Source organism: Anguilla rostrata, chromosome 2, assembly GCF_018555375.3.
Source record: "Anguilla rostrata isolate EN2019 chromosome 2, ASM1855537v3, whole genome shotgun sequence".
NCBI classification, from domain to species: Eukaryota; Metazoa; Chordata; class Actinopteri; order Anguilliformes; family Anguillidae; genus Anguilla; species Anguilla rostrata.
Genome location: NC_057934.1, coordinates 52777028 through 53065385, shown reverse-complemented (window position 1 = coordinate 53065385; position 288358 = coordinate 52777028). Strand labels below are relative to the sequence as shown.

At 37.4% G+C, this 288358-nt stretch overlaps 2 protein-coding genes across 4 annotated transcripts; one reads left to right on the top strand and one right to left on the bottom strand.

The window, feature by feature from the left end:
• Positions 1-57635: 57635 nt before the first annotated feature.
• On the top strand, positions 57636-146738 carry LOC135248424 (protein shisa-6). Of its 3 annotated transcripts, XM_064323063.1 has the most exons (9): positions 57639-57798; positions 58511-59505; positions 65140-65297; positions 73120-73218; positions 119736-119774; positions 127560-127622; positions 131475-131495; positions 132224-132376; positions 142514-146738. In XM_064323063.1, exons 2-9 carry the CDS (start codon positions 58961-58963, stop codon positions 143185-143187), a joined length of 1752 nt encoding a protein of 583 aa, XP_064179133.1. In that variant the 5' UTR covers positions 57639-57798; positions 58511-58960; the 3' UTR covers positions 143188-146738. The 3 variants fall into 3 exon arrangements, with proteins under 3 accessions (XP_064179136.1, XP_064179133.1, XP_064179135.1); XM_064323065.1 differs by lacking the exon at positions 131475-131495 and having other exon boundaries at positions 57642-57798; XM_064323066.1 differs by lacking the exons at positions 131475-131495; positions 132224-132376 and having other exon boundaries at positions 57636-57798.
• A 4683-nt stretch (positions 146739-151421) lies between these two features.
• dnah9 (dynein, axonemal, heavy chain 9) lies at positions 151422-275130 on the bottom strand. Its single transcript, XM_064323062.1, has 69 exons — positions 274690-275130; positions 271592-271788; positions 271144-271302; positions 270832-270962; positions 269341-269552; positions 268539-268772; positions 266525-266692; positions 266252-266368; positions 265791-265941; positions 264953-265067; positions 264687-264755; positions 262280-262406; positions 259771-260026; positions 256969-257210; positions 256672-256807; positions 256381-256577; positions 255659-256083; positions 255320-255542; positions 253639-253805; positions 252482-253352; positions 251968-252098; positions 251586-251712; positions 250952-251104; positions 250260-250385; positions 249478-249717; positions 248765-248925; positions 247836-247992; positions 245886-245990; positions 242120-242277; positions 240644-240782; positions 239316-239603; positions 237429-237639; positions 237144-237271; positions 236637-236745; positions 236232-236379; positions 234970-235144; positions 233681-233854; positions 232167-232374; positions 231255-231420; positions 229895-229997; positions 229051-229290; positions 220869-221030; positions 220035-220231; positions 218240-218402; positions 217733-217856; positions 216059-216201; positions 215213-215374; positions 214669-214902; positions 208536-208796; positions 204676-205101; positions 204049-204168; positions 203292-203480; positions 202347-202582; positions 202116-202238; positions 201527-201731; positions 197263-197427; positions 194785-194925; positions 193822-193992; positions 193570-193692; positions 189676-189869; positions 189200-189348; positions 186710-186837; positions 181465-181692; positions 178826-179017; positions 173049-173240; positions 168951-169121; positions 164722-164904; positions 161815-162204; positions 151422-151954 (listed from the first exon to the last, which is right to left on the bottom strand). The coding sequence occupies exons 1-69, from the start codon at positions 275038-275040 to the stop codon at positions 151727-151729; spliced, it is 13395 nt and encodes a 4464-aa protein (XP_064179132.1). The 5' UTR covers positions 275041-275130; the 3' UTR covers positions 151422-151726.
• Positions 275131-288358: the final 13228 nt, after the last annotated feature.

Sequence of the window (288358 nt, the reverse complement as noted above, 5' to 3'; positions counted from 1 at the left end):
GTTTAATTCTGACTCAGCATTATTTTGATAGCTGATATTGTACATGCAATTTTAGTAATGTTGATTTTACAGATGTACATATTATATTACTTTCAGATGTGAGTAACTTTTTTACAAACTTTTTTCAGTTATTAGATAAGACACAGGTAGTTAGCTTGCAGGCCAATATGTATCATATATAATATGACTCATAATATGTGATAAATTGGTCATATGGTTATATAATTTTTGTTAATCCGCAGAACATCCTATATATTTCTTACAAACAGGATGTTATAACAGTAACTTTAGAAAAAAATACAGCAACACAATCATTGGTATATAACCTACGGTTCTTGTTTGATAAAGATGTCCAAAGTGGCATCTGTGACTTATCCAGGCTATTTAGAATGCATTTCTGGTTCAGTTGAAAGTTACTATTGCTTTGGTTTCAGAGTCAATGACGGTGACTTTTGCCAAGTACTTTAAGCAGCTTAAAGTCTGACTGATATTGGAGCCTAAGTTCAATAATAAAATAATGAATAAATTATTGAATTCAGTAATTCAGTAAAGAACTTCTCAGTCTGCTCCATTGAGCCTTTACATAAACAATGCCTGGAATGACTGTTGAAAATGGCTTTGCTATTCAATTCTTTATCAGTGCTAAAGCACAATTTCTACCCTTCTTTACCTTTGATTTGAGGTTTCAATATTACATGACCTAGAAGAATTTGATTATTATGTTTGTCCATTTATTACTGGATATCAGGAGGGTTGTTTGGACCCACATGAAAGCTACATGTTTATAATAAGCCATTTATGCTGCCCACTGGATTTTTTGTACATGAACCGATTCCTTTTTGCCACATCTCATCGCATGTCTCATTTGAGCTGTACTATCTAGACTAAGCCACCTAATGAAACACCTCAGGTTGTAATGCTAAATAGGTGAAAAAGTAAGATAGCATCTGAGGAGTAGTAATGTCAGCAATATTTAATTTGAGAAACTTTGAAGAGAACAGGTGCAAATGTAAAATAATCTGAATATGAAACTTCCATTATAAAGCTCATGGGATAAATGTTTTTACAGTAAATTCATATTTTGAGAAGAATTAGATTGCAGAAAAAGGGGCAGTTAGAAATTATATCTGGACATTAAAAAAAGGAGGGGTTTTGTCATGCAACAACAAGGACATTACAGATGCAAACAATTCATTAATTAGTTTTCTGAAAGCTTCACCAGTGAACAGATAAATTATTCAGAACTTAAGCAGCTTATGAAAATACAAATATAAACACTGAAAAAGGATTGAAGAACTACTGAAAGAAATATGGCAAACTTATGTGATACATCACAAGATACAGATGGACCTTGCGAGAGAGAGCAAATAATGATTCACTGCCAGCTCATATTTATCAACACTTATGGTTGCTATCAAATTATAATCAAAGTCTATGTAAAATTTCAGTATATTTCAACTTCTGAGTTTCTACTGTACACCTACATTTTTGTAAATCATTTAATTCATTGAATTACTGCCAAAATGTATAGAGTGTCAAACTTTGTGGGGTAACACAGATACGTATCTACTGTATCATTCATATCTGAATGAATGTCATGATCATCTGGAATTCACTATTAAAGAGAAGGCAAGGGCCTGGCCACCGGTCTATATAGAAAGAAAACTGGCAGGTGTTCCTTTTTACATGCCAGCTCATTCAATCCTTCACATTTGAAAAAAGTCAGCCCATTAGTATAATCACAACCACAAAATATGCAGCAACTCACAAGATTTTGAGAAAAGAGCAAATGAGCTTGATAACACATTTAGACAGAAAAGGTACCCTGAAAAGTAGATCAGCACTGTCAGAAATAAGTACGAAAGTCTTGCACAGGTAGAGTGTTTTTCAGAAGCTCAACCCCACTAAAAAAATAACATCATGTTCCAAGCCAACACTGCATCTATGTAACAAGCTAGCTGCCTAGCTAAGAATACTAAACAATGCAAGCTTACATGTCAAGCTGAACAAGTGCCACGTCAGCATCTGTTCTGAATTTTTAAATTTCTTCTGCTAGCTATCAGTCGTATTTTATTATAATGCCAGCAAATTACATTGAACCATTGTTTCCTAAAGGTGAGCAAAGGTATCTTGGCAAAATAAACTAAAGAGTTTAGCCAAATCAAAAAAAAAAAAAAAAAAAAATTTTTTCCTGAACATTATGGAGGTCACTGTACTTCCAGGTCATGGATGAGGGCTGGGGTCCAGGTGAAACCCAGCTTAAACATTTCACTGTTAGGTGGCAGGGCATCAATTGTTTTTTGCACAACATGCGATGTTATGGCTTAGATTTTAGTCTTTTAAACTATAGGACTTTTGCGATTTAACAAATGAAGACAGGATGCTGGGCTTTATACCTCGACAAACATGGTGTAGTGTATGTGACCCCTTTTAAACTATCACAATATAGTAAACCCAACAAGATATTAATCCTTCTCTATTTATCCATCATCACTCTCCACTGTTAAGTTTTCTGTTCTTCATAACTGCTGTTACATCTGGACTGGCCATGTTCACCTGAGAGCTGGAACAAACTGTACAGCTTCCTTGAGTAGCCTGCTGAAAGTTGGGTTGCATTGTACTGCTTCCTGGAGTAGCCTGCTGAGAGTTGGGTTGCATTGTGCTGCTTTCTGCAGTAGCCTTCTGAGAGTTGGGTTGCATTGTGCTGCTTTCTGCAGTAGCCTTCTGAGAGTTAGGTTGCATTGTGCTGTTTCTTGCAGTAGCCTGCTGAGAGTTGGGTTGCATTGTGCTGTTTCTTGCAGTAGTCTGCTGAGAGTTGGGTTCTACTGTACTGCTTCCTGTAGTAGCCTTCTGAGAGTTGGATTGCATTGTGCTGCTCCCTGCAGCGGCATGCTGAGAGTTGGGTTGCATTGCTGAGAGTTGGGTTGCACTGTACTGCTTCCTGCAGTAGCCTGCTGACAGTTGGGTTGCATTGTACTGCTTCCTGCAGTAGCCTGTTGAGAGTTGGGTTGTATTGTACAGCTTTCTGCAGTAGCCTGCTGAGAGTTGAGTAGCACTGTACTGCTTCCTGCAGTAGCCTGCTGAGAGTTGGGTTGCATTGTACTACTTCCTGCAGTAGCCTGCTGAGAGTTGGGTTGCATTGTGCTGCTTTCTGCAGTAACCTTCTGAGAGTTGGGTTGCATTGTACTACTTCCTGCAGTAGCCTGCTGAGAGTTGAGTAGCACTGTACTGCTTCCTGCAGTAGCCTGCTGAGAGTTAGGTAGCACTGTACTGCTTCCTGCAGTAGCCTGCTGAGAGTTTGGTTGTACTGTACTGCTTCCTGCAGTAGTCTTGCTGAGCGTCGGATTGTTGCCTACTGTCTGGGTCTGCAGGTGCGAGACTGCAGGTGGGAGTTTGAGGCAAACTCTGCCAGACTCTGGGATACATGTATAATGATACCTGACTGCACATTACCACATTTATCCCTTGGTTCTGGAAAAACAGCTTATTTGTGTGCATGTCTACATTCATTCTGTCACTAATTATCATCAACTCATCCGTATCAACCTCATGAATCATGAAGTGCTGTGCTGAATATGCCAAAACTATTTGGCTCAGTATACACAGAATAGCACTTCATGATTCACGAGCTTGATACAGTTGAGTTAATGAATCAATACAAAAACACAAAATACATCAATAAAAAGCTAGTCCCTGGATAAGTTAGGAGAGATACCTAATAATATGTGTATAATAATCAAAGGTGGAAAATCCAGGTTCTTCCCAGTATTTTGTTCCAATGAACTGGATTTGCTAATTAGCACAATTCTTCAGCCAGGAGGTAGAACTGATTAGTTAAATCAGCTTGAGTTCATGGGTGGATGAAACACATGGCACGACTTTTACTTTCTGAACCCTGGACTTTCCATCTCTGCTAATAATAAACCTGTGAAACTAATGGGACGAAAGTCTGTGAGCTGAAACCAGCAGCCTTCATTATGATTAGAGAAATGCGCAGCCAAGTAAAACTGCACAGTGAGTGAGGATCCCTAAATTAAAGTAACAAATGGTGTATGCACTGACTTCCCCCTGTTCTCCAGGGTTAACATGTGCTAACTAGAATCAAACTCATATCTATGAGCTCCATCTGTAACCAACTCAGTGAATTAACAACTGCGGGCACTGCATTTGGACCAATCATGGAGTATGTGTGTACCTATCTTTGAAATCATCAGTCAGACAGGCATACAGAATGATAGGTGGATTAGCTAGCTATATAGATGACACCATCAAACAGAGTAGATCTCAGATGTGATTATTGGGCTTGTCCTTTTGCAGTCTCCTAGTAGAAGATGCTCTGGAGAAACTGCCAAGAGTGATGCTACAGCATTGTCTTGAATTCTGATAAAAAAAGGAAATACATACCAATGAGCCAATAGGTTTGGAGATGACAAGTAATGCAAATAAAATTACACCTACAGTATTTATACCAAACAGCACCATGCCAAGTTTACAGAACTACTTTTCAGAAAATAAATAAATCAATACATTTGTTTTTTTGTCAACTTAGAACTGTAAAACTAACCAACATATCATCAACATCAGAAAAAAAATCTTTCTGAAAACAAAATATTGTTTTCATATTCATATTCAGGAAATATGACATTTCAGCACAGTTGACTCATGGACAACTGGCAATACTCCTAAAAATAATATTGACAAAAACATGGCATCACATACTTGCTGTGATATGTGCGGTTGCTGTGAATTGCTTATAGTTGCTTTCATGAAGGTTGTGCAATTTGCCTTTTGTGTAGCATGCAGTCGCTCAGTCTCCTCACAGGCAGCGGTTGGGTTTCTCCCTTGTTGCACTGTGGTTGCACACCAGACTCATCATAGCATGACCCCTCTTAACTGGAAAAACACTGAGCTTTTCACTTCCCAGTACTTCAAATAGAGGTTTATAAAACATTTGATTGTTCAGATAAAGGCCAGGCACAGCAACGAAGTCCAGCATGATCCACAACCTTTACTTAGTGTTCTCATTCCAGTAAGTCTAGACTACATTTTGAGCAAAGGTCATAAGTAATCAACAATAACATTATTTAATTTACAAAGGTTATCTAAGCCAGTGTTTGAAGGTTTCAGTGTTTAAAAACAAATTATCCTCAATATAAGCAGTAAATCATAAATCCTCTCTAATTATTTGCTGTTGGAGACATCAAAACTGTGTTGGTAGCATTACATGGATGTAATGCATGGATGGAAGTTAATGAGGGACAGAGAGTATTGCTTATGAGAACTCCTATATGTACTCCTATATCCTGTTGTGCAATAACTTGTTTGATAAAACTGTTTATGTTTGCAGTATCTGTCCCTGGAAAAGTAAATAATAATAAAGGTAGTCAGTTCAACAATAACTTTCTATAGCACAGCCACTAGCACTTGAGTAAACCCATGGCAGAGAGACAGGGACATATATAGATGGCACATCTCTGAGAATCTGAAGGTAGACATTCAAAGCACATGAGTGGTAATCTTTAGTTCAATTTAATGGAAAAGTGTCTGACAATGTGCAGTAGACCCTGTAGACCTCTGCATTGAGCTAGAAATCTGATGTTAATACATTTGACACTTTTTCATATTGATCAGAATGGGATAGCCAGTTAGCTTTAGTGCTGTTTAATGCTACGTTAACAAGTTTATCGTTCATGTGCTGTCAAATACGACTGTTTTAATTTGTTAGTTCAGCATAACGGCACACTACTAAAACTGGAAGCTCTGTGCTATTGTTGTCAATTGTTGACAGCTGGCAGAAGTGTTGCTATGCTACTATTTGTAAACTTCCCTATTTGTAAACTTTGCCCATTCTCCTTTTCCTACTGTGCAGTTTCTGGCTCTAGTTTGAACAACATGGCAGCACAAAAGCTGAACTTAAACGGCTTCAAAATGCTTTCCGCACTCACTTTGTCCAATTTTTTTTTTTTTACAGTCTATGGCCCATGCCCAATCTGACATGATGTGACAAAGCTAAAAATAGGCCCAATACCTGGCCTGATCACAGCATACCTTGAGGCCCTGTCAGGATTGGGTCAAGATGCAGACTTCTAACTTGCAGCAGTGAAAGCAGTGGGAAATCCCCTGAAGAACATTTATTTTAATTTATTGCTTTCATTGCATTCATAGTGTGTCTATTGATATTGCAATGATGAATGAAACAGATCACATTGTCTTTCTTCTCTTTCTATGGCCAAAATGGCACTCTCTTGAGTATTGTTTTTAATTGCAGTTTTTTAATGCAGCATTTATCCAAACTTACCTCTCAATTAATATGCTTTCTTTGTTGTGAAATATTAATGCAATCTTTCCCCTGTGAAAGTTCTAAAAGTGCACATTGCGATTCTTAAATTAAGATTTTTGTCCAACAAGGATGTTAAAGGGCTGGTGGGAATAAAACATGCATCCTTGGATCTGTTTGAAAATGAAAAAAGCAGTGTAGCACCATAGGACACATTGAAATAATGAGCGTGGCAAATGAAAGGCATATAGCAAATTCCATTAGGAAACTGTCAGCAACCACATGTTCTCATACCCAACCAATCACATACACACATCACTACCTGTTCTCATACTCAACCTATCACATGCTTACATCATTAATGGAGCGCCTTTTTAAACCGACAGTTAGACCTGTGCTGCTCATTGTCTGTGCTGCTTATTAGCTGTGCTGCGATTTGTAAGCTCCACTGCTGCTGCTCAAATAATTATTTCTCTGACAATCGAGCTGCACTGGTGTTGACTACCTGTTCGGTAGTTGAGTACTGTGTTCCTATGGTGTCTTATGCTAGTCAAGGTGGAGGTCCTTGGAGTTTACCAGAATTGTAATCCTGCTGTTTCTGTGTAAATTAACTCATGCACTCTCCCCACAGCAAGTAGGCTAATAGGCCTACCCTACTAACACTGGTTCGTTGCAGGTATGTCATTACCGCACTTATAATGTCGCATCAACATCAAATTCGATGTTGTGGGGACTATATAAGTGAAGTTCCTTTTAATGGAGCAAGTACAGTACATTGTGTAGTGGCGTTGTTCTGACCTCCCAGTAACATCCATTATAAAATGTGGGGATTATAAACGTGAAGGCGCAAGTAACCTATTTTGAGTACCTTGGGCTCACATCTAAGGAATTTCTCAGTTACCTTGTAGCAATGCTGGGTTTAGGTCATTGTAAAGTTCCTTTTGATGCTTTAAAATTGAATTAGCTGGTGCCTACATTACATGCACTTAGCAGGCACTCTTATTGATTTTCCCAACTGTTTCATTTTGACACAGGAAACATACTGTACATAGATAGCAGATACAGGTTAAGGACAAAGGCGGTGTCCTACCTGGGAATCGAATGCTGTGTTCACAGTATTTTGCCCGTCAACTAATGCTTCAAAGGATGAAAATATTTTAAAGTATTTACATTTCTTACAATGAGAAAGAAAGAAAAAATTTGTGCCATGTTTTGTTACACATTGATTTTGAAAACAAACCCTTTACAGCTTCAAAACAAAGTAACCTCTCATGTCCAGTTATCACATACTCACTGTTTGGTCTTTTATGAAGAGCACTTCAGTTTGACATCACTTTGGTGCACCACAGATAAGTCTGTTTAAATATTAAATATTTAATGATTAAATATGATTTCCTAACGGTCTAAACCTGCTACTCCCTCCTCATTATCTCTGGTGCAGTGTCCACTGCGACGACAAACAGAAATTCAAATTAAAGTATCGGATTGTGTACAGCCCACTTACTTCATCTTCTGGCCAGTGCATTTGGTTGCTTTGCAGTTATTTCAATTAGTATTATGATGGAAAAAATGTATCACTATTTACCCCAGTAATTCATTCACCATTATGTTCTTTCATTTCCTTACCGCACTATATGGCAATAGACTACTTAATACTGGCACAACCATGTATGTCAAGCAAAATGAGTCAGCTAGCTAGAACTGTTCAACATTTCAATTGCAGACTTTAGCCGACTAGTTAGCCTTACTACAAATGGCCTGACCCTAAATGAAGGCGTCTTATATAAACTATAAAATGTTTATATAGCACAATGTGTGGACCAGCGTCCAGTTTTGGGATGACGGGGGGCAAATAAATGCCCCCATACAATAAACAGTTAGCATTCTATATTTTCCTCCATATTAGCAAAGAGTTACAATATTTTGTTCTATCTATCTATCATACTATCATACTTGCACACCCCCTCCACCCCTCCTCCTACTCCTTGACAGTTTTTTTTTTTTACATCAGTGACAGCAGTGACACTTGACAGAGACAGCCGCGCTAAGTAGCTAGGTTACACCTTGCAATGGAGCACTTCTTAATCTGAAAATTGAAACCACCAGCTGAGTCACTGAAATCTGAATCAGAAAAGAAGTAATCTGACCCTCTCCAGGTCTATAGCTATTCATTGAATAGATATGAATTGGTCATGAGACCAGGTTGATGATATCATTGTGATGTTTTGATTTACATTACATTTAGCAGATGCTCTTATCCAGAGCAACTTACACAACTTTTTACATTGCATCCCTTTATACAGCTGGATATATACTGAAGAAATTCAGGTTAAGTACCTTGCTCAAGGGTACAATGGCAGTGTCTTACCCAGGAATCGAACCTATGACCTTTCAGTTACAAGCCCAGTTCCTTACCCACTGTGCTGCACTGCCACCCAATATTTATTTAATGGAATTTAGAGGGAACTGAGAAAATCCTCTGGAGCACCAGGGGTTCAGCTCCAAAGCAAAATAATTACACAGCATATCATTTTAATAAATAATCTAAATATGCAAATTCCTTGACTGAAATGTCAATGGATGATGCTTTACCCAGTTTCATACATTTTAAACTATATGTGTATACCCAGAATTTTGAATATACTATTTCACTTTTCAATTAGAAAAAACATATCTAAACTCCATTGCAAAAATAAGCATGAGTTTTTCTATTAAAATTCCTGGCTAATTAAATACATTTTTAAAAAAAACACAGGATATGTTTTATGCTAATGTAAATGTACATAGACTTTAATTTCAGAGTTGTTTGAGGCAGACATTTAACATATTGATGGCTTGGATTTGATTAGCATTCGTCCATTGACTTACCATTACATTTTTGTGCAATACTTTCCTCAACACAGTCTGGTGAGTTAATCACATTATTATTATTATTATTATTATTATTATTATTATTATTATTATTATTATTATAATATGCTGATTGGATGCTTTTTGAATTTAAGGCTGCATATTTCTATTTGAAACCCTAAGCAAACATATAGAGGCATAGAGGCATATAGAGAGAACATAAAGGCAGACAAAATATTTTACTTGGTGGCAGGTAAGGCAAAAAGTGATTTTTATTCAGTTCACAGTGTCATTGTGGCCATATTATTTATTTTTAGCATCAAAGTGGAAATGAAGCAGCCATCAGTGTGAGTGGATAACAAACAGGAAGATCAGTTTGATATAACTCTTCTTTGAGCTTACAGGGAATAACAGAGGCATTAATCAAGCTCAGCAGACAGTGTGAAAGTCACAAAATTAACATTTCACTAGATGTAGCCTAATTAGACATATAGGGAAGTAACATTTAATTTCCTGGAATATCCTGAATTTATTTGGCTTCCCTTAGAGAATATTTCCATTGTTAATCTTTGATTTAATGTCAAGCACACAGGGCTCCAGCTATCTTTACACTGTATTTTAATTTCTTTTCTTTTCTGTGAAGTGGCGTTATCTGCACATTCTCAGTGAATTATGTTTTGACAGAGGGCCTTACCCATTGTGAGACTTACCACCTCACACCTCGCAGCCACCATGCCTTCTTTCTAGGACATAACACAATTATCACATGACCTTCCCTGGTTTCTTGATTGAGAAGTCATGTGAATTGTTAATTTATTTATTATTATTATTAACTGTTAGGCTGAGCTAGACATGCAAATTGACACTTATTAAACATCTGAAATTTTATATAAATCATTACTTTAATTCAGATAAAATGGAAAGGAATGTAAATAATTTCAATATGATATCCTTATTCATAAATAAGTATCTTCGTATGTCGACATTTTTCTTATCTAATGCTTGAATATGAGGAAAAGAAGTGGGCATGACAGAACGTGTTTCATGTACTGTACATTCAGCTGCAGCTCTAACATAGCTGCTTGTTTCAGTATTTACCCCACGTTCTCATACGGAAGAAACCTGCCAGTGAAAGTGATAATAGCACCAGATACTGCGAGTCTGTTGCTCCTCACCACTCCTGGCAAGAGAAAGGATATGGCCACTGTCTGGGGACATATCGAAAAGGAGTTTATGACGTATAATGCTTTCATATTATTTTGGTGTGATGATGCTATTGTTTTTGGTCCACTGTTCTTCAGCAGTGAAATCTGTTTACCCCACAAACCTTATATTCTCAGGTAAATGTAAATTGACATAAATAAATATATTCGTAATCATGACCTTGACATTTATTCACTGCAGATGGGCTTAAAATTTGCATTGGAACATCCAAAATACATTTTCAACCTGTGTGAATGTATGTCTATCCTTTGAAAAGCCTTACCAATCGTGTCCTTACATTATTTATGTAATTGCAAGCAATTTTCATTTCTGTTGGAATAAAGGTTGACATTGTCCTTTGGAACTAGATTTTCAGTTATACGTGTAATGTGTAGAAAAGCCAGTGATGAAAAAAAAGATGTTTCTTTCAGCTGTGATTGAGAGCAAACCTTTTTAAAATCAATCCAGGTTCAGTAATGCAGTGTTCCTACATAGCCATACCAAATGGCAGTGTAAGAGCTTGCTGAATTAGATTGCAGTACTTTGGACACTTTTTCTAAAGCCTTGATTTTTTCAGCTTTCTCAAGGATAACAGATTCCACTTCAGCAAAACTGTCAGTTTCTTTTGTAGAAAAGTAACATATTTATTTTTTATGTTTTTTTCCCCCCGCTGTCCTCAGGTTTTTTTGCAGATTAAACAGGTTTACTTAATAGATTACCACCATACATCCCCTCATTTTGTTCATGAGAGTTGAACCTACCAGAAAACGTCAAGCTTAGGCCTGGACATGATATGGTTTCATTGGTAGGCCCCATCATGTGAGAAAAAATATATATTTTTTGATTACTGAAAATATATCTACAAATTCAAAGGTGCCAGTTCACAATAGGTTGTTTGGAGTAACCATATCATACAGCCACGTCAATAGGGCATACCATTACTTTATAAAGTATAGACATATAAGCAGACTACCTGGACGCCTACCATGCAGAGAGCTGAAATGGTGAAATATGCTCATGCAGGGAGCTGAAATGGTCAAATAATGGTCTTTTTTATGACTCTGAAACAAATTAAACAAACAGTAAATAACTATATATAACAATGATAAATTATAAAATAAAAATAAATGAACAATATACATAACTATATTATAAGAACAAACATTTATAAATTACTAAATACCTATTACTATAATATCTTATTAAGAACTATTTTTAGCCATGAACTCAATGATTATGAGCTACTGAAGCAAGTGACAAACAAAAGTGGCATGAATTCCAATGTAACAAACGCAGTTAGAGAAAAACTGTTGGTTCTCTATTGCCTGTAAACAATGGTTATATTCCAATAGTTACAATAGTAAATATAGTATGAAATATATAAATAGTGAAGTTCGCATTATTACACAAACAGTAGAAAAAACACATAACGTTTTAACAGCACTATATTCAGGTCAGTTTCAGTTTCACTTCATACTCAATCGTGCATCGTCCTCAGTTGCGTGGGAATGAACATCTCCATCCCCAGAAAGTGTGCTTTCACCTCCTGAACCCTCATCTTCCTTTTTAGAATGAAGTATGGTTTGAAGTGGCAGTTCTACTGACAATATTTATTTCAGAGGCGTGTTTCTGAAGTATTACAACTACAGAGCAGCATCTTTAAGTGCTCCATGTGTGTGTTTTGAGCAGCTACAACTGGTAGTGACGAAACAGTTTTTAAACTATGTTATTTTTTTCGGCATAGTTTTATTGTTGATTGATTCAACATATTTAAGCATCACAAGTCTTCCTGCATAAGAAAAGAAAGAAAAGAAGATTAAGGGTGTGCTTTTTGATACAAATTGCATCATTCAGCTTCAAAGAGATAACTCTATGTTTATGGATGACAGGATATCAGTGTTGAAACATTGATGCCACTTTGCAATATCCAGCACTTATAGATAGGGCCACCAGCTTGGCTCCACCATGTGACCTGCAGGGATTTAAAGGTGTATTTCAATTGTTATACTCCAGGGGTTCCTACAGGCACTCAAAACGCACACTCACGTGACTAACTGAACAATTAAGTTTCTAATTGAGACATTTATAAAAACAACTAGTTCTAATATGGGAGAGTCAGAACATTACATTACATTACAGGCATTTAGCAGACGCTCTTATCCAGAGCGACTTACACAACTTTGTTACATAGCACTTTTACATTGTATCCATTTATACAGCTGGATATATACTGAAGCAATGCAGGTTAAGTACCTTGCTCAAGGGTACAACGGCAGTGTCCCTACCCGGGAATTGAACCTGCGACTTTTCAGTTACAAGCCCAGTTCCTTACCCACTGTGCCACACTCCGTGAACGAGTGCTCCTCACTCCTGGTCATGGAGAGCCGCAAGGTAACCTGGTTTCTTGGGTCTGATCTTAAGGAAAAAACTAAAACCAGCACACTCTGTGGATCTCCAGGACAAGGACTGAGTATCATTGCTGTAAAAAGGAAGATGCATCCGATATAAAGCAGTGTCCAATCTTATCCAAAAAGGGCTGGAATGGCTGCAGGGTTTTATTTTAACCCAGCTCTAAGGCAACTAATTCTACTTAAAGTCTTGATTGACCATGATTAGTTAATTAGTTGAATAAGGAATTTATTATTTTTATTAAACTTTTTTGTGCAAGATAAATGTTATATAACTGCTCTCATTTTTAATGTGGGCATTTACATCTGCTTCAAACTAAACCTATCATGCCCCAGTACAACATTTAAAAAATACTGTGGCATGTCCACAGTAGTAAGTAATCAGTAAAAGTGAATGTAATATGTGAGTGTCGCTTGTGAACATTGCTGTCAATCATCATATGTGCTTGATTTGTGGAAATTACTTTATTGACTTAGATTATTGAGGTGGTGCAAATTGGATAATTGTTTGAGGAGGGGATTGATAAAGAGGCTATCGTGACCTCTACCTGTTGGAGGACTGAAGTATAATGCTAGAAACCAAGTGGAGCTAAAATGGTGGGCATCCAATGTCTCTACTGTGTAATTATCTCCGCCAGGCTGAGCCTGGAGGTGATCATGCTTTTGGTCATGTGTGTTTGTGTGTGTATTTGTGTGTGTGTTTGTGCGTGTGTGTGTTCGTGAATCTGTCCGCAGCTAATCTCGCATACTACTGGGCCCATCAGCCTAATATTTGTTGTGCATGCTGACAGCAGGCCAATGACCTGAATTCCCGAATATTTAGCAAATCGGTCTACGACAAGTATTTTATTTGAATTAATTTCCATAATTGTCCATTGAAATAGATTGAGTGCTTCTCACTCCTCCTAACCGGCTGCTAGGGGCCGCAAGTGATCAACAACTGGGGGGGCGACATAGCTCAGGTGGTAAGACCGATTGTCTGGCAGTTGGAGGGTTGCCGGTTCAAACCCCGCCCTGGGTGTGTCAAAGTGTCCTTGAACAAAACACTGAACCCCTAACTGCTCTGGCGAATGAGAGGCATCAATTGTAAAGCGCTTTGGATAAAAGCGCTATATAAATGCAGTCCATTTACCATTTACAACTGCTTCCAAACAAACAGACACGCCTGGCGGAGATCTGCACTCTACTGAGTGCACTCTTCTGGTTTTATGAATGTTTTTAAGAGTATGACAGATGTGGATCATCATCTGCAGCTGTAACATCAAAATCTTAATAGAATTATGTAATTTATTTCCATGTTGTGTCCCAGTCTTCATTATGTTTTGAAGGCTACATTTTACAATATTTCTCTTGAGTTTTTAATACATATTGAAGTGAACATACACTTAGCACAGCATTGCATAGAATAAATAGTCATATCCAGTTCAATTGAAAATGTACAAACCAAACAAATTCATGCCATGCCTTTCTCTTGAAGTTTGCCCAAATGAAACCAAACCCCCTCTACACACGTAATGTATTCTTCTTAAAATAAGCCTGTTTCACTGCTACATTGCAGAAGCACAGCTGTTAGTAACAAAATGGCCAAAATGAAGTTGGGTGCTTTGTTTATTCATTCAAAATGCACATTCTTGCAACAAAACATTGAACTGGGTGGTACATATTACATTTGAACAGAAATGTGGTCAAGATGAAAATAATTCACTATAATCATGGTGGGGAACTACTGTTGTATCCATAGGCAAACTACTTAACCAGTAAATAGCCAGCTTGTAAAAAAGCCCCAGCTGTAAAAGTCATTCTGTACGAAGGCATCTGCGATTAAGTAAATAATAATAATAATAATAATAATAATAATAGTAATAATAATCATAATCATAATAATAATAATACCATTAAAAAATATATTGGAGTGCATTTTTTTTTAAATATGGGAATTGACACATTCTGCAAGTCATTTGTTTTCTGAAGCTGTCTGAATAAATGGCTTCCACATTTTGTGAGGTACAGTAATCAATAAAGTACAGGCACTTCACTTTTGAAGTGAAATGAAATTTGCTCTGATTTCAACAGCCCCACCAGCCCTCACAGAACAATAGTTTTTTTTTTTTTTTTTTTAAACCACAGCCCATATATTTTCTTTGCCGGCTAAATCTGTAGCAGTTTGCTTTTGAAATAAATGGATTTTCTAATCAAAATGACTTGCTGGCCTTTTTTTCAATTATGTGTATATACTGTGATTGAAAAGATATCCTAAACTAAAGGAAAATCTTTTTGAGTCAGATTTATTTCCCTTATCACACCCACAGAAAGCCAAACTTTGAAATACAATTTCTCAATGTCACAAAGCTTTGTAAAGAAACTGCAATTTCTTCCGATGGATTTATTTATTTATTTATTTAGCAGCTTGAAATCATTGTAGCTAATATTTTGGTCTCTTTCTAATATTTGAAGCAGAGAAAAGCTTCTATACATTCAGAAATTCTATAATTCTACTGGAAGTATGTTAATGTATATGCCATCATTGTTTTGTAGCAATGACGATATTTGCATACAGTGCCAGTATTTTCCCCCATCCTGATTTCCCGTTACTGTACATTTGTCACACTGAATGGTTTCAGATCTTTAGACAAAATGTAAAATTAGACCAAGAGAACTTGTGTAAACACAAAACACATTTTTAGAATAATAATTTAATTTATTTTATGAAAAACGTTTTTAAACACCCATATCACCTGTGTGAAAAAGTAATTGCCCCCTTAATAACTGGTTGTATTAAGTTAAAAAACAAAAACAAAAAAAAAACCATTTGCTATGTATATCATATCTCATAAAAAACACATTTTCCATGTAAAAAAATGCTGAGTTACTCACACATACAAGACATATGCCGTCTATAACTCATTCATTCAGACTGCCAAAATCCAGGCCTGCCATTAAAAGTATTGATATCAAAATGACGCCAAGTTACGGTACTACAAACAATATAGGCTATCTTGCCTCACCGAAATTAAATAAGATGTATTCCAAAGCAATGCTACCCAATATTTCCTCAATTCTTTCAAGTCACTTGGCCCAAAAACATCCCTCCAGAGGCGCTCAATCTGCTGGTTGTAGACTGATGGCCCTGTGATGTGACTGCCACGCTCTTCCCCATTCAATAGTTTCATTAACAGCGCAACCATTTTGTTCTCCCCTCCATTGGCAGGTTGCCTTGACAACGTTGGCCAAAACGGTAACAGCTTTATTGTCTGTGCTGGTCGTAAGGTGATGATACGTGAATGTCCATCAATCCCACCCGTGAATGCACGTTACAATTCCCCATATAACAATAGGAAAAACCTTCGGTGCTTGGTCCCCAAAATAGATTCACAGTTGTAAGATTGTCTATTACAGCAATTAATCATGACTTCCACCAAAACTAAACAGTTCTTTGACATTGACATAATTTACGTATAAGGTGAATGTGTTCGTCAATGTGCCACAGACTGCTTGGAAATGGTACCTATTACGTGACATTGCTCCACCTCTTTGCTGCCATTGCTGGGTCAATTCTGTTCAGTGTGTCACACTGATGTTGGGGTACATTGATCCCAATGGCAGAACGATATCCTTGCATCATCCACAGGAAAAGATTCACATGGTATTTACAGTGTTCTTCATAAACATTGGGAAAGCCAACTTTTTCATTTTTGCTCTACACTAGCTATATCAATTTGAGATCAAAACAAGATTACAACAGATAAGTACAACTTCATGTAGAAGCTGCTCTGAAAACTCTTATGTCTGTGTTTTTTCCTTTGGTGCTTGGTCATATAAGAAAGTCAAAACACAAATGTTACCCCGCCTTCATTGATATATCTAAATGAAGCTCATGAACATTAAAACTATTCAAAATTCAATTCTCAACCAGTTAAAATTGAACTGTCGTAATCAAAAATGCAAATTATTACTAGCTAAAACTGAATTCTTGATATCAAGACTTCTCATTATAACTAGTTATAATTTAATTCTTGATATCAAAAACAAGTTGAATAAAAGCTTAAATGGTTGCCATACTTTGCTGGTCCCTTAGGCAGTGCTAGTGGTTGCATGCTGCATTGCCCACTGTGCAGATCATAAAGAATTGAGTCTGATGGGAAACTACACTTGGGTTGAAAAATCTGGAAAAAAATTGAAAACTGTCTTCTCCCTTCGGGGCACAAGATGACATAAAAGAAGATCAAATGCCCTCTAAGAGCTGGACATAAGATTGTATGTGGGACAAAGATTGTATATTGAATAAAATATTTCACAGAAATATTTCAACTCGTGTAATCTTTACCAACCTTTATTATATTTGAACCAAAGGACAAAGCTGGGTCAAAAATTAAATCTATGTCAAAGAGGGAGAAATATGAGATTGAAAAATAGATGCATGTGACAAATATGCAATAAAAAAACCATTTGTTACATAAATAAGGACAGCTGAAGAAAGGATTTATCCTGAGCCAATAAAACCTGAAAGCTACTTGGAAATAAATAAATAAATAAATACATAAATATATAAATAAATAAATAAATAAATAAATAAATAAATAAATAAATAAATAAATAAATAAATAAATAAATTAATTAATTAAAAATTAACAAACAAAAAAAAAACAAAGAGAACACTAAAGACTTCAAAAAAAAGTAGCAAGGGGGAATATTGAGATAGCTGGTGCCAAATTAGATATGCTTCCACAGCATACAGTTTGTACACTGGAGCTTTTCCATATAACACTCACAGCTCTACTAATTTTTGGGTCTTCTGTTCCTTACCCTGCCCTGAGTTTGCAGACCACTCCAACCTCGTCCCTCAGCTGGTTCAAGCCCACACCAAAATGTAACCTGGAAGCCTAGATGCTTCACCACACCCCTCTGAAATACATTTTACTACACATCTCTCTGCTTTGACTGGGTATTTTACCACCCAATTTACCTTTGCCTGTAGTCCATTTCATTGTTTGCCCTCTTAGATTTTTCATTACATTTCTGTTGCCCTTCATTCTATCTAAACACTGACACCGGGCTGGCCAGCGGAGGATGGGCGCCCGCTCCATAGCCAGGTTCCCCCCGAGAATTTGTTCCATTGGGCAGTTTGGTGAACAATGGGGAAGAAAGATGACAAAAACACTGAATTACAAGTGGAATAATACCTCATGCACGAAAACCTTTAACCTCAAAAGCTAGTCATCAGTCTGCCAACAGTGATCATATTTGATAATGAAAAGGATTCAGAATTATAATTAATCTATAATTAATTAAAATATGTCCAGAATTCATACAAAAAAGGAAATGGATTAGCAAAGTCAATGAGAAAAGGGTACAATAAGGCTTGCCCTGCGGAGTTAAATTATTCTATTACTAACCCTGCAGTCATTTAAATTTCAAAATCCTATACAAGATAATGTCACAGTTACAAAAAGCCAAAACATAGTTAAAATTAAAAAAAAAAATCTACTGTACATAAACTGGCATAGGCAGATTAAATCATTGTAATTCACGGCATAAGAGTAGACAATAAAATGGAACTCATCTTTTCTGCATGAATTTAATTAATTTTGCCTGTAAATTACTTGATCGAAGAGGAGCTGAATCATTGGTCTGTGACGTTGAGTGGTGACATTTATATGCACCCTTGTATTCCTGAATGTGTGAGGTTGGAGACTAGCCACAGACCACCTGTTCTGAACAGAGATTTGGACAAATCATGAGGCATGATTATGTTTTCTTATCCTCTGCATCATACCTTGGCACATCATCTTAAGAAATATCAAGCTTGCAATTGGAAGATATTCAGGTACAGAGTGTGTGTGTAAATGTTATCAGACAGCTATAATAAAGGGTTATGCTGTTTGTGATTGTAAGAACTATGCCACGCCCATGAAACCATAATAGTTGGAAAACTGGCAAAAGGAGGGAAATTTAAATATGTGTGTCACAGCATGTTACATTGACATATTGTAAGTCATAAAAATGTTTTCAAACACACATTTCTCTTCAATGTGGTTTCATTCCAGACAACACTCATGTCAGTGACATGCATTCGTGAGGATTCTTAACTGGCTTTCATTTTTAATTAACAAAATGTGGTGTTTGCACAGTCAAAAAGTCCTGATCTGAACCCAATATGGCAGGACCAAAAATGAGAAGTTCATGCCAGAACACTGAATTAAAGAAGTTCTATAAAAGAAGCATAGGCTAAAATTCCTCCATAGTGATGTGAAAGAATTATAGGAAGCGTTTGGTTGCAGTTATTGCTGCTAAAGGTGGTGCAACCAGATATTAAGCTTATGGGGGCAATTACTTTTTCACATGGGTGTTATGGGTGTTTGATATTGTCTTTTTTTTTAACTGTAAAAAATGAAATTGTAATGTAAAAATGTATTTTGTTTTTACTCAGGTTCCCTTTGCCTTATATTACATTTTGTCTAAAGATCTGAAACTGTTCAGTGTGACAAATATGTTATAATAGAAGAAATCAGGAAGGGTGCAAATACTTTTTCACTGCACTGTAAATACATAAATATGGTACAACACGTAAATGAATACAGTATCAATCCTTCAGTTACAAAGTAGTTTTAAGCTTAGTAACATTGAAGAGAAGATGTTTTCCACATCCTAGTAATCCATAAACCATGTAGTTAGGTAACTCATGCAAAGTATGCATCTTATTATTGTGTGCAACTCAAGGTCTGGGTACCTTCTGTGCTAAACAGAGTCAATTAATTCTATACAGTTACTTCTGTGTACCCTAACCATTATTTTACGATTTGTAACTGATTGAGTGTCAATGTTTTGAGACAGATATTGTCCACACAGCTGTTGTTGTCTGACAAGGAAAGGGGACATGCTCTTCCTCCATTCTATCATTATGCTAAAATTGTGTGTCTGGATCTAATCTATATTCTACGGGGCCTAAGAATATATTTAAGATGATGTTATGTTAACTTAGAGTAAAGTTAAATCATTTTATCAGAAAAAGATAATTCAATATGAATTCAATACCATTAAATTAAGAAAATTCAACACCAATCATGAAATTATAATAAAGATAATGTATATTTGTATAAGTTGTCTTCTTATGCTATGTTTACAAAGACTAATTTGGACACATTTAATAGAGGCATGACTCCATGCTTTGTTACAGCCACTTCTTAATAGACTTTGAATTGTTCCTCCACTTCAAAGCATGTCTCTGGATGAAGATATATTTTACATTCACAGGCTTCCAGCGCTTTTAATAAACGGGGCTCTGGAAGCTTGTGATGGTAAAAGAAAAATGTGACGGAGGTTTTTATTTATTTATGGAGATGAGATAAAAGCAGATAAATTGTTACCGGCAAACAAAGGTAGATTGACTACTTTTATCCCTGAACAGTAAATTAAAATTGCAGCGTATTTACCTTCCAAACATGAAATTAAAATTGCAGGATATTTACCTTTGCAAGTACCCCCTAACACAACTTGTGATTAAAGTAGTCAGGAAGACAGAATTATAAATAGTTTCATTCAGTGCTTGACTTAAGACTCATTAAGATTTTATTTTCAGCGCAGAACACTGAAGAAGCTTAGGCACTTCTACAATTTGCAGAAATTAAACAATGTGCATCTATACTTTCCTGGGTTTTACATTAAAGAAGGGTCCACAATCAGCTAGTGCAATGCTGGTAACAAACTGAAGTCTGTTAAAGCTGGTGCTGCAAAACAATTAGTTTGTGACTGAAAGTGACAGCTGAAACACGTGTGAGCCCTTGAGTCTCAGAGACTCACACTCATCCGGTTGTACAATAAATAAGTGAGCCCAGGGGATAGCCTTATTTTTTCTATTACCAAAATTATACTGTAGGATGCACTTTACAGGCAGACAGATAGTATCTGATCCCTCTATCTAAAGGAGTGTCAGTGCAAGGGTTTTGCTTAAGAAAGCACTTGCAACTGTTCTGCCCCTTATTTTCACTGTCATCGCTTTTATAATGCTGATGTAGCTTGTTACATCTGTGGACTTTCTGCTTGTGCTTGGCATGTGATTTCCAGCAATATCATTATGGCACTCATGAGGCAGGTTAAGGCAGAGCCCCTGCTTTCCTCTCTGTCAGTAGCCATCTTACTGTTGAGAAGGCACTTTCTGAAATGTGCAGACTTCATGTAATTGAGCACAATGTTTTTGAACATGAAGAAAGGAGTAGAGGTGTCCTTCAGCAGAAACCAAGACTGTGCAATTCTGACTCAGGCAACAAAGCCACTGCATGACACTTGGATCCATCTCAGCTTAAAGCAGCCACATGCTTGTTACCCAGAGTAGATCCTTTGACTGACTGATTCCTTTCTTCAGGATATACTTTGATATTCTTATTTTAAATCCATTTCTGCACCTATCCACCTCCCCTTCCCTCCTTGCATTCCTCATCCATCCACCTCCACCACCCCCAACTCTACCCCCCACAACAGACAACCACTTACATATTTATTTTTTTGTTGGTTAAAACAAGTTGTCAATGTACAGAACTGAACTATTCACTCTATGAATGAAGTGGTTGTACGTTACTCCAAAATGCAAAGAAAAACAAAGTACATGAATTTCATCTTCAGAAACCGCTAATTATTTGCAAAGATCAGAGGCTATGAAGAAGATATCTGGTTTGGTAAGGTCCTGAATTAAAAATGCTGAAAATGTGTTACAGATGAACATTATGTGATCTTGTTCCATCTTCTTCCTACCTCCAAAGCAAACCTTCACAACATTTTCCATATTTATGTTGTTCACATTGTAAATGTCACTGTGGCAACTAAACGATTGGATGATTGGTTGTTTAGAAATTTCCATTTCTAATTAGCCTGGAAGCCAAAAATAAAGGGTTCTTTGAATTGTATCTGCTTAAAAAAATGACTAATATGAGGGCTTGTGTAAATACACTTGTAACACAGATAACTAACATACGTATTATGTGTACAGACAAGTGACAAATTAAAGGAAAAACCAACATAACGTGTCTTAGTAAGGTTTCAGCCACCACAATCCACCAGCACAGCTTCAATGCCCCTGGGTATAGATTCTATAGAAGTCTCTGGAACTCTACAGGAGAGATGGAACACCATACTTCCAAAAGATTTTCCTTTATTTGGTGTTTTGATCATGGTGGTGGAGTACTGTTGAACACTCCCATAGGTGTTCAATTGGGTTGAGATCTGGTGACTGCAAAGGCCATAAGATATGATTCACATAATTGTCATACTCATCTAACCATTCAGTGACCCCTTATGGCCTGTGAATGGGGGCATGGTCATGCTGGAAGAGACCACTCCCATTAGGATAGAAATGTTTCATAGGATAAGGATGATCACTCAGAATAACTCTGTATTGATTTGCAGACATCATTCCCTCTAAGGGAACAAGTGGACCCAAATCATGCCAGGATAATGCCCCCCACAGCATAACAGAGCCACCGAATCCCCTCACAGTAGGGGTCAAGCATTCAGGACTGTACCATACTCTTGGTGTACACCACACATGCACTCACCCACTTGTCAACAATAGGGCAAAGGATGATTCATCTGAATATTTCTTTCACATCTCTGTAGACCTATGGTTTTTGCATCACTGAACTCCACACCTTCATCTTTGTAATGAAGGGTTTATTCTTTGCAACCGCAAAGTAATATCCCTATCTATGTAGTTATCAACACAGTCTAATCATGTCCTGCATTCACATTCTCAGTCACCTGAGGAAGAGTTGCTCTTCTGTTTTTCCTTAAATATTGCACTAATGCATGAGCATCACGGTCATTGAATGTGCACTTTTGACCACAATGTCTTTCCCATAGACATAAATGCAGATGTTACTGTTTCTATTGAAACACTAGCCAGTTGAGTAGTCTTTGTGATTTAAGGTACTGTACCAAACATGGTAAAATGATTAACAGAGCACTGTTGATGTTTATGTGAGTTAAGTTTGATCTATATCCTCTCATCCTCCACCAATATACAGTAAGGACAATGTTTTTTTCATGTCAATTTCTTTGTTTGAAATTGATGGGTGTGAATGAACAGAATGATTGTTTCTGATATCTATCCCAGATTTACAAAGGTAGCATAATTGCATACAGCATGAATTTCTGTCGATAGCCCCCTGGGTTCAACTCAGCACGACTAGGATGCAGCAGGTGAGAAGCAGTTTGTTTTTGTGTAGTGGAAGACTAAGCATTACATGGTCCAACAACAGAAAGAGATTGAGAAGGTGGGATACTGTGGCCCAAGACATCTGACTAGATGGAAGTCACCATGGTTCCACGACAGTACCATTGGATATGGATATATGTGAACTGTAAGCACACTTATGTGTTAGGGTCCCTTCCTACCAGAAAAAAAAAAACATCATCTTTATGTATAGTAAATGTTGTGTAAAACTCTTTACTGGATTAGTTGCAGTCTATGGCTCTTGATAAATAAGAATGTATTGACAAGGCATCTGACTAGATGGAAGTCACCATGGTTCCACGACAGTACCATTGGATATGGATATATGTGACCTGTAAGCACACTTATGTGTTAGGGTCCCTTCCTACCAGAAAAAAACACCATCTTTATGTATAATACATGTTGTGTAAAACTCTTTACTGGATTAGTTGCAGTCTATGGCTCTTGATAAATAAGAATGTATTGATTCATTCTCCCACTGAATGTGATTGGAATTTAATTTTAGGTTACTCATCCATTGCAGCAATATCACTTGGAAGTTAATTATGCTCTTCTGGGACCAGAACCTGGAAATGAACAGGTTACCATCAGTTTTGAAGTAGTGCTCTATTGGTGATAAAGTGCATGGGGTGTTACTCTGCTTCATGATTTGGTTGTTTTCCAGAAGGCTTTGACTGTGGCTGAAATACATGGATTTTTAAAACAGAAGAGTGAATTAGTTTTTTGGCCAGTGAATTGTAGATCACAGGCAGATAGTGGGATACATGATGACTGTTCAGCAGTCATCCAGGCAGGGTCAATGATGTCTTTGCTCCATATCCATTTGATAAGAAACTGGAGTTGAAAGGAAATGCAGTATAAAAGAAAATTGTGGAGGTAATACTGCTGTATTTTTTATTTATTTTTATTTTTGCAGGAGCTTGCAGAGTTATCCTCTGTTTTATCTTTCTGGTAATATATGTTGTTTATTTTTTTTCTAGACTTTTGAATCAACTCGTCTTGAGGAGTAGATGAATCATGGAGAAAGATGGCTGACTTTAGAGAGGATTGCCTTTCTGACTGCTGAAAAGCAGCTCAAGAGGCGAGCAAGATTTTTCCACCCGTCAAGATATTCTGTTAGTGTTTTATGTACAGATGTTACGTTTGCAAACGTCATCAAGATTGGATATGACAAGCATAGTGAGATATTTCAATCCTGTTGTGGTCCACCTAATTCCACTTTAATGAAATGAGAGGTAGAATTCCAGATTCGCAATGGTTTCTTTTGTATCCATACACGTTTCCAGAGTTGTTTGTGAATACAAGAATCAGTGGTAAAGATGTATATCTAACACTATGAAAATATTACCAGTGTATAGGCTTACTTAATAATTGGTTTAATATGCCTATACACTGCCAAAGAAGACATGGTAAGAACCAAAGACATAACTGAATGTACATTTTGGCATTGATTTGGTGAATATGTCTATGTAATGGTGTAACAAAAAGGGGAAGAGAGAAAAAAGAACAAATTCAAAGCAGAAAAAAGTAACTGATAGAAGTACATTACATTCCATTACAGGCATTTAGCAGACGCTCTTATCCAGAGTGACTTACACAACTTTTACATAGCATTTTACATTGTATCCATTTATACAGCTGGATATATACTGAAGAAATTCCGGTTCAGTACCTTGCTCAAGGGTACAACGGCAGTGTCCTTACCCGGGAATCGAACCTGCAACCTTTCGGTTACAAGCCCAGTTCCTTACCCACTGTGCTACACTCCGTCCAGGACAAGGGAAGTGGGAAACAATATGGTATGAAGATTTCAGGTTGAGTTGAAAAGCAAATTTGAGAAAGCAGTGTGAGCTTATTCAAATTACTAAGTAATAAGGGTAGTGTGAATATTTTAATTTACCACTGACAATTTCCGCAATGATTGCATGTTTAGTAGTGCATTATACACTGAGCTTATTTAATAGAAATGCATGAACTATTGGACATGGGCCTCTTTGTTTTCTCAGCCCCTCTCACTCAGACAAACATCATTTGTTTCTCTTTCCCTTGCCATAGTCTAAATTGCTTTAACATGGACTCCCACACCAGTTTCTCAATGTTGTCAGATTGCTCTTAATCACTAAGATAAATACAATATTTTAACACACACTGTGTGCTTGTACTCCAAACATTGCTTGAGCATTAAAGTCACTGGCCAATTTTTCAACCATGACCAGATTGTATGTCTTTGTGTTTGTGTTTGTGTTTTTTTTCTCTTTTCTTTTCTTCTGGAGGTCTTGTGTTTGTCGATTAAAAGTCAGGCTGGTGTTAATCTGGCTAGATGCGTCCACATTAATTCCAGAGTTTTTAATTCAAAGGAGATTGGATATTTACTGTGTCTGAACCAAATACTGCCAGGTCATCAGTGTTGGTGGATAAATGCTTTATTCTGGAATTCTTACAAGGAGGTTTGCAATTTCTTTTCTGTGATGTAAAGAAACATTCATTACCATTTATCATGTCATAACTGTAAAAACAACTGTCCGTTCATTGTTTATATGTTGAGGCTGCTGAGTGGCAGGCTGCAGAATCCAGCATGGATTTATTTAATTATTTTTGCACAATGTTAAAGATGTTTGTTGGTGCTATTGAGCTGTGATTTGGAACACTGCCATGACACTGTGTATTGTGAGTGCACACATGTGGGCCTGCTCATATTGCCTTGGCAGATCATGCTCAGCTCATCCTTTAACCTCACAGTGCAGTAAGAAATATCCAGCATCTAGAGCATTGAGCTGTGAATAGGCCAAGATGTGCTGTAAAGCAAGATTGCCTTGGGAGACTGAATGCAGGCTGGTTGCCTGGCTATGCTGTCTTAGGACAGACTTTGGATGAAGATTTAACTAAATACATGAAACATTTAGCTAAATATTTAAATAGATTTATGAAACATTTGGCTAAATGTACAAATTGGATTATTGATTTATTTCATTTTTTATTTTGCATTACTACAGATATCACTTTGTTTGAATGTATTCAATTTTGGGATAGCACATTTAATATTTACACCTGTCATTTCAAAGATCATAAGTATAGGAAAAGGGACATTTTCCTCTTAAATGTGAGAAAAAGGGACATTTTGATTAAATGTGGGGAAAAATCTATAGTTTACTTTGAATTGTCCAGCTTTCAGCTTAATGAATCCTATGAATCTTAAGGCACACTGATTCTTTAGTTTGATTCAGACTATTTAGGCCAATGTTAAATGTCCTGTGTCAAACAAAAATGCCAGAGAACAACATGCACTTAAATACTATATGTATTATTATGAATTCAATGTTGACCTCAGAGTTGACTTGACTTGGACTTTCACCACCTGGTCAGTATCTTTGCTTAATACATAATATATTCTGATATATATTCTGGTTTCAAATGTATGCTGTACATTTGTATCTCATTGTAAGACCACCCAGTCATTTTTTATTGGATAAAATCTGACCTTTGAAGCTCAGGATAGAGGCATTTTTGGTCTGCGATTTTGAGGTCTTTCACTTGCACTTCTGTTTTGTACACTGTGAGAGCAAAGGATCTCCAATTACACACTAATGTGTAATTGGATTTCTATAATTTGTGTTCAATTGTGCCTACTGTACATGCTGCATTTCTCAGAACAGCTTTCAAACAAGCATTGCCTGTCAGTCTCCCTGTCTGAATGCCAAAACAATGAGAGTACATGTTCATAGTGTTATCTCATCAAGTTAATTGTATTAAATACCATGTATTAAATATTATTTAGTTTTTAATAGCCTGTTTTTTTTCTTGTATTGGAGAACTGTACATGGAAATTTATATAGTGTCTTTAACTGAAAATTTTGCATCCATTGGTTTTTAGCTTATAGTTGCAGCTACTCTATGTTAATCTCATTATGTCACTGGCTGGCTCCCTGGTATACTGTGGCAACCGTACATGGATTGGCTGTGCAGGTAAAGAAAGATGTCTCCTAGTCGACACCCCCTTCCTCTGATGTAGTTGACAAAGATGGTGCCTTTGCAACGCATCCTGGCACAGCAGGTGTTGTCACTCCAGGGCCCATCATCACAGCAATAGGACTCTTATTGTCCCCTTTATGGACTTACCTCCTGATGGACCCCTGGGGTTGTGAGGGGTCTTTGAAGTTTTATTGTTCTTCTCCTGTTGGGACTCTGCACTGAGTTTGTCTCCAGGCAGTTTGTCTCTACACCATTAAAAGAAAATGTCTTGAAACACTAGATTTGGAGAAACTGTGTTAGGAGGGTATTGGCTTTTAAACACTAGAAATATGTGTTCCCTGGTGATATGAAACATCAGATTTGATGTGTGGGAATCATAGTTACCAACAGCTAACTCACATGACTCAAACCCTGCTTTATTTATTACTTTGGAACAATTAATCCCTTTACTCTAAATTTAGAAAAATAATGAAAGATGACTATTTCCCTCTAAATTTATAGGTGTTAATTTTGCTCTAACAACATAACAACACATAATAGTAACACATAATAATCCCATATATCCTGTGCTGAAAATGAGGCTTAAACTGTTACAAATTTGAATTGGCACAAAAAAAACTGAATTAAATTAAGATGCAAGAAGGCTCTAGAGCTTTGCTGAATCAGGTGACATTTTGCCCACTGGAAGTGCTCAATGCTGTCTTGGGTTCTTGGTTTGTTTCCAGGAATATCTTTGAGTTTCTCAAGCATGAACAGTAAGAAAAGAATCAGGCCTTTGTTTACAAAAAAGGATTCTCCTTCAGGCATTCTTTCCCTTTGAAGCTCACCTGCCAGTGATGGTGGAAGAGATCCATTTTTGTATTCAATGTATTCAAAATGTTTGAGATGTTTGAGATGAAAGAATAAAGTCATGTATATAATGTTAATGTTAATGACAACACAACATGAAAAAAGTAATTCACATACTGTAACATTGGGCCTAAAAGTATGCATGTCATTGTATTCAGGTCTATTAAATAATTGCATTTTTCATTTATTTTTATTTCATTTTATTTATCCATTACCAAGTAACCAACAGCATATTAGGTGCAGGCGTTTTAAGTACTTGTATAATTTCATGCTATTTAAAGACCTGTCCCGGATAAGGGTGAATAGCAAAATAAATAATAAATGAATAGCATTATGAATTCATTAAAAGTGCTTGTTCAGGTGTTTGAGAGACTGATACCTTGTTCATTATTTAATTGCCGCTAAAGTGTGATTTATTGACAATCACTGTGAAGCCTACAAGACTGATTATCTTCTTACTTAACAGTGATGACACAATGTAAGCAATGTGGGCGGTGGAGGAGATGATCCATCTTTAATGTGATAATGCTTAGCCAAGTGACTTTTGTGATTGTTCAGATATGATGCATCTCACAAAATACATGAGCTCCCCTGTAAATATGTAATTAGTCTGAAGTAAATAACATCATCAATATAATTTTTTCAGTAGTGAATTAGTGTATGTGTGCCCATATGTATGTATTTTTTTGTGTGTTTTTATGGGAAAATGCTGTTTTCACTATACAGTATCTGTAAATGCAAATTTTGAGAATGAAAAAAGCAGGCCGTAGAAGACCCTACCCACTTGTTTGCATTTGTTTTCATGGTGAGGTTCTTATTTTGCGAAAGCTGGCAGTGTCACCACTGTCAATGTTACTGTTGATTGTTCATTGCCAACTTCCGCAGGAAGTTCAGATTCGCCCATCACAGACGTTGGTTGAGCTTTCAAAAGCCAATGACAAGTATAAATGTTAAATTCATAATTGAAATTGTGATATTCCCATGTGAAAAGATACATTTCATATGTGATTTTTTTCAAAAGGGATACATCACCTCATTAATCATAAAAGTGACTAGAACAGCTGATATGAATATTCTGTTCAAAGTCAAGATATGTGAAAACAAGAGGGAAAAAAGTTTTTTTCAACTTCAACAAAACAATTTATTCATGCCATTCATGTTTTGGAGTACCACTGTGAGCTTCTCTTCACCATTGATTGTATGTCTGTATTTTTCTAGTAACTGAAAATAACATTGAAAATGAATATGATTTCAAAAAGGATGGCATTAGAACAATGGCACACATCATTAAGTGCAGTTCTGATATGATTTATGTGTATGGACTGAGACTGAATATGGGAACCTTGCATGCTTTGAATATCACAACATTAATAGAATGCTTCAACAGCAGTAGCACACTTGTGAAATAAATTGCTTTGTGTGTGAGTGGAGCAGTGAAGCTTAAAATATGTTCATCGCAGCACGATGCAAAAACATAACATTGCTATATTTCTTTATTAATTACAATGAAAGTAAAAAGAAAAAAGCTGTGCTCAATTTAATGCAGATAACTAAATGTGTTAGTCTATATACTAAAAAAATTGTAAATGAACACAGTCACATACTATGGTTCAATATGTCACTATCAAAATTATAGGCTTGTGTTGTGGAGATTTCAGAACAATTGGCAGTACAGTGAAAATCATCACAGATCAGCTCCAGTGTAAATTTGTGTGGCCTAACACTGGAACTAGATATAAGCAAAATTAAAATAACATTGAACTTTGACTTCAGGCTGAATGCAAGGGATATAGGTAATTATATGTATTAGAATCAGTTTGACTACAGAGCTACCAAGGCCATTCATTTATGTATGCCATCTTCCACAAGGAATTTCTAATGGAGTGCCTCTTTAATGCATTTTCTATATATTGTATTAGAAAATAAACAGAAAAATGGAAAGCATTCACTTTTACCAATGAAACAGGATAGAGCCCTGGAAGTTGTTTGCTTTTGCCACTTTCCTGTTCAAAGCAATAGGTAAACTGATGCCTTGGAGTCTTTTAGACAATTAACATCAAATGTCCCACCCTCTTTGGGGGTGGCTGTTCTCTACAGCTATGAGACTGTCACTGCTGAACTGTAGCACTGCAGCATTGCAGCAGTCTGTACTTGAAACAAAATACGTGTGCGGGTTCTGGAATTTCTTCTTACTCCACAATACCTTCAGTAAATACCAGTAAATATGCCATTGCCCACCTCCCCCCTTTTTTAATGCAAGGCAGAGAGTAATATCAATTGAAAGTAGGAAAAAATAGCAAGAGGACAGTGAAGGGCAAGGACAGTTGTGGTCAAGCTGATGGTTTCTGAATGCATGAATGTCATCAGTCAGAGGTGTTTGTTATGGGATAGATAGGGATGTCCACACATTGCTATGTTAACTGGTCCACTTACTGAGTGAGGCATTACAGTTAGTTAAGAATCACAGTTCACCCCATATATTTGTGCTACTTAGCAACCCTTGTTGTCTTTTTCATTATTATTTTAAAGCCTGCACCAGTCATGATACCTGGCCCACAACCAACCATGCTGCCTTCAATCCTAACCTAACCCAAGCCAAATGTTATTCATAAGTTCTTCCCATACATATTTAAACTTACCCGTTGTCTTTATGATTAATCATTAATTAAACTCTATTTTGTTATAAAATATGGCAGTAAAATGTAATAGAACAACAAGAAGTAAATGTCTTCAGTGGCCATCATTTAGAATTTTGTTTCCATGGTACAAGAAGGTAAATTAACTATGTACCATAACTCAAAAGTGGAAAAAAGAAAAAAAAAGAAAGAATACCAATTAGTTTAACTGTATTACTAACATTAATCCTCTTTTGGGTTAAAATAACTCAACTGCAACAACGGAATAGCTTGGAATTCAGAAGAGTGTAATAATTCCATGGGTATTTTGAAATTGACTAAGGGCATCACAAATTAAGTTTCATTGTGTCACACTAGCCATATACTTTTCCGAACGTCAAGATAATAACATTACATTACATTATATATTTGACTTTAAAGCATCTGCTAAATGACTCATTTGTAAAGTCACCAATTATAATTATAATTGTAAAATGAAACCACTACTTCTAGCATTATTATACCACTACTATCTAACATTGCCATGCACCAAATTGCCAGCTCTGGACCTGGAAACTCAGTTAATGGAGTGAGTCAATAAATTGATGACTATTGATGAACTCATGCATTAAATAAATAAATAAATAAATGAATAAATATAACACAGCATGTGCCCTGCTTCAATTTATTATGAGTGTAGGCTTATTCTGGAAAAGAGATGGAATATTGGAATTTATTTTTCTAAAATATAATTTTTAGCCTGAATACAAGTGTAACTTGCAAAAAAAAAAAATGATGGAAAGAATTATTAGCATAATGAAAAGCTGCCAGTAGCATGGTGGAATGAGTGGCAGTCTCCATTTACAAATGGCTGATGATGATGACACATTCAGCAAAGTGTTTACAACTGTGTTATTTATGCGGCTAATGCATAAACAGTAATATAAAAACTGGAACTGAAATAATAAACTCCCACTCTGTCTGAAAACTAGACTACTTTATTGGTTGAGTATATGCAAACACACTAAGCCTTAGAGATCTTACACAGGCCTTTTAAGCCTGTAGACCCCCTTAAAGGTCGTTCAATTACTTCATATGTTTCATGCATTTGGATAGTAATGTCCAACTACCATCTTCTAAAGCATGCAATATTAGTTACCTGCAAGCAGAGGCTGGCAAAAGGATAGCACATACTTCTTTTGAATTTTGGTTTGCTTATGAAGCCAAATAAGAACTGCTACAAAACAACATTATTGCAGGGACTATATGTGAAATATATGAACCAGATGCCTTCACAGTAAAATTATCGTCATTAATTTAGAGGTATATAGATTAAAACAAACTCAATGTACAGGTATTAAAGGTTCATAAATGGTTCTGTTAGTTCATTAACTGATGCCCAGCAATGGGGAAACAATCCCACCCGTGAGACAATTAATTCAAAAGTTTGCAAGCACAAACACTGCTTCTCTTTTGAGGCATTTCATTACTACAACATATTTACATTTTTGTCAGCAGGTTTCTCTGCACTGCTCTTCTGTAGTGTGTGTGTCTACTAGTGGGCTGCTTGTAAGTCGTGATGAGAGATTCCACAAACACCAGACGTCTGGCAAACCTAGCTGCCTTCTTGTGAGTTTGATCGAACCATTTGGTTCAGGGGTCAGAATGAGGCAAATATATCAGAGTTTCAGCAAATATCAGCTTTGTGAAGGTCATGATATGCAGTTTTGACTGAGACCGAGTGACAGAGGTGAAACAGCAGTGTTCATTCAATTCCTCCTTTTGAGGCCATAGTGCCATCATGTTTGGAATAAAGACGTTTTTTTTTATTTACTTGGCTCTCTACTTCACAGTTTTAGACTGGTAATCAAACATTCATATGTGGTTGAAGTGCACATTATCTGCTTTCATTTAAAAGTAGTTTACATTTTTGTACATAGTTCCCCACATCAGAATTCCTTCTGCTGCTGCTATCAGCAGTTACATCATCAATGAAGACAAGTGAGCCAGTATCTATGGCAGCCATACATGCCCAAATCATAACAAGCACTGACACACCCAGGCTTGCCTGTTGGATAGCTCTTTGGGGTACCAGGCCTACCAGGCCCCTTTTTTGATTTCTGAGCTCAACAGTGTTCCCTTTCTTCTTAACCCTTTTGAACCTAGTTGAATTGTATAATTCTGGAATCCCAGATCCTGTGAACTGTTAGATGAGTGCTGCTGCCTTGCGGGTTGTGCAAGATCGCCTTCAAGTCCTCAGCCTGTGCCAGTGCCTCACTCGCTCCAATTGCCTGTCAGGCAATATGGACCTGCTGCCTCAAGTGAGCTGGACCTAGCCCCCTCAGGAATGTGTCATGGTCCAGGCTGTCTCTAGTTGAGCCACTGAATTGTGGATGGGCTAGCTGGATTAGCTGCTGCAAGTCCTCAGCATACAGGTCCAATTTCTTCTCAGATCATCTCTCTTTTGAGTGCAGCTGTACCCTGAGAGCGATGATTGACATCGCATCCCAGAACTGCCTGGCTAGCACCAAACCGAGGCTCTCGAAAGACAGGGGCTCATTGTCACTGATGTCCAGGAGTGCCTGCAGTGCCACACTGAGGCTAGTAGAGGGTTCCCTTGACCCCCCCGTGCCACAGCCAGGGCTCTGCAAGCCCCCTCATTGCTAGAAGCTAGGCCCTGCAGCTCTAGCCTATTAGCTTGGTGAGTAGGGACCGGTGGAGGGTTCCCCCTGCCCATAGCTTGTAGGTTGGAGACTCTGTCGGTACTCCTGGAACTAACGGTCAAACTCTGGCTTACCAACTTGCTAGTAGGGCTCGGTAGGCAAAACAGAAGGTTCCCTCAGTCCCCCGCAGGCAGACTGCAAGCTCTGCTAGTTCGAGATAGCAGAAGGAGTTTTCTGTTCATGGCTATTTTGCTCTGTATCTCCCAGCTGCAAGCCATTGTGCAGCCATCTTCTTCCGCTTACTCATCCCCGCTGGCCATCTCTTGCAAAGGCGTGAATGTTCTTCATTTCGAAGACTCACTCTGACACCAACGTAGTGATTTCAGCAAAGGACAGACCATGTGGATCGCTACTTTGAGCCATTGAGCTCCTTTATTATCTCACAAGTAAATGGAGCTTCAAGCACAAGCAAAGCATTGTACAATTGGCCCCATGCATTGGCTGCATGCTGTTTTTTTTATGCATAATGCAAATTTGCTTTAAAAAAAAGAACACATAACCTAACTGGCAATTTCTCCATCCAATCCTGGACTAGCTGCACCAAAACAAGGAAGTCATATGTGACCTTTAGAATATACACATGATGCGATGGCTAGCAAGTTAGCCAACTGCTGCTACAGTATTATAGTTTTGTGTTAGGGGGCCTTATACTGCTACAGAAGACAAACCCTTGAATTGTAAATTACACTACAGTAAGTGTACATACAGTGGCTTACCTTTGATTATATGCATCAATTGTTTACTGCTGTTTCAGGCCATGGATCAGAAACATACCATGCTATAAACGTATACCTTACAGTAATACTGTACGTGAAGGAGACACCAGGTATACATTTTAATTAGATTATTGCAATGTAGGTTATGTTTCAATTTGATGGATAATGTTACAGATAATTATTAAACATAAAGCGCTTCCTCATAAGAACACATTTAGGCTTCAGATCTTAGCTTTACCAAACTGTCAGAGGTTTCAGTGTGCCTGTGCAACAATGTGCGTTGCCATTAATCAGAGTATGACGTGGCCGAGATTGTATCCCAGTGCTCACAGACAGTATGACGTTTGTCTTGGCTGCCTGAATATTTCAGCGTTAAATCAAAGCAGATTTCTGCATTTACCCAGCCCTCAGGGGAAGCCATTACATACAGCATAGTAAATTTCATTGCCTAGCAGGGAGCCGCTCTCAGCTTCACAAATGAGAGCCAACCAATTCTGATTATGCATACAGCTCAATCAACTAAAGGAGGATGGGAAGAAGAACACTTAACACTGATAAACTGCAGATTTCTGCATTTCTATAAAGTTCTTACCATTGGTGCATTAAGTAAATGTCTCTTGCTCATTCTCCTTTGCATTTGAGTTTGTGAGAAGCTTGCAGAAATTACCATTCTGAACTGTAGCAATTTCAAGATACTTCAATCATATACTGCACTCTGTCTGTCAACCGTATTAGCATTAGTGGTGTAGCAACCATATACGTTTTTAAAATGTCACTGATCAGTGGTTGCAAACAGTTTGTGAAAGCTCTACAACTTTCATTGGAAGCAATAAAGGTCACATTTTGGTGATTCACCTCTAGAGTATAGCACATGTTTCATCCACAGAAAATAAGCATTCATTTATTGCTTGCCACAGCTGTGTGGTGAAAATGAAAATGTCTCCTCATGCAGAAGAGGTCATTCTCTGAGTTCACCCTTGGTGAGCACCTTTGATCAGCTTCCCATTGAGAGGGATTCCAGCCATGATGCGTTGAGCATTTTGGAGCCTGTATCCACCTGGGACAGCAGCCTGCAACCAGCCAATCAAAACATCCTGTAACTTGAAGGCTTCTGGGATATTATTCAGGGGGTTGTTTGACAGTTGCATCCTCTCCCCAATTATTAAATAATAAAAAAATACACTAAACAGAAACCCAGAAAGATAATACAAACACATAAATAACAATTTCCGATGTGACTGTACTGGATTTTATTTGGTAGTTTAATCTAAATAGGTCCTCTAAGGAAAATGTGGAGTCTAAAAGCAAACCTCTTGGCCGAAAATGTAACCAAGGACAGGGAGCCATTTCAAAACCAGGAATTCCATGTACACAAGTTTACAGTTAGAAAAATTGAATTTTGAGTGAACGCGATCTTGTTAGTTCTGACTTGTTCTTTATACTTCATCATGTAATGCACAAAATAACTTGACAAGTTGGAAGTGTCAGAGGAGGCGGAGAGGCCTTGTAGTAGCTATTGAGCTAAGTAATCCTGACCCATTATAAATATTATCTGCTGTCTATCTCCAGAGAGTCACTGCCATCTGAATTGGATGCACAGGCTAAAGAAAGAGAACGGCATTGAGAGTGGCCATGTCCGTGACAAAAAAGGGAGTATCTGCTTTCAACCATGTGAGATGTGATAAAATACGAGTGCCGCCAGGTCTTTTGTGCTGCTTTGTGAAGACCTCTCTGAGCTTTACCCAGGCGTCTGAGGGATGAGCCTCAATCCCATCAGCTGAACTGAACACCAGCAGAAGGAGAGAAAGAGACTACGTCATTTCCCATATGGAACATGAATGATTTAGCAAACTTCTTGTGCTCGTCGTCTTGATGGGGGTTGGCTGGTTGAATGGAGAGAAGGTTAACAAGCATGTTCATTTTTTTCCCCAGCCCTAAGAAAACTCCTGCTCAGAAAAATAGATGTGTGCTTAATGCTCTTTTCAGCAGCTGTGACCCAGTTCATATGTTCATACCAGGAGTGAGGAAAACAGTGGCAGCTGGAAAAATATTCCTGAGGGATGCACAGACGTAATTTGCTGTGACTTGCAGCCTTCCTCATAGCTGCAGCACACACTCCTGGAATGTTACCCGTCTACATAGATACTATAACATGTAATGAGTGCACACACTGCTTTTTTCTTGTCAAGGTGACAGCAGGATCTTGTTGACCAATAGTTATTTGATATTTATTACAAATAAACATCTTCTGATATTTTACAATATGCAACACATTTCAATAATATTTGAATAACAAATGAAAAAAAAATGCTCATGTATTCTACACACTTTTTCAGTATTTTATTTACGATACAAAATATCTTTGATGTTTGATTTACTGGATTTAGGAAGTAAAATCCTACAGGAATTAAATAATTTCAGGTTTCGTATAGGAATACCTTCTGGTTATAAGAATGCTGTAGGAATGGTGTGGGGGAAATTATGAAGGGAAGTCAAACCGGTCACTGTTTTGCAAAGATATCCGTCACAATTTCCCTGCAGGATTATGATGAACATTTCTTTTACAAGTAGGGGAGGGTGGGGCAAAACGTGGGGTAAAATGTAACAAATACTTTTTAGGTGGATCCATCATGCTTGAACAAAGTGTTTCAGGTTAAACACACAGAATTTTTATTTTTATTTATTTTTATTTACCAAAGGTGTTTTTTGGCTACTATATGTTAATGTTTAGGAATCCAAATGAATGTAATCGTGAACAGTTGTTTGGTGAGAGTTTGCATAGTTTTGATATCACATACTAGCTTTCTGGGATTGCTAGCCAGGTGCAGATACACCCCATCAATCGGGAATCAGAGAATAATGTACAGTCTTGTGAAAGATTTTCACCCACATGGGTAGGCCATGAAAAAAATCATAAATGTAAAAAATTAATTAAAGATGGTTTGTATCATACAACATGGAATTGTATTGAACTGCCTAACTTTGTGTTAACTTTTACAGCTATTAAGACTGTTAGGTGTACCTCAGTCCGCATTTGGGGTTTTACCCCATGTAAGATTTCACCCTTGGTACTTTTGGTCAGATTGCTAGTGGATGGTATGTCCCAGAAATTCCATTATGGTGTGTAATCAGAGCCAAGGGATGTAGATTGTTTGTATTAAAAAATGATTTATCTATCTCCAGTTATATTTTCAGAATTGAGCCAAATAAGAAAACCATTTTTCCTCTCTTTGCCCTATCCTGCAGGGTTCATGATCACTCACACATACACTTGATCAAACAGCTATTTCAAGATATTATACTTTCTTGCAGGAGCATATTTTGTACAATTAAAAATTAAAAGGCTTTATCACTTAAATAAAATGTAGACAAAACAACCCAAATATTTTATCTTGAGAGTTTTGTCTTGTCAAAAGTTTCTATGCACTTCTCATTCGCACTTCTTTATTTTGCAATATGTGATTGTTATTATAATAAATACAAAATGTGCCAAGACAATATATATTTTGCATGAACATTGTCATTTGGGTGAGTAGTGTGCTTGGCACATTTTCCTTTTTCTTACCTATCAATATTTGGACTGTCACCTGATGAAACATGAAACAATAAGTTTTATCCCTGGTACTAAATATATGATCTTTGTATTACAGAACAGTCTTAGATTTTTGTTTTTATTTCTCAAACAGTAAGTAAATAAATGTACTTACAATAAATAAATGTAATTACTGAGCTTAGCTCGTCTTGATAAACAATACCATTATCAGCAAAAAAACCACTCCGATTCATGGCAACCATGATTCTCCAAAATTGCCTACAGTGCCTGCTGGCCAGTCAAAATTGTGAAGTAGCAGTTGCTAATAAGAAATCATTCTAAAATACAGTGAAAATATGCTGAAAGGAGCTGAACCTCAGCTGTAGCTGTCATCAGCCTCAACAATCACCACTCAGTTGTCGATGACCACTCCAGAAATTAGAACCTTGAATCATTTAGATAATTGGGTAAAGCTGACAGAAAATGTTTAATATATTTCACATGTATAATGGGATATGATTAAAGAAAGAAAATAAATCCACAGCACAGCTACCCTGATAACAAGAATGTACATATTATAGTTCAGCTTAATGGCCAACATAGTCTTTTCTTGCATTCTTTTTGCCTTTTTAGTCCAGATGCATTTCTTTTAACCAAGGCATCCTGAAACTTTTGTGAGTTTTACAGCAGGTCAGGTTTCTGACTAAACTCTGTACTGTTCCAGTCATGTCACTTCCAGTAGTAACACTTGTGGTTGAGTCACATTGCCCACATTAACCTCAGGGGCTCTTCCAAAGATATCTTATTCTATACTTGGGTGGCAGAACAGAAAAGTAATTCACAGAGAGCACTGCAGTTACCAGATAATTTCAGATTTAAATCTGTTAATTCATAATAAATGTTGTATGAAATATAAGTAATATAAATATAATATAGTCATAAATAGGCCTACTTCAGTTAATATCCTGTCCTGAAACTATACGGTTACTTAAACATTGATTTTAAAAGTATTTCACACATGTATGTAATGAATTAGATTTTTTGTCCTAAAAACTATACAATGCTTGGCATTGCCGCCTGGTGGAGTATTTGGTATTGGTGGTTTTGAGACCAAATTCGTGATGTCGCAAATGTTTCTAATTTGCATTGACCAATGTGCGGTGGCCAAAACATGCACCCAGTATGAATATTTATGTTGTGTGCGCTCCCAAGTTCAAAGCCGGTTGAACGGACCTATGCTGTATGTAATGGCTTCCCCCGGCTAGTCTTGAGTCTGCTATATTAAGAAATTCACGTTTTACATCAAAGCAGGTTTTTTTTTATCTTTTCAAAGTCTAATAAGTAGAAAAAATACATATATTTTGTAATTTAGTAACTAAAGGAACAATTTAAATGTAAGAAAAGGGAGGCTGCACAGGGACTTTAAATAATATGTGCATTTCTTCATTTCCAATTAATAAATATGTTGGCATAAATGCATAAAGTACACACAAGGCTCTATTGAAAACTTGTCCTCTTTCAAATAACACATTTCTGATCACCTTCAATTTTAAACTCTTAAAGTTGTGTATTTTTTGGGAGTCATCCAAACCTTCTTAACCTGGCTTCTAATCAGCATATTGTATAATAGTAGTTGCTGAGGAAATGCTGAAAATTAATTTCTTTACTGATAACCTAGCATAATCCCCCAGTGCCAATATACCCAAATCAATTAGTTCAAAATGAAGCTTCCCTTATTCAGAGCTGTGAGGTAAATTCACTCTCCCTGCTAATTCTACATACACTACACTTTTTCATCAGAGATTTATGATGTCTCATGTTTTTATGGCCTTTGAATTTCCAATCTTTGATTGTGCGTCAAAAGGCACCGGGAGGGATATTGCTTCTAATTGTGAATGTTCCTTTTTGGTCCGTTCTGTAGCCCAGGGCTACATACAAATGGCCAAGACTGATCCTGCTGTCTAGAGTTTTCTTGTGTGTCATGGACACATTTCATATGATAGCTTTTCTCTGCTCGCAATGACTGAACATTCATTATTTTCATATATTATTATTATTATTATTATTATTATTATTATGATGATGATGATGATTATTGTTGTTGTTGTTGTTGTACCTAAACAAGAGCCTTTATGACACATAAATAGGGCGGGCGACATAGCTCAGGAGGTAAGACCGATTATCTGGCAGTCGGAGGGTTGCCGATTCAAACCCCGCCCTGGGCGTGTCGAAGTGTCCTTGAGCAAGACACCTAACCCCTAACCCCTAACTGCTCTGGCGAATGAGAGGCATCAATTGTAAAGCGCTTTGGATAAAAGCGCTATATAAATGCAGTCCATTTACCAAATATGTATTGTTTATCCCTGGAGAAGAAAGTTGTTGTTTTGTTCAAGTCCATACTGTCCTCCAATTTTTTTTATAACAGGGACAGGTGTGCATTTCATATGATGATGGTTTTATGTATTAAAATGAGTAAGGAAAAGGTATTTTTCCCATAAGATTTTGTCCTTTTCCTGTTAAAGAGGAAAGACTACAAGCAATATTCTGTCTGATGAAACATGACTAAAAATAAAAGCGGAATCTTGCTTAATTTGAAGCAAACTCTCCTAATATTGCTAAATAAGTGCTTGAAACTTTGGTGTTGACTGTAATGCAATACTGAGGATTTTGTTATGTTAAATGTTTCTAATGTCTTAATCTTTAGCTTTAGTATTTGACCTTTACAAAATAGTTACTTCATTATAGAAAAAGAAAAAATCCAAAGATCTGTACATCTGTGTGAAACAAGAAATAATTATTCAGGCAGAAAGCAGAAAGAAAATTTATCTTTTATTGAATTGTCCTTTCGAGTAATGGATAAATTACAATTTGGGGGTTTTCATGTTAATTGCAAGATCTCTTTTCTGCCTTCTGGGGTATGAGTAGCTTCACTTGTCAGGCTCATAACTAAGCAGTTGAATAACTTATCTCTCCAATGTGCTTTACCCCATCAACTGAATTGGAAAACCACCCCAGCCAACCAGATACATTATAATGAATACATTTTCTGGATGCTCAATCAGAGACTGTTTATCTAGAATTGAGACTAGGGTATGCTTAATCTGCCAGGCAAAGACATGCAAGGCAAGGCACAACTACTAGGCAGAAATTCTAAATTCTCGTATTTCCATTTAAAAGCCTTAGCAATCTATGATCTAATCATCTCCCTGGCATCTGTGGAGCCGACCTTGCACAAGACCAACCCTCTCTACAAAGTAACACTTGACAGCACCTGCATTTTCCCAGAAATGCTGTATCACTGATCTATACATGCCCATTTCTCCTGTCCAGCATCCAAAGAATCTGTCCAGTCCACACCAATTACTCCATTCAGCGGCTGTCTATCTCTGCTGTTTGGACTCTTTCCAACTCCCTCCGAGCTGACCTTCCTGCCAGCACCATACCACCCATCTAAATCAGCTTTAGTGTTGCTTCCTTACCCAACACTTGCTGCTTGTTACAGATTGGGATCCATTTAGAAACATAGGTCCTGACCCAAATCTCTCATCCACACCTAACTAACTGTTTGTCGCCGTTTTGCCACCCCATGAAAAAAAAAAAAAAAACATTTGTGAGTGCTGGTGAAGTGAATCACCATCTTGTAAACCCCATTTCAAGCTCAGGTTAGGTTGCTAAATTCAGCCTGTTGGCATGTTTTTGGCAAATGATTGGTTTGAATTGCATTGCTATATCTGTATATTGTATTATGTATGGCTTTCTTAATCAGGACATTGCAATTTATTGTCAAACATCTTACATCCACACTTAGTAATGTCTATTTAAATATTTTAATATGTGCAGTACCATACACATATGACAATACTGATGCTGTGTAAAATTATTAAATTCTTAAATAATATTTATGCAGCCTAAAATTCAAATGATTCGTTGATTTGCTCCACTTGTGTCATTGCCGTAATGTATTTTCACTGAATGCATTTGGCTTTTGGTGACATTCATTTTTGTGATTTTCTGTTTTGGGCAGATGCTTGATTGGTAGAAACAGTGTTGCACATTAATAAAGCTTTTACCCACTGGGTCCAAAATCATTACATTTAATACAATTCTGAATTACTAGCAGATGGAAAAAAGATAAGTTATCTCGAGGGCAGGGTGTAGTGCCACAATGTCACCACAGACATGCGAATTAACCATCTTGCCAAGAGCAAAACTAACACCAGACTGCTCATCCCTGGAGCATCAGACATCATAAACGTTTTATGGCCTCATCTCACATTAACCAAATTTAGATAGACTCTTCACTGGACAGCTTGGGAAATAGACACTATTAGCCTGGGTCAGTCCTAATGAAGGATAAATAGGCTGCCAAATCACCTGTACTGCCATGCCCTTTTTGTGACCATGGGCCTCAACCGTACCATTCCATTGAAAGATGCATTAATTTGTTGATAAAATGGGCAGCCCTCCATCTTCTCCCTTGGCCTGATATCTGCCCATTCCTTGGTACCCTTGAGAATATCCATTTGGAGAAAATGAAGGCAATGAATTTTCACGTTGACTCTCTCTGTTCCCTGGAATCATGCTACACAAAGGACCTTGCCTCACTTTAAAAAAAAATAATAATGGTCAAACAAATAGCGTAAAAATACACTGAACATACCATTTTGGCTTACTGTTTTCCTTAGAAATGGTTTGTTCATACCACACACACACACACACACACATACAGTCACATTAAAGTGGACAATTTAATATATTTTTGGACACATTGTAGGGAATGAGAAGTAAACCAGCTTTGAATAATTGCAGAATATCCATATTTACCATGTTCACAAAACAACCACAAAAACTGGCAGACTGTAACCTGCTTGCAGTACAATTTGGCATTACTGCACATATTTTACAGGCTAATAGCCATTGTAAGAACATCCTGGGTAATCCTGCATCATGGCAGATGCATCTCATTCACATGTCCATGAATGTGCAACATATCATTATAATATAGTGTAGGTGTCCAGGATGGTGTACTGTAGCTGTTTCATGTGCACATGTGTCATAACATTAACTGGATTCTTGTGAATGGTTCCCACTAATGTTCAATTGGTTGAACCTTAGTGGGAACCATAAACAAGATGCATCCTTTTAACACGATGTGCTGGGAAGATGAATGATAAAAGTCTTGAGCGCAATGAATCCTCTGAAATATTTAACAAGAAAATTCTGTACGGAATCATTGTACTGAAGAGAGCACATACTATCGACTAAGACAGATAGTTTTTTACTTGAACTGCCTAAAACTGTATTCACATTAGTGCTTGTGCTTCCTGCTTATCATCATTGTTTTAATTAATGCCTCATGAATTAGAAGTCACCCTGTATAAAGGTATCTGTTAAGCGACCTTATAATAATAACACTAAGCTTTTCCTCAAATAACCATCACTTAATCAGGTTTGCAGTGCATATCGAGTGTGTCCACATATTTACACACCGCTTGTGAACTGTCTGTGACAATTATATTATTTTTTTCTACTGGGAAAGAACAAAACTGTAAACTGCCAGATAAAAAAAAAAGCCTTCATCAAGATTCATGTGAAGTCATGATAAAAGACCAATGACACTTGGCCCTGTAGCTGCATGCAACTTAGTTCAGTTCTTCCATATTACTTGATGCAATTCTGATTTGTATAAAGGTTATTATATTTGACTGTTTGATGGATGCATGGTACCTATACAAGCAGGATTCACTGCTTTGAAGCATATCTCTTCTTTTTTCCATTGCTCTCTTGTCAATTTTAAAATGTCAGGAATGATTATTGAGTTTGTCGAAACAAATTTGCTAGACGGAAAAAAAGCAACCTAACTGCCATGTTTGTGCAAATTTTAATGAAAGTTTTTACAACTAGGGGAACACACTGACAATCAAATGGCAAATGTGATTTAAATGTCATGGGTACATTTTTTTCAGAAAACATTTGGAGACACATATACGTAACTACATGCATGTGATTGCACATCATGAAAGGGAATATGCTTTAACAGAATATATAGGATGAACCAAACTCATAACAAGTGCATAACAAGGCTGATCTCTATCGTTGGGCCCTGTTTTCATGACAACATAAGGAAAAACGCACCAGGGCACAAGTGGAATTGCAAGTTTCATCTCTCGCAAATTGAGGATTTGTCGCCTGTGCCAGGTTTGATAGTTTAATGGTCTATAGTAAACCTGTTTGCATCAACATTGGTTGGTTGGGTGCCACAATAAGGGGAATCTCAATAGAAACATTCAGGGTTGTGCAAGTATGGTGGTCAATAATGAATTTGCATTTTATACCAACCCAGACCAGGCTTAAACTGAAGAGCTGCTGTGCTGTGCTATTTCTGTTTGGCTTTATGAATGTGCTGCACATATGAATTATGAACACATACCAGAGATGCAAGAATATCAGTGCCCTCTAAAAGTATGGGAAGTGGAGAGTGAAATGTATTATTTGGATTTGAGATCAAAAGATGAATAAGGGAGAAAAGTACAGACAGTAAGCTTTTATGTCATGGTATTTGCATGCATATATGTTTTACCATTTTACAGTTGGCTATGGCAATACTGAACTGAAAATAGTGAAAACGAACCTTCATCACACTCACGGTTATTTTTTTCCAATGGAACCAGCCTATTTTACAACTGGTCCATAAAGCCTGAATCCTGGTGCTTTGAAATTTCCTAAACTGAATTGGACATGCTCAAATTTTCTAGTTCCTTTTGTTAGAACTAGCATTTGACAATTGTGCTTTGTTTTTTAAAATAGAACCCTAAGTGAACTCTTGGTGATATTGCCAACAAGAATTTTCTGAATTTTGCTATTTTTATTTTACCACACAATTTGACAAAATATGCAGAATGTTGTGTAATTTTTAATAATTATATTTTTGATCCATATGGGTGTAATTATGACTCCAATGACATAGTACTATAAAAGATGTCTGATAGCTACTGTCTGACAATGCCTGTTCTGTTTCCAGATCATTGTTGTTGGAGTGTGTCTACTGAATGAAAGTACTGTAAAATGATCACACTAAGGAAAAGCTGTAATATATTGAATTTTGAACACAATTAATTGTGCAATAACAGTGATGAATGCTGTACTGATAAACTTTCCTTCAAACACACTTTATACAACTTTTTAGATAGTGTTACAATTATGATCAAGATACAGATGTCAAAATGCATTATGAGCCATTTTAAGCATAGTGGAGCCAGTTAAGGAACCACAAACAAATTTTCTAATTTGTTATAAATAATGGCATATCTGTACAGATATCAAACAAATGAAAGTATCAATGCATATGTACATTGACAAATGGTTTCCTCATTAAGCCAAAACAACCTATTATGTTTCCATAGCTGTTATGCTTTCAATAATGATCAGTTTAGTTTATTATCATTTAGATAAACAGACAATGCATATGTACATTGACAAATGGTTTCCTCATTAAGCCAAAACAACCTATTATGTTTCCATAGCTGTTATGCTTTCAATAATGATCAGTTTAGTTTATTATCATTTAGATAAACAGACATAGGACAATAATATCACAATACATACCATTAAAACGCAATCATAGATACAGTATATATATTGTGACGGAGCAAGGGGCGTGGTCTTGGAAGGCAGATACTACTTGATAATTTTGCTCCAAGCACCCTCGTGGAAAGCCCCGCCTCTCATTGTGAACAGCTGAGCTGGGTTACGTAATCAGCGGGGACGGGTATAAAGTGCAGTAGAGGTAGTGAGAGGAGGACAAACTGTGTCAGTGCTGACAGACTGGGCAATGCACTGCCACCTGACCTGTCGGGAGTCTTCTGTCACCTCATTCTCTGCCAATGTGGTCGGACAGAGAGAAACTACGGATTGGTTTGTTTGAGGATTCAACTTTATTATTTTGGGACTGTTTGTGTAACCTTTGTTGTGGCCGGCAAGCAGCTTACCTGCCCATTGTAGATAGAACCATCAAGCTTGTCCAGTGGGAAGAAAAGGCTCAACTTGGAGCTAGGTTTTGTTTTCATTGTTTTCCTTTTCTTTGTCTTCGCTGGCTATTATTTTCAAAATATGTTTGTTTGGAACATTATTAAGATGAAAGTGAGCATGGGTAAGCTGGGAAATCACAAAGAGCCTGGTCAGCCAAGGAAGACCTCTACAGTTGATAACAAAAGAATTATCACCACAAATGAAGAAAAAATCCCAAACAGATGTCCAACAGATCAAAAACTCTCTTCAGGAGCAAGATGTGGATTTGTCACTGACGACTGTCCACGAACAACTTGACAAACAGATATACATCGGTTACAATTCAAGATGCAAACCACTAGTTTCCAGTTAGTTGGCCAGGTTACAATTTTCTAAGAAACAACTAAGAGTCTGCAGAGTTCTGAAACGAAGGCCTTGTGGAATCTACTGCACAAAGGAAGCAATTGAACAGACCTGAATAATCAGTAACACCTGTGAAGCCATTTGTCACAAACATCATGATGCCCTGAAATGGGGGAATTACTTATTTAAAAAGTCATGTAATTTCTACATTATGAAAGCAAAATGTTTAAAGGCTGAGAATGTGCACTTCAACTTCACCTAAAATTATTGTGCACAAAGTGTAATCATTAAAAAAATGTCTTTCTCCCAAACATATATATGTATACATTTATTAGGTGCACCTGCTTGTTAAAGCAAATAGCCTGCTCCTTCAAACACTAAATCACGTGACAGCATTCAAACAAAGTTTCTTTTTTTTCGACCAAACATTAGAATGCGCAAGATGCATGATCTAGGTGGCTTTGTCCATGGTATGATTGTTGGTGCCAGTCTTGCTGCCCTCCTGGGATTTTCACACACTACAGTCTCTAGACATTACAGAGAATGGTGCAATAAACAATAAGCATCTAGTGAGCTGCAGTGCTGTGGGCAAAAACACCTTGTTAATTAGACAGGTCACAGGAGAATGGGCAGAATCGTTCAATCTAACAGAAAGGCCACAAGTGCTGAAATAACAGCTGTATACACCAGTGGTGTGCAGAAGGGCATATCTGAACACACAACGCATCGAACCTTGAAGTGGATGGGCTACAGTAGCAGAAGAGCATGCCACATTCCCCTCCTGTCAGATAAGAACAGAGAGATAAAACTACAGTGGGCATACAATCACCAAAACTGGATAATAGAAGATTAGAAAAAACGTTGCCTGATCTGACAAATCTCAGTTTCTGCTATGATACGGATGGCAGGGTCAGAATTTGGCATGAACAAAATGAATCAATAGATATATCCTGCCTTGTGCCAATGGTGCTGGCTGGTGGTGGTGGTGTAATGGTGTGGGAAATGTTTTCTAGGCCACTTAATACCAGCAACATTTGAATGCCACAGCATACCAAAGCATTGTTGCTGTCCATGTGCATCCCTTTATGGCTACAATCTACCCATTTTCAAATGGATACTTCCAGCAGGATAATTCTACATGTCACAAAGCATACACCATCTCAAGTTCATTCCACGAACATGACAGTGACTTCAGCCAACTCCAATGGTCTGCACATTCCCCAGATCTCAATACAATAGATTATTTTTGGGATGAAGTGAAATGGCAGGTTCACATAATGAGCCAGCATGGAACCATATTCCTAAAGAATGTTTCCAGCACCATGTTGAATCCATGTTGAAAATAATACAGGCTCTTCTGGAGGCAAGGGGGAGGGGGGCTATCTGGTCCTAGATGAGTGTAACAATTTGTTTTATTTTGAAATTCCCTCTTGTGTGAAAATGCATCATTTGCCTCTTACTTGTACTTATGCTGTCGATGAACACTTCAATGTCCGAGCTAACTTCTGTTTCAGAAATTGTGCCTTCCAAAGAAGCATAGACAAGAAATGAATTTCAGCACTGCTGCGAAAATGTGTGGGTGAAAGGACAACTAAATTTAGTTCTTTCAGTTTGATGTTGGCCCAAAATTCATAATGTTCTATGCAGTTTAAAAAGTAATTGGGATGGCAGGTATGCCATCCAGCCAAGTTACACCTTGGCGGGCGGCATGCCCCATACCTATACAGCACCAAGAGTTTGAGGGTTCCCTTATTAATTTCTGTTCATTTTTTATTTTTATTATTATTTTTTTTTTAACCCCATTTCAACATACAGAATTCACAAACAACTTCACATGTCCACACAATAAAGCCCCAAACTAAGGGGATTTTGTATTTTCTCCTTCTTCTTGAAGTTACTTGAAAGAGTTTAGGAAACATTGGGTAGCATTGCTGTGGAATACAGCTTGTTTAATTTGTCTGAGCTAAGATAGGAAATATTGTTTCGTGTAACTTGGCACAATTTTGATATCAATACTTTTATTGGCAAGTCTAGATTTGACTGAATGACTGAATGACAGTGCTTTGTATGTGTGAATAACTTGACATTTTTGTACGTTGAAAACATGTTTTTCATCAGATAGTATTTAGCCATGCTTCTGTTTCTTTTGAAATTTTTTCTAAACAGCTAGTGTGAAATGCACACTACATTGGTGATTGACATAGTTGTGATATGTACACAATACCACAAATAAGGACTTGTGACAATTAAGAATTTAAAATCTCTGAGATACTTTGGTGTGAATATGGTAAAGCTACATTTCTTGTCATTTTTTCTTCAATGTATGCTATATGTACTGTATATGCACATACTTTGTATATCTGGTACTCCACTCCCTGCACTGCCATTCTGGGCTTACTCCTCCTGGCATGCTGGTTTATGTCTGAAGTTGCGAGACACTTTCTTCAGGAGACTCAGCATGCATATCTGAACACAGAGCTGGTGCCTATGACAAGGAGTCAGTAACAATGAAGATGAGTATACATGTGCTTTGTTGCAAAGCTAGTAACAGGGAAAGCAGAATACAATTAGAGTACCACTTTTGGTTACAACAGCAACTTCCATTTCATCTCCTGCTTTCTCTCCATGTTCCGATGAATACTATATCTGTTTTAGGTAAATGGCAGTATATATGTATACAGGAAGTCCTAATGTGTGTAAATCACTATGTTTAATTTTAATATAGCTAGCTGAATAATGCAATATTTGAATTTAAAGAAGAATTTAAAATAAGTTATATGTATTTGATGAAGTTTGAACTGATTATATTTGAACTAAGTGATAATTGTTTCATCACAGATCAAAAACGGTAAAACGTACAGAGCCAAATCAAGAAAAAAAGTCTTTGTCCCAAACATTATGGAGCTCAGAGTATTTTTTATGTTTGTACACTGCATAGTAAACAATATGAGGCAACCATTTCTGAGAAGTAGTTCTATGCCTCTCTTGTGATCAACACTGGCGTTCTACAGAACTGTGTAGACTGTATGTGTAAAACAATCAGTAGCTGATAGACGGGTTCAACAAATGAGTGCAGTTATTGGAGCACTGCTGCTATGGAGTTGTGGATGAAATTCAGAAAAATAAGAAAGGGAAAATAGTTTACAAACAAATTGTATGAAAACACAAATAAACATTAGTCATTTTTTCTCAGTGTATTTAAGAATCACTAACTATCCTGACTCTCGTATTGTCCCACATGAGACCACCTCTTTTCCTATTCCTCTTCCATCATAAAATAAAACAAAATGGACAGCCACTCCAGTCACCGTTATGGTAATATTTTAGTTGGGTTATCAAGGACATCCATTAGCTTTCTCCTTCCTCCTCTCATGCGCACACTTAAAGAGAGCTCACCAGCAATGCTGTGTGCCATTTCCCTGGCAGCGCATGCAAAAGCATTGTGTGTTCACACTGTTGCTGCATCATGGCATGCAATTACTGCTAATGGCTGCCAGGGGTCAGGTTGGTTTCCTCTTATTACCACTTGTGAGGTTGAGCGTACAGACCCATTAAATTCGATATTGAGAATCGGGAAACAAACCATGATCCTCAGCGGCTTAAAAACAATTTCCTTCCCAGTATTTTCTGCAGGATGACATGATTAATCAGACTGGAAGCTTAATGCCAGCCTTCTGCTGAAGCAGTGCCAGGCAGTCTCAGCTTGGATTCAATCTTAACCCCTCAGTCAACAAAATACTTACATTTTCTGTGTGGGCTTAACAAGGAATACAAAATCCCTGGATTCACTCAAAACGCTCAAAAATCTCAAAGAAATGTCCAATTCATTCAAACTAGAACAAACCTTCAAAGGTCAATATGGCACTATAAGACAATAACATTCAATAAACTCTGAAGTCCAAGGAAAGTGGGACATTATTACTATAGCATTAATCAATGTGAAAATGTATATTTTTCTGTTACAGAATGAAATACAGTGAATTGATTAATGTGACTGAGGGGGCCAGTTGAATCACATTGCTTAAACACCCCACATAATATTTATTATTATTATTTTATTTTATTTTTTTGGCGGGGGGGGGGTAAAACATTATGAAATTGCATGCTCAAATTGTACTTTTCATGTTATGGGACACATGTACAACAAATAATAGACTCTATAAACCTATTTCCCAACTAATTTATAGAATTTTCCTACAGCTTCCTCTATTAAAATATAATTTTCAGTCATAGAGGAATTTAGCTTTCTGGTGGTGCTTCTGGATTTGATTGTCACAGTCCAGTGCACTAGGGAAGATGGTGGCAGCTTGTGTTTCATATGTTCCCAAGCAGTTATAAGATGTATAAGATCAACATGATTTACATACAATGATTCATTAGCTTTTGCTACCTGCACATTAATATGCCATAACAAATAAAAAGAATGATAATTGAACAGTGTTGTAGCAATTATTTGGATGCTACCTTCATTAATTGGTAAAAACGACCATAATGCAGATTAGCAGCAGCATTTTGAATGAGATTAGTGAAGTGTTCATAACACACAGTATAACAATTTGTTCACATGCAATTCACTTGTGATAGGAGTTAAACAGTGTAATTTCTGTCAATCTTCATACCCCACTAATGCAATTTTTTGCGTCTCAGGTAAATTGATGGTAATTTGGAGGAAAAACCATGAAATTTGTAATGTTACTATGTAAGCAACATGTTGTGCCTTGATAATCACAGAGCTTACTTTAGCTAGGATCTTCCAAAATGGTGACTTATCTGTGGTTCATGCTTTCTTGCTCATTATTCAATCAAAATAGTTGCCTAAGCACGAATGACAGACATGCAATCCAGGAAGGTTATGGGATATACCAGATGGTTTAGCATGTTCCCGGTATAATAAACAATAAACGCGAAAGCATAAACACAAAAAAGGAAACACTAGTACCTTGTAATGTTTTATTGCTGCAATACTGAATAAACCACCCATGATATGTCATTCCTCTGTGAATCCCACTATATGTAAATGCAGTAGTATTACTATTTCTTCTGAAGGATATCAATAGTAGGGAGTGTAAAATAAAAAAAAAGTAAAAATAATTGTAGTTGTTTAAAATCTATTTTTGAAAAAGCTCTTACCTCTTGCCACGACACCTTTAATTTCAGGCAACATCATTTGATGGATCTGAAACCCTTAAGCATAAGGCTTATTGATTGAATATGGCAAAGTTTCATTTTTATTCAAATGAATTATGTTTTTTTCTGACGGTCCGGTGGTTTTGATTATATCTTGGGGAAGGCCATTTCACATGTGTTAGCCTTGCTAGGCTTTATTTAAACACCAAATTAAACCTTTGACAATTACATTTATTTTTTATTTTATCTCTTTTCTTTTTTTAGAAATTTCCAGTAGGTGGCTGCTGTTCAGTTTCCAGCATTACGGAGGACTTGGCAAAGGAAAGACAGTCCTTGAAAAACTATTTGCAGTTTGCTCCCTGTACTCTCTCCTGTTTCAACACGGGGGCATCATAACATGGTCATTTCTCTTCCTCGTGTTTTGATAATGAGATACTGCAGCTAAAGTGACAGTTATGTTCTGACAAGGTGAAATATTCTGCAGGTTTGTCAAGCCCAATGAAGCTCAGGCGAATAGGGGGCATGCCTGGAAATCTACTCCACTTGACACGAGAGACTGTGTGTGCAAACCTCATTTGTTTGTTATTTGCCTCTCATAAGAACTTAATCACAAACGTGTTCAGACGCCAAGTTGTAAAAAAGAAAGCAGAGGAGACCTGGAGAAGCTCAGGCTTCCATTTTAGTGCCCCTCTGTTTTATTACAGCTTGCGGCAGAGTTCTCCAGCATTATCTTTCGTATTAGCTGCTTGAATGACCTGCACTGCATGTGGCTTTAATGCAGTAGAGTATTACTTATATACAATCCATAAGAAATATGCCATATAAGTGAATTAATAGCCTGCATTATACAGATTGGACTCTGGGCATTGTCATGTTTTAATGAAATTCTGCCCCCCCTCTCAACCCCTTCCACTGAGTGCAAACTCTCTGTAACTTTTTAGGAAATTAAAGGCTGGGGAAAAAATATAACAAGAGAGTGGCAATCAATGTTTTTTTATTATTATTTGTTTATTTATTTGGTGCAGAGCATCAAGTTCATGAGGGGAACAAAGACCTGTAAACTGAACTTAACATCTGTCATATTCATTGATCAACAAAATATAACTACATCCTCAGATGTCCATAGTGGAGAAACATGGGTATGCATATTTATGAAATGGTGTGTTTTTTGTGGATTTTTTATTATTTAAAAAGGTATAAACTCTATTGAATATTCATGTTTATCCTAGTATGTAAAGAGAGTCCTGCCAAATATTATTTCTTAACTCACAGTGAAACAAGACCAGTGAAGCAGCTCATAATTATTCTGTTTCCTAGAGTGGGAATACAGCAGGTGATACTGACTAGTGAGGGGGACATGGACTATCAATATCTATGATAAGAACATTTGAAAAAACAGCTACCTCTGTAATGGTGAAATAAACTAGAAAATGTAACTAAAATATAGATGCGATAGCTAATTTTTCGATTTTTCTAAATGATAGTAAAAGCATTTTTTTTTAAAAGCATTAATTGTTATATTATTAGTCCCCTTTTCCAAGTGTTTTACCTTTTAAAGCTTTAGGTGTAAAACTTTATATAAACTTTTTATTGTACACAACAAGGGTGTGATTATAAACCGAAGATCCATAAGTCTACTCAAGCAGTTGGTTGTAGTGCAGAGGAACTGAGAAAAAATCGCTTTGCTCTATACCTTGGTAGACAGATGTGGTCATTACTATTCAGAGAATGTTAAGAGTTCAATCCAAGACCTCCAGTGATCCCTGAAGCAAACACTAGCAATTTCATTGCCAGTGTGCTTTCCTCTGCTTATCTAGGAAGACACTGTTAATCTATTAAATACAGTTCACCAGCCAAAACAAACATCATACTGCTTCTCTACCAGCTCACACGGGCAGCTTTGTAAGCAGATGTACTTGGGCTGTAGAGATAATTGCTATGAAAATGGACTTCTGCAGCCGTCCACAGCCATTCTCAGCCCTTTCCATAAAGTCAGTTTAGAGCAATCTTGCACACAGGACAAAATGAAAGCCTTCTTGTATTTCACCTAACTCTTGTAAGATCAGATCAATATGCAGTGTGCTTATCAACAACCCCCACCACACATACGTACACACACACACACACACACACACACACTTTATTTGTCCACACATACTTAGTCATAGAGGTGGTTTGCACCTCTAGCAGTAGGAGGCCATTTGAGGCAGGATGGAGAGTCTTCACCCCATGTCAGGTTGCAGTCATATCCTGTCCTTCAAAAAGACAGCAATTATTGCAGTTGAAACAGAGAAATGCGAACAATTAACAACTGCATTTTTGATGTGCATAATTAATCTTGACCTCTTCTCTTACTATATCCAGGCTTTGTTTATTCAATCATATTTATTATTTGCCAAAAGTGGGGAAAATCATTTTTCTGAGGAAGTCACAAGCCTGCAGGTTACTTGTCCATAATTTTTGCTGAGTCCGGGGTTGTCTGCCATGAGCAGTTTACAGTAAGTCTAATGGGCAATTCCTCTTCCTTTTGTGCTGTGCAGTCAGATACATTTTGACTGACAGAGTAAGGAGACTAATTTGCAAATGCTGCCATCTATAACATCAGGGGGAAAATGAATTCATGAAAAGGCACCCTTCCTTGTGTGCTAGTTATATTAGCTACTGTGGCATGTCAGGGTCACAAGAGCTTTCAAGCCTTTCAGAAACAGCCTTTTTATTACAGACCAAGAAGGCCTTTCCAGTGAGATGAGAGAAACACCTTTTTATAGCCATTCTTTGATTCATTCTGGAGTCTACATGTAGTTCTTGCAAATATGCAACTCTCTGATCTACATTTTGAATAAAATAGTCCTCAGTACATATACCAGTAAGAGATACTGTGAATAAGAGTTTCATATTAATTTCATTATTCAGTTCCCCTTTTCATTGTGCCGTTTTATATTTTATTCAAGGGGGCTCCAGTATGTCCAGTGGACTGAATGCCTTACACCGAACTTCAGTCGTTACTGAGCCACACTTATTCTCTGGTTGTTGTCCTGGGAGGGTAATAACTCATGCTGTTGTGTGTGCCATATGGAAGCATGCTAATTGGAGCTGTTTAAAACCTGCTCCAAACTGACAGACCCTGAAAACAAATCCATTATTTATTGTGTTTTTCAGGAGCCAGCATCAGACTCTTGCCAGACGGACATATTTTAAGGCACCGACTAAGCGGCCAGGTACATTCTTTTAATAGCTTTGTAGCTGACATTCTTTTATTCTCGGTCACTATATGTAGGAGTAAACAAACCAATGACAGTTTCTGGTACTATGTTCGTAAATGATACTGCTGAAAGGCTTTACTGATACAAAATATTTAATGAGAAAGTATTCAAGCCATGGCAAGTATGTGTATCTGATTTACTATTGCTAGTTTACTAGTTTATTGTATCAAATACTGATGATAAAATAAAATCTTATTAAATATTTAGGCATTGCTTGCTTACTGTCTATTCTATGGTTGCAAGTGAATGTTACTCTGCTATTTTTTCTCCTGGTCAGGAAAGGACAACCATTGTTTTGGCCACCATGGTGATTTCCGCATGTGCAAAGATAAAATAAAGACAAATAATGTAAATAAATAAAATCGCTTGATTTATTTTTTTCTCCAAGACAATGAAACTTGATGAAAACCCTTATGCAAATTATAAAGACCCAATGGATACTGTTCTACCCTCTAAATACTACTGCAAGTAAGTAAACATCTTGCCTTTAACTGAAGGGTACTGCTTATAAGCATCAGGGTTTGTGCAAGGGATGATACGAACAATGTATTGGCATATTGTATTTGCTTCACAATTAATTTACAGCTGCTCTGAGTAATTGTCGAAAGATGGAAATGAAAGCTAAATTGTGTTTTTGTTTATGTTTTGTAACTTTTGAAGACCAACATTATGTATTCATAATTAATATTCAGCCATTCGGTGTGATGTCAAAATACCTTGCTTATGGTTTTCTATTCCAGAAGGCCTCAGAATCACTTTTTTGTCAAGGATATGTAAAATACTTTAGCAATGTGTGTTGAGTGTGAATCTTTTGCTTAAGGTGTCTTTTAAAGTCCAAAGAAACATTTCACAAGTGTGCTTAAATATTTTATCACAACAAATGTGGATTGCATCAGAGAAGGTAGTTACTTAGCAACCAACTGCTTCCATGCTGGAAATGTATTCCAAGATACTAGTATGTTCACTTATGAATTTATAACAGCAAAACTTTCCAAAGTCTGAGATTTATTCAACACTAATTAAAAACTGTCTTGGAGTCATCAAAAAATGTGTGTAAATTATTACTCGTTATGTGATCTCCTTTATATGCATCACCTTGTTATTTCTGTTCGCTCCTTCCTTAGTATAGTTTATTCTTGTTCAAAACATAATTTTAATTCAACTTGGGAAAATAAAAAGGGAACATTGTTTTATTTATTTTTTATTTTGTAAGGTTTGCAAAGGAATGCTGTTGACTACTTTAGATGTCTGAGGGTACAGGTGTCCATATAACATGCAACTGGCCAACATCACTAGCTGCCAATGAGTGGCTTCTCCATCCTGCCTTAGCAGGATGATGGGGTTATGTTGTATGATTCCACAGGCAAACAGTGGGTTTCAGCCTACAAACGCCACCAGGTCTGAAACGGCAGGCCTTCAAGGACACTGGACCTGTACAAGATTCATGCATACTTAAGTTTCTCATATATAATATAATAGACATATAATATCCCTATGCATTCTTGTCATATTCTCACTTTACTGTTATTCATGGATAGTAGTGCTTATCCATGTTGATGGTGTCTTTGTGTTGTAGCAGAAAATTCCCTGCCTCTCAGCAAAAGAATTCTTGAACTTGCATTAACATCTCCCACCCACACCCCCCCCCCCCCAAAAAAAAAGAAAAAGAAAAAAGTAATGCAATGTTGTGTACAGTAATATTGACAAGTAATTTTATTCCATCTGTCATGTTTTTGTCACTATGACCATGAACTTGATTAAGTATTATGATTGGGACATAAAATTCATAATTTATTTGTTATATTAATATTTTGAAAACATAATGTGCAGAACTTGCACTAGGCAAGAACAAGGATGAAAGGATATCTATTACTTGATATAATGGCATTGAGTAGTTCTTTCAAAGACTCACCACAAAACACAAGATGAAAAGAGTTTCTGTTTTCCTTTTCTGTTGCCACAAAAATGAGTTCCCTTATGAAAACAGAATTACCTTTTTAAATGTTATTGTGAACATTATGCAAATAGGGGTAAAAGGGAAATCTAAATGGATACAGATAGATGAATGAATATAGTATAAAGTGATTACCTCAACCAGTTTCCCTTTTATTTCTGAATATCTAACGCTAAATATTTTCACAACATCCGCATTCAACACTTCAGCATGTCTTAATGCTTTGACATCCTGCTCGATTAAGGGGGTATATAGGAGAACTGATTTATGTTGCATCCATGCAGGAGTAAGTGTGGAGAATGTAGTGAAAGGGGTGGAGTGTGCTGAGAGCTCCCCATGGCTTACAATACTGCTGACTGAAAGGTACAAGAGTTAAGGTTTGACTTCAGGATATAATCCATTAAACTGAATGACTTCAGGCAGTAGTGGATAACATGCATTTTTATCAGGTCTCTGGGACAAAAATATCCAATTTTAAATTGTAGAAGACAAGCTAGTATTAACTATTTTTATATGCCTTTTTCAAATTATGAGAGTCTACTTATAAAATATGGCATGACGTACATTGTCATAGGGTATACATTTGGAATTCATGCATTTTCAAACTAATGTATTTTTCCATTATCCATTATTTAATGATGATTGTGTAATTGACTAAACAGGTTAAACAATAGACTAGTGATAAATAATATCTGAAATTTGCACACTAAGATTAAAAGTTGAAATTTATAAGAAATTACTATTCTGAATATGGGCATGACATGTTCGGTGGTTACTCCATATTATTACACTTGGCATTCACTATAAATGGAACAACGTGTCTGTAGTGTATGCATGTGACAAGTACGTGAAATGCATTGGTTACATATGATACATTTTGGATATTTTCCCTCACAAACAACATTTCCCTTCCTTGGGGTGCATGTAATTAAAAGGACAGAAATCCTTTGGTGACAAAATTACAAATTCAAAACTCTAATGTCACTGATAATGTCTATGGCTGGCTTACAAAACACTTAACTTGATTCAGAAAATTGTGGATTTTTAACGGACTGTTGAGAACAGATTAACTCACAATGGCTGATGCCTTGTCCTCTATGAACACATTACATCTAACTATTTAACTTAGAAAAAACACCAGATAGATGCGAGACTGTCATTACCATTACAGGAATTTTAATTCAAATTAGACACATTCGCATTAATCAGACCATTAATTTTTAATTCATAGGTATATATTTAATGTTATATTAAATCAATTGTAAAAAACATAAATTCAATACTTACTACATACTTGTTCCATAACTTTAAAAATCCATTATTGTGGAGCATGTCGTGTGCTGCATGTTTGAGAGAAACATTTCCCTGATTTTGCATTCACCCTTTTATAACACCCGAGTATGGTATGAACTTTCACCAGGAGTGCGCCCCGTACATTGGTGCAGAAATAAGCGACGGTTTAGAAAGAAAGGATCCCGCCAACGCAGTTGTGGGGATGTCCAGATATTGAGTGCAGCCTGAAGGCATTAGCAGTTGTACTGCTGTCGGAGAGTAATTCGTAATTAACTGATACCCGGTGTATTCGTGACGCTCGCACCGGAGTGATGCAAGAGTGAACGATGGGGGCGGACCCGTTCAGGGTCTCTAGCTGAACATAGATTCACCCGGCTCATTCATTGCCAGAGCTGAACCACTCAGCAGTTTGAGTCAAAGCCGAAAGGTAAGTCTTCTCTTCCATGATTTTTGTATTTGCAGTTGTAGGCATTACGCTCATTGAATGTAGGATTGTTTGCTGTTGATGGAAAACCGGACGAATGAACACAGTGAATAATGAACAGGGGAAACACGCCGCAAACACATCATTCCATCTCTTGTAAGGCATTTGACGTGCCTCAGTTCATAATAGCATTTTTTAGTTCTCTTATTGGAACCAGGCAGAAACATGTAAGCATGGTGCAGTTGCAAAAATGTATGTATTTGTATTTTCATAAGTGGTCTTGTTTTTACAATGATTGAATTAAGTTCAAGATGTGTAGCCTATTCCAAGTTTCATTTATTCTTTCTGGGCTGTTGTCCAAGGCACTGAATTGTGTACGTGCAAAGGGATGCTTATACTAGCGGACACTATAATGCTTATATCCATGTTATATTAATGCACTTGCTTGAGTAGGCTATATGCTTTGAATATCAGTTTACCGATATTGTGACTGCAGTGAATTTTTAAAATAAATAAATAAATAAATAAATAAATAAATAAATAAATAAATAAAGCCAACATTAAATTGGATCCGTTCAATTTTTTACGGAACTCATTCTATTAATATATCATAGAATTTGGCCAATTGATTATCATATCTTGTCATGTGTTGGATAGCTTATATCTGCTATGTGATGGGTAATTCGTTTTTGTGTGCATTTCCCCTCCTCCTCAGGACAACTTTCATATTCACAAGATGTAGAGCTTGCTTAGTCAAGGGAGTTCTCGTGAATGGCAGTCTCCAAAACATCCTGCAGGGACAGTCACGCCCAGTTTTTAAGCTAAACTGAAATGAATGATATTGTGCTTGCTCCATCTAAAACTATCCTGATGATCATCAAAACCAGATTGAGTTGGAAGATTTACGATGAGTGACATCTCTTTCCTGCTGAACTTGATGGGTGTCAGAAGCGCCCTTCTCTCATTCAGTTTATGGCTTTGTCGATACACCCAGTAGTGTGCAGTCGGAACAGGGTATCGGCAATGAACCCCTTGTGGAAAATCCAAGACTCGGTTGTAAGGGCTGCGACAAGGGAGGACTGAACACTAGTTTCTGCTAGTGGAAAAAAAAACACATTTAGAAAAAGGACAAAGCAGCTTTAGTAAAGAAAAAAAGCCGCGAGTCATGGGTATACAGCACCTTTTGCTTCTTTTGATATATCTGGACCAACTAAACGTACTGTGCGCAGCTACAGGGAAGAAGGTGAAGGTTGTTCCTAAACGAACTCAGAAGGCGAAGGAAGTCAACAGCACTGCCATTCCCACAGCAGCTCCGCGGCGGATAACACAGGTCCAGCCGCCTGCAACGGGTGGGCATGAAACGTGCCTGGGTTATTACGACGTGAGCGGACAATTTGATAAAGAATTCGAATGCAATAACACCGACCACCGTTACTGCTGTGGAAGTTGTTTTCTGCGGTTCTGTTGTCAGTTTAAAGGAAACCGATTAGATCAGAAAACCTGTACCAATTACAACACACCAGACTGGGTCAAAACCCAGCCTCCATCCCCTGTGCCAACAGGTAACACTTACGATCCAAATTTGGATCAGACGAATACAACAGTCTACATCACTTGTGGGGTAATAGCTTTTATCATCGTCCTCGGAGTTTCTGCGAAAGTTGCTTATGACAAAGCAACCAGGCCCCCTCAGGAAATGAATGTCCACAGGTAAGAAAAAAATTAAAATTGTGTAATATTCTCTGTCATTTATGTCATATATATATATATATATATATATATATATATATGTTACTTCAGTATGGACCTATATCATGTGTATGCCCTCATGCGTATACCCTCATTTATATATGTTTTCATCATAATTTAGCCACCCTAGATATCTAGCCCCTAGATATATAATTTGAGTTCAAGGGTACTTTGAGATATTTTTCTTTTTGTATATACATCTATTGTCAGCAGTAGCTATGTTAGTATGAACCAACCACCCAAGTGCGCTCAAGGAAGCACGGAGACTCAAGGGGTAAGTGTAAAATCAATTCAGGTATGACAATCGTCAAGAATCAACTTAAGCATGAAGGAAAAAATAGAGAAAAAAAATCAGTTGTTTGAACAATATGTGTTTCATGTCAGGTATACAATATATGTATTGAATAAAATACACTCAACATAAAATATAATTTATTTGTTCAAGTTCAAAATTCAAGGCACTAAAACATGTAAGGTAGAGTACCACTTTTTATCTAAAGTCAAGTTTAGCCTGTGTGAAGTCCAAGCCTTCAGCCCAAGCCTTGCATATACTTTGCTTATCACCTTTCCACTTGGGGGGCACTGACTTCAAACTGATACTGATAAATTAATTAAGTTAAATACACAAATTCACGGCATGTGCATAATTAGTACAGAATCTTTTTTTTTTCTTCTTTCTATGTGAATATAAAACATTGTAAATCCAAATCCACATGAAACTAACTGATAACTTGAAAATGATATTGATCATTACTGAATTGCTATATGAGAGAGTTCTGCTTATGTGAGACACTGGCCTGGGATTAATACTGTCCAATGAGGAAATATGTATTAACAGCTGATAATCAGTCCTTAGCTACCAAATTGCATTGGAGAAAGAAGGAAGAGAGAAGATAAGCCAACCAGCAGAATCCTTAATTAGTGGAAGGAGTGAGTGGGAGGGGAGGCCAGTGATTGCAGAATTCTGCAATGAAGATGAGAAATGGCCATACAAGGTGAAACACTATGACTATTACGTCGAAGGAAACGTCTCAGGCAGGAAAAAACAGACAGAAGGATTTACAAATCAAAATATTCATATTTATACTGACAGATCACCGTCTGTGAATGAATAAGATCAAAACTTGTGTAGATGAAGGAAATTGTCACATATGGATTGAAACCCATTCCTTTTGTGGATTGACATGGCAGTCCCATTCTCAGTTAGTTAGTCTCAGTTTGTGTCTGCTGGTAGAGCTGGCCCTCTATATTTTATTTAGAAAGCACATGATGTCACACTTCAGACCTGGGAATGGTTTCTCTTTAATTTTGAATGTAAAATCAGACAAGAGCCAGTCACTTTGCAATCTACCAGCTATGACCCCAGCCGGATAATCAGGGAGAAAAAATATTGAGATTTGCTAAAGCAAGATAAGGTTGCAAGAGAACATTTTCTTCAAGTTTTTATTTCATTGTCTTAACCTTTTAATTACAGCAACCAAGACTTGAAGTACATCTAAAGTGTATCTTTACAAAAGTAATCCAAACAAAATAATAATAAATAAACACATAAATAAATGGCATGGTGATATGTACCAATAATTTATAAACAAGACTCATTATCTATACTGCACTAAATATGTTCTGAATCAATGTAACACATTTAGCACATCCATGTAGGCTTAAATAAAATATCTGTTTTGTCTCTTTCTGAAACAAAAAAAGAAGAAAATAAATCTGGAATCCAGACTATGTGACATTTAATTAAAGTTCATATTCATCATAGTAATGGCCATTGGGTATATGATTTATTTCTGCGTATGTATATCAACTGTTTCCTATTCTGTAAAATAGCTGAAACATTCAGACTAATAACCGACAAGTAGAATGAGATTTAGTGCAATTCATTGAATATTTGGCCATGGTTTGCTTATACACTTTACTTATTTCTCTGTTCCACGGAAGAGGCGGATTTCACACTGTGAAAGGAATTCCAATTTGCTGGTAGATCTCTGCTGTAATCATATTTGCCAGCAGGGGTAATGTCACAAAACTCCAGTCAAATCAAATGCAAGACTGGTAGATAGGAGCAAAGTTTACTTGTGGAGCAGGAGCAATATGTGCTTTACCTCAGAAGATGTGTGTGTTTTACATGTTCTTTTGGATTCCCTTTCAACTGGTTGCATGTTTGACTTAGTGTCACACGGGTCCTATTTATGGCTGTAAAGTAAACATGTTGACTAATTCACTCTCACAACTCACAGCATGTCAGAAATTAGAGTCAAGTTTCTGAGTTAGACAAACACTATGCTGACATACGACTGGTTCACTAGTACACTTTGTACAGTATGCAAGCAAATAAAAGGTACAACTGATGTGCAGAATACTGAGATTTTTTCCCAAATACTGTAGTCATCATCAAGCCAACAATACATTATATTTCAAACTGTCGAAAGGTTGGCTGAATTGTAATTTTGTGATTTATTATTTTTAAATTTTAATTGAAAAAATCTGGACACGCACACACCCACACACACCTGCACGTAAGCACACACTTACATACACACACACACACACGCACATTTTCGTGTTTGTGTTAATTATTATTTTTAAACAGCTGATCTGAACTACAAAGAGGCATGTAAAAATAAAAACCAGAAGCATGCTCTGTACAGGTCTTTTTTTACAGTTTGTCACAGATGTTCCATGAGACAATAAAAAGTGAAATAGGTTTTAATGACAAATCTCTGCCACATTAACCAGATTATATCTCAATTCTTGATGTTGTGCAGGGGACCAAATATATTTACCAAACTAATTTGTGAACATTTTATTGGATGACTGTTTTACAATGGTTCTAAATGTTTGTACGCAACATTTAATATGGCATTGATTTTTGATCTCCAAGTTCACAATTGCGCTGTTCTTGATCATCAAATTCAATCAAAATATGCTTGGTGACTTGTATGCATACATTAAAAATCATAAAAAATTGCCAAAAAAAGAAACGACAATATCAAATTAAATAATTAAATTAAAATGTATATACATTAGCCATTAAATCATATTCTGTTGACTGACGAAAATTTTGAAAATAACCATACAGCACAATGAAGTTTGGAGTCTCAGCTTGATAGTGTCATTCTTTTTTGACCAAGGAATCATAAATCCCAGCTGTATTTTAACAAGTTGGACCATTATGTCTGTGCCTCAAATCCTCATTATCTACTTGAAGCATTCATTTATTTATTTATTGATTTAGAACCTCAGACATACAAACTTATGAAAAGTTATGGGCTGACAGTTGAACAGGGCACGAAGCTCCTTTTTGCATAGGTTCTATTTGTTTTTTGTATTTAATTAATAAATACAATGAAGGATACTTAAGATGTTTATAGTTTTTCTAATGACCTGCTGGCTTAAGAACTGCTGTCAATCATGTGTTTGTGGTATAAACAAAAATACACTTCATGGAACTCCCAAGCAACTTGTTCAAAATGGAAAACAATGATAGCCTCTGGTACTGTAAGAAATTAAGTACTGAAAGGTCTATGCAGTAAATATACAGTGCCCTCTAAAATTATGAACACCCTTGATAAAGATGAAATATGCAGTAAAAGGAATAACTTAGCCTGTAATGGTCAGATGTATGCCTAGGATCATGACCTTGTTGAAAGAACCATTTGAGATTTAAGATAGAGGGAAATAGGTTTTTGGCCTAAATGTCTTGGTCTTTGCTGGTGTCCAGGATTCCATTTACCTAAACAAGAACTAATAGATGCAATACATCCCCATAACATAACAGTAAAGATCCAATGCCAAACTCATTTCTGGTATGCATGGCCAAAACGCTAAATTTTGGCCACAATAGTTGGGTTAAGCTAGCTAGCTCCAAATGCTTAATTTTGCAGGCTTTCCTCAATACAGGTATATGCTTTTTATGGGAACCATTCCAAAAAGACTGTTGGCATGGAAGTGGTGTCTCATGGTAGATTTAGAGGATTTATGTCCCCAGGACACAGTTAAGTTTTGTATATCTCCAACTGTGGCCCTGTATTTTCTTTTCTCCCAAACTATGTACCTCCCTGTGTGGGGGGACTATATGCATTTGCATTCTCATCACTGTTCTATTGTTTTAAAAATTCTTATGCGAGAGCTTGGATTCTTGATTCCTTGTGGCTGATAAGCTTGTGTATACAGTATACAGTATCTGGTATACGCATTAAATCATCACTTCGAAAATCATTTCCATATTAATGCACTCAAACATACTGGCTGCATAAACAATGAGGATGTTGAAGGAACAATGTTACTTCTGTCTGGAAGCTTCTGAATTTTTAAAGCTGGATTTGAGTGGGTGAGATGTGTATCATAGTCCTTAGGGCAGGTGACTTCTGATTTTTATGTGACACCCCTCATGCGGGTAGGGGTTCTGATCCAAGCTGTGGAACTTTCTTTGCCATAATAACATCTGTGGCCCTATCTGCTTTTTACCTGATTATAGCAAATGATTGTATAACATGATGGGGGACTGTTGCTATCTCCATTAATTTAAATTCAAATTCTACTACAAATGGACATAGGTGCTGATCTGGCTATACTACGGAATGCTGTACCTTTCAAGTGCACTGATCAGAAAGCCTGTGCAGCAGTTTAAAAAGCAGCAGGACGTGTTTGGCCATCAAATTTTTGTTGTATTTTATTTAAAATAGGTGTGAATAATTGTGACACCTATCTTTTGGGGGGGGGGGGGGGGGGGGGCACTTGTAATTTTTCCCAGAGTTATTTTAGTATTAAATAATATAATCCTCTATATAGTCCTCATTCATTATTTTTTTTGCACATGCAAAATTCATTATTACCTGTAGGCTATTTTTGTTTTATGCAGCCTTCTTTGGTCAATGAACAGCTGAACTATTGTACTGTAAAGAGAAAAAAATTTAATTGTGAAAATACATAAATTTTATTCAGTCAATTGTGTAACAAAATCTTTTAACTTCTCACCCATTAGACTTGACTTACATTTTTTAGACCTTTCCAAGGAAGGGAAAACTATTTCAAAAAATAAATTGGTTTACTTTCAGAAACCAGTGGTAGGACAACTGTCATACTGCTGGTTTTCTGCATTCCGTTCTTTATTTATTTGTACTTGGTGAAGCTCTGAAAGAAAAAATAAATACATACATAAAACCTGCATAACTACTTTTGTCTGCCAACAGACAAAACTTGCACCACAAGTGTCTCAAGCAGGAAAACATAATTTCTACAGAAACCACCCAGTCAATCATTTAATCAGTCAAAGAATGAGTGATAGAAGCTGTGCTTTCAACTGCAGCCAGAAAAGCAGAATTTACACCCATGAATGTGATTCATCTTTCAGTGGATCCAAATTTAGAGGCATTTGAGGCTGAAATCAATAGTAAATGGCTATATACCACACAATGTCTACAGTATAGTAAAATACAGTATTAATGGTAAAGAAATAATTCAATTTGGGAAATAATATATGCCTAAAAGCATTTTTTATTATAATGGTTTGTTATAATCTTAAAAATTGAACAAATGAAATAGAATGAAAGTCTGTCCCGGTCTTATTTTTATTTGTTTGTTTTACAGAGCACTTGCAGAGATTTTGAGGCAACAAGGACCCATTCCAATATCTCAATATGAGCGTGAAAATATTGCAGCAATGGATGGCTCGCCCAAAGAAAATACACCTGTTCGGACTTCTAAAAACCACTACACCCCAGTTCACACATCAAAATCAAATCACGGTAGGTTTACTCTCATAGTTCTTTGCCACACGGTTTGGATAAAAAAAACTAATTTGGTCAGCTAGCTTGGCCTCAATTCAAATTTTTATTTCACGTTGGCTTCATCAATGAAGAGTTCTATTAATTGAAGTACTGCCTGGTGACCTCTTGCAATGTTTTTCTCTTGTCTTTTAACATTTCAATATGCTGTATCAAGAACATGTAATATTTGTGACAGATGTAAAACTTGGGGAATTCAAAAGGCTATAGCTCAGCTTGAGAGCCATCAATAATATCACAAAAAAACTTGGGAAAGGGGAAAGTGACCACATTTGAAAACTATAAAAAATATTCTAGTTTATGCAATGTGGGGTTAAATGTAATCAGGAACAACAGTTTCTTAAATGAAAACAAAAGTTATATTCAAAATGTGTATAAAACATTTTGGAAAAGGTCAAAGTCTGGGAAACCTATGGATAATTAGGTTATAGCTCTAATGCGATAGCCTACAACTTTTAACTTCAGCCATTTTGCTCTCAAATATGTCAGTAAGAAAAGCTGCTATTACTGGTAAACATTAAGTAACTATTTATATATCCCCAATGTTTTGAAATTACTGAACACTAGCACAAGCCAAGTCCAAACTGCATGTATTAAGGTCCATGTTCACTTCTCTAGTGCCACACCATTCCACTCCTGCAGTTTTTGGACATGCCGACATGTGCTCTTGCCAGGGTCCCTGGCAGCTGTGTGTCTCTCTGAAGTGCCTGTGTTAACAGCCAGTAATCATTAGATTTGCGCAAGTGAACTGCTTAAAGAGTTAATTATATTGCGTGAGACACATCAGCTTCCATCCCTGACAGGGTGTAAATGATGTGTCTGTCCAGTGCACCAAATGAGGTGAAACCGAAGCGGACTATTCAGCTTGTTACAACAACATGGCGGTTGGCTTGTGCAGTGCAAATCAGTGATATTTGTGCATAGTGACTGGAAGCTGTGGGCAGACTATACTCTCTGTGAGTGTCTCCTTGTCTCGGAAGGGGGGTAGGTGTGGGTGGAGAGAAAAGCTCTCAATGTACACAATGCTGTTCTTTGCTCTGTAGGTCAGACCTGGTGTCAACTGCTGACCCTTCTCCATCAGCAGCACTGTTTTCCCAGAAGTAGTCATTGCATATTGTCAAACCTAATATTCAAGTGACTGCAAGCTCATTAAAAGCAAAAAACTACTTTTGTGGGTTGCATCGTATTGTAGATGATAATATCGCATACTCAACAGAAGACTTGGAAACACAGTAACCAGCCCAGTTAGTTATATATATATATATATATAATGAAATAGCAATAAAAAACCGAATTGAAATTATTCTTATTATTTACTTCAAGCAGAAGCTTGACCCCATGTATATTGCAAAACTTAAATCCATCTTTTGGTGTGTGAATTAGATCATAATTATTTATGATAGCAGGAGTGCCTGCACCTGCACCTGCTAACAGCCCCCAGAGGAATCTAATGCACACACTGTGAAACATCCAGGAAGCCCTTTTCATGATATGACATTTTTTTTAACCAACAGGTTATGCACATTGGACTACATAAAGAGTACTCCTAATTATTTGACACAGAAATACAAACTGAAACAAGAGCTTTCACAAAATGTATCAGATTTCATTATCCTTTCAATTACATTCTGTAATGCCGAAACTGTATTTTCCGGTTTTGCTGATTTTCCATGTCAATACTAGAACTCAGTCTTTGAGTTAGACATGTTGTACAGGTTTGACAGGTGGCTTGCTAAATGAGATGGACACAGCAATGGAAACACCTTGGTAGCAAGTATATGAAAATGAAAGGCACAGGTGTGCACAGGGACATGGTTACCTATAATTATGGCAGGTATGGCTGCAAGATGAGATCTAAGTAACTTTTAAAAGAAGAGTAATGTTATGACATTTTTAGAGAGAGCTTAGTGACAATGACAGCTAAATTTGCAGAGGTTTCACAAGCAGTGGTGTCTAAAGTGACAATAGCATGGAGCTTTGATTGAAGGACATCCTCAGCAAAGGGCAGCAGTGGGAATACTTAATGACAATTATTTCTGTGCGTTGCTTCAAAATTCAAGGAAAAACAAGAGCGCAATTGACAGATCAGCTGACCTCAATTCAGCTGTCACTCCAGTTTAAACTTGGGGTGACAGTAGTTTCATCATGAAAGACTGACAAATATGTTTTTAAAATGTTTCTCACCAATATACCTCATTCTTGTTCATAAAAAATAATAGAATAGGATAACCTCTGAATAATTGTCAAAATGTATAATGCATGATGTGGTGTGGTTACATTATTGCAGGATGCACAATGTTCATGATTCCTTGTCACATTAACTTCTATCCTAACGGAGACAACAGTCTCTTAATGTGGTTGTATCTCTTGGTTGATGATGCAGGTTCAAAAAGGCTCAGATCTCTCAGTTATCTAAACTGTGCATGGGAGAATAATTTAGAAGAAAATTCAAATAGATCCACTTCTTCCTCATGCTGAGTCCCCTAAGCCTGCAAAATTGTGAGTACTATTGCGATGCAAATTATGAAGGCTTGAGAAAATATCAGCTCTTTCCTGAAAAAAGAGATTTGTGCTGCAAGATTTGCTGTCTCCAAAACCCTATTCCTGAGGATCAGCTGGTGCACTTAACACCCTACCACCATGTCCCATACTTACCATTTAGTGAATCACATCATATGAAGATATGTTATATTTCATATATATATATATATATATATATACACTATAGGACCAAAAGTATCGGGACACCCCTTGGTCTGGGGTTGTATTTCATGGTTTTGGCTCAGCCCCTTTGTTCCAGTGAGGGCAAATCTTAATGCTAGGCAAATCACATTCTGGATGATTCTGTACTTCTTCTACAGGCTGGGGTCGGTGTCGGCCCTTTGCTGTTTCAGCATGACAATGCCCACGGGCACATAGCAAGGAACATACAGAAATGGTTTTCTCGAGAATGGTGTGGAAGAACTTGAGTGGCCTGCACCAAGCCCTCACCTCAACCCCATCCAACACATTTGGGATCAATTGGAAAGCTAACTGTGAGCCTGGCCTAATCGCCCAATCAGTGCCTGACCTCACTAATGCTCTTCTGGCTGAATGGAAGCAAATCCCTGCAACAAAGCTCCAACATCTAATATAAAGCCTTTCCACAAGAGTGGACCAAGTCCATTTTAATACCCATAATTTTGGATGATATGTTGGATGTCAGGTGTCCACATACTTTTGCCCTTGTATTGTATCTGCAATAAGGCTATTGCTTCAAGAGATCCACTCTTGCACTATGCATAAAAATTGCCTGGATTATTAAACTGTGATTTAATTAGTTTAATTTAAATAAGCCATGCCATTAGGCATTTTGGAAATATGCAGCCTTTACATTTTTATTGCTTGCCAATAAAGACAGTGCTACATGGGATATAAATATATATGCAGTCAGTTTGCTTTCTCTCTGTGGGTTTTAAAAGCACCACATACATTTCCAATTGAATGTTTATATGCTGACAACATCTGACTTTTAAAATATAATTTAATGTAGCACTCACCTGTGTCTATGGACAGTTTTATGGAGACCTTGCTTAATTGACTGTGGTATTGTTGTATGTCTCATATGATTATTTAAAATGAAATGTGACAGACCTGGTGGCTGGAAAGTCTGAAGAACCGTGCCAATCCAAAGTAACTTCTATAAGGTGGATGCCAGGCTGCAAATGCAGAAAACTGAGCGACTTGCATGAATTTTCTGGTTGAGCTATCTCAAGACTTTAGCCTTTCACATTCAATTTGGAGCCTCACTGATGCATTTTGACATGTTTTCTTTCCTGCTTCCCTCTCTAGCATGGCCTCTGTTCTCTTTCTGTCTGTAGCGTATTTCATGTGATTGTGATTCAATTGAAATGATCATATAACAGGAAAACAGCTATAGTGCCTTGGTCTTTACAAAACATCTTATAAGTCTGCTTTTCCCCAAAGCGTTCATAAAACCTAGTTTTCAGTTCGGCAAGCTCCGGGTCTGTTTCAGGCAAAATGTGTCATTTTTTGTTTAGGTATCTTAAAAAGAATGAATAGGTAATGCTTTTAAGAAGTGATGTAATGCAGCATATATGCTTAAAAATGAGTATACGGAATATACAAAATGCTAAAATTAAGCTGTATTTAAATCCCAATTATCCCTTCATTGAGTAAATCACTTTGCTCAACAAAACCTTATGGTAAGAAGATTATTACTAGACAGGAATCTTACATTGGTGCACAAAAGCTGATGCCATTGTTTACTTTGGCATCATGCACAAGGTGATGGGGCAAAAATAAAAGAGGAAATCTGAATTGCAGAAAGGATAAGCTGTATTTCAGCCAAAGAAGACTCACCATGTTTATATGCACACAATAATGTGATTATTGTCAATATTGTGATCAAGTCAAATGATGGTTAATTTGGCAAATACCAGAATCGGAGCCAGAGGCCTTTCCCTGCAAGGTTAGTGAGGTACACATGGATTCCCTTGTCCTAACACATTTAACAAAACTTGAGTCATGCTGCAGAGCTGCCCGTTTTTATTTGTCCTTTCGTACATTTTGTAAAACAGGCAGCTTCGTGAGAAGCATTTTGAAATCAGAAGAGAACAGAACACCTTGTTCCAAAGGACTTCATTGGTGGCAGGGGTAATGAGCAGGCTACCAATTCTTTCATCCCAAGCAGCCCACTCACAATCAATCCCAAAAAACGAGCTGCAAGGTTCATAGACAGCAGCAAATATCAGGCACAGTCATGCACAGTGCTAACACATTAAGAAATCCGATTAAGGTTTTTATGCATTCTATAATAATGGGAGTAAAATCTGAATACTCTACATGTATTACAGTGATTATGGTTACTTTGGTAAAGAATTTAATCAGAGTAAGGTTTTTACATGACCTCATGTCTTTTCTTGCAGTATTGTCTTAACCACATTTAAACTGAATTGTTTGCGTGCGTGTACAGTAAAAGTGGTCATTGAAAATCAGAGCATGAGGCTGTAATAACTGTAGTGAGAGGCATCCCAGGAGGATGAGGTGATAAGACAGGAAGGTCAGGGGCTCTTTCCAAGAATGATCAGGGAGGTGACTTGAAAGGGCCAAGAGTAGACAGGGCCATCTGAGAAAGGTGGATGTGCTTTGTCAAGGTATGACGATACACGTCAGTGCATATTAATAATGCACAAAAATCATTATACCACATATGATACCACTTCTTCGCTGAAAAAAGGCCTCATTGACCTTAGTGTTATGTGCCCTGTGCTGAAGGATATATTATTGACCATTTACAATTTTAATATTTTACCTGGAAGAGTGGGCGGATGTGGCTTTTACCCCAGAGCACTAGCTTTTTAAAACTTGCTACACCGTACAATCTCCAACTGCCCTTCAATCTCCACCAGCACCCGAGTGACCTTCAACGTACAGGCATGATTCTGGCAGCACATCACAGACCATAAATTCTTAATACATAGCCTGCCATGCACTTGGTGTCAATGCACCTCTATGAGTTGACAAAGCTGTCTACGGGCGAAAGGCATGATTGTTCTTCTGGAGGGCTTCAAAATAATAGGGCTATCTGGTTTGATATAGTATCGCACAGCTGGACAATGTTCCTCTGTGAACAAAAGGCTTTTGAAATAAGGGAAAGGAAAGACTATAACATTTAGCAAATGCCATGACTTTTTATGCCACATTAAAAAACACCATTTCGTTGCTTTTTGGAAAGTGTTGGTGAACTTGATGAACTCATTAAAGTAATACCCGACCTTGCAAAATGGAAGAAAAAAGTGAAGTAACAATTCATTTTATTGAGACAAGGGTAAGGAAAGATATTTACTTTACACTTTTGGGTTGCCTAGAACTGTTTCAAATTGACAGAGAATTCCATGCTCTAGCCAAACACAGGGACTGAAAGAAAATAAATGAATAAACTGGTAAAATAAATATCTTTTTAAAAAACTGATGTAACTTGATGTGACTTTGAAGGCAAAATAAAACTAGATGGAATTTTCATACATCTGCAAATAAGCTGTTTTATTCCCAATGTAATGTACATTGAGTAGCAAGGCATAAATTGCTTAGGGTTGATTTGGCTTAATGTTATGTAAGCAGACCTCATTGGCCCAAATTAGTCAGCTGAATTGGGCAAGACTGGTGAATGCATCAGCTGTCCCCCAGCACATCAAATTTAGCTGTATTTGTATATTAATTGACAGAGAAGTGAATTATCTTGCTGGCCTCCCTGTGCTGCACACAGTTACACCAATTAAAAAAGTTAGTAAACCTAGAAAAGGCCTTAACTGTATATGGCAAAGTGATATTCTTATCAGCTTACTTTATTTAGCTGGCAAGCCAATTAATATGGGCCAGTGAATATAATTAATAGTGTAGCCTTGAATGGAATTATATAATAGCTAACAGTTTTGCTGTGATTTGAAAACAGCCCCCTGCTTAATTGGGCTAAAGTGTATTCCAAGTTGCTTTCTGTATTATACCAAATGCATCCCTCAACATTTTATTCACAATTTATATGAATAAATGATCTTATCATTGAATTCATATTTATTGTTTTGTGCACATAGATTTCTGTAGTTATTTTTGTGTGCACAATGACTTCTGTTGTTGGCTGTCTGAAAATGCATAATATAACATTTGAGGAACTAGTTAGCAGTCGGCAGCCTGCTGTAATTTAAAACCTAAAATCCTGTACCATAAATAAAATGACATTATTAATACGTATCCATTCATAACAGACAGGGTTTTATTTTTAAAAAGGTCAAAATTAAAAGCAGCTGGCAACAACATATGTTTTAGAGGGGAACCATGGATTATACTGTATATATATATGTAGAAAGACCATTTTGAGTTACACCAATAAAAATAACTTGACATGGCCAGGATGTTGCTCAGTTAAAAAAAATAATAAAATCCTGATACATCTTTTTTTTTCTTTTAATGCTTTGAAGCCTCCAGGGGCACATAAAATAACAGGCCATAATGAAATGACGTCCGAGATGGTGCATAAATGGCACTAAAATGGGAAGCAGACTCTAGACAAGGGCAGCCCAACCCAGTCTCTGTGGACGTTTTTACATTTTCATTCCAACCCTAAGAAAGCAGACCTCATTTGATAGCTAGAGATCTCATTGAGCTGCTAATTAGTAGAATCAGGTGTGCCAAATTAGGGTTGAAATTAAAACCAACGAGATGGTAGATCTCCAGGAACAGTGCGATGGATGCACTGTGAATTTCAAAATTAGCCAGAAGTGGAAGACACAATTGTCGCAATCCAGCTATTTTTATTTTTACGTTGATCAGTATATGACCAATATATTTGTGTTTTCCAAATGGAACATAAATAATTTCTGCTATTTTTGATGTCTGAAAAAAAAGAAGAAACCTTAATACAACCTCTGTTATGTGAAACGGAGTACAACAAACATTCGCCTGCATAACTCACATTAACCAAAAAAGGTTAATCTGTAAAGTTTAAGCTATCAACCATCACAACCCGTAACCTGACAAGACAAGCATGCACAAAAGTAATTACAACAATGGAATATTACATCAAATAATACTGGCATTCTGAGTATCTAAAATCAGTGGCCTCCACATTGCACAATGAGTTCATCAAAGTGCACGACATTGTGTTGCATTGCTAATGTCTGTTAAGGTGACTACTGTATATTGTTGATGACAAGTATTCCAGTCTTAAATTTACAAAAAGCAATTCTAGATTTCTGTATATCTGATGCTGTCTTATTGTTCCCAGGAGGACATTACACGAAAGAAAATGTTCGCAGCGGAGGGCACGATCTTCACAATTTTATCTCCTCGGGGTTTGTGACGTTAGGACGAGGACATCTAAAAGGTAGTGTGTGCATCTTCATTTGATATTGTATAACAAGCCTTCCATTAACAGAGCAAGCTCCTTTCTAGATGGCAAACTGTAATGCCCTTGACTTTGTCCTTTACTGCTCTTGTATGTGGATGAAAAGAGCATAGACTTTAGCTCAGAGGAGGCTGAGAGGTGGCGTGGCTCTGGTGATTTTTAATCTTTAGCTGAGTGTGTAGCTAAAGAACTGTGGTCCTCCAGCATCCTGTTTTTGAATGCTTATTTCATAATGGACAGTAAGAAATGTAAAATAGGAAATGTACAATGAGCATTATTTTCACTTCTTAGGGTCCTTGCCCTGTTCCAACCACCCAGTATAATGTGAAGAATGCATACACCATGTGATGTAGCTAACACCCTTATGCACAACTGACAACATAGCATGTCAACTCGAACGTTTACAAATAAACATCAATATATGAAACAAAACCCCTAAAAGGAACAATTAATTTTTTTGCAATCACAAAGGAAAACACTTTTTGAATAATTGAAAAATGAAAACACAATTAAGAAAACACTTTTGGGATTACTCCCCAGTAGATTGTTAAGATAATTGCAAGCAGAATACAAATGTGTGAAAGCAGGTTGAAACCAATGAGAAGTGTATGCTGTAGGCCTTTGTAAAAGGATAGTAGGATGTTAATATGCTAATAACCATAAAGCTTCTGACAGATTGTTCTTTGAGTGACAGGCAGCCCAGCAGCAACCATTATTTGATTGATTAAATAATCAAGGCACTAATTTTAGGTTGCACATGTGAAGTCTCCTTGTGCAGGGAAAAGACTGGCATTGATATTCACCAGACCTCTTTCACAACATAGATGATGTCAATACTTTTGTTATATGTTTATATAATATTAGTTGTTTGTCTTTAGTTTCCGTACACATTCAGCCTCAATTATTTTTTCTGGTGTAAAAACGGTCTTTCAGTTTATTCACGGTTAACACAATTAAATAAAATCATCAGTGTATTTGCAATTTTTTTTTCTAAATGTGAAAGGCTCTATGGCCTATAACCTTTCTTCCAAAAATAAATTGTTTGCCCAGGGTTTGCAAATTAAGACATGCAATGCCAACAACAATGGCTATTTCCAGCAGCACAGGTTCCCTAGCAATGTCCAACTGATTTTTTAACTGAGCAGGACTGAAAAAATTATAAGATGACTATTCTAGCAACAATAAACCTTTCTGTCTTTTAAACATTAAAATTACTGCATTGCCAAAATTATAAACTAGATGAATTTTTTCGCAACCCCACTAGTATCAGTGTGGAATTTGTCTGGCTCTGATAAAAATAAACAAGACCAGATCAAAACCTAGTATATGGCTGGACCTAACACACGTGATCCAGCCGATCAATGGTGTAACTTCATAACTCGGCCGTCCAATGGTGTAATTTCATCAGTCAGTCAGATCACTCAGTCACTCAGTCACATACATTCACGTTTGTAGGGCTGGCCCCGCTGTTGCGGTCCAGCCAAAAAAAATCAATAATTAAACAAAACATGTATTTGTATTTATATTTGTATTTGTAAGTAAAATATCCATGTTATACTTTGTGAAATGAAAGATTAAATGTTGAGCCATATAGCTGTGTAAAGATCTTAGTCTTTGGTTATTGCCAAATAGCCATGGTGGGATTGTGTTCTGATATGGGTTCATGATTCTGCTGCTGCTGGCTATGATAGATCTATCAGCATTTCCTGGGCCTGCCCCTCGAATCAGTGCTGTCATCTCATACTGAGTCCATCCCTGAGGACTCAGCCCAGTCTCTCTCTTGTAAGCCTCCCATGATGACTGCCTGTCAAACCAGCCGTCCTCAAAAGGCTGTAAAGGCATCCTCTCAATCTCTGGCTCTTCCTTAAGAGCCTGGTCCTCATCCATATTCTCTACATCCACATCTAATGTCTTAAAGTATCACACTCATTCCAGAGTGCAGATATCTCATCTTCATTTCCATTAATGCGGGTACTTACATTCACATAATACCATGACTAGTTTTAATATGAGGGAGTATTTGCAGTACCTTCCAGGACTTAAACAAGGCCTTTTTTCAAGCGGTTGTTATACACATTGAAGAATTAGTCATACTTCCCAGGCTCTAGGGTAAGATACCAGGTCCTTTTCTGATGGTTCATGATAACCTCTTTATGATGCTCAAGTCGTGGTTTCGGCAGACACCCTGCCATGATTGGTGTGCGCAGGCCATTTAAGAGGAAACAATGAACAGGGCATCTACTGAGCAACAAATCGTGCACTGTTGTCCCTGGGACAGTCTTCTTTATTGTTAGGCATTGATTCAGTCTCCTACTGGATACTTCAGTGTGAAACATTGTCTACTTTAATTGTACATCTCCAGTGATAAATTGCATTTTCATCTAATTTTGGTTACAAATGCACAGTGAAACCACAATATTTGACAGTAGGTATGAGGTGATTTACATATACCACATGAGAATGACAAATTAAGAATAACCTGTCTGTAGTTGACAGTTGTCAGCAAAAAAAAATAAATAAATAAAATGAAAATAGACAAATAAAAAAATAAAATATGCCTCTTATCTGTCTTGCTCTCTCAAATGTGAAAACTCTATAAAATGTAAGTTGAAATTCATAAAGAATACATGTGTTTCAATTACAGAGAAACTGTGCACTATTGTCCAAGAAAAAAGCTGGACAGGATATGCAGGTTGCATTGTTTGTCCAGAGCAAACTATGGAATATTCTTTCCATCTCGTAAAAGACACATCCTCAGTGAGACAACATTCAAAGCGAAGCAGTGATCAGCCAAGGAACAGGTGGCTTCTGCTAAACTTTGTATTTTGTAGCACTGTTCAACCATTGTTTTTGTATCATTCATGTTCCTTTGGAAAGTCGGTTCCCTTGGTTTCAGATGGACTCCAATATGCAGTTATTGATGGGGTGGTGTTTTTATCAATATAGTGTGATAAAGTGAGATCCATTTTCATTCAATGTTCTCCCTGATAATAACAATGATGGTCTCTAATAACAGAATAATTGCTTACGTACAAACCATGACGAAAGCACATCCATTAAGGAGAACATAAATAACATAAAACATGCAAAAAAACTTTTTATTTATGACAGTGTGATGAATGATTCATCATATTCTAGTGTTTAGGCAATGAACCAACATTGCTGACTAGTCACACATCTCCACTTCTTTTTTAGTTTTTGTAGTCTTTGTTTTGATGTGTAACAGAGGAAAATGTCAGTTATAAGGATTTTTTTCTGTGAATAATTCCTGTTCCAATAAGACAGACAGGAAAGCACACAGGCCTACATATCATCATCTTTCGTTAGCTATGACAAAAGGAAATGTAGACATGCAATGATGATTTAAAACTTGACTAGTCAAAAAATCATAATTGACAGAAATGCTAAAACAAGGACATATAAGTGCTTTTCTATTTTATCTCATATTTCTGCTTGATATAAAAAACCTTTTTTGATTACTTTTTTTTGTGGATCAGTACATCAGGATAACATCATTTAAACCGTTCTGATGATATATGCATGGTGGTGTGATATGCTATATGTGGCCTTGATTTTTGATGACTAGGTGACTGAATTGAACTTTAGAAATTATTGAAGCTTATTTTCATTTTTTTCTTGTTAGTCTTTTTAAAGTTATGCATGCCTACCAAAATAATGTTATTTCCTTTGACAGTGTTGAAGTTACATGCATGCTGCCTCACACTCACTTAGATTGCAATAACTGTACTATAAATTGCATGCCAAAGTTACAGACAAATAAATATAAGCGTAAATTATTTACTCCATCCATGTTGCGCAATCTCCAAAAAGGGATATCATTTTATGCGCATGCATCACTCTAAAATATCAAAAAAACAACTGCCTGTGCACATTTTAAATAGAACCTAGATTATAATATCATGCTATAATTTTACCTGCCAGGATGAGGTTTACCTGCCAAGAATAAAACCTTTGTCTTTTGAACAACAGGTGGTGGCCTCTTAAATCTACCTACCAAACTCACATTCCCGACATGATCATTAGAGTAATGTTCAGTATTTTCGTTGTAGTGCCTTAAACAGGAGACAGATAAGTCTTTAATTTCTGTAATGTCTGAAAGAATACTACAGGCAAGAATTCTGTCCTGATTGTGGTGTCAGATACACTCAGCTTTAATGGGTAATGAACAGAAATACATACTGAGTTTTCAGCAGATTTATTCAATGGAATGTCAAACAGCTGCCATATTATAAATACTTTTGCAGAGAAAATGAATAACTCTAAATGACAAATATGTCATTGATCAATATTTGCAGCAGTAAAGATTTATATGTTAGCTTTGAGAATTCTATTCATTTAGCTTTGCCATAAACCATTCATTGCAAGGCAGAGTTCTTCCTGCATCTCATGGAGCCAGTATAAATCTGTTGAGTCCCCACAGCTCACTTAGAGTCACAGCTCTGCATGGCAATATGTCAGACATGCACAAGTGGGTGGAAGGTCTTAATATACTCTACCCTCCTAGTGCATCCCATAAGCTTGATTTGTCTTCAATACCATATGCAGTAGGTCTGTTTTTGACTATACCAGTCAGTCTTAAACTATGTTAAAGTGCTTCACAAAATGTACTACATTCAGCCAGTTACAAATTTACCCTCAAGCATACATTTATACTTTCCTCAAGCATACATTTAAACTTTACTGCTGTCTCTTTTGGCCCATATATTTTTTCCCGTTTTTGTTGGTGTGTGTCCCATGTAATGACTTTTAAAAATTATTTTGTCAGTTTTCTTCCCAAGGCATGTGACTTCTTAGCTGTCCAAACCGTGGTAACACACAGTGAACCCTGGACCTGACCTCAACTTAATTCAGATGCAGCATGTCAGAAAGTGTATCTTGATTGCCTTGACTTCTATCAACCTTGATATTGAGGATGTTATGATAGCGAGGGCAAGGACATAGACGTAAATGCAAAGCAGATGCCAGGACTGCTTTTGATGAATTATTTAGCTTTTAATTCTGGTGTTTAGTTAATAATTTAACATTCTGTTCTGGTGCTTAATTGCACATAGGGATTTTATTTCTTTGTTTTCTTCTCCCCTGGGGAGCATGACTTGCACATCACAGTAAGGTCATGGCGAGAGCCAGCCAAGCCGCGCAGAGCACAGCTGGCTGTGATAGTGGAAGACAGCCCCTTTTTGCCCCTGGAGTAACCTGCTCAGGCCCATCTCAGCCACTGCACTGCTACTTCAGCTGCGGCAATGGGCGTTGTCACATATTCTGCAGCATTTCAGCCTGTTTGATCTTAATGGCAGAACTGAAGACAATGTGATAATCCAAACTGCCTGTGCTGTGACAAAGTGCTGATGTCTGTCCTTGTACACACTAGCTCTATTCACTCCCAGCACCATATTTAATTTTTTTTTCGTTTTTGTTTTTTGCAAATGTCAGTTGTCATATTTTTGCTTGCTTTGTAATGAGAAACCTGACACAAACTAAGATACTAGTACACTGACAACAATTATGACTGACTATTTTTCAGTTAATACTGACCTGTTCTACAAGATTCAAGGAATCTGCATGGGTGGAAATCCCTAATGGTGGCACCTGCTTCAAATTATTCAATGGATATGTTTAGGAGAACGTGAATGCAATGCCAGTAGTTACAGGAATTTAGGTTATGGACTTGTAGACACTGTCTGCCTGTGTGTGTCCCTGAGCAACACTATTTATCTATTTATTTATTTATTTACTTACTTACTTCAATGGAGTTCAGACTAAAAAAATGAGCAAGCCCTAGCTTGTTAGCTTAGACCACTGGTCTGTGAGGCTGCACGGTGAAGAAAGTGGGATAATATATGTCCGAGCTCACACAATCTAATACCACTAGCCCACAATTACATTTTTAATTGAACATTCAACATGAATTTAATTAGGGCCAGCATAACTGAATATTTCTATAACATTCTCAAAAAAAATATCCAAGTTTATCACAATTATTATATGTAAGTAGGATAAACCACTTTGAGGTGGTCTGTTATCAAAAAATGATAACCTTCACAAAGGCAACCCACAAGGTTCTTCGCCTCTACGCCAGTCATTATTTTTGGATAGCAGACCACCATATCATCAATCATGGATTATCTGTTACATATAGTATGCTAATTACCGATAATCAAACAAACTGGCTTTCCGAAAGCTGTATGTAATCATTTAATATAGTATGCTTCATGGTGTAATTACACTGTCATCATTTATCATGACGGTGTAGTTATACCATCAAGTAACTTATTTTGCCACAAAAAAATTAAATGACGCTGACAAACCAATTGAATAGAGCACATGTTAATTTCTTTAGGATTACTTGCCAAAGGATTATTCAAATAACTGAAGCTATTGCAATTGGAATTCTCCAAATGCATGCATATAAGGTCACAATGTGAGCAAAGGGGACAACATTCAACAATTTAAACAATCAGACATAGCCCTATAACTTTCAATGTGTCCTTATCAGTCAACTGAATTGGCAATAGAGACTTTTACCTGCCACAGATGGCAAATATAGCCATTTAAAGGTCAATTTTTCTGCTTTGGCTATGTGATAGTAATGAAGATAGCTGCTGGCATGAAATTGCTTCACCAAGTGCAAATGATGAGAGCCTGTGGCTGACCAGTTGGCCTTCTGCCACATAGGGCATACAATCAGAGGCAGAGACATATTCATGAAAACTGCAAAAAATGTGCTGCCATAATGTCCTTATTTCTTTTGGTTTATACACAACCAAATTCTGAGCAAGCACCTCGCTTTTGACATTGTGTTGATACTTAGGGATACTGTGTGGAGACAAATTATGTCATAATTAATTTATCATAAATACTATATGAGCATTGCACAAATCCTTTCAATGAATACAACATACTAAACGTGTGTTCAGTACTGCAGTTCTTTGTTCTCATCCTCCACTCTTTAGTTTGCATCATTTGTCTGTTCTTAATATGCCGCACTAAAATATATAGCTAATTAAATACAGCTTTCACCTGCGGCCCATCAATGGAGGGGAATATTTTTTATTTATTTATTGGCTTTATTTTTAGAAAAATCAACCTGATGGTGAAGTAAGGCTCATGACGTATTTATTCACAGACTGGCATAATTTAATGGTCTGTGACCATCTGTTTATAGCATAGAGGTTGAAAGAAGTTTGACCCCAGACAGTGCTGGCACATTTAAGTTTCTTTAAAGAGTTCTTTGAAGACTTTTGTGTAAGTCATATAGGCTCACATTCCCTCTATGTGATTGTATGCCAGTTTAAAATAAAATGTGTTACTTTTTACTCATCTTTTCATTATACTTTCTAGGCAACACATTTCTGGATATAATTGCACTTCAGAAAATAGAGAGGGAAGACAGATACAGTGCTATGCCTGCACACAAAGCAAGTGGGAGTATTTTCTCAGAGTAATTCGGTGTGTGTTTGAGTGTTTGCGCATGTGTGCTTGTGTGTGTGCACGTGTGTGTGTTTAACCCCTTCTCAGGAAACTTGTTTTTTAACACAAGCCCGAAAATGGCATACCCAAAGTAAATTTTTTACTGTTCTTTAACCCTTTTAACAACAGGCATAATGCTGATCTCTTCTGAAAGGTAACCCTTTGGAGTTTGTTTTCCAAGAATTCTAGAATCAGTTTCCAGAATTACTATAAATAATACTGAAACAAAGTAACAAAGCTGTTTTCACTGTCCTCCTCTGTAATATTCACTCAGACAAGTGATTTCTTTCAAGACATCCAAATGCTGAACCTTTAGACTCAGGCATTGCAAAATAAATTCTAGTTGTAAAATTCTAGTTGTATACCCTTTTAGCCATAAAATCTCAATACATTTCTCTGCATGCATACTGAAAAAGTTATGGTTTGTTTACACAGGAGAGACTATGTGAGTAATTATATGCAAGCCTAATAAGAAATCCATCGTTGGAATCGAAAGTTCATTGGCTAAAATGCTTGTTAGTCATCACTATATTATCTTGCCATTGGTTCACTGTATGTAGGGAAAATGATAAGCTATCCTTTTCGAGTCGTAGCTTGTGCTTAGCTGGTCTCATTGGCTATACTGGCCAGTATATTAGCCAGTACTGGTCAGAGAATCAAGCTGGGCTAGATATCTGGGCTCATCTTGTTCCAGAGAGTCTATACAAACCGGGAATAATAACATTTCCTATGTAGACTGTACTCTTGATGTATGTGCCATGGCGAAATGGACAATAATGATAATTCTTCCTAAATAATTGTTAAGTAAACAATTGACATTCTACCGATGTTTCTCCAAGTTTTTGGGACAAAAACTATTATGTGTTTTGTTCACTGGACCCTTGCCGTGATAAGGATACCACCTTTACCATGATTTGTGTTGTCTGGATTTCCAAAACACATAGAAGGTGGGGACCCCTAAGCCTATTCACTATAACATTGGGATCATAAAACAGTTTATAGAGATAGAACCGTGAGTTTAAACACATTCAAACGGTATATTGTGTGGCCAGATTAATTGAAAGTTTAAAATAACATCGCAATGAATTCAAATAAACCCAGGCCTGTGTCAGCTAAGGGGTTAACAATGCTATATATGAAATACTGGTCCATCCTTTGAAATACTGATCATGTTTTAGCACTCCTGCTGTCTGCATGAGACATTCCCCTCATTGCTTTTTTCCCCTATAAGTAACCATTATATTGAGGAAGACATAGGATTGTGAGTACCTATTAACTTACATTTTCCAAGTGTGCAAACAGGAAAATAATAAAATTACATTTAGATATAAAGCAAAACATTTCTGAACAGGAAAGCTGGAAGAAGTTCTGAAATAACTACTTCTAAGGTCACTTTTGATAGGTAACCCATTTGACAGACTTATACTAGTTTTTAATTAGCTAGTTCGTAGAACTATATGGAAAGTGACCAAAAATGACATTGATGATATCAATACCAACCAAATCAGCAGTAGCATTTGAGAAATTCTGCCATAAATGTTAGAGCCAATACTTATCCATCCCGGTGATGCAAACATTGCTGCTGCTGCCACCAGAGCAGGAGCTGAAGCTGTCAGTGGGGTAATGGATGTCAAACATTGACATGTGGCAGGTCAGTTTGTCATCAAGACTTCTATCAAATTTCCAATGTCAACTACCAAGTTAGATAGTAATTAAATTAGCTAGATACCAAGCTATCTGATAAATTCATATCACAACATTTTATGAATCTTGGTGACATTATTTTGCTGCTCACCTTGTATCGACGCAGCATAGCATTAGCCAGTTAACTAAACCTAGTTATTGCATCTTAATAACTATGTCTTCCTCAGTTTACAGACAAAGCTTACTTTTACATTCCACCCCCACGCAACCGCTTTTAGAACAAGTGATGATGCCTATACAGTCCATGGCACAGTCAGTAATGATAAAGTGACATCACTGCTGATATTTATTTATTTATTTTAAATATGTAAATGGCTTTGCTAATGACATCAGAAATATGGGCTGGGATTCAATCAACACTGGTCACAATGAAAAACATGAGTCACTTTCTTCACGAACACAGTTTGGAAAGTTCTGCACTCACTAAAACCTGCTAAAAAAGTGACTATTGTCCATGCAACTGTTTTGCAGTATTTGACAATGAGCACATTCTTCTGCTGCAGGATAATGTCGAAGACAATTTTTTAATAACTGCTTTTGCAATGACAGTCAGAATTTTGGAATATTTGTACTATCTTTGTTTGTCCTTAGTGAACTACCAAGTTCATTTTTGTTCTTATGTAAGAAATAAAGGTTGCCAATTACCAGTTTGTTACATGACTGTTGTGCCCAGAGGAGGGTAATTAAAATTCTGCTCTGGGATCAAATTAGGCAGCAATTCAGTGACTTAGGGTTCAACATTTAGAGTATCCTCAGCATAGACTCTCACTTAAATGTTAGTGTTATTTTTTTCTTAAGAAAAACTGATTGGTGGATTAATTTTGATGATTACGGAACACATCAAACTATATGTGTCAATTAAATATTGCATTTAACTGTAAGTCTGAGTTATGCTTTCTTTTTGTAGTTTTCTATATGTTCACTGAAGAGTTGCTATTGCTAAATGAATCTAAACAATCACACTGCAGAGACTGATTTGCAATTATCCTGTATGTGTTTTGACTCATCTCCATGTTACTCCTTTTTTTGAGGTGAGAATCCTTTACTTGGGGTTTTTGTTTAATAGGCAATACAGGATAATGCAATGCAAATATCTTAAAGCATAAATTATGTAAGCTCCTAACAAGATTTTGATGGACATGGATTCCAAGTCATCACTTAAGATTTGAGTCCAAGTTTATGGTACTACAATAAGATGATTGTTCTGCTTTTTTCATAAATGTAGTTCAAAATATACTAGTGTCCATTTTTAATATGTTGGCTGAGAGCTGTGATAAAGGTGGCATGCTAATTAGAGCATGTGAGCTTCTTCTAAGTGAGAAGAAACATCTGTTTTTGAAAACAGTTCATGATGAGGTCAAAGTGAAGCTGTACTGTGGGCACGTGTTGACAAGGATATCCATGACTTGGTCTGCTTTATAAAAGGGATATACAACTAAACTTGTGCTACACCATTGATATTGGAAAGGCAAGGAAGTTGGCACAATGTGTAACCAGCAAACAGCCTTGTTGTGCCAACAATCATGATAAAACATAGGTTCTTATTCCTTATGGCTTTAATGCATATCACACATATGTTTTGATGTTTGTGTTCTTTGTCTGCACTCTGTTGCAAAGCAAGTGCATAATGTCTGTTGTGCAGTAAGTGCATTTCAGGCTTAGAAGCTGATACTTTGTTACCCAATGTTTAGATTAGATGTTAGATTGAGCTCATCTATCGGCAATATCTTGTATCTCATCATATAATCTGAAATCTCTTACTGATAAAAGGAATAGGTGACCTCTAAATTAAACTTAATTTCCCAATATTGCATATGCAAAGCATTGCTTCTTCTTTAAATAAATAAATAAATAAATATGTTTGCTGTCAATGGAAAACTCACTGAAAAATGAAAGTATCTTATTTGCATGGCTTGATATCCTGCAGTCAGAAAATCAGGAAAAATTGATAAGCTAGCTGTTAGCAAGCATGAAAATTCCGGTGGAATTTGTGTAGTTATGATTTACATTTTGTCCCATTCATTAACACATTTCCAGCAAATGGCTGGGCAGAATGTAGTAAAAACATTCACATTTTCGCTTAAGGGACTTGATTGCGTGTGCATATTCGTAATTCTGTACTATTCAGAGTCCACTTGCGTTGATGTGAAATTCAGACTTGACTCCCATTCCAGAGTAGAGGTAATTGCTTTAAACAAAGATTCATTCTTAACAGTTTTATCTTTTCAAATGCTGTTGATTGCTTTTCCACACATGAATGTAATTCCAGTTGAGATGTGCTAAATGTGCTTGTCATGGTGAAGCCCCCCCCCCCCCCATGTATATTTGGTTGCTTTTAATAAAGCTATCATTTCCAGAAAGTGGGGTGTACCGTATGTTCTCATGAAAATATTTATGATAGCACTTGGAGAAGACACATCACATTAAAGTTCTGTCAGCTTACTCTTCTCTGTACATGGCCATGATGGACACACCCCATCAGCCAGGCCCTTCCTTCATGATGTTATTTATTAGTTCAGCTAAAAGTTAATGCCATTCAGTACCCAAGCACAAGCAATCATAAAGCAATCATACAGATGTAGTTCAACCTCTGTGGACAAATTTTCCCTCAGCTGCCAATGGGACCAACAGCAGTGAAACAAGGGGTTCACAACATATTCATCAACCATATTGTATAATGTATATGTGTATGGTAGTGTGAGACCGGGGTTTCATTGACTATACACTGCTACAGCTGAACAATTCTGCATCTTTGTTGCTATCTTTAAAATGCTTGAATAAATAACCTACTTTATAAATACAAACATCTCAGTTTTTCTAATCCTCACCATGGACTGCAGTAAAATTATGTATGACATATAGTATATTGAGTTAAACAAATTTTTTTTCTGGGTAAAAGTGGCACTACACACACACAACATCAGTGCATGTCAATAACCTGGGCATTGACATCATGAAAAAAGTGGCAAGTATTGTTAAAGAACAAATGAAGGATGCACTCATCAGAATACAATTGTGATCTGACAATTCTACATTTAGTTCTACATCTTGTTTAGAGCCAGTATTAGTAAAACTTGCTGAGACATGGAAGTGTGAATATCTGGTCACATTTGCCATTGCTTTTTGAAAAGGAAGTTCAAATGGCAGTGTTTGCAACACCTTGTAACCATTTTAGGATCAGGCAGAGTGGCCTGGGAGATGGACCGTGACATGGACAATCTGGTCTGGCAGGCTTTCTAATGTTTTCTTGATATTGCGTTATATTTTCCTCACTGTTCCTTAGGTGATTGGTTCCATTGGTGAGAGTAATAAAAAATATTGATAAGCACAGAAACACCCGAGGGTAACAAATTATAATCCCCAACAGTTAGAGATTAGCATTCTTTGCACTTCCCTGAATGCCAATATCTGTTAGAGGAAGAGGGCAAGGACAGAGCTGAGTCGCCTGTGGAAGTGCTTCTGTCAGCATGATAGGAACAAGGTAACGCAAGGAATCTTGACCGCAGTTAACAGAATGCTAAGCAGAGAGCACTCACATTGAATACAGAGCAGACACATAATTAGTTCCTCTTTGGTAAAGCCACTGTGGCTGACTGCATTGTTCTTCCATAAAATGCAAATTATAGCTTGTGAATTGAAATGCTAAAATAAAAAGTAAAACAGCTAATCAAAATAAGCCTTTTAGTGGAATGTTAGGATACAAGTTGACGTATTGTAATCACCAGACCTACATACAAGCACATCCACAAAAATAAGGAATGTGTTGCTTGCTACCCACGCCAGATTCCTTGTTGACATTTTTCTGAATCACCGCATGATGACACAAGCATCACCAGAAACTACCCCTTTCAACAACTGACAGGCTTTCCTCTTAGATGCAAATTGATTTTAGAATGGTGAAATGCCATCAGAAATAATAATTAAGATCATCTGGCAGATGATTTGTCAGAAGCCTTCATTATGTTGCCATTTCTGGTAAATTTATTAGTGTTGCTTCTGAAACAAGCTGGTATCAAATACGCACATTAAACAGGATATTCGTCCCACTGTCTCCACAAACATAAATTTGCTAAATGTCCTCTTCTTTTAGTCTAGCTGTCTGATCCAACAGCAGGAGTTCAGCAAGAGGCCATCCTTAAAATGTCCAAGGTTCAAGAAAAATCTGACCTTTATTCAAAACCTTGAGTATAGACAAACAGCCTCTGAGTTATCTGTTTGTCAATAGGACCTTATAAAATTGTATGTATTTATGCAAGTATTTTACAACTGAAAGCAAAATGTGATTGTCTTGTGGTCTTATAAATCAATAAGATGCATTACTTTCAGTTTTGTTTTGTTTCTTGCTACCTGACTCTTTAGCATGTTTACCTCAGAATGTAGTTTTACTTGTGGCTGGCATTGTTTCTGAGACATGTTCAAGTCCTGAAAAAGGCTATTTAACTGACTTTACATACATGGTTCATAAATGATAGGTGTGGGCACTGAACACACATACATATGACTGACCTGTTATCAATACTCTAATGTTTCTTCCAATCAGAATGCTTGAAGTTACTAGTTTTCACCCAGGTTGTTGTGCAGAAAACAAACTAGGCTCCAGTGGTGCTGAGAAACTCACAAAAAGCAAAGAGAAATGTAAACCAAGGAATGAGTAGGGCTTTTTTGTTTAATGAGGTTGAATTCTCTGTAATTGGATGCATCAATCAAGGTGCCCCGTGCCTGCATGTGTGGCTACATTTATTGGATTATTGGAGCTCATTAAGAGTGGATACTTGATGTGCTGGTTGAAGTACCAAGAGTCTTTCGTGCTATTTTTCTGTTTAATACTTGTTATTTTTCACTGTAGCTCAACTGGGAACATGCATAGAATATTGACAATGAACAGTTCAAACGAATTTGCTTTTTAGCATCAGACTGTTACAGCTGTTATCAGGAAATATTAATCTGCAAGTTGTGTGTGAAATGCTAACGTGTAAGAAGCTAGGACTTTTTGTGCTAATAGCTCATCAGGTATTTACTGTGTGTGTGTGTGTGCGCGCGCATATGTGTGTTTGTATATAATGTGGAATGACTTTTGATTTGTTTAATTTAACAGATTGAAACCAAAATAAAACAGTAAATCTAGCACGTACAAAGATTTGGACAGCCTGTCAGTCACTACTTAGTAACAAATCCTTTAGCCAAAATCATAGCTTCAAATTGTTTCTTGTAGCCAGCTAACAGTCTTTCTATTCTTGTTTTATTAGCTCTTAGGTCTTCTTGCATGCCCTACATGTTTCAGATCTTACCACAGGTTTTCAATAATATTCAGGTCTTGGTTCTGTGAAGACCATCCAGAAACTTTAATCTACCATTCCTTTAATAGTCATATAAAAGATTATCCCTCATATTATCAAATTTATTGTTTTCTATTATTAATATATTCATAATCATAGTATAATGGTGTGGGGGTGTTGGGAGAACCAGAAGCGACTAATATAGGGGAACGAAAAGCTAACGCTACAGGAAGTGTTAACCACAAAGTCCCGAAGGACAAAGGAAAGGGAACACCCGAAAGTAAAACACAAAAAAAAAATAAGATCCTTGGGAGAGCAACTCCCGCACACAAAGGATCATAAACAACAAAAAAAACACGGAGTAAAAAGCCACTCCGAAGGACCACCTTGTCCAGCCGTAAAACTGGCTCGCAAAACCAAAAACGACCCCTGAAAACCAGGGCAAAAAAGAAGGGGACCAGTGGTACAGAGGCGAAGCTCTGGTACCAAACCCAAAACTGGTCTTAAAAGAAAATAGACAACTGAGTAGCAAAAATTACTCAGCGAAAAGAAAAACCTGAGACGCAGCTCAGAAAAACACAAACAAAATACATTACCAGGGACAACGTCCCGATACCCAACGGCTCACACAAGCTCAAAATAAAAGTACAAATACTCTTAAGGTGTCAGAATGCGTTCACTGCGCTAAGAGACTGAATCGCCTTGAAAGAGGACACCGAACCAACCACAAACACAATTCTGTACACCGTCCACCGTCCACCGTCCACCGAGCACCTATACCTATACCTATACCGTACCGGCTTTGTGATAAAGGGGTTTTACACAGAAGCGCTGATAGCTGTTCTGTCAGTGCTTATAAAGGCACCTCCCCAGGTGAAAATAATTGGGAATCACACACCTGTAACAAATTAAGAAATTTCTCAAACGCCGGGTGCCTTCTAGTGGCAGCACAAGGCCACTGCACCCCAGAACCATGACACATAGCAAATAAAAGATATACAATTATTCTATTATTGTGGCTATGTTATTTCACTAAGAAATGTTTGGTACTTCAACAGGACCAAAACATACCTGAAAATCAACCATGAACTGCTTAATCAGAGAAAATGATCATTTTGCAATGGAACATCCTGGAGAGTGTTCTTGATCTGTTCGACAGTTGAAAAGGGGTTTTTCTTCACAATTGAAAGTATTTTTCTGTCATCCACTAGAGTGGTCTTCCTTGATCTACCAGGTTGTTTTCTATTGCTGAGCTCACCAGTATATCCTTGCTTCTTAAAAATATGCCAGACAGTTTATTTTGTCACCCCAAATGTTTTGGCTGTGTCTCCGATTGATTTATTCAGATTTTTCAGCCTCATGATGGCCTGCTTTACTGGTACTGACTTATTTAGTCCTCATGTTGAGAATAACAGCAAGAGATTCCACATGCAAATGCAAATCTAGAATCAACCCTAGAACTTTTGTTAAATTAATGATGCAATAACACACAGCAGGTCAAGAAACAGCTGGGAAGACAATTGTCCAATTACCTTTGGTCCTCTACAACGGGGGGCTATGCTTATAAAGTATTATAAAGGGTTACAATTCTGTAACCTAATATGGACTATCCTTGAATTAAAGCTAACAATCTGCACTTTCACCTCATATTCATTGTTTCATTTCAAACCTGATAGGATGGAGTACAGAGCCAAAACAAATTCAAATTATGTCATTGTTCCTACATGTGCAGACAGTACTGTATGTCTTTTCTGGATCTTCCATGGAAAAAGGTTGTTGGTGTTACTGTAAGCTATAATGCACCATCTCTATCTCTTTTTTTTTTTTGCCCAGTGAAATATAACACCAACGTAAAATTCTTCAAAACTTCAGAATTGAATACTGTATCCCAGAGAGGAACAGGCAAAATGAGTGTAATTGGCACTCACTGTAGACATTAAATTAACTTTGTAGCAATATCTGCTCCCAAAGACCCCCACTGTCCTGCCAATTAATTATGAGATGAAAGAAAATGACTATTACTTGTGCATTGTGTACCAAACCAGTTACAAAAGAAGCCATTGAATTTAATTTCTATAGTGTACCTGGGGTTGGCAAGGGGACACAGCTCAAGAATGGCAGGATCTCTTTTTATGAGCCCAGTTGAAATTGAATCCCTCACAAAGGCACAATACTTGGCTTTGTATGCTGTCTTTGGACATGCAGTAAAAATCAATTTTGGTGCAAGTTCACAATACCCACAAACAGTGGTATATGATATATGGGTGAGAAGACATGAGTTGATGACCTACTGGGCTCTTTTTATGACTGCAATCGCTGTTTTCTTGGACTCTCTGATAATTTTACTTGATTCTACATGGGTCGTTCTCTATTGGTCAGGTGGGACTGTGAACTACACAGGGGTGAACAGTCCCACCTGACACATAGAAAATGACACATGTTGAATCAAATGAAATTATCAGGGAGTCAGTTATAACTGGTTTGGTGCACAATGTTCCATTCATTTACTCAACCAGCTGATTCAGTATACTATGGTCTTATTTTGACCTATTAAGCTTCATTCTTCAGTTCTGGGAATGCTCATTTGAATCCCTGGTTTACTACAGTCCCACTGGAAAGGCAAACATTCTGCAGCAGAGCTACCAGTGCTGCAACTCTGCCGTAGGGAGTGAAAACTGCTAAATTCAGTTATAAGGAGCCAAAAATAACTGATATTACATTGCATATGAAGCATTTTGTTACTGCTTGGAAGCACAGACAATGACTCAGCATCATTAAAAAAACTAAATTGAAGAACTTTGCTAATGGAAATACAGATACGCAATTGCAGTTGCAATAAACACCATAGACGTCACTCCATTTGTGTGTATTATTGCTTCGTATTTATAAAATGTGAGGCCACCTTAAACCAGCCCTAACCCAGATGGGAATAAGCCAGTTGTGTACTACCATTGTGGTCTGTTCTTGGTTGGTTGATAGCGTAGCCCAGATTATAATTTAAACTTCATTCTATGTACATAAATTGTGTAACCCACAAAAATAGGTTAACGTGTTAGGAATGCAAGGGGCTAAATTTTTTTGCCACCAATGTATTTTTTGTTTATTTGAACGTTTGATACAAAATGGTCATGCTTAGTTTCTGTATTCCTATTGGTTAATTTGCTGTGATCACGCTTTTTTTCGTTTGACCTTTTACATGTTTGGTTGTGCATTTTAGTTTGTAACATTGTTTTACATTGATGTCTCGATTGGTGTGTTTTCAAAAGAGAAAAAAGTTTTACAACATAAAGCTTTTGCCCAGCGCTGGTATTCCTCGATGTAATTGTGCCGCCGTGTTAACACATTTCTACGGTTGCGGGTCAGGCAATCTTCACGGTAAGAAGACATTTTAGAATAGCGCTTCCGATACTGCTTGTATCCAATAAGTGCTGCGACGGAAACAACGATAGATTTACTCGGTAGCCACATCTTTTCAACATAAACAAGTAATACATATGCTTACCTCACGGCCAGGAAAACTTTTATGACAACGTACCAGGGGTTTGACTCAGGCGTTTCTCAAAGGATTGTCTCCAACGCGGTTATCTCCAAGTTCTTCCTCGCCAATTCTGTGTAGACCTATGTGGGAAGCCGTGAGTACGATCGCCACAGGTGCTGCAACGCAACAAAGGAACGCGGCAACGGGGTTTTTTTAAATGGCCGTTTGTGGACATTTTTATTTTGTGTATGTGTTGGGATGTATATGTAATGGGGGGGTTTTTCTTCTAAAACTTACTTATGGGTTATCTGATTTGTGCGTTTTTTAATGCATATGGGGGCTTGTGCGTTTTATTTTAATATCACCAGAGTTAAGTATAATGGTAATTTATTGCTATAGGGTAGCTCACAGCGAATTCAACAGAGTAACAGTTTGCAGAGCGCAGTTTGGATGTGCCGGTCTCATTGTAGCTGTCTCGTTTCCATTCGGGCAAGAATGCAATTTAAATAGTTAAAAATGTGTTCTTTAACTTTGCTGGTAGACGAGTCCAATGAGTCAGGTGTTACAACATCCACGTGCAACTTTTATATTTAAAAAAAGGGTATATCCAGTAATACTAATGGGTTAAGATTAGTGGGAACATGCTGAATGCTGAAATGAAAAATTGCAGCCTCTTATTAGGGTATGATGTGCCATCATGAGGTCTCTTAACCCTGGCTAGTAAAAATAAAAATAAAAAACTATAGAGTAAAAGGAAAAGGATGCTCTGCTTGTGTTCAAGATTGCATAAATTAAATATTTAGTCTGTCACTTTATTGCATTCACGTTGCACTGGTTCTCTTGCTCATCTGAGGGATAGTTGAGCTCAGTTCTTACTTTGTCAGTTAATTTTGGGATTTTCATATATGCCTTTTTCCACAATGAGTCTAACTAATCAGTAATCCGTTCATTCAGTGTGCTGGATTGCAGTTTGTGTGAGATGGCAGTTCCTGAAATGAAAGAATTAAGATTTCGATTTTGTACACTTTCCATACAGAACATTATCAGTCTTATTAGGCTTTTCTTTTCCTACAGGACTTGATTGACAGCTGTTATAAACAGAGTTATGAACCTGAGACATGTTGAGAGTTTAAAATTAAAGTGGTGTAAATATGTGGAAAATATACTTTGAAGAGTATTTTTCGGAATTTTGTGACTGCAGCAGTGGAAATGCAAGGCTGACTATGTTTTCATTAAAGTGGAATCACAATAGTCATTTTTAATACCAAAAAGATGTTGATTCAGAACCAAGTTTCTGTAGAAAGGATGAGACGTCAACTAGATTTTTCCGGCATACCATAAGTGCACTTAGTCATAAATGAATGATAGCATGCTCAGGTTCAAGATTTGTGTCAAATGTAGCATTTAATAATTAATGTTTGTAAACTGCCATCAGACTGCTAAATACGGTTAACCATGAAAAATTAACCCTCTCTGTACAAACTGTATGAAAGTTTTCATATCAACCCATAAAATCAATTATTTCATTTTATATATATATATATATATATTATAAATAGTGGACCTGAATTGGGTAAAATAAAAAAAGATACTGCTTTGGGCAAAGACATCGGTCATACTATTGATTTGTCTCGATCGCTAAAGATTGTTTATGCGGGTTTTTTTTTCTAAGATACTGTACCTCTAGTTAGCATTAGCCAGCATAAAACTCCTGCATACTGCTTGTCCATTTTGCTCAATGGAATAAATTGCCAAGTAAATTGCATGAATGCACATCTGGAAGCACACTGATATGGGTATCTTATCTGTCTGTCCATCTATCGTGTTTCAGTTGCTATGCTGCTGTTCCATCGTGTTTCAGTTGCTATTCCATCCTATGCTGCTTTGCTTTATATCTGGCCATATGCTTATAATTTACATTTTCTCACATGTAATTCCTCATGTCCTACTAAGATGTATGAGTTCTGGTATGCATGTTTGGGGAAAACGAAAGATTTTCACATGCATTATTTGTTCCACAATCACTGAGCTGAACCTGTTTAGTCTTTCATCGTTGTTTAACAAAGCATGTGCTACATGCCTTCATAATGATTTTGATCATACCCTTTGCAAGGAATTCCAGTTGGTTCCTTCTAATCAATGGTATTGACCACACACCAGAACACAGATGTAATTCGTGACATGATCATCAACAATGAGTGTAAGTGAATACAGTTGCGATTTGGGTTCACTCTAGATTTTCCAAGGTTGATTTCCAGTGCACTACAGAGACTTGCTTTACAAAAATCTGAAATAATACAATGGGATCCAATGGTGTTTTCAGCTATTCTTAAACATTTTGTATGTTATGCAGATAAACATGAAACTTTCTGCATTTCATACGAAAATTTGATCACAAGGTACTTTTTAGCAGTAATGGATCATTTCATTCCAAATATATATGGTTCCGTTATTTTCCATGAAGGTGCTTTGTAAGTACATAAGCCATATTGTCAATCTATTAGTCACTGTAAACATTTTAAAAACAATGTATGACCCAGTGATCCAGATGTTTACGGATTAGGAAATATAGGGCATAATTAGGAAATTATTTTAAAAAATATATATTTTTCACTCTAAATCTTCTTAATGTGCATTAAAAAAAAGGCTATTGGAACAGCTATATAGCTTTTAGAGGCCCTAAGCACCACGAGGGCTGGAATCCTATCCTAACAGCACGAGCCCAACAATGACATTGTTAAAATTGCTTCTGCATTCAAATGTTCAAAGTGAAACCACTTAATTATGGTCAGAGGCACTGAAAATTTCACACAGTACCAAAGCTAAAAAATGGTCTAGAGCTGATTCCGGGTATGGTATTTGCATTAGGACTATATTGCTGTTGTCTCAACATGAGGACCAAATAAGTAAATGCCAGTAAAGCAGGCTATCATGACGCTGCAAAATCAGAATACATTTGTCACAGACTTGAATTTTTTTTGTAAGCGATACTGAGTTTATTTCTGCCTTCCATCAGTCTTGCTCTTGTGTTTCCATCTTGAAAATTGCACACTTGCAAGGTTATCACCCGTGTCAGTGAAAATGATTCAGCTTTTTGCACAACACATGTACAATTTAATGCCTTTTCAATGCGGATGTTTTATCAGGGAAAGTTCAAATGGAGGAAATATAATGTAAAAACCGTGATAGTTCTTCAAGGAAATTATACAAAAGTGTATTTTGTATATTAACATTTACTTTGCATACAGCTAATGGATACATATCTTGCTAGAGATTACTTGTGAGTCACAGCTGTAAGACTTTCACTGTTTTTCTAGATTATTGGTGTTTCAGCTTCCCTCGTAGTTCGCATAGAAAATCAGCTCTCTGTATTCTCAGAATAAATCCACCATGATATTCAGATTCAATATCTTGTCAGCATAAAACATTAATTAAAACCGTGAATACCTATTTAATGATATGACCTTCAGCTACCCCAAATCAATTAAAGTGTGTGAGCTATTAAGCCATGTTTTTATTATTATTATTATTATTATTTTAAGTACTGTATATGCATAATAATAGCTTAATTATAAAATGTGCCTCCCTGGACTTAGGTGCATTTATCTTCGGAGCTGAAAAGCAAACACCAGTTTTCCCACCGATGTCTATTTGTCATGTATAACCAGAGGGCAGAAGCAGGAATGGAAATTATTTGACATTACAATTCTTTTTTCCTTCATCTCCTTTCTTGTACATATTATCAGTCACTGGGAACACTAAGAGAATGGCTGTATTTGTGTTATTTGAGAAATCATTTTGTTTTGAAACCTAGTCTTTTGGAACACGTATGCCCACGGTCTGTGGCACACACCATGTATGGTAATGCACATGTAATAATACATAGGGACTTAATATTTACCAGCCTCAGTTATGATCTCTCAAAAACCAATTTCGTGAGCATTAAAAATTGAAGTTTGCCGGAAGATAGGGAGGTGGGCGGGTTTGTGTGTTTGACCAAACATGTTTTGAGATGTTCTGCTGCAGGCTCAGTCTGTGAGTACAGCATGGGACTCTCTTTTCCAGCTTGCAGGCCAGATACATCTGTTTACTCTCACATCTAAACAACTCTGGTGACTATGCTTCATGCTGAGAGTGAAGTAATATTTGCTGTTCTAGGTTGACTGTTTGACTGTGATGAGCCCAGCCCACATAAAATGTTTCCTTCCTTTTCCTGTCGATTCATAAAAGGAATGAGGTCTTTTCATATTTTCATGTCTAGAATGATTTGGCTGTTCTGAATAAAATTAATTAATGAATATATAGCAGTGAGTGTGTGTGTTATACCTTTCAGTGTCTTGCAATTGGCGACTGGCCACTAAGCCTGAGGGCTATCTTTTTCCGTCCTGGTTGGAATGCTATACCTGCAGGAATGGTACCTCAGTTGCTCAAATGGTATCCTGAAAAGAAAAGATGTGAAAATTTGCAGCACCATCTGCCAAGATGATATAATATACTGTTAAAAACAAAAATACAAATGCAAACTTGTCGTTTTGGTCTGACTTACATTTTTGTTTTTCTCATGTTCAGTATGGATTTTATGCAAGTTTGTGGATGTCAGTAAGGCACAACAGTGCGTACAGGAATCAGCCTGTAGATAATACCCTCATTAAATGACACACTGGAGCCCCATTTGAAATTTTCCTCATTGAATGTGTAACACCGAGGGCCATAGCGTACCTTGTAAAAAAAAAAAGAAAACTCATACCACACTGATTGAGTAACAGCAGGGCATTCAAATTAATGTTAGCACGTCTGCGTCTAGTCGTCCTTAATGTTTTAATAAATTAGATTATGTATGATGTGCAGTGATCCAGTGTCACACACCATACATAATCTCTTTGTCTTGCTCTGTCTTTTATTTTCACTGAACAATGAAGTATATTCACAGCATAACACCTTATACTCAGTTACTGGTCTAGTTAATGTTGCAAATGCACTTTAAATTATTAATAGAAAACAGTGAAATCTACAGGTATGCAATTACCAAACCAGGGCCAAGACAAAGCATAATAATTGCATACCCCTTGCCATGGCAATAAATAATGTATTGGCTTGTGGGACCATTAGTGGCTTCAAGGGGAAAAGGAGGGGAACAATAATCCATGGATAGCGGCAGGTGAATTCCAGGATTCAGGTCTTTAGCTCATAGTTTTTTTTTTTACCACACTGATGTAATACCTCACAGCTTTAATGAAAATGTATGAATTGTATAGTTTGTAAGGAATTCCACAAATCTAGAATAATGGTAACTTGCTATTTTGCAAAAAACAAAACAAAAAAAAAACATTTTGAGGAACTAATTCATATTTCTATCTTAATAACTGCCAAGATAGCATTATTGAATTAGTGAATTACAAATACTTCAAAAAAAATAAAATCACGCGAGCCAGTATAGTCCCGAAGTCAAAGTCAGACTAGTTGGCCTATATTTAAAGTTCACGTGTAGCCTACTGTTTTTATTTAATTTTACATTTTGGTAAGGGCGTGGTTTTATACACTCAGCGCTATGATGGCATTATAGGCTACACAGATTGAGCGGGTGACTGACTAGTGTTTTTATGCATGTAGGTGGATCTAAATGCAATTACAGCACATAGCATTTTTTGTTTTCCAATGATGGTATTTGTCAATATAATTGTGCCACCGTGTTAACACATTTCTACGCTTGCGGGTCACGCACTCTTTACAGTAAGAAGAAATTTTAGGACAGCGCTTCTGATATTGCTTGTGTCAAAAGTGCTACAACTGAAACAGCGATAGATTTACTTTGGCATCATATCTGTCCAGAATGTAAACAAGCAGGACCGGCCCTAGGATTTCGATCGCCCTAAGCAAATCTGTCCCAGCGTAATTGCGAAAATAACGTTATTTAGCTTAGATAAACATTGGATCGTGTGGCTCCCCCTCGTGGACATGTGGCTTCCCCCCAGCGGTTGTGGCCCTAAACAACCGCATAGACCGTTTATGCCACGGGCCGGCCCTGTAAACAAGTCAGGCATTTTTCACGGTCGGGAGAAATTTTACATCACAGCCACCTACTGGCTAGAAAGCACACTTTAAATACCTGGACTAATTATTGGTGCACTCCAGGTGCATGTGCATACTTAACCAGTAGGTGTGGTCCTCCAGTTGCCCTGAAGCTTTCCCACAAACTGAGCCCTGCCACAATATGTCTTTATATGATTGCCAGGAAATCCAAAATCATGAATTCCTGGCTATCAGGATAAATCCAAAATCAAGAAAACAGAATTTAGGGCAAAAAATTCTGTTTTCATGGGGTGTTACAGTATATATCAATTTATGTTAACCATGCTTTACATAGCCAAAACTAGTGAAACAATGTAAAACCATAAATAGTGGGATATTATCACAAAACATTTTTGTTTATTTGTTTTAAATTCAGCTGTGCATACTGCCTGGCATCTCAGGGTACGTGGCTGTTTAAAAAAAAAAAAAAAAACCTATCAGAAGTAGTTGAATTTCAACTTTTACCAAGCTGATTTTATCCAGCGCATATAGCAATCTGTGGAAGCATGAAAGCATTAAATTAAATTGGAAAGTCATTCATGCATCTGCGATACAGAGCCCAAGGGAATTGCAGTAAAGTAAAAGGAAAGGAATACCGGGGATATTATTTAGAACAGGAGGGCTGTACAGTATCTGTTTGTAAAGGCCACGGCAGCCACACTGCTCTTCAAACATGGACCATCATTACCTTAATCGAAAGACAAAAGGCAAATATATTTTAAACACCAGTGTGCACTCGTGGGCCATGTAATTGTGCCATAATTTACTCACAACTTGGCTTTTGGGTAAGTCATGCTCCGTGCATACAAAAATCTGATTTTAATGCCATGATTCAAATTAAGTATTCCTACAGCCAAATGCCTCAGATAAGATCCTTCTAAATTACAATTCCATTTGCAGGATACATTACTACCTTCTTGTGATGATAAAGTTTGCACGAATGTATAATGTAATCTGCGCTCTTGCCTTGGGTATTCATTAATACACAGCATCAATGAACTGTTTTGTCACAATCTTAGAAAAGACTTCCCCCAAATTATTTAATACGCCAACAGTGATGTACTTAAATTAATTCTAAATGGTTGTCACCATGTAGTTTGTCTAGAGGAAATGGCAGCATTGAGCATTTTTTAAAAGCAGTATAATCACGTATTTTAAGCACACACTTTATACAGGAACTGACATCTGCTTAAGCCACTGACCCATCCATCTATTTAAAAAACAAAAAAACAAAAACCATACAGTAGGACTTAATGGAGTTCCACGAGTATTTAACTATATAGTAATTTTCTTTCCCTATTCTTTTTCTGTGACTACAGTTTGCATTTATAGTGATTAAAATCGTAATCTCTGTGAACAAATGTTGCTCCCTCTGTATGCTTTCGGTTGCATCTCAAAATATTCTGGAAACAAGTGCTGTTAAACTGTTGTGCTTATTAGCTGCTTGTGAATATGTTGTATTATGAATCTGGGTCATTGACAGGTTCCTGCTATATCCTAATATGTACAATTGTACAAGAATTTGTGTGCATATATCTTCCCCCCCCGAGGCATTAGATTATAGCCCATCATAATGCTGAACTTCAGGCATTGTGTGTACATGTACCGTGATTTACGTCTGATCTCACTGTGTGCACAGTGAGCCGTTTATGATGCTTTTATTCAGCTCTGATTCTTTCGGTATTATTTTTCTTGCCTTGGGATGCAAAGACAGGGCTCCTAATACTGTCAGCAGTTAGACACAGGCAAAAGAGAGTGGATAATGTCTCAAGCTCTCACATAAATCTTGACAATTGCTTTTAGTTTTTAAGTAATTACGATACATGGAGTAGTTCACTGTTAACTGAGGCCTGTGCAATGACAACTGTATTTGTCTCTACAAAGAAAGAATGCAATGTACTCATGCAAGACCAGATTATTTAAATTAATTTATATAATTAGCTAATTCTAAATTTTAATATATACCAAGTTTTAGCAATAAACAGTTCAGGTTATAAATAGAACATATTGTTAGGCTAGCAGAAATGGCCTCCTCTCTAGCCCCATTATGTAGCCTCTAATGGATTCACTAATAAGCCACAAAACACGAGACATTTTTGCAGTAGTTCAGGTTTTGAAAGTATTAGCCAATTAAATATGTGTTTTACTTTACTGGTTTTATTTTGGTCTGGAATGGTTTAAATTATTTTGTTAAATTTTGCATTTGAAGACAGTGTGCTAGGTATAAATAAGCTCGTTTCTACACGTCATGCTATTGCAAGGTACCAAATTGTAGGACTTTATTCATGAGAAATAAGAAAACCAAACTGTTTTACATTTAGAGAAGGACGTGTGTTCTCGTAAATACTAAAAGCTGATAAAATATTCCACATAATGAGCAAACATCTTTTCATCTGAGCAAAATGAATGAGCTACTGTGTTAGATGGCAAGAGAGAGAGAAGAAAAGAGAAGTATGACCACTCCTGTCCCCTGACTTTTTGATAACAGAGGCCGAAAATGTTCTATGGTCAGTGAATTTGTTAATCTGTAGTTACTACACATTGCGCAATACTTGATTCTGATTGGTCAGTTGATGGATTCTGTAGTCTATTATCCTGAATAGATTTCCAATGTTTTGAGTACGGCTGCTGTTGTTAGAATGACTGTATGCAAAACTTTGGTTCCATGCCCAATAATACTGATATGACTGCACAAACATTTCCGTTTGATTTTGAATGACGAACAGCTCTTTGCCGAGGCTAGGCAGGGAAGCAAGGACATTGCTATCTTACTTGACATTTTAGTTGGGCTAAATCAGCTTGTTGTGGAGGTTTGAGCTAACAGCAAGTTAGTTCGCCAAGCTCAACGCAGTTTAATGGTTATCTGATAGTAGGCTCGGCTTCACATCACCATATTGATCCCTTGACGGATCCATTTCCTTAGCCTACTTGCAGTACAGCTAAAATGTTTACTTTTAGTTATAAACACTGGTCGTGGCTATAACTGGAGAGAGAGAGCCCGTGCGTCTCTCCGCGTGTTCCTTTACAGGTAGGCCTTAACTTTCAGTAGGCCTGTGTCCTAAGAAAGTGCCTTGTGCACGTCTCTTCAGTCGGGCAGTAAAGAACAGAAGGGGCTAGGAGAGTCAAAAAGGCACCTTTTACAGGCAGCGACAGAAAGTACCCAGTCCATGTGATCAGTGTCTGTGATCCTGTGATCATGACGTGACGTCATTGCACCAAAATGGCGCCCAGTCCTTACAATAGATAGGCTATTGAAGTGAACATTTTTGAAATAATTACATAAAGATTTTCCAGTAGCCTAGCCTATGAACTATCGCTAAATTTAAATTAAATTTAAGCTACTTTTTGATTCCACAAGACCACACTGGGTAAGAATGTAAAAATCGTGTCAGTGATGAATGATGTCATGCAACCCAATGAAGTCTTTGTGGGCCTCAAAACAGTTGGCCACCCATCAATGGAAGTGAGAGAGCTGTTCATGGCTATACCATAATGTTATGCTACTTCGCGTTTTGTGGGCTGCAGTGGCTTTGTAATAATATTGTAATAATCAAAAGTAAGTTACAATAGCTTTCAAGAGATAACTCATTTGATTGGATGAATATGCATGGTGTTTTGGTTTTGCTCCAAAAATCTGGCATCCCATTCAGTAACCTTGGCCCCCCCAATCATTAGGCTTTATTGTATAAAAAATGCATATTGATGAGGAACCAATGTGGGGTCAAAGCTGAATCATCTAATCAGCTTTCATTGATTACTGGATTAACAATTGTGACCAATAAAGAATACAGACACACAGGTGCACAGTCTTTTTTGTAACAGCATTGGGCTAGATTACATCCTGCTCTCACAGTTTTCCTTTGCTGGTGCAGCCATCTGTGAAACTAGCCAATGTTAATAAAATGGCGAAGGCTAAACAAGGTACTTTGGTCAAATTTCTTGTGTTCACATAGTTGGTGAAGATGAGGATTCAGCTCCTGCAACAACCACCCTTACTGCTACTCAAATACCCTCAAGCCAGCAAGTCAATGACCATTGGGTGTGTACTGTAACAAAACAGCTAAAATTAGTGAGGCCATGTACACTGCACTTTACCTTTAAACTGATAGCTGTACCCCTAGTCTGGTGGAAATGAAAGTTAGCAACCACGTCAAATCGGCAGACCTGTCCAGACATCATATATGACCAACCACCACCTCTAAAAACCAAGTTAGTTGTCATATCCGTTCTTTGCAAAACATGCCACTTTTTTCTCTGCGATAGCTGTAGAAGATCGATTTAGAGAAACGGGCTATGAAGACGAAACATTTCATAGTATCGTATGAAACTTGAGGCTAACAACAAGCCACACACCTCTTTGGAGTATGATGACATAATTTTTTACCCCAATACCCAGTCATCTGCTTTTGAAGGTAGGCTCATTTTCATTTTCCTGCCTGTTTAAGCATAACTGTTATTTGGGTCCAGTTTTTATTCTGGCTTTTAGATATTTTTGTGGCCATCGAGCCAAACTTGGTTCATGTTCAGGGCCAGTTATGATAAAAAATATTTTGTTTCGTATACATTTTGTTGATTAACATTCATGTCCATGTTCGTGGGGATTACTTATCAAAAACATTTTCCTTTACCATTATTTGAACTATCTATAGCTATCTCTTTATAGCTATTTTAACTTGCTGAAATTCATAGCATGTGTAGTCTATTCTGTAGATTTGCTGTGCGCTTCAGAGCTCATGTACGATTGGTTCTTGGTCCTCCCTGTTTTTTTCAAGGCTCACCCATATATTGATTTATGGCTACGTCACTGGGTTACAGTCAGCATTACTGTAAAATGTGAGAACAAAGTATGAAGCTAATCACTCGATTGTATCTCAGTGCCAAGCTAGCGTGGACTTGATCCCACAAAAACAATGGTGAGTCTTTCATTGACAACTAATTGGCTTACTAATAATTTTATCCGCACTGAAGTGTGAGACCTTGTCATTGCAATTTGCCCATTTGATAGAACCCCCCCACCCCCACTTCAAAACTTGTTCTGGCACCACTGTTCCTCTTAGAACCTCTATATGGATAATAGAAAATGTGAATCTTGAAGGGCTGCTTTACGAAACATGTAGAATTGAATATGCATGTCCTCACTTTAAAGTTTGATGTGTATGCTCATGCAAATCTCCATTTTCATGTACACTGCCATCACTACAGGCCCTTTGTACAGTACAAAGTTAGAATGTAGATTGATTTAGATCACTTATATTCATGTGTTTTTATTAAACCTTTATTTATACAGGGAAATGACAAATAGAAAACAGACAAAAGCTGAAAATTAACTTTAAAAAAATGTCAAATGAATAATAAAATAAATAAAAACAATTACAGTTAAATTCAGTCTGAACATTTGCATTCAAAGGTAGCCAATTTCTTAAACAGGGTCCTGAATTTTAGTTTTAATGCACACTGCAACTCATTCCAGGCATGAGGAGCACTATATCTAAATACAGTTTCATTCATATTAATTTATTCATGTTAATATATGACCGTGAATTATGTACAGATGGATGTTTTGAAACACTGAAACATGTAATTTGCCATTGATATACTTATTTGCTGTACTATGTAGCTGTCCATCTTAGGTCTCCAGAATGTGGAAATCTGGGTGCAGCCTTCTGCTTATTAGCGTCAAGATAATGCACTGTTAAATGGATGCAAATTAAAATTTCTGTTTAGCACAAAACCTTTCACTCTATAAATCTATTTCACTTCTAAAACAAGTTCTATAATACATGCAGACTTACTGGCTGTATAAACAAGGGTGAAATTTACTTCTCTGCCAGAACTCCTTCTTTGTTGAAAGGATTCATTATTCAATGTAAACAGACATTGCAGCTCATCTACCAATCTGTTATGCTACCAAAATTAATATCCAGACTCCTGATCAGAATATCTGTGGTGGGAGGAGTTTTCAAATGTATGAAGACATACTGCTAAATTTACATAAAATAATCACAAAAGTGGTGCTGGATTATACCCAGTATAGCCAGTTATTGTGCCAGCTTCTGTATCTTTCACAAATTCAGGTACTCTGAGACTTTTTGAAGAGGTATGTGCTCAAGGGATCACCAAACTAGAAAACCAGTTTAACAGTAATGTATGACATTACCGGGGGCACATTGGGTACTTGGGGGAAACATGGGCAGGTGCTCAGGTATCCGGAGCATGCCCCCCCCGCACGTGGCCACCCACTGATGTACTACGCTGACTTGAAGCCATAAAACAGTGACAACGTGTTCAGCTTGCACTAGATAGAGGTTTATTTTTTTTTGTTTGTTTTTTTCAGACAGTTCCTTAATTTTGCGAGCTAACTAATACATAGTTAATGGGTAACGCTACTCATATAATATTTACTTCTCAATATTATGAAAATTCTGCCCCACCAACTGAGCTAGCAAGTTAGCATTAGCTAACACTAGGTACAGTAACTTGACAATCTAGCTAATACTACTTGGTTAGCTTGATAGCTCATTTAGATAGCTAGTTAATGTTAGCCAAAAGTATGTGGACACTTGACATCCAACATCTCAGCCAAAAGTATGGGCCTTAATATGGATTTGGCCCACCCATTGCTGCTATAACAACCGCCACTCTTCTGGGAAGGATTTATACTAGATGATTATATAAGATTATCTTTCACTGGAACTAAAGGGCCTAGCCCAAACACAGCCCCAGATCAGGGGATGTCCAGATACTTTTTTACTACATTTTACACCAAATGTTGTTTTCTGGGAGATCGCCCACATTTTAGCCGTGGTTTGCAGAATGCTGATCCAGTCCTTACTGTCAAACTTGTGATAAACAGTTTTTTTGTAACAAAATACAAAATAAAGATGTAGGTTATGTAGATGTAGTTAAGCTAGATGAAGTTTACATTCTATCCAGCTGGGGCTGTGAACTTAAGTAACCGTTCACACTTCTCAGTTATGAGAGCATGCTGTATCTATATATGTTGCACCATGGATACTAGTTCCTTGATTGGATAGATATCACACAGGAAATGACAGAATATGAAATTACGATAGAACTTCTGTACTTCCATTTGTCAGGCTGTTTGTTTGATTGTGCATTTGTGTTGTTCAGTAAAGACCTGCAGGAAGGCTTCCACATAAGTATATAGTGTCTTCATTTTATTTATTTTATTTGAAGTACATTATATGATATTTTGTTCAGTCTTAAATATACGGTAAGAGCCAAAACTTATTAGAATAATTTTGAGTGAAATTTGCATTTATATTTACTAAGTTTGTGAATTATATTATTACAGTAATTTTGCTTATTATTATTAGGTATTGTTTATTTGAATGTTATGATACAGTTTTTAAGCCTGTGTATCAGATGGTAGATTTAGTTTGCCTTTTTTGCAGCGTTAGTTGAGCTAATGAGCACGTGCAGTATTACGGAAAAACGTCATGCGTCTAGAAGGTCAAAGGGAAACGTGAAGATGGAAGCTAGTTGCTAGCAAGAACAGAACGAAAAAGCTTTTTGACCGTAAGCATAACGTAACGTAAACTGCTAATGTAAAGTCTAGACAAGTCAGTATTTTCAAGAGGATTCTTGTCTGAGAGAAGCTCAGGAGGAATACAGTTTATGGATGAAAATCAATGACTTGGATGTAGAAGTTTGCCAATAAATTGTTATGACATGATGTCCTGATCTCCGTCCGTCATTGGATTCATGATTAGCAAACTAACAGATAACTAAAGAAATACAAAAAGTGGAATTATTGAATATTTGTTGAGTCAAGGCAAGTTCTATGTTCTTCTTAGCATGCTAATTAGCTTTGGATTTAAGTAGATGTTGCCACTATAGATACTATAAGGTCCTACTAAATCATGGACTATGACAGTTGAATTTCACCATGGAAGAAGAGTACTGCAGTTAAGATGTGAAGAGAGGGGAGAAGTGTGTTAACTTTATTAGCTGTGACCGCAGCTTTATAGCTCTGTCTGTTGGTCGGTCGGATGGTCGGTTGGTCCACAAAAAGTGTCCCACCCCGTAGCGGCTACAGTTTTTGCCCCAGGAGGCAGAAATTTGGCATGGTCATGACCAAAGGTCGAGCTGAGTAACTTTCAGCTTGACCTTTCAGGGGGCGTGGTGATGGGCGTGGCCTATCAAAAAAAGGCACTCCCAAATGGATTCACAGATTTGCACAAGATTTTGTGGAAAGGTTGGTCATGAAACAAAGAAGAGGTCACGTGTTTGTGTGAGGGTGTGTGCGTTGATGCATGCACACGTGTGCTGTCGCAGCTATTGCGGATTCGCGCTTGTTACAGTCAAAGTTCAGTAAATCATTCTAATGTAAATTGCCCTTATATTCTGGAAAGTGTTTGATTGCTTTTCATTGTGGGCATTTTTTTTTCTGAGCTAAAGTGATAATTTAATTGGATCTTTGGAGAACTTCATAAAATACTTCACTTAACCCAATGAGATCTAAGTCCCTTGTGCTCTGAAAATAAATTATTTGCAAGGCACTTGCAATAAGGTACAGTAATTGAGAAAACACTAAGAAATTGTAATCTAATTTTATTGGATGTTTTGTTACTCCAATACTGGCTGAAAAATATTTAAAATATCGAAAATTACATTCAAACTGTTAAACTGTTATTTTTTTTAATTCATCTTTCAGTGGTTTATCGACCAGGGTGTAGGGTTTGAAGATTCCATTGGTTGGCTATTAGCCCCGTTGGGAAGTACCAAGGTTTTAAATATGAAGCCAGTAAAGTGAGATGCGATCTAGTCAAGGAGCTGTGATCTGGGGGTTTAGTGAAACAAGCAGAGAAATTGACTGCAATAGCTAAACCCTTATTTTTGTCATACCTGAAGGTCCATCTGCGCTTTCACACTTGGATTTGGATGAATCTTAACAAATTTGTAACCGAAAGCATATTAGTCGTTGCAATATGTCACAAAGGTCACAGTGGCTCCTGATTGATTTACAAGGGCATCTCTGTGTGTACTATGCACAATGTATATTGTTCTGGAAAAAGGTGTCGTGGACAGATGAGACTAAGATTCACTGATACAAGTGAATCTTTACTAAGAAGCACCTGAAAGACCTGTAATTTCTACATGGTAAAACCAAAATGTACAAAAATACCCTTAAATACAAAATAAGCTGAGAATGTGCACTAACCATGTGTGAATTGTTTCATTATAGCTCTAAAATTGTGAAGGGCTGAGCCAAATAAAAACAAAAATACAAATAACCATAACATCTGACGCTGATGATTGAAGCCATTACAGCCATCAACCATTTTTTAAAAAGATTTCATCATCTGCGAATAGATAGGCACTGTCGGAAGACTAGAGAAGCTGAATATTATTTTTACATGAATATCAATGTTACACTGTGGTAGTTTAAACATTGGAATTTTAATGTTTAGTTAAAACAGCTTTGAAATTTCAAATGTAAAGTCCATTTAGACTTGAATATTTTACATGGTGAGTCTTTTATGATAAAAAAGAATCGTAATAAATCCAGACCAGAACATTACAATCAGTAGTCTGTTTGTACAATGAGTTTACTTATTTAAGCCTCTTTAAGCCATGAATTCTATTAAACATGATTATTATGATTTGGCTGAGAGCATACTACTAGGCATATAAATTCAGTGCATGATGCATTCTGTTTATGGTAGTAATAATGACATCAGATTTTATTATTGAAGCAAGAGCCTTGTCTTTGGCATTTTAAACAGCATTTAAATTTTTTTAAAATAAATAATAACCTGTTAAAATATGTGTCACTTTAGGTGAGTGTTAATGCAGTATTGATGCATTGCAATGTTTGAATTTATCAGCCACATTAGGACTCATTGGGATTTGTTTGGGGGAATTGAGAGGGGGGCTGTCCAGGACAATTAAATAATGCTGGGTTTGTGACTGAGCAGTAAATTGGGTTATGGAATTTTTTTTTTAAGTCTGTCTTTTTTTCTCTTTTTGGTATGGCAGCAGTTTACTTTTTAATGAATACAGTGCTTGATGTAAATACAGCAGTAGGTGCAGATTGAAAGCTCTTGATGGGATGAATAGAATGGTCTTATTTCCTATGTTCTTATGCTAAATATTTATATTTTTATCATTGTGCATTAGCAGATTGTAAATATTAATGATACACAACCAACAAATGCAAACACAGGTGCTTGATTTGAATAATAACGCAGTAGACTCAACGCTCTGAATTAGATCTGCCAAGTGTAACAACATTTTCTGGCATGGTAATAAAATTAGTTGAAATTTGCAAGAAACTCAGTGTGCAGTTTCCCTGATTTTAATTGGGTAGTTAAATGGTAAAATAATCATTGAAGTTGCCAAAGAGAGACCTTTTTGATGTTTAACCAGTGAATGGTCTGGGCATTCAGCTGCAATAAACTATTACAATAGTTTATTGCAGCTGAGAAAAAAGCATTACAGTTGCATGATACAATTTAATCATAATTGAGACTGCATTCAGTATTAGAGATGTATTGTCTAGTACATTTGAGTGTCATTGAGTATACATATATATATATATATATATATATATATATATATACACATACACTTCTGGGGCTAAAGCCCAGTGGTTGTAAAGCTCCATGTAAAAGCCAGAATTTGTAAAGGCTTATAAAAGGATGTCTTGCCTTTGTGCTTGTGCAGACAGAAAAAAAAATATTTTACACACTAGTCCAAAAGATATAGTGTCTTAGAGAATATGACTGGATGTTTGTGGCAGAAAGCAGAAAGACTGGTAGGTATGTGTGGGAACAAAACAGGGTATTCCTTCTTAACTATCGTTATTGATGTTGTTTTCTATACAATTTTCTGTGGATTTATTGGCAGGTCGTAAAACCAGATTAAAGGCTTATACCACATCTGATTGATCCTATACAGTTTGTTTCCAGTCAATTTTTGTAGATGCATTGACAGTGAGCCAAACATCCATGCAGATACATTTTCAGTCTTTTATGACCTAACTGTATATCATCAAGACTCAATCTAATTTTGAGTAATGAACAGAGTAGTGAACAACACAGGAGGGCAGAAAAATGTTATTTTAAACAAAACCCTGCATAGCCTAATACCTAGACTGTTACCGAACTTCAAGTCCAACACAGTAGCCAACCTGATAAGGGCCACAGCTTCAGCTCAGTACAAAGGGAAAACACTTTATACCCTGTCCAAATGCAGAGCCATTTTGGCCAGACACAGGGCAATCTAATTTCAAGTTACAGCCCAATGAGCAGGAAACCAAACAAATTTGATCTCAACACCCAAAAGGTGAGGACACAATAGCACTTTCAGGTAAACAATAAATGCTTATTACACTGCACAGTGCTGTACAGTCAGAGGACACGCCACCCCAATCAGACTTCATGCCTTATGCTTGCAATATCCAAGCACTGAAAATTTAACTGGGGTCTGGAAACTTCTTAGAATAATTGGGAGAGTTTCTTTTACATTTTAGAGACTGTCTAAGAGTGATCCAGCAACCCTGCCAGGAATAGAAATGAAAACACTCTGGTGATGATTTGCAAAAGTCATGCAACCCACTACAAACAGATCATAAAAAATGCATACCAGTATGCCTTTTCTGCAAATTAGTAGGCACTCAACAGTGTGAAATGTCTGATTGCTGAGTTCACCAAATAATTTGTGAAGAAAAAAGGAAACATTTATTCCTTGCTTTTATTTGTATGTGGAAATTAGAGACAGCTGTTGATAGAATGGAACTCATATCATATTACTTTGTAAAAAAGGACCCTTTGTTGTGATGGTAACTACTTTATCTTGTGGCTTATGTCTGCTCCTAATAATAATCTCTGTATATTTTTTAATATGGCCCCTAAGGTAATGTACTGCCAACACAACAACCTAGTGATTGACAACATCACATTTTTTTGAGATGACTCCATCCATTAGTCTCAGAATTGATGTGAATAACTCTCACATGATTCCCAACACCATTAGAAAAGATAATAAAATCAGTTCATGCCAATAAATGTCCTAATATTGATAACCAACCATTTATTTGATAATAGAGAATAAAATATTAGTCAGCAAAAGTTGATTTTGGTTGATTTACTCACTTTATTTTTATCAAAAAATATTTTTTGAAAGCAAAAATATATTTTAAAAGTTTTGAGATTAAATATTATTAATTGATAACAAAACTATTTGCATTGCAAACAAAACTGAATACTATTTTTGTTTGCATGTTAAAATCTTTGGTTGCATGTTGACATTTTTGTTGTATGTTGAAGACATGATGGGATCTGCGCAGAGGTGACAGAGATGCATCTTGATTGGCCAGTCTACTTTGGAGTGACAGTTTAGCTATACCCACTGCTCATTCCTAGACGTTACTGTCTAGTTATTGGCTTTATCCCATCAGGAATCTTCTAATGGTGCTGACAAAATGACATGCAGATATTTGCTTATGGGTGGCATATTATTATATGTTACTGTATGTAACAGTATAACAGTGAAAAGGACTACAGTAAAATGGACATTTTGAACCGAAGTTACTAATGCTAGGAACTGTGGTTGAACTACACATTAACTATTGCAATTCCTTATAAACTTACTAGCAAACGGATCACCTGAAAGAGTGTAAATCCACAATAATACGTCAGTATACTCTTGTTCTTTGTAGTTTATACAACATTCACATACATTAGGGTAAAATCCAGTGGGATTAAGTAAATCTGAGATACTGATTAAAATGTGTTTTAAGGTTTTTTTTTTCCCCCTGTGATTTTAAATCATGGTCCATCTTCAGTAAATATAATTCCCTTTTCAAATTATTCTCTTTCATTATGTATTGAATATCAATATCAGATCCATGACCCATTCTGGGCTGGACATGGCATATGTTACTAAAAGCTTCACATTTTTGTAGTTTCAACTACAAACAGTGTAAATGTTGATGTGGAAATGACCCATTGCACATGTTAGAAGAAGAAGAGCAATTAAAGAAAAGTTTCCTATTCAGCTATTTCAGATGACTGTTTTTGTCATTTGCTATTATATTTATTTGGATGAGGGGAGGGGATGTTTGCGGGACCATGCTTAATATTCTTTTATTTTAAATTGCATCTCCAAGTGTGCACCGTTAATGTAGCGAAGGCAATTTTCATTCTTACAGCTTGCGTTTTTAAAACTTTCTCTTCAGAATGCTTTCATGATGAATGAACAATCACAGATTGTTCCGCATCCCCTAAAATCCGAACATTACCAGTCTTTCTCAAGTTCATTTTAAAAACTGTAATGGTACAAATACTTGAATCTATATTTCCAAGTTGAAATGATCCATAGGGAAAAATATTGTTTCAGCATTAAGCACTCACTTCTCTAATGGAAGATGTTACAGTATGCTCATTGTTAGTTTCTACATTATCATTAGCTTCGGTGTCTTGGATCTTAATTTCTAGCTGAAACTATGTGAGGAAAGGAAAGCTGAAACCAGTGTTACACTTGACATCTAACAAAAATGGTGCAGCTGACAAATACCTTTCACAGTAATGGGAGCTGATTTCTTTGTGTTACTTCTATTTAATTGTGTTAACTTTTTTGCAGTTAGTTCTTCACTTATTTCAGTCCACTAAGAGTTTCCTTTCTGTATCAATCACACTTGAGCCCACTTTCCACATACACCTTTGTGAGCTAACAGTTTATATTAGTTTTGACTTGAGCCAGATTGAACTGCCACCCCATGTTTTATTATCCGGCGTTCTGTTCAAATCCCCTTTGGGGGCCGCTGGCCTCAAGGGATGACTCCGCCTCACACCACTGACTGTAGGAAAGACTACTGTCAACACTTGAAGAGAGGCTCTAAAAGCGATCATTCAGCATCAAGCTGTTCAGCTGTTTCTCAGACCAGGGAAATAGGACACAGGTTTCATCGGTGGACTGACTGGCACATTACTCCTGCCCCTTGTGTTATACACTGCCTGGCCAAAAAAAAGTTGCACAGTCTAATATTTCGTTGGGCCGCTTTTAGCTTTGATTACACGCGCATTCATTGTGGCATTGTTTCGACAACCTTATGCAACATCACAACATTTATTTCCATCCAGAATTGCAGTATCTTGTATTGACGACAGGAGAGTCAAACCACTCCGTAAAGCCTTCTCCAGCACATCCCAAAGACTTTCAATGGAGTTAAGGTCAGGACTCTGTGGTGGCCAATTGATGTGTGAAAATGATTCCTCATGCTCCCACAACCACTCTTTCACAATTTGAGCCCGATGAATCTTGGCATTGTCATCCTAGAATATGCCCGTGCCGTCAGGGAAGAAAAAATCCATTGATGGGATAACCTGGTCATTCAGTACATCCAGGTACTCAGTTGACTTCATTTTATTGCCGCATAACGTTGCTGAGCCTAGACCAGACCAATTGAAGCAACCCCAGATCATAACACTGCCTCCAGAGGCTTGTACAGTAAGCACTGTCCAAACGGAAACTTTTTTTTTTTTGGTCAGACAGTGTATATCCCCTGGAAAATGTATTCATGTTTTGCATTTAAACAAATTATTTACAGAAACCCATTATCATTTTAGGTAACTACTGAATACAAATATGAACCAGTGATTTAAGAATGTTGCTTTCTTCACATTACATTGGTGGGAATGAATCTACCCTTTCCATGTTATATGTTTAATATTGTAAACAACAGTTGTTTCTGATTGTATAATTGAGATTTTTATTCCTAGTGGGAGAGTAATATTGCCTTGCAAATGCATATTTTATGAGAATAAATAGTGACAAAGGGCCTGAAATTAGGAAGTGCAAGAGCAGCCTGATACAGAGAAAGGTCACTGGTAAATCCCTGGGCCATAGAGGATTGCATGGAATAAAAGGGACACTCGGGGAAAATGTTTCACCCGCTCTTTTGTGCAGTGTCCTTTATTCATGGCAAGACCATCTGAGATGGGAAAAGGTCTACTGCTTGATGAATTAGTCCAGATTTAATTCAGTGTTTCTTCTTTTGTGGAAATTAATTTTTATTCATGAACGAATTGCTTGGAAGGCATTGTAATGCATGTTTATATCTTTAGTGTTTGGCTAAGCCAAATGGTAATTTACTTGTAGCTGGTTGGTATTCTACACCTTGATATTCTCGTAATGAGTTCATATCAACCTTCACTTATTCTATCCTCATCACTAATGACGAAGAGTCAGGGACATAAATTAATAATATAACAAACTCAAAAGGGCATCTTTTCTTTATGAGCTTGAGTTTGAAGTTAATGCATATAAAGTCAAAATTGCATTACATAATGGCTTATACCAGTGTTTCAGCTGCATCTACAAATGCAGAATACAACTCAGACATCTATTGTACATTTGCCCCCAACAGTCACAGTTACAAAGCAAACTGCCAGTTTCTCAGTTTTGAACATTTTCAGGTGATATATTTACAGAATAGCACCTGCAAATGTTCTCAAACTGCCAGTTTGCTTTTCTTTTCTTGAAGTGGGAGAACTTGAAATTAGGAACCACACACTGATCTGATTTTTAAAAAATGAAGATGTCTTGCTGTGTCTGTAAAAGTCTTTATTGCACAAGTGTTCCCTTGCAGAATACAGGGATTCATTTTCATATAAGGTGAAAATGAAAACAGTGCTTACATGAAAATGAATACAAGCTGTTTTAAAGGGAATGCTCTTGAAAACAATGCTTAATAAATGCCACTGTATGATCAAATACTGACCTAGTGAATTTTTGCACTCAACTGCAAAACCCTGACCCTATTGCCGTATCATTTGTGGTGTAGAAATGCAGTGGGAAATCTAAGCAGGATGTTTCAGCATGAACTAAACGCCTGGCATGTGCTTCCCTGCAGTGGATGGCCTTTATAATGTCTTTATCTTCCATTCACCTCCTACAGCAGTATTTTTTAATAATGCACATTTTAATAGGTGAGCTATGATTCCTCTCTCTCTCTCTCTCTCTCTCTCTCTCTCTCTCTCTGATTACTGTTCTCTTACAACAGCGTGCTGTGGAGAAAACATAGTTATTCTTGATTAACACTGCAGGGTAAGATTGATTCTGAAAAACAGTAAATGACTTTTGTATGGACTTTTAAAAACAGGTTAATGAAAAGGCTCCTGTCATTGATTAGTGTGAACTGTGATACAAATTTGATGAGCCTTATGACTGTTGATCAGATTTGTGGAATCATGAAAATGAAGTATCTGAAATGTTCAGATACTTATTCAATCTAAAGTAGCCTGCTTGGCAGAGATGCAATTGATCTTGAAGAATTGCTCAGTTAATGCTACAGTATATAGCCAAAGAAAAAAAAGATATGATTTCTGGAGTCATTTTCATTTCTGATGTTTTAGTGGGATACATGCAATGGAATTTGTGCAGTGCACTGCTTCCTTGCGTAGTGTACCAACTACCATCATTTCATCCTACCGGTTCTAAAACCTACATAAACTGACTATAATTGTGCATTTCCAGGTGATGTGTTTTTGATGTCCTGACAGTTTTTCTGACAGTGGTCCTGCAGAGGAGTGCTTAACATTTCAAAGATTCCATAACTCCTGACATCTTTTTTGGCTCATTCAAGCTCATGAAACAGCAGGCGATCTGCATACAGTGTCCTTACACAACAAAGTGCTCAATTGAGACGCTTTCATTATACAGCACTGGGCTGCATCTTGTGAGTAAAGCACTAGATTCTACTGTACCAGTAGTTTTCTTCAGATTACTTGAAACTTGTCATGGGTCTCATTTAACTTCCAGTCACAGCTCAGTCAGGGAAATGTGCACATCACACCAATGGTGCAGTAGCACACTGTTTTGCTTCATTGTTGTCAAGGAGCTGGCATCCATAATTTGTAACACTGCCAATCAAAAAAGACAAGGTGGTGAATGGTGTATCTTCAAAAGGCCAGGGGTACAGATTCCCTTGGTCTCCCCCATAAATGACTTGTGTCACTTACAGAACATTTCCAGTGCATTTCTGATGGTGTGTTTATGGGTCCCTTTCAGTAAGGTTGACTGAATGATTGCCTGGACACTATAATCTGATATAGATGTACTGGCATGATAATGTTGCAGTTAAAGCTGCACAAGCAGGAACCATAGAGAGATGGTAACAGAACACTCACTGCAGGATGTCAAACAAGCAACGAGCGGAACACACAGAGCCTCCTGCCACAGGTATAGTGAGAAAGAGAACAGGATGCCAATTAATTTGTTAGTATGGTAATGAAAGCGAGCTTCAGCGCCTCCAAACAAAGGGGCCCCTTCAACGCTTGCCACCCTGCAGGATGTTTAATTAATGTGAGCATAGCTACGCTGGAGTGCTTATCTCAGTGAGTGTTTATTCTGTACACTTACTATGGTGCACATCATTACGATGCAAGCACTGGCAGAGGCAACTAATCAATAGTGCCCATGCCTTCTCCAGGTGTGTGTGCTGGGGGCTGTTCTCTCTGTCACTGTTGGAGATCCAGTCTCCCCCCCTCTGAGCTGCAGTATCTGCCTGTTCCCCAGTACACACCCATGCAGCAGTGGACTGGCCATTAGAACACACAGAGACATGCTCTGAATGCTTAATGCAGTGTTTACATTGGAATATATCACTGGCATGCAGTACGTATATTTTAAAACTTGCCTTGCTAAATTGTGTTAGTTGGATTTAATATTAATTGTTTGCGATGATGCCTTTGAAAAAATGCAGGATGCTGTCCAGGATATGAGAAACAAGTGATGTTGTGTTTTATTTGCCAGCTGCTGTACCACTTTATAGTCATCCCATGCCAAACAGCTGAAGCAAATAGAGGTTAGGCTTAGTTCATACTTGGGTGACTTCCAGTAGAAGCAGGTTACTGCTGAAAGCGATGACTGTGTGGGCCAACAGGGGGACCTCTTCTAGACAAATCTAATGCCCCTGAATTGTGATGGAGCACTACTGCATAGATGGTGCCATTCTTTAGATGAAGCATTTAGCTGCAGCTTTCTGACTCTGTGATGAATAGGTTCCATGGCCTGGTATATATAAAAAGAATAGGAGTTTTACATGGTGCCTGGTCGAACTCCAGGCTGGCTCTTTCCCTTTCCCTTTATGTCTGCCTGCTCATGAGACAAATATCATCGACTTTGTACATATCACCATAATTTTGGGTCCCAATTTGAAAGCATTGTGCATAATTGACATTTTTAAAAGCTGCATAACCCCATTTTAAGCAGTTTATAATCTACACCTGCAGCTGCGTGGCGTCTTTATTGAAACTTAGCCTTGGTGCCACTGCAGTGCAATGTTGCCGATTGTGCTTAGTCAGCTGTTAACCTCAGAAGAGTTAGAGCCCCCACATTCTCACAGCATCATCCCTCTTGTAATCAGGTTCTATAGTAACCGAGGGGAACCAGGTGTGGTGCATTTGCCTGGACTTGTGCTATACATCTTTTTCAATAGACACCTCCGTTCCACCAGATTTATTATCAGGTCTACTTATTGCATGGATTTTTTTTGCCCAGTGCAATAACCGTAGCAAGGACACTACTGTAACTCAATTCATCCAATGCATATGGCATTTAGCCTTGAATATTCTTTAGAATATCATTTAGCATGTTGAGTAAAATCTGTTCTGTACCCTAACTAGGCACAGAGTTCTACATCTCTTAAAAGGATTAGAATAAAAATGATGCTATGCAGCCACTGGACTGTAGTCTTCTTGTCTGATAATAACACTTATAAGAACAATTTAGCGTCTGATGTTTATAAGTAGCGGAAAATAGAAGCCTTGGTCTGAGATCACCTCTTTATTTGTCACAAGTAACACGTGACCTGCTCTCTTTGCCAATTCTTTTTCTTTCAACAGCCTCTACTGTATCACTGTTCTAATGTACTATTCTTAGAAGTGCATTATTGAATGCAAGTTCCCACTTGTAATGTATCTTGCTCAGTGGTATCATATTCTATGAACTATTTTCACAAATGTTTCTTTACTGCATTGTATGCAGTGTATGGAGATGGCACCATTTTGTCAATTAGAAAAAAAAAACCTTACAGTAAAAATCTGTTCTGACATCATACTATCCTACATACCTCTGAAAGGATTGTTTAGGAGGTAACAGAGGTGAGTAGTGAAAGGAGAGGAGAAGATAAATCTATTGAGTGCAACAATGTAATCTTTCACTGTCTGAAATGCTTGTAAAATGATGCTTGCTTCCCTCTATGGTCCCGTTAAGAGCTGTGCTGTGTAATTACCAGATTGCTTGACATAGATGACCTTTCTTGCTCTTTATCATCCTGAAGCACCAGGGAGAACAGAGTTCTAAAAAAAAGTTAAAAAAAAAAAAAGTGGTGTGGCCTAGTCCTTTTACATGAAAAAGAGTAAAATATTGACAAGGAATTCCTTTTCAACTCTCCAGATGGTATAACCTTCCATAGCACAATCAGGGTGTGACTACATACTGTAGGAAGCAAAATATGCCAGAAAGAAAAGCTGATGAAAGTTAAGCCCCTCAGTCTGCAATTCATGACATTATCTTGTGATAACAAAGCATAGCATATCTTCAGTGTTTCAATTAAGGTTGTATAGAGGTATACACAGAGAGATTATACAGGTATAGCAGGGGAGGTGAAAATAAGTGCCCTTGTCCATTATGCACATCAGTCAGCAGTATAGTGTAATGGTTAAAGACCTTGCTTGTAACCTAGAGGTTGTCAGATAAGACACCGCCATTGTACCCTTTAACAAGCCAGTTTTTTCATCAGCTTTTAACATTAAATAAAGAAGACTAATATTTGTCAGGGTTGAGGCGCATAGAAGGGACTTTCAAATCTTCAACACATATGACCATTGCACAGCTACAAGAACATACTATGCAAAATTGGGTTTAACATATAAACTGTCTGCAACTCCCTTCACAAGGGAGCTGACATTCTTACAAAAGTTTACTACAGGCCAGCTATGAAATGTTATACATTACGCATTACGATTGCTGATTTTATTCTATTTTATTCTCATTTCTCTTTATTGTTTTGGTCTTGCTGTATTTATTTTGTATTCTTATATTCTTTTTTGTTTGCTTCTGTTTATTTTTAATGCAAAGGGCATTGTGTTTCATTTTATGTATGAAAGATGCTATATAAATAAAGTTTATTATTATACCTATTATTATTTAGAGACATGGCTTACAAATCAGTGCCGACTGTAGCCAGAATTCCCACAGGGAAAAGCTTAATTGGCCATACAGCCAACCGTGGAAGGAGGGTTTTAGTTGACAGAGTATTCCCAGACTCAGAAGACAATACCAGCTCTATTGGGCATCTGAAATCTCACTGCAACAGCTGTCAAAGATATGGTACATTGGCAGCTCTGCTCAGCTGGTAGACTGAAATATCAAATGAAGCGCCAGCTAGTTTATAATTGCAGTTGGGCATTCCAACTTTGATAATAAATACAAAAAGGAATCATGCAAACAAACAAACAGGTTTGTAAATCAGTCACTTTCTGAGAAATCTGTTACAATTTCAAAAGATGTAACATAGCAAATTATGGAATTGAATGTCTATGGCGATTGTAGATGATTAAAGCCTGTGCCATATTCTATAAGAAACCTTGTTGATTTTTTAAAAGGTGATTGGTTTCTGAGAGATGAGTCTCTGGAAGATATGGTTGTACTTGAAGGAGATATGATATTTTTAGTTTAAATAATTTGTACCATTTGCATATTTGTATATTTCACACCTCTTTACACTTTAGCTCCTGAAGACTAAATATTTATCTTGAAGATTGTGCGGCAACAGCCTGAGCACATAAATATGCTCTTGTATTAATTTTCTGAAATTGTTTTGTTGTAATCATTAGATCAACCATAAACAAATCTGAATAAAAATGTCTCATCATTCCAGAAAAATATAGAAATATGAGCCAGCATAAATATTTCCTACTCATTGGGTGATATGGATTTATCATGATTATATAATCTATTGACTTTAGAATGATACAATGATATAGAAATATGCACTTATGCCTTAGTATCATTACAGATATCAAATTAGTTAAATTCTGTCAATAAATGGCATCAGGAAATACTATTGGTTTGTAAACAAGGATGGTTAGAAAATACTGGGTCTAATTTGTGCTCATCTAGGTAAGGCACTGTTCTAGCGCTTGGTTGGACCCCACTGTCCTGGATTCAATTCTCACTATGCCAGTGGCAACTGTGGCTGCTAGCCCCACAAGCATAATTGGTGGTAGCGTCGATTTAGAGAGGGTGCAGGTTCAGTCGTCCGAGATCTGTGTCTCATCACTCACTAGCCACCGCTACTAAATGCATGCCTGCAGTCTGCATCTTAAAGCTGCACATTAATTGTTTTTCTCCAGTTCATGTCTGTGCGAGCTTCTCATTTTTAACAAATAATAAACTTTTGAAAATCCAGAATATTCAATTATCACATGAAGCTATATGAATATTTCATAAATGCTTTAAATACTGCTGTAGACTTGGACAGTCCATTGCAATGAAATCATTTGTGTTTTCCCATTGACTGCTGGCAATAGAGGGTTCTCCTGTGACTGTGTCATGAGGTCAGACCCAGAGAGGAAACACATTAACTCCACTTTGCTGTGAACCGGGGAACAGGGCTCACAGCCTACCTTTTATTTTTGCAGTGAGGAGGTTGTATGAAACCCTGATACATAATCAATGGTAATGGATCAAAGTGCACAACCTCTGTAGGTGTGTTATAATGGCATCAACAGCCTACTCGGGTGCTGCCTTTCACCTTTGCCACCTTGCCTTTGCCTCTTCATGTCATTGGTCTACTCCACATGTTATTTTTTAATGATGTGGACTTGATTCAGCTTAAACTTGCTTTTAATAAGACCTGAGTAGGCAATTCTCCTTTTTCAATTTTTAAAGGTGGCAAGGTCCCAAATGAATGGTCTAACAGGCTGAAGGGTTTTATTCTAATGATCATTTATAATTCTATAACTGGAAAGTTAGGTTTGGTATTTTATGTTTTTCCTGAATTATATAATAATTTGCATTTTTGGAAGGAAATCTGGAAAATTAGTGAAAAAATGGTTTTGAGATTAGCATGTTTTGCATAAATTGCATAAATTGCATTTGAAGCCATAGAGTAATTAGACAGCTTGCTATAGACAGGAAGCCTGGCCAACTGTAGCCTACTCTTTAAAGGCATGAATAATTACATTTTCAATGTATTTCATTTGTGGTGTAGAAGTGCCTAATTGGTTATATCATAAAACGAATCCAAGCCTCAATCAGTAAAATTTCAAAACTTTGGGACAGCAAAGTTAGCATACCTTTTTTTTATAAAGCCAAAGCGGTTCACTAACAGTAGTTGCACTGTAACCCTGAACAACATCTAATTTTAAATATTTGTAAACATTTATATATGTATTTGTGATGACCTGCCCTCCCATCTATCCATTTTGCTTGATTCTGTTTTCTAGGAACCCAACAGTGGCCAGGGCGGGCGCAGAGCCATCATGGTAGGAATTCATATTCCATGTAGTTGAGTTTATTTCCCCAGGCCTCTGGAACCTGTCTGTGTTTGTGGTGGATGTGCAGTCCAGATCAAATGACTGAGAACCTATGTGTTTGTGTGTCTTGGGTTCTTGGCTATAAAATTGCCAGGCAGTGTTGTATATTTTTTTCCCCACAGCCTGCACCCAGAGACTGCTCTGCTGTACTCACGTCCTTGCACAGCCTTGTTCCTGGAGCTGGTCTGTCATTTCCGTTATTGGTCAAGAAGATTGCTGCTAAGGCATGGATAAAGGCAGCTTTGAATGATGTTACTTCTTGTTAATTAAAGAAGACATCAGATAAATCTGTGCTTATCCTTGCTAGCAATGCAGTGAAGGTTTTCACTTGAGAAGATCATCCAAGGAGGACTCCAACAGTATGTCAAAGGACCCTGTGTTTGATAGCAGGATGGGAGGGGCAGTGGTTAAAATGAACTAAGGATGACTGAAGAATTGCACTTTTCCATAGAGGCTGTTATTTAATGGTAAAACGTCCACACTTTCGAAACACAATCAACCTTTTAGGAGGATTTTCTATTGCAGAATATTGATTTATAATTTTATTTAAAGCAGTCTCATCTGAGCAGCAGAAATAATAATTCTTGAAACAATGTGCTTTGCCTAGGTTGTCCAACTCAATAAACATATTGTAAACACTGTAAGTAGCTATTTACAAGCATCTTGGATTTTATAATATGTATTATAGTACTAAATAGTACTGAGTAATAACTGAAAAATCCTTCTGCAATGCAGTTTGGGTACAAGCCATTCAGCGTCTTACATGACAGTAGTTGTTTTTGGCAAGGTCAAGCATGTCTCTCTAAAGCCTTTTCAATGGTCATAAGATTCTAGAGCAGGCTAATCTTTTTCTTGAATATCTGTTTTAGAACTGTTCTTGTATTTTATTCTCAGTGGTAGTTGGTGTTACATTCCACATTTCATCCTAGTCTCTTGAGAAAGCTAGAGAAAAAATGTTTGTATGAAATTGGAAGGAAGTTCACGTTTTAAGATTAGTAGTTATATATAGCTTTGGCTAATGATATTTCACATCACTCAAAATACACTTCAAATTTGTAAGATTTGGCATTATTCTCACATCCTGGTCATTTCTTTGCATACTGCTCATCATCAGAAAAACACAAAATGATTCTTCTGTCCATCAACTGTTAAAATAAAAGGATGCTGTTTTAAGCAAAACACTTGTAGCATTTACAATACTACAATAAGATCAGTTTATATTCATAATTTAGGTAGAAATAAAGTGCCACAAATGCAATCTTGGTGAGAATGTGAAAATGAAGTTGTTCCCCTTTAAGTTGAAATGAAATACTGAGAGATGTATAACAGGATAAGCTATACATGGATCATAAATGCCTTGACCACAAGTGTGCAAAGCCTATGGGTGATATGCAGCACTACTAAAGTTCAACGAGGCAAAAAGTAAGCAGTTTACTTTCAAATCTACAAATGTCTAAATTGCTAATTGTAAATAATAATATATAATCAAATATTTTACTAAAAATGAACTATTTTGATGAATGAGTCACTTTTGCATAATTTTAAAATGGGAATATACTGTACTATATTTTCATCGGTATAGGAGTCTAAGATATCTAGAGGTCAAAAAATATATCCAAAACCTATATGAAAATGAATACAATGCTTTTTGTCCATCACAAAGCATATAAATGTACCCCTTATTATGATTTTAGATGAAACATTGATATCACATTGAAATGCCTAGATACTATGTATTTTCCCTTTACAAATGACATATTCACAATTAACACAGAAATTGTTTAGTGATTTCCCTGCAACAGATGATGCCCATGGATACAGAAATCATTGTCACAGTGCAGTGTGTTTTGTTTTTGTCTTTCTTACACAAACAGGCTATCAAAAAGCTATAATTGACTGCATTTCAAGTCCTACATTGCCTGTTAACAGTAGACCAGGCTGGCAAATGCTTACGGGTCATACACCATAGCTGTGCTCAATGGTCCAACTGAGAAACGTGGTGACCCCTGTTAAAGTCACTTATATAGCACTATAGTCCATCAGCACACATTTGTCATTTCAGGGCAGACAGAAATATATACCTTCATCAATTTAAGTCCTGTCTAAATGGCATTTCCTTACTGCTCAAATGATTTGTGCCCCATTTCTTTCTTGAGGGCTGATGTTCATTGCAAGCCAGCCTTTTGGTGTCTATATGTCAATCAATCAACCAGAGTCTGTTAAAAACGTGCATGGAGGACCAAACCAACTCAGGCCGCCATTAAGGAGTAGAGGGATGCATTATGTGGAAGTGTCTTCATATTTCCTGATTTTAAAAGCCATCTTACGTGATTTCTGAAATTATCTTTGTTTTTGTTTGTTTAGCTTTTTTGTTCAGGATAAGAGCAGGCTATTTTTTCCAGAGTAATCACGCAAAGTTGAATGCTCTTGAATAGAGACTTCATATACAAAGCCAGGGTTAAAAGGAAGACTTCTTAAAATTACCAAATAAGTCATTCTTTTGATAGAGGGGTTCTCAGTTCTACAATATGCTCTATAGGGTATTATGACCCAGATTTGTATAGAGTAAAATGCATACTCATTTAAACATTATGAGCACCATAATTCGGTCAGGCTGTTTCAACAGAAAATGCTCTGTCAGTGCTGGCTACAGTAGCCTACAGTATTTGTTTTAGGCCAAAAAAAAAATGCTGTTATGGCATTTAGTATGGGAATTAAACTGTAACTTTCATTGTCAGTTGCTAAATGCCAAGTGTCAGGATAGATGCCCTGTGCCAAAGACCTTCCCTTTGTCTAGGGGTGGAGAGAGAAGGGCAGCTTTGCTGTATTGTGTGTGTTGCTGTCAACAGACCCAGTAGGGCAAGTGAAATCCAGTTACTGACACCTCCCGCACTGCGGCATGGAACAAGCAGGCCCACGCAGCCCACGCCACGCTTCACACGTGGCTTCAGTAATTAAATGGTATGGGCTCGTATTTTTGTGATGGAGAGGGAAACTGACAACAGGGTAAAGGTCCACCTTGCAGTGGATCTGGGTCGTCACATGATTGCTTCAGTCTTTGCTTATCTCTGGAGCCGGCTGTGGTCCAACCCTGAAGGCTTTTCATTAATTTTTGCACAAACACCTACAGACTGCAATCAGGCTTGTTTATGCCATGCCATCTTGATAGCTGTTCGGCAACCTACTTTTATTAATGTGAACAGACCCGGGGTTTTCTACAGTGACATTGCTGTATTCCAAACAGCTCTTAGCCTATACATCAACAAATGGGAGTGGTGTCAAATGTGCAAATTAATGATTTCACAGCCAGGCAGTATTTTGCTGTAAATATTTAGTTATCATCATTACACAGTATATCTTTGTCCAGGGTGTGGGTTCAATTCTTGAACGTGCTGGAGGGATGAAACATTAACATGCTCCTTGAAATTTTTGATGTTATTTTTTGATAACAAATCACTCACTGTTTTATGGCAGTTCAACACATATACATTCATCAGTATAGTCGTATACATTGACATACATCTGTCATCCTGAAAGCCTAAAAATATTATAATATGATTTGTAAATTATATGGGCTACCTCTGAACATATTAAAACCAGTATGTGCATAGCTATAGTTTTTGTTAGGGAAAGGCTCTTGCATGCATTATGCTATGGTTAAATTATAAAATAAAAAAAATGGCTTAGCCTTATTATGTGGAATGTTTAATTATTTAAATAGATTTAGATGGTTTATCAATAGTTTATTTGTGTGTGTATATGTGTGTGACTATGAAAACTTAAATGTGATCATTGGATTCTTTATGAATGCAAAGTTTTGGTTCTCCCTTAATTGCAGTGTTTTTGGCCCCTGTGAAAAGCCAAGGGAACAGTTGTGCATTGCAGCTAATTCACAGCAACATTCATGAGCCCCTCGGGTGACGTAAGAGAACACAACACCGGAGGCTACACAGCTGTTCATGCAAATGTTCACTGATGACCTTGTTTGTTTGCTTTTTCTTTTCATTTTCTCAAGGAAACACCACATAGACACTTGATTTTGTGGAAGTTTTACACAAAGAGAGCAACTCTGCCCATAGTAATGTACCAGACGGCAGCTTAAAAAAAGAAACGTGTGGTGCATTTGATAGAAAGGGGCTTTGATTGGCCATTCACATAATATCAGGCTACCTGAATACCCATATCATCCAGTGAAATTTCATTTCAACTGCTATGGAAATTTACGTAATGATTTTACATTTACTGTGCATGTTTTTCTCACATGCTATTTTTATTTATTTATTTATTTTGGTAATTCCTGCTAAAATGTTTCATTTGTGAAGACGCCCAGTAAATGTCAGAGTACTGAGTCATTGGGATGCCATCTGGTTATGATTATGCAGAATGGTATGGGTGTCGTTGTCAAGATGTATTGACAGTGTTAATAGGATGGGGAAACGGATGTGGATATCTATAGGTACTCCGTTTGAACCTGATCTGAGTGTACCCTTTATGCCCTTTTTCTGAAGTTAAAATGGTCATGAGTATTACAGAGACATGTCTGGAATGACTGTGGTAGGTCAATTAACATACAAACTGCCAGCACCACCACTATTGTGTTAATGATATTTAGACATAAATAGCCTGAGGCAGCAATTCGACCTCTAAAAATGGAAGCCATTGGCTATTTCTTTGTCATCATTTACAAAATAAAGTCTTCCATCCTTCCCTTTTCTGAGGAAATATGTCCTACGGTGTTCATAAAGTTTTGGGTTCCAGTCATAACAAATTTAATATAAAGGTTACAATGCAAGGGAAAAAAAATCTGCTTCCCAAATTATTCCTATTGACCTTACAGGGTAGGACAACAAATAGTCCCTCATGAAGAAGTTTTGAATAATTTAGTGTGATGTTATTTTTGTTTTGGCAGAATAAACACAGAGGACATCTGATATTATTACTGAAACCACTCTATGGTACACTGCTACCATTTTTCTAGAAGCTGCAAGCCAACTGTGAGAATACTCTTAGGGCTCAAGCATACCAAGCGTGTAATGCCTACTGTAAAACCAAGACTGCCTTTTAGGAACTGGATTTGACAGCTAACCATTCCTTTGTGTTCTCCCCTGTTTTACTTTTCCAACAAAAACAGAGGGTACTGTAATTGGTCATTCTTACAAGTTGTAGCTTATTCATTTCTACTAGGCTTTCTCTCATACACAACCTATTTCCTTCACCATCACAATTTGCAGAGCTGGTCCTGCATTTAGGAAGATGACAGAGTGTTTGTGTTTGACAGGCTGTTACCGAGGCAAGCTCCAAAGGGATTGACTTAACACAGCCTTTTCAAAAACCAGCTAGTTGGTCCCTAGATCAAAGCAGAATTATTGAACGGGGCAATACGTCTTATTGATTAAACCATAGCTGAGAGGTTGTGTGTGTGTGTTTCGAATGGTGAATTTTGAAGCTGCAATATCAAAATATGTGTATGTTAGTATGCTTTATATTACACAGTCAGCTCATGTTGTATTTTTAAATTCAGTTCATATCCTTACTGCAGTCACTGACTGAATTTTCAGTGCCTTTTTTGCCTAATTTTATGCTGTAAACATTGAGTACAATGCTAGAATTGATACCATGTTTTTAGGTCTCTTTTGTACTTCCAATAAGTGTAGTCATGCTGTGATACTTTTAAACATATATCAATTATTACATTTATATGTCAGTGGTAGTTCCTCTTGAGTTGCAAGTATGTCAGAATGAATTAAGTGTTCCAAGGGCCTTATAGGATCAGTGCCTACCAGTCTCTACACATGTTGGCTTGTAAGACTGCATAGAAAATGTATTTTGCATTCATGGAATAGCAAATGAGCTCATTAAAATGTGTTCGTTATTTTCATGTAAACAAAGCAGTCACAACCTACAAGTTCACATTTTTAACAAACACTGTGAAAGCTGTGGCCTTGTCTATACCACAAAAAAGGTGGCTAAATACAGAATGTATTTTCATTTGTTCACAGGACAGAAATCCCACAGTTGTCAAACTGTGGCATTATCCAGCCAACCTCTATGACCTCACTGTTTGTCTCTCAAGAGAAGTAAAAAAGCTGCTGCCATAGAAACAGCATAGTTCTTGATGAAATGACTGTACATATGAAAATCTTCTCCCACGTACAGGAGTACGTAACTGATGCAAATGGATGTTAAACCGGTGTCCCCCCTGCATTTTTAAATGACTACAGCTGCAGACACCATATTAACATGGCACTGCTCTTGGATGTGAATACTCCATTTATCAATTTCTTGTTTATAAAAGCATCCTGGCCAGCTCAGAATAGCTGCCATTCATCACCGTTCTGAAACACAATGGATGCAATAAAGAGCCCGCTTGCTCTCTGACAAAGATATCACAGCCAACTGTCGCTTTCTCGCAAGCTTTACCGTCGGTCTGTGCTATCTCAAAACAATCTATTGCAGTTTCTGTCTGCCAAATCCACTTTACAAAGACAACATCATTTGAATGGAATGCAAATTAATATACTGTGGTCAAATTAACTTACAATAGTTGCACAATAAATGCATTTAATGAAATAGGTGGATTATGATCTGGTATGACTTGGGGAAAAGAAAAAATAAATCAATTGGCTTGCTTCAGGCATGCATTTTTGAAAGTTCTCCCCTCAGTAATATTCAGCAGTTATATTTATGAGGAAAAAATGGTGCTTGTTCTAGGTTAGGATAAATAATACATGCTCTGTGTCAGTGTGATGGTTACCATGCCTTTTATCTTCGCTTTGTGAGTTCAATTTGAAATGGTTGGATGTTGCGACTTTCAGGGTCACATTCATAAAACATTTGCCATCGTGGTAAGTTTATGACTTGGTTTTGGGAGAAAAAATGTAACCATGTGCATGTTTGCTGGAAGGCACCATGGTAATACAACCAGTCCAATTACAGAATATCACTTGAGGTCTGTAAGTGCTTCAGTCTTAGTTTATGCAAAGGTAAATCTGATTACATCCTTAAAAGTACTTCAAATCTGACATGGTGGGTAATTGTCAAAATAACTGTATGTTTCTTGCAGTTGATTATTTGTATTTATCCTCCTCTGTATCTGTGTTTGTTGTTCTCCTGATGTGGGGCTGCATTCATAGTTGTGCGTGGTGTGAATATAGCAGAGCAGCCCACTATTTCCTCTCTAGAAAAGGGGGACCAGTGTGACTGGGCATGTTCTCACACTATAAGAAACAAGCCATTTTTTCTCCAGGTTACTGGGGTGCAAAATGCAGGCATAAGAATTAGAGTGTATAGATAAAATATTTACTCAAAAGATAGAAGAACTGACAAGAGTAGACTCTTGCGTGGGTTAAACTGTCTCAGTGTTGAAGTAGGTGATATAGGATGCTGCAGCCTCTTAGATGGCTTTCATTTCTCACATGTTCGAACAGTAATGACATACTCTGCAGGAGGTAATGTAGGGCCCTGTTCAGGAACATCATGAGACAGCCTTGGATCCCATTTCCTTCTTTCTTTTTCTTGTCTTGTGTCCAGTCCATCTATTTATCAATTTACCTCTCACTTCCTTACCCTTTTTCTCTCTCTCACACCGTGAGTGTGTGCACACACAGAAATACACATACTGTATATGCTAAAAAGTATTCATAATAAACCCACTAACTTTTTATATTATTTTATAAGATCTGTATGTTTCTTTTCTATTGTGGAGTAATACTCTTTAATTTGATTTATTCACAGGTAGCCACCAACACAACTACAATCACCTGGTTCTAGCTAGCCCAACTCGTACACCTAAAAATGGTAAGGAAATTTATATGGTAAGGAAGTAATAACAAATAGATGTTCAGTTTTTCACAATAAGCTGACTTTGGAGCTGCTTTGCAAAATATGTGTATACCAGTTTATCACATGGGAACTGATACATGAATGCGTATAGTGCAATGTGAATGGAACCACTTAGGCAGTGAGCTGGTATTTACTGTAGATGACATCAGTCATCAATTTAGAGTCAAATGATAAAGTCCTCTTTTCACATGGTGAATTCTACTAATGCACCAACAAACTGGTTTGAAAAGTTGTGGCTTCTTTGGCCCGTTACTACAATTAAAATGAAATAAAGAACTGCACATATTAAACAGTTAAGATGCATGTGTCTAACTCAGTCTGAGGTGCTTGTGTTAGTCGTGACTGGTGAGGGCATTTTCATGACTGAGATGGTTCATTGGTCACCACAAATTCAGGTCAGACATGTCATGTATATGCCCATGATTTATTTATTTTTATTTTTTTTCACGGTCCTGGTGGACATTCAGAATTTCCTGATGATCACAAATGGCAAAGTTATTTAATGATTAGTGGACAAAAGCAAAAAGGCAAAGTGTTGTTTCAATTGCTAATATGTTGTACACATTTCATTTCAGTTTGTCTAAATTAACATTTCAAGTAGACAGAAGTAGCCAATCAATGTTGGGAATGTACAGTACCTAAAATTAGAAAAAAAGCAATCTGCCAACTTTCTAATCAACATTTTTTAATGTTACTCAGCATTCATTTCCATCTTGGCTGTTGTGCTGAACAAAAGTACTTCAAATGTGATCAGTGATATAAATCCAAAACATTAACCTCATCCAGAAACAGATATAGTTAAACACAATATACAGTAGAGCTGAAACAAGAGTCAGGTATTTCAAAATTTCCATCACAAGTGCAGGTCTTTTTAGGAGGTTATAAGAACAGTCTTGTGAATAAATAATAAAAAAATATACTTTTTAGGTCCTGAAGAGAATTACTCATAAGAAATAAGTGTGATAATCATATCAGTTCCAGAAAAAAGCTCAATTACTGCCACTGCTCCTTATTCAGGCTCATATTCGAAGTGAAGGTTTTTCTGAGCGTAAATTATTAGATTGGCACACCTTAAAGCAATGATACACTTTTCACTGTCCATCTTCATCTGTCTAATGAAAAACAATTGCCCTCGAGTCAAGTTAGTGTTCTGAAAAGGTCACACTAATTCTGACCCATTCCACCATTTTCATGCTTGGATAAGATGCTGAGGTGCAATACATTTCCGCATTGCACATTTTCTATGCTGTCATTTTGAGATCAGTTTAACTCTTTTTGCCTCAAGCTGTGTAAGACATGGCCCTTTTAAGTAAATCATTTTAGTCTTTTAACTCATAAGCCATGACACATGAACAGACCTTTCTTATTATACATATGTATCAGTATCTGAAGGCTTCCACTAACTTTATCTGTATTGTCAAGTTGGCATGCTCTTCCCCAGTATGCAATTAAACCATAATAGTGTGCACAACACACCCATAGCCTCATCAATGTCATATCTAAATTGTATTTAAAACTGAGCAAATATTTTAACATTAAATACTAATCATCCGTTCACTTTACATGTAGACACTAGCGTTTATTATCACATACGGTAGGTGGGAATATGTTTGCAAATTTACGTGTGAAGCATAAACAGTAAGAATGTGTATCCATTCTAAACCACTAATGCCCGTCCACAGTCACTTTAGCAACTGTTTGATGCAGACTTTTTAGACTTTGACAGTAGCAGAAGACAGAAGAAAGTAAGAACTGACAGAATAAAGTAAGAACTGGTAATTCAGAATGTCTATTGAAGATAGGCTTAACTGTAACTCATGTTTCCCATATGAAAGTACAGAACTTGCTGAATTATGTCCTGTAATCAATTAAATAATTAAATTACACCAAATAATTTAGATGTCTTCAGAGCTCAGTGTACACAGTCATACTTGAGTATCAAATTTTTACATTGTAAAAAATATTTCTGCATATTATCATTTCTAAAATATACTGCAGACGGTGTCACTGTCTGAATACTTACACACTCCACTATAGGAGCTGCATATTGTTTGGGACAAAGTCATATTTTTTCTTTGTTTGGCTCAGTACTCCACAATTTTAGATTTGTAATCAAATGCTCGCCTTTATTAAATGGTATTTTTATACATTTTGGTTTCACCATGTAGAACATTACTTTTTTATGGTGAGAATTCTTTGGTCATGAACTGTAGAGGTCTTCCTTGACCCACCAGGCCCATTGTGATTACCTGAGCTCACCAATCAATCAGCCAGCCATTATTTGAATATCTGCTTATCCTGGGCCGGGTCACAGGGGTGCTGGTACTTATCCCAGCATTCATTGGATGAGAAGCAGGAATATACCCTGGAGACAGGAATACATCCTAGACAGACCACCAGTCTATCACAGGGTACACACTATTCACTCACTGTTCATTCACACACTCATACCTATGGGCAGTTTAGAGTCTCCAGTTGGCCTACCTGCATGTCTTTGGACTGTGGTAGGAAACTGTGGGTTTCCTCTGGGTACTCCAGACACAGGGAGAACATGCAAACTCCACGCAGAAAGGCTCAGGCCGGATTCGAACCCGGGGCCTTCTTCCTGTGACTTTCATTGACACATGTCTGGTCCTTCTGCAGTAACAGACTCCAAACTCAATCAAAAGCCTAGAATCCAGGCTAGATACTGAAAACTGTTATTTTACATTACATGATTTGTGCACTAAAGTAGTAATTGAAAACATCTGATTAATCAGAAAAATCTGTGAAGCCATTTGTCCCAGACATTGAAATGGGTGGGGGTGGTGGGGGGGGGGGTGTCATTGACCAATTGTCTGGTCACAGATATAAAATATGTCTTTGTCCCAAACATTATGGAGCTAGGCGTCTTAGTTTCAGTGAGGGCAAATCTGAATGCTAAAGCATACAATCACATTATAGACAATAATGTGCTTCCCAAATAGTTTGGGGAAGGACCTTTCCTGTTTCAGCCTGACAATGCCCCTGGGCACATAGTGTGGAGGAACCTGACTAGCCTGCACATAGCCCTGTCCTCAACCCCATCCATCACCTTTGGGATCAATTGGAAAGCCAACTATGAGCCAGGCCTAATTGCCAAATCAGTGCCTTACCTCACTAATGCGCTTCTGGCCGAATGGAAGCAAATTACAGTAACAATACTCCAACGTCTAGTATAAAGCCTTCCCAGAAGAGTGGAGGTTGTTATAGCAGCAAAGGGTGGACACAACTCCCCATTCATGCCTACAATTTTTGAGATGTTGGATGTCAAGTGTACACATACTATTGGCCAAAATATAAAAAATATTGGACAAAATTTAACCAGAGAAGATCATAATAATGCCAATGATGCTGTTCTCCATTTGGAATCTATAGCCTACAGATGATGTGGATAGCGTGGCCCATACATTAACTTCATTGTGCTTCCTAACAGTATAGTCTCCAGACAAAACCATAACCATGATTGTTTGTCAGTCTCATTGATATTGAGCACTACCATGAGCTTAATTTGCATGAGCTTGAACTTTTAATTACATATTTGAAATATTCCTCAGATTCGAAGTTTGATTATCAAACCAAAAAGTGGCAGTTCTGAAATACAAAATTCATAGAAAATATGACCAGGAAATTATTCCATTGTGTGACAGCTCTATGTTGTAGTAGTATGAATGATTTCATGGAGATAAAGAATGCCAAATAGCTAGAATATCTGGTAAACTCAAAATATATCACAGACCATTTTATTACTGATCTTTTTTATACTTTTTTTTCACTTGGATTCTTTAGCCCACAGAGCAGTGAGACATGGTAAGTAATACACATATACTCCTTAGTACATGTGTATTCTCCTTCCCCACCCAGAAACTTTTGACGTTTCAGTGCAGGTTGTTATTTATCAGTAATGAGGATCAAGGGCACCAGAGTAAGGCATGTATTGACTTTATTTCCCTGTGCAGAATGAATGCGTCAGACAGAGCAGGCAATGGTGCATAACTCGCTCTTTCTCCCTACCTCACTTCTGTCCCTCATGTTCCTTTGTGTTGTATGTTCCCATCCTTTCTGCTGCAGTAGTCACCTAGCCCTATTTTTGTACAATGAGGTCTGCGCTTCATCAGAGACCTGGTGCCGCTCCCCCCCGACTTTGCCGTGGCATGACGGACGGCCGTTCACGCAGGGCCTGGAAACTGTACAGCGCCTCTCGTTGGCAATGCATCACATTGCACCAGTCGCACCGCCTCAGCTGCTGAGCAAAGACGCAGCGAGGGCACACATACAGGACTGATTATTGGCAAAGGGATTGTCCTGAAAGATAAATCTATCTTGGTGTGCAGAAGGGGTGGTGGACTACTGCTGCCTTGCCATTGTTTAGTCTTCCCCTAACGAACTTTGACTGCACAGAGACACCCTGACTCCCCCTCCCACCCAACCTCCCACCTCTCCTGGGCACCTCTGTGCTCCGCAATGTTTTTTTTTCCCCGGCAGTTGATTGCGCTCTGATTGCCGTTTGCTGCTATCTCTGTTCTGTTTCCCCGCAGAGAGCTCTCGGATGAACAGTATTCTTACCTCGCAGACAGAACCCTACGACCTGTCTTTCTCCCGCTCCTTCCAGAGCCTCTCCCACTTGCCCCCTTCCTACGAGTCAGCCGTCAAAGCTGATTTAAACAAATATTCCTCTCTCAAGAGACTAAGTAGGTGAAACTTCATTACATTGACCATGCCATATTCTGTATGCTTAATAGTTGGGATTCAAGCATTATATCATCTGTGGGTATAGCAGTAGAGCCAAAAGGTTACATGTGATGCTTTTTTCCATAATACTTCAGTTGACTCTCCAATCAAAAGAAAATGTATTAATTGGCTTTATATTAATTATTAAGCGACATTCAATTTGGCTTTAGTTGTGGCTAATAATAGTTAATGTCTCGAGGACATCTTTAAACACATAGCACCAGTTGAGCATTCCAGCATTTATTAAGTGGCAGATCTGCCTTATTGTTTTCTTTTTTCCATGTCTCGTGCACCATCAGATTTAACATCAAATATGGAACGTGTATGCATGATCATGCTATATGTATGTGTTGGGTGCAGTATTGTCTTGAAGAGCTTTTCTTTGTGATTGTGAACGCTAATTATGCAAAGGTTGCTCACTTCTGGAATGTTCAAATATTTACAGTACTTTCTCTGTTGTCAAGGTGTGCTCTAAAAAAAATTAAGAAGCATTTAAATATTTGAAGTCTAAGGAGCGACAGTTCATTCTTAAATGTTCTACAATGTATATTTGTAAGAGTGACACATACACACACGCACTCAAATGCACACAGTGCTGTTAAAAAGCAATACATGTTGTATCAATGAAAGCCATGCCTGACGTATCAATGGATTTAACCTTAATCTCACAATGGACTGATATGATAATGCAAATTCACTGTATATGTCAGCAGCTTTAATTTTTCAGCAGTGATGCATTTACTAGAACGTTTTCAGAAACATCAAGACTTTGGGAGACTTTGATGATGAGTCTGGCTTGGGAATGTTCTGTTGTGAACATGCCTGATTATCAATTCAGTTCAGACAGACATTTGTTATGTTATCAGGCTCAGTTCAATAACATTTAAATAATACATAATAATAAAAACAAATAATTTATTTTGCTATTCTAAATTGATGGCAGTATGGGGAAAAAAACAAAAAAACATTTTGATCACAATCAGACCGTGTCCCTAAAAATGAGATACAGAAGAACCCTCAAAACAGCATTCTGTAGTGGAATTGTAGTGGGCAGTGGGTAGTTTTTTTTTTTTTTTTTTGCACTACAATGTCAACATCATGATCTTTATCCAGGTTGATCATTGTATAGAACACCATTCATTAGTATTCTGCAACAGTGTCTCATTTCAGAAAGGATTTCATTTTACCTCAAGGAGGAGCAGCATGCGGATGAAAGATGATATATTTGTGCAGCCGCCATTTTATTACATGCCTGGTGTAAAATCAAGCATGCCTGGCTGTGTGAATTAATGTGGTTTATGTAGGATTCTGCTGTGTAATGCAGTTCTAACTCAAAGGCTTTCAGTGTGGAGAAACAGACCAAGCACAGTCCCCACTGAGGGCCTTACGCAGGTATAAAGCAGGTGGCTGGCCATGGACTGTAAATGAAGGATCAGGATCTCATAACACCACTCGCCCCTGCCACAGTCTGCACTGACCAGCCAGCACACATTGACCCAAAGAGATGGAACTATTTCTGGCAGCCAGATCGTTGTAAAGTCTCCTTAGGCATTGCCATCAGAGCAGCCCAGATTTGTTTCTAAAGGGAACCATTTGCTGGAGCAAATAGCCAAGAGGCTTAGCTGCTTTGTCTCTAACTCCAGTTATGTTTTGGCTCCTTTGATGGATCTGGTTGGATTGTGCTGGTGGGGGAAAGCAGCTTAGACTTCGTTCAGAGATGTTTCCAAATGACTTTATTACCCTGCTCAAAAAAGCTCAAGAGATAAACATTTCAATCTCTAGATTAGAGATTTAATTAGAGTGGATCCATTATTCTTTTTAAATATTTATTAGTATTCCCACTCTTCCCTTCTGTCTCTCAGATCTAAATTGTTGGTTCTATTAAAAAATAACATGTATGTGAATGTCAGTTGGGAACAAAATGGAATACAGATATTGATTAAAGTAAAACCATATAAGCTATATACAGGCTCTAGTGACAAAGGAAAAACAGTTAACATCCTATGACGGTGTGGCATGTATAAAAATGCTCAGCAGGCCCAGTTGACCTCGGTTTTGAATCAAGATGGCAAGAGGAAAATATCTAATTGACTTTGAAAGAGGGTTCATTATTGGGGCTCAGATGGCAGGTGCTTCAGTCACAAAGACAGCTCAACTGGCTTGTGTTTCAATAGGACCTGTGACTAAAGTGACATTGGCATTTACATCAGGAAATAGGGTTGGAAATTGTGGTAAAAAGGGCACTCGATGACTGTGATGATCGTGCATTAGTGCGATTCATAAGAAGAAACAGAAGAGCAACTTTTCCTCCGGTGACTAAAAATGCAGGACGTGATCAGACTATGTCAGCAATAACAGTCAGTTGACAACTACATAGGAAGGGATATTATAGTAGGGTTGCAGTGCATAAACTCCTCATTACAAAGACGAAGGCACATTTGAGAGTTCAATGGAAACCATAGGCACAGGAGTAAAGAGATCTGGGAAAAAAATGATGTATTCCGATGAGTTATCCTTCATCATATTCTCAACAAGTGGGTGAGTGCATCTGTGGCATACACCAAGAGAACGGTACAGGCCTGAATGCTTAACCCCTACAGTGAGGGGGGTCCAGTGGAATTGTTATGCTGTGGGGGCATGGCTTGGGTTCACCCGTCCCCCCCAACACAAGCACAAAACACTCTAGACCCTAAGAGTAGACCAGAAAGTTTAAAACAGGCAATAGGAGCAATCCCTATACACAATTAGGCTATTCAAATAATTAGACACAGTACCAACACCTCCACCAGCACTACACAGAAAAATATTAATGTGATAACAGTGGTATTATTTCACAGCAAGTGACTCACTCCACCGAATGACAAATCTGAATCGCCAAAAGTACAGGGAATTGGCAACCGAGCCTGTATAAATAAATATACCCTTTAGTACATTTCATATAAAATAAATAAAAATAAAACCAAACAAATTTGCATTACTGCTTCCACCCCCCTCCCAACAACTCTGCCATAAGACGAGTCACCCAGCAGGCAAATGCACTCAGTCACAGTACCACAGAGAAACAGAATAACAGCACTACAAATCTATGCAAGCTGGGACACACAATTTAAAATTTCAGGAAGTGGCACACTCACTCCCGCAAGCCTCGCACCATGGGGAAGTGCTGTCAATTAACATACATTCCCCGGCAGCTTTTTATGAATACTGTTCCTTAAACCACACAAATACAAAACAGCCCTGAGCAGCACTACAGTGATAGCCATCACAGTTTAAAAGAATATTGTAGTTACAATAAATAAATAAATTCACTCACATGTCTCTCTGTTCACATAGACTTCACTAGAGAAAAGCCCAGTAACAGAACCAAATTAGTGAAATTTAAAGGACATGCTCATAACAGATCGGCATATTTTTTATGTTGGTATATTCACATAGGTCATAAGAGACAACTGTTAGCCTTTGCTAATAATGATTAGCATATTTGGCTAGTACCTGTTAGTATATGGGCATTGTTAGCGTATCTTGGGCAGTGTTAGCACAGTGGATCATAGTGGCCTGCTTTGTTACAATTCATACCACTCACAATGAAATTGAGTGTCTTTCAGGAGGTTTGTGCTATTCTCTAATATGGGGTGTCATATTCTATAGTGTAAGTATTTATAGGTGGCTCAATCATGTGTTATGTTTTATGAACCGGTTTAGCATGAAGCTAGAACATCGGCAATATATATATATTTTTTGTGCTATATTGTTTTATTGTAATCTTACTGTACATAATGCGGGGTATTAGTATTTCCATGGGCTGCACTTCTCACTTAGGGCATGGAAAATGCTCATTCCGAGTTACTGTGTGCTGATATGTGTTAGAGGAATGTAAAATGTCCCTTGGAGTCATAAACATAGTAATATTTGTAAAATGTCATCCCATCCCCATGCAACAAAAGAAACCAAAAACCACAGTGTTCCACATTGTATTGCAAATTTTTTTTCAGTGTGATAACAAACTTTCATCTTAAACTAACATTTTTAAAAATTATGTGCTTTATAATAACAAAATGCATTTTATTTCTTTTTGGAGAGAATTTGGCTAGGTTTTAGGAAATGTTAGACCTCTATACTGATGAGAAGATTTTGGGTAAAGTCCCCAAAGCATGACGCCATTGCTATGGCCTATATAGTGTTAAGGGAAACTCTCACTCGTTGTCGTCTTTGCAGGTGTGTATGCATGTGTCTAATTGAGAAACTTGTTTCTGACTTCTGAGCAAATTGTATCAAAGACATAGGAAAAAAAAAGAATCTGAATAATATTGGGCAAATTCAGGAGGAGAAAACATTAGAGGGTTGCCAAATATGGCATTTGTATTCGTCACCATCCCTAGTAGACCATCCAGCATAGTGACATTTTACAATATACTGTATTGTCATTTAGTTATTCTTTATGTCCAGCAGCCCATGTGCTGGAAATAGATGAGACTGCAATGTTTCTTTTAACCTGGCTTTTATTAATTTTGCTTAATTGACCATGAAGAAATGAATTAAGTTAATGATCAAGACCCATCAGTACCAATTCTCTTTCTCAGTCTTTATCAGCACATCAGTTTCCTCACATCAAAAAATGTGTGCAGCATTTGTCCTCCCACACATTATTTGAACACAGGAATGAATGGAGTCTTTGCTCCCAATGTCCTTCACTTAGGTGTGTCGTACACCTAAAATGCAACAAATCTGTACATATGCTCATAAAATTGCACATATTTTAGTTTTTCTCTTTTAGATTTTTTTCCTGGGATTTAGTATGCTCCAAGCTCAAAGCACATATAATTTAATAGGGCAATTTACATATTGAAGTTGAAAGTTTACATTTTATTATTAAATTGATTTGATTAAGAAGTCTATATGCTAGCTGCCACAGAAAAGGAAATGTAATTGCCTGCCAATGGGCATTGATTATTGAGGTATAGTAGTTAATTAAGCAAAATAAAAGAAAATGGGTAGAGAAAATTGGCATGAAGGTGAGACTTCATTCTTTTCCGTTTCAATTTTATTCTGAAGCATCAACAGTGAATATATAATTTCAGGTTTAGATCTTGGGACTAAAAGGGCTATAAATCCTACACGGATCACCCGATTTGGATGAAAATACCCTGAAATTAAAGCTGCATTTATAATATTCATTGTTTTATTTCAAATCCAGATTGAAATTTGTTGTTTTTGCTATATACTTAAGGCATTTGAATTTGAAAGATGAATATGAGACAAAAGTACAGACAATCAGATTTTATTTCATGGTATTTACATACTGTTTTACCATTTTACAGAAACAGCACTTTTCCTGTTGAGTCATGCAATTATCAGCTGTGCAAAATTAAGTTAATGGATGACTGTTAACTGTTGCTCAGATGTTTCCTTTTGCATTGATTGCTCACACATAAAAGAGCAGAGATATCACGCAGGTTTCCTTTTCTCTCATGCAAAATATATGTGAGCCCTCAAATTTACCCTGCTCTCACACAAAATTGTACGTGTGCCCTCAAACATGCTCTGCTCTTGCACAAATTTGCTGTTCTCTCACTTGGAGAGTATTAGAGTGCGTTCAAATTCGTCCCATGCTCTGCAAAAATCTCTGTATTCTCACTCAAACTCCCTCTCTTTGCTCTCAGATTTTTTTAATACTATAAGTCCCGGAAGCAAGCCTACACTGCACATGTTGAGGGCAAAGTATTGCAATTCTCATAAAAGTGAATGCGGTATAGAAGGCAAAATAAAATGTCCTTGATGGTATTTTGAAACTCAATTAACTACCGTTACGTTTCATATGAAAAGTAGATTGCAAATATATGTAAAATATAATAAAATATTCACATTTTAATACATATTTTCCCTAGACTTCTGGACCAAAGCATACATTGTTTCACAAACTGCTGCACATAATGGAATTTATGATCACAAAAAATGCACCAGTGTGGTTTTCTTTGGTAGTTAATTCACTAGGATTTTCTACATTGAATTCAATGGGCAGCAAGCTTTTTTGCCCTCAACCGAGCACAGTTGAAGCTGTTTCCCATTACTTCCTAGGCTTCCCTGTCTGGCTCTTCCTACCCTATCCAGTTCTTATGTACGCTCTATGGAGCAAAAACACTGCTAAATATCTGCTAAATATCATAAACAAATGAGAATAAGTTGTGGGTTTGACCAATGAAATTCTTAGACATATTGCTCCCCCACATTTTCATTTGTTGCAGAAGGACAGAACCGCTGGTTCAGGAAGTATTTATTTTTCTGTTCGACATTGGAAATTTCACTTTTAACTTTATGACACAGAATCATCAGTTAGCTGTCTGCCTAGCTATCTCTCTAGCTACATTTAATGAGGGCAGATTAAGCGCAATAACCAGTCAATGGCCCATGTGGGATTGTGAGCTCTTGAGTGTCAGGCCACTGTTATTGTTGAACACTGTAGTTCTAATTTTCTATATTGTGAAGATTATTTTCCTGTTAGAAACTACTTTCCGCATATATAGGCTAGTGTGTGGAGGTCACAAGTAGAGACAAGTAGCATCCTATAGATTTCCTCCCTTGTTCCTCTCTACTAATAGTTGGCAATGAAACCTGTTCATGTTTATTTCACTTGCTTTTATATATTTCAAAAGATATTTTGGTTGTTTTCTTTTTTAGTTAAAACAGAGATTGTATTTTATTCATTTTATGTGTGTCTGAGCACACTCTCATTGGGTTAATAGACATACTCCCCTTTGTTTTCCCCCGAAAGTGGGAATGAACTATCAAGTACCCAGATTGCCTGTGGTCAATGAGGCTCGTGGATATTGTAGTTTTTAGTATTGACATACCAAACTGATTGGGAAAATGTGATTTCTCATGAATGAAGAGGAAACATTTATAACCAAAGTCCATAAAATAATCCTATAGTATTGTTTACTTGAAAACACCTGTCTGCAAAGGGTTTAAGTTTCAGGAGTACATACAATGTGGCTAAAAAAGTGAAAATACACAATAAACAAAATACTATCATTATTATTTCATCATAGATAGATTGGTTTTAAACAGTAAAATAAGCACATTCATTTTTAATTCTCACTATTTTAAAAAAACACACCAACAAGATATCGAAACAGAATATCAAAACAGAATATTTGTTGTCACTATCACTGCTGGCCTATGCCACTTTGTCTCTGCAGGCCTCCATCTCTAGAAGTGATACATGGTATTAAAATCAACATCACACTTTCATCGTCAATTAAACTATTTTGGCAACACTTTGAAGTGAAGGTCTTATACTTTAAATCTGCAGTTCCTGCCAACAACTGTGTCCTCCTCAAGGCTGTTTTCCACCTTGTGCACTTGCTTGTATTTCCCTACCGGATGGAAACAGCCTGTACATTTGTTTGGCTTGGCTTGGTCTGCTACTGTGCCATCTGACTTAAAAGGGACACATGTGGCCCTTCTTCCATGAAACTACCTTTTCAACCTACTGGTAAAGGTGTTACTGGCTCTCCTGGTGGCCATCTGCACACAGTTTCAGAGGGACAGCACAGAAACTGGGTATCAATTACAGCAGTTTGGAAAATCTTGAAATAAACATTGCGCAGGTCGGCTAAGGAAGAAAAACTGTAGTTGATGACCGACGAGTCCTAAGAGCTCTGAAGAAAAACCATAAAATCAACATTCAGTGACATCACCAGCAGTCTCTTGAGGGCAGGGGTGAACATATCACAAGCCACCATACACAGACTTTGAGAGTATAATTATAGAGGCTGCACTGCAAGATGCAAACTTCTCATCAGCAACAAGAATTGAAAAGCCAGATTAAAATTAACCAAAAAATAGTTCTGGAACAAAGGACAGAAAATACAAAAATAAAGCTTTACCAAAGCAATGGAAAGCTGAAAGATTGGAGAAAGAAAGGAATAGTCTATGATCCAAAGCACCCGTCCCTCATCTGTGAAATATGAAGGAGGTTGTGTCATGACTTGGGCATGTATGGCTTCTGGAACGGGATCACTCATCTTAATTTGTAATGTAATGGAGGATGGCAGCAGTAGGATGCATTCAGAATAGTATTGACAGATTTTGTCTGGCTATGTACAAAGAAATTTCTACAACCTCATCGATCGGCCTGTCTACACAACCAAAGAAAAAAAATTGAAAGTTTTGGACTGGCCAAGTCCGTCACCTGATTTAAATCCAATCGAACATTTATTTCACTTGCTGAAGAGGAGACTGAAGATAGGAACCCCTGAAACAACCATCAACTGAAAGCGGTTGCAGTGAAGACCTGGAAAAGCATTCCCAAAGATACCAAATGTCTGGGGACAACAATGGGTTGTAGACTTGTTGCATTTAAGGGCAAAGCAGCCAAATAGTACAGTTTGTCAGGACCGTGAGGATTGAGTATGTCTATGTTTTGAATCCAGCGATTTTAACAGCTAACAACCTTGTTTAGTTTCCGATAATCTGAATACCAAACACTAGTGTGTCAACAGTTGAAACCAGTTGCTTATCCAGTATATAAAATATGTTTAATTGATTTCATTTGGTAATTATTAAAGATATCGAAATCTACAACTCACGACCAGATTAAAATACATTTTACAAGAGTTACAAGAAAACATATTCAATGCCTAATCTAAAGATGAAGGTACTACCTTAACAAACGGATGTTACAGACACGGACAGGTTAAAGTCGCAAAATAATGATTGCAAAATTACTAAACCACAGCTTGTTTCTTGCAAATAATCCCCCCCAAAAAAACTGAAAAAAGTTATCATTGACCACAAAAAGTGTAAATGCAAATGTGATTCCAGTTTTCCAGACAAAAGTACACATGGAAAAGCAATTCTAGCATTACAGGGAACATTTCCAGTCACATTCTAATAGAAAACAGTAACTGACAACAAAGGGGAACCTGAAACAGCGTGTTGCATGAGTGGAAGAAACGAACTGTAACAAACGGAAAGTCATACACACTTAGTGCACACTTAGTGTACATGTGGGGTAATTTCACCTGTGATTGATTTTCAAGTAGATACAGTGTTACATCTTTCTTGGAAAAACAAAAAGCATTTTCAGAATGATCTGCTGATTCATGAACAAGCCAAACAGTGTTTGTAAAGAAAATCCCTAACCCTCAATTCTGAGGCCAAGGAAAAAAGCTTGAATTCAATCCGCTGGGTTTGCTGTGGAGCTCTGAACCTATTTAGGAGGCTTTCTAATGAATAAAACACTAACCATGAATTCCTGAAAAATTAATTCTGGTTGAACAAAGTGATTGATGGCCTGATGTCTGAAAAGCAAAAAAGACCTCAGGCACAGCCCTATAAAATGCTCTCTACTAGCTGTCTTGTCACTCAGTAAAACATTGAAAATCACTGATATGAAAATTCAACAGTGTACTTTGACAATTTTTTCCCAAAATTATATTGGAACTCTCAACTCTTGTTTGTAGCTGCAACCTGTCAGTACTAAATATTTCAATTTGAAGATGACAGTTGGCCACGGCCATTTAGTGGCATGACATACTTGTCAGGACTGCTTGCTTTCACTGTAGGAGCTGAAGTGCAGCTCCTGCAGGTGTGTAATTACATTATTGTTGCATTACAAATGTGTTGGTACCCCTTGTGTCACACAGCTGAAATTGCGCCTGTGATTGAATCAAATTGCGGACTGGCATGTGCTATCACACTGGCACTCTCAGCTGAGCAAAAGAGTAACTGTTTACTGTCTCTTCACACTCCCAAACTCTCTGTGTTCAGCATGTTCAGCATTATGGGACTGTCTCTGTAGCGCTAACAGCATGAAATCATAAGCTGAACAGTACAGTACAGAAACCATATTATCTGAAACCTTGATTTGAATTTGGCCCTGTGATTTATTTTCAGTTTTGGAGTCATGTGATAGCCTGTTTACATTATTGAGGCCAATGTTATATCGAAACATATATTGTATAACTGATGCTTGTTATCTCCTGTTTCTTTTGGCCATTTCACATTACAGTGGGAATTAGGTTGCAAGGACAGTAGGCCTCTTGTCTGTACATTCCCACATTGTGTTTCTGAACCCTATCTTCCTTTTCCCCCAGCCGATAAGGATGTAGATGAGTACTACACACGGAAACGGCACCTGCCTGACCTGGCCGCTCGTGGCACACTCCCCCTGCATGTGATCAAGATGACCCAGGAGCAGCAGGGCACAGCGCAGCGGCAGCGTCCCCGACGTGTGCAGAGGGCCATGTCCCAGGACCAGGTGCTTTCCCCAGAGAGGGGCACTGTGCACGACTATGGCGTGTCCTCCTATGACATGTCTGCTTACGGAGGGCGCATCCTGTCCGATGAGCAGCTGCTGTCAGCTGAGCGTCTCCTCTCCCAGGACCGCCTCCACTCCCAGGACCGCCTCGTCTCCCAGGACCGCCTCTACTCACAGGACCGTCTCCACTCCCAGGATCCGCTCCTCTCTCCCGACAAGATGATGTCACTGAAGCGCTCCAGCCTCCATGACAAGGCCATGTCCAGAGCCCTGTCCCACACAGATGTGTTCATGCCCACCACGCCCATCATGGACCGGTACAAGATGACAAAAATGCACTCTCATCCCAGTGCCTCAAACAATGCGCACAACACTTTAACTATGAACCAAACTGCCACCAAGCGGCAGGCGTTCGCAGCCCGACGGACCCACACTGTGGAGCAGCTGCATTACATCCCAGGACACCACCACCACTACCGCACAGGGAGCAAGACCGAGGTAACTGTTTAATTAGGACACACAGAGCTTTCATTGTTGTCCAAGAGCAGCAAAGATGGCAAAGAGCAGCACCAACAATACCAACAACAACAGGAGCAACTAGATTAGAGTAGTCCCAGCAAAGTCATATTGGCTACAGTAGGGTAAGATATTTTTTTTTAACTTACCAACTAAATTGGAATTTGTTTTCAACACTTGCTTTCCAATTCATGCAGTGTTTGGTTCCCATTTGACGGATAAAGGATTTAAAAGGCAGATCAAATATTATGCGACTTTTAAGGGCTTCGCAGGTTGGCACATAAGGAGCGATATCTCAGTGGTTTCCGGTATGAAAGAACGACATGCTTAAGGATGTGGAACTGGAATAAAATTGTAATAACTTTATAAATATATACATATATATCTACTATTTGTTCTTACAGTCCTAGTTATAGCTTTAGAGATTCTTGAACTAAACTGGTGTTAGCACTTCTATTGGTGCCTCTCAAAAATGCTCCATTTCAGTAATGAAGTGGCTTTGTGGGTTAAAAAGCACAATCAATTCAGAAATGAATTTTACGTTTCCTTTTCATTTTGGTAATGGCTAGCACGTATCAGCTTATCGTTAAAACAATGGCAATTCCTTTGCGTAGATGATTGTAAATAGGCTATACTAGCAGCAGTAAATGGGAGAGTCTACTGGTAGGCTTTTGTACTAATAAAACTATTTATGTTGTGGAGTCACATATATTGGCCCCAATTTCAGAATAGACAACCCAATGAACAAATACATGACTTAAAAATGAGTACAGTAAAGTATGTGTGTGTATTTAAATGTGTTTGTAGACTGAGAAGTTGAATGAATGTGGTTGACCGACAATATACCACTGTTGATATCCGGCTTTAGACTGTGTCCCAGTGATTCTCAAAACATGTAACTATCCTAAGCTAGTTTCAGTAGCGTCAAATGATACTTCATTATTTTTTCCAATACGGAATTTTCTTTTACATCCAATGTTTGTGCTTGGCCAGGAAAAGCTGCTTTCTTTCTTTCTTTGTTTATTTATTTCTTTTTACATATCAATAAATCTGTGTATATAAAACACATTTGTTTGCATATGTCAAACTGGAATAATTATTATTGTGTATTGGGTAAATTGTTACAGATGTCTTGACTAAAATGAAACAATCAATGGAGACTATAATATAATACTAGCAAAGGAAAGATTAAAACTGTGAATTATTTGTCAAGATGTTTTAATTAAAGCAATGCCTTATATTATAAATCCCAAACAATTGATGAACTTAATATTTTCTCGTCAGCATCTTTCTCAATTTTGATGGAGACTGGCCTTTTATTCTAATTTTATTTATAATCTTCTTAGAGGATGATGTGAGGAGTACCAGCAATAGATAGATAACACAGATGATACCTCAGATTTTGGGAAAGACTGTAGGTTCCTAAAGAGGAGGGGAAGTTATTGAAAGAAAATATATAGTATTAAATCAAATGTGAAAAACTGTCTAGAAAACAGTTATATATATATTTAATTCAGTTTTCAATATTGTTTTTGGTTTTGAAGAAATATATTTAAGAACTCATCGAGAATGTCTTAACGCAGAACAGAGAGATGAAGGTATGTAATAAATCCTGCCCACTGGATTGTTAAAAAAAAGTCAATTTTGGAGGCCCAAAGAGTGTACTGACCTAGTATGAAATATTTAAGTGGTAAAGAAGTTATGTTAAATATCAGGGTCGACGCCAATGCTTTAATTATTTGAAATGGGTAACACTTACAGTATTTATCTGTTGCACTTGCGGTGTGCATGCTAATTTTGGAGACAGATTCAGTTGAAAATCATTTCCCATTGAATCCCTTCCCCTGTCTGGCATTACCCTCATGACTATTACATACAGTAAGAGCAACTGAATCATCATTGCTCATGTTTTTGAAAAAGGATTTATTTCAGTACTTCAGTACAATGTTTTTTTAGCAAGCCATCTCATGAAATGTAAAATAACACACTGCCTTATATTTTTTTATCACTCAGTTTTAAAGCTGAGAGAAACTGGAAGGGACTGTAGTCAACTCAAAAAGGAAAGTACTTAAGTTCAAAAATCTTCCAGAAAAGGGCTTATGTAATTGTTCTGATAAAATATCACGATTAATAACCACACATTACATTACTATATTGTATGTACTTTATTATCCTTGCCACTTTCCTTTTCAGAGAATTCTTAGAATATAATATAAGTAAGAAATAGGTTTTCCCCAGTTTCTGAGCTTCTACTGCTTATCTTATCATTGTAGAAATGATTGGCATTCTTGGTACATGATCGAATGTGATAGTCAACATTTCCCATATCTACATTATGTGAAATCATTGTTTCAGAACACAATCCTTGTTAAAAGTAAAGTGCCATTTGTGTAAAATTGTAGTAAGTGTAAATTATCAGTTGTTATTAAATTCTCTTAGAGGGGAAAATATAACATAAGCCATTTAATGCAGCCCTCCAGTTTACTACTCAGAAGTGCAAGGAGGCCATTTTGGTCCCTGCCACAGGCATTGTGGCTAGCATGGCTTTGTTTAATAGAAACTGTATTGTAGGGTTTACTGACTACACGCTTTACCCACTAGATCTACAGTACAATCGTGTAATCACGCGCCAAACCTCCAATCATGTATTGCATTTCAAATACAGCAAACCAATATTGTCAAACCTAAGCCACCGTTTGGGTTTGTTGTTTGTATGGGTGCTTTCTTACCTATCTGCTAGAACATTCCTTTGTCATATATTGCAGTGATGGGATTGTTGAGCACATGGTGTCACAGAGCTTTCAAAAACCCATAGAAAGATGTACACACAGTGGGAGATCTCACATTGCATGTCCTGAGACTTTTGCCAACAATAATCTATAAGATGCTTTTCACAAATGGAAACGTATTGTTTTTAAATTCTAAATTGCTCTCACTATTTGATTTACATTATTGAGTATCTTTAATGGAAATATAAATTTTAATGTGAAACAATAGAACATATTTTGTGTCTTATGTTTTTGGGATCAGTATGTCTTACCTGCTAACCACATTGCATTTCTCTGCTGTGTCAACACTTTATTTCCATGCAGTTTTAAACTCATATGCTTTGTGATAGTTGATCACCTTCAATTATGACATAATTATACATTTTATAGTAAATACTCACTGACAGAAAAAAATATATTACTGAAACATTTTATTCTTGGGGACAGTAATTCCATAAATGGGTGCAGTGGTATTTTTGTGTTTAGGTCCATTCATGGATATAATGTTTATGGTAGTATTGATGATGAAGTACCTTTGTATCTGTGCACAAACTATGGTTTACTCATTGAATAAGCTTCTAAACAAGCAGTATTTGACTGTTTCTCTGTAAGTTTATTGTTGTTCATATTTACTTATGAAGCACATTCTATATGTACTGTAAACATCTATAATCAGATTATTAACTTAGAATCCAACAGAATTTTTCACTTACCCATTTATAATTATTTATGGATTTAAAAAAAAAAATAAAACAAATAAAGCTATCTTCACAGCAATGTTTTTTCCTTCAAATCTGCATAACTCAGTTTTGTACATTTGAGTGATCTTGCCTTCAATTCATGTGTAAATGGTCTCACAGTTTGCAACCTTTTGTAGAACAGATTTTACCAGCACTAGAAACAAGAATGATGTTTGATGGACAAAGCGAGCCGTGATTGGGATTATACAGTGGATGGAACCCTTGCATCACTAATTCCTCATTTTTCACAGGTGGCCTTCTTAATAAAGTGCTACTGTCATCATAAATTTACCCCTTGTTTTTTTCTGCACTCAAAATGCAAATAAAGAGAATGAAAGAGGCTTTAGGACCAACACAATCAGTATATCAATGGGGCACATGCATACTACAGGCTATAGTCTCAATGGTTAATTTCCATTAAACTACAGAGTAACGTTTAATGGAATGGAATGGAATTAAATTCTGTCTTGCTGCAGCGGAAAACCTATATCAGAGAAACCCAGGAAGCCCATGAATGTCGAGCAAGTTTTCCAATTTTGCTTTTTACTTTCACTGGCACTAGATTTGATAATGAGGGTCGGATTTTCCTGATCAAATTCTGTGTATTTCTCTCTCTTTTTGAAACTATTCATTTTCAAATAATTCTATTTTTCTGTATTCAAATTATTGTATTTGATACCAATCAGTGTGCTGGAGTAGAGAATCAAAATGACAGAACTCATGTAACGTTTGTCACAATCATGTAGTTTTGCATTTATCTGTATTGTTGCTTCACTTCTTTTTAGTTTTTGCTTCAGATTCCATCATGAAGATCAGAACTTTTTGTCTGAACTATCAATAGCAATATGGGATGGATACTGATAATTGATGTAGCATATCCCATATAATATAAAATGACCCCATAGTTTTTTAATGAATCATAAATTACAACATACTTTCCTTAAAGTCTGCTTATAACATACATTAATGAATTGGTGCCAGTGGATTTAGGTACTAATGGATAATTGAAAGTATATGTTTTCTTGTGCCAGTGTAGGTGGTATGTTCCTTGGTATGCTGTCCTTTTTGAAAATGGGTGAACTTATCTTTACTGAAATCCAGCCATCATGTGGGAAATGGGTAAGTGGGTATATATACTAGTGGGCAGAGCTACTGTTAACACTGTCATATTTTATTTATGAAGGATGTGTAAATATATAGAATATATAGAATGCACAGGCAAAACACTACATGCGGCCTTCAGCATACAGAGAACTAGATTTATTTAACACATTTACTTACAAATAATGGAAAAATTATAAGAATGAAATATGTTTCGTTTGGAGATTAATACCTACTGCTTTAATGTCAGGGAGTGCAATTTCAGACCTTCTTTAAATTCATTGAGGAGCAGGGGTGCAAACACATTTCTCACAACATGAAAACAAAGGCTTCCATTTGCATTCCTGCACAGAAAAAAATGAATAAAAATATGGAAAATAGTTTTAGTTTCCAGTTTAAACTAATACCTTCCCATCTGCATTTAGATGAGAATATGACATGGCAATTAATGGTATGTATGGAAGGAGATTAAAAGTTGTAATTATTCCAGCAACCTACATGTAATCAAAAGCTCTCCCGCGGTGTTGAAATGATTTTCTTTTTGATAATATAGTCAACAGCAGTCACACTTACCAACTAAAAGCAGAAAATAGTTCAACAACTGTGCAATGTCCTACAGAAATACAAAAAGCCAGAAACAATTGAAGCAAATAACAGACATTCTTCTCACAGAAAACATAGAATTACACTGATTCTGCTACAGTGTCATGGCCTGTGTTAAATTGTAAATTGCACTGTAGGTGTACCCTGATGTCAAAACTATCCTTGCATCAGTCATAAACAGTAAGTTATATCTGGAAAAGCCAGAAGTATTAACAAAATGGTGGGAAAGTACAGTGACAGTGTTTAGGTTATGTTGCAGATGCAATTAATCCTATTCACAGATTCTTTCATTTTTGTTTTTATACACAACAATATCACAGCCTTGTTTATCAAGGCTGTCTTGAAGGACCAAGGATAAATTTCAGTCTACCAAAACTTAACTTTACTATTTTTATGTAAAATAAATTCTATGCAAGTCAATGAGCATCAAAATGTACATGTACATCTGGACAGTGTATGGTACAGGCCCACTTCTCTCTGTCCCTTTTGGGGCTTAAATGCCATTTCATTGTACTCACAGATCCGGCAGAGTATTTTATACAATCTAGTGGAAGAGCAGAAATAAATCTTTCTCATGGAGTCATAGGTAATTTGCAGCTCCTGGTTTCAAACTGATCAATGTGCACATGCATTTCATTTCAATGTCTTCAAAGTGTTTTTGCCGGACTTGCTAGATGACATAAACTGGCAGCCATTTTTTCTTTTGTATATTAGAGATGCTTACAGTATATAGGCTGCATTAACACCAGCACTTTCACACTGGCAGCTCCTCACGACCAACATGTAACCTAGCAACCAATGGTCCACACAGAAATTATGCTTCTTTCTTTCCTATTCAGAGCATGAGCCTTGGGTGAATTCTCTCCTGCCCATGGCTCTATTCCCTCTGCATGTAGCCAGTAGCATACAAGTCGTCCGCTGAAAAATGAATGCCAAGTGTGGTGCTGGCCTTTTAGGCTTTAATTTGTAAACATAAAGCAACAGTATTCATGGAGGAGGAAAACCACAACCGTGTCTCACAAGAGGTAGAGGCTTTTAGTCCACCATATCACCATCTGTTTGGATAATAAGATAACAAATGTCAGCTCAGTTGGGTGTATAATGGCTGTCCCCTGTGATGGCATTAGAATCTGGATGGCTAAAGTTCAAATACAAAAAAAGGTTAACCCTTAAGAAACCCGACCCACATTAGAAAACTGAAATGATGTGGGGTCAATGAGGCCAGTCTGAAACCAAGGAGACATTTAAGGTCCATTATTATTATGCCTCCCAGATAGAAATGTCACACTTGTGTTGAACAGGTCACATTGGGGCTTTACAGGATGAACAGTATGTGTCCTACAATGAGAATGCAAATGCGCTCGGCAAACAGTGGGTAAGTGCTGGGGAAGATCAAAAAGAGGCATGTCCAAATCATTTTCAGTATCAACATAGCACATGCAAGAACTCTTTTAGTTCATAATGAGTTGGTATGACAGCACACCGGGAAATCACACCAATTCAGATTGCTTTTGCATTCTTTATTTATATAGTACATAACTGAAGGCTGATTGATAGTGCTATTAATTATATTTCCTTACAGTTAAACTTTCAAGTATGTTGCTTCAAAAAACACTAGTTTAAACTGTTCACTTTTCCTAAGGCCCACCACTTCTTTGGTTTATAGCAGCCAGGGATATGTCGAATGGAATCTCAGGTTTGTAGCCATTAGCAGTGTTTCACCACTTTACACCAGCTTGCTCTCTGGAGTGTGAGTTCAATGTTCTTCATTTTGAACAGACTACTTTGTTGAGCACGTTATGAGTAAATGTTACCTCTGCTTCTTCATGTGTCATCTTTTCAATTTCCTGAAGCCTATTAAGGAATTTGGTCAGTGTGGCAGTGCTCTGTTGTACTAAGAAGAATATACTATTTTTGGTTTTATTATTATCAAGATGTTAATAAACACTAAAAGCAATGGGGACTCTTAAACCATGTTAGAGAGGATATCATGACCCTGAATCAATAGTTTCCAGAAAACAACAAAGGGATGTTACTGTCAAGATGTCTCATGTGAACACTGGACTGTGTGGTGGGCGCTCAGAGATAGCATACTCAAGTGCATAGAAAATGATCCATTGATACAATATGTCACAGCATCATTACTGTGACAAACACATCATTTAGAACTACCACTGAGTCATCCAATCCTGATTTTCCAGGGATATAGACCTGATCTCACAGAGGATGATCTCAGTCAATGATTCACTGTAGATTGCCCAAAGCATAGAATTTCCATTAAACATCAAACTTACTTGTTTTTTACTGGATATCCTGAAGAAACAATATCATACTTGTTAGAAAACATGATGGGGAAAAAAAATCTACTAAAAAGCAGTCCCTTAAAATATTCTGTTCATGCTTCAAAAATCTTGAGAATTTTTTTTTTTGTGTGTGTGTTTGCAGATGGTATACCATAAAGCACAAGAAAAAAAATACAAAACACTCTTTTTACAGCCACCTTAGGACGTAATCAATGTGTTGCTGTTAAATTGCATCTATTACTATTTTCCACATTTCCCCCTTATGTAATGGTCTTCTTGTGTATGTTTCTGTGCGCATTATTAGGTTTCTTCAATAACTGGATGAACGGGACTCAGGGGATCTATTACCGTTGTTCATGTTTCAGAGATGGATACTGCTGAGGTTTCATAACTGAAACAGCAAAATGCAGAATTCAGCAGCCTTTTTCAGGAGATACAGCAGAGGTTAACTATGTGCTATGTATGTTTTCTTGGGAGACACAAAGAGCAAGCCTGCAGCTCTGTGAGAGAGCCTGTTTTTTCTTCTGTTTTTTTCTGTGTTTGTGAAAACTAGAGATGAGAGGTCTGCCAGGGCCCCTTAAAGAACATTGAGAAGAAGCAATTTGGTACAGGGAAATGAAACAAATGATACAGGGTAAGAAGAGAGATCCGGTGAGTATCGACAACACAGGCAGAAAATCAATCTAACAAAAAAAGACACAATATAAGCCCTCTTTTCAGTTGTAAATGTAAAATTTAATTTGAACATGTTCATTAACAAAGAAAGGAATAACAGATTCAACACTTCAGATTAAAAAGACCACTCCACATTCTCAATGATTTTGCTATTAATATAACAGAAACAAAATTTTATGAAAACAAGTTAATCTGTATGAATTTAACTGCAGGATATAAAAGCATATAATAAAAGGTCATTGAATAAGGTGCATTCTTAAGTATAGAAGTGTCATATCTAGCAGCTACTGCATATTGTAATATGTGCATACCTTTGCATCAATATACATGTCTAGTTCATATTTCATATCTGAAGTAGCAGAGCAACACCTGCCAAGGTCCACTTGGACGGGTTCTCTTTGGTCTTCAGGTTGAAGGTCCACACGTAAGTGGGTCCTCGCTGCCTGGTTTTGTAAACAGGGCACTGGTACACGTTGCGAGTCTCCTGCTTGTCAACAGGGATGGCTTTAATAAAGATGACAGGCACTGAAGGTGTTAATTCTTTCAAGCGGGACTCCGCAATGATCCCAGCCTACAGACAGAGGTTGACAGGGGTTAGTGAAATGAAAATGAAGCACATTAAAATGCATACAGAATGAACTGCAAAACAACAAATAAATCATCATCAGAAATACATGTTATAAGACTAAGTACTGAACAGGTAAAACAAGAATGGTCATTTAGGCAACAGTGGCAAGGCACATGCTTTCCAACACAGAACTGCTTTTTGAAATGGTACTACCACTGTGTGTGGTTTCATTCCATGCACAACATAGATCACAAGCTATCTAGCTAGCTATGCATAAAAAAGACTAAGACGGATGACAACATGAAGCATCACACCATCTCTGATGTGGTTATCAGTCTTAAAAATGTGTGAGCCCATCAATATCAGCATCTGCAACAAATGTTGCAAGGAAACAAAAGGCCATTGGAAAGTTCATTACAGTGACATAATTATGTTAGCTGAGATGTTACGAATTTGGCTTAAACTCTCAGAAATAGCAGAAAATGATCCCTCTCTTGCTTTAGCAAGTGTGGCCCATATTTTGCAGTTTGCTAGTTATAAACAGCAAAGGCTATTGGCCAGAAAATACGAATGGTCATCTGTGCTTTATTATCAACTATGGAAGAGCAAATAAAGTATATGAACGTAAAATGAGTAGCTGTTAGATATCCTGATCAATCCAAAGATATTGAGGAGAAAATTGCAGCAGAAAACATGGCTCTCCAGTAACCCATATGGCCAATGATCAATGGAGAGAAGAGCTGCAGACTTTTTTTGCCAGCATGTCACAGGATTGAATATTAACAGTGTGCACATGGTGGTTTATATTATGTTGTTATAATGATAGAACATGTTCTACCATTAGAACAGTTGAACAGTCTGTAGAACAGTTTGCCATCCAAATGCAAACTGTAAGTGCAAACAGTGTACTGCATCTACTACATAAATATATATATATCTATGTGAATAGAATTTCTGCATGATGCATGCTATTTTAATTTTATAAATGTTACAAAGAACAAATGTGAACCATTGTAGGATACTTAATTGCACCGAGCATCTTATAAAGTGATTAATGTTCATAAAAATAATGTTCTCAGTATGACAAATCCATCATTATCAACAGGGTATGCTTATCTCCAATTTTTGCATCTAGGCATTATATCCACAAGAATATATATTTTTAAAGGCCAGGGTAGTTAGACTACAAAGACCTTGCTACAGAGCACTATGACCTTCTGAGTTGAAAACTGATGCAGTTCTGAGAAACTGGGAAGATAATATTTGCATGCAGTTTAATGCAAAACCACTGTGTGCGTTCGAATAAAATTATGTGTTTTAGCCACATAAGGACAGAAGGACAATATGAAAACATAATTTCCCTTTTGGCTGTGCTGATAGTGTGTACAAGTGACTGCACAAATTAACCGGAAATATACACACAGGGACACTATTACAGTTCAATATTATCCCCCTATGGTGGTCTCTATAGGCATTCTCAAGCCCTATTTTGTTCATTATCCACATATCTGAATGCAGGTTGGTGATACGGTACTAAAGTAGCAAAAAACAAATAAAGACAAACTGTAAACATTAAATACAGCATTCAGTAGCAGATGAATGTGCAACATATTCAATAGATAAACAAAAGCTGCATGTATGACGAAATATCGATCAAATTGTAGATGCCTCAACACAAAATGCAAACAGAACATTCCTTATTTTCCTCCAGGAAAAAAATTCTAAATTTGTCATTAGGCTGCCAATTTATTTGCTAGAACATACTGGGCTCCACATGCCCTTGTTATAGTGTTTGTTTTTAATTTGTTGTGTGCAATTTCAGCATGTCAATCAAATGCTCAGATCCTACTCACTTTAATCTGAGCTTAGTTTTTTCCCTTGAACTTGAACTATAGAGATTAGAATGTACTCCCCACTCACTGTCAGAGTCATTTGGCCAGTTTGAGTTTAAAAGGAGACAGTTACAACTTAAAGTAAGCAAATTGGTAAACTGGTTGACACTTTATTAAAAACACCGCACTCCATCAAAATGGGAAGCTACAAGATATATTAACTGTCACGTTAATTATTGCAGAGTCTGGAATCATTAACCTTTTCAGAATACCGACACTGCTACCAATACCAATATTTTTCACTTTTCCAGTCCTTGTATATATCATGTTAGAGATCAAAGATAATTGAAGATAAATAACTGAAATCATCTACTGTTCTTAGATATCCAAACCTTACAACCTCAAACACAATTCTAATAGTGATATTTAGTTTTTACAAAATTGCCATTCCTAGCACACAATCTGCTCATACGTGCTCATCATATAGAAGGGAGACAAAAATACTTTTATATTGATTTTAAATGTGCCACCGATTCTTATGCCTTAAGTTTCAAAAATTAATATTAAGACATATATACAGTGAGCTCCATAATGTTGGGACATTTTTTATTGATTTGGCTCTGTATTCCATAATTTTAGATTTGTAATCAAACAAACCACCTGTCCATAGTGTATTCCTGCCTCTCGCTCAATGCACACTGGGATAGGCTCCAGCACCCCGACAAATTTCACATTTGCCATATCTGTCCACATAGGTAGATGCAAATTTTAGGCTTCACAAAAGGCAGACAAATGACAGGTTTCTGGCTCGCCAGCAGTATTTAATGCCAAAAAGAAAAAAATAGAGAGTTGGATAGAGCTTGCTGTAAAACAAGAATACGATTTGGGACTAGGTAGGGTTGAAGACAGATGGAGCTCACATTGTTTCTACAGGACAGGACTTTCTGCTTGCCAGCCAAATGGGCCTTCAATTAATGTAGCCACTAACATGACAAGGTAGCTATTATTACTGATAATGTTATATCATTTGGTGGCCTTTTTTTTTTTTGGAAGAAGATAAGGTTTTTTTTGTGATAGGTGAAGTTTGGAAGTCTACCTAGGCTAGCTCAGCACATAAGCAAGAACCAGCTAGAATCCTGCTTACCAAGTTAGAAATGCTGATGTGTGTTCATGATGAGGTGTGTTGAGAACCAAGAGGGTAGGGGGGAGATGTCTGTCTTTTTTTCTATGGGCGGGGCCAAAAGGTGTTATGAATTTAAGATTGATTTCAAAACCTTTTGACTCTTGAGAAATTTGGTTACTGCTGTTTTTGGTGATAGCTGAAGTGAATATGTTTATATGTATATATGTTTGGGTATAAAAAACCACAACACTTGAAATTAAGAGCCAATGTTTAGGGCAAATACTCATTGAAACCAGGCCATTATACCATAGCTATAGAGGACAATGCATACTGCTGTGAACAAAATCACACAATATTTTGGTCACCCCTTCACTGTATTATTTTAATGATAGAAAAGGGTAATTGTACTGAGTTTCAGTTCATATTCATCCACAAGTACAGAAAAAAGGCAATACTGATATTTTTCACACAGCTGTCCTTCACATCTCCCCTATTAAATCCTATTCCAACCTGTGGTGTCCATAAGCTTTCATTAGATGTTCAAGCCTTCAGTCGACAGATTAAGTAACATAAAATGTAATCTGATAAAAATCTTTAAAATCTAATTTGCCCCACACAGAATCAATATTTTCTCATTAGCCTTATAAAATAATGTATTGTTTCTGATTGCATTTTGTCCAACAATATTAAACCCTTATTTAAAGTAGTTTTAATTTGACAGGCAGTTGCCATGGAGATAGTGGCTTCAAGAAAGATTATTTCAGAGATCCTGTCTGAGACAATAGGTTGCAAGCATTTGGTATCCTTCAAAAGTGGTGAAAGTTAATGGGTTTGTAAAATAAATCCCCTTGCTTTCTATACTACATAAAAACTGTGAAACAGGACAGCTCATACAAATAATTAATCTTCTCCCACTTAACAGAAAACAGACAGTTGAAGTTACAGACCACTGACTGACGTTCACACAAATTTGTGCTAGTCACTCTTGAGATTCTTTCTGAGAATCTTCCACAGTGGCAAGAGTTTATTTTATTTTTCAATGTTTACGATAAAGCTCTTTGAGTACATTTAAGTAATTTTAACAATAAAATGCTTATGAAAAGTTAGACTGTCTTCCATTTAAAATGCTATCAGTCCTGATAGATACACATCTATATATTAGTCAAATGTGTCCTTTCCATGTTTTAATTGTTACATAGTGGTCTTTGCAATCTTTCCATAAAATATCCATATAAATATATTCCAATCAGATTAATTGACTTTCTTTCAAAAGCCCTGTAAAACTGTAATACTGCAGATCTATTTATAATGGTGCTTAATAAATTCTGAAATACAGGATCTAGTAAAATTTTTGGCTACTCTGTAGTCTTCAAAAGCATGAAAGACTTCTTGATAAACATTTTACCTTTATACTTATAGCTGTATTTATTATTATTATTATTATTATTATTATTATTATTATTATTATAATTAGTATAATTAATAATAATAATAATAATAATAATAATAATAATAATAATGATAATACTACTAATAGACTATTTTTTGATGATGTTGAGCATTAATACAGTGACACAGAGCAGAGCTGACAAGGAGTTCACATTAATAGAAAAATGCTGATTACTCCTCTTTTATTCTTGAAGTTCAATATGTATTTAGGCTTATCATCCAGTGTTCCTTTTAATATCAGCTCTCTACTACTCCCCCTACAAAATCAGTTAACAGGTTGTGCCTGTTTACCTGAAGCCTATTTCAGAAAGTGGGTCAGTTGGCTCCTTCATTAGTGAATGCAAATCGTGCAGGGTCCTTTGGGAACCTGTTATTTCAGTGGAAAAGAGAATGTTTTCTGTCTAACTTAAAAATGAAATCTTGCGTATACTTCCATGAATAACGGGCCATTTCCAGGCTGTATTACAGAGGTGACAATTACATGTGCAGGAATCTCCACTATAATGACGTGTACAAGATATAAGTCTTAAATCTTCTTTCTTGATGGAATAAAAATACGTTCTCAATTCAATATTCATTCAGATAGGCATACAAGGAATGATCAAATATGAATCGCATTGGCAGTTGTGCCAACATCTTAGGACTTACCTTCTCCCTCTGGACTACTCTCCAACTGTGCTGCAGTCTATAATATATAGAGTGAATAGGCAAAACACGGGGTTGACCACCATAGGGATATGGTAATACATTGCCCAGGATGTGCCTGTGAAGTTTTTTTTTTTTGGTCATATCTTTGTTCTTTGTTGAATGTAAAAAAAAAAAAAAGCAAAAAAAAACAAAAAACAGATGGTGACATTCTTGGCAGAGCAGGGAACATTCTGGATCTGTACTATCTGGAGAATGCACACTGTCTCTTGGGTGGACACAATGATCCCTCTTTTTGAGGTTTAGCCTTAGTGGAGTATAAGATTACAGTGTAGCTACTTGGGCCGTCTCTAAAGCCGAATACTGTACTTTGAAATGTATGGGCAATTCACTGTAAATAGATTTTTTTCTTCCATAAGTTGAATGATATTTTGCAGCTATTTATGGAACTTGTGTGTGTTTTGTGAACTGCAAAACACAATTCACATGTTTTACGCATTGCAAAACCACAAATCTGTAGTTTTAAAACTACAACGCTCAAGCTGAGGACACACAAAAATACAAATCATTTTGGACTATTGTACAAAAGGGAAAAATCCACACATGCATGCACCGATCAACATTAAGGTATCCACAGCCAATCAGGGGAAGAGTAGCTCATAACCATAATGAGTGAGAGCAGCAAGCTGGCACGGAGCAGGAAGCTGGAATGCAAGCTGAAAGCATAGCGCACGCACAGTTGAGTAATATCAGAGATTTTGTTAATATCTAATGAAAAATATATTCATGCTGAATAACCTATAGATCAAACTTAATCTTTGATTAGTCGCTTGCAGTAAGGGAAATGTTTTACTGGGTAGTTGTTGGTTCAGCAATGACCTACTTTCTGCATGCTAGCTATGATTCGATTTCCATGAAAGGCGGACTAACCAATAAGCTTGTACATCACTAACTTACTGCTCACACGATTAGCTAGCTAGTGACTGAGACGGCTTTGAATTGCTTATAGCAAAAAAATGAGTTTACTTATTTGGAGTTTCTGTTCTATACAATTAATTTGAGATGGGTATCATTTAGATTTTGACAACACTGGTGCCAATACTTCTAAAACAATACTAATAAAATGGTACCAGTGCCTAAATAACAGCAGCAACAATTTTTTGGGAATGTGATTTCACAGACATTGCATACTCAGTTTCATTTGGTAACAATTTAGAATTTTTGCAGTAATCAGCGATGCAAATGATCTTTTAGTATACCGATAGCGAATGGCAATGCATGACAGGGACATACTGTAGGATTACGAGGACACCTATTGCCAAATGTCCCATCTGTGCCCCTGCTTGCTTCCCACTGCTCTTCCATAATTGTCTGTTACCTGCCCTGAGTCCTAAGCATGCTGCAGTGCTGAGACGCTTCATCAGCCGGTCCCCCCTCTGTTCCGGCCCGCATACTGCCCCTGGACCGCCCCCTCCTGCATCCGCACTCCCAGTCCCGCAGACCTTCATCCCTCACCACCCTAGCATCCAAATGATTCAGAATCGATTCTTAACTGTCTGATCTGACCTGTTGTTCATTATGAACTCACATACCAAGCCGGCCAGAGGAGGATGGGCTCCCCCGCTTTTTACATTTTTTTTTTATTTCAGATTTTTCCCTGTTTTTCTCCCAGTTTAGTGGCCAGTTGTACTGCAGTACTATTCAATTCCCCAATGGTGAGAATTTTCCGCTTCACAACCCTGTCATTCGGTGGTAGGAAGGAGGTCTCCTCCGAGGCATGGCTTGAACCCGACCATAATTTTGACTCTACGCAGGGCCGCTTTTTGTGTGTGACGAATCTACCCGCCAAGACCCTACTTTAGTGTTGATTGGTGCATACTCATGAGGTTTTTTCCAAATCATACCCAGAAAAAGTGCCAAAATGATTAGTATTTTTGTCTGTCCACAGCTTGAGCTTTGCAGTTTCTAATTTGTAGTTTGAGATCTGTAAAACAGGATTTGTAGTTTTGTGATGTGTAGAAAACATTATATAACTGTGTGCATAAAACACATGTGAGTTGTGAAACAAGTGTAAATATGGGCACTAAATTCGCTCTATAGCTATTCAGAAGATAAGATTATGGAAAATGAGAACACTGCAGATAAATATATATATATTTTGTTTTTTTTTCCGTTTGAACAGATACACATGCAAAAAACAGTTACAGATAGTGTTGTCTCAACACACACCTAAAAGCTATGTTTAAGGGGATCTTCAACTATATTCAAAAGCTTAAAAAATGATCAGAACTGCTTTGTTATTCATGGCTTGTGTACTCTAACACAAACGTAATCAACAAATGTATTCATACCCTTGGAAAACTGACAAATATATGATTTCATGGAAGGAATGCATGGTCGGAAAGTTTTCAAGAATAACTGTACAATGCTATGTAAAATTTGAAAATATAATGAAGAATTAATTGAAACTGAAATGAAACATAGGTTGATTACTTCTCATGTGATAATTATGAAAAATGATAGCTGCCATAAAAGGTTAACATTTATAGTAAAAGGTACACTATGCATAATAGAAATACTGAAATTTGACTGGCTAGAATACAGGATTTGGGATGGTTTAACAAAAGCATCGGAAGCAATATATAAATTACTGTAACATCTTATCAATTGCAATATTTTTTCACACACATTTTCACAATAGTGATTTAGTTCTTAAGGTAGCCATTGTACATATGCAATATTATAAACATAAATTATTATAGTATATTGTGACATGGTGTTTTATTGTGTTTGAAATGAATCACTGGCTACTTCACTATATGTTACTATGTACTGTACTATGTAAAATTATAATGCTCCATAAATGTACTTAAGATTGATGCTCATTGACTGTGTGTTCCGTAACTAGCTGTTCCATAACTATGTACTTGTTAATTGGGCTGTTCCTAATATGCTTTTTGGCTTTTGGCTAATGTGGCTTGCACTAGTGACCTAGTAAGTCTCTCTGGGTAAGATGATCTGCCAAGTAAATGAATGAATAAATAAATATAGCAGTCCATAATAATAATAACAATAATAATAATAATAATAATAATAATAATAATACTTGACCATTTACCATGTACAATTGAGAGAGAAATCATGCAGCCATGAGAACCCCAATCAATGTGGTTTGATAAGTACACAACGGCCTCTTTTAAGCCTCACTGGCCTTTGGAAAGAACATGCATAAGAGATGGATGAGTGGGCAAACATTCAGTATGATCATTGCTCAACTCACCTACACCCAGCCAAATGGCCCTCGACTTCAAGCCTGTTCAATATCCATGCATTACATGAATAATAAAAGCAGCCACTATCGCAGATAAGGCTTAAGGCACAGAAAAGCCTTTTACATTTGCCTTTCTGCAGCAGAGTTCTCTGGAGTCCTCCTTTCCTCTGCCCTGTTTGATATACTGGTAGTCTGAAACTCTCATGGCTCTTTTAAAACTATGTAGTACAGCAGGCTGACAGTAAACTCGATCTCAGAACTTATATTATGTCAATCTCAGGCTAACTGCATGCAAGTCTGATGGAATGGCCCTTGCCTGCCATGGACTGGGAGGAAGTGGCACAGCGCTAATTTGCATGCGTGGCAAGGGGCATGAGACTACACAGCTCACTCCAGCCCTGTTACAGGCCAGCACTGTTGGAACTGCGATGGGCTCACTTCAGTAAGACACAGCTGGGATTCAGCCTTCGACAATTTACTCTGATCTACTTATCCCTTCATTAAGCACACAGCCTCCCCTGCAGCTGCTGACTGGCAATAATGTACGTAAATGTTCTGCTGAGGTCAACTCTTCATGGTGCAGCTCTGAGTTTTGCATGCACATACAACACCCAGGGACCAGTAAAATCTCACTACTGTTCACATACCGTCCAAACTGCTACATGGTTATATGTGGTGATCTTCCAATAAAAGATAATCTATGAATGTAACTGTTATCCTTCCTTCTCTTCCAAAACTAAGTTTTCATTTTAACAAATTACAGCATTTTGCAACAGGGGTTGCTTCCAAAATGAAATGAGTTTTGTTCGTTATGTGAATGCATCACAGACAATGCACTAGAGTACTGCTTTTCCCACTGAGTAGGAAAAATGTTTAAATAAATTGTTTAAAGTATAGATTATGTGTATGTTCACTTTATATCAGGAATAAACTTGTGTTCATAGACAAATAAAAATGAATGTCAATTTTAATAGGCCTCCAATTAAAATACACAAAATAGCATTTTACTTATAAATTAACAGATGCACAGTACTGAATAGTGTAGTACTGTAACCAATAATGTTTTACTTGGAACTTTATTTCTAAATCACTATAATCTAAGACATCCAAGCAACTGTTTGGTCATGTTTATTACATTTATTGACTGCAATATATTATGTTTTTAAGTCACTCCCCCTTAACATTCAGAAAAACTAATTCATATAAATGAGACTGTTAACATAAATCTTTGACTTTTACAGCTGTGCTCGGATATTCCAGATGGATGTGTGCTTATAGTCACTTTTACAGTTGGGTAAACTCAGGCACATTTTCCCCCCTAAGGACCAGAAGCAAGCCTCCATTCACATATTGGCCTTTCTTTAATATATGAAAAGCAGCAGTGCTGATAATTAAATTCTGCCAGTACATACTCTCACATTCCGTAATTAAAGCACACTCTGGAGAAGCATTCCTGAGGAGCATTGCATGCATGGGCATTTACAGATATAAGGATGAATTGATGACCCCAACAGCAAAAAATATGTTAATAGCAAAGGGGTACCTGAGTGTCCCAGCGAGCGCCCTCCATGAACAGGCCATGCACATAGGCGCCCTCTCTTGGTGGGCTGCTGAAGTCCTCGCGGTTCTTCTTGGTCACATCGCACTGCAGCGACATCTTGTCCAGCGGCCACTCGTTCCTCCTGGCCATGGATTGCATGATGGCGGTCAGGAAGGACTGGGGGTTGAAGAAGCCCGCCAGCCACACTGCGGAGGGCAGGCTGAAGTCCGACGTCCACGTCTCTAGCTCCTTGATGCGGTTCAGCAGGTCCATGAACCAGGCCGCCAGCCCTGAGATCGACGGGTAGGCCCGCTTGGTCCAGGACTCAGGCACTAGGTCAAGGAAAATGGAGTTCTGCAGATTTTCCATCTCACTCGTCATTGTGAGCTCTCCCTATATAAATGAATGAATGAATGAATGAATGAATAAATGAATTAATAGATGGCATATTTTCAGTTGTATTGACTTCTATGTCCAATAATATTTACTCCAGAAACATATTTCAGGCCATAATGTGATAACAGTAAAAAAACTAATTATTTATCAAGTCATTACAAAGCTCTTATCAAATAAGCTGAATAAAAAATACATTTTCGTTGTTATCAAAAACGAATAAAATAAGCTAATTTATTCAGGAAGCTAACATCCACAAAACCACTCACTAAATAATCCATTTTTTTCAGACACAGAGCTCATTCTGACAGGTTAGAAAGTGCACAAGCAGGAACCTCTGTCTCATCACACTCATCCTCACAGGCACGTCCATTACTCATACCTCAGTGCGTCACACTGTCCTGTACTAAACAAAGCCAAAATTCTCCCCCCTTCTTAGAAGCAGGTTACTGACCTCTCCTTCAGAATATCACAAAACACCACTCAGAATGTAATGCACATCTATGCACTTTGTCAGGGTGTTGTTAAAATCAGTGTAATTCAATCTCTGTCCTGGGGACCCCTTGTATATGCTGGTTTTCGTTCCAACCACAGTGATAATAATAGAATTTTAACAAGCTGTAAATTTATCTTATTTTCATGTTTAGAGGGATTATTCACCCTATTAAACCACATTATGTCAGAAATAGCTATGCATGGCGTGAATAATATTGGTGACATGGAGCTCATTGTGCTGTATTGTGAACATCTACATGAAAAGAGGCTACAACGTTATTTAACTGATCAAGTTAAAGACTGAGGTGAATCAGTAGACTCCTAATTGGTGAAGGTGAGGACACATGGTCACTAAAACTAACAATTTTGGTTGATAATGTTGAATTCAGATAGAGCAAATGATAACAAGCCAAACCTGCACTGAGCTAATAAGTTTAAGCAGCAAAAGTATGAAAGAATGTGTTCAACAACCTAATTCGGAGCATATTGATTCCTGAATTTGATCAGTTTAAAATTTTTGTTACCTCTTTTTATGCAGTTGTTTGCAATATAGCACAATGTGAACATGTGACTTTTACTTTAATGGCATGCATATCTTTGTCTGACATTATGTTGCTTAGAGGGTAAATATTCTATCCAAACACAAAAAGCAGCTAATTAAAAAATTAAATTGTTTAATAAAACTTGGTGAAAACCAAACCACACCCAAGCTTTCAACTTACTTGTGTTGTTTTTTAGTGTTCACTGTTTTCTTTAATTTCTTTAATTTTCTTTACTTTTGTACAGTATCATGAAAAAGGCATTAGCCCTTAACAAACATGTCTCACAAGCTCTTCAATATGATTTAATATGCACAAAAGGCATACATACTGAGGAGGCAATAAAAATGATGTATACTCAAAGGAAATTGACTGAAGGATACTGATGACAATAATTTTTGTTGCATGAATATTAATGCAAAACCTGTCACAGAATAGTGAAGAATAGCTGATTCATTAAAGCAATAATTAAAAATTAAGGCATCAATTCTTGCATTAGAAACATCCTTACATGTCCAACAGAGGAGAGAACTTTAAGGCCAGATTTACTAAAAGATTGTGACTTTTCCAATGCAAAAGCGGTTGCTACAAGGTTACAATATCCATGTCGGATTTATTAAACAGTCGCAATGGGTCAAAATTGCTATTGGGATGTATTTTGCTGGGATTACGTCACTCTGCAACTTTTGTTTTGATACAGTTAAATGTGTTCATGCATATGTATACCTGGAGTGAATGTGCTAAAACAGGGTGGGGATTTTATGTAAATTAAGCATTCAGTCTAATTTACTAAAGCATGCATTCATTGCAACTCAACTCTTTGTGTGAGAATTTTTAGAACTCCTGAAAGCAGGCTGTAATTTGTGCTCATATAACCAATAGCTCACATACAGGATCCTGGAGAAGGGTGCCAGGCTATACACACACCATCGGCAGTCAAATCAGTTTGCCTTGTGGGCTGCACGGGGTGGACATGAGCAAATGCATAACACTCAGGAAAGGATATGGGATTTAAAATATGTTTACTGATCGACGGCAGCAGGACCACCATATAGTGAATGTTTTATGGGGTGCAACTATTTCCTGGCCCTAATCTGGCCCTAAATATCTATAAAACTAAGATATCCCTATTTGTCAAAAAAGTATAAAATTACAGAAGTCATATAGCTATATCTATAATACATCCATACATTTGTCTTGCACAACTGATAACATAATTGTTTGTCTTTGAAATCATGGATGTGTTCAGTTAGATTTTTAAAAGCTTTTCATAAATGTTTAAATAGGTCAGCTGATGTATAGAATTAGTTATGGGCCCAATGGTGAAAAATGTATGATGGATATATTTTTTCTGCTTGTTTTGGTTTAATTTAACAATTTCATTAGAACACTTGAAATAACCATAGAAGATAATGATAAAAAAACCTAATCTCTGTGTCCTGCATGTCCACATGTCAGGCAGAGGGGCTGAGGAACGACTGACCTTCAAGCCCAGGTTGAGTTCTTTGAGAGAGCGTTTTATCTCCTGGGTCAGCATGTTCATGCGCTCACACTCTTGGAAGGCAACCACAATGTAGGGTGTCCGCTCCTCCACTTTGCTCATGAGCTCTGGGATGTTGAACTCCTCTGGTAGTTTCTCCATGATCTCGTCCAGAACTGTCTTTACCTGGTGGACACAGCGTTAAGATGGAGTAGGACTGTAAACAGATTTTATTTTGTGAATCAAAGTCAAATATCACAGTTCCTCTAAGCCATAATACTGCCCCTAAAATTTTATATCTTTATTTTTATTGTAACTTTTGACACTCATTTCCTTCCTCGTAACAAAGGATATGTTATACATTGTTGTGCTTTTGTCTAGTTTTCATAAACATGCGATACCAAAGACTTTAGTCTCTGTACAATGCTGTGCCAGGAATTCCTGGTTTAAGAAATAGAAACAGCATGGTTGGAAACACAGTGCAGAATATAGTCTGTCATGTACCTATATCATGAAACCGACAATAGCTCTGGGTCAAGATTTAATGAAAATCACATTTTCAATGCCAATAGCATGTTCATATATAAATAATACGAAAATGATCACACAGAAGACATAATCCCACCCTAGACTGGTCCCGACAGAAAGGAATATACTGCAAAATATGGTTAATATGAAGACATGTTTTAAAAATACCATGATGAATACAGTAATATACAGTATGTTACATTACAGGCATTTGGCAGACGCTCTTATCCTGAGCGACGTACAACATGTGTGTGTGTGTGTGTGTGTGTGTGTGTGCTGTAACATCTATTGCAAGTATGCAATAATTCATACATACAATGCATACATTGTGTTGCAACATCTTGATTAAATATATATTTATTTTGAATATATTGCAGTATATTCCAGCTCCATAAGAGGATATTAAAAATAACTTTTTAAAACCACATTGACTGATGAAACATTGGGTTGGCAATGAAATCATTCATTGGTCCTGTTTGATATCATGAAGGTGATGAGATCCTGCCTTACAACCTGGCCAATATTGCTGCTTCAACAGAATTGCCCCTTTTCATTCATTGTTCTTTTTTTTATACATGCCCCAGCACTCCATAGCACCTAAACAAAACATTAATGGGATCAGCTCAGTCTCTCAAACTCTAACCTATGGACAGAAACTTTGAAATGAAAAATGGCTAGATTTGTGGTGTAAAGACCAAATTTAAATAGGTTATGTCCATTCTTGTTATTTCATTGTGATACCATGACATTTCTACAAGGGAATATAAGCAAGCTTTTAAGGTACCTTTCAAAACGTATCTTCGCAAATTCAGATTTTAGAAAGCTACTCAACCTGAACAAAGGAGAAAATGTTTTCCATGACATTGACGCCTCTGTACATGACTACACTCACAGAAACTGGCAGGAGAACTAAAGCTAAAATTGGCTGAAGTACAGACAAGAAACCACTAAGACATTCTCAAGAAGATTTCATCAGATGTGGCTATCATGGAGTTGTCACTTGAGAGGGCAAGCACTTACGTAGCTAATGTCCATCTACATTATAGACTGCACAATGCTCAAAGTGCTTACACCTTCACATCCACATTAAAGTCAACCACTTCATATAAACCACTATAAAATTCACTGTAGTTGTCACACTGATACATGATTAGTATAATCCTGTAACTCGGTGAAACAAAATAATGTTGAGGAAAATAATGAAGAAAACTTTTATCTTTGAAGAGGGAAATAAAAATAGCATCAACGATGTTTAGCCCAATTGCTTTTCTTACAAATTAGTCACATTCATTAATATTCATTGTTAAACAAAATTTCAGTGCTTAAATGGTCACAGTTCAAGGCTAAAACATCATCAAAAGCCTTTGGGCTCCCACAAAATGTTTGGGATGAATGATTAAATCAAATTCTATGTCTTATACTTTACATGGAAGATGAATGGTTTGGTGAGTCTGTTGTTCCAATCAAGCACAGAGGGCTTAATGCTCCTGACAACAGATCTATGAGGTTTTGGGTTGAAGGCTATTATACAAGATTTAATCTATTTTTCTTTAGAAGTTACATGAACATGTGAGTGCAAAGCAGACATATTTCACAAACACCATGCTTTTGTCAGTTGTAAAATCATGAATACCCCTATTCTTAAACTCAAAAGGTCATCTGTCATAATGAATTCTGGAACACTGACACAGTTCCCATATCTCATTTTTTAAATGTCAGCACTGAGCTGGAGACTTTGGTTAGCAACAGACTCACTTTGATCTTCTGAGACACAAGTGCGCCTCCATGCCGAGTTATACTAATGCAGATGAAGTCACTTTTTTTCAACACAATGCAGGTAAAGCTGCTTTAAAATGGCTGAGGGGCTTTTCTTTCATTTCTGTTACATATAGACCTGATTCTTGTTTGTAAACAAAAGAGCATCTGCGTGCAACCCAGGGGCAAAAAGTGTATCACCTTGGTAGGCTATCACAATGCAGCACAATTGATCAAAACCATTTAAAGTACTATGTGCACCTTCTTGTGTTTCTGGTTCTTTCATTTTACTTTCATATTTGCAAAGCTATAGTAAATATAACCATCTGTTTGAAATTGATAGTGTAACTTTTGTTCACGGTAACGTTTGGCCAGATAGGTAGCCTGCCTATGCTAACACACAAACAAAGGTGGAGCAGCTGACAATGATTGTGTCAGTAAATTGTCTGTGGGAAATAATATGTTGATAACTTAATGCTTAAAGCCTATCGTTAACCAAGTAGTCCACTTTTTTGTTTGGTCAGAAGAGAAAAGGCACCGGCACCACAAGCCCTTTCTTACGGTTTCATCCAAGTGTTCACTGAGGGAAATGTGTCTTTTCAGGATGTTGGCTCACCCTCAGCTGGTGAGTTTGCCAGTTTGCCAATTGGCTAGTTAACATTTGTGGGCTAACGTTACACAGATGGACAGCATACCCCTGGTTTACAAACAAGGTATTCCAAAGTATCTTAGACACACCTCCAAACACACCTCAGCTCCTCTACTTGCAATCTAGCTAAAGTTAGTCCACCTATACATAAAACAATTACCCTACACACAACCACTATGAATGCAGTGCCATACGCACGGAACAAACCCTAGATAGCTACCAGTAACTAACAACAGCAGCAGCTTGGTGATCAAGATCAACCTGTTTCTTGACAACAGGAACATAAACAAGCAAGACCTTATACTTTTTTAGATCTCATGGCTAGCTTGTTAAAATGGTAAGCTTCTATTTCTACATCATTAATTATCTTGTCAATTATCTTGCAAGCCAGCTAGACATCTCCATCAATATAACAGCAACCATTAGAATGCTAGGTTTGCTGACACTCAACGGAGCCTAGTATTAAAATTATATTTAATCTTGGGTCAAAATGGTTGCACAGTATATTTTCTGTCATGTATAACTAGCTGGCCACCTACTCCATTTGCTTCAAAACTGGTTGTAGAATTCAACTGAGCACCAATGCGATGAGATGGGAGCCAACATAACACAATACATTATAGACACTTGCTAAATTGAATGAATACTGCACATATTTGCAATAAACTGCTTAGCTAACTCAGTGTTGATGCACCTAATATATTTGATGTAAAACAAGTGTCCTTTATCATCCACTTCAGCTTTGGCAATCGCAAGTTGATACTGATTTCTTTTGGGATATTGAATATTCTGCCCCAGAGTGGCGTGGGAACCCCAATTGTAATGTGGCTGAGAAACCTGCCCATTCGTCAGCATGTGATGAAATCTGATACAAGCCAAACCACAATAGGTGCAAAACTCTTGACGGATACATACAAGTTATGACAGTGAGGATACTGGTCAGGAAAGAAAAAATATTTCAAGGGCCTAGCCTATATGCTGCCATGGTTCTATTGCTTAATTGTGCTTTAATCAAATATAAACAATTAACACAGACACAGCTGGAAAAAGTAGCAAATAGGTAAAACATTTCATTTGCAGTTATTTGAATATTTAAAAAATGCAATAAAATTCCAAACATTATTGCAACTTCTGAACAACAAACATGCATATCTCAAAAATAAACTTCAAAGCAGAAATTTCAGAATAATTTCATTCTATTATTTCTCATTCAGTAGCTCAGACATATTCAACTATATTGCGTGGTCTTTGCACACATTTCATGTGAAGTTGGGGCGTGACACTGCCCTGAAGTAATCACCTTCTCCTCCCTGGTGGAACCGCCGCCCTCTCCAGCACTGCTGTCCCTGGGCTGCATCTCCAGCACTGTACGGAACAGCTTCTCTGAAGTCTGGGTGAGGAAACCAATCTCGGCATTGGGGTGCAGCCCGTACAGGTAGGGCGATTCAGCAGGGAGAGCGGCATCAATGTACTAAATAGGGAAATCAGACCAAAACAAAGCATCAGTCTCTCAAAGTCCACCCCAGCCTCTGCACAGATAAGTGCACTGAGAAATTGTGTTCCTGGTGGCATAGCTTTTTTTCAGCACTAGATCAGGCAAAGCTTCCTTTTAATTTTGGCCCTTGAAAAATGCTAAGTAAGAAGAGCCTTTCTTGTTTTCTTTGTTGCAGAAGCCAGCAATATCTTGGTCAAATGGTTGTTCGTGAAATGTTGTATGTCCTGCACACACACATGCGTGAACACATGCACACAGACAACACACTGGCACTGCCAATCCCAAAAGGTCACATCCCACATCATGCGACCCACACTGCAGAGAAATTATCTAACCAGCACGCAGGCTAAGAAGCTGAGTCACTACCTTCCTCCTTACACAAGGAAGAAGAAGAGAAAGTCCAGCACACCACACTGCCACTCAGTTAATCAGGACAGCCAATTACAAAAGACAGATGAACAAACTCTACTTAAGGCCTCTCACTTCGATAAAGGCCAGGGACACTAGTAAGTGGCAAATTAAACAGCCTTACCTGTCAGACTCCAGGGGTTAGTGGTGAGAAATGGAGCATGTGCCTCTGCCATAGCTATACTATATAGAGAGGCACTGCTCTGTTGGCTTTTTAAAAGATAATATGTTCCTTTTTTATTTTAAAACAATAATCCATTTGAAACAAGCATATAATGCATACACATAAAACACAAAGAGCAAACAACTCAAAACACAAACTAGGCATTGTGACTCCTTTCTTCTATTTTCATAGTCTTAACCCATTATTTTCAGTCTAAATCCATATCCATTTCAAAGTGTCCTGCCTTTTGATTTCATTCATCCTTCTCCCTCTCTTCTGAGTAATCCTCAGGGTGGTCTCTACAGGTGATGTCCATCCCACACACTGAGGAAGAATTCCACGTTTGGAAAGAGCACCATCCCAACATCTGAATAGCTCTATGTATTTGGTGCGGGGGAATAATCATGGAACTTAGCCATTCCACATGCAATGGGAGAAAATCCGTACCCATGTAAAGCAGTCCCATATGTCACAAATCCAATTTATCCATGGGCCTGTGGCATTATGGCCTTTCACATGCAAAAGGATCTTACAATCAATTTTTTATGTATAGAGTCTGTATTTGACATCACATGTGAAGCAATCAAGCATGTCACATACCAAAAATTTACATAAACCCTATTCGAGCTGGACTAGTTTCACAGAGGGAAGTTATGTGATTTCAGTGATTACAGACAGGATGTGTGATTTTAATCCAGTACAAAGTCGGAAATATGAAAACACTGCAATATGAAAACAATCCAGTTCGAACGGACCCCACAGTAATGCAATTGTCTCTGCCAGGCAGAGCCTGGAGGGGATCATGCATTTGGTCACGTGTGTATGTGTGTGTGTTTCTGTCTCTGTCCACAGCTAATCTTGCATACTATTGGGCCGATCAGCCTAATATTTGTTGTGCATGCTGACAGCAGGCCAAGGACCTGAATTCTCGAATATTTTGCAAATCGGTCAACAACAAATATTTTATTTGAATTCATTTCCATCATTGTTGTCCATTGAAATAGATTGAGTGCTAACTCCTAACCGGTCGCTAGGGGCCGAAAGTGATCAACAGCTGCTTCCGTTTGGAATGCCTGGCAGAGATCTGCACTCTACTGAGTGCACTCTTCTAGTTGCACATGGAAAGTGTTTGCCTTGGTTTTTTGCAACCAGTAATCAGATTTTAACTAGCAGCCTGATGTCTTGTTTTTTTTTTTTTTTTTTTTTTTTTCTTTTCTGGCGGAAGTGCAGTTAGAGACATGTACATCCGGGCGATCTGCGGTTATTTTGGAGCTGGAATTACAGAAATTGTTCATTTTGTATGAAAAGACCAGACAGAGCTTGAAAACCTGATCAGAGCTCAACCCACTGTACAGATCCTGCTCGGCCTGCTAGGGCTATACACAAATCTGATATATGTTCAGCGTCGCAGAACACAGCAGTCAGAATATTTTTAGTCAAATAGTTATCTTTATATCAAAGAAAGCTGGCCAGTCTTTTGCCACCTGTATGCTATAGTCAGGGGACAGTTTTAGATGACCATCATGTACTTTTTTCTGTGGGCTGCCCGGACCACCTTCTCTTTGACTGTGCAGTCACTAAACATCACCAGCAATGCCCTGGGTCTCTTCTTCTGGCTAGACTTGGCAGCACAGAAGGTCCAGTGCTTGCAGTTGAGGCAGCTCTGGTAGGATCTCATTCCCCAGAATTTATTTCAACAGGTTAGCTGAAAAGACCATGACTTGTGCACCCTCTGCCTTCTCAGGGAACCCCAAGATCCTTATGTGCTGATGCCTGGATTGAGTCTCGAGCAACTCCACTTTGGCCAGGTATATATTATCAGCCCCAAGTTTTTTGTCCATATTTTCCAGCTCTGTCACCCGATGACACTGGTTGCAGATTTTTTTTTACTTTTTGATTTTCTCTCCTTGGGTGTTTAATCAGTAGCTCAGTATAAGATGTTTTCAGCTTTTCAAGTGACTTTCCTATTTATTTTGTAATTGCTTCTGTTATTGCTTCTTTCAATCAGTTGCATAAAATGAGGCAATCTCTGACAAAGTATCACCGGGCTCAGGATCGGACTCCTCTTGCACTGTTGATTGAGACTTCAGTTTCTTCTGAGCCATGGTTAGCTGCTTAACGTGATGCTTGGCATACTAGGTAGCTAGCTTGTCTTTAGCATGTAAAGATTAGCTTGCTGGTTCTTCTCTGGTTGGAGATACAGTGTTGCACTACTCAGATAACAATACTTCATAGGTAAAGACAATATATATTATAGTTAATTCTAAAGCATTATACGGCAATACATTACAGAGTGATGGAACAAACACAATGAGTGAAGAGTAAAAGGCTTTTTTTTTCTTCTTCACAGAATAAAACACATTTGCCCATGCAGGTGGTTGATGGAGAGGTTTCACCCTCCCAACCTTCATGTAAACAGCAGGGGCATTCTCACTCTCCACACGCGGGCCAAGATTGAAGAAAGGCCCACCCCAAAGCGTGTTTACATCTGCATTGCAAAGATGCTTAATGAGTGCCACCTGCATCACAGATAATGAATGAATTCCATACAAATTCCCCTAAGATGTGGAGGGAGAAATCTGGATGGTCTTGGTACCTCACATCGGTTTACTGTGTGTGGTTACCAATTACAATCTGGCAATAATTCAGGATGCTGCTGTCAGAGTGTCTCATAATTATGTTGTCGCAATGTTAACATTTGCATAAGGTAGAGGGTAGTTAATTTGTGACAAAAAAATATATACTTTTGATATATATATATATTTTAAATAAAGGATAACATTTTTTTCTTTTTTTCTTTTTTCATCTTGTTAAAGTACAAAATCAAAGCTAAAAATGCGGTATCATACTACTCATAAAATACATCCTAAACCAGGAACCATTGCATGAAATTGTTCTATTTGTGTAGCCCCTAGCGCAGTGCTTCTGGTATGGGACAGGTTTGGTAATAATGGTGTTTAAAACATAAATTAATAGAAGTATGAAGAAGACATCTCATTCAACCTCTGATTTATCTCTAAAACCTTTTTCATTCTTCCACTTCCCTAATTATTTTGGCATGCCTCTCCCATTACCATGTAACATAAACAACACTGCTCTCCCTATTAAAATATAACAATAATACAGTATCTCAAGAGATGCCCCTACATTTTGATAGCCCTCATTAACAGGTACTTCTGGCCAGCTAGCTATCCCACAACATACATGTATGACGTGTATCAGAAACCCACATAGGCTCAGATTTGTGGTAAGAAGGTCATGACTGCAAAGAACGGATCACTTTAGGTGTGCTGAATGCTGTGTGTTGTAAAGAGAGATGGAGGATTAGTAACCTGGTGATAACCGTTGTAGTCCATATTTCCAGGCAATGGGAAGCCAGGGGCCAGACAGAGTTCTCCTTCCATCATCTCTGGCTTGATGAACTCCTCCAAGTAAGTCCTGCACAACCTTCTGTCCCAGTCATCTGTGATGTGACCTCCATACATAATCTCCCCGAAAAGATAGCGTAGGTCATCATATGGCACCTGGAGTCAATGACACAGAGGTCCCATCACAAACACTTGAGTCAGTTACATATTGTATATATGCAATTAACTGATAAAATGCCCTTCAATCCCTAACAATATATACGTTAAAGCAGTTTCATAATATATATATTAAAATACAATACATTATAAATGTATGATATCTAAAAAATGTATTACAGTAAGACCCACTTGTAAGCATACTGGATCTAACCAAATCGAGTGATAAAAATGCATAGGACAAAATTGGTCTCATTCCAATGCTGTGTATGCAAACGGCGTATAATACCAAAGGACTGTTTCTATGAATAATTTTTTTTCTCAGACAAAACATTAAAAATTCACAGAAATGCAAAACCCATTAATGTCACATTGTTCTTTTTCACTTTTATTTTCAGCATAATAGATTAGTTCATGAAAGGCATTTTCATTTAAAGTCTTGCACAGCCTGTCCAATGTCTCAGATCATCACATAAAAAGTAAACAAGGTTACATGAAATAAGAAGACAAAAGAAATGAACACTTAGAATAGTATAACAGTCTTAAAATGAACCATATTAAAGCCTTCGAACATGCCCAAATCCTCACTCTGGACACTCTATCAAATACAGGGACAAAATATATACGCAGTGAATAAGAACTGGCAAGCCGGGATTGAGTGCACAAAAAAAAAAAAAAAAAAAACTGAAGCAATCGTTTTTCACTGAGGTTTATCAATGTGTTTACAAAATTTTGTTAGTTCATTAATTAATTAGTGAGTCAGTTAATTTATGTCTATCAGAAGTTCACTTGGCAGCATTGGTGTTTTTGTCATACATTTACAAACTGGCAATCCAGAAATATAACTTTAATTCCTAACAACTGAGTTTGAAAATATGTCACTTTAAAGTTTCAGTTGAGTGGACTCTGCTGCCAGGTGGCTGATACAGCTGAGATTTAGGTGCAGCATTGTGCTGAGGTTTGTGGGCTGGAAACGATCATAATGTGAGCAAATCTGTCTCACAGTACAGTACTATAACTGTTGTCCTTAGCTGTGTTATTAATATGTACAGCTTTGTTCAGGGATTGAAGTCCATAATTAAGTTAATAAAACATCTGAAATTTCTCAATACATATGTGCATTAACTTAAAGAACACTCCAGTTATATGAATATGTTGCTTGTAAAAATAGGGTTAAAGCAAGAAACAAAAGTCTGAGCCTGAAAATATTGAATTGCACATGAATATAAAGACCTAGAACCCTTTATGGAACTAATGCAGTTAAAAAAATAAATAAATAACTGAAATGCAACATCTCCATGGAGAATAAAGGTTATAAAAAATGAAGAACTTTAAAGTGCTCCCTTCTTGCTTAACATGAAATAAATGGACATGCCATCTGTATAAATAATAACATTACATTTAATAAGGACAGTGAAATTTGTTTAACTTTAAATTGCATAAAATGATAGAGCTCTTATTAAAAATGATGTCATGATGACACTAACAACAGCTCCCACACGATTGAATGAATAAACAGAACGACTGCTGATTTGTATAATCGTGTTCATATGTTACTGAAGTGTCATTGTGAATGCCATGCCCCATTTTGGGGGAAGACATTTAACTTCCCCCCGCTGAAAACAACACTAATCAGGAAGGAGACAAAAAAGAATGAAAACGTAAAAAAAAACAGTTTCTGTGTTATGAACTGCACAGCCAACATACTGAAAAACTCCTTAAGGATACAGGCTATTATGAGAGAGAATGAGGAAGGAAAGCTACGGAATCCTGCATCTCCACACACTTATATCTGTGGAAAGCACTTTCTAACAGGAACATAATCTTCACACACAATATGGATAATTGTAACTACAGAGTTCAACAATAACACTGCCGCCCGAAACACAAGAGCTCACTGTCCTGATTTGGCAAGTGTGTAATTATTGTGCTCAAACTGCCCTCATTAGAGAAATTGCTAGGCAGGTAGCTAACGATCTTCTGAGAAGCCAAATGGTAAATTACATGTTTACAGATGATCACTAGCATATAAGTCCAAATAAAACAGACCAGCTATTCCTAGTCTCAGGAATCAAACACCACAGAAATACAGTTATTAACTGCTTATCAACTGATTATCTTAAGGCTGACAATGCCTGCAATGTACAATTTACCTGACAATGCAAAATGCCTGTAATGCAATGACAATAATGGAAAATCTCATATCCCATGCGCTAACACCTAAGTGTGATGTTTTACACTCTATATGCTACATATTACACAAAATTGCAATATGTAGCAAATAAATATATAGTTTAAGAAATAACTATTTTGGGCTCTCGGTACCACACTGACATGTCAGAGGCAAGGAAACCTGTTGATGGTTACATCACTAGCTAGGGAGATGAGGGAGCGGAGCATGACCATCAGACCAAATCAAATTTTACATTGAACCTCAGCCACTGGGTAGAGATGTAACATAATCAGTAGACATTAGTTTTATACATCATAAAACACATATTTCACTGTTTTTTTAAATAAAAAATAAGAAATTGTTGTGTCTCAGCGCACTCCCGTTTGGTTTTCCCCCAAAAGGGGGCATGAACTGTCAAGTACCCAAATGTGCCATGGTGTACGGATAAACAAAATTGGTTAAGACACCCTAAACAAAAATCCACGTGCAGTCATTGTTGCTGCATTATTGAAATTGCATTACAAGCCAATAATTTATATAATATTTATTTCATTGATATAAAACAGCTATACAGTGAAAATCCGGCATAGTGCCAGAGAACTTCAAGCCCTGATAAAATATTCTGGAACAGGTTATATTCTTACAAGCATGTTGCACTGTACATAAGAATAAGACCAGCAAGAGCATATAACATATTGTTGTTCTATTCATATACAGTCAATATGGATATGTCCATATGGTTAAGTCGCTCTGGATAACAGCGTCTGCTAAATGCCTGTAATGTAATGTAATGTAATATAGCCACTAGCCACAATACGCAAAAAGGGACAGATCAATTCCAAGTGAACAGAAACCACTAAGATGTCTGAAAAACAAGCAAAAAATTTTGATAATACTTGTTGAGAATACATGAGCACTAGTTCATGAGGCACCAGTACCAGTCCCATGAATACTAGTTAATTTGACAAATCTCCACTAGCAACTCACGTGTTGTGCGTCACACATCAATGACACAGTTGTCAAATTCACACCTTACAAAAAGCTGTTTATATATAAGAAACGTGGGTCATGTAAGGATAAGCCTGCAGGGAAGATTGAGCGTGAGGACTCAGTACTACATCAATAAAGTGCTGCGCAGTGGGGTTACTATCAATCACTGTAAGTGGAGTTCAGCAGCAAACAAATACTTCTGTCTAGGCCATTTAATTTGGACCTCCCCATTGACTGGTCTGCTGTACATAAAAATGAATTGTACTGTTCTGTACGTATGTGACACAGTTGCTGATGGCTATCACAGCATTACACAAAACCTTGACTCACTGATATAGAGAAATTGGCTCCACTCCTGGCATGTCCTTCTGAGGTGCTGCTGACACAATTCTGGTGCATCAGTAACCATGAATGAGTGCTGATCCTCTGTGTGGTCACCTGGCCTTAGAACAATGGTAGCGGCCTCCATACAGTTACTGCTGATGTATGGGTGGTTGTGAACTAGTATTTTTTATGCAACGGATCTGGCAGTGCATATATGAACATGGGGCACTAAAATGGCTTTTTTATAGCCAGGAAATGTGACATCTTTTTCATAGCCAGGTGATGTGACTCTTGGTCTCCAAGACCCTGTCTGGCCATTGACTGACTGCTTCACAGTCACTTAGAATAAAAGAGTTTAGAAACAATATGTAAACACTCCAGCGAGTAATTGACAGTTCAGGCTCCTTTGAAGTTACCTTACATGTTACCTTACATTATTTCTAGATAATACACCTGTAAAGTGAATGACTTTTTCACGAAGTTATCCATATCCTATTCAAATATTATCCTCTTTATATTCTCAAATACAACACAATATGTATAAGTTCATGGCTATGGATAAATGGTACTTTATGAGAATTGTAGCTACCATATCTGACCTGTGGAAAAGCAATTCAAGTTTGACTCTAGTTATTGGACGTGCCCTGCCAGGTTGTCTTTTGCTGAATTTGCTGAAACTAAGCAAAGACATAGATTGCCAATGCATCATAAATATGCCTTAGCATGGTCATTTTATAATATTTTTCGAATCCTGCATAGTCTGCCTTTCATAACACAAAAAAGAATGACCAGGAGTGGAATCAACTGGGTTATAATCAACCAATGTTAACTGAGCTGGCTTTTACTAAATGGAAATAACTGAAAGGAAATAACCCTTATACTAGGTAATGTTTTATTTATATCTTAGGCAAGTTACAGCCAAAAATCTATCCAAACATCTGATTATAATAAAATACAGTTAATGATAGCAACTTAAAAATGGAGGCAAGCTATCTAATGACTGCTAGAATTGCTCCAGAAAAGGTAAAAACCACCAAAACCTCTCATCAGTAAGAAGGTGGCACGATTAGCTAACCAGCTTTTAGCCAAGTGCTTAATGGAGGACAATTCCCTTTCTGTCCACTAACGACAACAAATATTTTAACCTTAGAAGCAAAACTGTTTATTATTATATACATATATATATATATATATATATATATATATGGCTATGGTCGGGTTGCAGAACATGGCCAAAACGCACAATGTGCAACTAACATGTTGGATATTTTGATGATAACATGAAATCAGACAAGAAAAATATATTAAATTCAATATTTATATATTAAATAAAATTATCATTTATATAAAAATGTATAAGTATAATAAACTACATCCCTACCTACCCACCCAGCTTCCTACCTACCTACCCGCTCACTCAAAGATGGGCTTTTTCACTCTCCAAAACAAAATAATTAAGGGATGGTAGGTGCTGACATCCCTCCAAAATAGAGCAATATACCAGAAGTTATTGTGCTTTTTACAAAATAATTTTCAATATGTGACAAATAACCACCGTTAAACCGTTTAGACTGAAATTGGCACTTCATGTAGAACGTGTCAACGACTTTGTTTGCATGCTATCCAACATTTGAGGGATGAGGGTGTTAGATATATTCATCCATAAAAGTCATGAAAGGGCGTATGCTATCTTTGATACTGCGGCTGCAGTGTAATTTACATTTTGACAGCTTTGGCTGTTATAGCCTTAATACTAGAATGGGGAACACACATGCACGCACGCACGCACGCACGCATGCACGCACACACACACTTGATATAATGAATCTTTTAGCTTTTAACAAACCTTTGAAACTGCAAGTATGCAGAGGCCTTAAATTAAATAAACAAATTGTATCTCAATAAATAATGTGATTTAACCTTTCTATTCTGTTCAACTGTTTTTTCAATTATTTAAAAATATACTTCTCTGTTTAGCTTAGAACTACTTTATCTTTCTCTTTTATGGTAACATGGAAGGAGGAAAAAGTCAATAACTGAAAATGTCATAATCGTAATCTGTGCTAATGTGGTTTTGCAGAATGCATGTGCTTCTCACCTTGGCGTTGGCCTCCAGGTAGTTGTACAGTACATTCACAGAGATGGTGAGGTCTCCTGTATTGAAGGGATAGCTTCTATTCCAGCCCTGTGGACCAAATTTTCGCCTCTCTGCCACCACCGCGTGAAAGTAGCACAAGGCGAAAAGAATGCTTTTAAACTCGTTCTCCCGGGCGCACATCTCCAGTGTGTCCTGGAACACAAAATTTTGTATATGCATGATACAATATCCTGCAACAGGTAAGTTTCAACCCATTAAAAACGACACATTTAACACAACAATTTTCTCCATTTTCCATCTTCTCTCATATAAAAAACCGACTTGCTGCAGTGTGTTTTCCTGGGACAGGCAGATGACTGGACACCAATAAAGCAAAGTGTCTCTTTTAACTGTGACCACTTGTCAAGGACTGCAACTTCTACACTCCAAAAGGCTCGTTATTTCAGATGGCTTAAATAAAAATGAAAGACACTGTAATATCTAAGGGGAATACTTCAACAAGCATGCCAATAACCCTGTTAAATGTTTACTTGACTGTAAATTGCAACTGTAAATTCTTTTCATTTCATGATGTGTCAGGCAAATAGTGTTAAAAAGAAAATCTCCTACAAGCTCTGTGGAGGTTAAGTCCAAACTAGAAAAAGGGGGTAGCTGTGCTTTGATTTGATGTTTTAATATTCTGTCCACAGAAAATTTGTAATGTTTCAGAAGCTAGGCACCCATTCTCTTTTTAAAGGCTGTCTTCTGAAGACACAAGGGCACACATAGCCTCGGGTACATTTTAGAACATACTGACTGATTTCTGACCGGAAAATATGTTTTCTGAGGTGCCTTGTTTGTTCTGCATCAGTCTACTACTAGCCAATGGTATTGTGGCTGGCTGCCGCATCATTAACATGCTCAGGGAACTGGTTCAGCGCTAGTGCAGGTAATTGGGCATGAACACAGAGATAGCTGTCAGATAGAGGTACATCAGTTATTGACACACAGTGGCTTCCTCAAGCTAGAGGCCGCTAGTTTTTCACAGCCGTGTATTTCCACCATGATCACAGCACCGAGAAGAAAGAGGAGAGGGCAGAAGGAAAAGAGGGCATGTTATTAGACACCATCATTCATGTGCTGAATTCTGAATGCAGTCTGAGTCATGCAATGCTGCCAATTACTCAGGCAGGGACAACAGGTTGGCTTCCTTGAATTCCTAACAGTTGAACATATAGAAACATGGGGAGAGAATAGGCATAGAGAATGATGGAATATCTTTACAGGTTAAAGAAGCTTCATGTGCTCCCTCAGTTTTAGGTGCACATGTCAAAGCAGAGGTCTGTAGTGAGCACATGATTCTAAAGCCACCCTTACAAAGCATTGGAATTAAATTTTGTTTTGTTTGTGGCTATACATTGATAGCATCAGCATCAGCATCCACAATGTGTTACGTTGCTTTCTTAAACATAAGTGGAATACTTCATTACAGAAAAGAAGAACCTCATCATTACAATTTAAATTTATACCTTATAGCAGCTTTTTTCAAGAAAGAGACAACACAATAATCTATTTGCAAACCATGCACAGTTTTGTGTTACTTTTTCCAGTATTTTCTATTCAAGAAATTCAGCTATTTTCTTTACTTATGAACCACTCAAACACATAAAGATTTCAATAGCATATTTCACTAACAAATATTGATAATGGTCAGTGGGTGGAAAAGGACACATGATGACATGTCATTGAGTCTCCTCCTCTGAAAAGGTCAATATAAAAGCAATTGCAATTTTCTGGCTAACTGCAGGATTACCTGAGAGATATGGGGGTTTTAGGTGGTTATCATATCATTGATTAGCTATCAGGGTTTGCATGACTGGAATATCTTCTGGCTACCTCTGCAAACTTATCAGGAATGCAGCAAGATCACAAATGTTCTGCTATCGGAACAGATAACAATCTTTGCCTTGGGTATGAAATGGGCCACATGTAAGTGCTCAGGTAATGATGTTTCAGCATTGCTTGATAAGATGTACATTGTCAACTGCAGATAAGAAGATCAATTGTTCCTATACTCAAATTGCTACAATACTTTGTCAATAAACAAAATGAGCTTCAATGTGTCACCATCAATGCCTCATTTTTTAAACTCCCTTTGGTTACCCCACAGTTTAAGACCTCTACAGGCCTTCAATGGTGAAGTATAGACACAGACTCAACATGAAAGAAATTTAACAGCGATATTTGCTTTGTAATTTCACAATCCACTCATACTAATTGATTATTAAATAACCTTTACGGGCTTGCTTTTTTTCTTCTTCAATGCAGACAGACTGTCATTGATCTAAAGCGATGCTGGTGAGCTCTGAAATATGGAAAATCCATGTAATAACAGAACTCTTTCATCTGTGGCAGAAACACATGTTAATACACATTCCCCGATTTTGCTAAACCCAATATTGAGTCTCCATATTATAATCCCTAAAACTGAGGCCAAGGCTGGTGTGCTTTGGTGTGGGACTATGGGAATATCTCTCTTAGGACTATGCTGTCCTCTTCTTGAGAATTACTGCACTTCAGTCCCTGATCTTTGCACTTGTATTTGCACTGCAAGTTGCTCTGGATAACAGCGCCTCCTAAATGGCAGCGAGTGAAGTCACCTGGTTGAAGTTGTCCAGGGCCTTGTGAAGGTTGGCATGCATGCCTGTGGGTGGCTCGTTGGTAATCTTGATGGAGTTCTCCAGGATCCCCTGAGGGATGATGTGCCCCTCCGGCGAGCCTGATGGCTCGGCACTGACGAAAACACGGAAGTCCTGATGACTGCCCTCGCTGTGCTGTTCCAGCTTCTTCTCCAGTGTGCTCAGCCACTTGGCCACCAGATGGATGTTCTGCCCAAAACACCAGACACTCAGTAAAGCACAGTATAGCACAGGACAGTGCGGTTACAGAGAGGAAGAGAGGGTACTGCATAATAAAATGTGGTACCAAGTGCTAAAAATACAAACTGCTACTGTGAAAGTTATTGAACTTTATTGCAAATAAAAGCTCTGGTTTAATAATAAACAAATGCACATAATACCCATGAACTCCATTAAAATGCAGTCAATATCTTCAAGATTTCACAGCAGATTAGCTTGATGTGTTTTCACAGAAAAACAACAGAAAATCTGTTACAGAGTACTTGATATTCTATTGGCCTTATTATTCTTCTTCCAGATAATAAAAAAAAAAAAAATCTTTACTCTCAGGATTACAGAAATATTCAAGCTGCCAATATTTATTGAATGCTGTATTTTAAAGGTGCTTTTCAGATACACTGAAATACAGATAAATATAAATACATATTTTAAGAAACAAGCATGAATAAATTTGTTTCAAACTTAAAATGTATTCCACATCTTTTAAAAACTGATCAAGGAAGGGTACGCAAACACAGGGAATGTTTATAATATAAATTTCAATCTGGTAATCTAAAAAGAAAACATTAATAATGAAACAAATTAATCCATAAGCCTTTTGGTTTTTCATTTTATAATTGGTTAGTTAATTCATTCATTGGGTGAATGATTTCCGATTTGATAGAAGTTATATTTTATTTCCTATTAAGAATTGATATCAATGCTACATGAGCTCAGACATGCAATTATTAAACTGTTAAATACAGTTATCTATTACTTAGGTAATTATCTTGATAATGGTTGCTGAGAGAGAAGATACTAGTTTAAAGTTGTGAAAAAAAGGCTTTCTGTTAATCTAAACCAAAAACCACAATTTTCTCAAATATATTTGGACAAGGACATTATAACAGTCAAAGAAATTTTCAAAGCAAGTCACTAACCTCATTGCTTCTTTATGAAAATGTGAACATGCCTTCCCTTGCAGAGCAGGAGGGGACAGCCATTTGATAATGACACTCTTTATGAAAACAAACAATTCAGTGTGCTGTCTAAACCCAGAGACACTACTCCCTACATTCTGGACACCAGACAGTGTTACATCAATAGGAGGCTCCCATCTGGGGAACTGCACCAGCTGCGCATACACCTGACACCTATATTCGATGTAGAAAGACCTTTAAGCCATTTACAGCCCCTGGAAGTATGCCCATCTTTCTGCTACTAGAAACAAATACTACCCCTAGAAGACAACAGGATGAAGGTTAAGTGTGTTCTCCATGGTAATAATAACTACAATTACTGATCTAACAATATTTGCTAAAAATAATAAGTCAGTTACTTATAAATCAGTTTTATATAGCAGGCTTAGAAAAATATAGGTTTACTAGCAAGAGGGCACTGAGAATTTAGAAAAATTCACTTGGCTTTTTTTATTCCATATTTGGAATAAATCAAGTTTTATCAATTATTAATTTGCATTCAATGAATGAAAATGTCCAGATATGATTTAGAATATTTAGTAGTTCTTTAGGTGGATTTTTACAGGCTCTATTGATATCTTGCAGCTGGAGGAATTAATTACAGCCTATAAAATCCAGTCACCAAAAACACAGAGGCTTTGTCACTATATTCTGCTGACTGAATGAAAAAGGCTAGTCTTCTCATCATGAGAGGAATCATTTTAACTCTAGCCAAAGGCAAAGAAAAATAAGATTATTTTGTTAAGAAATATGCCCAATACCTGCATTGAATGAACAATAAATCGTATTTATTTGTAATTATTTTTATAGTTTGTCCATTTTGCACATTTGGCGGGCAACACAAACAGATGACTCTTTGCATCTGAGGAAAAACTACTAACAACAACAACCCCCCCCCCCCACCCCCCACAAATAACAAAAGGGATACTAGAAACAATTTCCCCCCTACTCCGAGTTTCAGAGATGAACCAGGGCAAAATATATGATGCAAAACTCATACAATCTTGATACCTATTGCCCTATGGGTTACTGAACAGCTGTGCTCGGCCATGACCAATGTCCCATCAGTGTCCATGAACAAAACACATAGGGCCCTATTTTAACAGACAAGGCGCAACTGTCAGGCGACTGGAACAAAATACTGGGGAGTTCATTTTCTGAACCAGGATTTTCCACCTCTGGATGACTCACTAGAGAAATAATTCCTCAGCCAACCAGTCCCTGCTCTCGTGTGCATTTTTTCATCCATTTATACACAGCTGTTGCATTGTAACATAAAACACAGATGGACAGATACTGAAGCTGGATATTTCACTTTGGTATAAAATAATTTTGTGGAGCCACCCCTTTGTATATGCATAGCGAATCTGAATACTAGTGGCATCAGCTGCCCCTTTGGACTGTTAATAGCATCACCGTTCCTCCCATTTGTGAAGTTCCAAATTAACTCCCATTCATTTTTGGGACCTCGCCTAAATTGATTGTTTTAAAGCACAAACTGACTACAGATGATAATACATAAACCCAGATAGCAAGTGACTCTGAACCATAATTTCTGCAGATCCGCCCCGGAGTCGCTTGCTATCTGGGAAAGCAATGTGTTTTTCTTAATCAAAGGTACATTTGTGTGAGCTGATAAGTTGTATTCAGGGTTAGGTTAGCTATAAATAGAGAAACTCTTTTCAGATATTCAGGCTACTGCTTAATACAACAAGCTGTACTTTGATTTAGTTTTGTTATGATGTAGGCCTACACACCTGCACTTGTTATATTACTTGTGGGAGTATAATGTGTTAGCAAGCTATTCTGTCATATATTCTATATTCTATAGTTCGGTTGAACATGGTTATTGGTCTCACAAGAATGTAAATACAGCTTCAGAAATGAAGAGCTTTGTACCAGATTGTAGATTTTAGCTCTCCATATAGTTAAGGATACATCACATAGTTAAAAGAACAGAACTTTTTGCCGGATCTTCTTTTTCTTTTATAAGGCAATAAAATGTAGAAAATGTGATTTAAAACTACTAATTTCAGCAAGGTCCCTAAAATGACTGGGAGTGAATTGAGGCCCTGAAAACCAGGAGGAACGGCAAAGCTTTTCACGGCCAGCAGGGACAGCTGATGCTGTTATTATTCATGCAATGCGAATACAATGGGGTAGGCTCCACAAAATTAGGTTACTACCAAAATGAAATATCCCTTTGAACAGGCTAATTATTTATTTTCCGTATAATTTGTTAAAGCTTATCTTTCCTACCCTACAATTAGTTTACTGGTTTTAAGCCAAGTTGGGTGTTCTTGTGCGTAGGCTAGCTGTTCAATAATTTAAAAAAGACTAATAACAAAAAATATTGGTATCGAATCGGACAATACTTTACGTTACCATACTTGAATCGGATCAGGAGACAAAAAACCTAGATCAGGACATCCCTACTTTCAGCTACAGTAATACTATAGTCCTTTTTTTAAGAATACATTTTCTCTTAAAGGCTTGAAAAGGCTAGAATTTAACTCTATAAAATAAAAGATAAAACTGCTCTTAAAGGCTTGCCTTACAAATAGAATATGCATGCTTAAAATTTACACAATCAAATCAGTGATTTAAACGAGTACATTTTACCATATATCTTATTGCTTTTGCATTTATGCTCAATCACTGGTCAATGAATATATATGGGTCATAATAGGTGAGATGTTTGCTGATTTAAGCCACTGGATTTCCAGAACTGTGGGCATTTTCTCCCCAATCTAAGTGATTGATTTGCTGTTATACAGCAATGGAGGTTTGCCTTTCTCTCAGTTGGCTGGAGAGTGTGTGGTGCAATATAATTAACCTTCAAGGGAGGGGGATTTTCCATCACCCATAGATCTTCTGAGCAAAACCTGAATTCGTAAGTGGGGTGCAGAGCATTATAGGAGCGCTTCATTCAGGAGACTCCCCAACCTGGGCCGACAGTCACAAATGATAAAGTTGAATAGGGCTGTTGCCAAGGGATACATCATTTTAAAGGCATTGATTGCCATTTTTATGCAAGGGTAATTAAGCAACTGCTTGTCTTTGCAGTCCTGGTTCCGCAGTAAGGATAACAATTTTGCTAATTGCATGATTTAACATCGGGGTGGTCTCCTGTGCTTGGTGCTGCCATTCATACCTGCCAATAAAACCCAGTAAGATTCCACAGGGAGTTTCACCCACAGACAGCTTTAAATGGTGGGTGGTGCCTCCAGAGCTTCTGGAAAGCCTTGCCTTTTATTTCCCCAATTATAATTGAGATTTAAAATATCAGTTACTTTACTGTATATTAACTGTAAAACAGGATTAGATATTAGCGGATAAAATTATGTAAAAAAAAAAGGAAAATAAAAATGTTCTAAAACAAAATTGTATCAGATGAACAAGCAATCAACGGAAAAAGGTCTGTGCCTTTCAAACGCAAATAAACTTGGTTCAATGGCTGTAGATTATTTTTAAATAGTTCAACATTTGATATATTCTACAGTACAGGCATTAGGCGATTCAATTGGCAAGCACTTTCATACCCTCCTGAATATAACTACACATATACCTGTGCCAATTCTCTTTAATGGTAAAATGTAGAGTCTTATGTCTTTATGCTGTGACATTTAAAACAAATGTGCCTAGTCTAATGGACTCATTACTGAACTACAGTTCTCTTCCTTGAGCAGGTGATTGGACAGCATAGGATTGTGGACACTTTTCTCTCCTTCAGTCACAGCAGGACCAATTAGGTCATTAATCACCCAGGGGAAGGATTCTGCCACACTGCGTAAATGCACACTTTTTTTTCCTACATTTGCCATGGATGTTTTGGCATCACACATCTGTCAGAGTGATTCACATTAACTGAAGTTTATCTCCACTGGAATGACCAGAAATTCCTTTCCTAATGAGATTTAATTAACAGGAAATTGCTTTCAAAATTATCTTACATGCATCTTATCCACGTAAGATCCATGTAATCTTATTTTATCTTATGACAGTAAAGGACAGTTAAGGCTGCGTACCTGCAATATGACCCAATGCCCCTCTCTGGCTGCCAGATCCAAGGCTTGCTCGGCCACCACTTCCTGCCCCTGTCCCAGAGACACGTTGTGGAAGTTTCCGCTGTCAAAGGTATAGCCCAGTTTTCTTCCTGAAAGAAATAAGTTTTAATATTTGTGAAGAACCCATCTGTTTCTACAGAGAAAATTGCAGGAACACCTCCCGGGATATATCGCAAAACTCTCACAGCTTCAATTTTTGCTGTCCTGCTACTCCAACAAAAAACAATGGTAAGAAAAAAATTGTGTATTAACTTGAATTGTATGTCTTTCACTGACTTACTGATAATAATAAGAATAAAAAATTTCCACTGGTCTCAGCACAGCACAGATAACTAGGATTGCCAGTTTATCTGGGGCACATGATCCAAAATGATTTCAGCTTACATATAAAATTACAGCCAACATCTACCATAAGAATCCCAGTGGGATTACTGTAGGCGTTGGATAATTGCAGTCACCTGACTAATTATGCAATTACTGATCAACTGTGACCCTAGTAAAAGCAATTAGGTGACATAATACACCAGGCTAGAGGAATAACTGGGTGCAACAGTAACCTCCTGGTACACTGTACACCATGTCAATTTATGTTGTAGTTTGCAATGAATCCACACAGACACACAAACAGCAATAAGATGCCATTTACCATGAAAAAAAGCATCAACTGCACCTGACAAAAAGAGGGGATCCTCTGTCAGTGAAAAACAGAATTGAGTGTTGGACAGGTATCATGCAAGATTTGATAGATGCATCTCTGCTGCAAGCATTCCACTCGAAAAAGTTGACAATCCTAAATTATGTGCATTTCTCAATATGCAAGTAAGAAATGATGGGGCTATTCCCTCCACAAAACTTCAGAAGTGTGCCGTCGGCTGACTTCCATAAAGAAAAGATAGACAGCGTGTCTCTGATCAGACGAGTCAACAGATGGCACAGACAATCATGTTTTTCTTTTTTCTGAAGGGAAAATCAATGTTATCATATAGGGCCCTGTTTTGGTGACAACTCGTCGGCTGTAAATGTAATATTTGTTGCTTGCACCAGGTTTGGTAGTTTTGTGGTGTGCAGTAAATCTGCTTGTCTCAACATGGATTGGGCGCCGCAATAGGGGGCATGTCAATAGAAATATTTGGTGATGCTACAGGGAGCACGTTTATAGAGGACACATTTACAGTGGCTGTTAGGGGACAGTGGCTATCCATTGAAATCGTGGCTACTTAATCCACACATTGGGCCTCATTTATCAATATTTTTTGTAAAACCGTGTGTAAACCTATACGTAATCAGAAACAAGCTAATAAATTCTGCCGAAAAACATATTTTGTTCAGTACTGTAAGCAGGGGAGTGTCAGGGCTGGGGTGAATACTGCTGCAATGGCACTTCCAAACTACTCGATTACAAATAATTAGCACACAAAAAGACACCGTACGGACACTCAGTGAGTTGTACAACAGAATGCTCTATCCACCTCTTCCTGAGAGATGACTGAATTGCAGGTGAGAGAACCCCAGATAACCTGGCGTCCCTACTCACAACACCAGTGAGCAAATCTATGCCCCTGTGAGCTGCTTTTAGCAACATTCATCACAATTCAACACAATGAATATAAGCAACGTGTGAAAAGTAATTACATGTATTAGAGACTGGACTGGTTTCAGTCAGTCATGGTTCCTCTGGATACTGCTAGCAGGAATTCTCTTTTTTACATTTTTCAACACTAATAACAGCCTGAACAGGTGATTATAGAACTGACTATAACTAATGACCAAGGCTTGTCCTGTTTTTCCACACCACCAACAGACAGGTCTCCTGGGTGATTCAGGGAAGGTCTTGATAGAGGGACAAGTATGTTTACTAGTAATTACATGTGCACCGATAAATATTCTGAAATCTATATCAGATATTTGCCCAGATATCAGTTTTTCTCCTCATTATTTCTCTTGCTCTTGGATAACTACAGTGTATTTTTCTGCACAGACAGCTATGCTGGCTTTTTCGTTTTAGTTTAAAGTAATTGGAGGTGTTTTGGGGTAATGCACCTTCACATGAGTAATTTCATATGTCTTATAAATACGTTTACAAATCTTGAACAATCATTCAGTTTCGTAGAACATGCATTCAAATCCTGAAGTTTACCAATTTGATAATTTAACACAGTATGTAATGCTAGCCATGGGAGCTCTACTGGTACATTACACATATGCATTTATTATGTTTTGCTCACATATTCGTGATGTATGACATATGTTGTAGCTATGCTCTGCGTTAGGCCAAGAAGACAAAAATGGTAAATTGGACGACACTACTATTACTCAGCATAATACTGTTTTTTTCTCATTGAGGAGTGACCTGGTTGAAATATAATACAAAAAAAGAATGAGATGTTGCCTTTGCAGTCACACTTGGAAAACAAGTTTCCAATGTATTTCAGCAGAGATTTGCGAGGTTACCATGTTTCTCCACATCCTTTAGAGGGTCAACACCAGGAGACAGGATAAAGAACATGGGAGTCGCTGGCCCAGATTCTTCAAAGGAGACTGCAAAGTCCAGAGATCTGCCCACAACATATTTACTTCCCAGTTTCTCCTCCACAAAATCCCTACAGGACAAAGCAATTATATATTACAACCACTTTATAGCCTGGCTTCATTCACAAAGCTTCACAATATGTAGCTAATATGTATATCAAACAGTATAACTCCAGTGGAGTTTGAAAAACTTTGTAAAACGCATACAATGATCCTCTGCCAAAATTTGAACTGACAATCTACAAAGCATAATGACTTAATAATAGCATTCACTGTGGCCATCTCTAATCTTTTAAAGGCCATGAGGGCTTAATAGTCCTATTTCTGCTCTTCATCACAGACATGAGATCATTGATCTCCTCTCCTGGTAACAGTTTGTCAGCTTCTGCTTCTTTCACCTCACAGCGTAGGTCATTCGGTCAGGCCTCATGGCCCTCATCATGCACAGCCTCTGAAGGGCCGTCTTGTTCTTCCACTCCTGGGGGAACTTCTCCTTCTCTGGACACTCGGATTCCACAAACTTCTTCCAACGCTTGGCTGACCCCTCCATATCACGGTCTAGGTTCCGGAACTCATCCATGGCACACAGAGCCTTGGGGGAATGGTGTGATGTGTTGGAAAAAAGGTTAAAAATAGAGTATGCTGTATAACTAGCAGGGAACGTAGTAATGCAGCATGCACGCTTTATTTATGCTACATCTAAACCAACATTAAGACATTAAAATGAGTATGAATATGTTGAAAATACAAAGGCGACTGTAGGAAAGCTATATTTAAACAAAAAGAGTTCATATATTTTACCCTCATTCAAACAACAAATGTAAACATTCAAAAAAATATAAATAACTATGAGAAAGACTTGGACTACAACTGTAAAGGCAAAAACACTTCAGATAACAAATCTAATCAATAGCAATATACTGTAAGCTGTCTTTGTGCTCAAAATGCTGAACAAACATTACAGTTTCTTTCTAACAGACAAGGTGCAATCTGCTTATACTGCAAAAAAAAACAAAGGAGTTTTTATTGCTTGCAATATTTGATGGCATCTCTGAAGAACGGTACCTCTTCTCTTTATGCACACAGTGCAGCATAAACACTGGCTGCTTAAAATCTGCATAAATATTTCCAAAAGCACAATGTTCACTCATGCCAAGCTGTTCTCTAAGGCTTTCTTGTGGAAGCATTTAATCACAGTACAGAACATGACCCCTATAAGTACAGCAGAGCAGTCCAGTTTGTGTATCAATCAATTCAATCATTTAGCTGGGAGTCAATTTCTAATTGTTACTTTATAATAAACAACATTAGCATCTTTACAACCAGTCCAGAAAAAAAAAAAATTATTTTGATAATTTAAAAAAAATATATATTTTCAAAGTGTGAATTGAAAATAGAAAAAAGGACTAAAATATGGCAAGTGGTCTTGTGTCAAAGTGATTTAATGCAAAAATAAGTATTTATGCAAAAATAATTTAACTACTGAAGTTAAGGAATGTACACAATAGCATTGCATTTTAATGTTAATTCTGTACTCTTTAATGTAACTGGATCTTGCAGCTACAAACCTACCTTTCACTGTATAATATAATTTCACGAATAACTATATTAACTGGATATATTTACAAATACTAATTATGCTTGTTCATAACTACACTCACTTTGGGCCGTTTATCTTTCAGGCAATCATCCTAATTCTATAAAGTATACAGGAGAATTATCCAAAGTTGATTTAAATGTATGCAAACAAAGAAAGTAGGCAACGCCACAGCCTGCAACGCTTACTCTTGCAACACTTAATCAAAGGTGAAACGGTTAGTTGCACTGTGAAACGATTTTCGACAGAAGGCTGGAGCCACACAAACCATGAATATTGCTCTATTCCCTTCATTGCCCTTGATATAATTACAGGTTTTCATGAAGATAATACTGTGTTGCCATATGCCACGAGAGATACGGCAATCAAAAGCAGAACATTCTTCAGGAGATCTACTTTATTAAATTCTCACTAAAATCACTGTAATAACTGGAACGCTTTCAGAGGCTGATTATAAATGTTTTCCATTGTGCAATTTTCAATCATAGCAACATAATCTAATAATATTCAATGATGTGGTTCATGTCTTTCAGCAGTCTCTGAAACAAAATGAAACCTTTTGTTAAGAGTGCAGCACTTTATATGAATATAACCTCTGCTACAAACTGAACCATCTTCTCTTCTGACACTGAAACCTACAATTTACTCATTATCAAACCTAAAGCTAACAATCTTTTCCAGATTTTATATTTATATAAAACAGATATATAATAGACACAATACACAATGATTACCACACTAAATAGCTTTTGGATATAATGTTTTCTATTCCCATGGGCATCTCTACTCCCTCTCATCATCATTAGATCTGCACATAATGTTGATTACACAATGAAATCACAAAGCAGTGTGATAAAATACAGCACATTTAATTAGATGAAAGCTTTTGGTGCAATAGAACTAAAGGATGCATTACCCTGAACTGAAGGGATGGTTTATCTAAATATTTTAGGATTTCATTTGAAATATTCATGGCCATGAAAGCTTAAGTATAAGCTCTTTGACAGGAGTGTAAACAAACGTGCAGTGGTGTCCTACTACTGAACACCATATGTCTCTACCCGCCAACTCAAAACACATTCCACTTGACTTCTATGGGTCAGAGAACATTCTCATTAAAACATTCTGTGTCAAAGGGGGGTTGGCCACTATAAATAGCCCTATTACCCACCTATATGGGTGCAGGATCAGTTTAGACCGAGAGAATCTAGGGGGTCTTCCTCTCATATGTCTAAATTATGTTGCGAATGTAAAAATCACAGTGCAACTTATGGTAGTGGGAACTTCATAAAGACACTTCACTTCAAATTTCCATTCAGATTCTGTGATTTGCATAGTAGAGAGTAACTGTTCACCGACGATTCACCTTCAGTAAGTCAGCACATAATCAATATTCCTGCAAATAGACTTCAAGACTATTTTATTAAATAAATAAATAAATAAATAAATAAATAATGAAACAGCACTTCATAGACCAAGAAGCCTTTATGTCGTTTGGGTTCATTAATATAAAGATCTGTCTCCACTCTCAACCAATATAACGGTAACAATCTATCCAGAATTGCTGTAAAACGCATATAAAGTATCATATTTAGCATTCAAACTGAACGGAAATTATATATGAATTCATGAGGAAACAGGTAATATCTGCAGGAAGGATATGACAGGAGTGCTTCATCCAGGACACAAACAAAAAGTCCAGGCTGAATCATTTACAATGTTGCATGTGCATGGCTGCACTGTGTAACAAGATATTAGCTATTTGAGGTCTGTTTCATCACCAATATTTATTTTACCCTCTCCTCTCTATCCTACTCACAACTAATAATAGGAAAGGAAAAGGGGGAAAAAATAGTTGTGTCGGAACTTCAGAAGTCAACAAGAATGTTGCATGAATGTTGCCTTTAAATCAGAATTGGTGAACAGTTAGATGGCTGACCAAGCAATGTGAATGACATACAGTATATTGCCTAAAAATTAAAATTTATATTTTTATATTACAACAGATTCTTATTCTCCACATTTTGTTAAAATATAAATGGGGAAATTGCCACAGCAACAGAGAGCTAAATTAAATTACCAAAAAGCTATTGTTTTGGCCTGGTGTTAAACAGGGCTGTATGCACTACAACAAGTCTCCTAGGACATACTTCCATGGAATTTACAAATATAACCACTTCAAATTGGATATAGGATAACATAGTAGACCATTATTAACATTTAACTGATGATGTACATATGCACTCAATAAAATGAACATAATTTGAACTGTACAATTCAAATAAAGCATTGCTCTTTCACAGCCTGCTCATAAAAAAACAAAAGATCAAAGAAATGTATCAGCATTTTATGCCTATAAGAGCTAATATTGTCCTGTTAATAAGCTATCAAAATGCATGAAAGCATTTCTCAACAAAACTCAATTATTTACCTGAAAAGCTGCACCACTACTTGAGTAGTTAATACAATGCATTTACCATTCTGAAAAAAAAAAAATAGAAAGGACTGACATCTTTTACAGAAAACATAAATGTTATTATTTGAAAGGAAGACAAATTATTGTATATAAAAACCCAACAAAATTTGCTTATTTTTCAATGAGCTAAACCTATTAACTTAAGACTGGCATTAAATATCTAGCTTTTCTTTAATAAACTTAGCCTGGCTCAAAAACAGCCTTACAAAAGACGCTCACCTTGATCCCACCCCAGGAGTGACTGGACAGGAAGTCAACGGGTGAGGACAACCCAGGTTGAGCAGGGTACCTCAGAAGGAAATCCAGTTCTGTCGGGTTGATCTCTTTATTCATCAGCAAAATCTGAATTTTATTCAGAAACAAAAATTACTTCAACAAACATCCTACATTATTCCAACATGTAATAACCTCTTTACCAGATCGTTCGAAGAGCAAAGGTGATGCCCTAAAATAACAATAGGTGCGAGGTACCTGGAAGGCGAGCTGGGCGGTGTACGTGAGTTTATCACACTCAAAGAGGCCACGTGTTGTGTACTGGAAGACAGACGATGTGATGTTGTCGATGAGATTGGAGACCCGCTGCTTCAGGGTTTCATCCGGAGGTGCCTTCAGCACAGCGTTCTGGAAGACCACGCTAAAGGCCTGCAAACACAACAAACACCGACTGCTCACCGGCCTTTCAAACAGCAAGCTTTTTATCCTTTAAGAGACTGAGTAATTTATTGGCAACCCCTGCAAGGTCATAGTGACTACTCTGTTCTCTATACTCTGTTTATATATCTTGTTCTCCTCAATATCATTTTTGAGACACAAAATTAATTAAAAATGTGTAAATGCAAATGCCTCTAAAATTAGTATCCATTAAATCAGAAAAGCTGTAGGAAGAAAAGAAAAATAAAACAATGCGCAAACAGGGCTTGCAGGTGACAGTTAATGCTCCAGTATACCCCTGCATTATCTGTATATGATAATGAATCTGTCATACATTTGCGTATTCAAACTACCTCTGTATATGTTATATAATAATATATGATTTTAAGAGGCTTTTATCCAGCATCCCGTGGAGGGAGGCTGCTGATATATTCATCTAATTGGTCTTGGCTGAGTTCTCAGCTCTAAATCCCCACACATCCTTGCAGAATATATTGATATGTGAAAAGTGCCAGTATCCCGTACACAAGAGTGGTCTGGTTTTATATTGGATACTATACATCACAGGTGTGGATTCCAAAGTGTTCTCTCATGAGAGTAGATGACGAGATAAAAGATGTTAACAAGAACATTACTTCATTTGGAAACAGCAAACACATAAACCAGTGCATAAACTAGTCAGGCATACTCCAAAAAGAATAACTAATCAGAAAGAAAAAATAAAAAACAAAGTAACAGTGATTCAATAGATGACTTTCAGCAAAGATTCATTAGAAAGAGTACCTTCAAAGAGAACTGATACATAGGGTGGATTTTATTGAGGTCGTTCATTATGAAGTACAGTAAGGATGCTCTGGCTGCTGCAGGCCGGTAGTGCTCCCTTGCTTCATTGATTTTGGCTTCTGTAACCTTGGCTTCTTTTACCTACAACATAACCAGTGGAAGAGAGTGTGCTCACACAGCAAATTAACCATGATTACCATAATCATTAATATGTCTGGATTTGTATCTGGGGAGGAAAATCATAGCAATTAACGGCTACACAGGATACACAATCCAGTTAATATAAAAATACACGCAGAATGATATTCCAAAGAGACTACAGGGAGAAGAATTAAATGTAAGTGTGGGAGCTAAAAGGAAACTGTGACAGTCTGGCTGTGGTACTCAGCACGTACCTGATGTCACATACTGTATATTGTGCTTGACACTAAGAATGCAAAAAGCACCAAACTGGTGCAGATGCAGCTGTCTGAAGGGCAGATTGATATTCTGAAGTACTGTGGAGTTTTGCAAGGACGTTTGCACAAAAGTTGGTACTGTTACATCTGTTTTTAGTGCTTGCACTGGGTTGGCAGAAAAGGAGTGTGCAAACACACAGCACAGGGGTGTTAACAAACATAAGTAGGCTTAAAATTCTTCCTCCAGTAGCATAGCCTTAGCAGAGAGGCAACCATGAGCAATGTTACATTGCCAAGGCATCCACACACAATGTGTCGTGCTTGCATCCACAAATGGATGCTACTGCAGTTACAATATCATTCTTATCCTATCATGATATATTTACTGTACAAATCCTTTCTTATGTTAAGTTCAAGAGACAAGGTGCATTTTAAATTCACATCATCAGTTAAGTAATTTCCCTCCCCTCACAGATCAATACCATCAATGAAGTCCTGTAGTTCACACATGAATAACAAGTAAGAGCTGGAAAACAGAGCATGCACTACATAAACAAATAAACAGGGGCAGGAGATGCAACTGCCTTAAGGAAAAGAGAAAAGAAGCCTGATTGGCCAGTGCACACTCACACCTTTGCTACACCATCAACATATGACTTAAACACTGCCTTGATACCCCTTGTGCATCACTGTGGGTTAGGCTCCTACTACTATCATACTTTATTTGGACAAAACTTGTTTTGATCTGCACCAGTGTTTGTCCTAGCACCTGCATCCTGAAAATCGAGATGATAAACCAAAAATATGGATGGTTTCTCCAGTTCTGGGAAAATGCATGTGTGCTGGGCTTGAAAATTCCTTTGAAATGTAAGTTTCCAAGTAAGCTGTGAGTGAAATAAGCAACTATTTTCTCTTTATTGAATGTCCAGATGAAACAAGCAACTATTTTCTCTTCATTGAATGTCTAGATGATCGATTACTGCTCATCTTCTATGTAGGTATCACAGAGATAATACTAACACAAATAGACCACGATTTCCACTTTCTTTTAAGCATAATGAAACCAGAAACATTCATATTATGACACACTAATGTCCTTTTTTGCCCCCCCCCCCCCCCTCCCCCATGTTGAAAGGATGCCTGATTCTGCTAGTGTTATAATATAGAGGGGGGGAAATATATATATATATCTCTGACTACTTGCCAAAGAAGCCTTTCCAAATGCACAGAGGTACTATAGATTAGCAAGTTGTCTCCTTGTCCTCAGGCTTCATTTTTTAAAAACTGTAATGTAGTTAAAAAATAAAAAAAACAAATAAAAAAAAAACTGTCACTATTGAGGCAGGGAGCCTTAAGCGTGGATCCTTCAGAGGAAAAGAGTTTGGAATTCTCAAAAGGATAAAAGAATAAACATCTTTGTTCTCATTTGAGTTCCTCAAAGCAACAAAAAGCAGGGAGCCACCCCGATTGTTCAAATAGCACAACATGTTCTTACAACTAGCCCATTAATCATCAACACCATAGCATGACATGAAAGTCAGAACACTTCTCTGCATGAATCCATTCCTTTATAGGGGACCAATACCTAATGTTTTTTTTTCCATAAATGAGTACTTTACAGGTGTCAAAAGGTAGGTTTACCTCAGACAGCTTTAAAATAATTACTAAACACCTCTGACTCTCCAGCTAGAGCTTTTGTGGTATTACATTTAGAAGTGATGAGGGCTAGCTTTGTTGTGGTTTTCACTGATCTGTTCAGTTTTTAATAACATCACATATGAGAATTCACGCACATGCATGCACACAAGCCCACACACACACACACACTCACAAAGGTCCAAAAGCTGTCAGGGACTTGTTTTCAATTTTGCCAACAGCAGGAGTTGTGACAACCTTAAAATACCTGTTTGTTATTGTTATTGTTATGAGACAGTGTGTGCTCCAACAACTGCTGGGTCTTCAGATTTTAAAAGTTTTTTTATGCCAGCATACTTGCAATGTCCCCATTAATCTTGTTTTGAACTCACAATGAGTTTACAGCAGAAGTAGGAAATTGCAAATTCTATCATGGCCACTTTACCTTCTCCTCAATTTCTGCAGCAGTTCGTTTGGTTGTCTCTAGGTTTTCCACAAGCTCTGTGTCCCCGAGGAAGTTCCCAGAGGCAGAAGAAAGGCGGGATAGGAGGTTGTCCTCCAAAGTTTTCAGGGTAATCTTGAAACCATTCTGCTGCTTTGTGAGGCAAGACTAGATAAGATTCATAAAGGGAAAATTAGATTTCTGTATTCAGTACAACAGCACAAAAGAAACAAAGGCTTTTATACCTAATCACTGATGGTGGTCAAACAGCAAGTCTAGTTCAAGTTTTGAACTTTGTTTTCCCTTTAAAGTCACACAAAAGTGCATTTGGAAAGTTTGAATTCACTATAATAACTGAAATATCTGAATCTGTCCACATTAAAATACTGCTGAATTCCCTGTTTTATAGTGTACGCAATTAGGCCTTCACAAAGTGACTTGCAGAACAGAGAATTTTATGAAACAGAATAAATAATTTGTACACATCCATATTACATACTTGAGGGAAACAGTAGGGTTTTTTTTATTTATTTAAAGCCTTATCAAGGAAAGCGCTGGCTCAGCATGGAGCCCTTCATAAAGACATATCATTACCATTACCATCATAATAAGTAAATTCATTAAAATGTAAAAGATTAAGCTGTGGATTGATTCTGTGAAATATAATTTACCATCAGCCTTAATAGCAACCTTTCATAGTGGACAACAGGACAATTGGAGGACATCGGAAAGGGAATGGTGATCAATATGTATCTGATAGCTGAAGACATGAATGGAAGCCCTGTTCTCTTTTTAATTTAAAAAAAAACTAAATTTCAGTTTACTTTAAGAAGCAATTAAACACCCCCACAGCATGGAATTATTTTAGAAACAGAAAAAGTGGATCAGAACCATTAAATTAATATCATCAGAGCAGGAGACGGAAACAGAAATCACTTGAATGAAATCAAATTCAAAATATAACAGTTGTTAGGCCCTCTGCTCATTATAAGCTACTATAGAACAAGTTAAGAAAGAAGATTTATAGCCAGACTAATCAGACTACCATCAAATTCTGTGAAACTGAGAACTAAAATGTATCACAGGAGTGAGCATAAGTGGTGGCAGAGTGTTACGTCGTCTCTGTGTGGTCGCATTGAATTACATTACAAAAGAAAATTCGTAGAAAAACTGAACACCAAAAATCAGGTTTTTTTTTTTCTCCCATTTTCTCCACAGTTTAGTCGTACCAATTCCCTGTGTGAATCACGGTCCTGGTCGATGCGCTATCCTCTGTTGGTCTGGGGAGGGTGTAGACTACCACATGCCTCCTCCGATACATGTGGAGTTGCCAGCCGCTTCTTTTCACCTGACAGCGAGGAGTTTCACTGGGAGAGCGTAACGCGTGTGGAGGTTCACGCTATCTCCCCTAGATCTCCTCCCTGCTGGACAGGTGCCCCGACCAACCAGTAGGAGTCGCTAAATCAATGAACAGGACTCATACCCTCACCAGCTTCCCACCCGCGAACACTGCTAATTGTGTTCGTAGGAATGTCTGACCAAGCCGGAAGTACAGCTGCCGGGGATTGAACCCGGTTCTCTGCTGTAGTAGGCGAGTGCTTATACCTCTGCACTACCCAGACGGCCCAGACCAAAAATCAGGTTTACCTCAAAAATGTATCGATACTACAGCATGCCGATCAATATTTATATATCAATATTTATATATCTAGATTTTATGACATTGTTACTAATTTGTAATAGTTAGATGTTAACAATTTGGTCAAATTTTCTTGTTCAGAAAGTTAAATGGCTACTGCAATGGATATATTAAACAAGACTGCACCCAGGTAGATTTTATTATTATTCAAATGAAGGCTGAATCATTTCCTAACTGAAGTTTTCTTATAATATATGATTGATTACATGCAATTTATCCACGGTTGTCTGGCCTAGGATTTAGTAATTTGTAAATGAGGTAAACATTTCTAGACTCTGATGAGACTACTAATATACTGAGACAAAATAACAAACAGTTGGCTGGACACCAAGTGTCCCAAAAAGTTTGATTAGCAACAGAGCACATTATTAAAAAGGCTGAAGTGTCACCGCTGGCTCTATTCTTCCTGCAGCTATGCAGACAGCTTATGAAAAAAAGATGCAGGGGAATTTCAGTGCCCACTGAGCTGGCACGACCTTGACCTTGCATACAGTACTGAAGCAAAGGAGGAGAAGCAAACCATAAAATCCTACATTTTAATGAGCCAGTTATTAACGATTAGGTCTCTGCTGGCATATTGTACATCTAATTACCCTGCCCAGAAAACAAATAATTAACCAGTCAGCACAAAACCTAATTGGGATCAAAATGAGATAACATGTCTGTCATTGCAGGCAAGGCAAATTATTATTAAAGCACAGAGGTCTGACCTCTTTATTTCATTTTGAAAGTGGGGCATCCTCTCTTTAACAAGACCAATTTTTGTAATGTGGTGGGCAAGGCCATTCCAGTGCTGGCAGAGATGGAGTCATTTCAAATGGACAGATGTCTCTTGTACAGTCCAAATTCTCCACATTATTCAATATGCAGCACAGCAAAACAACAATGAGGGAGCAGGATTTGTTTGGTTTTCCTAACACAGAGGGATGCTAAATGTGCCACAATACTTAAGAAATGCTGCTTATACTTCTGGTGTGCCTGTTTCTAATGGCATTTTTAAAACACACTGCAAGCAAACAGCTTGATTATATAAAATGGAAATTAAAAATGTAATTCACTGTTATAGCAGACACATTTTCTTTTCAGTTTTTTTCTTGCACCTTACAAAGCTCATTAGAGCAATATTACAAATAAATGTGACATACTTTTACACAAACTTACTGAAATGCTAATTAAACAAGCTTAATTTTTCCAAAGAATTTTGCTGAGGGGACAGACTATTTAAAATGACTCCAAATTCATAAGGTATTGCAAATGCTGATCTGCGCTCAGATGAAAGCAGTGTGCTGGTTTGATTTAAATGCAGCTCAGATAAAACATACAAAAAGAAAGGCAAAATAATTGAAAATGTAAATAGATTCATTGTTGTATCTCGCTGACCTGCTACACAGTTTTCAAATTATCGGATTCTAAATCTTTAAAGTGTTGCCGTCAGCAATCTTTCTTCCCTGTGAAGCTGCTCTTCTGATTCTCTAGACTGTAAAGAGGAGGGGAAAATGAGGATTCTAACAGTCACTTGGACCAGTAAGGAATACATTTCATAAGCTCTGAGGCCTTCATGAGTATGTAGTCTCATTAGCAACGGATCTTTGATGAAGTAGTTTACATTTACTTCATTATTTTCACTTGACACGTATCTCCTGCAGCCTCCATCACAACTCAAAGTGCTCATTAATTTAAGCAGTGAAAGCAGGAACTGCAAATGCAAGACTGCTTCTGAGAAATCAGACAAGCACACTGGACAAGCTTGAAACTATGAAGTGAATACACTCAATATAAGCCACCAAGGCTCATTTTGTGATGATGATAATCAAGCCAAGGGCCACAGGAGTCAGACAAGAGTGTATGCCATGGCAAATCAGCATATTTCTAAATGTTAGATTTACTTGTAAAATAAATAATGAGGTGTCTTTTAATTTACAGAGAACCAACTGAGGCAGCTGAGCTCCTATTCCATTGTTGTTCACTGAAATCAAATACACTAAAATATTAAACAGCGCTTCCCTTATCTGAGCAGACCTCAAAGCTGTTATAGAGAATTGTTTTCTATCAAATGACTGAGCCATGTCTCAGAAGTAGCCCCTTATGATCCTCAGAGACAGACAAGGTAAGATCCAAATAATACACTGAATAACAACTGAAATTCTTAACATAATGATTCAAAATAAAGAAGGGCAATGTTTACCTTTTTCTAATCGTACAATCACTCCAGGAAAAGTAATCTCATTTTGTATGGAAAGTCTGTGTTGAAAATTAAATTTAGGGGGTTTCCACTGCTGTAAAGTGGGTAACCTTAATTTTCCAGTTCATTTTCACACTCCAAATACCACAGTTCCATTCAAAACAAAGCTATTACTACGAGCACAAGTTTTCATAGGTAATCCAGCGGTAGCATATTTTGGAGACAACCAACAATGTTGTCTGAAATGGTAATATTGAGCAACATATCAAACCTAATTACTAAAGATGCTGAGGTAAAGAAATCAACTTTACCTCATTCTCTACCAGGAAGAGTACAGTTCATACAGTCCCATAAAGCGCACACATAAGGGCCTACACTGTACTTGCCTTGAGCTCCTCCAAATCTGGCCTTTCCATGTTGACAACAGCAGCCAGTAGCTGGTCCTCCAGGCCATCCCGGGTCACTGTAAAATTAATTAAGGTGCACTGTGCCTGCATCTCAGGCTGGTAGTGAGGATTTGCCAGTTTGGTGTGAAGGATAAGGCGGAAATTGGGGCTGTATTCACATTCCTTATCTCCAATTTTAATGTACCTTGAGCAAGCACAAAACAAGACTTTTGGTGTAGTTACAGTACGTATCAATACACTGAAAAACACTGCAGTCACAATGTTTTCAGCTTTAAAAAAGACAAGCTTCTCAATAAAAAAACAATTCCATAAAATATGTCTGTGTATCATATTATTGATATCTAAATGGCACCAAGTTACAACACTTTCCTCACAGAACAAACAAACATACTGTATTCCAAACAAGAGCAACTCATTTTTTGGAATGTTCAAATGTTGCACCACTTCAAAGAAATCCCTAAATCAAAGCACACACGCACACACGCACACACGCACGCTTGCACGCACGCATGCACGCACACACACACACACACACACACACAAATACACTATAAATAGCCCTACTTACCTCCCCTTCTTAATAGTTTCTCGACCAAGTAAAGGTCCCAGAACTGGATCTACCATCTCTTCCAAATTTTCAATCAAAACTACTTCACCAGCAGACAAGGCTCTCTCCACAGAATCCAGATATCTGAGAGAAAATTAGTGTGAAATTTAAAAGGACCAAACTGCTAACTATGAACCCAAGCAATACCTCACAATGTTAAAATGCACCACCCAGCAATTTAGGGCCATTTACCCTCTCTGACCAATCCGGATGACCCTGAGGTCATCTCCATACTTGGTCTTTATCCATTTGATCCCCTGGAGCTGAGGGTCAACCATTAATGGCCAGCGCTCACAGCTGGTAAGGATGGTGGCATTCTCTGTGGACATCCTATCTGCGGGTAACCCCTCATTCTGCCAAGCCGCTATGTCCGCATCATCCATTAGCATAGTCAGTGGGTCCAAATCTGGCGTGACTGGAATTGCAACCTTGGACAGAAGACACAGGTAGAGGGGGCAGTTTTGATGTGGAAAATTAAACCATAAGAGACATAATACCCTAATTCTATAAAATAATCAATAAAATTAATCCCAGCCTGTACATATAATAAAGGTTTATGATATTGATTGTTTTGTTTGAATGGATGTTTTCATGAAGTTGCTGGACACAAATACATTGCAGTGATGTCTCCTAAAATTGTTAGGGGCTGACTTGTCAATATAATAGAGTAGGTAGACATTGATCATATGCCTAAACAGAGTTTGGTGTTCAAAATCAGGCAGAAAACATGTTGCCGGTAAGAAGAAGAAGAAGAAGAAGAAGAAGAAGAAGAAGAAGAAGAAGACGAAGAAGAAGAAGAAGACCATGACATTTTCCAAAGGGCTATTTATATTTTTAGACAATTCCATGCCTTACTATTGCATGAAACAATAGATAAATAGATAACAAGTGATCAGGCTTTTCTCACTGGGAATGAAAATTAAATTAAAACCCATTCAACTGTAAAACTAACAAAGAAGCTTGTTATGCATTTAGTTTCCTCCACAATATATAAGCAGTATTTTATAGAGAAGGCTACTTTACCTATCACATCTATTACAAAACCTATATTACATTATGGAAACCATCAGTTTTACAAAGGAACTGAAAACTGTTATACATACAGTATGTAGAACAAAATATATTCCTTTCACTGACCTTGAGCTGGCTTAGATAAGGCCTCCAGGTTTTGTCCATCAGCTCTAGGCGATAGCGCTTGGTGAAGTAGCCCAGGTAAGAGACAAAGGCTGTGATCAATAGTACATCCCCACACAGTGTACTCTCCTGAATCTTGAAATTACTGACTGCTTCAGCCCATCGAACATTCTCTGATGCCAGCCCCCCTACCTGGATGAAGGAAAAGACAAATTTTAAAACATTTTCAGCCAATATAGCATCCCTAGAGATTTGCATCTCCACAATTTTCGTAGGTGGCACACTGTACTAATGCAGAAGGAACTAATGCAGTGCTAATCCCAGGAACCCTGATTGGGGTTTCATGTTCATTCCCTCTTGGCAGGACAAAGCAAATTGTGTTCCAGTGCTGTGTATATCCATACTTAGCTAAAGACATAATTGGGGCTGGAAACTGCAATGTCTTAGATACCAACCTGAGCACATTATATGTATGTATATATACAGTATATACACACACACACACACACACATACACACTGTATGTATCATGATAATCCTTGAGTATAAGCTTTTTTGTCAGCAAATGTACAGTCTTTTTGTTTCATTAGCATATGCCAGGTAACCTTATTTGCATGGGCCTGTCTAATTTGCATCAGCCTGATAATTAGGCAATAATAAAGCTGCAGTTTCTACAGATATGTACTTGAAATATGCCATGTTTATTTGGGATTTCTTATTGTCCAGGTGACTATCAGGGGCTCCTGCCAGTGAGGCTCACCAGACGGTTGGCAAGTGAGATGGTGAGTGCAGTGGATTCAGCCTCCTGCTGGCATTTGAGTTTGTCAGCCGTGGCTTTCTCAAACTTTGCTGTCAGCTTCGCCAAGTTCTCATTAAGGTGCTGTCAGACAGAAGAGAGGGGTAGGGCCATTAGGAAGAGAAGCATAAAAAGGCACAAAACTTTCAAGTAATCTAAATGCTCATTACATGAGAGATCAAGGTGTATTGCAAAAGAATCTATCTACGGCAATTGATTTCCCATACTGAGGAATGTAAATGATCATTCTCTGATGTTGCTTCTTTCTTTGGAATATGTTAATGATTGCCATATGGGAGAACACAATTAGTTGGTGGTGGATTTTAGATTAATTAGAATCATTGGGAAGGAGAGACTTGTTCCGTGAAGTTCAAACCCTGCTCTACAGAAAAAAAGCATTACCCGGGGGATATAGATATGATATTCATGTTTCAGAACTTTTAGAGCAATGTAGAAAAACGAAAAGGAAATGTTAAATATTTCCATGACATTCAATTTTAATTGAATCTGAATTGTATTCACTTTACACAGAGCAATAGTGGGCAATATGGCATTTCACAGTGATGTTGGAATGTGTAGGATTTTACTCACATTGATTTTAGCCTTGATAGTAGCCAGCTTGTCCTGGGCAGCAGCAAGTTCAGCATTGGCTTTGCTGAGGGCCTGTCTCTTGGGCTCCACTTCACAGTACACCTCGTAGAACTTTACAATGTTGATCACCCAAGAGCAGAGACCTGCAGCTGAGAAGGACTTTGAGGCCACAAGCTCAGGGCGAAACTCTGGGTCCTGCAGGTACGGCTGAATGGCCTTCAAGCAGTTTTCATGGATGTTTTCTTTTTTAAAGTTGACCAAGGCATCCAGGAAGCCATCAACCTTGGCCATCATGGCCTTGGCCGCCTTCCAGCTGCGGTCCTTGGGGACACGGCCCCCGGGGGCCATCAGCACCATGACAGCAGCTGTCACATTGGTGACCGCGGTCACGGGGGAGCCAAATGACTTCAGTTCTGTCAAGTTGTTCTGTAGGGATGCATAAAAGTAAACAACTTAATAGCAACATTTAAAAGCATCAAGAGGATTATTAATTAGCTCCTTCTGATAGGAGAACTTTAATAGAGGTGTCAGTTGCTCAGTGCCTTTGAAAGCTGCAGCAGTACTTCCGTCAGACTGAGAGCTGTGAAAACCCCCTGGTGGTTTCATTAGTCTGTGAGGGCCTTCTGAGTTTGACGGTGGCAAAATGTCTTGTTCCTCTACGTGGAAATCTTAACACATGAGAAAACTGTAAATCATAACTGAACAGAAAACATCAGGGACGGCGAGATTTTACTGCTTACTCACTGTTACATAAATAAGTTCTCTGAACACCTTGACATTAAATAGAAAAAAAAATTCTGTTGTTTAAAAGATGTGTAGTGAAAACTATTCTTGTTCGAATTATATAGATGAAGAAAAAAACATTTCAACTGTGTATGTATGAGAAATGGTCTTAAAGCCTCACCCCACCATGTCACGTATTTTAGGTGAAAACAGTTCCTTAAAGGCATACTATGCAGATTTTTTATCCTCTTTCATCTTCAACCCTGCCCACTCACCCTCGTATACCCGACCAAGTCACTGACACACAAATTCATTAGAAACTACCGGACATGTACAGGGCATGTAAAAATGTGCAACCCGGACATTCTGACCAAACATCTGGCAACCCTAGCTGGATAGCTAGAGGTAACGTTACTTACAGGTCAAACAGAAATCAAGCCAACACCATGCTGCTTTTCATTCCCTTGGTGAACTACAGCTGATGCCACCAAGGAAAAGTAAAAAAAGTACATGTATCCACATTTTTGAATAATTACAAAATTCCAATAATTACATAATAATTTTGAATGTGCACAATTTTTATGACACAAAGAAAAATGATTTCATTTATCACCTAACCTGATTTGGGAGAGCAGGCTATATCTGATGGCATAGAGCAGGGATGCCCAATACGTCGATTGCCATGTCCAGCATTGCCATTTCAAAGAAAGGAAAATGGAAAAGCATTTCCAAACACTTCACAAAATCTACAACTGTGATGTCCCTGCCAAAAGCAAGCTTAGAAAGGAAAAGTTAAAGAACGTAGGTACAGTTAATTGGCGAATACTCAATTTTCACATGACAAAGCTCAAAAGCAATGGCAGCCACAGAAGCATCATTCCAGGTGAGTCATGTTATTGTTAAACACAAAAAATACTTTCAAGATGGGCAAAAAGAGGCCTGAGTCAAGTCACTGACTCCTTTCAGGATCTTAAAGTAAGAGATCAGAAATAAGAGTTATTCAACAGAGATTAAAGACAGTGCTTCTTGACGCAATTTGTGTCCCTCAGGCTTCTGAGGCCAATGGCAGTTGATTTGAGGTGGCAACTTTGAAATGACATAACAGACTGTGAGTGCTTCATGCTCCAGTTAGATGAGTCAACAGACCTCACCGATATGGCTTTTACATTTTTATTAGGATGGTATTTGACGGCATGATGACAAAAGAAGAACTGCTTACAATTTTACCAATGAAAGAACACACCTCGGGGGGACAACCTTTTTTGGATATTCAAGGACTTTGTCGACAAAACAGAACTGCCGATGTTTAAGTTGGTGTCAATCACCACTGAAGGAGCACCTGCGATGGTGGGCCGTTTCCAGCGGATTCATTGCAAAGTGCAAGGAGTACACATTGCCTGACTTCCTTATTTGTCACTGTATAATATACCCATAAGCATTATGCACGAAAATGCTAAACATGGATGTGTCCGTTTGGGGAAGATCTCTTCAAAGACGGCTGTATTGTGCTTAGCTGCAGGATGCTGACTCCAAGCACAGATTTTTGCTGTACACGGATGTGAGATGGCTAATCCAGGGCAAATTTTTACAGAGATTTAGAGAGCTGCTGCCTGAGATAAAGGAGTTTCAACATCTCAAAACATGCAGAATACAAACAGCTGGACAAGAAGCAATGGCTCTTAGATTTAGCATTTTTAACTGATCTGACCAACATGTTGAATGAGCTAAAGTTAGAGCTGCAAGACAAAACAGTAGTCGACATGATCAGCTCAGTTAATACTTTCAAGCAAAAACTGGAATTACTGTCACAACTTAAAACATACTGCATCTGAGCTGGAAAAGCAAGGAAAGAAATATGTGCAACTTGACAGAGCTCACTAGATTTGAGCAGATTCAAAACGTCAGGTCAGACTTTGACAAATGCTTCCAAGACTTTGCGTTACTTGAGCCGAAGCTGGGGTTGATTCCCTTCCCTCAAAAATCGGATCACTCTTCCACATGGACTTGTCAGTGCTGGAGGATGAGATTTTATCTCTCCAGGCTGACATTGATGGTAAAGGAAGTAAAGACAGTTTTGGAACTTACTCGCAAAAGAAAAGTATCCAAACATCAGAAAATGCGCCACTTTGACAGCATTTTTTGGCTCGGTTTAATTATGTGAATCAGCATTTTCCCACATGAAGATTATTAAATCCAAATACTGGCGCAACCTGACTGACAGCCATTTGGAGGCCTGCTTGAGGCTAGCTACCAGCAGCTACTGTCCTGATTATGCAAACCTGGTTAACTCCATTCAGAGCAAGTCATCAGAATTAGGTAGAGACCGTAAAATCTATAAAATACAGAAATACATTGGAATGTAGGCTTTTTGTGACTATACTACAATTGAAATTGAGAAGTTGTATATATATTGTGGGGACCCCATGCCAAAGGAAGTTCCATCGTGTCACCTCCACCAAGCTGGCTGTTCTGGACCTGGGTCAGCACACAGGGGAGGATCATAATGAATAAGGGGCATAAAACCCATGTGCCCTGCAATCAGGGCATCACCAGAATCCAGACTTGTCCTAACTGGGTCTGTTTTTCAGATTCTGGCTGATGTGCTATGGGTTCCCTGCTAGAATCAGGAAGGATTCCCCGCCGTAGCCGACACCGATCCACAGAACGTTTGACGCAGTTTTTTTGGTGAATATTTGTTTCCTGAACGACGTATAAGAATTTATTTCTCACGTTTGACGTGTTGCCATTAAAATAAACAGACCTCAAGGTCAGTACGTTTCACCTCCAGTCTATTCAGCTTCCACACCACAACCCAGCCAGTGCCACAATATTCAAATCCTAGAATGAACATGAAATACAATTTTTCATGTCATTCAGCAAAAGGATTGTACTGATTAATAGATCACATTGTGCAGGCCACTGATAAAGTATATCACAAGCCAAAAAAGTGTGGTTACCCCTGGTATAGGGTATGTGACTTGATCGCTGTATTTTCACTCCAGGAATATGACTGAAAACAAGTCAAAACCAATAATCAGTTTAAGGGGAGGTTGTCTGCCCCGTAATTTTCAGCTCAGCAGTCATCACTGTGGGCAGATACGAAAGATACTGTTTGACGAAGGTTCCCAGTTCCTCACCTTGTTCAAAGTGTTGAGCGCCTCCTGTGCGGCAACAAGGGCTGGCTCAGCTTTGGCCAAGTCCTCTTCGCAGTCCCGCTGCTTCCCGCTCACCACCACGGCGATCTGCGCCACCTTCTGCTCCTCCTCGTCCGCCACCGCTTTCTCCTTGCTCACCTTCTCCGTCTCCACCCCCACCACTTGGATCAGCTTGTCGGCGTCCTCGTTCTTCTGCTTCAATTCTACTTCCTGGGCGGCAAGCTTGGCTTTAAGGTCATCCACCTGCCAGGGTACAAGGCAGGGGAAGGCTTGGTTGAGAGGGAGATAATCTCACACTAGGGGATACACCTCTACTTTGTTTCCACTTTGTTATATCCCCACTTTCCAGAAATACTGCCCGTACGTCAAAATAATTGATTGAAGCTTGTGGTAAACAACGGCACTGAAATCTACAAACTGTATTATACATTTCTAATTGAATTATTCTAGTATAATAGTTAAATGTTTTTGATAATGCAGTTTTTAAAGCTAGTTTTGTTTACACTTTAAAAAGCAATCAACAAGTGAAGTATATACACTAATGAATTTGCCATTATCTTCTAATTGCATCTCTCATGTTTTATAGAGTGACAGCACAACTGTTTTTGTTTTCAGTGTTATCTAATCTTAGCGATGTGGCTTTTCCTCTAAAGGTCACAATGGATTTTTAATTGAAAAAGATCTCTTCAGAAAACAAGAACAAAAATAATTTAGTGGTTAAATATGACTAATGAGAACTAGTACTTTTATTAAACAGAGAAACCTTTTATCCTGTCCATTATTAATATCTGCTTCATGCACAGAGGTTACTTAATAAGTATGACTCCATATGCTGACCAAATACCTCAGAACACATTGGACAGTGCTTTACCTTGCAGCAGGACAATGACCCCAAGCATACTTCTAAAGCAACCAAGGGGGCCAAAAAGTGGCCATGTCAATCACCCGACCTGAATCCAACTGAACATGCACTTCATTTGCTGAAGACAAGACTAAAGGTAAAATACCCCAGAAACAAACAGGAACTAAAGATGGCTGCAGTATCGGCTTGACAGAGCATTGCCAGGGAAGATACCCAGCGTCTGGTGACATCTATGGGTGGCAAACTTTAGGCAGTCATTGGATTTAAATGATTTGCTATCAAGTATGATTACTTGATTTTAATTTGTCCAATTATTTTTGTTCACCTACAATGTGTAATAAGGGCTGTAATTACCACATAAATCACCCGATATGGATGTAAATACCCTCAAATTAAAGCTGACAGTCTGCACTTTAAGCACATATTCATTGTTTTATTTCAAATCCAATGTGTTGGAATACAGAGCCAAAACAACACAAATTGTGTCACTGTCCCAATACTTTTGCATTTAACTGAATATATACTGCATATATACACTAATACTCATAGGAAATGATTTTGTTGCCAGTACTTGTGTGCCCTACATTCCCAAGGATGACAAATGAATAGTCTTCTAAAGTGTTTTGTGAGATTGGTGACCATACTGGGGAGTAATGGACTATTTACTGCATATAGACTCAAGACCCTTTAAGTTCAAGTATCATTTTTTTTTAGCATTTTATACAAATACTGTATTAGTATAAAATAATATCAATTCCTCATTTTTGCCTGGACTACAACAGCGGGGCCAGCCCTACAAACGTGAATGTCTGTGACTGAGTGACTGAGTGATGAAGTTACATCATTGGTCGGCCGAGTTACGAAGTTACACCATTGGTCGGCCGATCCAGCCATATACTAGGTTTTTTTGAGCATAGTATTGCCCATTACCTGATTTATTTTTATACAGCCTTCTTTTCTCATCTTTATCAGAAGTGTTCATAGACATTTCCACCATATAGTGGAATAAGAAGCCCAAATCTTACGTGTGTAGGGATGCACCAAGTTTCATATTCAGCTGGATCTCTGCGTTTTTCCCTGTATTTGGGTTCAGTGGATAAACAAAACCCAATCCTGCATACTTTTTCCTGTTGACTGAGTGGCTTTCTGTTTGCTGTACGACTGTCTGATTATATGTAAGTTGCATATTGTAGAATAATGTTAAAATAGATGTAGGAAGTACACCGAAATACAAAATCTATTACTGGCAGAATAATTAAAAGATGTTGACAATTCCAGGGAATTGAATGGTTCTTTTTGATTTTTTAATGATCACCCCATAATTTTAATTATACTATGTGTGCCGACAATTTATAATATGAGTACTGCAAAGAGATCCTGACAATTGTGCCCATTTTAATTTGTCAATAACATAGTATACTCTTATTATCTTTAAACAACTCAAAATCAAAAACTGAACTGCCTAAGCACTTCTGCTGCCTTTGCCTTTGTGATAAATGGAAATGATGAATAACAGCACAGATATAACATAGTATTATCCAAATATTAACTGATAACAATGTATACCCTATATCAGAATCCTGTAAATGCTGATTTGGGCCATGTGTTACTGCATGATAGCCATGTAGCCCATACTTATTAGACTATGTTTCTAGTCAACAATTACCAGAAACACCACAGCAGCAGGACAAAATTAACGTGATTAACTTCATTCACCAGTTTTCAGTAAAACATGTCTCTCTCATCTGAAGCTAGGTAGCTGTACTATAGTATATACAACCTATTAAATTCTCATTACAAAAAAAAGAAACATAGTCTTACTGTACATCACTACTGAATTTCTTTTAAATTGATGTTAAAAACAAGGAAAATTTAACTAATATAATGCTAATAAACCATGTCTCTAACTTATAACCACAGGTCTTCACACACATTTGATCATCCTTTTCAATTAAATGCAGCCTGCTTCAATGAATCACTTGTAAGAATAAAAAAGTCATTTTCTGAAAAAAGCAGCTCTAACATTAATTTATAAGACAAAGCTAAGAACAAATGTTGACTGAATCCAGTGCCCTGACATATGCCACTTGTGTTTCATCTTAGTCAACTGAGACACCAGAACACTTTTCTTTACGATGGTTATGCATGTTGGAAACACCTGGCTGACAAATTTCCTCCTGCATCAGACTGTGGTGCCAGACTGTGACTTTGAATGGTGTTCTTTTGGCGAAGATGACAGTTCTAGCTGAAAACCTATTACATTACTCATGTTCCTATCAATTTTATGTCTGAACATAAAACACTTTCTTCAAGTGGGAAACCTAGGGAAGTTTCTCTCTGGATTGTACGGTTGAACCGGTAAAGAAAAATATCTTTTATCGTTTTAAGTATCACTTTTAACTGTACAGTACTCATTCTTTGTTACTGGTTAGGGAGTCATTTACTGTGAATTTTCATCTACTATATGTGTGCATGTATATGTACAAATGTCATTGTTGCATTTTATTATGTGAGCTGCACTAAAAAAAAAAATATGTAAAAAAAAAAAGTCTAATTGCACCCATTATTATATTAACTTTCAATATTTTAAATTTCAGGATGTAGCAATAAGCCTCTGTATCTGTCCAGCTGTTATCTCAACAGAGATGTCTATGGGGAGTAAAATGGAATTTACTTTCGTATATTAATATCAGAGAAGAATATTTGTCAAACCCATTAAGGTCTAAAAAGCACAGAGTAAGTGCTTCTGCATTAATATGCCTCTGGGACACATCTCTACACTGACTAGCCCAGCTTTAATTTGTGTAGCAGGCAACAAGAGAATCAGTAAATAAAGACATTCTGTCATTAACAACATATATCTTTTGGGCTTTGGTTGCAACCCACTCTTAACCCATTAAAACTACCGAAAATGATTCACAATGCACAGAAGAAGATGGGAATGTAATAAATGCCTCAGAAATATTATTCTGAAAACATGATGATCCCATATAATCTATGACTACTTTATGACTAACATATCTATGCATTTACTCCCTTTGGTCCACAAACCAACTTTTACCTTGGTTCTTCTGGATTTGAACTTCATTATCTGTTTTACAAAGTTGTATTTCTTGAGCTCAGAAACACTGGAAATGTGCTGCACAATCCAAAAATGTATGTAATATTCTCAGAGGTTATGCAAGCTATTCTACAGCCAGTTTCTGCAAGCAGGTTCCACTCATTTACTTAATGAGTCGAACTTCTAGGCAGCCCAGTCCACATTTCCTTATCCAAATTGTAGTGGTTAGACAAAACAAACAAATGTTTTATTTCTTACTTTCCACCGTAAGTGCAGTGATCACACGCATTAATATATACTGTATTTTCAAAAGTACATGTGCTTTGCAACCTCTAAAGCAATCAGGTTACCCACTGAAGAAAGAGAGCTGAGACAGGCCTACATTACATTCTGGAGTCATTATGGAGATTTACGGGGAGATAACAACCCTAAACAATGTGCTTTGAGACACAAAAATGTTGCTGACGTCAGTGAACAAACTCTTAGGAGGCTGCTTTGTAAAAGATGTACTGAGCTGTTGTACAACAAATGCAATGCACTTGAGAGTAGCTTGTAAGCAGGATCCACTATTATACACACATATATCTTCCAGCTGAGACCGCAATTGTAACAACCAGGGGGAAAATACAAAGCGCAAAAATACTGAGATATGAAAGATGTGAAAAGGAAGATCAATAACTCCACTGTCAGGGGGAAAGAATCAGCACACATTCTTGGTGGAATCAATGTATTGAAATACTTAGGGAACCACAGGCAAAATGTGAACAGGGGAAAAGATAAAGCAAAAAAAAAAAACAAGCAGAAAAAAAAACATGAAACTTTTGACTGACCGCATACGGAAGAGATCCAAATGCTGGGATTGACAAGCATGTCTTTAAATCAGATCATGCAGGAGGCTAGGGGGATGAAACTGAAATAATAATAATAATAATAAAAATAATAATAATACCTGCAATCAAAGTCATAAAGCGACTAGGTAGAATACAGACAGCAATAGCGAGAACGGCATGTTTTTACTGTTTTCATCATGGGGGTGCTCATGGCTACAGGGTGTATGTAGGCTGACCTACATGACCCTGCTCAAAAAGAATGAAAACAGATTTATTAATTCAAGTATTTTGGGGGAAATAGTGTTCAGCTGATACTAGCCCTGGGGTAATGCTGCTGTCTGAATGTCCAGACTTGCTTAACTAGAATCCAAAACTGAAAAATAGCACATAGATATCTTTGTTCCAACTGAGCAGTCATGGTACATGTCTTGAGCATGGAAAGAAACTCTGTAAATTTATACTTGCGTAATGACTGTACTTTATCAAGGATCTAACTTATAAGGTCAAGTATCACAATACCAAACTGTATATGAAGTAATATAATAGCTGTTATAATGGTTTATAATGTATCACAACTATACAAATGATAATATCCAATGATCCTTGCCAACATGTCAGTGACCAGCTATTACAATGTATTATGATACTTGACCTTATAAGTCATTATAAAATGTTTTATAAAGAGTTCTGATTATTGTTATAAAGCAGGATGAGCATTTGTGAGAGTTTATAACTATACTAACACTGAATTATGAACATATTCTAGCACATTAGGCTTCATAGAAGGTGTTACCAAGAGTTGCACTACAGCTATGAGGTGCTAGCAGGAGAGGATTAGGTCAGTTTGGCCCCTGCTGACCAAGCTCCTGTTTTCTATACGTGTTGTTTTGCTTTTTGATATTTCTGCTCTCACGTACCAGACTTGCCCTTGGGGCCTGCTGTTTGTGGTCACTCGAAATAAACCATGCAAGAGCCTGGTCCCTGTGTGCTGCTGTCAGTTCTCTTGGACGACTGTGGAGTAACCATGCCTTTGAATGCACATTAACCTCATCCTAAGGACTAAGGACTCACCCAAATTCAACTCACTGGCTACAAAACCAAATTCAGTCAATGCTGATTTGGAGAACGCACTAAAACGTTGCAAAGTTTTTATTTTATATTTTATTACACAAAAATGTTTTACCACAGGTAAGGAAAGTAGCAGCAGAACAGTAATGCAATCATGAATTACAGTACGTGCTTGGCCCCCAGCCACTCACCTCCACAAATGAGGGATGACCACTTAGGTAGACATTTTCTGAGCATATGCAGAAGGCATAACATACAAGCAGAGGCATAATGCAGTATGATTTAATGACATACCTGAGCAGAAGTGCTGTTGAGCTTCTGCAGACCATTCTCTAGCCGCTCCATCTTGCTGGTTAGGTCTTTCCTCTTCAGGGCAAGCAGATTCTGGTACAGTTTGATCTGCTCCAGAAACGACTTGGGTGTTGTGTAATTGTACCGACGATCATTGGCCAGGTAGGCTTTAGAGCTATCGTTCACGCTTGTATGAACGTAGGCCATGAACTTGCTGATTGAGTCCTTTACCTCCGGCTATGTGTAAAAATAAAAATCAAGAATAAAGCATTAGTACGCAATAGTCAAACACGCATTCAGGAAATCATCACCCAATACAAAAGTGGCATTTACCCTTTAACTGTGCCACAAGTTGTTCAACTAGATTGCGTTTAAATCAAATGTTTACCATTTGGTTAAGCAGACAGTTACGGGGTTTTAAAAGTATGAATAGTAATAATGCACCTTTATCCATTGGGATTCTTAATCAATTATCAGAGCGATTACACCAGCAGTGAGCAATATACAGGCCAATGGTTGGTAGTAAACATTCGTAAGGTATACAAACCTCAATGTGCTCCACTTCCTGGAGGAAGCGCAAGCTGACCGATTCAAGGGCCTCCTGGGGCCACTCGTGGAACCAGTCAATGGCCGTGCAATTGACTACAGCTGGGAACTTCCTGCTGCGTACCCTCAGTTTGTTACCCACAGGGGAGAAACAGAGGGCCACCTGCAAGCCAGGGAAGGTGAAATAATGGAAATGTGTTTAATGTATGCTTTACAAAAGATGGACACCAGAGACTTCTTAGTTTATTCTGCATTTTTAAAAACAAGCCAATTATAACACTGCTGGAGGTCCAACAGCACCATTCAATAACATGAATGGTGGTACAACTGCATTTATAATATTGGAGGAATTCACAATAAACTGTGACTGTAATTGCAAAAAAATGTAATTGTAATGGTATACAATATATTGTATTCCAACAATTGTCTTATGTAAGACACTCATGTTTTGTGTCTTTCATAAATTTTCTTTGCAATTTACTGTGTTAAGAAGCAGAGATATGTGTCATATGATTTTTTTTTCCCTTGAATGGGATCAACTGTGTCTTGAAGACATACAGTAATAATTATAACTATGCACACCAGTGTGAGAAACAGGAGGGATAATTTCACCACATGATTAAATACAACATTGGCCTTCAATGTTTTATTTATTTATTTATTAATTCAGTCATTCATTCATTCATTCATTCCCAGCTGGCAGTTGATTTTTGGTGTTTCATATATCACAACTGTCTCTGAAAAGCTGCTGATTATACAATGATCAGCAACCAACTGACTTGGTCTTGATGTGAGGATTTCAGCAGGTTGGAATTCAAAGTACACCTAAGGTACATGAGTGACTCACCTTGAGCTGCCGGCGCACACGATCAATGAAGAACTTCCAGCAGTTCTCTCTCGTGTCCATCAGTCCGAGGCCTTTGACCTCATTTCTCACACCTCCTATGATATTTTCCACTTCATCATCAGGAAACAAATCTGGGATCTCACCTGTAGTTTAGCATAGACATGTCAAGATTCAAACAATTAAAATAGCAGCGAGAAGCAGCTGGCACTGATTTTATCATGGGTAGTCACTAACTACCATTACTACTAACTAATACCAAACTTTTAAATACAGATCTGTGCCCCATAAAAAGATATTTGGGTGTAAAAGAGTGTGCTCATTCTCACACACACACGCTCTCTCTCTCACACACACACACATGCACGCATACACCACACAACAAAATACACATACAAAATTTTAGAACTTTTTTGCATCGTGTTACTTTCATTTCTGTTCTCTACAGCATAGCGCCTATCACCACATGGTAAGTAATGACAGGATTGAACTACAATTATTGAACTTTTAATAAGCATAAAATGCCAGGTGCTATAAGGCACACCACAGCACATTCTCTGTGGACACCGGCTGAATGGACTACACCATTATTCCAGTTTGCACTTTTTGTAGGTTGCAAGGCTAAATCTGCAGATACTACGAGGGTTGTTACAGTGTTTCACAATAGCTCATGGTGTGTTATCTGATGGTTACCACATTAAAAAAAAAAAAAAACAATAATTCTGTTCAAAGAATACGTCTACCGACTTGATGTGACAGATTGCACTTATGTAGGGTTTTCACTAGCACACCCACAGGGTTTTCCATTATTTTTGCTAGCATTAAGTTAACTGTATGCACTGTTCATTGTCTGATTACTGAGAGGAATAGCCTGGTTTACACAGCTTAATATTTATATTTATGTAACGAGGCTACACAGATATATATGTTATAGGTCTTTTTATAGGTTTAGTTTCGACCCGTGTTTGAAGTTGTATTCCAGTGATCACCTAGTTATTTTGCTACATTTAACTTTGTGCACTTGCTCCTAAGAGTTTGGATTATCAACCAGCATTATGACCTCATACTTTGGAAAAAAAAAAAAAAGATAACAGGTTTGTGCATAGCTCAACTTGAAATTTAAATTTCCAACACATACTGTATGGGTTAATACATGATCTACACCACCCTTCCTACACTTGCTTCAATTTGGAAGTAACATTCATGATAATTCTATATTACTCAAATAAGAACAGTTGTCAGATTAATAAAAAAAGTTAAATACATTATTAATGTTAAAAGGTGATGGACAAACTCCAGGTTGCTAGCTAACTTTAATTTAGCTATCCCTAGTTAAACCTGGGGTGAGAAACTTAGCAGAATTTAATTGAATTTCATACACAGTACCCAACATGTTGTTTTTATAATCCATGTTGCATTCGATTTTTACCACCTGCACGTGTTTTTTGTAAATGGCCGCATAATATTCCACCATTCCACAAAAAGTTAAAGAAAAAATCATCAACCTCAGGCAAAAAAAGTGGATAAACTGAAATAATACATACTAAAAGGAAAGGTGACTTAAAGTAAGTGAAACAAAGTAGGTGAAACCAGACAGTTAAACCCATGTTACAAAAAAATGCCTCCAAATTGTTACGGTATTACTATGCATATTGTATATCTTCTGAAAACTGTTACCTGATGCCAAGAGATCATTGACAAGAACAAGGAATTTTTCATCTGCAACCTGAGCATCGGTCATCAGGAGCACAGTGCCAACATTCTTCACCCCAGCTTTGATGTACAATGCTGCCAAATCATTCTAAAACAAAAAAGTAAATATTTCACTTCTTTAATTATAAAATATAAAAACATAATTATAAAACCACTCCAAAGCTGTATAAATTATCGCATAACCTTGTTATTTCATGTACTGGTAAATTTAAGCAATGCAATGCACTGTCCCTGTGGATTAGGGCTCTTACCATATCTTTGTTAACTGCTTAATTAGCATATTCTACCATAATCAAAAAAAGGAGAACAAGCAAAACTCGCAAAAATATGCCTACAGTATATTTGTAATGTATATTTATAACAGTAAAGGGCCTGATACCTGTCTATTGAGCTAATGTGATAAGGTAAGGTGTTAATAAGGAGGTGGTCATGAATGACTTACTAAACCTTGTTCCATACACATGGACCTACCTTAAGGTCAGGGATGCCATATCCTTTTTTCAGGGTAATCTGAAACACCTCCAAAGAGCTTATGAAGGCTGCGAGCCGCGTCAGGCTCTGTTTACCGCTGCCACCCACTCCTACCAGCAGAGCATTCCCTCTGGGAGACTCCAGAATGCGGTTGATGCGACAGCTTCATGAGAAGATTAAAAAGTGAGAGCATTGACTGAGATGGGAGAGAAGCAGAGAGCAGGAGAAAAACATATACACAGAAAAAGCAGAGATATACTTTTAAAATAAAATTATGGAACACAAATATGCACACAAACACACACACACACACACATGCACACACAATATATGCAATTATAATGTTACTGTGAAGAGTGGCTGACCCACAAGCATAGAAATGTGTTACCACGGCAGCTAATTATATCAAGAAATATCATCTTTGAGGAAAAAGGCTATATACTGTCATATATAGATCAAATCTACTATGCATCAAAATAAATAAAAAAACACCCATTAATCACCCACTTAATCTGTTTATAATTCCATCATAGCGCATAGAGTGTTTAAAACCATAAAACCACCCACTTACAAAAAAAACGCAAAACTTAAATATAGACCCGCTAGTTTCATTCTGACAACTTTGGGACTAAACTGGCTAAAGTTTTACTTAATAAAACTCAAAAGTAACTTAAACATGCTGTGAGCACTAGTGGCTTACTACTGAACGTCAGGACAAAAAAGCCTGGCTAAAAGAGGGCTTGTGCAAAGGGGTTAAGCTCTACGCTAAGATTTTAGTAACATGTATGGAAAATTTTATGGGAAAACTAATTCATTATCATCCAGCTTCATTAAAGAGCAGATAATATGCATCGGCTACTGCATGTAGTGAATGCTGCAGATGGTTGCCAGTCCCTGGGGCTGTTCTCACTTGATGCACGCCAAGACTGAATGAGAATATTTATGGTTGATTTTGGGCAGGTTTTGAGTTGGCACTAAATTTATATCCATGATAAAAGCATTGTATTTTGCCCCTACAGCCTCTGTACTTGCAAGCAATCTAATTATGAATCACAATCCCACCACACTATTCCACAAATAGTTAAAGAGAAATTCACCAATCTCAGGCATAATATTAAAAATGATATTAGTACGTGAAGTTCCTTATAGGCCTTCTTGCAGGGCAGAATCTCTGCTGTGAAAATATTCTGCCTCAATGTAATTTTTTATTCATTATTCTTCCTCTTTGTCTTCCTCCTGAATTTTCCAAAGAGGCACACTCGCTGATCTCAAAATGTATATGGATAATAAATGCTCCAGAATGAGATTATCAACATTACAATGGAAAAAATTAGGTAGCGCTACAGTTACCAAATGGTCATAACAGCCCGATCAAGTTGAAATTTTTTTATGCTGCATATTGGTCAAAGGTACTATGACAATCCATAAAGACAAGTTGATTGCTTAAACAAAATGGTCACCACCAACCAATCAAATATCAGCAATACTTACTGCCCTTATACTCATCAAGTATTATGAAACTTTGCAAGATTGTTTAATATGTGTCTAGTTGCAATCTGTAAGAAAATGTTGTTAGCTCAAAAAATATGGCCACTATAAGCCAATCAAATTTCAGCTGTATGTTGCTTTATTTATTATGATTACGATTACAATGATGATTATTATTATTATAGATCACCATGAAGCTTGCATTACTTCATATGACACACTTGCATTTATGTAGGCATTATAGATATCAGTGCCACTATCACCACCACAATCATTCATTTCAACAGTAGAAAGGTTTTTTCCTTACATATGAGACATGGCATCCTCAAATAGTACGAGGTTCATAGCAGCATTGACTTCATTGTAGTTGTCAAGGGCCTCCAACAGGGTCTTATTGAGGGCCTCCCATGACTGTATTGGCATGTACTTGGGCTCTCCCATGCCAGAGGCAAAGTGGAAGTACATATTCATGACTGCAGTCTCTTCGAGGGTTTCATCTATATCCTAAAAATAAAATAAACTACTGTGAATACTCTCACAGGCATGCAATTGCAGACAGATTTATCTTGGTTAACATTTCCCCTTTTAAGTCTGTGAGACACTATCCCATTATACATTCAGTTTTTCCACATGTATCTTTCAGTTCAACTTATCACTTCAATTTAATACTTAAACAGTTTTCACATTGACATTAAACATGTTTCACTTGTATAATTTCGCTCCAACTATATTTTTCCGTGGACAAGAATTCACCATTTTCTCCAACCATCATCTTCCTCATTATACAACTTGACATGACAGCTAGGCCTTGCTACGCTCGTGTAGGATCTGTAATGGTTCACTGCTGCATTACAGAGAAAGAGTGGCTAGGGCAGAGGTTGTCAGCTTTCTCACTGTAGCATGAACAACCTGTGATAAACTCCAGGAGCCCTGGGAAGAAAACCATTAGAATGTTTTCCAATTTGCTGGACTGCCCTGGTCTTGACAGGCACTTTCTGATTAGCATTCCTTCCTTGAGTTGCTTTGGTCAGTGAAGTCCAGCCAGAGAAACAGTCCTTCCAGCTTAATGATTTCTACCACTCAAGAGAGTGTGAGTAAATTTGTGTGTGTGTGTGTGCGTGTGAAACTTTACAAAACTCACCTCATAAAACTTTTTCACAGTATCAGACTGCATCTTATCAAAGGTCCCAAAATCCTTTTCTTCCACCATCTTGTCTCTATAAACTCTGTTAGACTCATGAAGGTAAATTTTCACCAGGTCCTGGGGACTCTTCAAGCAGTCACTTGTAGAAAATAGAATGCCCTACAGAAGGAAACAGTCAGTTAATCCAGTCTGTTAAATTAAAGTTTTCATAAACATGTCAATAAATATCCTTGTTACAGCACTGTGCCCCTTTCTGATTTCCTCTATAATTGCATATTTGTCACACACTGAATGGTTTCATATCTTTATACAAAATTTAATATTAGATAAAGGGAACCTGAGTAAACACAAAACATATTTTTAAAATTATTATTTCATTTATTGCATGAAACACATTTACAAACACCCATATCACCCATGTCATTGTTTTCATGTAACCAAGTAATTTTTGTATATGTTTTGTATATATCCATACTGTATACAGTTATATGCACATAATTATACAGTGATTTAAATTAGGGTCTCTGCAAGCAGGCCACTGTATATAATTTCATCATTATCATATTTTTAGCATCCACTGAATGCTGAAATTTTGCAGTTATTTCTCTTGGAACACAACTAAGCCAACCACGATCCGAGCTAATGCAAGCCAGTCCATTGCTAACATGGCTCTTGGAATGTCCTAGCAAACAGCATATGGCCACCTCTCCTGTCCATGTGTGAACTGCAATAGTAGTTAGCCAGCAAACTGACAGTAATTAACCTAATTATCTATATAACAGAACAAACTAGCAATTATATATCTGGGCCCACCCACAATGTTAATTGATTGTGTAAAGTGTTTAAATCCGTATTTTCTATAGAGCGTAGGTGGGAAGCAACTTGATACAGTCACAACTTGCTTTGTATATAGGTTGTGGTGAGCAGGCAAAAAAATATAAAAATATGAATCATGATTAAATGTACATCATGATTACAGCAGTAAGCAAGCCCCAACAGGTCCTAGCATATTCACTTGTAAGCATGTTATATAGGACTGTGTGCCACTAAGTGCAACCACATTTTTGTGGACATTATTTGACACAATGCACTGCAAAAAGAAAAATAGAAAAAGCGTATAACTGCAACTCAATGTATGTGATACTGTATACCCTACAGTGCAGTTGTCACTGGTTCAAGATTCAGCATGCGAACAAACAGTAAAAAAATCCACTATAAAGCTGCACTCTGAAAGTACAGATAACAGAAAGGTGAAAACAAGCCATCTAAATGTAAGTTAATTTCTAAACAGGAGTCTCACCCATGCATAATGTTCATTGTTTGCACTCTGCTGAAATAATCATTCTATCATTCATTTTAGCTACTGTCAGAACAAGATCATAAGCTGAACAAACACATATTAATGGGAAAATTCTCAATTTAAAGATCTTTGGAAGGAAAGTATGAGATTTTCTGAACAGATGGTTATGTATGCAAACATATTATTGCATTCATAGTGCCATCTGAGCCAAAATGACAATTGCAGCCTGAACAGGCTATTTTCAGAGAGGCAAACTGTCTGATCTCTGGAATTTCAAGCAATCTTATTTGTTTGAGATGCAGAAGTCCCAACAGTTATCCCCCACCCAAGGTCAACCAGGTCATACTTTGAAATTGAGAGAGAATAAATTCATGGAAGGATTTAAATGTAATGTAACAGCTACAAATGGAATGTTCAAACTAAACATTTCCTCAGCTAGGAGTTGATGCAAAAGAGGAATACATTATGAACAGTATACAGACTTAAGGTAAATACAAACAAATACAAAAAAAGCATTTCAAAGATAACAGTGATTAACAGTGCAGTGTTCTTAGTATTGGTCTTATGATAAAGGAGTTTCTTATTTATTTCATTAAAGACATATAGTTAAATAAAGCACAATAGAAGAAAAAAATAATCAAATCATAACATGACACAGCCGAACATATGAACATTTAGGGTTCTATTTTCCGGCCGACAGATGACATGCTGCAAGCCGTTGTGCCGGCGAAATGGTATTTTCTCCATATATTTTGCCGTGCCAGAGCAATTTGGTAATTCCGTGACTCGCCATGCACCAAAGTGGGAGGGGAGCTGCTGCTGGGGTTGTGTCAGTCGATATTGCATGGCGCAGTGCATTTTGTAAGCTCAACAGTTTAGTCTGTCATTCGTGCCATTCGCTGACTGCCTGCCCAGACCAGGTCTATGGCGTATGGCACAGGCCATCATTCAGCGGATTCATTTCTGACCTTTCCCATGCAATGCACGCATGTTTCATGGTCTATTAAAAAAAGGCAATCATTAACTTTGATATAAATCCCAGAAGCAGGAAAAAAAAAACATTAAAACTGAGCCATAATATACGTTATAGGCAATGTTATAATTCTGACTGAAAAATTTGAACGAATACGAATGCATTTCTCTTATTTATGACATTTGTTCAATCTCAGTTTTTGAAAAAAAATGTGCCCAATTCTGCACCGCCTGCAAAAAACATCTTGTGAGAAATATCTGAATAGTACAACATTATCCTTGTCTTCCATTGCAGCGGTAAACTATGGAAAATGGCAGCAATTTAATTTACTTCTTTAAGAAATAAATACTGAATGGGCTCATCAAAAGCACACACTAAAGCTAAAATTAAATTTTTATCTATCCCTTCAAGATCTGCGAATGCATAAATATTTAATTAGTCAACATAAAAACCAGGAGACATTTCAGAACATCTGCAGAATTCCCCCACAAGGAAAATACAAAATAGTGAACTTTTCTTTTTTAATCCATATTCTGAAACACTACGTTTATGACAGGTTTTGAGTGAAAGGTCCGGGTTGCTTTTAAATACAGTTACTTGTAGTTTGTAATTTTGTGGTAGTCATATTTTGCATTGCAAAACCCTAACAGATCATTATTACCAAGTGAACTTTTGGGATTCAATGGGGTTGCTGACACAATTAATCTCTAGTTAGTTTCCCTCTGGGAGATTTAAACCTGTCATCCTCCATTGGGATGATTATGTGGTAGCCATGCGTGAAATGAATATCACAGGAATCAGTTCCATTTCAACTGCACCACAAGAGGCAGCCAGGTCATGAGGTATGGAAATGGTATTGCACATGCACTGTTCACTCACCGTCAGGAGAGAAAATGTGTGGTGAAACAGATGCCGTGCATTCCCCACACCAGTGTTTTTGCAAATCATAGCTGTCACCTCAAGTTTACCGAGAGGCCAGTCTGATTAGTCACAATATTGAAAGCAATGTGACAATTGTCTTCTGATTCTAGTGCTAAATGGTGCAAGTAATTTGGGTAATTAGAGATATAAACCATGAGGGAGGAATGTTTCCACTCATAATTTTGGCACCCGTGGCACTGGCTGCCATAAAAATATCCTCTTTTGTGCATTTCTCTGATTTTAGTGCCTACAATTACTTGCTTAAAGTACAGACAGGACATTCAAGCAATGAATTTGTTCATCCACACAGTGTTACTTAGAAAATTCTACATTATCTAAAATAAACAAAAAAAAAGTTAATGTGAATTTACATAAGAATCAACATGACACTGTTGAGCATGGACCTGTAAAGTGGCTCACTGAAATAGATCTTTTTCACAGGACCATGTGACAAGTACAGTACACCCAACATGTGTAGAGAATTACTGAGCCCAGGTTAAGCTTCTGCGGGCAATGCTTTTGGAACCCATTTACAAACACCAGGCAAAAAAGATTATAGTTTAACACAGCATTCAGAATTCTCAAAGACAAACTGAAACTGAATATTCAGGAGGCCACAATGTCAAGGGCAAGGATAAATACAGACTATCACATTTGTGATTGTTCAGTCTCTTAAAGAAGGAAGAAATTGCACAGTAGAATGCTTTTTGTCACATCGGGTTTTAGCTTGATTTTTCTTGCAGTGAAACTACCTTCTTGCTAGTGGTTCTGCTCATGCTGAACATACACTGTTGCAAATGGTGTTTTTCTCCAAACCCTGCGAATGCTCAAATAAGACTCCAATAAGACATTTTAAAATGTCTAGATACAAACTGCTCCTCAGTAAACCTATATGCACAGTACCTGATTGAAACAAGTAAATAAATGTACTAAAAGCAAGGAATGACAAATCATAAAGGCTCACTAACTAACAGGATTGACCTCCATTCTGGGTTAAGCTATAAAGCAGGAAATTAATACCAATAATTACAATACAAAGAAATTAACAAAATTATAAAGTATCTAGGACAAACAGAACAAACCATGATAAAAAAAATGCAAAGTCATTTGCAAAAAAAAAAAGAAGAAGAAGCAAAAATGCAAAGTCATTTACTTGCAAAGCCATTTCAGTCAAGCTGCAGTGTGCATATAACTGAGAAGTGAAAGATTTGTCTATTATAGTGATATCTCTGGCTCAGGCCATAATCATACTTCCTGAATGCTTACACAGCAATCTATTAATACATCTAAAATGGCTTCTATAAAATAAAAGCTGGTCATTTGATGCCAGTGTAGTGAACAAAACCCATAGGAATACTTGACTAATGCTGCACAGTATGTATTCATGAAACTCATTTGAAACCCCTTGGTTACCTCATAAATAGTTTGTACTCACACAATGAAACACTATACCTACACACTTCAGGGTAAACTGAAAATGTTGATTTGTATTCTCTACAGCACTGTATAGAAGGTTTGACTCATTGGAAATAGCACAGGTCTAAGACTACCCTGCAATGTTAGTGGTGCATAATATGTACATTCTCAAAGAAGCATTGATTCTGTATAGCTGTGCTTGAGAGTTTGGCTGGTAAAAATGATAAATACAAAATAAGTAATAACAATAAAAATTCAGATTAGTATGATTACGCAAATTTTTTAACATATTAAGTTCGGTGAATCTATAGCATCAGCGGTGCATGTACTGTGTTGTCTTTTGGGCACGTATGTTGCCTCATCATATCGGCCATAATCTTAGTTTAGCTTAAGATAAGACATGGATATTATCATGCATCCTTTTTATTATACTTAAACAATGCAAAATAAAATGGCCACTTTTTTCTCCACAGTGATGGAGAAACATGTATAAAGCCACAAACTTGCTACTGTACAGGAATGTATCAAAATGATGGTAATATCTGTTAAATATTATTTTAAAGCAAATACCATCCTACATTTAAAACACTGCAGTAAAATCAACACTTCTTCAAGCATCATTCTGTAAAATACCCCTAGCGTGTTAAATCTTTTTGATATGGTTTTAACTTCAAAACTCCTGGGTTAAAAAAAATTAGAAGACCTGAAAATGTTATGCTCACAGAGGGAGTGTGCTCATTTCTCCTTTGACTCTTTCCAGTCAATTTCTGCCAGTTCATTTGTTTTCAAACTTCCAGTCATCAAACACGGAAGAACAACAGCTTTCCGAAGACCTTGATAAGTATGCGGCATCTCAAGAACTTCATTCCATGCTTAATATACACAAAACTGGACTGCAATAGCATTTCAGAAGAAAGCATCTCCAATCTCACTATTATTGATGGAAAACAAAAGACTACCCCTAGTATCTAAAGAGCTAATTTAAAATGGCATACAACAGAGGGTCTGCTGTTAAAACTTACCAGTCTCATATGATACAACAGATAGCACATTATGCTGTCATATTAGGGAGGCAAGAGAGAATGCTGCACTATAAATTCAAGGCAAGACTCAATTTATCCTTCAGGTACAATGTGTCCTGACAGTTTACAGCTGAGCTCTTTCTCGAGTGAATTCTCACTCTCACCCCCAGCCTTTGTGAAACCTTAGACAAAGTTACAGGCAAGAACAGGGTTGTTTATTTTAGCAGATTGAGTTGAGAAAATGGATTTTAATTATTCAACAACTACAAATATATATACAATCACATTTTGTGCTCTAGGCTCATCCACTGGTGCTGCATTAGTGATTAGATAAAGCATTAAGACAAAGACAAACTTCAGGGTGTTCAAAGCTAAATAACTGTGCCAAGGCATACTGTTGGCTAAGTAAACCTCTGATGAATCACCTGAGGAAATATATTACACAGCTTCCACAGGTCAGGTTTATATTAAAGACAGACAAATTAATTTTTCTTCAGACTATTCTAGGACAGATAAACACATTCCCACTCTTTTCAAAGATGTTCTGGAATCAATTCAGGACCTGACTTCAATTATTTATTAACATCTGAATTTATCCTTCTAATCAAGTTACACCCTAAGTCGGGCTGTAAAGGAAGTTCTTGTGCAATTAATAAGAGTATTTTAATATTAAACTACTTCTTTTTCTTTTTCTTAGGCTTTTGACAAAGATCACAGCCGAGAATTTAGCCTGACAAAAAATAAGGTAAAATAAATAAATAAATAACCGACACAAAAACCGACACAATTATGTTATCAAAAAAAGACAGTGGACTATGAAGCTCTACTTAAATATACTTAATCTTGAAATGTTTAAATTCTCACGAGGCTATATAAAATGGAGAGAACTCCGAGGTTGCTCTAAGGCAGATCCTCCTTGTACGGTTCTCTCCGGCACTTGAACTCAGAGCTAAATCAGCAGAGCAGAACTAAGCCTATGACTTCAAAGATCTCTCAGCTGTGCCTGAATCTTGCCATCTCATTTTTCTTCTTCCTCAAAGTCCAGACAGAAAAAAGTAGCAAACTGTTGCTGTGCTTTCCTTTAATCTAATGTGATTATCAGCAACAAAACATCATTTTGCTATTAATGTAAATGACAATAATAAATATATTTAGCCTTAAAGAACTGGTCACCAATGCAAATAAAACCATATGTAAAACTAGCATATCATGCCGTTTTTGTGCAGTTCAATACCAAAGCAATCAAAATGTCTAGCATCTCTATACAATACAAATTTCGTGTGATTAAATTTTCGACTGCGATGTTATCCAAAGATGTGGGCTCCCAAAGATTAATGGAAGCATTTGTATTCACAACATCACGCAGTCAAACAGTGATGCCATATTTAATGAGGACATACTTCAAAAATTACCCTTAGGCCCAAACCCAATCCTCCCAAATGAGACACCTCTTGTGCTTTGATTTGCGAGATAATCTCCTTTTTTCAGTTAATCCATGACTGGAGTTAATTTATTTATTTATTTATTTTTTTGCACTGTCTCCTTTGTGACAGAGAGCTCCGAGGTAGTGTGCAAAGTTATGCATTTGTACCTGTTAAATGAGGAGCAAAGCTGCCCTGCAAATCAGCAGAGGTGACACTCTGACAGAGCTCTCACCCAGAGGCTTGCAGGCAGACAGATTTAGAGGTACATTATTATTTTCATGTAAATGTATTAAAATGTTACTTTAAACCCCTGGGATCTGCCCCCATCTTTTTAACAGACACATGCCCCGCCAAATGTCATGACTTCACATCAGCAAGTCTTTCAAAGAGAAATTGCTCACCCTGACTAGTCAAATCTTGGGACCCTACATTGATTTTATCTTTATATTCTTCCCAGCTCAGAATCACCAAAGTTCCAGCATGTATTCAGTGCTGGGCTACCGTTATAAAACTCAAACTGACTGCAAAACCAGGGCATATGAGTCCTGATTGAGTTACAAATTACTGTGCAATTTAGTTATTTATTAGAAATTGTTTGCCCAAGTGAATTACAGAAAGTGCATTTCATATAGCAAGTAAAAACTACAAGGGCTAGCGACAGATTTAATTATAAGTAACAATTTAAGTAACAATTATACAGTAACAGTTACAATAGGTGTCTCAAGACCTGTGAGAAGTATGTGTATGTATTGAACATTAACACTGAGGTGTTGACTGAAAAAGAGAGTTTTTAGATGCCTGAAAAAACATGACTGGGGAAGGTTGTTCCTCCATCGGGGGACAACAGAAGAGAAGAGCTGGGGCGACTACCAAATGCTCGCATGACGGGATAGCCAGCGGGTGGGAGCATTCTGAACAGAGGCAATCATTTGCATTTTTGTATTCCAGTGTGAGCGACTTAAATTGAACTGTTAAACTGTTTTTATAACCTGGTAGGTCTTCCTTTATGCAGTGATGCTGGGGAATCAATATGGGCACAGATATCACATAACTGCAAGGGATTGTGTAGCCCAATTAAGTAAGTACAACGGATAGTGTGAATGGCACAGGGAATGTGGGTCACCTGGAATATGTTGGAGAGGTCCCGGAGGTTGAAGATGTAGTGGAACTTGATGGCTGTAGGCAGGAAACTGGAGGACACCCTTTGGTGCAGGCCCAGGGCCAGCTGGATGAGCTGGGGGCAGCTCTTCTGCAGCGCCGATCCGAAGCCATCGGCCTTCAGGTGCTGGCTCAGGATGCTGCTGTAGATGGTGCTCAGGGCATCCACTCCAGGGAAGGAGAGCGCAAACACACAGAAGTGGCGCTGCAAAGCACCACAATGAAGAACGTATCAGAGCACAGGCAGTTCAAAACTGTCAAAATTCTAATATTTCACATTAATTCAAAAGAACAAGGTATTGATTAACCGTTGCGCATTTTAAACCCTTTCCCTTGGTTTTCATTCTTATTTGTATCAAAAGACTGTATGTATGTTCCTGATATTAGTTGCAAAATAACCCATACATTGTAAGGTTTGGCCTTATATAGACATCAACATAACTTGCACCCTGGTAAAGCATTGCTGTACATTACTCCAAATAAACTCTTTGAGGGCAACAAGGCTTGAATGAGGCTTGAATGTCAGCATCTGGAAATTTAATTTGATCATTAATTCATTCCACAGCATCCAACCAGGTGCTTGTAGTGAAATTATTTGTCCTCATACAGCAGTCTGCTATATTTGCATCTCTCTTTATCTCTCTTGTAAATGTGCCCAATGAATCTAAATCTCAATCTTTACAAACAATGCCAGCATCAAATGAAATCCCTAGATAAATTGAATATTGCTTTCCTCCCTGGCTGGCCCCACCAAGAGTGCAGCAATACTGATAAATCACAGGGGCGAAATGGGCGTGTCTCTGGGATACCTGCAGCCGTGGGTTGATGGTGAAACTGCCGGCCGTGGGATTCATGCAGGACACATACTGCACGTTGTGGATTTCCTTCAGCAACAGCTTGTTCCTGTCGTACCTGAGGGGACACAGCACATCGGTTTGTTCTGCAACAGCAGGCACCAAACTTTTTTTTCTTCTTCAGCTGGGAAAGTGACTCACAGTTCTCCCATCAGCCCTTGCAATTCCATGAGACTTGCTGACTGACTTCTTTTTTTTAACTTCACTTAGTATATTAAAACCTACTCTGCTCAAAAAATGTTTCATCCCTGCTGAAAAAAGCATTTATTAAACTTGGCATTTCATTTTAATATCAATTTATAAACAGCAACTGACAATTGTTGTATTAAATATGGTTAAAGTTACAATTCAAATTGTGGTTTGTTAGGTTAACATTACACTTGCAACATAAATAACATCACTAGCAGTGAATTTACTCCACAGAGCAATGGTTTTAGAGGCACTGCTAGAACAGGCATGCATAAATCTTGCTCAATGGAATCTTGGCAGTCCTATGCACTAGAAAATATTATCAGCCCAGCACAAAAGTAAAACTGGAACTGAATGTAAAACCATGTCAATTTATTCTCATTACCATAACTAACCGAATTTGCAATCCATTACATTGAGAAATCTATTAGATACAGTTTAACCAGTGTTTCTCTACACTGAATACTTAAAAGTATCTGATTTTGACTGACTGTATGAAAAAGGCTAAATTGAATGGAGATCACAGTAATTTTATAAATGTTTTTTCAGGGTTGATATTTTTTAAATACATTTTTATTTTATGACACGGAAAGCACTGAATTCAATTCTATACAATTTTATCTGTAAAGAACATTATATAGAGACACTGTCAGAAAGATGTGAGAACACCTTTAAATGATTAAAATTGTTAAATTGTGAGAGACGCATCAAATGACCATTGTATAGATGACATATGACTACACAATAAAGAATTCAAGTAAGTGATATCAGGCTTTGTACTAATTGCTTGAATGGAGAAAAAACACATAACCTTTCATTAGCTTTGTTCTGGACATGGTCTGAGAAAAATGACCAAGCTGGACTCATGTATAAAGCTCATATAATATTACATAATACCAGTGATCCAAGCAGGATAAAGATTTAGGAAGAATTTGCACAGATGTACTTTTCTCAATAACTAGAAATGTCATTGCAAAAGCACAGTCTTTTGAGGAAGAAAATACTGCAAAATGCACATATAAATTCTAACATGACTTTTGCAGTATTTGTTTTTTCCGAACAGACTTGGCATTATCTACACCCTTAGGGACACATCCTATTACTGCCTGAACCATTCTGGGCTTACCAGTGGTTATAATCAATGTGCTGGCGGATAAGTGTGTGGGGCTGCACTGTCCCATATGCATCCACCTCTGGCATGTTCATGTCATCTATGAAGTACACAAGCTTCTTGCTTCCAGGGGGGCCATAGTTCCTCCCAGATTTTTTCTCCAAAGGTTTCTCTAAAATTGCTGGGAAACAAAGAAGGAAAAGGAGAGTCACGGTAGATTTGATTATGAATGAATGAATACATTTCAGCAATAAACTTAACGGTTTCCATGAACGCTGAAATACAACTTCAACTTCAATTATTTGGCTGTTATATCAAGAAAAAACAGCTGGTACAATTGGAAAAAAATAGCATTCAATTATTTTTTTTGGCTGTCCATCACATTCATATCAAATTTATGTTTTCAGATTCTGGAATAAGATTTGCTTATCTGTGTAACATCCTGGATATCCCTCACTATTTCCTAATCAAAATGGCTTAAGCAAAATAGAAAATTCAGGGAATGAATTTATGAACATTTTAGAAATGTTTTTAAGCCTACATGAATGCCATCGCTGTACAGCTTGGATTATTTAGAAGCTTAGCTGTGATTATAATGCAGACATAATGTTCAACAGATGTTGAAAAATGAATATATAATGAAAACTATTAGTTTCCCAAAAGACTCTGCTATAATGAACTTTTTTTGCCAAGACAAATAGACAGCTAATATATAAAAATACACTAAGTGTTAAACATGTAATAGACTGCAGCACAGTTGTTAATACCAAGAAATGAAACCATGCATTTCAGCCATACTTTAAAAAAAATGATGCCTGCAAAATATATAAATATCAAGAAAAATGAACAATTTACCATGTGCCTATCAGTTATTTATGCATAAGCTGTTTACCACACACACACACACACACACACGCACAAACATACCCTGCAGCATAGCAGATGTGGTATAGTAGTTAAAGGGCACGTTCTTGATTAAGTATTTCTCTGGATCAAGGGAGCCCAGTTTATCACCGACAAGAACTGATTTCCCAGTGCCTGCACTTCCCACAAGCATGACCGGCCGCTTCCTCTCCAGCAGGCGGTCCATGAAGTAGCGTACGCGGATGGTCTCGGTGGTGTGTACCAGGCAGGCCTGCAACGCCCAATATCAAAATAGTGAGTCTGACATCATCCAGCACTCATTATAAACACAAGCGTGGACACCTTGAGGTTGAAAAGCAGTTTATATGCCATACTTGCAAACAGCACTAAATTGGATATAGATTATAGTATCTGAGTTTACATCCTTCATTGCAATGAATGGTACCACATTTATTCTATCTAACCCCCCTTAAATGAGCAACACTTACTTAATTTATAACATAGTTAAATTTGTTTGTTTCCAGAACAACAACCAAGAGATTACCCATAGGAGCACAGAAAGGGCCAGAAATCTTGTATGTCCAGAACAGCCTAATTAATAAACCTACAGGAATAAACCTTTCAACAGTAAATTAATATTTCAAAGAATTACATTTTAAAGTTTTCTTTGGCTCTTTTTTCATACATTTTGAGAAATAATCTGAAAAAAGACAGAACATCATCTAAACATCTATTTCACTTCTTCAAAGCCATAACTTGTTTTCGTCTAAAGAAACTATTCAGGCATTTCTGAACAGCACTAGACAAGCTTTGGGAACAGTCTCAGTCATAACTCTCTGAGGAAGGTTTGAATAATTCTCTCTTTTTTCTCTAACCATTGTTCATTTCATTGCTGCTTGCTCAATTATTTCTATTATGTGCTGCATACCAAATGTTACGCTGTTAATAGTATTGAAAAACAGAATATATCACTATTAAACTATGGTGATGGCAATTCATACTTTTGAGTATCAGGATCCATTATCATTAACTCCCTTAAAAACACCAGAAATGCCCATGCTAGGAGCCACAGGCCAAACACGGCCCTGATCACGTGTAACCAAGCACACAGAGCAATATTTACGCACGTAGCAGACGTTTTATCCAGGACAGCATTCACAGCTTGCATTCATGTACATACTGTACACCCCACTGATATAGTTGGATGTTTACAGCAACAATTTAGGTCAAGTGCCTTGCTTATTTGTGCAACTGCAATGCCCCAACTGGGAACTAAACCCAGCTCCCTAACCATTATGCCGCACTGCAACCATACTGTTAGTTCAAGATGGGGAAAAAATTATGAACAGAAAAAATGGTTTTCAGAATAAGCTAGGTTGACATATTGAACACTACAGGACACTGCTTGCTTTGTATCACCCATTCACATTTGAGGTAATAATTTAGAGGAATGAATTATCATAATCAATTTAAAGTAAAAATTTGAATTAATATTGCTGTCTTAAATATTGCTAGCACACAAGAGCATTTCCTCTAAATAGTAATTATATAAACAGCGTATGAACAGAATTACAAACCTGTAGAGGCATATCTGGATCAAATTCAAATTTGGGAACCATTTTTGACCATGGTTCAAATTTCTTTGTCTCAGGGTCGATGTAGTAGTCAAACACTGAGCCTTGAGAAGGGAACTTGATTGTTTTGAATTCAGTCACCCACCATTTACTGAATTCAACTCTGTAATCAACCAGCTGCAAATAGAGTAAAAGCATTTTATTTTCCATATATTCAGGGCCTCTTAAAAAGGTCATAGTCAGCATTTTGATTTTCCAGCACATTACTTTTTTAATGAAAAACAGTTGACTTTTAAATCAGTAACTAAAATTATTGCCTTGCTTGACCTTTGCACTAGGCTGACTGAAAAAGAGGACTTTTTTTATTTACACAGGTTATTATCAGTTATACCGTGCATAATATTGCTTCACTCCTGAAAATACAAAAAATGCACATTTGGCACAAGCATACATTTAACCATATCAATACCAAGCATGCACAAATGCCTACATGACTACAGATTAACAGTTCCTGTTGAATTTTATAGCAATTAATAGTGCAGATAGCATTATAGCATGAATACACAATTTTAGAAAAAGAACCAATCATAATTATACCACTGAAAACATTCACTTCTATCTAACGGGATAATTCCCATAGAATGTTATGCGTACAGTACACATAGTTCAATACAATACTGTAATGAAGGCATAAACTAAAGAGTGTGTTTCAAGGTCTATGTTTAACATATGTGTGGCTTCTCGGTCTGCTATGTACCAATGTGATTCAATCCCTTTGTGGAGAGTCAGTATATTCATGTAAATTAATAATAATTTCTTCAAAAGGAATACGGCCATGCTATCCAGCTCACCTGGCAAGCATGCATAGCTGTCAAAGCTTACAGACATAAATTGATGACAGAAACATGACTGGGTTAAGCGAGTCCTGTCTGCTATATTTGAGAGTGCAGAACTGCAGGACCTGGTCCTGACCCAGTTATTTTGGCTGCTATTTAGCGGTACTCTGAGAGCCCAGTGAGTAAGACCACATATTTTACTTGAGATAGTTTTTTGAAAAAAGTAACAAAAAATGTAAACATTTGTAAACATTCCTAACTACTGTGCATCTTGATCATCTTACTATGGCAGTTTATTAAAAATTCACGTGCGCCACAGAAATATCACAAAAATAAGAATGCAAAACAGTGCCGCCAATACTAATTTCTGCAGATTCGTACCATTGTATTACCATTCCTGACTCAAAAAGTCATTGTGAATGCTTGTGCGGTTGCTATACCATCAAATATCCCTACCTGGTCCTGGAACATGGCCCCACCAAATGCCCAGATGGCAGCAAAAACAAAGTAGAGCTCATACAATTCCTTGGGACAGTCTGGTGGCGTGTGCTCTGGTGTAAGCAGACACTCAAGAAGATGACATAGCATCTGAACCATGCTTTGCTCTGGGACCGGGATGATCTTTTTGAACCTGTGCGGAACAACAAATTATTGCAAACAAAAGCAACAAGGTACATTGATTTTCAACGTTTCCCAACCAACAGGTAACCCATCATCCTCACTGTGTTTGACATTTTGTCAAGTCTCGCTGTTTATATTTGTTCTTAGGACAATTAATTCCAATTCCATTTGAGGATGAATTCTACATAAAAGCAAGTTTTTTATACAGCTTCATGGTCTGTGCACCTGACCATTATAGTTCATAGGTTTACTCTAAACAACTGCAATGACAAAATGATTCATGTAATTCATGCACATCCAGCTATTGCTGTGTCTCCATAGTAAACCCGATTATGTACCATATCTCACAACACTTTCTCCATCACCATGGCAACAAGATATATCCCCCCTCCCTCGCCTGCCCAGAGTGTTTTTCAGAGTCAAGGGAAGGGGAGACCCAGCACATGAACACTTACTGGATGAGTGTCATATAAATGGCACTCCAAGAGATTAGCTACAGTAGCTAGTAACAGAACAGCATTTGAATTAATACTCTGATATGTACCAGACATTTTGGACCCATTTTGCTCAATTACTTCATTAACATCGTTGTAGGTTTCTTGCTAACATAATTGCAGGCCTAGGTTTGAACCGCACATCATTATGCATTCTTTGCTGAGGTATGCATTGCCTTTAGTCTCACCCTCTTAATAATTGCTTTCAAGAAAGGCCACAATGTTTCACAAGTCAGCTAGCAAGCCCATTCTGGCTCACAGACGACCACCACCAGAAGTGTAATGTATTAGCAGCTGGAATAGCCAAGTAATGTTTTGCTCTTACTGGCTACATGAAAGTATAGCAGACTGAAGACTTGTACCATGCTGATTTAATTTTATTTCATCACCAAAAGCCATTTATGAAATGGCAGATTGAATGCCCCTCACTTGACCTCCACATACCAGCTGTTATGAGATTTCTGCAAAGTACAGCAGAAGCTAAACTAATTTTGAAAAAAATCTTTTTTTCTTTCATTGTAAATGCTTCTTACAGGAATTTTGTTTTTATTATTATTTTTAATTATCCGTAGCTCACAATGCTCAAATTTAGCTTGCGGTTACCTTGATCTGAGGGTATCGAGGCAAATGGGAAGGTACTTGTCAAACAAAATGGTCAAATTCGCTTTCTCTGACTGGACCTCTCTCTTGTCTATCCAGCTGGACACAGGTGGGTTCCAGCCCAGATCTGCTGGGTTTATGTAAAGGATTCCTGAGAGGGCAAAAAGTAAACAGACAATTTTCACAAATAATAAACAAATCGTATTTATTTATACTGAAAATGGGAATGGGAATTCCTAATTTACTATTCTTAATAGAATGGTTCAATTGTTTTTTTGTACGACCTGTATGGAGTTAATATTTCAATGGCAAAAGCTGAGATGTGAATATGGAACATGAAAGCATACGATTATTATCTGCTCTGTGTGCCTCATTTTAAATGCAGTGAGTGCAGGTGGAAATACTAACCAGCTCGGGACACAGTAGCAGGCGTTGCAGTGCGCAGGTGGCTAATCTCAAACACTAGCCTCATGGTTGGGTTCAGAGGAATCCTCTCATTGCTAGCTAGGGTTAGCACCTATTAAACACATCATCCCAGCCAACAAAAGCACAAAGTTACATTATGAGGAAATTACAAAATAACTGGCTGAGAGTGTGCTTTGCATGCAAATCTTTCTGGGCTACATAGTTTCACACTACTTACCAATACCTACGCTAAATCCTCTATGTCATTTGCTTCTTAAAAATACTACAGTACATTCTCTACTTCCTCTTACACATACTATGTTATGTAATTTCTTGTATGTATGTCATGTAGTAAAATGATGTATTGTCGACATATTGTTGGTTGTGACCATGATTATTTTTATGTGCATGTGCTTATGTACTGTCTCACTGGATAAATACCGGCTACTAAATGTGTAAAACGTAAATGTATTCTAGTACCCTCAATTGTGTCTTTTAAGGATGTTTTACCTTGTTGTCATCCATGACAGTGTTCAGAGATTCAATCCACATTGGGTCAATATCTCCATCCAGCACAATCCACTTTGGTCCATCATGGCTGACGTTGGCCAGCTCACGCATGATACAGGAGAACAGCCCTGAAAAATTCAATGTTTAATAGCGAGATAGATCCCAGATGAAGGCCACTGCTCGACCAAGAAGATATCTGAAGATATATATGGGTGGTGGCTGAAATTGATCCTAGTGCATGTATATATGCTCATTCCAAAAATCGAACAGGTCCCCCAGCCTCACCGTCTTTCCACTCGCGGGTGGCAGGGTTGATGATACCAAAGAGTTCATCGTTGGTAACTGCCTTGGGGTTGAGGTCAGTCCACACGGCCCGGCGCTTCATGTTCTGATAGGTTTTGTTCAGGGATTTCATCACCTGAGACTTCCCCGTGCCAGCATTTCCCACCACAAATACTGAGTGCCTCACGGCAAGAAGCTCCTCCAGTTGAACCACCTGAGAGAAGAACAGAGCAGCGGCACTCTTTACCGTGGCACCAACGCACGATTCAGGCATACATCTTGAAGCCTTAAAGACTGAACTTAACCTAATGTTGTAATTTTCCACTTTTGTTTATCACGATAACAGAGAGAAAAGAAAGCAATTTCATGACAGCATTTTCACAACTGCCTCCTGACATATCTCTTTCAATAGCTCAATTATGAAAATACAATCTCCTTTCAACTATAATAATTATACGGCAGTCAAAGGTTGTTGTAATGCCGATGCAGGGAAATTTCAATATACCCAGCTACAAGCTGTCCATCAGATCTAACTACAAACATATGAATTAGTAAACAGGAATTCAATCCTCAAGCTAAATGCCATGTCATATTTCCAGCTCATTTGTATGATTTTATTCTGCAATAGAAATAAAAATAAGACAGGAATTCTACTGTTCCAACCTAACCAGAATATTTCAATATACACAAAAACTTATTTTCATATTCTCTTCAAGTTTATTATAACAGACTGATTCTTGTTTTTTAACTCTCTGCTATGCATAACATAACCACTACCAATTTAATTTAATAAAAGAAATGTAGCGCAAGCAAAACCATCACAGTAACACATACAGAGTGAAAATGTGTTGAACACTGAAAAGATAGTGATAACCCGTCAAATTAATTTCCTTTTTTAAATACTGACAACATAAAGACAGTCTGACAAACTGTTTCTGCGATGTTTCATCCAGGCAATGCCATACCAAGCTTCTTGTCCTTTGATGTACAAAAACACAATTACACTTTGACATCGATTGAAGACCTTTAGAATACACCCCCTTCCTAAAAAAAGAGCGAGAGATAACAAATCTCTTCCCCCAGAGACAGGATCTTCTCCACAATGCCAATGGCATGCTCAATCAATGCCATTGACTGGGCTCTCCATGCTGCTGTTCACAGCAAGCTCAGCTTTTAAAAAGCCATGTTGATTGCAACTTCGATGTGTGCGTCTATGAGGGGCCATAATTAATGGCAAGGAGGCATTTTGCAGCTTCTCATTCTTGCATTAAAGATGACTAGTTTCATACAGTGTCAGCAATAGGTGAAGATGGAGCTGTTGACCTCCTGTGCATCAGTCAGGTCTTCTTTTAAATGGCTCTCGGAGAATGCCAGGGTTAACTGCTTTCTTAAGAGTCCAAGCTTATTTACAGAACATCATTTCAGTTCTCTCTGCGCTCCGCTGACCTTCTGAAGATTGTCCTTATTTCCCATGGCAGTAGATACCTACGCCTCTGATATCTATAACTTCAAACTAATGTCTGGAATTAGGACTCAGAGTCTGGCACCAGAAGTACAATCATAACTCACAGTATATTACTTTGCCCAATTCATCCAGCTCAGCCTCAAATGGGGGTATTCATCTGATACCCCCATTTGAGGCTGAAACAATCTCAGGTTTATTGCTTTTGGAGAATAACACAAAACAAAAAAACATGCCGGATATAGCGAAAGGTAATGCTCAATCATTAACCATCAAAGGCCAACCAATTACTTTCAGGTTGATTTAAGTTCTTCTGTTTTGGAAAGCTTGTCTGTGTGTAGTGGGGGTGGGGGTACTGTCATTTTGTCCACTGAAATCAGCATTATAATGCATTTATTCGACACAATATCATTAATTTTCGAACTAACCTTCAGGACAAAGTTATCTTCAGCCTGCAGCTTGAGGTCTAGCACAGACTGCTTGACAAACTTCTCAAAATCCAGGTTTCTCTTACGCGGAACGTCAAGAGCAGGAAACAGGTCTACAATGAGGCCCATGAAGACAGGCATGTCATCAGTAACGATTTTAGGGATGTTGAAATCGCGCAGAGCCCTCATTAGCACCTGATCCTCTGGTCTATCAGGGTCTCCTCTCTTTAGGGACCCTGCCACAACCAGCACAGACTTGATAGCACGCAAGCCCCAGTCATAGTGGTCCTGCAACACAGAAGCAACATGCATAAGTCCTCACAGGAAAGCACTGTGCAGTGCTCTTTTATGTGATGCCTGCATAGGAGATAAAATGTGGTTTTATTTTACCCAATTCAGTCAGTATCAAGAGGAGTACTGTTTTAATGCACCTTAAAAACAGATCCAGTATATCCTAGAGACCTGAAGTGAATGAGTATTTTACAGTGACCATAAAAGTAAGTGAAAATCAACAGTGGAAGACTCATGCAGGATCATGCATAGAAAAAATAGGCAATGCTAATGCCATTTAGAAAAGTGGTTTCAATTCATTCGTAATGACATTTCAGAGAGCTATACTCATACATAACCACTGTGACAATATTTAACCTGAGCTGACAGATATGTCCCACTCAACTGGCAGAATAATATTCCTCATTAAAAAGTGATGAAAAATTCCCGAAACATTAAACAGAGCATTACAAACTGACGCATGACTTGATCCTTTAACCCTTATGTTGTCCTCGGGGTCAAAAATGACCCTCTATCCTGAGTTTAACAGCAGTGGGAACTCCTGAAATTATCTTTCTCAGCATGAAATATGATGACTTTTCTTGGAGTGACCCTATCATTACAAAAAGTTAAACATTGCCCTTTTTATATTTTTATAAAAGCTACACACCATCCAGGTACAAAGCTTGTCTTATGAGTCTTTTTTAACTCTGCAGTTATGAAATCAGAGGTCATAATCAAATTTAAGCACCACACATCTTTCACAGCAAAAAGCTCAATTATGATGTGTGTTTTACAGTAAAAACAAGTGCGACAGACTGAAGAAATATAGTCTCTTTGGACTGTGAAGTAGGAAAACATTTATTAACAGATTTGATACGTGGCGAGTTGTTTATACACGACAAGTATTGCTTTAGGGTATAAAATTCAAAGAGAAGGTTTTATCACAGGGGTCTGGTGAGGATTGGCCAGTGGACACGGACTGCATGCAAACTATGAAGACAACACTCTGGTTAATAGCTCACATTTACAGTAAACACCGCTGGATGGTGGCATACCTGTTTAGACAAAAGCTCTTTGCAAAGCTGGTACAGGGTGATGAACTTCCTGGCCAGAAGTCTGGCTTCAATGAAGCCTTCAGCCACCAGCATGATTTCGCAAATCAGCTCAAAGTCCGGCACCACCATCGCACAGGGGCTACAACAGAGCCAAAGCAACTTATGTGCACAAGATAGCTTTGTTTTGTTTAGCTGGATTCCTATAAAAAGCTTCAAACTGTATGACAAATATTATGAGGAATGTACAAAATGTATCTAGGGTGATGTACCATTAAATTGTAAAGCCTTTAACCACAGAGATGGGTCACCGCTGGGGATGGACAATAATACTGAGGTTGTATCAGTATCTGCCAATAATACCTCAAAAACTACCAATCCGTATTACACCAACAGAACGATTCTGGCAGATACCATGTTAGATATGATGAGGCAACAGACATTAAAGGGGTCATGCATTTGATGTGCTACTGATGTTGTAAATTAAGTGAAGAATTTAAATTGAAACTACATGTGATTTCAGAGTTGACCAAGACAGCATTTTAATTAAAGAAATTACAATAATAAAAGTGTAGGAGAACTGGAAATGTATTTATTAAAGGGCATTATTAGCCACGAGCTGCATATATATCTACACATACCAATAGCATCATTGTGAAGCAGCACTGAACTCACACATTATCTCCATTTTAGTTGTTTAGGTTATGGAATATTTATGAACTTTTTCATTTTGGCCCTCCATTAGCAAATTTGCTTTGGTTCTATTCCAACGCCTTACCACTGTTCAAATCTGATTTCCCAAAAAAGATGACTTTATAGCATCCTGTTTAATTTGAAAATCAAATTGTCACTATTGGCACCATGGTAATATCTGTAAACTAGCTAGCTACTCCGCATTAACTGCGAAGCAGTGGGACATCGCCAAACTGATTTCCTTTTAGCAGAGTGATGTATTTTCAAGGATAGTAAGAGACTGCCAATCATTTACATTTTTATATTATTGTCCTGGCTATGAAAATACAACAGCACTTGCCAGTTTTACAGTTTGAAAGTTGAAACATTTTCCTATACAAAAACGAACTAACATTTTCTCTTCAAAAGTTGACATCTGTGCTCATCTAGTTCTCCCCTTAATAGATAATGTGGTTGCAGTTTGTATTTGTGCTGTGATGTAAAACAAGTATCAGCATCAGTCAATATGGCCAGAAAAATATCAGTTTATAAAGCAAATGTAGTCATATTATATTACCCAGAAATGGAATGAAATACAAAAAATGCAATGTAATGTAAAAAGGAAGGTAAATTTAGGTTTATACAGAAATCAGTTTTTGTACAGATGTCCCTATTGATAATTTGTTTGTGTGCAGTCATCGAGCCTGGCTTGTTCCTCGACAGTCATATAAGTTGCAGAAAACAGGTTATTACAAGACATTCATGCACAGCTTAATAATTTAAGGAGGATTTATTTTTTCTGCTCACCGAAAGAGTGCTTTTAGATTCTCTGGCAATTCTGTCCTCCCAGCATATCCAGGGTTCATGGTAATAAAAATCCCCACAGAGGGGAAGAGGTTGACCTCTTCTCCCATGAAGTTAAACCTCTTCTTCTTGTCTCTTATGGCATCCTGTATGCTTTTAACCTGAAGGGAGGCAGGTCACTTCAAAATGACAGACACTTTCACATGCAGATCACTTACACAGTGCTAATTGCACCAACAATAAAGTAAAAACAAGAAACATTCTCAAGAAAGAAAAAGAATATGACAGTAGGTGCTGCAAAGAATGCTCAAAGGAACAGGTAGATAAGTATTATATTAGGCTATATGCTATTTGACAGTTCACTGTTAAAGTGTATTTAGTATTTAATTCCTGTAACTGAAAATCCTGCAACTTAAAAGTTTTTTTTTTTCTCTCAAGTAGAAAATATTATCTTGTTTAAAAGTTACTTTTTACTAAAATTGTGAAATTGTCTTACCCCACTGGCAATTCCTGAAATTAGTAAAACTGTCTCACCTCATTGGCAATCTTAAAAAAAAATCTTATTTAGCCAAAAAAGTGGGGGTGAGGGTTACCACAAAGAAGACATTTTCTGTTTCTAATATTCATACAAACCTTTTGAGAGGGGTTGCAATCATTCATAAAAGCATTATATGTTTTACAAAGAACACTAGCAAAAAGTCAAGAAAGGTTAAATACTTTCAAGTGTACATGTCTGAATAAAGGCTAAGGACATAAAATTTAAAACTATGAACGGTGCAGTGTTACAGCTACAGTATGTGCAATCATTAGTATTCAAACTAAATGCAATGCATGTTACATAAAATGCAGTGTTTGAACAAGAGCCCTTTAAAATAACAAAATTATCAGTGGGATTCTAAGATTAATTGTCTGAGTCATTTGTTAATCCCCTCTTTTAAATTGGTGTCATAACATCACCATAATTTCACCTCTTCAGCAGGTTCAGTGTACAACGAGTTCAAGAGAGGACTGAAGGGCAAGTAAGCATGCAAACACTCTAAGGAAATGTATGCTTCTAAAACTGCAATAAAACACACTGAGAAACACTCTGGTTCTTCAATAAAAATGTGATCATAGACTGTAGAGAATTCCTGTTCTATTTCTAAGAAAATAGAGGCCAGAGACATATTGTTGGTTGTTTTTACTGATGAAGCCATTCGGACAGAACTGGACTTTCAAAACATTAAGCAAACAAAAATACTTCAGGATGAAGTCCTTCATTTTTCATCTGTAGCGACACAGATGCCAACATATTTCCACAAATTCCTCATTCAAGGCTCTGATGATGACTTGTGGATATCTGATACTCACTATACTTCATGCATGGAAAGTAGAAATCTCACACATTGTGAGCCCCTTAGGCAGCTTGACACAAGATTGTTAATTATAAAGTTGTGAAACTTAACTTCTCCTTTACTCTGAATGACCTCCAAGTTACTGGCTGGATACTTGCTTTTAGGATTTTACAGGACACTATTAAACATTGACACCAAACTCCTGCAGAACTACTTTTGTGAGTGGCAATGAGAATGGCATAGGGAGGTAGCAGAGTAGACTAATTAACTGTTGACAGCCTAAATGTTGAAAGAAATCTGCTGAATTGGATTGGCTTTTCAACTGCCAGACCGTTTGTGCTATGAATCAAGTATGCACAAACACTGTCTGCTTGAGACTCATTCTTTTAGTAACAGTGAATGATTTTAAGGAGAGGAAGAACACCACTAATTTGTCACAATATTGATATGTCTGTAAAGCCTTCTGTTTGCTTTTAGTTAACCTAATGGAAAATTGATCCCACCTGTGTTTGCAAAAAGAAACTGCACTGAGGTGTATCCCTGCACTGCACAGGTTTTGCAGAACTGAAAAAATACTAAAAACAGAATAGTCAAAAGAGTCTGTAAAACAGCCCTGAAGTTTGAGTAAAGGCAGAACTATAAATTGAGTAATAATAATCACACTAGTCTGGGCAACTATTTGTTGATTGTCGATTGATTTTAAACCATACCCTTGGTTTAAATGTATTTGTATATTTCTATACAGTAGTAATACTAATACGAACATTTTCCTATTTAACACAAAATTGTATCATCTAGGATGCAGAGATTAATGCGCTAATACCATAGTTAAATAAATAAAATACTGTGAACAATGCCCAACCACTGGTTCAACTCTTCACAAATTTAGAAATCCATTATCTAAAGGGACAGGAAATTCTGTCATTTTTAAGTAATAAGATCTAACTAGAAACAGAAAAACAATAATACCAACTGTCAAGCAGTATCAGTGTGCACCATCAGTCTACACATGAATGTCCTACAACTGCTCACTAACAGAGGAAACAAAAATATCATCACCATCATCAAGAGCAAAGACCAAACAATATCTTTGCGCCTTGAGGCAAGAATCTCAGCAGACATCACACATCATCTCTTTTTTTCTTCAAAAAATTGAATCATTTAAAACAATGGTTTTCAAACTTGGTCCTGGGGACCCACAGTGTATGTTCAAACTTTGTTCACTTATTCCTACATACTACATAATTAAATTAAATTACAAATAATGTAATTTCAAACAATATAATTTCACTATGCACATAGTATAAGTTAGGACCCCCGTCATTTCAGGAATAATTTGTCATGCAGCACACTGCAGAAAATTAAAGCAATAGTTGGTCTGCTGGATTAAAAAAGCTGGGACATGAATGTGGAATATTCTTCATGAACAGCTATTTCAGACATAATGTGAGGGTAAATCATCCATCAGTAGACCTGTCTAATGAAGAACAATTAACCACTCTTTGCTATTCACAGGACACAGTTATGGTAAATTAAAGAATAAAGACTACAACACACAGCACCCCAGTATTGCATTTGAAAACCCCTGATTTAAATGCATTTGGTCCTATTTTTGCAGTCAAAGCATAATTCAGAAACGCTAGCTGTAATGCGAGGCGCTGGAGAACAGAGGATGCCTCCAACTCAGTTTCGGTAATTTTTTGATTCCAGGCTTTTGGGCAACTGAGGCGTAGTTGTAAAAGAGGCTGGTTAGAATAAATCAACTGTGGGTGTCGTAGGGGTTTGATTTAATTATTGCCAATCAAATCCCCCCCCACCCCTTTCTTTCTCTTTAAAAACAGTGTTAACACCACAGGCCACAGCCAACTGATAATTTTGTCATGGCTGAAGAGCAAGCACGTTATGAAAGGCTCTGTTACAAGCCTCTCTACCAACCATTACTGTGATATCAAAACAAGTGAGACTGAACTAGTTTTAATTTTCATATGTTAACAATCTTAACAGTGGTGCATGGGTGATAGCATATAGCATTGAAAAACCTTTACAAGATGGTTACTTGAATTGATAGGCAATAGAGTTTCTAAGTATTTCAGTTTTATTTTCTTATTATTTACAAATTTTTTACCAGTGGTAATTACCCAATTATGTGCTCTTCTTATCCTATAATTAAATACCTAGTGCTTTGGGGACTGTAAAAGGAAGCGTTACCACATATTTAACGCAACACTAATACAATAATACAATACACTATAAAGCGGCTTTGCTTTTCAATTAGTTTCAGTCCCATGGATAGCTTGAGGCTCAAGGCTTGTTTTTTGACAGGCCTCTGTGAAGTGAGCCGTTTGGAGTTTTAGGTATGTCAGCCATTGCTTCTCCACTGTGACTCAAACTAATTTAAATAAAATTAATATTCAAATTGAAGACCGCTTGCTCACCTGTACAGCAACCACAGAGAGAACCTCCACTGAGATTCTGTTGAACTCATCAAAGCAACCCCACGCTCCAGTTTGCGCTAGGCCTTTGTAGATGTTTCCACAGGACTGGGGGGGAAGATGACAATAAGAGGGAAAGACACAAGGCATTATCATACCCACTGAAGTAATGCATTAGTATGTCATCAAGCCTGTGTGTCAATAACTAATGGTGAAATGGGTGCAGGAACTTCTGAAGAGAGAAAAAGCATTGGACAGATCTTGCTTTTCTATTCTGAGCACTTCCAATTAATATGCCTGAAGATGCAAGGTTGCAGTTGTGAGAGCCCAAGCTTGTTATTGCTTTATGGGAACAGTAGTAAACCTTTATAACTTACTAAAGCAAGAGTGGCCTTTATATTTTTATATATTATATCCTTTGTTTTAAACATTATCACTGCGGTTCACAGGCAGGAGCACGGTCAGGAAAGGGTAGAGGCAAGTTATACTTCTCAATAACAAAGAATCACCAAAACCATGAGAGAGCAGTGAATAGCTTCAGTGAACAAACTCAGCACTTAACTCTCATGAATAATGTGGATATCTAGCAGCTGAGGTTACCGACCTTACGAAAAAGAAGGGCAAAATCTTACCACTGTACTGAACCTATTGCTGATTGTTTTAAAATGTGCCAGGTCTAATTAGGATCACCCTTAAGCAGCTGAATCTATTCAAGTTAGTACATTGCATGAGCATAAACTTTGGTATAATGATTGAAATTTAAGATTTACCTTCCCTTAGTTATAATCATCCATATCAGATGTAATCTGTTTGTTATAATTTACATTAATTTGAAGAGAGGTAACTCCACTGCACTGCATAGAGAAAAGTATGCAATGACTCAACTATTGATGGCCTGAGAGCCTGCCATAGTATAGGCTCACAGGTCTCACTGATCACTAGTGTAGAACAAATAAATGTGGCCCTGCAAAACACTGAACATCTATGAGCAAGGTTTTATTTAATGCCGTCAACATTAACAGTAAACAGACATTGCCAATACACTGCCTGTGTCTGCATAAATTACAATGACTACAAGCAAAAAGAGGCATATTAAAAAGTAATCTCCTGTCAGTCTTTCTCAAGTTCCAGACAGGATAAACATATATGGAAGAAAGATGTCAGGCTGTGGAATTGATCTGGCACATGTGAGTCCTGTGATTATACCACCCACACCTTTCCTCACCTTTACTGCAGCAACGCAGGACACAAACACACACACACATTTATATATATATATATTATATATATATTTTTTTTTATTTTTTTTTTACTAGCTAATACACAAGTCCTAACAAAGAAGGTGAAGGATGAAATTGAAGAGGCAGTTCAGACAAGGCTTGGGGGGTAAATAGGCAAATCCATCAGACTCTAACTAATCTGGTTCCTTTATGTGGAGGGAGAAGGAGCTTTGCACAGCTTAATAAACAGCCCTCGATATGACTGGCAGACTGAGGAAGAAAAGGAATTAATAAAGGGTAACATATGGTCTCAGGTAAAAAGAAAGGCGGTGTGAATCTTTAAAGCAGCCATTCTTTTCCTGTTTCTCTCTTTGACTTTGTCTCAGATTGGATGTCTCAGATATAGTGGCTAATATTCTTTCATTATTGACCAGAATTGTAGATACCTACCATGAATTCCTCTCAAGGTACCTTAAATTTCCAAGTAAAGTCTCACAGATACCTACACCGCTTGGACGCAAGCAATCTTTGGATGGTGACAGAGCACTCTGCCATTAGAATCCAAACCAGTGCTCCACAAAACCCATTTGAGTCTAATTTCTTTTATACATTAACCTCGACTTGGTTTTTACCAAAGTTCAAAATCTCCACTTTGTAGTTCCATTATTCCCACCAAAACTGAAAGTCTTTACTGTATGCATGTTGTATGATTTATGTGAGCAGAGCAACATACCTTGTAGTCCATCTGCTCAGAGCAGTTGAAGACATAGACCATGATTCCCAGGGCTCTACCCAGGTCCTTGGTGGTTTCAGTCTTCCCTGTGCCTGCTGGACCAGCTGGGGCCCCACTCATGGTGAGATGCAGGGACTGGGTCAGAGTGATGTAGCATCTGACAATACACGCACACCCCCACACACACAGAAAATAATCCTGTGGAATTACTTACTTACTCAATTGCAAATCTTAAAATATTTTAATATTGGACAATTAACACTTAATTAAAATCCAGTGTGCAGAAAAATATTTTTTAACTTTTTCAAATGCTTGAACTCAAAGACATTACATATAATTCGTCCATACGTATAATTCATGGAAGAGAACAGAGGAGAATCTTTTAAAATGTGATTATGGCAATCAGACCAGTGCAATTACCAACAGTATAGCCAATGGATTATTAGAAAAGTTCTGCCCACTTGGATGGACGCCATGCGTCTGACAGGTCAGGGGACGACAGCTGAGATAAGAGGCTAACCGTATGCTCAGCCAATTACATGGGCATTGATTTAGCCATCATAGATTATTGTCTTGGCTTTATCTAAGCTACAAAGAGAGCTGCACTGTTCTGGGACATACAGTTTGTCCGACAGTGCAAGTAGCCACAGCCCATCAGTCATCAGACTGATCTTTGCTTGACCACTGTCTTTGCTCAGGACATATGGATTCACATGTAATTCTACCTTTGGGCATCCTTTCCAAGAGCAAAAAGGTTTGACAAAGTTATGATCTCAAAATGATGGCTGAAAAGGTCAATTCAATGTGACTCTCAAAAGTCAGGGAACACGAAAATAACCCTGGTAACCCGCACCAGAAAATCACAATTACTTTAACACTTCCCCATAAAGGGTCATAAATCACGAACTGAACAATCCAAAATCCCACACCTGTCTGTCAGTGGGGTGATGACCAAGCGGGGTGTATTTCCCAGGTACTCATACGAGTACAGAAACTGGGCATCACAAATATTGGCGAAGCAATGCTTCTTTTCTTCGTCCCAACGGTGTCGCAGTTGAGACAGCCACACGAAAGCCTGTGAGTTTTCCACCTGTGGGCAGGAAGCAAATGCAAAACAAGTCATTATCCAGTCTCCAAGAGCATCATTTACATGCCAGATGAGAACAGCAGATAAATATCAACAGAGAAACAGAAGTAGAGAGTTTTATCCAAGACACCTGCTTTTATTCCACCAAGGGGCTGTCCCATTTCCATTCTATTCAGCTGAGATTTCTGACAGATAAAGTTGTCTCGAGATTTCAACTTCTAGTCACTGAAGACGACAATTCTCATGAAGCATCATTTAAAGACAACAATAAAATGTATTCAAGTTTAGCAGATCACCAGACTAATGGATAAACACTCTTAAAATTATTAATTATATTACTTAAATAATTTTGCCTGAAGTAGAATATAAACTTTCTAAAAGCTTGTCCTCAACTTTTTAATTAATATTAAATTCAACTGATGTGTAGAAAACAACAAAATAATTTATATTAAATAATTTAAAAGTTAATTATAAACAGTGTGATTTCAATAGTTAGGGCAGCCTCATTCATATGAACACTATACATTTATATTGTGATGTGTAGTTATGCTATACCTTCTGAGAAATGATTTTGGCCACCACATCCCGAGCATGGACATCTATGGTGCAGATGGTCATAACCTTCTGTCTGTCTCCTGCAGACAGCTGGCCAATCAGCATGGTGATGAGAGTATTTAGCTGGTTGACTTGTTTCTTGTAGTACTCTTTTATGGCGTTTTCATAGCCCTCTTCTAGACGAGAGAAAGCAATTCCCACCTCTGTGGTCCACCAAATCTGGGTGCATGTCAGAGCAGCCTAGACACAACAGGAAATGGACATGTTTTTAATGTGTGTCAAGATAAGTTAACCCCTCAGCATCTTTCTCTGCCTCTCTGATACCTGAGGTGGTCTGGCTTCAGCCAAAGCAATGCTTCAGCAGCACTTCATTCATGAGTGCCGTTGAAACCGCAAGATGACCTTGCAGCTCCAAATCAAATCCTTCAGCTTTTCAACAATTTAGGGAATTATATTTTGTATTCGCACTCTAATGCAGAAGGGCCATATCAAGAAATCTTGTCATGTACTGTCTGGCTGCACATTCAATTCACCGGTACTTTTAATGCCATCACTCAGAAAATGCAGGATTTACAAATTATTTCTCATCTGTGAAGCATAACGAGACATTAAATCTTCAGCATTATCTCCGAACAATCATTCAGAAGGAATCATTTGGAATGACATGGAAACATTAAATCCTGAGGCGCTTTTGCGAGAAACCAAAAATGCCTCGACACACACGATTAATTGTATCGCTGTTGATTAGTGCTAGACACAGTATGCAGACATGCACACGGTACCTGTGCTGGATAATCAAACAGCCACTGTTCCCTGGGTTTCTCCTCATATGCAGTCACTGCTTCTGTCATCTCATGGCGAACGGTAGACCTCATCGCATCCAGCACCCGATTTAACCACACCTCAACCTAAAATCAACCGCTCATAAACAATTACATTCACTTGATGTGCCCCCTAATATCTGCAGAAACATACCATTTTAATTATGTGTGTGCTGTAGAGCACAGCTGCATGATACAGTATAATTGCTAATATAGATGTTTTTTTAAGAGAGAGGAATAAAGATTGAGATATGAATGAATTATAACTTTATACATCTTTTTTCCAGGGATATTTTCCAAATGCTGAGACAGTGACATCTTCACAATGTATTCATAAGAGCAGTGTGAATTTCTCGCTGGGCAAATGTAAATAATTTACCAAGCTCAGCACCATGGTGGCTGCAGATTTCAAAACATGCATTTTTGAAGTACTGTGTTAAAATTCCACTCTCTTTTCCTCCTTTATCCATACATATTTTATCTACACCCTTAATATACACATTCTAAAAGATTTTTCACATTTTACAATCCATTTTATTTTTATTGACAGCATCAATAAGTCAGAAACTAAGGTTGTATTGGTGTTTTAAAATCTAAAACTGTCATAAATGACAAATAATAATCACTGGGATGAAAGTCTCAGTTGCAGCTACCTGACCAGCGCAGTCGCATGGCTCATTGAAGTCTACATATTCCTCCTCTTTACTGTACATTCCAAGGCCGATCTTCGTAGGGTATCCATCTGGGTCCAGCTGAAACTTCATCTTTGCTGTGTTGTCAAAAAGCTTGGAAAGATGGTGCTGAACCTGGGAAATATTCACGGAAGGCAAAGAGTATGAATAACTATGCATATATAAAACAATTAATACATTTTAAAGACATCAAAATGTTGTACAGTGAGGAAGTTTGTGAGCAGGCTCCTGGCAGGCTATCAATGATCAGCGCTGCCCTCTTCTGACAATATAGTGTACTGCACTTGAAGACACTTTCACAAAATATTTTGGAAAACATTTTATAAATATTTTTTTAAAAATGGCAAAAATATTTTTCAGTTGATAACATTCCAGACTGAAAGAAAATGTTTGCCAAACACATATGTGGGTTCATTGTAATATACACTGAGGGCATAACAATCAACAATAAATGCAATGGACACTTAATGTAGTCATAAACAGTTCACCAGAGATCATTGCATACTGATTTATCTAAGAATTTGCAATTTAAATTTTAATAGATATATTTAGATTACTAAAGCAGTAACTCTATTGCAGAGTTCTCATGAAATACCTGGTGAGGGTCTGTGCCATTAGAAAGGATATCCAACAGATCAGCAGAGGAGATGAAATAGAATCTAGGAAAGGCTAGTCGCTTGGTGTCAAGATACTCTGCCAGGGCCTTCTCACACAGAGACAGCCTGGAGAAACACATACAATTACAGTTAAAAGCAAACAAATTTGTAGGATGTGATTTGACAAAATATTTTCCCCATATGGTTTTGTTTTGTTTCCACTGATTCATTAAAACCTATGTACTCATAAAATATAAGAAGAAACACCAATGATATTGAGAGAACCTACTTTGGATGCAAAATGTCTATCTGCACCCTGCAGCAAAACAGAGTGAATGAAAAGGCCGGGGTCAGACAGAATCATACAACTGATGCACCAACCTGCTTTGAATATCCTCTAATTTATTGTAAAGCCCATGTTTATTGGTGGCTTCCACAACATTTGGTGTTTTCTTAGCATCGTTAGCCAGCTCTTTGAAATCTGTATCGATACCTTCAAAGCGTTTTGAATCCTGTGGAAAATTTCAAATGGAAATGAATTAATTCAAAACAAACCGTTACTGTAATATCAAAAAGTCAGCATATAAATAAGACAGTAAATCTATAACACAAGTAAATATAATTCCAATATTATAATTAAACATTGTTTGTTTTAACCAATAGCATGACATTTAACTGTATTTAATTAATATATTCTACATCTCAATTAATTTTACATTATTTTTATCAAGGGGCTAAAACAGTATGTTATCCACATTTCCTATATGAAAAATATATATACTCATATACAGTATCTCTATATATACATATTATTTTTCCTCAGAGAAATAACACAAATAAAAATGCGTTTAGGCAGTCAATTTTTCATGAAGAAACTTGTGCTTGCAGATCTGACCTCAGGAAGTTGACGGCGGATGTCCTCAGAGCCAATAAAGATGCTCTCCAGGTGTGACCATGTTCTCTGCACCTCAAACCAGATGGAGATGACGGAGTCAGCCGTGGACAGCTTCTTCTGCCAGGCTGACACTTCCTCCAGGAAGAAAGCAATGTATTTGGAGGACATGAGGTTCTGCAGCTGCACCTGGTTGTCCTCAAGCGTCTCAATTAACTCTTCATTGGACCTGAGCAGGGGCACCTGCGTGCGGTGGTGGGGCTCGTACTGGAACTCCATGCCTGTCCAGATGGTGTTCAGTTCTGTCAGGACCTTCTCCATGCCCAGCTCCTTCACAGCCTTGTCCACGATTCCCCGCACGTCATCTTCGAAGTTGTGCAGGTTCAGCTGCAGCAAGTCGGCCAGCGTGGTGTCTTTGTCCATTGAGAAGTGCACCCCCGTGGCCTGCATTAGCTGGTGCCAATGCCTCTCCCGGATGGCAGGGTTCTGCAGCTCCGCCACTGCCCGCAGTGAGGTTATGATGTTCTTCACTGTGCTGTCCAGCCCTGCAAAGGCATCCCATGCCCGTGACTCCTTGTCCAGCCCCCGGATGTCCTTGGAAAAGCGCTTGCATTCCAGCTCCATATTCTCCACGTTGATCTCCCGCCATTTTGTGGTCTTCCAATCTGTCATGCTGGAGTCCACCACAGTGATCATGTCCCACAGTTCCTTCAGGATGGACACCTCCTTGCGGCACTGCTTCAGCTGCTTATAGTCAGGGATGTTCACCTCGAACAGACCAGCGGATTCAGTAATGGCCGCCATGGTCGATTCCTTCTCCAGAATCTGCCTATGGGCCGCGTCCAGCATGCGGTATGGGTTTTCACTGTCAAACCTTTAACGAAGCAAATTGATCTTGTGCTGAATAACTCGCTCAATAATAATTCAGGGTTACTTCGCATTTATTGAGTTAAAAATTCCAGTTAAGCATTCACATCACAAACCAAACTAAGTAGCTTTCTTGTCCAGTGTACCTCATGTTCATTTTATTTATTTTTTATTTTTAAATCCTAAATAAACTGTCACAAACTTCACAGAAGTGACAAGGAAAATGGCCTTGCTCCAGCTTGGACACTTACCACATCTGACAAAGGAGTAAACATTTGCTGCTGGCACGTTACCTGAAAGGCCCTTCCTTACGGAAGCGTTCTCTGAAGGAATGCTGCTCCACATCAAAGGAGGCACACTTCCTGCGCAGGCTAGCCACTTCGTTGGCCTGCAGGGGGGCCACCTGCTGCTTGACAGTGATGGCCTGCTTCTTCACATTGTTCCACTTCTCTGGAAGTTCCTGCAAAAAAGTGAGCCTCATCAATCAGATGTTAAATGATCTCATGCATCACTAACATGGTAAGGCAGTAACATGCAGCATATATAAACCAAGGAGATTATAAACTATAAATTATCACAACCTTAATTTGATAAACATATAAAATACATCTTGTTACTGTCCTTTAAAATATCCAAAGCTCTTCAGTTTATGCTATTAATGTCTGTATCAAGACGTCAACAAGCACAAGTTGCATTATGATTTCCTCCCAAATCCTCCAAAGGCTGCACTGACCGGTAATGATTCACACATGTATGCTTAAATGTTTCGTTCTACAACAGTCCCATTTGTGGTAGAAAAATTGTTGTTCTATATGCAAATTCAAGCTTACTGAAATTTGTTTATTGGTAATGCTAGCTTGCTAAGGTTTAAACTATGTGGTATTGTATTGTATTTATTTATTTATTTATTGCATGCTCTAATCCACACACTTTTTTTAGGCGGGGAGCGGGGGGGGGGGTGGCGGTCACAACATTGCCAAGGGTGCACATGCAGGGCAGTCAGTAAGTATTTGGACAGTGAACAATTTCTGTTGATTTGTTGTCAACATGAGGTTAAAGTACAGGCTGTCAGCTTTCATTTAATCTGCTGGAGTTTAGAAACAAGACAACAAAAATTGTCACTGTTCACCCAATATGGAAGTAAATACCCTCAAATTAAATTTGACAGTCTGCACTTTAACCTCAGTTTGTCTGCTTGAATTTGAGGGTATTTACATGCATATAGGGTGAACCATGTAGGAATTCCAACCCCTTTACACAGTGCCCCCATTTTAGGGGGCAAAGAATAATTGGATAATTGGCTGCTCAGCAGCTGTGTGTTGTTGCATCATGCATGCACATGAAAGCTAACAAAAAATAAGCAGTTGCTTCTAGATGTAGAATTTGCATTTGAATTTGCAAAGCAGGCCATCATGGGGCTGAAAAACCAGAATAAAACTGTAGTGGATATACAAAGGGTTGTAATTCCCACATGAATCACTAAATATAGATGTAAATTCCATTAAATTAAAGCTGACAGTCTGCACTTTGACCTGATATTCACGGTTTAATTTCAAATCCAATTTGCTGGACTACAGAGCCAAAGCAACAAAAATGGTGTCACTGTCCAAACACATAACAGACTGCACTGTATATCCAGAAACTAGAGAAACTAGTGGTTTATTCCTTTCATCTATATCTGAATATAATGTCATTGGGCTTTGGAAAAGTACTGTACTACGAAAAATGTGTTTCAACTCTAAGCCTGCAATGTTGACTTAACCCAATTATTTTCACTATTTTATTTGTAAATAAAAATAACGCTATAAATGAATTGAAGTACACACATGGAGCAATACTGTAATCCCCTTTGCTACATTTGACTCTTTAAATCTGCACAGGTAAGACAAATTACTTTTATATTAAAATGAACGCAGCTTCCTGTTCACCTTCTTCCCACTTTGAAAAACATTTGAGAATAAAAACTCAATTTACCTCAAGCTGTTTATACACCTCCTCTGGTAGCTCCTGCTCATATGTTTTAAGCAGCTCTATAGTGTGCTTCAGAGGCTCAAACATTTTATCTGTGTTGGCCTGTCTTTCTTTAACGGCCATCAGGTGTCCCATAATCCTGACCAGGCTGCTGTAGTCTCCCTCCTCCACAGTACTGCCCAGCTCTCCTTCAGCAACTCTGATGAAGTCCTCCAGATCAGACAAGCTATATTAAAACGCAGAAGTAATTGGGTGAAACAGCCTTAGAGATGAGCTGTGGGAAGCACAACATACTGGAACATTGTTTCTCAACCGTACAACTATATTGATGGACTTATTCACCTGTGTGTGACGTGGTCAATAAGGTGCTGCTTAAACATAAGGCTCCACTTCTTGATGACATTGAGCAGGGCGCTCTTAAAGGGGCGGGCGTCCACCCTCATCCAGCCATCAAACACATTGATGGGCTCAAGGGCGAGGACCTCGTTGTAGATCTTCTCATAAGAATCCACCTGCTCTTTGAACTGCTCCAACGTCGGCGGGTGCTCTGGTACGCCTTCGTCGGCATGAGCCTGGATCTCCTCACTAGTGAGCACATGACCATACAGCAAAAACTGCCGCATGAACTCCTTCCTGTCGTCCACGTACAGGTAGGCGTAGTGCTCAAAAGTGTTGCGATACTCGCAGCACTTGGACATTGCTTGTTGGGTGCAGTCCATCAGCAGCTGCCTCATATCAGCCAGGTCCGCCATGTCTTCCATGTCAGCCTACAATGACACGAAAAAGAGGTCTAGACACTAGACTATAATGGTCATTTGCAATGGCCCCATATGAAACATCTGCTTGAAGAACCTCGAAGTCTTTCTGAACCAATCTTTTTCTGTCAACTGGATGAATAAAACTGAGGCAAATTTGAAATTTAGTTTAGTGTTATTATGACAATGGAATATACATTTAAGTTAAAAAAAATATTAAGAATGCACAAGGGAGTTCATTACTGGGATATGAACTGCATAGATATAAAAATTCTGTTCATGTCAGTATAATAATTTAGCTGGTAGTACCTGGTAGTGAGGGAAACTGCTGTGCTCAGCTAATCGAGGCATAAGGGAAGAACTTCTGTAGATGTCATTGATGATGCCTTCGACCAAATCGTAAAAGCCGTCACTGGCCCCAAACTCCAGCGATGGCCGGAAGACAATGTCTGGAACCTGCAGTTCTAACTGAGCTTCAAACAAAGCGGACAAAGCAGCCTTGGGGTCTGAGAGAAAAGCAGAAAAAAGGATTTCAATGAATCTCCTCTGGATCTTATAGATCAAATGACTTCTGTCGCTCCGCCTGCGGCATTAGTTTACCTGTGTTATCTAAGAGGAACTTCAGGGAGCACTCAATGCTGTTGAAGAATCCATCTATCACCATTTCATCCACATAATCCACATATGATTTCCACACTTCCGAGGCAGGGTCAGCTTTGAAAAGTTCTAAATTTTCCTGAAAGGAGAAAGAACAGGTTCAAACACGGTCTCCATTCCATTACACAGCTCTGAGTATGTCATTTTCTTTTGATCTGCTGATGTCTCTAAATAGTAAGCATATGGAGGAAGGGCATAGAATTTGGGAGTGTGCGGCAACATGAACAAATATTACTAAACCTTTAGTAAGGAATGGATCCTGTTTCCTGAGTCACGGATGTGACTGTAGCGTTTCTCAAGTCGCTCTGGTCGGTCGTCCAGGTTGAGGAGGGTGTCTTTCTTCCCCTCCTTCCTCTCAAAGAGAGGAGACACCCAGGTTTTCATTATGTTCTGTATCTCCCCCACATTGTCTTTGGTCCTCTGTAGGCGGCTCTCAAGGTCATGGACTGCATCCCGGACTTGCTGGATGTAGTCCCAGATGCCTATTTGAATCAACACGGAAAGGTTTTGGATGGAAGTTCCTAAGCAACCACAACCAATGTGAAGTGGCAGGTTTTCAGCGGGGTTACAGATAACAGAAAACGAATTTCTCTCTCCCCATGACTTCTTTTTTAAATGTATTTACTGCTATTGAAACATTTGCAATAAAAAGCTTAAATGAGCAACGAGAACCACACTATTCAAAGATTTAATTCACACCTCATTCAACATATGTACGACTAAAGTAGCCTGGCTTGAATAACAAAAAACTTTGTTTTCTACCAAGATTATAAAATACAATAGGAAACTGACCCATTGATGCTCATATAAGAAGTCAGCAACCGGCTGCATTCTAGTTACATAACACTTTATTTAATTATCTGAATTGCACAGTTGTGTATCAGCTGTGTAAAATGCTGCCAAGGAATTACTTTTTTGGCATTTCTCAAACGTTGACATGGTATATATTATGCATGTGTCATACATCTCATGTTAGGGCTTCAGGCTACTGAAAATGGTACTTAGCCTAAAAACATGGTAACTATTTTAACCATGGTGCAAATTCAGGACGTGGTGAGCACTTGATGGGCATTCCTAGTTCACTCCATCAGCAATCACTGAGTCTTAAGAAAAAAAGTGTTACAGTCAATCTCTTGATCTATTCAGGATGTTCTTCCATAAGTTTATGAAAAAGAAAATACAAAAACTTAACAAAATGCAGATTTGACTCATTGTCATCGGTTTTGCTTTGAACACTTGATTTTCCTCAAACAGTGTAGTTTCAGTGACCAAGTTTACACACTTTCCAGAATTAAAATACCACTATTTCAGTTGCCAGTTTATGATCAATTAGAAAATTATTTCCCATACAGCACATTTTGCAAAAGGAAACCACTGCTTGATCTGACAAATCCTGGGATGTGAAAAGGGGATATGAATTCTCCATGGCATGCATTGCTGTTTTTCACTTAATGTGGCTTAATCCATCAACAGATACTAAAAGTGTCTAATTAAGAACAATAGATACTAAAAGTGTCTAATTAAGAACAATTAACAGCCTGTGGTTGGAACAAAAACAAGCATGCACAGTGGGTCACCAAGACCGAGTTTGAGAACCTCTGATCTACATTTAGTAATGCTGTCTGACCATTCTTTTAATGTTCTGCTTTTTAGCAGCATCCTCATGAATAACAGCTCTTCTGATATTTTCTCTCTTTCAGGGAACAGATGGTCTCTGAGCTTGGTTAAAGTGATGTGTTTGTATTCCAGTGTGTGAAGTCCCTGGGAGAGATCAGTTCCCTACTTGTTACTACTTATCAATGGCTAAAAGGCATTTACTTGCTTAAATGGGAACTTGCGCAAATGGGGGATATGGCTTACCGCTATGTGTCCAGACCATGTCATTCAGGATATTGATATAATCCAGAGATTTACTGGAGTAGTTATAGTACAGCATACTATGAGAAAGGCACACTACTGAAAATCATTGCTCAAAATTATGTATTGGCCATATACAGTAGATGAAAGACATTCACACACACACACAAACACACACACATACATACACACACACACACAGACACACCTATATTCTTTTCTCTTCTTTCATGCTGGCATCAACTGATGTGAGCCAGGTGTCCCTGGGGGTGGGGCTACTCCCATGTGATTTCTTCATAAGCTCAGGGAAAAGCACATGGGCATGTGGAAGACAGGTGTAATGGTGGGCTAACACAAGGTTATGACTAGCCTATGTTCTGCTGGAAGACGCAGTGTTTGGTGACATTTTAGAGGTTGCCTCGTCGAGGAGAGTTTTTCCAGAGTTAAGAAGAGCTCTGGGGAGAGCTTAAGCAAAGTAAACAGCCATTGAGTTTATCTGCAAGCCACCCTTGGGATTTTTGGGTTCTTTTGTTATCGCACGGGTGCCATGCCAATAGCACCCTCATGGGATGCTGGCTGACTTTGTCTTTTTAAATAAAAAGTAACGGAACCAAACAAGAACCAGCACGTAAGCCCCACTCTCAGGACCGGGTTCGACACCAGTACCAGTTCTCAGTTTTCTTTCGAAACTCTGCCATACACATTTAATGTTGCATCCATTTGCCACACATTAACCATAGCTAACATAATGGTCTAGTGTGGAACGTATTTATACCTAGAATCAACTCTTAACCTTTTGTTAGTTTTCTTGTGCATGAACTAATGATGCAAAGACACACAGCTGCCCTAAAAACAGCTGAGCAGCCAATTGTCCAGTTACTTTTGCTCCCCTAAAATGGGGGTATGTATAAAAAAACCTTTGAGTTTCCAGCCCAATTGTCTATACACTGCCATAAAATGTCTCATATGCTTTATTATAAATCTGTCTCTCCCAAAGACAGAACAAATAATTATTCATGTGCAACAAAAAACTCCTGTGGTTAATACTGAACCAATTTACATTATGTTGTGTACGTGTATAGTCTGCCCACCAATGTCTAGGAAAACTTATAAATTGATAAAAATGAAACTGTGCTATGTTATTTTATTGTAATGTAGGAAGCTGAGAGTTGTGAAGCATCTTACCATCACTCCTCCAGTTGATTGCCTCCTCTGCTTCCATAAGCTGGGTGTCAATGGCCCTCAGCTGAAAATCCACGAGGGGGAACTCCACTTCCAGCACAGAGCGAATCACCTTGTTGTACCGCCCAACAGTGAGATCCAGGTTGGCTACATACTGCCGGAAGGACTCTTTGGTGGAGTATATGTTAGCAGCTGTGTCGGGTATTGCCTCTGTCTGTCTTGAATCCAGGTACTTGACTTCTCTCAGCACTGACACTAACTGCAGGACACAAACAAGGACATTTTCCTCCATGTATATACAAATCAAAAACTGTGATAGAAAGCATTCAGACTAAAAAAAAAATATGCTGTTTCTCACTTTACAAAGAAGCACATACAAGCTTAAATGTTGATACCATCATCTTGAAAGTGGTAATCACATTGAGAAAATATTCAGAAATACAGTCTTTATAGTGCATCCCTTGGGATACTGCAGCTAGTGAAATGCAGGTTGTCTCAGGTAAGCTTTGTGACTGCATAGCTACATAAACACCAAATTAAACAGACTTTCTGGAAGAAAATCAACACTCATTGAGAATTTATTATTCTACTGAAGAAGGCCAGTATCATCTACATATAAAGTAACATTTTCTATACAGTTGCATGTATTTTGAGATAAAACAAAATAACAACAAAACCTGGAAAGTGTAAGCAAGCACTGATTCAAAACTAAACACATTAAAACCTAAAAGGGAATAAAACTAGAATATATAATACTTTACTCAACTAAAATTTGTGTGGAAAGCCACACAGAGTCTAATTAAAATAGAAATAGTTTATACAGTAGTAGCTTAATTTAACTTCCTTTCGAGGGCAATCCAACATGCAGTTCAGCATATTTAACCAATTTAAAGAAATCAATTAAAATTCTGAACAAAAATTGAACACCATTACAAGGTGTTTAAAATAAATGTTGTAGATTCCATTCTTATTGAACACATTATGGGAGAGCATAACACAAAATGAGTATGAACAACATAAACTCAGCAAAGCCTCAACAGTGACTAAGTAGGTCCATCCAACCATCCATTTACTGAACTGCTTATTCCAGGTTCGAGTCGCGGGGGGGTAGGTGTGGGGCTCGAGGCTGTCCCAGCATGCACTGGGCAAGAGGCAGGAATACACCTTAGACAGGATGCAAGTGCTGAGCGATTAGTGTTTTTTTGAGTTCAGTTTGGTTTGGAAAATCAGTATTCGATTTCAATTTAGTTTTTTCTTTTAAAAAAATATAAATATGAAATAAATTTGAATATATCATGGAGTAATGACAATTGAAATTATTTTCGAATATTTTTTATTGAAATGTTAAACACTAACATTTTTTAAAGAGCTTTAAAGCAATACATTTCCAAAGGCTCCAATGTTGTGATGGCAAATTACGGCAAATTACATGCATAAATCACATTGGCCTTTAAACATATATATGAATTTCAGGTGTGTATATTTCATTTTTTTATTCATTTAATTTATAATGTATGTCCCTTATCATGCACTCTTGTCTCAGGAAGTAAAGAGATTTTCTCTCTGGTAGGCACGCAGGCTGTCGGCCATCACCATTTAACTGCTGTCAGTGTTCCTCACAAGACACATTAGCAAGTAAACTAGTAACATTGACAAAATCATTAGACCTATTTCAAGGCAGATGTGACATTCAACCTGTTAGAAGTGTTGTTATGAAATATATATGAGTTGTTGGGTGCAGTCGCATCGTACATATACCTCTTTGGTCCAACTGCAATATTGTTTGTGTCATGTGAGTACTGGGTTCTGTGTGGTTCCGAACTGTCACGTTACTCACGTGTCTGTAAGCCCAACGGATTATGGTCATTGTAGTTATTGTGATGCTTATTTCTGTGGAAACTGTGTTGACTAGCAGCCTTTTATTGATTATCCACTGTATTAAGACAATTCAAATAATCAAACCCACGTTGATCGATTAATTATTTAAACACACTCAAATGGTGGTCATTCACTCAATCCATCGCAGGGCCCACACATTATTCGCTCACACATTCATGCCTTAAGAGGGTAATTAGAGTCTCCAACTAGCCTACTACATTACTATGCATATCTTTGGACTGTGGGAGGAAAGTACCCAGCGGGTACATTGGGAGAACATGCAGACTTCTCACAGAAAGGCCCTCCATCAGGATTCCTTCTTGCTGTGAAGCGACAGTGCAGTTCACCTGCACCACCATGGCACCGCGACTTAATTGGTATTCCAAAAAATAATTTCCCACAATTTTTTTGGAATGTCAATTTTTGGAATGGGTTTTCCTGGTTTAAGTAATGAATAAACTCTCCTCAAAGAAGACATTATTTTGCTTTTCAGGCTGCTCTACCCCTTACTTCTGGTATAAATTAGATCTTAATTGAAAGGTAAATCCAACCAACTTCAGGACACATGGACTACAGCAGTCCATGTCTGGTTAAGAAGAAAGCAGGATGTCAAGCTCACTGCTGTCTCTCCTACCTGGGGGTTGAAATTGACAGTGATGAGCCTGGTTGAAGGGTCTCTGGAGATGAGGGGTTGGTTGAGGTTGTATTGAGACTTCTCTCCCACTGTTTCTGACCAGCTGTCATATAATCTCTGTGAGTATCTAAAATAAAATGAAATACATTTTTTTGAAAAATTAGAAAAAATATCTCCAGTTGCAGTTTTCCAAGTGACACAACATATTTTATATATATTTTTTCTTTCCAATGCTAATAGGTAAAAATGTCATTAAAAAATGTTCTTACGTTTTTCCATGAAAGTTACAGTTGACCAATATTTAGCACAAAATCTTAAATCTTAAAATTGATATAACTTAACTGTATGAGTTACTTTGACAATATTTTATGTCAAGTGTACCAGTTTCTTAGTCCACTTGTAGAGACATATAATGTATACTGATTTTACTGAGATAAAAACATTTATCCAGTCATGGTCATTTTAACTGTTGTTTGCAAAGTCCCCAAGGCTAAAATATATGTATATATTTCCAAAATTAATTATTTTAAGTTCTAGAAAGAAAAAAAACTGAGATGGGGCACCAATATAAACTTGACAAAGAGCCCTGACCAAAACTGTCTGCAAAATAAATTATTGCAAATAGCCCTTGCACTTCACAGTGTTTAAATTAAACCCTACAGCTTTACCTCTTTGTATTTTTATATTTATTTATTGTAAATACAAACTACAACCATCCTGCCAGCTATGAAATTGTTTGGTGGTTTGCAATACCCTCGCGGGGAAGAGCACAGGGAATAAAGGAAGGGATTCATCACAGCAGAGAGCCCAATTCCACTAGAATGACAGGGTTCTTGGAAACGACAGACAGCATAGCATTCTAAGCAACCCTGCAGCAGCCATTCACAAGCATTAAAGAAGCAGATACACTCAGCCCCATTCAATCTAATCAAGGACACTGAAGAGACAATATGTCAGGTCTCTGAACTACCATATCAATCTGTAAATAACCTGATTACAAGAAGTCATATAAAGGGACCAGTATTGGATTTTGTTCCATCTGGGTTTAAGCTTTATTTCTCCACAGCAGCAGAACTGGGGCTACAGCAATCAACTGGCTCTGTAATGGCAATAAATCATACGCCTCTTTGTTGAGAGGTAATGACTGTAGTTGCTCCTAATTGCCCCGACTAGAGTGTTTTTACTAGATCGGCAAATGCTCACTTCTAACAAGGGGCCTAATTTTTGCACATTTATGAGCCTGCTCATTACTTTCCATTTCCATTTATTTATATATTTATACATACCCAGAAGAGGGGAAAAAATCATACAGTTCGAGATTGCCCACATGAGCCACAAACACACCAATACACACAAAGTCACAGCTCTAAAAGCAATTTTCACACAATAGGACACTTTGTCATCCAAGTTTATATATTAGATATGTTTTCCAGGGCTCATTCTTCAAAGGCCATTCACTGAGAGGTGGAAAGGAGAAAGACTGTAGAAAGTATCAAGCTACATGTACCCAATTTTAATGAGTGAATGAATCACAAATGTGTCTGGCTGTGCCTCAGCCTTGTTGGCCCACAGTAGGCCTCAATTATGAGTGCTTCACACGTTGTAGTTTTTCAACTCTTTTAAATTCTCATTCTCATAATGATTTTAAACTTTACAGGGCCCAAGAAATGAAACCATGTTTCTACTGGTACAGTATGCCTCAGCAGCAGATCTGCTTCCTATTCCAGGAGCATTTTGGTAGCAAGTTGACCAGTAACGTGGAAGTAGTGCGGAAGAAAAATTTTAAAAATAAAAATTTTAAAAGATGAAACACCTACTTCCTGAACACTCAGGATGTCCATACATTCAAAATTAATATTAGGTTTCCCACCAAGACTCTGCCTTTGCAAGGTATACTTGTCCCAAGCTTAGTAGCCTGAACATAGACAAAAAGACTGGAGCAATCAGCACTTGAACTATATGTGAGATTCCATCAGGTTAAATGATGAATTGCAAATATTTTCCCACAAAAGAATGCAACAGCCAGTTAAGTGGAAGACCCGGTTTCATGTAATGGTATGGTGTCTCACAATAATTGCTAGATTGTTAATTGATTAATACACACTTTTAAAAATCCCTTTGAAAATTTCTTCTGACTCAAATTTCATGCTTTAAATTGACAGGTGGTAATTACGCAATTAACTGATGGTATCCCTCATTAAAACCCCAGTGTTTTTAAAATTTCAGTTTTTCTCCAACTAATCTTTATGTAATTGGTTAATAAGCCAAGGGATTGAGCTTCAAGGAGTTAGTGTAGAACTGTAGGCTGAAGACAACAATATAAATACATTCTCAGCATTTACAGCAAATTATGCTTTTATTACGCACATAAATCATTTCCATTCTTAGTTAATGTGAGATCACTAACCTTTCCAGTATATCCATCATTTCTTCATATTTCTTGATCATTCTCTTCCCATTAGCAGACTCCATGCAACTATTTCCACAGAAAAAATGTAAAACAACCACAGATGAAGATGACTAGTCCACCGATTTAGCAGCAGACTGGGGGGGGGGGTTTGCACTTGTATATGGATACGCATGTTAGTATGGTAAAAATGTACACATTTTAAAATGTGAATAGCCAGAATGTAATGTGAGTGTAAGAAAGCAAAAGTAAAAATTTAAACTCACGGATGAGTGATGTTCCTGAAGTTTCCAAATGGCTTTTGAATGCGCTCCTGCATTTCCTGTGCCCACCTCAATCCTCCAGCTACAGCAGGCATATTCTTATTGACAGGAGTGTAACCTGGAGAGAAAGAAAGTTCATACATAGTTATAATAATGCGTGAATATTATTTATTTTAGCTTAAACCGCACTGTAAAGGATTTGATATTTCTGTTTGTTATTGGTTTTTATAATTGAGGTATAAAATGACTTCTAAAACAAAAACAACATAATCCTTACCCCTAACATTAAAAAAAAAAAACAATTAATCCTTAATCCACTACTGAAATAATTCCTTATGCAAGATATTTTGAATGAGGTATTTTACAGTACATTATTCATAATTACAACAGTAATATTCAGGAAATTAAATGATTTGGTTTTTGATAAAATTATTTTATCAAAAAATGTCCTTATTTCAGAAACTAAACACTCAAAAAGTAATAACAAATAAAAATGTTTCATCATTCATTTATAAACATACAATGACCATGAAACTGGTGAGTAGTTCTACACTGTAGTAAGCCAAACATTACAAATTAAAGTGATTCACAAGCTTGAAAATGGTGTGGAAAAAATGATGGCATGGCAACTGCAACGGACATATTGTAGCGTTCTAAAAAAAGGCCATCAATGAGATCATCAAACAGATCATAAAAATTATCTTATTCAAAAAATGAACAAGAAAGTCTTGAATTTGTGTCTTAAATTTTAACCATACTAAACGCTGTGGTATAGTTTCCATCACCCTTCTGCAGAATGAAAGTAACATGCATATTCTGTAGAATATTGACCGTTTCTCACTTAGCTCTTCTTCTCTTTGCACATGTCTGTTGTACAGCAATTTGCAGCAGTCCAGTTCCCTGTCAAACATGCTGACAAGGAGAGGATATCTGTCCTCGGCATCTGCAACAATCAGGGGACGAGCAAGAAGGCTCCCAAACATGTCCAGAACCTGCCAAGAATACAAAGGGCATGAAAACGATGACACCAGAGAGGTTTTGGCACTGTTTTGCCATTCAGTTAGAGATACACGTAAATTGAAGGAAATACAAGAGATACCAGAATTGAAAAACTTTGCATGGTTTAACTAGTTACCATTTAGTTGCTAGTTACCATTAGTGATATTATTTATGAAGAGGAGGAATGCATTTTTGTATGTGTGTGCAAGTGTGTATGTGAGCATGCGTGTGCGTGTATGTGTTCATTTCTACATATGTGGGTGTCCAGAGACTGTTGCCATAGTAACTGGTTCCGGCACTCACTTTGAAGGCATGCTCTAAACCTGAAGCATCGTCAAATGCCTGGCAAAATATTGCACCCAGACGCCGATCCATGTCTTCCACTTTGCACTTAAACTCACAGACATCAGCCTTGAATTCCTAGCAGGCCCACAAGAAATGAAAAATCAGATATGCTGAGTCAACAAAGCAGCACAGTGATAAACTGCCACCAAAGTTTATCTACAAGTTATTTGTTTCTAATAGAAAATATGCTGCACAATATATAACATAAGTGTCTCATGATGCACTGTATACCTGGTTAGTAGTGTCCAGGCAGTCATAGGACTTCTCTGTAAATACTTTGAAGGTTTCCAGAAACTCCTCATACATGCACAGCACCTGCTGACTAAGCATCTTTCCACGAATTCCTCCAAACTCAATCTTCTCCAGCTTCATCATATCCAGAGCCGTCAGAAGCAGATTCTACAGTGGGACAGATGGAGAAGAGGCATGGAGGGTCTGCAAACGTTTTTTTTTTTATAAGCACAAAGACCACACTTATAAAATTCCCTTGAGCTGTCATAACAAGACATTCTGTGGCAGGATATATATTTAACTTTACAGACAAAAAATAATAAATCTGTCCTTCACCAATTGTAAAGTAACAAGTCAGCTGACAGCCTGTCTGTGGTTCCAGACAAGTCAACAGATGCCGCAGACAACCATGGTTTGCACATTCAAAAAAACAATTCCATCAGATTTCGCAATTTCACAAGGCTAGTCTTGTCTTACAGAGTATACCTTGCTGCTATAAATTACTGTTCAGTTCCAGACAGCATCAATAATTGCCTGTTGGACTTTCAATTGGGTTTCAATAATGTGACTGCATTCGGCTTGGATAATGCGAGTTATGTGTTGAAAGCATATGAGGAAACCCTCAAAGGACTGATGCTAAATGCAGCCCAATTAACCTGTGATGGCCACATTTTGGCACTGGTGAGGTGTATTTGCCCAAGCAATTTCCCCAAAGTTGCAAACTCATGGAAGCTGTTGACAAAGTTTTTGAGCATTGTCCAAGCAGAAATATGCACTATGCAGTGCTTCTGAGGAACACGATAGCAAAGCAAGGACCTGCCAGTAAAATTGAAGCACATAAAACGAAATTGGGCACTTGGTATTCTGCTGTGTTGTACCACTACCAGTAGCTCAATTTCAATCCCAGATTTGTCAAACAGGAGATGGACATCTCACCAAATATTGCTGTGCTGGCACAGCTCAGGGAGTTGTGCGACAACGGTTTAAGGGCACAATTCATGTCAATTACAGAACAGAAAAAGCCTTACGGAAATGATCCGCTGGTTTGAGTAAAGAAATCAGAACACATGAATCATACAATATGACTGAACACCTAAAAAATTAATATCAAACACTGGCACAGGAGAGGCGCAGTGAAGTGAAAAATATGGCAATGCATCAAAACAATCTGAGAAGTTGCAGAGAAGCTGACAACATACAGTATCCCAACCCAAAAGAAAGAAACTGTGTCTTTCAACTGGAGCCCAAATTCATTGCGGCTATTTGGGTGTTTGATCCCAAGTAAGTCTGCACTGCTGTTTTGACAAAACTCGCCCTGGACTACATTCCAGGATTTAACAAGAACTGTTCTTCTACAATATACAAATTATTTGCAACTGCAAACACTGCAATGGCACTGGGGGAGCTCTCAGGCAAAACCTAAATATTCTAAATATTCAGCAAAAAGCTAAACAGTAATGGTCCATTCCAACCAACTCTGTCAGTGCAGAAAGATGTGACTCTTCACATGAGCAGTTTATACAAAGTACTGTAAAGGAATGAGAGATACTGCACAAATAGCCTCATATTAAAATTGTGTATGCAGGTGGTATAACTGCAGTTTTTCTGTGCAAGCTACTTCCCACTGATTAAAAACAATATAGCACAACATTATGAAGACACATTTCTGAGGCAGTAGCATAATAACCGACATGAACACAGCGTGCGACAGTGAGGGAACATTGCAGTCAATCATGCTTAAGTGGCAATTGAGTTATCAACATGGATGACTGGGGAGGTGTAATGTGATAATTGTCTGACACGTGTGATCAAAAAAGGCTTTACTGATCTCATGCTGAGGGATGCCTGAAATGCAAATGAGAAAACTGCTTTGGAAAAAATGGTGACCCTAGTTATTTATAATCACAGTTCCTGAATCTAATGTACATTCACAATTTTCTGTATTGTATCATTTAAATACAGGGGGAAAACAGAACGAAAGGCTCTCATGCTCTTGTTATATTTTCCAGCTTGCCTCAATGCTCTGCACTCTTTCAGTGAAGCTGTCCATAGCAGCGAACACCATGGTGGAGGAGAAGTCCCATGGCCTCAGCTCCTGCCCGTTCTTCTGGTACTGACAAATATTTCCCTTCATCTCATCATAGGTCTGCCTGAAGTGACTCAGAACATCCATGGTTCCCTGGACCTTGGCCAAGCTCTCTTCTGTCTCCCCTTTAAGGATATCTTCTGGGTTCAGATATGCTCGGGCCTAACAAATTAGAACATTGTTATCTGCAAAAAAACCGTGTGTGCTACAGTTTAAAATGAAAAGAAAGCTAAAAGACCAAAATAGCAGATTAATCATCAGAACTAAAATATAGATGGGTTTACTCCAAAGGTTCCCTTGCACAGAGCGGCAAATCTGAATTTATTTTAAAGTTCAAATGTGATCTGTGCAATACAAGCATTTCTACCCATAATAAAACCCATATACCCATATTTGCAGGGTTAAGAGTTAATATGACACAATGGGCTACCTGATTAATTTTTATATATTCAGGGGCTAATTATTCTGTGGAGGAAAAATCAATTCTCATTCTGCATACATTTAAAAACATGGGAAATTAAGATGCAAAGTGATAAGGGAGGTATTCAATTAATAACCATGAAACAAGGTCTCTATCTTTTCAAACTCTCTAAACAGAGGAGTACTTCACCTCTGAATATAGCTACCAACTACTAAAAAGTTTGGACTGTGAGATGAATTATTTACTGAGTGGAAGTTTACAGTTAATACATTCTGAGAAATCAGGGAGTACAGTGCATATGCAATTTACCTGTTGTATGAGGAGGTTGCAAATCTCTTGTAGCAGTACAATGATTCTGGCAGGGGTGTTGTAGTATTTGGAGTTTGCCCATGTCAGACACACACTATGCATTAAGGGGCCAATCTGACTCTTGATTTCGTTGAACTCCACACTTTCCAGGCTCTCAAAGAGTCGCTGGAGGGGCTTTAGGTAGACATTGATGTCTCTGGCCTCTTCCAGTGCTGAACAGAAATGAAGTATGTGGCCAACACAGCTTAGGTTCAAAAGACAATTCAATCGTAACTTTCCATTCATTTAGTAGCCTCAGAGCTTGAAATTGTGCCACTTAGGCGTTTATAATAAACAACATACTGCATTAGGCATGTCATAAGAACGGATGGTAAATGGTAAATGGTAAGTGGACTGCATTTATATAGCGCTTTTATCCAAATCGCTTCACAATTGATGCCTCTCATCCACCAGAGCATTTAGGGGTTAGGTGTCTTGCTCAGGGACACTTCGACACGCCCAGTGCGGGGATCTAACCGGCAACCCTCCGACTGCCAGACAACCGCTCTTACCTCCTGAGCTATGTCGCCCCCTATGTCGGATACTTCAGTACCAAGTCAATGTCAAAATTTAGAAAACGTAACGGTACTAGTTTTTTCAACAGTATCGGTGGAACCAAGTCCAAATTGGTATCAACAAGCAGAGGAAGAAGTCTAGAAATGATTAGAAAGATTGGAAATGCCTACCAATATGAAAGAATAACAATGAGTGAAAATGGGAAATAGGCTTATACTGCTCCTGCAGTGATAGCCTAAATCTGCCAAACATACACGCAGGACAACTGAAAAATGTATTTCCGGAAATCATATTGTGATTAAAATATCAGTTTAAAGTATTGTGGACATTTCTTTATACTGTATGTCTTTGCAGGGTTCCTGAATGGCTCCTTACTAACTCAAAAGAGACCTGAAATAAAACATTTAAAATGCCATAGAACCAAAAAAATGGCAGGCTTGAGCATTCATGGGCTGCAGCTGTCCAGATAAATGTAACTAAACAACCAATTTGATTAAAAGTTGAATAAAATTAGCCATAATATCAACATTTTCATTAACAAATTGTGACAGTGCTAGGCCTGGAAGAGGGAATCAAGGAAAGTGCAGGAGCAAGAGAGAAAGAAGGAAATATGAAAATCAAAAATGTTATATTACTCAAAGCACTCTTTTGGTTTATTTTGCCTTGTTTTGAATGTGTGTTTATTTTTTCGACAGGATCCCATGAGGGAGAATGGCTAAGCATTGTTTTTATTTTTCAAACAGGCTGCCTCCTCTTGTGCTCTCGCTGTTTGCAAAAAAATAAACACTCCAGACCAAACAGGATCATTACAATCGCCTATATTTTCTGTCCCAGAGGGGTCACATGGTGTTTCACATATCATTTTTAATCTCACTAAGACAAATTAAACATACTGGTTTAACTATTATATTTAAAAAAAGCTGGAAAAAAGCTTACCTGCTACGACATCTTGGAACATGTTTTGAAATGCAGGGTAATAGCTGCTCTCCATCTTTTCCAAAAGCTCTGACATTTTGGCCACTTTTGTTGACTTGAACTGTCCATAAATGCATTCTAAGTCAGCATACCTGAAATAAGTATAAAAATAATTCACAAAATGCTAGCCTCATAACCCTGTAATCTGAGAATCCTTTCTTCTGCGTTTCTGGTTATGGCCAGCAAATACCAATAAATAAAGCTGATAACTCAATTTTAACAGATTATATCGGCTTCTTAAATAGAGTGCCCAAGACCACACAACACACTGACCTGTTTTTCCAAAACAGCAGTTCCACATGGGGGGTTGGACTCTTTCCTTCCAGTAGTGGTTCAGATGAATCCTTCTTCAGTACCTCACGAATCTGGTGGGTCCACTCAATCACTACTGACTCAATGGAGTGGATGATGCTTTTGTCCACCAGGTCTCCACTGAATGATTTAAATTAGATAGGCAGTGACTTGAATCAACCCATCAAGAATGAAGAAGATGCTGCATCCTGCAAATGTACTCTAACAGTAGCTGCATTCCATTAACCACATGTCTCGAAATATCTTGGTAAATCAGTCATGCATTTAGTTAATTCCAAACAGCGATCTGTTCTACACAAGCCTGATCTTGTAGTCAAGGTGAGAAAAACAAAGAACCAATTCACATGCAAGTCAACAAAAGAAAAAATATTTCAGCAGAATATAAGACACACTTCCAATTATTTGTTACCTCTTGTCCCTCTCTAGGGCTGCTTGCTCCACTCTCTCTGATCCTGCAGGTAGAGGGAGAAGCGTCTTGCCTTTGACTTGTCCAGCCACCACAAACACATTGGTCTTCAGAGAATGAACATGTTGCTTTATGTCTTGTGACACAACATGTGGCCATTCACAATGGTTCCTGTTATTGGCCAGGACTGGCACCACAACCTAATTTCCATTAGGAACAAATAGAGGGAGGTATTATGTCAAGGTTGCTTTTGGTACATAGGAAGGTCACATTTTCAAGGAAATACTGTTACTATTAGGCATTGCATTTCAGCTCTTATTTCATGCACTATTGTGTACACTGAAACAGTAAAATAGTGCAAACTTTCCATGCCATGCAATATTTTGCCATTTTAACATGAGACAGTTCATTCCTTATATTATTAACTATTCAAATTACTCTGGTGTTCTTACATTGTATACACTGTATAAGATAAAATTAAACAGGGTTTCTTTGTGTATTTCAAAATATTTGGGCAAAGTTTATAATGTTTCAGTGATAAAGCACTGATACTGTATTTCAAATCATGTCAATTTTCATGTATTTTCTCATTTGAAAGCAATAGACACATAAACAAAGAAACAAGTTAAGCCTAATTACGGTACTGTAGGCTCCAGTGGATCAAACATTTTGAGGTGTGAGATCAAACAGGCCTCCATTTTCAGAAAGTTTCACAACATAACAATTTCAGCAAATTTCTCATTTCAAGTTTTAAAGATTGTCCTACACAAGAAATGCTGCAAAGAAAAACACTAAAATGACCTCAAAGACAACACAACTAATGCAACTGCTTATTTTGGTATGGCCTGAAGGGGAATGAGACAAGTAGGTTATATTGTGCATTGCACACAAATACAACATTTATAATTGTCACTGGAGGAACAGGAATCCCATGGTTAGTCCGCTACTCAGTTGTGAACTCAGCAAATATAACAATTTGTCCTTTCAAGTCCTAGTCCCTTTAGAACAATCCATTAAGGCGAAAGGCCAAATTCCTTCTTAACCATCCTGTCATCCTCAGGGTCAAAAATGAACATATACTGAGTTTTAAAACCAGTGAAACCCCCTGAAACTCAATCTTTCAGCATGAAATTTCTACTTCCCGGAGTAACCCTTTTTTATATTTTTATAAAAGCAGTACACCATCATGGAACAAAGACTGTCTCATAAGACTTTTTTAACCCTACGGTTATGAAATTAAATGTCATAATTAAAGTTAAGCACCGCACATCTGTCACAGCAAAAAAAAACTATTATGATATGTGTTTTGCAATAAAAATGAGTGGTGTAGAATGAAAAAATTAAATCTCTGGACTATGATGTCAAAAACAGTTATTCACCAATTTAAAGACATACTACGCAGGTTTTTTTCCAGAGTTATGCCTTCCATAGCTTTTGTAGCTCATCGGAAAAATTCTAAAACTTGAATTTTACATAAATAAATTATGCCGTATAACCCCACCACAGCATGTAAACCACTGGTAAGCTTCAAGAACAGAACAGCCAGATTACAGTTTACTAAAAAGTACATTAAGATCTGTGGAGTCCTGGAGCAAAGTATCGTGGTCAGAAAGAAAGGAATTGCTCATGATCCAAAGCACCATCCCTCATCTGTAAAACATGGTGAAGGCAGTGTTATGGCTTAGGTATGTGTGGCTGCTACTGGAACTGGCTTCTCTTCATTGGTAATTTGACTGTTGACAGCAGCAGCAAAATGGATTCTGAAATGTGCAGAAACATCTTATCTGTTCAGATCCAAACAAATGTCTCGAACCTCATTGAAAGACACTGTTCATTGCAGCAGGACAAAGCTCAAACATACTGCTAAAGCAACCAAAGAGTTTTTCAGGGCCAAAAACAGGATTGCTCTCTTTTCGTTGGCCAAGTCAATCACCCAAACTAAAACTAACCAAACATGTGTTTCCCTTGCTGAAGACAAGACTGAAGGCAAACAAACAGGAACTGAAGATGGCTGCAGTACAGGCCTATCTGAGCACCAGGGAAGATACCCAGCATCCAGTGATGCCTATGAGTTGCAGACTTCAGGCAGTCATTTAATGTACAGGATCTTCAAATATGACAACTTCAGGTTCATGTTAATTTGTCTAATTAATTATGGTCCCCTAAAATGGAGGGGGAGGGAACTATGCATAAAAAGTCTGTACTCTCAAAGTCAGCAATTTAATCTCATATTCATTGTTTAATTTGAAATCCAGTGTGTTGTAGTACAGAACAGAGCCAAAACAACAAAAATTATGTCACTGTCTAAATACAAACCACACTGCATATACTCCACACTGTAGTATAAAATACCTGTAAAATGTATGGCTGAATAAAAAGTTCCTATACGACACACGCACACACACACACACACACACACACACACACACACACATATATATATGCGCCCTAGGAACATTGTCCAGTTTAGTTCTTTCTGTGTATTGTCCTAACACATTGTCAACCCTTGCTGAAAAAGCAAACTTACTAAATGAACTAATGTTGCAGTAAACTTCCAGTTGCCCGGCAAAGAAACAATCAGCTACCAGTTTGCATAGCTACACACAACTTCATCTGGTTGTAACCATGGCATCATCCAAACAAGCCAGGCGCATTATCCACTGTATTGATACGGATTCCATTGTGTCTCCTTGTGCCTATCTGAATGCCGCCATTCCTATTGATAAAGCATGAGAGAAACTAGTATTTGTCAGTGAACAGTTTAATCGGTGGCCTACGAAACAAAACCAATGGATACAGATTTAAAAAGTGAAACGAAAAGAAAAGCCTCCAGTTGACAATCAACGCAATAACTAACTTTCCACTTCAACAACTTAATGCAACTGGTAGTTACACTGCCCCAAATGTATCATGCAGTTTTGAGAACCTGTTTTATTTTAACTGCAGCTTCTTTACTTTTTGTTGCAGTCGTTTCATGTAACACTACACATTGTAAACGATACATTTTTTAAAATGCTAAATGAAACTAATGAATAATGTGGGAAAATGTGTCGTATCGACCTTCCCCGCTGTTAACAAAGTGTAGACGGGAACAGCCTTACCTCTTCCACCAGGGCTGAAAATTGGTCCAATGGAGAGTATGATAAGTCTCCATAACACAAATTACTTTTAATAGAATCTGCAGTGAGCACATCCTTGTTACGTTTCACAAAATAGACGGCTTTATTTTTGGAGTTTTCTGGAAATCCAAATGAAGGAAGCAATTGTCCTGCTGCATTTAACGAAACGACAAGCGCAGGTTGGTCGGAGCGATCGAGAAAGTCCTGTATGATTTGTTTATATTCGTCATTGGTCAAACATTTCTGCCACCGGTCAGGTTTCAGTTTCATAGTTTTTAAAACATATTCCTCTAGGAACTCGTATCTCTTGTCTGCAACAGGTGCGTCTCCCATTTTCACTTATCCTCCAGTCCTGAGTAGGCTAACCCATAGATTTCACTACTCTGACCGGCCGAAGCTAAGGTACTGCATGTAGTGATTCCCTCTTTGCTTCCATAGTAACAGAACTGTTTGCATTAATCTACGGTTGCTTGAGGGACAAGTGGCCCTTCCTGCGGAACCAAATTCCCTGCTGTGTTGCCAGCTTTAGGGTAAATTCCCCGTTTACGATGGATGCGTCCATGAGAAAAAGATAAAGGAACGTTTGGATGTCCATTGGGATGTCTTTAAAACGTTCCGTCGAAAGTTCCCTGAACTAAAATAGGCTAACATTCGTCTTAGTGGATTTATCACTGAACAGATTTTTTTTTTCTTTAATTGAATGTGCTTTCCATTTTTTATTTATTTATAAAGAATGGTCTATATTAGAGATGTAGGCTATTGTTTCTTATGTAATACAGCAATCAAACCAGTTGAATTAGATTTATTTAATTTTTAAATTAAGAATTTTATTTAAGAATTATTTTTTTTCTTAGAGGGGATCCATAAAATAAATAGTCTAAACTTAAGCACATTATAAACACATTTGACCATAACCATCATCTAAAAGTCACACAGTATCTTGATCAAAGCAGATTGTGGTTGCGAGGATATGTCTTCCCATATCACTAAGGGAGGAAGGATTTTAGTTGGATGAGATGGACCTTGTCAGTTAAGGGCACTGTAGGCAGCCTGCACAGTTTTTCCTAGGAGCAGTCTGTACCCACTTTGCACAATATCAGGCCTTTCTCAACCACAGAACTTGCAACTGGCCTTCTTATTGTACTGCTAAATAGTCTACATATGTATAAACTCTACATTTTGCAGAAAGGCAGAAAGTGATACATTAAAAAATATGGATTTTTATATCCATCTGGTTACCTGCATTTTCTCACACAGGTCGTTATGAGGAGCATTGCTCAGTTACTATTTCCATGCTTTGGTTGTATCACTACACATATTTAAGTATTGCATTTAACTAGAATAATGAATACAATTCTCACGCAAAGTATCAATCACGCTCCAAAAACGTATCTACGCATGGATCTTTTTAAAAAAAAAATTTTCATTGAACCCGAATTACCAAGCCAAACCATTGAAAACTGTCAAACTATAAATACGTTATTTAGCACTTGAGGAGCTAAATATATTTCCATCAAATTCCACAATGTCACTGTAAGTGTGGATTGGTTGTGGTGTGTACAATATTGTCACTAATATTTTGACAGCATCATAAGCTTGTATTAGTCATAGCCCTGAGGCAAAAAGACTCCCGAAAACATGAAGCGGTTAAATGTGAAGCTTGTTGGCCTAACAAGCAATCATTTTTCATATATTGTAGGGCACATGAAGAGCCATATCAGACAGCAATGCAATGTATATGTTCATTGCTAATACTATTCCATCTTTGTGTGGGCTCAGATTAAGCCAATAAAGTCACTCATTACAAGCACGCTGAACCCTAGCCTTGGCTGAATCTTGCAGGTTCACAGCCAGGCTATGGTCACCATTACACCAAAACAGGGTGGGTATGCCAGCCAGAGTTTTTCAGGGTACTGCCACATAACACCCCCCCCCCCCCCCCCCCATTGAAACGCCAGGTACCCCAGGATACCACTCTCATCACAGTGGACTGTACTGCTCCTACAATTGCCTGTAATGGGGAACATAGTCACTGACTTACAGCCAAGTCCACCAGGGGATTACATACACTTCATCTACAGCAGTTCTTCCATGAGGGCAGGAAACACAGAAAAAATTTAAGCAGCACAATGGCCCGTTCCAAACTGGGGAGAGAAAAGGTGAAAACATGTCAACCTTCTAACCTTTCAAAAATATCAATTATGGAAGCTGCTCGTAACCTTCAGAAAAATTCACACACAAAACATCACATAAAACAAAGGATCATAAACATGACTGTCATAACTGCAATACTAGACCCAAAAACTTACCATGCATGTGGTTCTAAAATGTTAGATTTTATTTGGATTTTGGTTTGAACAATTCTTAAACAGCATCTATTTTAAACCTGATTAACATAGAAACAGTCAAAGTAAAACATAACACAGAACAATATAGTTGAACATGATGCTCAATTATGGAAATTAATTCTGAAAATAATATCTAATAGTTTGTTTTACTAATATGCAGTAATATTATATGAATATCAGCACAGAGTGTCTAAACAGGTCTGCAAATAAGATATAATGGTGAAACAGAATTATTATTATTATTATTGTTATTATTATTATTATTATTTAAAAAACCAATACAAAATTATTAATATGATTTTCGTATTCAGCCCAATGAAACTCAACAAAATGAAAAGCAAAAATTGAAATACTTTATAGAGCCACCAGCTCTGCTTTTATTATTTACATTACATTACATTACATTACAGGCATTTGGCAGACACTCTTATCCAGAGCGACGTACAACAAATTTCTAATAAGCTCATTAAACCAAACAACGTCACTGATCCAACAGGAATATACAACACATAGATCTCCTCTGTTTTGAAAAATGTGCATTGTCTTTTATTATTATTATTATTATTATTATTATTATTATTATTATTATTATTATAGCACTTAATCTTGCAACAAAACCATAGCAAAGTGCTTCACAAATACACAAAGAAAAACGAAACAAAAAGGAAAAAAGAATTTGAAATGCTGATCAGTAGAAACAAAATATTTCCATCAAACTAAATTATAAACACAGGCTAATTCATAAAGATCTAAAAGCCTTTAAAGATAAATTAGCATAACCACAATGACCCATTCAATTTGGTCAATTTGTGCAATGTGTGATGAATTAAAAGCATCTACTCATAAAATGTGTGTGATACTGACATGTAACTTTAATCATTTCTAAAAAGACTGTACTTTAAAAGTTATTTAAATAAAACAAGCCTTTATTGACAAATGAATGAAATGTGCACTTGAAATGCACTAATAGGATTTATTAGTGCATTTCAAGTGCCTAATCTGTCAATGTGTATTTCAAAATGAAATTCACATTGTCTCCCAGATTGTTTCCAGATGTCATGGTGTTACATTCAACTAATGTAAATGTAGCATTTCTGTATCATAAAAATTTGGAGTTATTAAATTGTGGTTCTGTAGTCATATTGTACACACACACACACACACACATGCACACACACTGGCTAACAGCCATGTAGAAAAAGAAAGATTGTTACCTCAAATTTGGGAAATCAATATAGGCATACTGTACTTCAGATTAATGTGTGTGAAATATATCCTGCATTTTGTTGGCTTGATTCCAAGGGCATCTACAGTAAATGATGTTGCCAGAGGAAACAATATGGCTAATATGATTCAATCAATGTTCAAGATTTGTAACCACAAGTGTTTGTGTCTGATTATTTATTTATTTATTCTTTTCAGGGCCAGATAAATTTGAAATCATGTGCTCATGGTGGTTTCTTCTCATGACTTTCTGATGTGCCTGGCCCACATAATTGCTTAATTGTCCACACTAGTTCAATGAACCTTAACAATTATCCTTGCTATGCATAATTGGGCACCTTTGTTAAAGTAAGCTATGGTATGCTATGTAAGCTACTAAGCTATGATATGCTCAAAATCAGCTTGTTCACAGTAGCGCTCTCTGTAAGGGCAGACGGACCCATAAATGTTAGTATGTTGCTAGACATGTTTTCTAAGAACCAGCTGTCATTCTGTATACATAGGAGAGACATAGAGTGATACCATGGGCAGGTCTGAGACAGAGATTAATGTGACCAAAACAGATGTTTAGAACACATGAGGCAATGTAATGGAATTAAATTCTAAACATTCTAAACTCCAGTTTTAATTGTATTTAAATGATACATATTTGTGCAATGTGTGGCATTCTTGCTGGTACATAACAATTGGTTTCGTATTTGTGCTTTGGCATCCTTCTTCTCGGTGGGGAACTGGGAAGGGTAAATATTTATGCAGGATGGATATACAGCCTCAGGCTTTCCTGCAGGGCTAGTCATTGGCCTCAGGTCATGTTCCTCATTTTCCAGTGCATTCACAGCGACTGCAACATGTGCCCACAGTAGACATAGTAGAGGTAACACCTCATTACTTAAGTCACTGACTCAATGCATCTGAGTCCCTTACAGTCGCAGCAGTATTACTTGAGCTCCTCCATCATCCGATATTCATACCAAAAAGTAGACAGGGTAAACAGTCTTATGCTTGCCCTTCCTTTATTCATAACTGATTTGTCGTTTTACTTTAATCGATATTGTAATACAATATCAAGGTTGCTTTACATATACATGTAGTTCACTATAATATCAAGCCTTTGTGAAAGAGTACAAAAAAACAACAACATGCATATGGGTAATTATCAATCCACCACCCCCCTTCCCCCCAAGATCTCTGTCAATAATTCAATCAACGCTAATGTGTGGCCTATTGTGGAGTGCAACATTTACACGAATTGATAATGGACAGAACAAGCAAGGAGTAAGTAAATAAACCCTGTATTTTTATTACATTTACAATCAACCCATAATTTAATTTGAAATTATGGTCAATACCCTATAGTACATTACAGTACACTAATTAAATGCTGTGACTTGAAATTTCGATAATTTCAAATATTTTCATTTATATTTGCAGTGGCAATGTTTTGCCAGTGGAGGGCAGCAACAGATGAGAAACCGCTCAACAATCCTACCTGCAATAACATACTGAAGTATAATATTTTTCTTGATCTTTTATGTTAACAGTTCAAGGGGGCTGTCTGGTGGCTCATTGTGTTGAGGCTTGGATCTAGTGCATGGATAGGCCTAATGGACTGCATGTCAGTACCAGCTGTGACTGACAGTCCTGCAGGGCTTAGTACAATACCAGGTGAAATTGCAGCAATTCGTCATTCACTAGCAACCACACAGGGCTGGTCTTCTCCCAACCCATGTCTGTGTGAACCCCACTCGTGAACTGTGGTATATGAAGCAGTGGTAAATTTATATCCTTTGCAAGAGAAGATATAAATTCACCTGGTCTGCAAGCTGGTCTGCACTCTTCTGAATCAGTAGTAGAGGCTGTAGAGATGAGCACTGTTGTATGCAACCGGCCATTGCAAACCATGCGAAAAAAGCAGGAAGAATGTATTGTAAATGATACACACATATTGTTTCTTGCATATTCTAAATATACCTCAGGTTTATTTTGTAAATATAAACATTATGTTCACACCAATCACCAGTCAATGTTTGTGTTTACCAAAACCCCATACTCTACGTTCCTTTCATCGTTCATTTGAGTAGATGTGCTTGGCTCACACTTTGCAAATCAGTGCAGCACACCAGGGGATATCCTTCAAATAATGAGTACAACCAAGCAGATTTGTGTTTGCTTTGAAATAGTTTTAGGAAATATCTCAGAAATGATTGGGAATGTGGTTAAACCATTAAACGAGACTGTCTTGTGTCTAAGATTTTTAAGTGGCAAGAAAGGTATAATAGAATATTTAATACATTATTTAAATGAAATCAAGAGAGAGGCTATTTTTTGGTTTTCTTAAGTAATGTGATTCTATCCAGTTGTTATTTGTCATAGAAGCACTTGCAAGCATACAACAACAGGTGAATCTTCATATCCAGCCAAAAGGGAATAACAGAAGCAGTTTATATATCAAGAAGGAAATTTCTCATACTACACGCTTTCTAGTTTTGTGTGGCCCATTCAGTTTTTGGATTATATTAAAATATGCTTATTGAGCGGGCATCATGCCAAGTATCAGGTTTTGAGAGAATACATGAAGAGATCACTAATTTACATTATATTCTGGCATATATAATGTATATCTGTAAAAATACAGTTTAGTTAACAAATAGTTGTACAACATTTTCCCTTTGAGGAAGGTCAGCACAAAATCATAGACATTACCATAGACATAGGTGATCATAGATTATAGCATAGCAAAACTATTTTGGAATATAAATAAAGCCAATGAATCATTCAGGTAACTTATCCCTGTGTTTTTTCATCCCACCCTCTCAAGAGAACAAAATCTTTCAAACAATATGTGGATGATCAATGTGTGAAATTCTTGTTAGTGTAAGCACAGAGCATACAATGAAGGTCTGGTGGTAAGGTATGGAGCAGCCATACATTATTTGTTTGAACCCTTTCAACAAATGTTCAGCAATCCTCCCTCTTACATAAGAAATGTTTTAAAAGACAAAGCATGTGCATTTTTTAAAACAGAAGAGATCTATGCATTGTATATTCCTGTTGGATCAGTGGCGTGGTTTGGTGTAATGAGCCTATTAGAAATAATAAAAGCAGAGCAGGTGGCTCCAGAATTCGTTGAGTTTCATTTAGCTGAGTACACAAGTCATATTGATAATTTTGTATTGGGTTTCCTCATAATAATAATAATAATAATAATAATAGTGACTATGAATTTGTAACTTCCAATATATATATATTTTTTACGGTCGGAAAGCCATGTTGTATTTATGTCTGTCTGAGACATCAGATACTGGGGTTACCACCTTCAACAATGCTCCTGAGCCAGCCACGTGGCATGCCCATCTTTTTTTTTCAGAAATAAAATGTGCAGCCTGTTAGCAGTTAGCTACAGTGAAGAAATGGCTGACTTCATTGGTACAGTAAGCAGTCATGGTAAGTCATGGTAAAACATCATGGAGTCATCATCGGTCTGGCTTTTGGTAATGATAAAGTTTGTTGTCGTTCTTAACACTACTCTACATGCATATCCGAACAACACTGAACACAAAAGACAAATCCCGTCACTCACAATCAGTGTTACAAATGCATTGCCATAACATATTGAAAAGTTGCTTTGTATTATTCATTACTTATTCGACGTAAGACTCATTGCTTGCCATTTTGAATGCTACAATAGCCAGCTTCCCATCACATTATAATTCAGCGCTGCACCAATACCGTGCACAAAGACACAGGTTGTGAGAATCTGGCAAACACTCAATCGAGAGCAATTAGCGAGAAGGTGTCATGCGTTTGGTTGGGATTGCAGAACTTTTGTTCTTATAATAATTTGCTATTAGTGATGGAGTAAAAAGATTGAAAAGTCGGCTGCTTAAACTGAAATGCCATGACAGTTTTACAAGGAGTACTGTATGCCTATGCATAGAATTCAGATGAAATCTCAATATAATGCCTTTGTAGTATGCAGAGGTATTACATCCCACAAAGTAGATTTAATCATCTTGCAAATGCCATGTCAACTGGTAGATAATGTAGTAAAATATGCAAGGCTATCGGCTATTATCTTGAGTGCGAGGATGCCCCAGTTTAGTCATTATATGTACTGTACGCTTTTGAAATGCTAGAATTTGAAATACAACAAAGTGATTGCCTCCAGAAATGATTTCTACTGTGTCAGTTATATGTGCTATGGCCCTGCTGTCATAGTGTTGTGGTTATGCAGTGTCTGTGCTTTTTATGTGCTATGGTGCTGCTGTGGTAGTGTTTTGGTAATGCTGTGGTCATGGTTTATATGATATGGTTTACATGGATTATATGATGATATTCATTCATTCTGATTATATAGAGTCTGTCAACAAACAGTAAGATGTGAAGTACTGACAGACACCAAATAATCATCAGTATGGTTTAAACTAGCACGTAAGCGTATACAACTGGTAAATTGTAGGTTTATTACACCAGGACTGATTAAAACGTCCCACATCACCTGAAAAACACTGTCCCGCTTTATCTAACAGGTTCAGCAGAAGTGGGACAGTGCAAAACCCCCCTAAATCATAAAAACTAAAGACAATACGACAAAAAAAAAAAAAACATTTATATTTTGACCAGTGTCTTAGCTACTATATTGGAGATCAAAATAGGACATTTTTAACTCCTTTTTATTAACCTAGTAACCTTATCATTCGTAAGTGTCATTTCACATGCTGGTCCACTTACCGTTCACTCGCAATGATTAGTCTTAGTTTGACGGCTGACCACGGCCACTGTAAAGACGTCAGTCCAATAAAAACAATTGCTGAATGACAGTAACTATTGTAGCAACAATTCAAGAATGTTTTTTTTTTTTATTGGCTGTTGATTCGTACATAGCAGAGTAATGCAAAGCTTAAGTGTCCCACTTCTGCTGATGTCCCACATTTGCTGAATCTACCCTATATGTGCTATGGCCCTGCTGTGGTAGTGTTGTGGTAATGCTGTGGTCATGGTTTATATGTGCTATGGTCCTGCTGTGGTAGTGCTGTGGTAATGCTGTGATCATGGTTTATATGTGCTATGGCCCTGCTGTGGCTGTGTTGGGGTTATGCAGTGTCTATGCTTTATATTTGCTATGGTCTTGCTGTGGTTGCGTTGTGGTCAAGTTGCGATCATGGTTTATCAGTGCTATGGCCCTGCTGTGGCTGTGTTGGGGTTATGCTGTATGTTTAATATGGCCCGGATATCTAGTATGGTGCTATGAAACAGGTAACAGCTTTACTATCAGTAATAGCATTCTGCTCAGGGCAGCGTGCTTGAACTATATTTTAAAGGTATTGATTGCATGACTGACTGCCAGCCAACTTGGAGGTCTTCTTAATATGATCAATCAAAGAGTAAATGCAACAAATAAGGGAAGGAGGGCTTTAATGAACATTTAAGCGAAATGTGCATACTCAAATCTGTGGATCTGCATTTTGCAAATGAGTTGTTGCTCACAAGATATGTGCATGAAAAAATAATAATAACCAACAATAACTATGATAATTATTGTTGTGGGAAAAATTATGGTGACATTTCTTTCTCAGGCTTTAATAGAACAGACCTTACTCAAATTTGTCAGTATATACTGTTACTATATCATAATTTTGATTAGACTCCAGGCCTTTTATCAGCATCCACTAGGTACCCTAAGGATCAAAGCACAGAGACTTTGTGTAGAGAACTGTCTACATTAAAAAGAAAACACCTCTGAAATACAGCAACATCATAATCTATGGTATGTTTAGAATAAAGAAAACAGATATTGAAGAGCTTTGAGAGATTTGTTTCTAATAATATGCTTAAATGTTTCATTGAATTTTATCAAGCCACCATGAATGTTTGGTCATTTTCTGTAGTGTATAGTAATCAAATCAAAACAAAGCATTTCAACCACTGAAATGTGCACTCCAGACACTTGAAAACTGGCAAAGGAAGAAAGTGTTTCTTTATTCATTGTCATGGTGAATTGCTGACAAATAGCATTATCAGTAGCATATCTTACAGTGATTTCCTTTGTGTTTTTCTGTCGTAGTTCAAAGAAAGAAGCAACCTTGGCTAACCATAAGAGGCTGCCGCACAACAGAGTACACCGAAAACCAGCAACAAAGGAGGGGATGCGTTCTCCTTTTGAAGATTAGTGTGACAGACCAAAGAGAATAATCAGAGGTCAGTGTTTCTGTTACAAAACCATAAAAATGTTCGAAAGTGATATGTACATGCTGTTGGTAAAAGCAAGCCGGGTGGCTATCCAGATGTTTATGTACATTAATACTAGTGCTTCAAAGTCTGAAAATACCAAATTATGAAACAACCAAAATTATTTATAGCTATCTATTGTCTGGAAAATGTTATAATGTTACTAACACAAACACTTTAAAACTGTCTAAATGCAGCATTGCCAGTGAAGACTTCAGTCTGAAAAGCCCAGCCAATTCTGTTCCGACCAGCCAAATCATTGTCTTGATTTCACTGATTTGAGTTCTTAGCTTCAGGGAATTTATAATATCTCTGATTTGAAGATGCCTTATAAGATCCAGTGTGACAGATCATATATTTCACATATTTTGTATCCCATTTAGACAATGTTATGGTTGCAAGCTCATGATACTGAATGAGGTATTCCTCAACCACCATCACGACATGTTCTCCATAGGCAAATATCTTTTCTTTCTGACATTACATTACAAAAGATTTTCTTTTCTTTCTGACATTACATTACATTACAGGCATTTAGCAGACGCTCTTATCCAGAGCGACTTACACAACTTTTACATAGCATTTTACATTGTATCCATTTATACAGCTGGATATATACTGAAGCAATTCCGGTTAAGTACCTTGCTGAAGGGTACAACGGCAGTGTCCTTACCTGGGAATCGAACCTGCGACCTTTCGATTACCAGTTCCTTACCCACTGTGCTACACTCCGTCCTCCGTGACAATTACCATTTATTTCAGATAATGAATAGGCTGTCAACTGTTGCATATGTTTCCTGAATCTTTCAGCTACTACTTTGTTTAATGTAACTGAACATACTTTCACTCCATATATGAAATCTAAACTATTGGATGTTAATATTTCTTACCTAGTCCTTGGACTAACTACATAATCTTATCATATAATACCCTATGACACAAAAATGTAAATGTGCATGATATATTTTAATATATGACACTTATATGAAAGTGTTACTTAATATCCATGGATACCAATTGCAGCCATAGGAGGGTGCCAAAGTATCATCTTGAACTATAACATGAGTTACAAGTCTTATATATAATATAAGAAAATATAAATTTGGAAACATTTGTTCATATAATTCATAAACTCGAGCGCTCATTTATTTAGTTTAATTTTATAAATCAATTAATAATATAAATGCATATTCATCTAATTAATATTATATTAATATACAATGATTCCAACATTTTCATCATATAAATATAGAATGCATTTCACTTAAAGTTGTGTCTTTGTAAAACCTGTTGATAAATAAATCCATCCATCATCAATAGAGCATTAGAAATGTACACTACATGGCCAAAAGTATGTGAACACCTGCCATCCAACATCTCATCCAAAATTATGGGCATTAATGTGGAGTTGGTCTACCCTTTGCTGCTATAACAACCCCCACTCTTCTGGGAAGGCTTTAAATTAGATATTGGATTTGCTTCCATTCAGCCAGGAGAGCATTAGTGATACCAGGTACTGATTGGGCGATTAGGCCTGGCTCACAGTTGGCGTTTCAACTGATTTGCCTTCACTGACACTAAGGGGCCATGAAAAACAGCCCCAGAAAAAGTGGTGTCTGAATACTTTTGGTCATATAGTGCATATGTTTAAGTAAAAATGCTATATCATATAATTGGCACAGATAAAGTAAGGTATGAAAGATTCCTCTTTCAATACATCTTTACAATACATGTATAGGTGCCAGCAATGGGAGGCTAGAAGTCATGCGTGTTTAAATGCTGAACAAAGATGGATATAAGTGTTTTTCATATTTATATTTACTTCATTGATATTATCATACCAGTTAAGCATAAAAGAACCATATATGGTTAATTGTATAATGTATCGTGGTCTGCATTCTTTAAGCTAATAACACATTCAAAAATTGAGAACAGATCAACAACATGTCTTTAGCTGAAGTCAGTTTTGCAGTCAATGAAAGAAGATGATATGTTTCTGGTAGGATTCAAGAGTTAGTGGCTTAATAGGCTGCATTTGCCTTTCTACAACAATATGTGTTTTTGAGAACAAAGTAATACATCTGTGAAATATAATTTTTCAGAAAGAAATTTAAAAGTTTAGAAATTATACAAGATGTAAAATTACTTTATAATTATCCATACTGCCACTCATTGAGGAAGTGTAACGTTAAGTTGACATGGCATTCTCTTGTTGGGTTACAATAAAGCCATTTTCCATGTTACATTTCATTTCTGTTGGTGTTTTTATATCAATAAATCCTTAGGGACAGCAGCTGTAAGCTTGTATGGAAGCATGGAGAGAATCTGTACAGCTGACCATGACTCTATCACTTCACTTTCTCCCGTCTGTATTTGTGTGATGACAGGGCCTCGCTATTGGCCAGAACAGCTCCCCAAAGCCTTGACACTAACTGGATCCTGACACACACTACTCCCTGACATGTTAAATCAACAACTGCCCAAGAGCTTTAGCATGCCTATGGAGCGGATCAGTTCCCTCAGAATTAGCGGCTGCCATGGACGGCTCAGGTTGAAGTTAATTTGGGTCAATAGTAATTAAATACCCAATAATATAACATTACTGGACAGCTACATGGTAATGCACTTGTGCAATAGGAAAAGCTGGATTACATGTCACTGTAAGAAAAAGAAATAGGCAAGGAAAATTCAGATCGGCGCTGGCACCATAGCTGCAGGCTGACATGAAAAGACACTGCTTATTTTCTGTTGCATTTGATTTCATTTAAATAATGTATTAAATAACCTATTATACCTTTCTTGCTAAATAAAAATCTTAGACACAAGACATTCTCTCTCTCTCTCTCACACACACACACACACACACCTACATACACACACACACACACATACACACATACACATACACACACACTCACAAACAAGCATGGAAAACATGTTGACCCAGTGTGTGAGACTCTAATCTATCATCTTCAATGCAAAAGACCTGAGATGGTTTGAGAATCCAAATACCTCAGTTCCTGTTAATTTCTCTAGAAAAGCTCAGACAACAAATGCAATTAAACAAAGTCAAGTAGAGCAGCTTTTGTTCTTTGTTTAGTAAACCAATTTCACGATGCACATCTGTCTCCACGCTAGCTGATCCAGACCTTGCCAGTTACGCTGACTATACCCACAAACATCACCAGCGCTGCTTGTGTTTATTTCCATTAACACTTCTTGTTTATACCAATGCTATAGTTTTACATTTGAAACTCTAATTTCCAGGTTTAAAAAAATGTCATGAATTTCTTTTGTTAGTCTCACATGAAGGGCTGAGCTGATATCTGTATTCCAGATCACGACAGTGTCTGACAGACAAGTAGACAGACAATTTTCTTACATCTATTTTGAAAGCCTAATCAGTGAGATCACACAATAAAAAAGCAAGGAACCCAAAACAATGAGTAATGCTTTATTTTAGGTAAAACGCGGTCTTCTCTGATCTATTTCAATTGTCTCATAGTCATGTCCACATATTGTGCTTTTTTTCTGAAATTCTTTGGTACAGTGTCAAAGTTAAGCAAAGGATTCTCCCACAGCCGAGGACTATTTGGGTTATTCACTGAGAACTCTGCCACAACCCATTGAGTGAGAACTGTAGTGACTGCTTTGTTTTCACATCCTCCACACAATATGTCCGGCTATTTCTGGCCTCACACTCCAGAGGGATTTGACACTTTTGGAGCTGAGGGTAAAACACAGGGCAGCGAGTATGAGAAAGCTGATAAAATGCCTGGAGGAAGTCTACAGTGTTTATCTATCTTCTTGCATAGCTATAATCACTGGCCATTATGGTCACTGAAATATGC

Bases quoted from the DNA above. Each gene is read 5' to 3' on its own strand.
- LOC135248424 (XM_064323063.1), top strand. From the start codon at position 58,961: ATGGGTATACAGCACCTTTTGCTTCTTTTGATATATCTGGACCAACTA. The intron at 59,506-65,139 runs GTAAGAAAAAAA...TTTGTTTTACAG, and splicing joins CAGGAAATGAATGTCCACAG to AGCACTTGCAGAGATTTTGA. The intron at 65,298-73,119 runs GTAGGTTTACTC...TATTGTTCCCAG, and splicing joins CACATCAAAATCAAATCACG to GAGGACATTACACGAAAGAA.
- dnah9 (XM_064323062.1), bottom strand. From the start codon at position 275,040: ATGGGAGACGCACCTGTTGCAGACAAGAGATACGAGTTCCTAGAGGAA. The intron at 236,380-236,636 runs GTTAGTATTTCC...TTGCCCTCTCAG, and splicing joins TGCTACTGTGTCCCGAGCTG to GAATCCTTTACATAAACCCA. The intron at 189,349-189,675 runs GTGAAAGAAGCA...TTTGTCCTGTAG, and splicing joins CGAATGACCTACGCTGTGAG to GGATTTTGTGGAGGAGAAAC.